This window comes from Rhopalosiphum maidis, chromosome 4, assembly GCF_003676215.2.
Source record: "Rhopalosiphum maidis isolate BTI-1 chromosome 4, ASM367621v3, whole genome shotgun sequence".
Lineage (NCBI taxonomy): Eukaryota > Metazoa > Arthropoda > Insecta > Hemiptera > Aphididae > Rhopalosiphum > Rhopalosiphum maidis.
In genome coordinates this window covers 17,872,170-18,129,551 of record NC_040880.1, presented here as the reverse complement: position 1 = coordinate 18,129,551, position 257,382 = coordinate 17,872,170, and the positions used below count along the sequence as shown (strand labels likewise).

General features: G+C 29.8%; 3 protein-coding genes across 10 annotated transcripts; 1 reads left to right on the top strand and 2 right to left on the bottom strand.

Annotated features, from left to right (window-relative positions):
* The first annotated feature begins 13,896 nt into the window (after positions 1–13,896).
* LOC113560630 (tyrosine-protein phosphatase Lar) lies at positions 13,897–165,797 on the top strand. Of its 7 annotated transcripts, none has more exons than XM_026966621.1 (31): positions 13,897–14,426; positions 15,754–15,818; positions 49,202–49,287; positions 75,802–75,843; positions 78,265–78,570; positions 103,439–103,636; positions 121,693–121,803; positions 132,263–132,538; positions 134,268–134,552; positions 140,790–140,819; positions 143,155–143,255; positions 144,321–144,516; positions 145,694–145,827; positions 146,344–146,494; positions 148,030–148,329; positions 151,582–151,590; positions 152,194–152,333; positions 152,403–152,599; positions 152,714–152,874; positions 152,960–153,231; positions 153,943–154,299; positions 154,386–154,805; positions 154,871–154,987; positions 155,067–155,261; positions 155,926–156,179; positions 158,336–159,257; positions 159,564–159,719; positions 160,345–160,656; positions 161,818–162,098; positions 163,694–163,829; positions 164,369–165,797. In XM_026966621.1, exons 3-31 carry the CDS (start codon positions 49,209–49,211, stop codon positions 164,435–164,437), a joined length of 6,207 nt encoding a protein of 2,068 aa, XP_026822422.1. In that variant the 5' UTR covers positions 13,897–14,426; positions 15,754–15,818; positions 49,202–49,208; the 3' UTR covers positions 164,438–165,797. The 7 variants fall into 7 exon arrangements, with proteins under 7 accessions (XP_026822422.1, XP_026822424.1, XP_026822425.1 ...); XM_026966623.1 differs by having other exon boundaries at positions 140,814–140,819; positions 164,369–164,506; XM_026966624.1 differs by lacking the exon at positions 140,790–140,819 and having other exon boundaries at positions 164,369–164,506.
* Positions 165,798–168,161: 2,364 nt separating this feature from the next.
* On the bottom strand, positions 168,162–183,602 carry LOC113551932 (myophilin). Of its 2 annotated transcripts, none has more exons than XM_026954521.1 (4): positions 183,306–183,602; positions 170,033–170,235; positions 168,898–169,018; positions 168,162–168,582 (listed from the first exon to the last, which is right to left on the bottom strand). In XM_026954521.1, the coding sequence occupies exons 1-4, from the start codon at positions 183,480–183,482 to the stop codon at positions 168,400–168,402; spliced, it is 684 nt and encodes a 227-aa protein (XP_026810322.1). In that variant the 5' UTR covers positions 183,483–183,602; the 3' UTR covers positions 168,162–168,399. The 2 variants fall into 2 exon arrangements, with proteins under 2 accessions (XP_026810322.1, XP_026810331.1); XM_026954530.1 differs by lacking the exon at positions 183,306–183,602 and adding an exon at positions 174,639–174,915.
* Positions 183,603–189,650: 6,048 nt separating this feature from the next.
* Positions 189,651–212,834, bottom strand: LOC113551924. Its single transcript, XM_026954508.1, is given in 6 exon segments — positions 189,651–192,385; positions 192,869–193,312; positions 193,314–193,677; positions 193,788–194,725; positions 194,727–195,876; positions 212,572–212,834. Coding segments are annotated over 5 exon segments (3,312 nt in total). The 5' UTR covers positions 195,870–195,876; positions 212,572–212,834; the 3' UTR covers positions 189,651–191,962.
* Between the last annotated feature and the right edge of the window lie 44,548 nt (positions 212,835–257,382).

Genomic DNA, 257,382 nt, shown 5'->3' with positions numbered 1-257,382 from the left:
TATACACGCCAATACGCTATTTACACATGAAGAAACGAATACATTTAAAAACATTATTTTTATATGGAAAATAGTCTAATTGAATCGAATATAAATAGATATAGAATGATTGATACCTACATAACTTGTATTTGTAGAATATTGTTCAGCATTCTAAGTAATATTAACGTAAGGATAAGGATTTAAATTTCCATATTGTATAAAATTTAGAAAATGAATATTTATCACAATATATAGTTTTTGTAAAAATTATAATTAATAAATATAGGTACCTATAATTTATATACATTATAGGCGGAGATTTGATTGAATTTTAGGGGGGACTATATTTGGCAATATGGTTGTAAAATAGGTACCTATTTAATACTTTTAAAAATGTTCAATAATTTGGGGGGATTTTATTTTTTTTTGAGGTAAGGGGAACTTATCCCCCAAGCACTCCCAATAACCACCTATGTTTATACATATAACATTTATATATTTTTAATTATAATTGTATAATGTACATGATTTTTGTTTTTTTCAATTAAAACTGAAACTACATTCAACGTATAAGCGATATTAATGATTTTGAATGAGTATATATAGTTTTAATCAAATCAAAACTATAGGTACTAGGAAAACGGCAAAACACGCATCTGATACTGATAAAATAATTGATTTCAAAATATAAAACAACAAAAAAGGAATGTTTTAAAAGGCTTTTAAATTCCAATGATAGAATGAGTATTGACAGAATGAAAGAGCCAAATCGAAAAGTTATGGAAGGAGTTAAAATAGAAAGCTTTTTTGACAAAAGGACTAAGGAGAATACTACTTTGACAAGTTTAACATTAAGAAAAGTCTCTAGAGATCTATTGAAGTCGGTAGCACATCGTGAGACATTAAGAATATAATGAGAACAAATGCACTAAGTCGGATACTTTTCTCGTAATGAATATAAATGAAATTGATTGGACTCCTGAATATATAGGATCAACAATATTTAAAACAAGATCGTTTATATATGATTTAGCTGGGTAACAGTATGAAGACAAAGATATAATATAAACCGATTATATTAATGCTTCGCATAAACTGTATAATACAGTATAGCACATATTGTTCTGTATTTAATACAATTTTTAGTGGTAGAAAAATGAATAAAAATTTATAAAATAATTAAATTTGTATCATAAAATAAAATAACTATAGTAATAAATTATATAAACTTAATTTTTAAGGAATTATTTAGATACGTTTATAATATATATATAACTATATAAGTTATTGGTTTTGTAATTTTTAAAAATAACATTTATATATTTCGTTTTATATAACTACTTAGTACAGTAGTTGTAACTTAAACCTAAAATTATTTTTCTTTCACTTATAATTTTTATTTTGTTTTTATTACAATACATTGCAATATAACTTATTAATAAGATTAAAATTTATAGTAAAATAATTGAAATATAGTTAATCAAATTTCAAACAATTATAATTATAAAAGGATATATATGTGTTTAGGGGTTAGGAGTATACCAGTATATGTGTGTGCCATCAGGGCTATTTTTATTATTTGTTTTTATTGTTTAAGCAGCAAAAATTATATTTACTCGAATTTCGATGGCGTTGTTCCAAACTTAATATTATGTTCGGGTTTGGTAAAATAGTATATTGTACCCGAGAAAACAGTCAGTTTTGGTTTTAAAATGGATGATCATCCGATAAATTACACATGGTCTATACTGTTGAGATACTAAATGTGTTATAGTAATTGTAATACTCGTAAATTTAAAATAATATATCTATTATCTTAAATAAATTTGCTTGATTTCATTATTAGAATATTTATTTTTGCATGTGTGAAAGTATAATATGTAGGGTCGGCAATAGGCACCTATTAATGAGCAGTTTAAAATAATTTTAATTAGCGATGATAATAATAATCAAAATTATTAAATAGGTGGGTATACTTAGTTAAAAGGAAGATTAATGAAAGAATACTTTAATTTTTTATAAACGACCTAAGGACATTTTTAGGCAATAAACCATAATATTATTTTGTTATTGTTAATTTTGACACGTAGTCTTAAAAAGGATTAGGTACTCATTGGTCATTAATGACACGATTATTTATGATAATTAACTATAAAAGTTGATAAGACGATGATTCTTCTTATACACGGCGAGGATATCCATTATCCATGCATAGTTTATGCAGCTAACATCAAAGTGGATTTGTGTGTCTTTAACTGTTTTGCCATGGAGATCGAAGTTAACATGTAGTTTAGTGTGGGACATATTAAGGTACGTATATGACTAGACGAAAGATTTTTGACTGAAATTTTTGATTCTTATTTTATTGATATATTTTACTGTATTTTATTATTTATTTAAATAAATCCTTTTTATCAAGTTTTAGTATTTTTGAAAACTTTATGTATACAAGAAAGTTATTTTAATTAAAAATCATAAAGAACAGTAAATAATACAATTTTATGTTGATTTTAGAAATTAAAAACTAAAACTGTTTAGTAAAGGAACTTTAGAATTGTTTTTAAATATCTTATTATTTTGGTGATTTAGGGTTACAGGTATAAAGATTAAATAATAATTATAAAGTGAATACATTATTTATGTACCTATTTAATAAATTTATTTATTATTTATACATATTTCAGTTATACTACGGCACCACGCAGTGGAGGCTCTATAAGAGGAGGGCAGCGGGTCATACCCCCCAAAAAACCAGGTGAATTTAATATAATATACGCTTTTATTATTACGGTATATAATTTTACATTATATAGATATACTAAATACTAAATAGTAAATATCGTTTAATTGTAAATTCTTGTTAGGTAGTATTTATCTTATATTTTCGTGTAGTACTACGCCAGTTCGTAGACTCATAGTACGTAGGTACGTAATTTTTGATTTGTCACTTGTTTACTATTTTTTATAATATATTGTACTAATGACTAATGTGGGTTATATGTGGCACTGATTTTTAAGTATTTGAATACATTTATCATGAAATATTAAAAAAAAAGTGTGATATGTTTATCCCCCCTCCCAATCAAACTCTAGAATCGTCACTGGCATCACGCGTGTATTAGACATATAATATAGTTAATATACTATACATAAATATACATATAACTATATATTAGTATTGTAATAAATAAAGTATGCTTATATTGTAGTAATAATAATATATAATAATAGATATGTAGTTATTAGAAACATTGTCGTTGAAAATAAGTCATTGCAAAACATTCAAATACTGATATTCGTTAGTTCATTAATCATTTAATATACGTTCAAATATTAGTATATTTTATCGATTTGATGAGGTGTGAGCAATTTAGTAGGACGCTTTAAAAGCAATCGATATAATATAGTACCTATCCCTAAGAAGTACAGTAAACTGTCTTATTTAGACAAAACTTCAAACTTGGTCCAACTTCCGATAGTCTCGTCTTGATCTCAAAGTTGGCGCCCCTGCAGTGCTATTGACGCTAAAAGGAGAATAATATGTCCTTAAACACACCGCGTGTTCTCTAATAACACCAACTGCCTACCCTTTCAGTTCAAGCGTCTCAAATTTCCCCTGAAGCTGGCGTTTGCAGTTTCGATCGACAAAGCTAGCAGAGACAAACTACAAAACACATTGCATTTATCGTGGGCATTACTCGCTTTGCGTAGTGGTTTAGACGCTCGTACCCATAGGTCAGAAACTCAAAATGTTCATATTATAAATAGTATAGAAACACCAGAAGCGTCAAAAGTTTGAACTATTGAGAGAATTGTATTTATTTTACAATTTAAACGAGGTTATGTTATTAACAAATTGTTTATTTATGTATGGAGGTTTTGAAGTTAAACAAAAAATATTGCAAAAATACATTTAATAATAACTTTTAAATAATTACGTAAATAATTTTTATGAGTATTTAAAATTTATAAAAAAAAATATTTATTATGCAATAAACTACCAAAACTACACTCAATGAACATCGGTTAGATATCCTTTATCCAGTTTGTATATGTGTATTTGTATCTCAGTAGCCAGTTTGATTTTTTGTTTTGTTATCGATAAAGAAATTTAATCTACACAAAGCTCGTACTATTACAGCGAATATCTTTACCCAAATTATAATAATATGTGTAATATATAATTTTACATATTATATTAGATTATTGTATCGTATATATAGCTGTGGGACACGTCAAACGAGGAATTTCGTAGAAAAGTGGTAAGAATTTAGAAATACACGAGTATATCCTCTGCAATAATGGTAACGGCTCTTTCGAAACTCTATGTATATGTCTATAAATGTTAGTATGTAATGTGTTACAAAATGTTACTTCAATGTTATTAATGTTACCTGTTAACAAAACAAATACAGAAAACAGAATAACAAGTGCAAATGTTTTTCAATACATATTTGTATGTATTTATACCTATGTTCATTTTAAATTAAATTCATGTTGTTTATTAAGTACATGTTCACTTAAATTTTGTACTTTATAAATGATCAGTTACTTTGTATTTTATGAGAAAGTTATTTTTCTAATTGCCTAAAGTGAATAAAAATCTATGTACTGGTATGGAAGATTATGAACACTTATTGTATATAAATATATATTAGTATTTATACAGTCACTTGAAGAGCAACTTTTATATATTTTACTCGAAATAAAACTAACCAAATACAATTGTGCGCATTCATAAAATGAAGAAGGTAACTAAAAGACTTTTATGTTTTCAATTATCGTGTTCAATATAAAATTGTCATTATTCTTGTAGATTTTTTTATAATTTATTAATACTTGTCAATATTTTCCATTGACATTTTTAGATTCAAAAATGTTAAATTATATTAATAATAAGTATGGCAAAATCGTTCAACCTTTCATCATTCAATATGTATTCCAGTATATTTTTAGTCTTTTTAGAACATAATGGGTACCTACCTACATAAGAAATTCAAACGTGATAGACATTTTACACGTAGAGTAGTAAATAATATTGGAGCATTGTCTTAAGCTCTCATAATTCCTATAGTAATACAATACTTATTGTATTACTATAGGAATTACTGTAGTATATATATTTTTTAATCTACTTGATTGAAATAAAAATTAGTGAATCTCACTAAATTATATTATTTCAACAATAAAATTCAGGAAAAAAACATAAGTATCAACTAGATCCAATTTGATACCAGAAACTACACTAAAAGTAAAATTATGAAGCATTTTTATTTCTTAAAAAAGTTATAGGTTAAGAAATGACAAAGAAAAAAATTTTTAAAAAACACATCATGATATAAAACCAATACATTCATCGTCTCGTTAAGTATCTAAAATACAACCTTACTTAATAATCATTTAATCAATTTAAATTCTGAGAAGAGCAAATGTACTAGTTTTACGTATTTATACGTAATTTATTAATTTATTAACTATGCCATTGCTTATACTATAGTATTTTCTTTAAATTTTGCGTAAAGTTAATAATTTATGGATTCAAATTTTAACTTTAAGCTTCACGATTCATGACCCTTTTGCTTATTAAAATTAAATAAAAAACATTAATAAGAAATTAGATTGTTGAATAAATACATATTTAATATGTTTATTTTTCATTAAATACTATTTTTAATCAGCTTATACACATTTATTACTAACTTGACATTGATAATGTTATGAACTTAAGAAAATATGAATACATAACTGTTATGTATATATATTATGCATTTTAAGATACATCATTTAAAAATGTACTATTATTATATGTATGTCAAAACATCAATTGTATAAAACCAAAGTAAGTTTATGAAATAATTACAAATAGAAATATGTATTAATTTAAAATAAATACATAAAACAATATCAAACGATAGCAACAATTATATATAATAAAATACACAGTATAAATTATGCAGTAATGTAAATATCCCCCCCCCCTAGAAAAATGTCTGGGAGCGTCCATGCTGGTATAGCTTATATAAATGTAACAATTTGAGTTTTGAACTACAATCAAGGTTCAGTGTTTTGGTATTAGCTATTATAATTAAAAATATAGATGGCTACACATTGAAGTAAAATTTGCAATTATCATCACGGTATTTTTCACTATGGTTTTCTCTACAAACTGAAACTGAAAGTATCAGTGTAATATAAGAGTACTGAAGCATTTTTATGTTTTGCAAAGATAATTTACATAATTTCTATTTTTATAACTTTTTCAATAAAATTAGAATTTCTATTTTATTAATAATATTATCTTCAAGTTATAAGTTTATTATGAACACAAAAGTTATATTATGATGGTAGGTGCACTACTGCACTAGTACTCAGTATTGGTAAAAGTTAAAAAAAGAGATACAAAAATATTAGTAAAATGAGAAAACAAGCCATCTTTAATTATTGAGTCTTTTTTTTATGTATTCAATTTATTATTAATATAAGGTCCATTTGTGAAATTAAAACTTATTTAATTTTTTACAAGTTTGAACAAAAAACATAATTGCAGTATTTTTTTGACATTACAGTTGTATTTTATTTACCTTTTAATTATTAGATTTGTGTTTAATAATATGGTACAAATTTAATAGAAAATATAATTAATAAAAAAATAATTTGTACTTTTAGCGAAGTGAAGTTTATTATTATTAACATCAATAAGTTACGTTAATTATTAATAATTATGATTTTTTCTTTAAAACGTTTGGTTTATCTTAATCAAAAGAAATACGATACTAGAAATTTGACATTATTAAATGATATAAAAAAAAAATCAAGTTACAATTCAAATACTAAACATGTAAGTTCTAAGTAATTAGTAATTAGTAATTCTTATTTAAAAAAAAAATAATATTTAAATATATTTTAATATACATTATACATATATAAAGTCGTTTTAGTTCTAATAACTAAACATTGTTAAGACGTATCAAGTAGTGCTATTTAAAATTAATTAATGTTCATTATATAGTTATTTAGCTAATGATAAATGCCTTAAATTTCCTAATATTGTCCAAAAATGTTGCATAAATTACGAAATATAATAAACTCCTATAATTAAAAAAATGATCCCAGTATTTAAAATTATATTAAAAAGTGCCAAAAGTGTAATAATAAGTTTCTTATGACTTATGTTTTACCCTAGTTAATACTATTTGAAAATATATTAAATTTAATACTGCCGTTTATGAAAACGCTATCGATTTTGACAACTTTGCGTATACCGTCTTACACAAGGAGCTTCTTTTTGATTTTAAAAAAGGTGATTTATTTATTATGCCTAATATAAAATAAGTTTAATAAAACTCGAATAGTCTTTTAAAAAATTATTTTTTATCCATAAACCTTAAGAAAGTTATATAGATACTTAGAAAAATAAATCGTGTTTAGGTTATTTTTATTTAATGCAACAAGTTAATTATAGCAGTACATATTTAAATTTTTCAGTCACCATATGTTGTTTGTAATAAATAATTACAAGTGCTATGCGAAAAATTGTTTTAATAATTTAAATTACATATATACACATATTATGATTTACAATATATTATTACAGTGAAACATCAATTATCCAAACGTCAATAAACCGAACGTTCAATCATCTAGACTAGAATCGGACGAAAAAAAATTTCCAAATCGTGAATAAGATATATTTTATATAATTAAAAATGTCTATCTTTTTATAAAAAAATTAACTTAAACTGCTGCTACATGCTAGTTGGAGCATGGAAATGTGAAAAAAATTGCACTTTGGAAAGGTTATGGAATAAGTTACTGAAGCTAGCTGAGGACACCCAAAACGTGAAATTAATTGTTGAAATAGCTGAAATACAGGAGTGTATAAGCTAAGTTAGTAAGTGGTTGCTTATGGAAACAATTGATTCTGGATACCAAATACTTTCGTATGATAAAATAGTTTATAGTGTATTTGAAAAAGATGATACCGTAGGAGAGGAAAATGAGCCGTCTCATTTTGAAGCTTTTGATTCATTGAATTTGGCAAGAAATGGTTTGAGAGGCAATAAGAATCGAACACCACTCAATTGTTATACAGTTTAGGAGATTGAGAGACATAGTTGCACTAAAAAGAAAGTTAACAATGAAGCAAACTAAAATTTGTATATTGTTATAAATTTCAAATTATATAATTACACATAAATCATAAATATATATAATATATTCATACGGTTATATAAATTTTGATGTGTCATATGTTAATTATTCAGGTAATCCTTGACATTCGTTAGTCCATTAGCGTTTTATTGTAGTATTATTTTTAATATTTTATTAATATTTGTTTGAAATATATGTTATGACATAAATCTATGAAATTTTATAATTTCCATATTACACAATTATTTTACGTCCAATAAATAACAATTACTAAAAAATATATTAAATAGGTAGGTACACAAAAAAAATAGAATAAAGTGAATCACTTGAGAATATCAATATTAGGTGTCAAAGTATTTATAATAAAATTTAATATCGTTCCGAATGTTCCGATTAATTTTCAAATCTATCATAATAATTTCATAATAATTATATAAGGTGTTTGACACTGTATACACTGAATTGAACTATAGTAATTATAATTTTTCATATTTTTTTTTGCTCTGTATAATAACTATTATAGGTAATATATTATATTTCATTTTATGTATCTATTTATATTTTATATGGACATCCGAGCAAGGCCCGATCCAAGTATGGTTGGGGCCGAGGCTATCTCCAATTATAACTATTTATTTTTTTTAAAGAAATATTTAATTTGATATTTAAATTGTATGGGTTATTAAATAAATTTTAAAAAATGTAAGTAAAAATAATAAAATCAATATTTATGAATTTATTGCACTTTGATAGAAGACATTTAAAATGAATAAAGTATAATAATAAATAAAAATAATATAGACATTTAAAACTATTACGATATTTTTATTTAGTTATTTTTTATATAAATTTACCTATGTGTTACACCATTTATAAATTATAATTTGAAAATATGGGCACATGAATACACGGTAGGTTTAATATACTTCTATAATATTTATAAATATTTAGACAGATTTTTGTGTTACGTACTTATACTAAATTTTCGTTTTCGATTTGTCTTTGTTTACAATAAATTATAAATTTATTAAAAATATATCATTTATTTTTTAAATTAATTAAGCCCACAGAAAGGCTGTTGAGCAATATTAAAAAATATTATATTATTATTATTATAATATATAAATAAGTGATTATATAGTAAACAGAATTTGAAAAGGTTTTTGAATATCGGCTTAAGCTAATTCTTAGGCTAAAGTTAAATTATATAAAATTGAAAATATAGATGAATCTTTTTTTAAATAATTATTATTTGTAAGTATCAAATGATATTTACACTTTTACTTAACTATCTTAAATGATAAACATTTAGTAACATAAACAAACGAACATTTTGCTAAAATTATATAAAATTTATTATGCATTGTCTAATAAATAATTAAAAAACAAAAATTAATTTTATATATAGTAAATATTGTATTATATCTTAACGTTATTCTAAAAAAAAGGAAATTAGGTAATCGTTTTATTGTACAGTATTTGAATTTGATGTATATTATTATTAAGTAGATCACAGGAATTTCAAGTTTCATTAAAGAAGGATTTTGTATTTTTGAGGAATATTCTGTTTTGTTCTGACGAGCTTCTTGTAAAGTAGGTTTTAAAATAGGAATAGTGGTAATATTTTCGGCTAAATTTGGCATAATTTGAGAACTGACAATAATTTGTTGAGGATTATTATTAGACAAATAAGTTTTTTCCATTTTTTTAACGATTTTTTTAACTTCAATTATATTAATGTCGCCATTGTTGGATACATTTTATATGAGATGAACGACCTTTTTAAATTGACTTACCTCTAATAGTTATCCAACCTTTACAATTTTTTAACTATACTAAATCTCTAGTATATTGTTTTGCGTGTCTTATACATTACGATTCACTCTAATGTTTTATATTTGTAATTGTTGCACTTGCAGTATACTAATATATTAGATTTTTATATATTATATTAATTATAATGAGTTGATATAGGGACTCGTACAAAAAATACACTAATTTAGTATTATGTAAATAGGCGTCATACACTATACAGTATACACATTGTAACATAACATTGGACATTAAGTGATAAACCAATTTTATAAGCCCATATATGAAAATAATACATTAATATATTATCTATTTATAGAGAAAATTGAAATCGTTATTTATCCTATGTAGCTCCGTATTTTTATAAACTATAGTAGTTTTATACTTATGTATATACTTGATTTATACGTGTAATCTGTAGGGGAGTAGATACTGTTTACGTAATACGCTACATATATTTTTTACTCGGCATAAATACATTTACCATCTACCTACAACCTTTGTATGGTTATGCCTATAACAATAGTAATATTGTAGAAATTTACATCTCGCAAAAAGTAATTCTTAAGTATAGTAAGATTTGTTATAAAATTTGTTCCGGTTTGAATATAACTAAAAACTATGTTAGAAAATCACTGTATCAGTGCCATATAGGAACGTATACAGGAAGGTTTTAGGGAACAGAATGACTTAATGAACGAGAAGGAGGGTGGATTCTAGATTCTCCGCCATCTCGTTGCCGTAGTTGGTGCAAGATATCGCGAGTTGTAGGCCACTGGTCACTTTTGCAACATTCGCGTGACTCGTCCTGCGGATAAATGAATTTCGAGGGTGCGTTTGCTCGGGCATGTGAAGCATTGACTATTATAGAAGGCGATGTTCGACTGCCTCGTCCGCGGAAGCAATGTTTGGTTATGCGCGATGTCGTGCTCGTCGACATTGTATTGATGATGATTCTGGCGACAGACAGCGGCGACCGAAATACAAAACGGGCGAATAGTTGGTATTACGGAACCGGTGGGTGACCCGCGGTGGCGAGACTCGGCCGTAGGACAGAAAAGAGACACAGAAGTGCCACAACGCACCACAGTCATGATACTTTTCGTGGATTTTTCTCTGGCGTCTCGTCGACCGCGGCTGCTGTGTCTGCATCGGGTGGTCACTGTTATTCACACCCTGCTGAACCATGAAACGTTGAGTTTCTGTGGGTCCTGCGCCGCTGACATGTTCGTATTCCTATCACTATAAATTAACCCCGCGAACTAAGTCTCCACCGCTGTCTTTGCGACGAGTCTTCACCGCCGTCGTTTATACCGCCGGGAGGTCGTGTTAATCGTTGTCCGCGTCCGCAGTATCGCGCGCTAGCCACTGCGTCGTCGTCATCCGTCGCTCCACGCGACCTATAAGAATTCGAGTGACCGCACAACCCACCAGAGGATTGAGTGCGTCGGTGACCTCACGGTCATCACGGCAATCACGAACTCGTCGCGTCGCGTATGATTGGAGAATGTGCGTGGGTGGCATACCACGCCGGACACCGTCCGTGCACTTTCTCGTATCCTCTCCGTTCATTCACGCCGTCCTGTCCGACGTCTTGGCTGAGGGGCCAAGTCATTGGGCTCCGGACGCTTTGCGCATCGGGTACAACACCACAACGCTTCGCCACACCGCGGTAACATGTCGTCATCGGCAGGCGTACATTGTTGGTGTGTGACACGTCACACCGACAAACTCGCCAAGACTGTTTTTTATATCTCAACGTTGTCCACCGCAAGTCGTCGCCGCCTCGTGGCCCGTCATCGGAACTGCAGGCGTTCTTTTATCGACGGTCTGCTGCAGTTATTCGGACGGCGCCTCACCGCTATGTAGACGACGATTCACACAGCAACAACAACAGTTTCTCTACCACATCACGGATCATGCTTATTTTGACTGGTCCGTCTTCTTCGTCTATGATGGTTTTCACGATATCAATTAAAATGCCCATTATTAAAGTATTGAGATCATCTTCGATGACGTCGAATGCGTTAGTGACGTAATTTACTTTGCTCGAGGAGGCCCAGTGGCGTAACTGAGGGCCCACAGACCCCGCGTTGTGCGGGACCACGATAATTTGGGGTCATTGGTTAAAGTAAATTTACTTCCCGTGAAAAAATTGAATAATTGCTATTTTTAAATTAATTTATAGTGTTAATTTATGTGCAGTTAAGATATAAACATGTTAGTTGACAAGTTTGCCAAAAAATATGCTAGAATATCGCAGAAATTTAAATAAAATAATTTAGTAAAATTTAGTTATTTATATATTAAGTAATAATTGTGTAATGTTAAATAAATATTGTTATTTTTTATCATCATATAATAACAAAATTTTAATAAAAATAAGTGATTTATCTATATCATATTAATGTTTTTTAAACTAATATACCTACCTAGAATGGAAATCAACTTATTAAGAATATCATTGGACTTCGTAGGGACACATAAGGATTTCAAATACTTTGATTCATATTGTACCCATTTAAAATTTTTAGGTGGTCTTTTTGATTTTATTTTTTAATATAATAGGTATTACACTTCAATAAATTTAACTCTGAGGCCATATTTTTCAATAAAAAAATTTGACGACGACGATCAAGCGCACATATAACCTATTATCAATCATTATAATAATGTTATGTATTTATGTTATAATTTAATTAATACCTACTATAGTGTTTAATATTATGTAGATATATTATTTAACAATGGCCTGAACGTTTTTTTTTTCATTCAACATATTAAAATAAGTAATTCGTAAAATTGAATACATGACTTATTATAATATTTATGTTACACAAAGTATATCCAAATAAGCGCTTTTTTGTAAAACTAATGTGAAAAATGCGATTTTGATATTTTCTTTGCAATTATTATATATATAAAAAAAATAATTGATTTTTTAGTTTTAATATAAGAACTATTTTTTTCTATTTAGAATAAAGGCTTTGATAGCGAAGGTCATTAGCCTGCAAAGGTTAACGTTTCTTAAATTAACAGTAGTTTGATAGCTGAGAAATACTTATACTATAGGTAATTATATAAATGAAAAAAAAAACAGGAGTATTTAAAGACTGTTTTGTAATAAGTTGGATAGTTTGGAGGCGTTTAAAATGTTGAAGATTGTATCAGTCTCCCTAAAACTCCAAAAATAAGAGCTATTATTTTTGTTTGTTTTTCATATTTATTTATACATAATAAACTAACAAAAACTCGTAATTGTTCATTAATGATTAATTTCAAGTGATATTTATTGTAAATCACGTTTAAATATTATATTTTATACATCAGTTAGGTAAACATTATGATGTTTTAATGTTTATAACCTTAAGATTTATATTACGGAAATTATTAAAGTATACATGAGTGGAGCAGTGGCGTCATTTTAGTCTTTGTTTGACTATGGCAATTACTCACTGATTTGTCGACTCAACATTTTTTTCAAGCAGATTCACATAAGATAGTGCCATATTAGGTAGGAAGGGGGGTACATTTTCAGGTATATGAACGTCACACACAGGATTTTAAAGTATTAAATATAAACAATTTTGTTAAATATTTATTAATTATTAGAATTAGAAAGTCAAATAGAATAATTGAGTAATGTGTAATTAAATAATAAATAGGTAATAGGTACCTTTTAATACTGATTTACAAGTAGTTAACAGTATTTATAGTCACATAATGTAATTACTAAACATCTTGATTAATAATATAATATACTTCTTTAAAAAATAAGACAAAAAATTAACAATAAATCTTTATTTATAAAATATCAATATTCAATATTATATAATGGCCTTAGTAGTTAAAAATAAGACTTCTTATAATTTTTAAATGTTAGACTAGGAAAAATGTCCAAGTTACTCTCCCCAAATGACGCCACAGGAGTGGAGCCGTCGACCGTTAGTCATCGACAAAATAATTTCGGCAGATTGTTGTGCTTTGAGCGGTGAAGAATGGGCGCATAGACGCCAGATGTTCGGTTAGCCGACGTCTGTTGGCGGCACTGTAGCCGTTATCACGTCTCCGCAGTGCCCACGACCGTTGGTAGAGTCCGCTAGGTGTCGCCACCGCCGTAGTCATGTTTTCGTTTGTCGGTGGCGGTCCCCGTACGTGAGTGCGCGCGCGTGTTGTGCCGTAGTGATTGTATGTGTGTTTGTGTGTGTGTGTGCGTGTGTGAGTGTTATATACTCTATAATATCCCTTATGTCCCTTCCGCTCTTTATCGTAAACAAAATTATCGGTTTTTTCCGCTGTCCCCGAAGTTGTACCAGGAACCGAACCAGAGAACAACAATTATTGCACACGGTCTGATCACTGACAGCAACCCGTGTGCCCCGCGTATTTGGATTATTGTGTGACGAACACAGACGGCTTAGTGCCGGTTACATTTCAAACGATACACGAAATCGGAGCTTTGTGTCGAAGGGACCGCCGAGGTAAGAGTTACTCCTTTTTTGTATACACCCCTCCAACCCCATCACCACCCGGCACCCACACCCCGTCATCACTCTTAGGGGCGGCAGTGCGAAAAAAACCCTTGACTAAATGGTCGACTGGCCGAGGTCGCTATTGATTTTCACCACTCAGCACTTTGACTCAAATTTTCCCTTTTTTCTTCTCATGTGTTCAAATCAGGCCGTCGTTGAATTTTTCGGGAAATTCCCTGTGCATGTTGGGTGAGGATGATAAGACTTGATTTGGATATTTTGCAGTGATTGACTGTTTACTTGTATCAAGATTTTTTGAACACACCATACAGTAGCTGTTGTACAATTTTAGAAATACTATTAAGTTTTAATGTTGTCGTACACTGTTGTTTGTTTAATGTTCTTTCCATAGGTTTAAAGACCAGTTACAAATTCATATTTATTGATTTAAAATTGTATGGACCAATTAAACATCTGGACTAGCTGCTTAATAAATTTTTGTTAGAACATTTTATAATATATTTATTCATTCATTTTAATTTTTATAATTTTAGTAAGTTTTTTCCAATTTATTTATTGAATAGGTCAGTTTTATATTAATATGTAGCTATTTTAAAAATGTCTGTCATAAATAATATTTGTGTTTTAACATAAAAAAAACTATGACATTTAAATATGATGTCTTGTTTCTGGCGTACACTTATTTTTTCATAAAAATTAATTGCTGAAAGCATTTAAAAACTGTAATAACAATCGCTAATCAGTATTTTACAATTCAATTAAATATTTTGTGTAGGCTACCTATAATTTCAGTCATTTAAATGTTTAAACAATTAATCATTCACTGACCTGAAATTGAATTTAAATATTTGAATGTCTTCTTATATTACCTAATCTATATTTATTACTATTTTAAACATTTTTTTTAAATAAGTGAAAATATGTGCATTATTCAGTATTGTAAACAAAATTATAGGATAATTATTTAGGTTCCAGAATCATATTAGTTTTGATACATAACAAATAATTACTTTATACCGACTTTGTATTTATAAGTCAAACGAGAGCGTATAACATTATCTTATCTTATCACCAATTAGGCTTATATGGTGTGACATTTTTAGCAACATGTATACCTATTATAAGTGTTTTTATAAATATGTATGTATTTAATATTGTTTTAAAACATTTTGGGCCTATAAAAACAAAATCCTAGATCTGTCAATGTATGTTTAAATATATATTTCTAATTTCATAATATAATAGATCATATTATTTAGTTTCAGTATATATTGGTACATATTTCTTTGAATATTAATTTTATTTTATTTTTCAGATGTCTTAATTACTTTGACACTGTTTCAGTGTGGTACACTTATTTACTAAACGATTCTTCATTCGGTAAGCATGAGCTGTGGTTTATACTATAAACATTAAATATAATTACATGTATTATTAAATATAATGAAGGACCCACAATAGCAAATCATACAAATTAAGAATATATTATTATGTCTATGTGTGAGATCAAAACATACCATATTATTAATTATTATCATTAGTATGTTTAAAAATAATGCTAAAGAAGTATTTTTAATTTGATAACATTTTATAGTATAATATAAATTTATAAAACAATAATTCACAATGAATTTTTAATAGTTATAGTTAACTATTTTTACTACTATCTTATTAGTATATAATCGTAAAAAGTATTAACAGTTTAGTGTAAATAGTGATACTATTTACCTAAGTTAGTTATAGATTAAAAAATAAGTAGTTAAGTAACAAAAACTTTTACTTTAAAATGAAATTGTTTTTTTATGAAACAAGAAACCATATCATTAAATAGAAGAGTTGAAACGTATCCTATAAATTGAAGTAATACTAAAAATTTCAATAATTTATTCCCACATCATGTTGCTGCAGATCCTCATTTGTATCTGAAACAATAATATTGTCAAGTTGGTTAGTAAAATTGAATAAATTTGTTGAGCTTATACTATAATAAATAAAAATGTAATTATTCACATGCTAGCCATTTGAATTATTAATGGGGGAGAGAACATATTTTTAACATTAGTCGTCAGAATTTGTCTATATGCTGTGTAATATTTTGTTTTCGAGTGTTAGATACTAACACTGGTTTTTGTGTAAGTTTTTAAAACAAACCAACAGAGCGCAGCACAAATTACACATTTACCAAGATGTATTATTATTATACGAAAATAAAAATATTTGTATTATTGTAAGATTTTGACTTATTACCTGAATATTAAGAATTTATAAATTACACGTGATGTTAAATGTGTTATATAAAATGTTTAGTCAATCAATTGACTAATATTTCTTTCTGCATATATTTAAAATAAAAAAGTTATCTAATTTAAAAAAATTCTTACTGAAAATCTGTTTGTTAAGTTTTTAAATTTTGATTTTAAAAAGATACTCAAATTCATTGAATTCAAAAAATGTTAGTATTAGCAAATAATCAACATAAAAAAATATTTTACAATGGACTTTCATTAATAAAATTATTAACTAATTTAAGTATATATTATGTACCATCTGGCATTGAAAAACTAGAGAAAAAATTATTAAAAATATTGTGTAGTATTTATAAATGTACAATGCATTATAAATATAAACCTTAAAAGTTATAGATTAAATATTTTCTAAGTCATATTATATTGATTTTAATTATTTAAATTCTACTAGGTAGAAAGTAAATAAAACTAATGCATATAACCCAAATGCAAATTAATCATAATAAATGATATAAATTATAATAAAATAAAACATATGTACTTTATATTATTATAATATGTTATTTTAAAACAATCAATATGTATTCTATTGGTGTATTTTGACTAATAATTTTTAGAAGATGAATAAATTCACAACAATATGTAAAATATATGTTTTATTTATTTATAATATATTTATCTTGTATAGGTAGTGAAAATAATTATATAAGTCTAAAAATGAAACTACTTTTTTGCCTTACTAAATTGTATTTTTTCCTTTGATTTATACTATTTTAACTTGTTTATATTTTTAACTCAACCTTGTATTTATATATTATTATGTATTAATAAATAACTATAAATTAATGAATTATCACATAGTTTTAATTTAGTTTAGTGATAGTGTTTGTAGCACGTATTCAAGCATTTTATTTAAAAGCGATCATTATATTAATTTCAAAACGATTAAAATCAGTTTTTCTCGATAATTTGCAAATAAAATTAGTATGGAAACATTCAAGCGTATAAACGTGAGAATATAAAATATTATATTCAATTGGTATTATTATTATTATATATTTCATTTCAGTTAGGTATAGCCGTGTAGGTAAATATTATGTTCTAAACCGTGTACTGTATTTATTATAAATTATTTTATCCTGATTTTGGCTGAATTACGAATTTTCTCATTCCATATTAATGTACTTCTACCGAAGTAGTATTAGTATCCAATGGCGTATACAATTTTCTACAAAGAACAGCTAGTAATACCATCTTTTTACCTTTTTGGCTTAGTATTGAACGGCAGTGAAACAATTAAGAGAATTAATGATAATAAATAATAATAATATAGGTGCACATCCCGAATTTTATTTTTTTTTCGTTTATAGCAAATGTTGAAATGTTATATATATATATATATTGTATGAAGTCGAGTTCTAGATTGTCCAAAAGTTAATGCCCCGCCCATCAAAGTATAAGTTAACATGTAAAATACGTTTTACGTAAAAATAGTTAATGACTCTGATATAACATGTTATACTAAGTTCGTACTTATTTACACGAAATCGCTGGTAAAAAGAGCTTATACTGATAAACACTATGTGAATAAAAGTAAAATATAAAATAAAAATCATCGTTTTTATCATAACATCACTAAAACTTCATTATATACAATTATATAATGATAAGATTCGGTTTCGATATATTCCTTAAATTGCAATGTAATATATTATAATAATATGTTTATGAAAAAAGTTTATTGCCATAATTAGAGTAGAGTCGAATATAAATAAATTTAAATATAATATTTCATTATTAAATTAATTTATACCTCCAAAAGGTCCCTGCAGTTTTCAATTTAAAACAATTCTTGCACTGTCATGAGTAGGATTGTGAATTTTCTAGAAAGAGCATTTTTTTTAGCCGATTGTGGTACGTAGCTTCTAAGTACAACATTTAAATCATATAACAACAGATTCTTTTATGATAATTTTTTTTTGCAATAAACATCATTTCACACATATTTTTTGTTTTAAACAAGTTGTATAAGGGTCTAATTATAGTGTTGGGTTTGATTTGGTTAGGATTCGATAAAATAAGGCAATTAGTAGATACGTTATTTGTGGTATATCAGTCACGAATAAAATTAGTTGGTTAATCAATAATAATCTTACTAGGTAACTGTTAACTATCAGAATTGTCATTGTTTAATACCCGTTCAGCGTTCGTGAGTGTACCTAAACTTAATTAAGTGGTTTATAATAAAGTATACATACTAATATTAATATGCATATAAAAATAAAAAATAAATTACAAATAAGATGATAATTTCTTAAATTTTTAAAATTGTGATTTCAGTGTATTTTTATTGAATTTTTGATATTTTAAATTCATTTTTATCGTCTTTTACTGTAATAAATTCAAAGTTCTCGTCATGAGGCTTATCAAAAAAATTATTTGCATCTTAAATTGTGGGCGTTTGTCTGTCTTCAAACGGTTTTAATCTTACATAATTCTTACGATGTTCTACTATCTTGATAGACTTCCAAGTTCTAGGTCCTAAATTATCAATTCTATTATTTCACTTGGGTACTATAATTCCATTAATACAATTTGGCTAACACCGTTTTTAAGTATTTATAATTATAGATGGCAGAGTAAATTATATTGTATTATAGTAAATTATCATATTTATATAACAAATGTGTACGTATAAATATCAAAATATAAAATATCTTTTTTCTGCGGCACATGATGTTAACTACCTATCTTCCATTAAAATTTGTCGCCCCCGTCATTAAGACTTGAGTCCTGCTCATTATTGATGTTGTGGACTTATGTCGTGGTCACTGCCGTTGTATATACTGATCCAACCATCGTGTTACGGTGTCAGTTTAACATACCCACACACAACGTAATAGCCTTTATCGTGGGGAGGGAGTGCTCGGGTCTGTTAAAGTTCGTCCGCTTAACTTTGAGCTTTATCGCTCGCTCTAACCTAACCTACCGTTTATACAAGCGGTAGACCGCCTACTCTCAGGAGATAACTTTCGGGGTCACTTTTCCAAGATAATTCGGCGTTGTACTTCAACGTCGTCGTCGTCGTTTGTCCGTCCATCCGTCCCAGCAGCTACAGTTTCCGTCGTGGTCAGTTTGGTAACTCGTTACACTTTTCGCCCTGTACGACTTCCCAGCTACCGCTGCCTTCTACTATTATATAATGACAACCCTTAAACAGCACATTGAGTTACTGTTTTTGAAAATCTTCAAAGTGCAAACTTTGCTGTAGTATTATAGATGCTTGGCTGGACTCATCGATTTTCGCCGACTTTGCTCGGATCCACGTATTATTATAATATATTACAATTAATTATTATAAGATAAAAAAAATAGCACAGATTATGATGTATATATACTATTCTTCACTTTTGACTCTTAAACTTTTATGCAACAATTTTTTTATTCAGCTCTGGTCCTATGTAATGCATAGCTTACAATTCAGTAATATTTAATCTATATGGACCAAATTTCGGATCACATAACATTATGCTCATTTCAGGTCAGAATTAAGTCATAATGTATATTTTTGATGATTAGAAATATTCCTATTTATATCATGATATTTAATATAATTTAATTTTGAAATAAATCAGTCAAAAATCTGTTTTTTTTACATTTCGCATTTATAAAAAAGTGTTTTTTCAATCTTCAGAGGATTTTCTTTTTGGGAATTTTTTTTCAATGTAATGAAGTTATAATATGATCTCATAATAAGGTTGTAAAAAATTATGATTACAAAAATGAGTATCGAGACCATTGCTAAGGGATTAAACTGATATGATATATAAAATATGTAAACCCTACTGAACTAAACATATTATTTAGGTATTATCCCTCAATTATTTATAATTATACGAGTAAATAATTAAGGTACATAATACGTGTCGATATTTGTTTTTCTTATCGATCATTTGTTTTCTATTCGTTGTCCTCCACGCTTCCTATTCATGTAACTCGTCGCCGCATCGTAAATCAAGCACTCTGCACTGCAAAATCGTATATACTATTACACGTATACGTTTCATTAAATTGTGAAAATCCCGATAATTTCGTCATGTGGACATGCTGCAGTAGTCCATTGGGAATCACATCGGTAGAAGTGGGCTTGCGTAGGTAGTACCTATACTACCTACACGGGACAATTATAGTAGCAAGGAACGCATTTGTAATATATTGTTCCGTAATGTTTATATAATCGATTTCATTCGTCTGCTTGCATAATGTATGTGCAGTTAAAATCCCCATCACGTTCCCTCATGTCATTGTTTTTTCGATTTGGATCGGAATTATATGTTGGTTTTATTTGGTTCGTCAACAGAGGTCGATATTATTATTAACTAGTGAAAAAAATAACATACACGTATTATACCTATACATTTGACGGTTAGGCGGCATTGCTAGACATGGGTTTAATTGTCCAATGGACATGCAGTGCTTTAAGTTCACCTAGTCCCGATGGGATATGTAACTTGATTATACATTGTGTATCAGGTTGCGTGCAGTATGATCGTACCCTGAACTTTGAAACGTTCGTGTATATATTATGGATAAAATTGAAAAGGAAAGAATATGGGTTATAACTACCCTATTATTGGTAAATTTATTTTTAGCTTCATTGAGCATATTGTTAATATTTTAAACACATTTTTTATTACATTTTCTTGAATATTAACCGAGTAGTATACTTTAGATTTTATATAACAATATATATAATAGGCTTTATAATATATAATATATTATATATATTTTGTTATATTAAGTACTAACTTTCTGAAACAAAACATATAAATAGTTTTAATTCAATTTATTTTATCGTCAACGTTTTACTTAATGTAACGTGATATTTATGGAAATTCATAGGATTTGGTGCTTACTGAGTTATTTTATTTAAAGGATTTCTGATGGACAGTGACGGAAAATAAAAATTAATTTACTTTAGTGCTATTTATCCATCTCACACACACACACACACACACACACACATATATATTATATAGGGGGTTTGTTGATAAAGAAGTAATTTATGAGACTATAATGAAATTATCTTTAAAAGATAATAGTAAAGTTAGTTAAAAAAAAAATCTAAACTTTTTCAAGTTGAAATACTTTTTTTTGCGACAGACGGATTTTGAATTAATTTTTTTTATTACGTATGAAATGTCATAATTTAATCTCTAATGAAAACCTACTTGCTTGTTTATGCCAATTTAAATTCGTTTTCAACTGTATTAATAAAAAAAATATATTCTTTGATATAAGATGAATACGTTTCTTTTTCGTCACAAATGAAAGCTTTATGAATAAAATAATAGTCGAGGTTCACGTAATTTTATTTATGTTCAGAGGATTAAATAATAACATAATTTAAATGTTTCTAGTGGATTATATTGTTTTGTTTGTAAGTATGTTTTTGTTGCTTTCCACACACAGACAGTTAAAATTTATGTATGGGTATAGCAGTTTTGAAGTTTTTTTAGAGTATGTATAAACTTTGTATTATCGGTTTGATTTTTTTTCATATATTATTATTGCTATGACTTTTGGTAAATACTAAATAATGAATTGTTTCACGTATCGTTTCACATGTCAAAATGATATTGACGATCTTAAATAATTAAGCTTGACTGCTGTAGGTAGATAATCAATAATTTATTATAATAACGATTAAATTATATTCTTGGCTATTATCGCTATATAATGAGTCGTGCCACTTTCTCCACAGCATTGTGCTCTCAGTTTAAATACATGTATCCAAATCAGTTGAAAAATTAGCCAACACTTGTAAATATGGTATAAATATCTGCAAAACTGCAGCAATTTGTTTATACGTGTATAGTATCATGATATTCTGATATCTGTGAGCGATATTACCCGGGAGAGTAATCGAACGAAAGGGAAAATAAAAGATGAAACAACGCGTCGGCCGTCGAGTCTCCGATAAAAGTTTTATCGTTTTGAATATTTTCTTCGTCGACGGGGCTTGCAAAAGAGTGGATTTCCTTTTAAAACTGTGGTAGTCGGGAGGACGGGGTGTGCGATCTTCTGGGAATATGAAAATTTGCGTCACGTCGGGCATATTAAACGGACCATGAAGTATGTGTATATACAAAACGCCTCCTACCGTCGCGTCGTACAGCGAAGACGTCATCATACTGATGGTGTGCGATGACGATGCGGCTCCGTTGATTGCGAAGCGGATAAAATACGATGGCCTCGCCAAGAAGGGATGGTTTTGTATTAGGTAGCCGAAAGCGGCGGCGGGTATTATTCGGGCGTCGGATTATTTTTAATTTTTCCTCCGCTACCGATAGGACAAGATATTATTACTATCATTATTATTATTATATTCGGCGGGCGTTGTGTAGTCCGTCTCCGTGGTGGCCAAATCACCTAACGCGCCACTGCCACCACCGCCTAACTACGCGCGCTTCTACCTCGCGACGAATACGAATGAGCGTTTTAAAAACAAAAACGTTTAAACACGAACCACCGCCGACGCTGCACACGTGGAGCGCTTAATTATCATTACCACCGCCGCGGGTGGTGTTGTGTCTGTGTGTTCGCTTTTCGGGTATGTTTTACGTATGCGAAGCGTGTTGTGTGTGTCTAAGGGGAACTGACATAGATAGGATAGATAGAGAGAGAAAGAGAGGGAGAGAATGAGAAAGAGATATCAAGAAAGAACCCACAGTTTTGTGGGTTGGTGAGTGGGTGGCTGGGTGGAAGTACTGATACACACGCTCACACCACCCGTACGGATATATAGGGCGAGGACGTGCGTACTTGTAATTCTGGTCGGAAGCGAAATATTATTATTCGTCGGAACGGTTTTTGTTAGCTCAGAACCGCGGAGGCAGGAGAGGTATTATTATTATTATTATTATTTTTTGTTTTCCTCGAAAGGCGTGGTGTAAAGATACCGAAGGATGGTGAGAGAGTGAGCCGGTTCGCCGCAGGTGGAAGGAAAATGTTATGGAGTGGTGCGTGGTAACGTGCTTTCCAATTATCCTTGTCGAATCGCTCTAGGGACAGTAGCAGCCGCCACCGCCGCCGTATTAACGTCGACAAATATTGCAGGACTAGGATCGACAGCCAAACGTCGGCCGCTGCTGGTATTCATAGCATTATGGGTTTGTCGGCAGCGTGTATATATGATGTGTATATACGGAGCCGCATGTTTACCTTATGTCCCTTGCTGCTGTTGTTGCACCCACTTCCGACAACCGCACAATAATAATCAAAAGCTCAGTCTACTTGGCTATTAATGTTATTATTATTATTGATTATAAATACGTTTAGGTAGTCATCATACACAATACACACACGTGCGCATACTGAAACGGTTATTAGAAGTTTGTAGGTAAAACACCTTTTATAAGTTGAGGTAACACCCTGTACATTGTAGCATTATTTTTTCAGAAGTTATTATATAGAAATGTCGCTAAAATTTAAATAACGCGTAAAAAAAAATTAATCTCATATTAAAATTTGTATACAACAGTGTTGCGGCAAAAAGTGGACGATGACAGTTGCCTAAAAACTCCTGCGCAAGATAGTACTAGTGTATTATGTTATTAGAAATCTTTAGCTTCTTAATCTTTATAGAGCTTAGCTTACTATAGCTTTTTATTGCACAATTTAATTTGTTTAAATTGATAATAGCCAACAGATATAGTATATTAATAACAATTTTAAGTTTTTAAGATTACAGAAAATAAAAAAATCGATTTGTCAAAAATTAGTGTCATTTAAGTTACTATTTTTGTATCGTATTTTCAATTACAATGATATTGAGAGATTTAATTATTGAATTTTTCAACTTTGTAAATAAACAGACGAAACTTATTGAAAAAAAATGATTAGTTTAGATTAAATTAGCCTAACCCAACACGATATATTTTTAGCATCGCTCTGAATTTAAAATATATAGGTATACAATAAAATGTTGGTAATTAACTACACTTTACATTATAAATAGTTAAGTAATTTTTTTATATTTTCCATGAAACATGTACTTATTAAAATGACCTAAAAGTCAAACATTTTACATGATTTATAATTACATTCTCTGATTATAATGATATAAATTGTATTATTTTGAAAAAAATAATGCAAATATCTTCAATTTTCTTGTCCTAATTATTATTTATGGCGCGCATACGTATATAAAACAAAGTAAACATTGTTTCATTTCTTTTTCACTACGAAATAATAATGTATACTACAAATTACGACGGGAATCATGTTGTGCGCGCACTTTCATTGTTGTCAGAAGAGATGAAAAAAAAATGCTTTTTTTTATTATTATTAACAGATGCAGATGATTTGAAAATGTAACCTCAAGTTTGCTTATTGGATTCACCGTTATACGGATTATTTTACTGCGCTGTTCTCTTTCATAATAATATTCCAGATATATAATGTACGCGGGGGCTCATGTGCACGATTTTGTTTCCACGTCGTTTGTTTGTATTCGTTTTAAAATAACTATAACCATTTTATAGAACCATATACGCGCTTTTAATGATAAAAAAATGTATATAGTAATAACAAATGTTGAACTAGACCTAGAGTATTGCAATGTTGTACGATATAGATAATTTTTAACGTGAGACACTCGTTTTACATAATCACGGAAGTAGCTTAACAAAAAATCACTCTGTGTATACACTATACAATATATAATAATAATATGTATTGCGGGACATTACGGGCTATATAAATTAACTCCGCATAGACTGATGTAATATTGTGGTTGTGCTCTCGTAATCATCACTATAATACATAAAAAAAATTGTTACTTGACTAAAAATAAGTTGAATATTACTATGAAAATGAATGTATTCAGTTATATTTAATATACTTCTTTGTTTTAATTTTAATTTTTGGATTGGTAGTTTTTGCTTTTGTTATTATACACCTAAATTAAATGTATCATGAATGCTTCACTTTTTATTAGGCGTGAGTACTTCTTAGAATGACAAGTTATTTAAATTACCATACATTTTATATTTGAATTAGGAATATTTATTTTTAATAATGTTGTTGTTTTATATGTATAGATTTATAATTTGTACTTTAATTTAATACTTTTGTGAAACATCTTATATCTTTATTAACTTACATTAAACATAGATACGTATTCAAATTTAGATTTTAAAGATTGATTATATTATTAATTAGCTGATTAAGTAGGCTTGTAAATTATTTAAGCTTTCGTTGTATTTATAGTTCAAATTAATTTTGTGAAATATAAGGTTTAAAAGTTTCATTTTACAGAACCTGAGTGTAATGTACTTCTATCGTCTCTTAAATATTTGTATGGAATAGTGATGTGTAAGGTATTCAATTTGATAAAAATTAAAAAAATAATGTTAAGCTAAATAAGGATAAAAACATTGATACTTATTGCTTTTCTTAAAAAAATATTCGATGGTTGTCATTATTTTTTCCTTATGATTCAAGATACTATGTATACTATACTATCGATAAAATCGATAAACGACCTCTTCAAAATACCGTATATATACTTGATTTTCGATCTATAAAAGTACTACACTTTTTAAGTGTTCTAAAAAAAGATAACAGTAAAAAAACACATTTTAAAACCAATACATTACTTGCTTTACTCAAAATCTAAAATGTACCAAAGTAGTATTCAATTGTTATTACTTAGCTACATAAAATTGTTTTAAAAAAAAACGATTAGTATTATTCCAATGTGTTATATGAAAATATTGCCTAAATCGTAAATATAAATTACCTATCATTTATTATGAATATTTTGTTCATACTATTTTCTTAATTTATATTTATTGAAAAAAATTGTTTTTCTAATATTGTTATAACATTTTTAGTAAGTTTGAATTAAAACGATTGAAAAGTTACTTATGTATTTATTTTCTCGAGGTAGTTTGAGTAAATTTTATTTGAATTTCACTATTATACAATTCTGATTATGATATGTAATACGAGTATGTGATTTAAATTATATTCTTATAATTTAAAGATCAATTTTTATTTAAGTAAAATTTTCAATAAATTAATTGTTAGTATTTAAATTAAATATTTATATTATTAATTGTCATTGTGATAAAATTTAACTATTTTTTTTATTATTTACAAAAGACTATCTATATAGATAAAATAATAAAATACGGTAAATAAGTTAATAATTTGTACTAGACTTGAAAATGTGAGGGAAAGAGTATCCATTAATACTACTTTCCATTTATGAACTTAAATTAAGTTTTTAATATGGTTGTTACTATTTGGAAAAAATGTATAAATTATTTATTATATATGTGATATGTGTGTATGTGAAGTGTGAAATACATTTTTCTAATTTTATAACTTAAATTAGAATACAAACATATTGTGAAATTGTAACGTTGATCAACAATACAACATATTTCAAAGTTAGATTTTTTTAGATATTTTATTTAATATGCGTAAAAAAAACAAACACTAAAAATGACTACACTTTAGGGCTTGTGTAAATTTATTTTGAATTATAATAATGATCTTGTTCAGGAAAAGAGCATAGGTGTTGTGATAACGTATTTGAATACTAGAAAACTCAATTATTTAGATATTTTAGACTCTTAAGTTCATGTATCATAAATAATAAGTATATATGGAATTGGGGTATACGTTCCAAGTATAAATAAGTGTTTTAATTGAAACTAAAAACTAATCATTAATCAAGTGTACTTCCGTAAGAAGTATTGAAATTGCTATCATTTCGTTGACCATTTTTTGAAACGTCTCCGGAGGCCTGTTCCGATCTTATACTTCCTGCTAACGTTAGCTGGAGGATAATTTATCAGAAGGACTAATTCCACTAGCGGGATTATAAATCCTAAGCTCGCCGCCGGATATTACCTCTTTACTTTACGGCGTAATATCCGCTTTTGACGAAAATCCAAAGTCTTTATCGATTTTAGAATTAACAGTGAAAATACTTGTTTTATACTTCTTATTATTTAGTAAGAAATAAAATCATCAACAAAAGCAACTAATTTATGATGATGCACTATTATAGTGTTGTAAACATTTATGTTTTAATATTTAGTATTATAAATAGATAAAATTGATTTTTATCTTGTTAAATGATGGGATATAATATAAAATTACCTATAGGAATACCTATGTGTAGTATTAAGGTGGTCCTTAAAGTATATTAGAAGGTGATTCTTTTATCGAATAACACTCATTGTTTTGAAGTCTATTAATGTTTTTGCAAATATTTTTTTTACACTATTTCCAATTGAATAAAACATTTTTTTAAATATTTTTTTTTTGTTTTTGAATGACAGCATACATATTTATTTTAAAATTCTGAAGCAGAATATTTTTCTGAGTATTTCGGTACATAAAATCGAAATTCGGACGAGTAGCTTATGAATTATAAGTAGTTAAAGTTTTCGTGAGTGTAGTGGGATAGATCGGGTATACCTCAAAAAATCTTGGTCCATTCTTCGTTATTCGAAAAAGTAAAAAACTTGGACAAATTATACTGATAACAAATATTAAAAATATAATTTTTCAAAAATTTTTGTTTTATTTCTACTAGAAATTGCGAGTATATAATAATATTGTTTTAATAAACGTTAATAGATTCTGAAATAATTTTTTAGGTGAAATAATCCAATATAACAACCAAAAATATAATTTTTAAACTTAAATCTTAGTTGTATACTATGATTTATAATTTTACTGTTAAATATTATGCTCGATATTAATGTTATATAAAATAAATGCAACGAGAGAATTAAATATTTTAATCAATGTTTCCACAATATATATTATGTATTTTAAATTTTTTTACAAACAGTATAAATAAACTAAAAAATACATTTTACTTTTTTAGTCAAGAAACTTATTTTATTCTTTTGATTGAATTCGTATTTGTAATAGGTTAAAAATCTAAATTTACCTCTTTTAAAAATTGTAACACTCTTAATGTGATGTGTTTATTAAATTATACACACATTTTTTATTGTTTGGAATAGTATTGAGAAGTATTAAGGTTAAAATTTTAAAATATATTTTTAAAGACCAACGTATTGTGGTGGTTTATGTTGGTGTATTAATATTATAGGTAAATTAATATCTATGTCACTGTCAATGTAAATAATACTTTTCAAAGAAATGTTCTCTAAAAATTAAATTTTAATTAAATATGTATTAAGTTTAATAAAAAATAAATTAAAATTAAATATAAATAATCATTAAACAAATATTTAATTTTAATCCAAAATCTATCAAAACATTTTTAAAATATATTTATGAGATACCTTTATAGTATTTATATATCTTATAGTATTGTCTATAGCGCATGTCTTATTATATTTTGATAAATTAAACTTAGTTAGAAATTTAGATAACGTATTAGTTACCTACTTTTAATTTATGTTTAATTTTATATTTTCATTTTTACTTAATTATTATATCTTACTAACAATTTCAATGAATATATATTTTTTTATTTTATTGAATGGTAATTTTAAAAATTGTAAGTGTATATAATTTAAATAATATTAAATTTTAAAAATAAATATAATAATTATTACAGTATTAATTAAGTAATAAATGTGTTATAAATAATAATATATTTCTTATACTATCTTTTATGATTAATATATTAAGACAAGAAAGCTGACCCATAGAATTTTTGGAATATAAGTATGGGTAAACTATCGTCATTTCGCTTTTAGTCGCAAAAACTAATTTGTTTTTCTCTGAACTTTCGATCAGTTTCCTAAACTACGGTTGTCGTGTCAAAGCGTCTTCTTCCTAGCCATCCTCTCTTGTCTAGTGCGAGCTCAACGACAAGTTAATCCGTATGAGTCTTGCCAAAAACGGACGTACAAGTGTTCAAAGCTTCTACTTCCTCTTACCCTTAATTTTGGTAGTGTGGCTGGAGCAATAAAACCCCTTTGGGAACGTTTCCGTCAATAACATACATCCGCGGAAAGCCCGTTGGCTCAGTGGATATAACACGACTAACACGTCGATTTGTACACAATATACGTGTTACACAATAATAATCATATGATATACAATATATTATATCATACTGAATTTCATGTTTTCCCAAAAGATTCGTAAAATCTTATAATTTGTGATAAAATGTTTAAAAAGTAAAAATGTCTTAACATAAATGAATAAAAAGTTTTTTTTGTGATTTATGAAAATAAAACAATATATATATTAAATAAATATTTATAAATTGTATATACATTGATTGAAGTGATTTTACTTTTATTCATGTTAAATTTCAATAATTAAAATATCAATAATTTATTTTGTATAGGTATTTAAACTGTATTTTTTGTGGAATTATAAGTTTTAGTAAAGTACACAATTTTTCGTTCGCTATGTATACTAAATTTTGATTATAATATTAATTTTGAATGTTTTATTTTAAATTGTATTTTGTATACGATTTTTTTAAATTACTTAATAAATACTAGATTTGATATTTGAAATTTGAGTTAGCCTTAGTGTAATTGGTATATATATATATATATTATAAATACATTTGGCTTAATCACAATTATATAGTTTTAAATAATAAACAAATAATATATAATATTAATTTTAATTCCAAATATGACCATAATAAACTATACAAGGTATGTTAAAGTTATTTATTAATATAGTTATCTGGTATATACATAACACATATATTTACATTTCGATTATGGTTGGGAATAATAATACTTCACCCATTATATATTATATTTATCAGTATGAGGGTGATGCTCATGTGGGTTTGCATAAAATGTACAGGTATACTTGATCGAAGATTAACAGGTTTTTTATTAGGTCCAATACAACTTTAAAATGGACGGGGAAAGGGTGTTCTATATAAACCCTATCGGATATATTGTCGCATTACCCACGTTTTATTTACGACAGGTATCCATACGCAGCAGGTGCTCCCCAGGTACCCCGTTCCACCTCATATCCTCCGATTAAAGGACCCTAGCTTTTTTCTCGATGAATTATTATCGACACGTTTCATGCGTGAGCTTCCCCAAAGGGTAAAATAACATTCGCCATAATCCAAATATTGCAAAATAGTGTTCATAATGGCCCACACTAGCATGATATACGGCATAATAACTTAGTTTAGTGTCAAAGTTTATATGCATGTTGGTTTTTTCGATAGATTTTTAAAGTTCATAAAGGTTTCACTCAAGTTTATTATGGAAAATAAATTGTTAATATCCAATCGATTTAAAAATGTCAATAAATTACATAAAATATAAACTGATTTTGAGTGCCTTAATTTATTTAATTTAGTGTTTTGGAAAATGTATTTATATATTATGTATATTTATAATATGTTATTATTTTAACTTGCATTTAGTTGTATTCCTGCTAAAAACTTAAGGCATTGATAATCTCGAAAGTAATTAAATATTAACATTTAATGAATATTGGTAATTTTAACGCGGAAATAATGAATCTTGAGGGAAATAATTATATTCAATTTTAAAATTCCCAAAATATGAATTGTTTAAGTATTTTTCTTGAAAATACTATTGTATAAATTATTAAAAATATATTCAAGTTTTCGCTCATCAAAGTAATTGTCATTAAAAAATTTTTTTTGTGGTTATTAATGATAATTTTAGAATTTATCAATAAAATAAAAATATTTATTTTGTTAATGATCGAAAATTGATTTATCAAAATCATTTTTATTTCGCTTCAAAGATTTGAATTAAACTAATAACACTTGTAAAATAATCTTCTATATTATAAATTGGTGGTAAATAATTTATTAATTTTCGATCTGTCGAGCACTTGATTGTTAACCACTTACTGAGAGTGAAATCATAGAATATTACAATGGTGAAATTCCTAAGAGTGAATATTATTAGACTATAAAATTTTACGTTTCGATTCGATATTAGATTCTATGTTTATGTATTGTTCAAATAACGAAAAAGCTGATCGTGAAAATTTACGATATTATACTTTTATTTAGTTAAAGTTAGATAAAATGTTGAACAAAAATCAAGATTAAAGAGAGTTTTCTTTTAAAAGTGTATAAAAAATGTGATAGTTTTTTGCAAAACATATTTTAGTTTTTTTAGTAAAATGGTACTTATATATATTAATAATATATGTAGATACGATTGTAATACTATAATATGTGTAGTTAAATTTTCTTGAATAATATGATAACCAACTATTATTACCAATTTTATATTCTAAATTCAGAAAAAAGTATTTTATTTTATATTTATTATTTTTAAAATTTATTATACCAATGTTATGTAAAATATCAAATTTTTATATTTATTTGAAATTATAATATTACATTTTGATTTTAGATGTAGGTATTCATTTTTTTCTGCTTCACATCGGCTTTTAGGGCAGTAAAAATACTTTAATTTTCAACTTTGGGATTGTTTTCTGGTAGAAAATTGAACTTAGTTTGTACTTTGGTAAAAAATTTCCAATAATTTTTTTAATGATCGGGAAAAATCAAAAAAAAAAAAAAAAAAATTAGGAATAACAATAATTTTTACACAAAACCATGCTTTGACATTCTATTTTGTTTTTTTGTTATAATTTAAAAATAAATAGCTGCTGAGTACTAATATAGATATACTGAATAATCGCACCAAATTTTTATATTTTTATTTCATGTACATTGTAACATTTTCTAAATATTTTCATTCTTTCTGATATATTTATAGGCATTAGATATTCGAATTTTTATATTCATTGAGTCAACATTTTTGAAAATTGAGTACAACATGTTATAAAGTTATTCTTAAAATCTAAAATAAACAAGTATAATTTTTTTTTAAGATATTTAGATTTCAAATTTTAGTGAAATTACTTATTTTAACACTTTTAATCTATTTTTTTTAATTCATAAACATTTGTGAGGAATTTTACTATACTACGTAACAGCATTTTTCTAACATGTAGATTAATTTTAATGTATTGCTTATTTACTTTAACTATTCACATTATTTTACTGTAAGGTGTTTACTCATAATTCAATAATAATAATTTTATGATATGGTATGAATATTTATTATTATATATTACACGCAATTTTTTCAGCGTAAATTAAATCAATCTATTGTAATATTAATAGTAAAATAAATTACTATACAGTCACATAAAAATACATATTATGAAATATATTTAGTGATTTAGATTGATAAAACGTTTCCACTCAGAATTATTTTTCGTATATACAATAAAATATAAATATATCATTAAATTAAAATTTAACACATCCATTACAGTGACCAACTCGACACCTAATGTACCCACTTTTTTAAATTTCTAATATTCAAAATAATCTAGTCATGTTCAAGGGAGATTTTTATTTTGGCTTACCGGGTAATTATTTATAATATGTATAATATCAGATTATATTAAAAACAAAATTAGTTAATTTTAATGGCGTGAAGCAAAAAATAATTGTTATTTTTAATATTATGTATACAATACAAAAACATAAACAGATGAAGCTTATTATAATGACATTTTTGTTTTAAATCTTAAAACTGTTTCTATATTATTGTATTTTATTTAATATAACATTTTTTTAATAATATATTTAAATGTAATTTTTTCTGTATGAAAACATATTATTCATAATAACATGTTTCAAAAAAATTATTTTTTAATATTCTCATATACTCGTATTTCGTCGTATACTGAGAAGGGTTATCGGTTTTCAATTGGGAGTTTTGGTAGACTATATTTTATTAAATGTCTGAGTCCCAAAACAATCAGACTCATTTTAGAGAAAAAAAAACTGCAGATATACACCATATGCCTTGTCTGCAAATAACGTTTTGTGGTAGAAAATTAAACAACAAAATTCCATACTAGAATTTATCTGATAATAAGAAAACGGGAAAATAATTTTTATTTCTTTATTTTTGCTTTACTTTATATTTTCGAGTAAGTTATTTTATAAGAATTTACTTAATAACTATTTTTAAATAATCAATAGAATTGAAAACCATTTACTTATAAAAGTGAGGTTCTATAATAAATGAATTTGTTATTAAAAATTTTAATGTTTCCGAGTTAAAATAAGTGATTGCGATAAAAAATCGTTATTCTATAATTTAAGATTATTTAAAAAATGTATTGCAGTATATATTTTAATATAATTATTAAATAATTAAAATTTTTAAATTTAATTATAAATTAGTTACTTTTATATAAAAACTATTTTTGTCAATATTTACTTTTAGATATAAATCTAATTTGTTAATTACGTGTAAATAATCATGAATAAATGTAGAATAAATGTAGTTAAAATATTTATCAGAGTGTAGTGTTATAAGTTATATGAGTATAGAAATTTTCCTATTAATATTGATGCTTGATTAAAAATTTTAATTTTTTTTTATGAAACATTAATTAAGCCATTTTGTATTTTATAATTTTGTACACTTCATCACAAATCGATAGTTTATAATTCAAAAATAAATCAATTGCAAAATCAATATCCATTTTTTCCAGATTTCCCTAGACAGGTGTTTTTTGAGTGTATTAAATTTCCGATTTACTATCTTGTCATCATTGCCAAATTATACGAAATATCTATTGTCCACACCCCTCCCCGACATATTTGTATCCTTTCCTGATCACCCTTTTCATACCAAAATGGGCTCGTTCAATTGCGATAATATCAGAACACACGCGTTTGGACATTTAACAAATTTTATTTTGTGCTTCACACTCAATATTTATTTAAATATCTTTTGTGTATCCAAATTGGTTTTTGTAAAATTAACCATGGCTTTTAACAATAGTGTGTACTAAATTTAATTAATTTTATGGAATTCTGATTATGAAAATCAGAAATGTTTATAATATTGGTCATAAACGTTAAAACAATATAATTACTATAGGTATTTTATAGTACTATTTGATAGCATCATTGAAAAATATTAGACTATTAGAATTGTTGAGCTACCTATCTATAATATTAATATTTTACACTTCTATGAAAATGATGAATTCTAATATTAAAAAAAGAATTTATCTTTTATAATTTTATGTAATTTTATTTACATAATTTTATCTTTATTTTAAGGTAAAGTATTTAAAGCATAATAATATACATACATTTTAATTTTGTAATATTCATTTATTTTTAACCTTAATACTTAATAGGCCGATGAATTCGGTTTTCTGATAAAATAATTCATAGTAGAAAATATAGTATATTCTTTATGAACATATTTTGACACAAGAATAACGTTAAATAAAATATTCAATAATTAAATAAATTAGAATTTTTTAACCACAATTTTCATTACTTTGTGTAAAAATGTCAAAGATTATGTAGTATTATGTGTATTTGAAATTTTCTTTTGATAAATACTGTATCTAACATAGAATTTAACTGTATTATTTCCTGTAGTTTATATGGATAATTTAATAACTAATTAAATTGTATATTGAGAATATGTTTTAAGATTTTTACGTATATATATGCAATAAAATTATGTTAGTTGGTAAATGGATTCTTTAAGATAGGGACATCCCCTACTGGCTATATCAGGTGTAGTGCTTTGAGCAGCTACAAAGGCTTTTGATTTTCTAAAGACAGACAAACTCCAACGGAAAAATTCTCTAATCACGATGATACTTCGGGACACAACTCTCCTTTTCCATTTCTTCTCACTTCCCCCCTTGATCAATCCCATGTACATTTTTTCTATCCCTTAGTTAAACGAATTTCTGTTCAAACTTTCTGCTGCTGATTTAATTGAGTTTTCTGTTTGACCACCTACTCGTGAAAGCATTTCAATGGTCTTATGAAGTTTACTCTTGTGAAGATAAAAGATCAATCGAAACAGTTTTTTAACTTTTGATTGAGCCCTTTATTAAACAATGTTGAAACAATAGACGATGTTTATTCCTCAAATTTGATGTCGTTACACTAAAAACTAAAAATTATTAAACACAGTCCCATTATTTATACTTAATTTAACTTTAATTAACTTTTATAGCAAATAACCAATATAATTATTATGAGTTTTGTAATATTTTTGTTGTAAAAAAATAGATTTTAGTCTACTATGTAATATATTGTATCAAAAAGTAAAAGTATACCTTTAGTAACGTGTAATATTCAATCCATTTAATATTTACAGTATAATTTATTTATGTAATTTTCAGATAGGTAATTTAATATATAATTATTTTAATGGTTGTTTTTTTAAATATAATATAATAAGATATTCATATATTTTGTATATATTTATGAACAAATAAAAAAAACAACTAGGTTTTCTATATATCTTATACTGATTTGAAAATGCATGCAATATTAAAAAAAATAAAAATTGTATAGTTTTTAATTGTAAGATTAATTTTAAATAAGCTCTAGAAAAATAAATAGAGTCTACAAGTTATATTCATACTGATAATAATATATCTAGCTGTATAGAAAAATATATATATCCTAATATATTAAAATATATTGCATTTTTATTTTAAAATAAATAATTTAAAATTGAACCTATATTAATATTTGTATACAATTAATTTGATAATTAATATGGAAATGTTTTGTGGTAATAGTATTAAGTGTTATATGTCCACGGTTCGTAAATTTAATAATATTAAGTATTGTCGTATTTTGTATTGTTTATTATGAAATAATTATTTAGATTTGCGAAAGTTCCTTCATACTTTGTAGTTTGTGCGTACGTTCGATTTAATATCACTTAGACGGCTGGAACATGTGAAGGACGTTTAAGAACAATGATGATGATATTAATACAATAATATGACGCTTAAACTGTCTATATGTACGCAACTCCCTTTCGAATATATTATTCCAAATAATCGTCCTTTGTGTGTACGTCCTTAAGGATGACAGTGGCAGGATGAAGGTGATATGCTAAGAGCATTGGTGGGAGTCGGGGGTTAGTGTTTTTGAGTTTGATTGCAAATCTCCATTGGCCATTGTTTAGTAAACGGATTCCATCGCGGTGGTGCCTTAGGGGTTAAAAGGAGATATCTGATGAGATGTTTTGTGGGTGTAGGGGGGCTAACCCGTCGGATTTGTCGCGTATTAATCTCTCGGCCTCACGGCAAATCGGGATTCACCGCTACACAAGATGTAAAACGCAATTACACGGGCCGACAGATTTATTGTGGTCAACCAAACTAGGAAAGGAGGTGGCGCGGGTGGGACCTGTTGGCGGATGTCACGGCGATGGCGGTGGCGGTGGCGGCGTCGGCGTGTGTGCTCTCACTCTCGGTCCGGTAGGGATACCGCCCTTTAAACAACGGTCAGAGGGCTTAATGAAATGCGAAATTAAACTCATCCGCCGGTGCTTTGTTCCTCCTCACCACTTCACCACCACCGAGATGGAACCTACGGCCAAAGGCTCGCCATTCATATAGCGCCATACCGCCCAACCGACGCCGTCGGTACTCACAATCTACCCACCCCAACACTGCCTCTGCCACCACCAACGATTCGCTCACGAAATACGGTTTAAACTAATAATAATGTAAACACCGCTTCTGGACCCGTGCTCCCGCTACTGTCTCATTTTGGACACACGCCGCCGCGCCGCCGCTTTTGTCCGGCAACCGTTAAACGTTTTACATTTCCGTTGGACGTAATACGAACACTGGTAGAGGTAAACGAGTGTGGTGATCTGAGGGGATGGCGGGTGATGGAGATGAAAAAAAAATACACATAACTCGACATTATTACGCCGTACCGTCGTTGGGTTGTGTTGTTGCATAAAATTACCTTTTTTTGTTTTCTTTTTTCATGTACATATAATTCATTGTAAACAGAAACAAACTTTAAACATTTTTTATTGTTTGTTTGGCAGCGTTGCTCATAAAATATTTAAAATCAACTGATTAACGTCAAAGGGCTTATAGAAAATAAAATATGTTTACATTAATGGTTAAAATTAATATCATTTCACCAATTTAAAAAAAATATCAAAGTTCTCGCAGGAATATCGAGTAATCAAATGCTGCAAAAACCAAATAAATAGGTCTTTATCCGTTATTGTCTTCACTTTACTGGCGTTAAATAAAGCAGAGTTTTTTTTTTGGTCTTATAATTATGTTTTCTAGGTCTAATGATGGAAAATGGAATTAAAATTTATTTAACGAAACTTTTAAGTGGATTGCATTTTTTTGCATAGCAGATTTTTATTTGCTTGTTTTATTATTTTATTGGAGCTGTGAATATAAAATAAGTGCTTACAAATAAACTACCATTTGTATAATTTTAATTAAATATCCATATCTTATTGGAGATTTTATATTATATGAGTTTGTCTTACGTGTAATCTAATAATATAAGTATTATTTATTTAATATTAAGTAATTTTTAATTTAATAAAAATAGAAATGAATATTAGCTATCTTTATAGACCTTATAGCCTTATATTTATTATAAACACTTTATGATTTCATATTTTTTACAGCTTGCACATTTAAAATACATATAATATGAAATATTTATGTTTGTTTGTCTTGCGGATATTGTTTTCAAATCGTTTTTATGATTGAAATATATTTATTTATATTAATATAATATATTTATTTTACTTGTAATATTCACTCATTTTTCTATGTACCCAAATAGTAACACTTTATTTCCTCAAAAAGAAAAAAAAATGCCATCTTAATGTTATTTTTATATTTAAGTACCTGTTATTATACTAAAATCTATTTAAAAAAATAATTATTCGATGTAAACGTTGTAACGTTTGTAATATTATTAATTTAATGTTATGATATCATGAAATAGATAACATTTCAGTATATTCTTCATCAATTTTTATAATATAATATAAAAATTGATGAAGAATATACTTTTTTCATTTAAATATTATTTTTATTTTTATAATTAACAATAAATAATTCAGTTAGTGAAATACTGTAAACTATATTTTTCTTGCCAATAATTTTTGGCAATAAGTGTACATTATGTTTATTATAAGACTTAGGTTTATCTTATAAAAATAATTTAACTTTAACATATATAATATATTAAATTATAAAGTTTATAGTTTTGTAGAGAACTTATGTTTTTAAACCTGGTTATAAATTATTATAATATTTGTTACCTATTGATTCAAAAAATGACCGAGTTTGTAATCACTTATTGGAAATACAGAAAATTTTATTTGTTTATTTTGCATATATATTTGTAAGAACCGTAGAGTTTACATTTTCATTTTTATTTTAAATGTCTTATGGTTCTCTTGATTTAAATCACGCATGTTGCTTGTAATGCTTTTAGTCTCGTGGGAGGTATTTGGCGGTAAAAAAACTTGTCTGTGTAGACTATATACATCCAAATAAAGTCTTTTTGAACGTTACATTTGCGACTTTGAAAAGACCGTCTAAAATAAAAATGGACTTTTCGCTATTTATCACTATTTACACATTATTAAACATTGAATCGAGTGTATACTATGATTTCTCAGGTACATAAATCCAGTTAATTTATAAAATGATAAAATATTATTTTGTTAGCTATTGGAATTCAGATTATTACGTTCTTAAATATATTTTTTAAGCGTCTTATTGTGATTAGGAAATGTTTTTAAATTTGAATATATATTAAAATGCTTTCTAAACTTTCTAGGTACTTATTCTTCATATTGTATTTATAGAATAAAGCTTATTTAATAGAGTTAAATATTAATATAATGTTGTTGTCTTGTTTGATGATTTAGTTATTCCAGTGGTTTTTAATGTTTTTAGGACTCGACATTTTTCTCCGAAAATCTATCGCCATCTACATGGTTTCATTTTTAGATGATTTGTTTATTACATTTAAGGTTAAAAATGAATATAATTGTACAAATGTATTTTTTATTATGAGGCATACCTATACGTAAAGTGAGTAATAATAATTTTAACATCCGATGGTAATTTTTGGTACTATGATATACTTGTATTATAGTAAGTTAATGTATATGTAGTATAAAAAACATAAATTTCTTGGAATCTATATAATTAAAAAAATTCTTTCGTTTGAGAAAGGCTGATATGGGTTTTATTATCAAAATGCATTGTAGAATTAGCAGAATCTTGTTATTACAGGATTTTTACTAATCAATCTCTATGATGTTACTCTATTGTGAAGACTAATAATTAAACCACAATTTCCTAACGTTTGACAAATAGTTGTTAACAATAATTAGCGAATTCGTGACAATCAATTGCCTTTACCCCACCCTTATCCATTGAGTAAACACCCGAGACTAATTAGTAAACAGAGAAGTAACCAATCGAAAATTATTATGTTTGATCCCTGAAAGATTATTATCATCGGTTATTTGTTTGTTATTTTAAATTAACTTGTCCTTTAGATGAAGGATTATAATTATTTTTAAATAAAATTTTAATTTAATTTTAAATGATGATTTAATATGTATAATATTATAATGTATAATTTATCAAATTTTGTTACCTAATAATAAAATATTATGTATTATTCTACTATATTATATTTGTATTAGTTTCTTCTTCTTTTGTTTAATTCCTACATTATAATTTGTTGTTAAAGGTTTATGTAAGTTTATTATGGATTTACTAATGAATTATTTATTTGTACGAAAAGCTGAATTCTTAGACTCAAATGTTAATATTTTATTGGAGGGTATTTATGATATGTTATTACTGTTATTATTAAGTTAAGTTGAAATACAATCATCATTCTAATATTTTATGAATAAATAAATTGTAGTAGTGTTCAGAACATTGATATGGTAACATGACAAAAATATTTATTTGAATATTGTACGAAAACGGTTCTGGTTACATATCTAGATCAATTGTTAAGATATGGGGAATATATTTTAGGTGGTAAGTTTATCCACCAACAATATATAGAATATGTTTAATGCTTATCTTTCATCTCGGATCGTGTTTCTTTGCATTATTTAATGGGTTATAGGTGGAAATAAAATGTAATATTAACCTTTTTTTTTTGGTTTATGCTGTCAAAAAATTACTAAGTATATTTCTAAGATATTACGACGTTACGATAGATACGACAATTTTCTATATTCCTCATTTTTTTTTTTTTTTTTTTAAATATTTTAAGGATTTTTAAGTGATTACATGTCTTGAATATCTTCCGATTGAATATTCCAGACTTGATGTTAAGATTATTTTTACTGTTTCACAAAGTATTTAATGTATTAAAATAAACCATACTGTTAAAATTTATAAAATTTTTATGAGCATTTAAAGTTCAAATATTTACAAAATTTGATATTCACTTGTAAAATAATCATTTTTCTTCAAACAATTTTTGATATTTTATTGTATTAAAAAAAAAAAAAATAATAATAGGATATTAAAATTTTCACCAAATTTTTATATTATCATTTTCATTATAAGATCAAATTTATAATTTTTTTTTCTTGTTAACGTATTTATAAGCATTTATCAGCACAATTTTTTTTTAGTTTTTTTTGTTATAATTTAAAGACATTGTAGTATTGTATATATTTTATATTATTTTGCATTTTACTGTTCGCAGTAATATTTTTGATTCATTTTAAAATATTATTTTTTTTAATGTTAGGTACTATAAATCTATTTTTACTTTTTGACGGTATTTACAGAAAAGTGTTATTACTTATTACATTTTGTGTTATATAATTTGATATAATTTAGTAAAAATACATATTATTATAAAAATTAAATACTAATAATATAACAAATGCAAGATTTTCGAAAAAATTATTTTAACCTACTTCAACATTTAAAGTAAAATAAATCATTTTTAAAGTTACATATTCATATCAAAAAAATCTATTATCTACTTGGTGAAATAGGGTGATAGATCGTTTCCGCAATGCTATACCTGATATATCTTTGAATTCAAATTAAACTCATCTAAAATAGTGATTCACTCGAGACCATCTAATGATTCTAATGTATATAACAAAGCGTTATCCATTTACCTAATTCTTATTTTAACTATCGTAAATAATTTGAAAATAATTCATTTTTATTAAAAATATTTAATTCCGTCACATAAATAACGACCGACCTCAATACATTTTGAATTACATACTTCATTTTTAAAAAAATGTTACACATATGTTGTATATTATTGAATAAACAAAGTAAAATGTGAAATTGTTACTTAATTGACAATGTCCAACACTGGTTCTTTTCTTCATTAATATATTATACTGTGCTGAAGCAAAAAAAAAAAACGCTTGTTGAACAAAGCTTTTTGTGTTTTTATTTTATTTTATTTTTAGAATATAGATTTATTTTTTTGTATTTGATTTATTTATAACTAGGCAGGTACCAAAAAAAAAAAAAAAAAAATTAAATTAAAAAATAGTAAGTTATACTGCTCAATTATGCTTCAATAGGTACACATTATTTTTAATACTGAATAACATGAACATGTAAAGTATAGCACTTAAATATCTGTTTAGAAAATAAATAACTAATATGTATATTTCAATTAATTATTCATGAAAAGTTTACTTTATACTTATTAAACTACTTAAAAAATATTTTGAATGGACCAATAACGGTTTTAATTTTATTATGTTTATTTCATAATATAATGTTGTTAATGTACCTACCTGGATTATTTTTGTTGTGATAAAAAAAACTTTAAATTGTATGATATTGTTGGTTTTTGATAATTTTTGTTTAACTATAAGATTATTTCTTTGTAAATGTACTTTAATATTTCATATTATGTCACCTTTTATAATTAACGTTTACTTGGAGTATATGAATATTGTAAAGTAAACAATATTTTTGAAAATCAATGTAATCTTCTTGTAGTATACTTTTTAAGTTTACAAGGGATGGAGCTTTTAAATGTTGACACTACTTTTTATGGTGTTTGGAATTTATTATTATTATTTTTTGCATATTATATTTTCTCTCTGAAAATATGACTTATTGGTATTTACGGGTTAAAACCTATGCGGCAGAGTTCGTAAAAAAAACTCATCAGACTGCTGAGAACGGTGCTAATAAGACTGAAGAGTGGATGGGTTGGTGGGGAGTAAAAGTTTTGTGATATTTGTATTCCAGCGAATAATATACGGACGCCCGTTTTAAAATCCATTCGGAATTATTATTTTCTCTCGGAAGAAAGTTTACGGGCGTGCCAAGACGAATCGACCAGGATGAATATTCATTTCGTGTTAAGACTCCCCCATCCTAAGAACTTTAATTTAAATAAAACATTCATTAACGGGTTTTAAGTCTATCCTTTTTTAAAAAACGACGAATTCTGACCATATTACTACTTATTATTAATTTTATTCGTTGTGCGTTCTTTCAAAAATGATTAAAAAATCGTGTAGAACAGTATAATAATTATTATTTCAAGTTCATGAATTAAGCAATAAATGATGTTTATATATAGCGTTAATTAACTCAACTTTTAGTTGATATGGATGGAGTTTGGTTGACAAGTTAATAGGAAATTATTATTAAATTATATAGCAAATAACTTGAAATCTCCGTTTTAATAGGTAATCTATTATGGAATAACATTATTGCAAGTTTTATCAATTATACTTAAGATTAGTACTACTCATCTTTTAAATATTCCATTATACGAATATAACATTTTTTAAATCTATAGTTGTAAATAATTCGTTTGATTCAATGATAAAAATGTATTTTGGTGTAGTATTCAGTATGCGAAATGTAAAGGTTGGTACATTTTTTTTATTGAAATTAATGTTCAACATAAATATAAATTAAAAAATATGCATTGTATACAATTATAATATTGTATATTTATTTGAGTTTGGTAATATTTCCTGCCGTTTAGAAAGTATGTTTATCGTTATTGGTATATATTCAAAGTACGTAAGCTGCAGCAAAAGTTTTTTCTGGCCATAATGGTAATCGCCCTTTTTCTACACAAACTTTTCCTAATAGTGATCCCATTTTCACCAACAACATTTATTTTTTATTTTTTGCATAAAATGAATTTTATATGGGAAAACTTTTAAGGCCTAGTCTATGATGTAACTTATATAGTACGGTCACCAAATAGTTTTTTATATTCAAGCGTATTTTCAGAATTGATATAAATCATACCTACGTATTCATATTCGTAGTTGGATGTATAAAACTTTGCCCCCTAAACAAATAAAGTATTCAGTTTTTATAAATTAATATATAGTATATAAAATATACATTACATATTTATATTTTTTTGGAACAAATAGAATGATCATCATTTGCGAATTTTTCTTGAACATGTTTATTTTCGGATCGATAATTTTATTTTATTTAATGTATTGGAAAATATTAGGTAAATAATTTAAATAATATTTTTTTCATATGATAATCTATAAACAATTATTTGTATAATAAAAGTATTAAAAGCATTAGTATAAAGGCACGGTGATTTAACTTTAATAGATAGGCAATTTATTAACTACACAATAATATTCATTTTTTTTTGTCATTTTAATGATGTCACGCGTGACATCAGAACTTTTAAGGTTTATAATTTGTTTTAAATCAAGTTTATTTATAAATAACAATGTTGTATAAGACGGTTCTTGTTGAATAGAGTATTTTTTAAAACATTTTATTTCAGCACAATATTTTAAGACTGCATAAAATGTATTATTAATTAGTAATTACTTTTACCTAAGAAAAATATATTGGAGAACCATTGGTTGCATTTAAAAAACGTGTCCAGTTAAATATAACATTAACTTATTGATATTACGACATAACTAATAGTTGAGTGATTTATTTATAATAGCTTTAAATTTAATACAAATTAGTATTACACTTTTCACATAATGAATAAAATATATTTTATTATTTATAATATTTATATCGTTCAGTACCTATCAAAGCAATATATGTTTCATAACAATCATATAATACTTATTAAAATTATTATTTTGATACTAGAGTAAAGGTTTAAATTATTTAAATTTGAACTAAAAATGGATAGTTATTAAATTTGAACAAAAATGAAATGTATTTATAGCATAATACGTACGTTTAAAGTTTTGAAAATTATGTTAATATATTATTAAACATTATACATGATTGATGGTCGGGACTTGTAGTCAACTCATATAAAACAAAAAACAAAGTACCTAGTGTGTAAAGAATAGTAATTCTGGGTATGTAAGTTAAATTTATAATTTCGTTACCAATTTGTGGTTAATTTGCACAATGTAAATACATTTTAGCTTGAATTTAAAATCAAATCAAACTTAAAATAAATATTTTTTACTGTTAAAATTACTTATCATAAGTAAATATCATAATATTTTGTTAAGTATTTTAATATTTTAATTTTATGTTGTACTTAAAAACACCTACACCTAATCGATTTGAATAATTGTTAATTAAAATTATGTTTGCTTTTTTTTATAGTTTTACTCAAAATTACTCTGTAGTTAATATAGTTTTATTTATACATTTTTATAATATTGTTGTAAAACACCGATATTTAGATTTTGAATTACTTCCTTATAACGATAAAAAATTCAATAGGATTTATTTTTTTCTATACATAATTATCATTCATAATTTTAATGTAGGTATCTCTGAATTTAGTAATATTTCTTCATAACGAGCATATCAATGTCTGCTTTATGTGTACCTACCTGTAGTGTTATAAGCCCATTATTAATGACAACCAAATAAATTTTCAAAAGATATCTATAAGATTTAGTTAAATTAAAATTATGAATTATTACTTAGTATTACAATTATTATTAACGTACATTTATGAAAATAATATTCGTAGTTTTTATTTATTTTATATCCTCCCATAATTTATGGTGAGAAATGTTCGGATTTTATTATTCACTATAAACTATAGTTTTATGGAATTCAATTTTGTTTGTTAGTTAGTTATGCATTTATATGTTATTGATTTATTATTTACAAATAAGAATAATACAAGCATTTTATGAGCTGATAAAGGTATTTTTAAATTACCATTATTAATTAAAAATCTTTAAATGAATTGAATATTTTTGAATGAAATGCAAACCATTGTTAATTAATAACATTTTAATAAATTCTATAAAATATGAATTAAAATTTATCATATTGAATTATGGTATTATTAGTTTTAAATAACGGTAAAGCATGAATAACCAACATGTGAAAACTGTAAGGTAGGCATACCGGACCAAATATATTATAACAAAATAAAATACCTAAACAAAATGTTTACTGCCTATTAACGAATTCAACATTCTAAATTTATACTAAACCTTATTGATGCACTAAACTTGTACCAAACCAACAAAATAACAAGATTATTATTAGATTTAATAAAATCTGTTAGGAAATTGTACACATTTAGAAAAATAAAAAATTATAATATTACTATTTATTTTTGTCTAATTTGCAGTAATTTAAATAATAATAAAGTATAATACCTGAATGAATAAAAATAAAAAAATTTCTTTATTAAAAATAATAATAATAAAATAATGTAGATAAAGTTCTTTATAAAGCTTGCGTGAGTTTATACGGAATTGCAATAATCCAATTATTTATAAACGTTAAAATGATTACGTCGTATTATTTAACCCAACAGATAGCATATATTTTATCGAGCATAACAATTAAATGACTGTGCTGGTACAATGTTTTGAAAGTTATTATCATGTTTTTGATTAAGTTTTTAAGTTAAAAATAATTTATCGATGAAATATTTGATATATGGGGAAGAGATGATTTTATTCAGTAAATCTTTCAGTAACCAACGTGTTTTAATTTCTGAACAGTTTCATAATAGTTTACACTACTTTATATTTTCTCAAGTATAATAACGATCAAGTATATAGCTACTTCAAGTACATTTGATATTAACATTTTCAATTATTTCAAAGTAACCACTTAACAATAAAATCATAATATACATAATTAATATGTATGTACAATTGTATCTTATATTATTATTATTACCATCATTTTTTCGCTAATTTAAATATTTTGATGGTTAATTATGTATTAAAAGTGTACCACATTATAGTATATTTAAAAGTCAAATATATTTTATAAATTATATTATATTCATGTTATTTTATTTATTTTTAATATTTGTATTTGATAATTTAATGCGAAAAACCTGCTACCTAAATTAATAAATTACTACCTCAAACATCTTCTTGATATTTGTGAAGTACTCTTATTAGGTTAGGTTCATATGGTTTATACTATGGAATTTCTTCGTTGTTTTAGCGAGTATTTATTAAAAAATATCATATACTCAATTTTTTTAGAAAAATTTTAGATCGTAAAAAAAATGTTAACGTTTTTAGTATAGTTTATGAAATGAAATCGTGTGTTTATTACGATGCTCGTACGTATTCATTTATCCCACTAATTTAATGAATTTAAAGATTAAAATAAGCATTCGTATTAGTGAATGAAAGACACTGTCTTGTAAAATATATACTTGTATCTTATGCATTCGTTGACAATTAATATGCCGTCATATAGTCGTGGAACTGAAACTCTAAAAGTCTCGTATAAATTAATTTCTGAATATATTGCACAGTGGTTGATAGAGGGGTGAATACGGGACTGGAATACAAACCCACATCTTTTTTAGTTTACATTTTTTATACCTTCTGTTATTTTTTTTCCAAAATAATGCATCCCTTGTTAAAAAAAAATTGTGATTTTAAATTATAATAATATGCAGTAGGTATTATAGTTTTCTCGAAAACAATAAGCTACAAGATAAATAAAACAAAGATTATTCGTCGGATATCATCGTCTTACCCCAAATCGTATTATAAATATTAACGCCTAGATGTTACATTTTTCATGATACATTTAATTATGTACAAGTATTTTAGTTTACTTGTTTTTTTTTTTTTTTTTATAATTACAGAAGAAAATGTAATTTATTAATAACTATAAATACATAATTTGGTAATTATTGAAGTTATTAAAATTGATTTTTATTGTATTTGATAAAAATTAATTTCTAAAGATTAAAAAATGGCTGAATACTAAAAAAGATTAAATAATAACTATTCATTTAAATAATATTTATAATAAATATGATCGCAAATGTACTCTTATTATAAACTGCACTCTGTACAAGTTGATGTAGTATTTAGTCAGTTAGTTACTTGATTACTTATTGCTCAGAAAATATTAACAAATTAAAATTTTTAGACATTGATACATAAAATGTAGTTGTTCTTAAACTATTCGTTCGAATTTCGTATAAGTTTTCTTAACATTTATTTGCTTAACATAGTAAAAAAGAAAAGTTCTAATTCGAAAAAAATGTATCATATCGCCACGTAGATGTCCTATATGGTAATTCTTGATTGTAATACAAACTCCAAATAATATAAAATATGGTAGAATATTCCAAAAATGAGAAATTTCAATAAATGTGTGTTTAAATAATTTCGTACGGATCTTAATATTCTCTCACGCGGGCTTTGCATATGCCAGTGACAATAATACATATTCGATTATAGTATTAATATTATTGTGCTTACCTTGGACGGCGGGGGGCATCGATGCCGGGGATTCGTCGTCGGCGGTGGCGGCATTCAAGCGATCTTCATCGGCATCGGCGGCGCCGGAGCGTGTTCGTCTCGACAGTTCGTGCAGTTCGAATGCCGTGCGCGTTTATCCATCGTCGCACGCGCGCGGCGAGTCCGGCGATACCTGTGGCGACGGCGGCGGCGGTTTTTGCCAATTGGCTGCGGCGTCGGCGGCGATGATGGGCGAGTACGTGCGGAGGGAAGGGATTGGGCCGCGCGCGCGTTCCAAGCTCGCGGGGCGTGCGCCGCCCCCGTCGTGTTCAGTCAGTGTACACGTATCACCCGCGCCCGTACGACACGACTGCGTCTGTTGTCCGTCCGACGATCAACCGACCGATCCACGTCGTTATTAATACCATATATTAACAGTATCAATTAATTATCACTATTTTTTTTGAATCAACGTTGTCGGGTATAGATAGTGATGCGATTTCATTTACAGCTGCCGTCGAAATCGTGACCCAGTCAAGTTTTACTCCGCCGTTTTATCGTTAAAAACGTTACGCGCAGTACTAAAATAATCATTGCAACTTTATTGTCATATATTTTGTATATATTGTTATTGTTTTTATTTTACGCGCGGGATGTGTGTGTATGCGTTATTATTAGGACTGAACCGAACCTACAGAAATCGGATAATCCGATTTGATAGTATCGGCCATTTTCAACTTAACCTAGCCTAACTTTAACAAAACCCCCCTCCCCATTTGCCACTATACTAGTCTGTCAGTAGCGCGTTATGGATTTAGGTTTAAGTATGACATCTTAATATATAATTGCGTTTCGAATCAAACACGAAATGATTCTTGTCATTTGTATGGTTTGCTCTCCCTGTCAACAATCGTGGGTCCGAATGTGACCATCGGACACAATATGTCTTAACCGTTGTATTTTACAGGCTGACGATGTGTTCGAGCAGCTCTTGGCAAGCACTGGTCACCACAGTGTTGTTGGCCTGTTCAGCAGTCTGCGCGTTCCCTTCCGGTACGTACTTATATTTATGGCTATTTATTATATAAATTTACATCGCTTCCACACCTAATTTCTTGTTACTAGATTATTAGGACGATGATAACAAAAACAATATTAACAGTTTTATCTTTTAAAACAAACAGTGATTATGTGTATTATTATATTAATGGACGTGAGCGTGTGCTTTCGTTGGTACGGTTCTCTTATTTTCATTATCAAGGCGTAGCTTGTTTAATTTTTAATTGTAAAAGGGAAATTGCCGTAATTATTTTTAATTCGCGTCCAATCAGGTGCACTTGTTCACAACAAGTACAGTTGCAGCGGGAGGTGTTAGCATAAAATTTAATTCTCCGAGTCCGTCGCCAGTCGTAATAATTTTCTACTCGCTTCTCAGTCTATGTGGGGATAGCCGCAAAATTCTAAAAACGTCGCCTGTTTCGTTGCTTTCTCCGAGGAGTGTTCTAAAGTTTTCAAAATATCCCCGGGCCCCGGGTAATAACTTTTTAATGAATGACCGCATGTCACCGACCCCCGGAAACAATAAAGACGTAATTAAAACCGGTCGGTTTTGTGACCTCTATACAATTTTTTTTTATCTCTGAATATATACATTTTCAAGAACAATAATTTGAGTCAATCATTCTTTTTTAATATCTAATCACTATATTGTTTGTTTTCCATGTTTACTACCCCGATTGTAGTATATATATATATGGTGAGAAGTTATTAAAATTATTTTTCTCCACTGTTAACACAATAGTTGTACGAATTAAGAATTAATTATTGAATTGAAACATAATTCGTGCTATAATTTTGGTTACGAATTAAGTTAAAAGTAACTATAACTGACATTTAATAAAAATATTTTAACTTGCTAATTATGTTAATTATATTTAAAAAAATTGGAATGCATTTTACTAAAAAAATTCAAACAATATCAGTTCCTATATTTAATTTGATGTAGAAATTAATCAAATTTCAATTCATATTTAAATTACATAATTGAATGTCAACTATTTATGTAAGAGAGTAATTTAAGCTATTACTCGTAAAGGATTTTTTCATTTACATTTTTTCATAGATAATATTCGAATTATATTTTTTAATAAGTATGCAATTCAATATTGCTTTATTGCAATATTGCTCATGTTTGTTATTTTTTAACAATCTATCTGAGTATTGAAATGCTAAAAATCTATAAAAATTTTAATTTTTACTAGAACATTAAATGGCGTTATTTAAATGTCATTTAATATATTTAAAAATATATTAGTCTAATCATTTAAGTGTTATAAACTTTTTTCTAGACCAACTTGTTTATTATTGGCATTGGACTTTAATTTATCGGTTATTATTTATTATGTAGTTGTGTAACAATCTATTTGCCTATATATTCATAATACAATTGTTTCTGTTATACATTTTTATTTTCTGTTGAATGATTGCATTACATTTCGATAATTTGTCATTCAATATCTAATTAGACGACTGTTTGTCTAATTATATGATTATACACCAGACGGTTTTATACAGAGTACAGATCATCAGATTTCAAATTGTAAATGAATATATGTCCCTGCTGTTTAAGCTAGATGTATGTGAGTTATATAATGAACTAGGGTGCTTGACTTAAGTCAGACGAATGAAAGGGATTTTATACACAATCATGAAAATCAAAAGGGTTTAGTCATTTCTATAATTTTAAGATTTTTGTATGATTTTTGTTATACTTACTGAAGTAAGTAATAAAATTAACTTTGGGTAGCTTTATGGTTTATATATATTATACAATTCTATTTTCCTTAGATGTAGTATACGTTGAATATTTTTTGTTTGTGTTCAGTTTATTTTTTACTGCCATCGACAAAAGACAATTCTAAAGCTAGACTATTTATTTTTATTGTAAATATATATAGTTTCTATCATGCAATAACTAATAGGAACGATTGTAGTTAAAAAAAAAAAAAAAAATTGACCGTTTTCAAAATGTTTTACTTATTATCGAGTTCTTAAATTAATTTAATTTTTGATTCTAAATCAAATAAGCTCAAGTTTGCCTTGTTATAAGCCCTGCTTATGAAATGAAAAATATGTATTATTATTATTATTAGTTTGTCAAAATACTCAACATACAAACAAAAAATATAAAATGTTTCAATAAGGAACAATCTACATTCATTGAAATTGATTTATTAATATCGATTTATTTTGTTACAAATCTAAAATGTGATGAATAAGAAATTGAATATAATTTTAGATTATAGATTCATTTCATTATTTTCAATAGATTTTTTAAAAGTCGTTTTCAGTAAATTTGGAATAATAAAAATATGAAATAAATAATAATATTTGGCAAAAGTAATTTAAATTACTCCTAATGCAAATATTTAAGTAAGTTCTTATTCCAAATTTATTTTATGATATTTTAGAATTTTTATTGTTTATATAAATTTAAAAATTTAATTTAACTTCATTGTATTTGATTTTATCTTTATTTTAAGTTATTAGACATGTTATTGGTAACTGAAAGTTAACGCTTAATAAATTAGGTATAAGGTACAATATGTATCTTTAATTTTTTTAGATACGTTAATTTTATATTTATTTAAATTATTAACTTAAATATTATTTTTAAAATATAGGTTATATTTTTATCATGTTAATTATAATTAACTGTTTAGGTTAAGAATGTTTGTTTCTTGGTTTGTTGTTACCATTTCTTGATTTTTGTGAGTCCGCAGTCTTGTAAAATTGGGGTGGAAATGTATACAAATAAAACTACCAGAAGAAAATTAAATTAAAATACATCGTTGAAATTAAGCAATCAAGTTTGCGAATCTAGTTTTTTCTTTCGTCTACCTTTCATTCACAATATCGTAATTATTTAGTCGTACATTAAATTTACATTAAAGAAATTTAAAGATTTATATCTAAATTAAAAACTAAAAAACATTTTCAATAGTTTAAATTTTCTTTATTATGATTGGGCTTTTATTTGCCCATAGTGTATCTCTTGGTAATACATCTTTACTATTATTTATATTATTTATGTGGATTAGTTATTCTTGAAATGATTATTATGCTTAATGTTTGCAATATTTGTGTAATAGGTACTTTATTTTAATTATTATCATGTTTGCAAATTCATAAATAATGAGTATGCTCGTACCATTAATTTTTATTTTAAGTCTGATAATGTTTTTATATATTTATTTTCAAGGAACTATTGTTAAATTTTAAGGTAATATAACAATTTATGTTAGAAACTTTTATGATTATTGTATAATACATACAATACTACAGAAATTTTGATTACAGCTTTTGCTAAAATTAATTAATATAATTTAAACAAATTTAGTTACAAATGTATTTATACAATCTACTTAACAGCTTAAAGAAGTATGCTTATAAGTTTTTTTTTAAATCTAGCGAACCATTTATTTCAAATGTTGTACTTAACGTTATTTCGATAATTATGTCTTCATATTTTTATATTTATATTGTTTATTCATTTTTATATATTAATTAAATTTTTTCCAATGTTGCATATTTAAATATTTATTAGTATTATTTTTTTAAATAGAAACATACATTGATCGGTATTGGATTTCTGGCACGTATTCATTTGATAGAGATTTATTTTGAAGGGAAATGTGTTGGGTAGATTACAAGATTCGAGATAAGTGTCTTGTTTTACTAAAACTTTGGTTAAGTTATGAATTCTAAAATTATTTTAAGATAAGTCCAATGTCTTAGTTTATGACCACATAAATAAATAATAATTTTTAATGTCCTACGTATCAGTGATAATACTATTTTGAGATTGACAGTAAATTTTAATTTATAATATCATTAATTGTAAGTTGAAGAGGAATCAGTTTTCTATTGAGACAGTATTTTTACTTATAGAACAGTATCGTAAAAAGTATTGTGGTTTATTTTCATTGCAGAAGTAAGTAAAAATATTATGGTGTCCAATTAGTTGCTGTAACCGTGTGTTTGTGTTTGTTAAATCATTTGTAATCGTACATATTAGATTTACTACAATTATTTGTATGTATCAGCATTAATCTGGAATTAATATAATAACAATTCCGTTCTTTAATTTTGTTTTATGTGTAATAAAAAATTTCGATTTCAACAGTAATAAAAATAATCATCATGCGCTAAATTTATTTTTATACATTTTTAGTATTAAATAGTATACTTAGATTTTGAATGAGCTTTTGGACTCGCTGCTCCCTTTAAATAGTGGCCAGGTTGCTAAGCAAAGAGTTATTATTGCGAAGTAACGGAGCGTTGTAGTTTATAATTTAAAATAATCTCTGACTTTTACTCAATATTTGCTTCTACATCTCACTATGACCATTTACTTTTCCCGTCTTAATAAAACCGTTGGATTAGGCTGACAGGTTTACCCCTATTTTCTTCACCCATTAGGTAATAGTTCATCTAACGTATAAGTGTATAAGGTACATAATATGTGCATGTGTATCTATAATTTTTTTAACTTATATTTTAGAAGAAGTTAAATTAAATAAATGAAACTTTTTATAACCTGTCTTCAAAATATAATAGCAACACTTATAATCGTGAAGAGTTTTTAATAAATAATAGAATATTTATGAAATTTATTTTAATGAAATTTCATGTTTATTAATATCTAGTAAAATACGATTGGTTTTTAACAGTTTTTAAAAATAAACTACACAGTATTTATAATAAAATTTTATAAGAACTTCGATGAGAAATTTTAGAACTTATTGTTTTCATGAATTGTTAAAATTGTATCAAACTTATGAACATAAGGTTTAAAATATAAATTACATTTAAGTATAATGCCAATCCTATAAAGCAGATTATAGTTAAAAAAACGAAACACTGCTATTATTTCGAATAAGAGCTAATAAAAGTCAATTTTTTTTTTCACATCCGGACAAATAAAATATTTCGGATTGTTAAAGAGTTTTTAATTTAAAGTCAACTGAAAAAAATGAGAACAGGGGAAAAACAGATTCAATTGTATAGTTCATCTGGAGGGAAAATCCTTTTGGTAACAAATAGTAGGTACTATCAATAAAGTTAAGTTTTTATAACTCTAGAAAAGATTTAAGTTACTTGAGCTACAAAATAGTCTCTTCATCACGGTTTGCTATGTCCCGCGAGTTACATTATTGTGAGCTGATTTTTAATTTAACGAAGGAATTATAATAGAATCTTAATATTAATTTATATTGTATAATATAATCAATTGGAATCATAATTAGTTAAATCTACTATATGCTAATATCATTGAATAAACTAAATCGTCATTTTTCTGTATACTTGAGTGAAATTACAATATTATTAATTCGAATACCATCATCTTTCATAAAATAAAGACCTATTTTTGTTTGTATTTAAATCGCCTAAAGTATAAGTTAAAGTTGTTTTATAATATATTCTTATAAATATTATAATATTATTATTACTTAAATTACTAATCACAAAAATGTATAATTTAATTAAAAAATTATTTTTACTGTCTCTGATTTATTTTTAATTCGAATTAATGTATTATATATTTAAATTTTAAACGGAAAACAGCTAAAATATTGTAAGATAAATGTCAACAAAATATAGAGATTATAATACTTAATATTAACTAAGCAGGTGAGATTATGAAAATATAAATGTTACTATTTATAATAAGATGTATTAAAAGTTTTTTAATACATTTTGTGAATTGTATCATTACCCACTTGTGTGAATAATTTATATAACAGTTTAATAAAAATTTACATGTGATTATCACTAGTAATTACCATTATATTGAAAATATTATTATAATTTTAATTTAATTTCTGTAATTTAAAATGTGATTTTTGCGATGACTTTCAGACAAAACAGTTATAAAAATAAAATGAAATAAAACAATACGATACGCTGCAGTGTATATTATTATATACTGTTGCTGTTTGGTCATTTTTATGGTTCTATTTATTTATTTTTTAGATTGGCATTCAGGAGACTATTGTTACTGACATGATCTTTTAACGTACGAGGGATTGCCAATTTTGCCTTAAAACCCTCTAATTTCACATTCGAGACTCTGCGGGACTGGAAGGGGTGAAAAAAAGGAGCTTATCAATTTCTTCGGAAGGGGAAGGAAAATAATTTATGGACCGTCCGAGATATACAATAAACGGACTGGACCGGAGAAAAAACAACGGGAAATTTTTGGCTTTTCACCAACACACCGTAATGTGGTGGACACGGAGTGTAGGGATAGCCTAGGGTAAACGTCCCTTTTATTATATGCTCTGTGGTGGTGGTTGAATTTTTTTGCCCACTCTTTCCCCCGGGCTCTTAACGTACATAATTCATGTTCCGGTATCGCCTCGACCAAACGCACCGCCGAATCGGCGTTTTCCTCTGGAATACTTCCGCGTGCCTTTTATACGAGGATAACGAAATCCCATAATCCCTGCCTGCTATTACAAATGCCGTATAAATAGCAATATTTATTTTGAAAACAAGTTATTTTAGAATGACAAGTCTAGCTGTTGGCTACCACTATGATGATTATGAAGTATTTTTTATTTGCAAATGTTTGATTTTTCCATTTGGTCTATAAAAGTTCATAATAATATTTAAGTAGTAATGTTCTGTTATATTTTATAAAAAAGATAATTTTTTTAATTTATTGCTTATTTAAAAATTGTAAACCATATAAAAAAATTATTCGTTTTTACATTTTTATAATTGTATATAGCCATATAGGTAATATCTATAATTTGAGTTCCAATATTCTTAAGAATCCATTGTTTGTAGTTTTAGGATTATTGCATTTATTTTTTGTTTCTTTCGTGTTCTTAGGGCCAATAGATCATTGGTCTGCGTCAGTGAATTCAATCTGAATATATCTCGTGTATTTTTGATAGATTGGTTGTCGACGGTCGTTCATGATTTTTTTGCATGGTTTTCACACCAAAAATATTTGACCTGCATTTTTATGTGTACATACAGATATATTTTTTTCGTTGTGAAAACAAAATATTTTGTCCGGAACGTAGGAAATTGAAAAGATAATAAATAAATGGAGCGAGAAGAAAAAAAAACCATAAAAAAAAAAAAAAAGATTATGGACAAACAATATATCGCGTATGTGTAACACGTGTTATATTATAGGTATAGGAGAAACCTTAACCTCTCTGTTCGATACTAGGGTGCCAGATTAATTTCCGACTTGGTTTCTAGTTCCGGTGTTGATAAAAATAAAAACTCTTTAACCAATTTTGAGTTAGAATAGTATTTGAAACCTTTTGTATGTCAGTCGTGTGCGACTTGTACCTTTAGACGTGTGCGGAAATACTCTTATAAGTGGAGGTTTTTTATTATTTACCCATATTGTTTTCAGTTTTTAAAAAGAAAAAAATATATCCTTATTCACTTTACGAGTGTTGGTGAAGCTGAGAAACGGTCCTTGTGATTCAAAAAGCCACTACACGTAATAACAGACTCTCGTCCTGTGCGGGACTTATCGTGAAATTCCCACCGGATGTGAAGTTTAGTATATACGAGAAGTTCTGAACTCTCCCTACGCTTGTATAAGTTATTCGCTCGATATTATATCCGAGTCTCGTTATCATTAGCATTTAATTACAAACGTACACATAACACATGGAGGGAAAAATTATATTAATACCTATAACTCTCGAATGGTTTTACTATAGAATTTAAACATATCTAATACGATATACTGATTATTATTTTTATGTGAAATATTTCTATTTTCGATTAATCTATTTTTTTAAATTTTTTTTTATATTATTTTTACGACTAGTTGAGTAAAATTCAAAGAGAAAAATGGAAATTCACTTATTTATGCAAACCAGTGAGGTGAAGTAGTATTTTGCGAAATCTACAGTAGTAGCGGCGGAGGTGTATCCCTAATCGCGTGCCATCCTCTCCCCTTCTGCTATTTACCGTTTCGGACACCACGTCCGCTAATGGTACCTGTTAATATTTGATGGGTTTAAATTCGCAAATACCCCTCGCTAATACGCCTCTATTCTCTCTCAGTGTTCAAGTATGAAGTATTAGAAAACGGTCGTTCAAAATGTATAACGTCTGTTAACTGTTACATGTGTTTCAAGTAATTTGACGAATGCGAAAAATATATTTATTAAGAGCATGTTCCATCCGCGCGTAACAGATTTTTTTCGATATTGATTCGGTTTGACGTTGTATCCCATAGTCGGAAAATTGAGGTCAAATTAATGCATATGAAATGAGGTCTGAAATTATAGATACTATACCTATATGGCTATATGTGAGTTGTAATTTCGCCCTATATTAAATCCCGTTTGGGGATGCTCAACTGACTATGCTGAAAGTATTCTATAATAATAAATTCATAATGATTTTATGAAAATTATGCTTTCGAAAACTTAACAGTAATTTAAAAGTATTCAATTCTAAATAATAATGCATAAATACTATTTTAGATAATTTTAATTACAAATATTATAATTTCAATTTTTACTTGATGTTATGATTTACATTGTTTTTTATTTAAGCATTTGGTATATACATATTATTATAATTTATATTAGATTAATGTGACTAAATGTCGTAAAAGTGATTTTTTCAGCATAATGGTTTATCAGTTATATTTATTGTTTATTACATTTTTAATAAATGGCATTAGCAACTTGCTCATTTTATAATCATATTTTCTTAATTTCAAAAATATAATTTCTAGATTATTGATATATGCGTGTTTTAGAAAGGAGAAAATGGTTGACTATTATATCAACTATACCACCTATTTTTAGATTTAACTTATTTTTTATTTGTTTTTCATTTTTGGGTGTTAGTAAGGCCACAAGGGTATCCATCCTCTACATAAGTCCATCATTAGGTACAGGTCTGAAGCACGTTTATCCCTTTCTTCTACTATACCACTCTGCATACGATTTATTAACAACCTTGGCTGGTTGTCCGCTGTAAATTTAGACTCCTAATGACCGTACCTTTAAAGCTGGAATTATATACAGGATATACCAATGAATGTGATGTGGGTTCAACCGCTGAACCCTTTAAATCCGGAAGTTTATAATGTGTCTACAGAGTGATCACATTAATGTTGGTATTTAAAAATGTAGTTTTAAAATTGAAAATATAACCTAATCTTGCATTCTAAGAAAAATAATTATAAGTTTAAAAAATAGATAACTATTGTATTTCAATGTAAACGAATTGAGTATAATAAACGATTGTATGGTATCATTTATAAATCTTAATTAATAGTAACGTTTCATCTAAATAAAATAAATATTTTTGAATCAATTTTATCAATTGAACAAATATTTTAATAAAATTAATTATTAATTATAATTATTTCTGCTTAATATTTAATATATTTAGATATAAGTACAAGTATTAAATTTTTAAAAATTTAATGATTCGTTATTTTTAATTATTTTTTTTAAGTAAAGCATTTTTAGGAATTATTAAATTATATTTGATCTATACTTCAACCATTTGCTTTAATGTATTTATTATAGTTCAAAGTGAATACCTCTTCAAACATTATCTTTGAATGCACTTTATATTATCTTAGTTTCCTATCATCTTTCCTTCGTTCTGATTCATCTTTATTCTCTTATGTTTATTAGAAATATATCATTTTTAATACCTTATTTTTTTGTCTGTTTTCTTAGTTTTATCATTTATTATTATTATTACTATAGTAGTTTCAATAATATTGATTAAATTCATTAGTTATATGTATAGAAATTAGCATTTATTTTTTATATAAAATAGCTTAGAGAAATACCTCAAAATTATTAAAATTATACTACCTGTATTTTAGTTTTAATTCGTCGTATTTAAGTGTATAAAATTCAAAATTTGATGATAATTATCAATAATTATAATAATTTTAGTATTCTGTGTTAATATATATGTCATTAGGATGAACAATTAATTGCACTATGATGTTAGTTACTCAATCAATAATAGATGTTGTAAAAATATTAAAAATTAATAATTTTAATATTTTGTTTCTCTAATATTATATATCGTTTAAGTTACGATATTAGTTAATAAATATAAAAAAATAAAAATATAAAATATATATATATATTAAATATATATTTAATATTAGTTAATGAATATCTAAATCATTTTTTGTTTGTGAAATAGCGATGAACCATTTAATATGATCCATTCAATGATTTCTAGAATTATATTTCGATTATTTGTCTATTCATTCTGTAAATTAATTTTATACGTTATTAAAAATAACTTTAATTTATTTATTAAATTAATTATTTTAACAATATTAACTTCTATTGTATAATAGAAAAATTATTTAAATTCGGATATTAAATTTTATTTAATATCAACTTGAGAGTTGTTTTTTTGCTCATTTAGGTTTATATATCGTTGTATACTTTATATAGTATTTTATGTACTTTTTTCTTTCTTATTTAATATTGTGGTAATTTAAATTAGTACAGTGTTTTTAATTTTTTTTTTTTTAATGAGTATGTCATCTAAATAATCAATCAATATTTACTTATTTTTACTTTTTTATTTGAAAACAAATTATTTATTTTTTTATTTTTGCAACGTATTCTGCATTTGATTACAAATTGTTGTGTTTGAAATTCAATCATAATTATAATTATATTTGATGACTACGTAAGTTAATCGTTTTAACAGTAAAGTCGATGATACACTGATTTTACTTTGTGCACACAGTACTTCGAATTCATTTAGTATATAGTAATATTGTTCAATATAAATGGAAAAATGTTTGCCTTAGGGTACCTAATTAAATAAAATGAAATTTTATCAGTTGGACAAGTATATTCTGAATAGATTTTTATTAAGTTTCAAATGAAAAGCATTTTGCAATTATATAATGAAACATATTTTATCAAATTTAATTCTTAATCATTATGAATAACGTATTTTTTTTTTGCATGAAATTCATTCATTATTTTTTAAACTTTTTTTTTAGTTTCACATTTTTAAATTATTGAACTATTATATTATATTATAGATTTAGAAATAGATAGTATGTGCTATTGCACCAAGTATGCGTTGACATTTATTGCAAACAATCGTCCATTTTTTAGATTTATTATATCTATAATAAATACAATTCATTAGATTTGTAGTTTATTTTATAAACATATATTAAATAACAGAACTTTACCATCTAAAAGAGGATTTTTGTCTTATCACTTCTTCGAACTGTAATTTTATATGTTGCAGCTGTTGTTTTCTTAATTTTAAGCTCTTGATTTTAATTATAAAAACAAAACGAGTGTAGAGCTAAATATATTCTTGGATTATTATTAAATATTTTTATACAATTATTGGTCTTTTGAGTATTGAAATAATTTAAATCATTTCCTCATTTTTGATAAAAACAAAATCTTGAGATTGTTTTTTTTTATCTCTTCAAATACGATAATGTCAAAAAACCTTCTGTTCAAACCATAAATTAGCTCACTGCTAGCTATTAGCGTCAGTCCGTCTTCATGCTAATGATTTTATCATTGGGAGTTTCATCCCTCTTTGCTGTGTTGATGGACAAGCCCAACAAAACATTAGCCCAGTTTTGAAGAAGGCTGACTTATTTTTTTCTTCTTAAAAATTCAAGTACTTTTTTCCACTACTACACTATGAAACATAAAACTTTTTTTTGTCCCATGGACTAATTACTTAGGCGTAAAACTTTACTACTCTTCACACATACATCATGGCAGCATATATCTTATAAAATCTTAAAAATTATTTATTTTAAGCATCAACGTCGGAGAAAATCTGTCAACTTCAGCTTCCATTTATATGACCACCACACAATGATTTTATCTGCTCTAAAGTCCAATAAAAGTTTTTGTGTGGAGAGTAAAGTCATTTTTCTGTCGAGTGCCCGAAGGTTTTGTATAGGAATATCTCTTTACCCTCTCGTGATGTGGTGGGTACCTTTATTCGGTTGCCTTTAGGCTGTCGCCTAGTCATTTTATGTTTACAAAAACAGTTTTTTTTCGTCCATCCTTCCGCCTTAAAAGGTTTTCGAATAATCGCCACCCCTGTATTTGACTTCAATTATCGGCCAGGTCAAGTGACGTGGGTGTGTGTAAAATATATATGTGTGTAGGTAGAGTATAACAAAAAAATTAATACGATAATAATAATAATAATGATAAAAAATTGACTGCACTAAGTTTAAAATAACAGTAACAACAGTCGATGGTATTTTTTTTATTTTGCTATCTATGTAAACTCATTGCACGACGATATGTGACGTATCGATTCGTGTTTGGCCCATGGGTATTTACGTCAACTAATATTATATGAATTTTCATGGACGTAAAAGCTTTATATTATTGACACGAGTTGTCTGTCTATCTTGTTTGGGAATGTTGATCTTTTTTTTTTGTTGATGATGAAAAATAATAACGCTTTGCATTGTATACATATTAATATGGGTGTTTTTGTTATTACTAATATGTCAATTTAAAATGATTCATAATTTTTAAATATTTTTGGGCTAAAAACATTGAATTTTTATATTAAATTGAATGCATATATTGTTAACATTTTTTTTTCATATAGTAAATTTATTGAAAATCAATTAAAATAGATAGATTAGTTTTTATATTTTCTTTAGATCAAATACAATTATTAAATGTTATAAGACTGTTTTTAATAAATTGGTATATAATCTTAATTAATGTTCTTAAATTACTAAACAAAACAATTAATTATAAACAAAAATTGGAATATTACTTTTTTTTAAAGTTTAACGTTGCGATATAAATAATATAGTTCAATAGTTGTAAATGTTTTGTTGGTACAATTAATGTAAATATATACAACAGCTTAGCGATTGAATGGGTTAAAATACATTTTTTACTTATGTTTGCAATCTAAATTTGCATTGATTTAAAAGTATCATAATACAGGTAGGTACTGCTTATTTATTAATCAAACAGATATTTAATTTAATGAAATAACAACAAATTTTTAGTTAACATCACTATATTTATTTTTTACCAAATTTTTGTAACTTCTATAATTTTCTTATTTATACTCTTAATAAACTCGTGGTACCTATTATAATGTATACGCGCCCAGGCTGATATATTTATTTATGTTTACTATAATTTTTAATAAATTAATAGTACTTATCTCTTGTTAATTTACATTAGGAATATACACACTATAGCTTTTTATGAACAATTTAATGAGCCAATTACCAATATATTTAAATTATATTCGTGACAACAATATAATGTACGTTTAAAACTAAACTAGTGTGTTTGCGGGTATAGAAACATATATAAACTTGGGTATATATGGAATATGTATTATGTACTTGTTAGTCGTAATGGACGAGTAAAATCGCATAATAAGCTCAGAGTCAACAAACAACCGCGGTTATTTAACCTGGCGTTTCTAACCGTAATTAACGTGGACTGGGTGGTTAATGTTGGGGTGGGGATAACGATGTATATATATATGTGCAGTGTATCCGGAAGTAGTGTGGTTGTGGGTGAGAGGGTAGTTAGACAAAAGATGGACGAGCCCCGTGGGAGGTTTTATAATGTACATTACCTACATGTCCGACCTTACACGTCACCCATGTGCGCGAGGAAAGGATAGCCGTTGTCGGTTTAGGAGGTATAAGTTTCCTTTTTTTCTCTTAGTATACCTTATATTTTATATTTTTTTTATTTGTAACTAAAAATTATTGTTTTGACAAAGAATTATAAATATACCTGTGTTCAACGAATTCGCAATTATCCGATAAGGAAACTTCGGTACTCTTATTATATACCATATATTATTATATGTTAGTGTATTGGGCTGTCGGATAAAAACATTTGCCGTTTTCCACATTGTAACTAGTTAACCTTCTCATAATCTCTTACTATTGTTATCTATATTTACATTCTTGGATTTTCAAGAGATGGTTACAACGACTAATAATAATTTCCGGTTCCTTAGAACAACCGGAAATATGTGTGCTCTGAGGATAATAGCAAGTATTTTTTTTTATGTTAAGGTTTTTTTTTTTTATTTGTTGGATAATTGCTTATGTCCTTTAAGTTCAACGATGCGTTTTACGTTTCAAAAACCACTGAACTTAAATAGATTTTTACATATAGGAAATTATATTAACTTTGTGAAAAACTCTTCTTTCATGTTTAAGCGTAATTTATGTATAAAATAAGGTTAAATATTGAGAATAGTGAAAAATCGTTTGTAATGTATATTATTCAATTTTAGTATGCAACAAGTGAACATCATACAAATTATTATAATACGTGTTTCATAATGTTCAAAATACAATTGTTTTATAAATTGATATATTTGTTTTTTGGGTTCAATCTAATCGATGACAATTTGTTAACAAATAACTTTTGATTATAATACTAATCTTGTTTCATGAAACAGTGGCCTTGACAAAATAATAATAAAAAATGAGTATTGAATTTTGATTTTAAATTTAAAAAGATATATTAAACGTGAAATAATAAGGTAAATACAAAAGTACAATAATATGATACAATAACATCTCTACGCGATTGCTATATTATATTAGTCATCTATATAAGTGTTTATGTATTATATAGTTTTAAATGCTTTTAACATTATACAATTAAAAAATAATAATAACTTACTATTTTTTATTCTAGTTTTAATTTTAGAATCAAAACATAATATTTTTCAAGATTCTATTTATTCAATATTTAACAATATCTCTACACCAATATTTTGAAAAAAATATTGCACTATTACGAATTTTTCAATTTATACATAAATATATTATTTAAAATTTAATTATCTATGTTATAACATAAGTCTTGACTCTTGATTATGATGCAAATATATATTATATGATGATAATTTTTTACAATTGAGAGCGGTTCAAAAATAAATCAATAAAAAAACAACCACTATACGTCACGGAATCCCTTGGTACTATGCGTTTTATTATGTAGGCTGTTGCGATTGTTTGACCATCGCGTTTATAAAATAAAAGTGCCACGCGAACATGACGATATATTCAATAGCCGTTTTCCGTTATGAAACAAAAGCGTTCGTGTATGCATAAGTATAATAATAATATTTAACTGCTCCCCGGAAAGCCCTACAGGATAATGCGCTGGAAAAAGGGAGACGTGTGCTGGAGGAAGGAGCGAGAATGACGTTTGCTGCCACTCGTTGCCGGCGGAAACCGCCAAGTAGTAGGTACAATAAAGTCTTTGCACAGTAATATTAATTGTACATGGAATGAACGCGGGATGGAGTTTCTTTAAATTATTGTAATCTGTTATTTTCACAATATCGTCTTTTATTTTTCGTCTCTTGAGAAATTTTTAATTTTAGTTTTTTTGCTTTTCGTTTGTTGAGATAAAAATGCTTTTGTATACAGTATATATATATATATATATAACGACACATAGTACAACTAATAACTATTATAGTTCGTGTGTGCTGTAAGTGAAAAGTTTTTCCAGTCACGACGATGATGAGAGTTTAGTTAATTAGTGATGGTACAAGGGACATGCGATAACGTCGTTTTTAGTTTTCGGTATATTATAATACCACTATTATGAATATTATACCAACTAAACCAACCAGATACTGTATCTTTTCTTGTTTAAACATCGTGCAGATAGAGAAATCGCGTGGTCGTCGGGTAAACTGAGAGTAATATATAATATAATATAGTGGATACGGACATCGCTTAAATAAATTAAGAGAAGATACTGGTCGTCCTCGGGAATGTCTGTAATCCGGATAATACGTCGACAGCGTGGCGGGGTCGGTATAGAAAAATAACCACAAACATTTTTAATTTTAGTTTTTTTTTTCACTATAGCTCGCTGAGATACCCGCGTGCGATATGACTGGTAACGATATTTTGCCCGTGCGTATTTACACGACTACAGTGGGCGCACGATACACACTTTTGACAGTTATATTGTTGTTGTAGCAGTTATATAATAATAACCCGTGTTGGAAAACGCAGTGTCGAAGTTCGTACGGGGTGCGGTTGTTTTGTGAATTGGCGAGAGGGTGGAAGTGTATATATATAAAAAAAACAAACGATAACCACAATAACTATACTCTGGTGGTGTTGTTATAGCGGACTGTTCCACAGCCGCGTTTATGTTTTTTGCGTGTTTCCACAGGTCAAGAGATAAGCCGAATGCGTTACAATATTTTACTATAAGTCCAGCTGATTAGTTAGATGGTATAGATGGTTTAGTTGACTGCGGCGGTTGTCTGCACAGTGATCTTATTTTGTATTATTTTCGAACTTGTACGCGGTAAATTGCAAACTACAAAGCTGTAATGCGCAACTAAGAAAGTAGTAGGTAGGTACAGTGCACTATTTTATCGTATGATCGTAATGCGACGTTGGGGGATAATAATTTTTTTCTTTAAACCGTTCATCGAATGAACAAACTTGGAATATATTTTTCATTATGCATTGTAAACAAACATTGTTCGTTTGTTTGTATGTTTATTTAAATTGTTCTTACTTACAATGTTTGAATTTGAGCCATCTCACGTTTAGAGATCCAAATTACTTGATTAACTATGAATATATATATATTAAAAATGAACGATAAATACTCTAACATTAATTAACAGCTGATATTTTTTTATTGGTAGACAATTGTACAACCAAATATTTAACAAAAAAAATAAATAAATAGAAATTGATTTTTATTTGTAGACATACTTCACATTTGTCCTTTGTTGTATTAAAGAATATTAGAATTATGTTATTTAAAAAACATTTTTACATAGAATTATTTGGAGATTTATTTAGTCGTATAATTCAAGATTCAAGATGTACAGATGAGTTCACGTCCATGCTTATGACAACATTTCTTTAAGGATAAAATTATTATATTATTTGACATTTTTTTAGGTTGGTTTTCATTTTAAATTTTGCGTTGCGTTGTTTTGTTTTTATAATTATTAATATTTTAATAAAAAGAAAATATAAATAATACGTAAAATAATGATTCACATAGTACACAACTATAATTGCTTTACCAACATTTTTCGAATAAAAATTTTATTAAAGCTTTTAAAGTCATGGTTTTTAATAGTCAGCACAGTTTTGAATTGAAATGATTTTTACAATTCAAAATTCTATAAGATTTTTTCGGATCTACTTCTAGTTAATCGTTTCGTTTTAATTGTAGTGCCTATATTATAATTTATTCATCGTGTATTTATTAAAAAAAATATACTTATTTATTTTAGTAACTTTATAAGCATGAGTATAAAATATATTATAAATATACAATCATTTTTTTTTTACTTGGTAAAGTAAACAAATAATAATTGTGTAGTCAATAAAATATAAATATTTGTTATGCATATTTCGTATAGACATCATATCAATTACCTTTATGCTTATAGTGTAGAATTGTATGTTTACAGGTAACCGCATTTGGTTACAACAAAATTCTATCGTCTCATTTGTCCTTGCTAGTCCACCCTAAATAATCATAATTAAAACAATAATTATTATTTGTCGTGAATCAAACAGCGCATTATTATAGGATTCCTCTCGTCTGTGTCCATATACACGATTGTTATACGTTATGTACACACCCATGAACGACTCGTGGCTGTCGCGTGTACGTACATTACAAACATTTGTTCGTTGTCGCCACAGAAGGGAAACAATATAATAATATTATTCACTGTGTAATACATATAATAATAATAATACTATACTAAACAATAATTACATCAATGTTAAAGTGCAAAGCAGATTTTTTTTTTAATTGTAAATGAAATTTAGGTACCTTTACTGTAACAATATTTTATTTGTTATAAAATATAATATAGTATTCTAAATTATAATATTATATAATTATATATTTGAATAAACATATATGTATGTTAATTATAGGTTATATATTTTAAGTGGTATGTTAAAATACATTTATCATTTTATTATTTGATTATTCAATTATCAAATTTGATTATTTTGAATGTTTTTTGGAAAATAATTTGAATGTAACAAAATATACGTATGGTTTTTATCATATGGATTATTGCACTCTGGACATATATAATGTATATAATCTATCATATTGAATTTATTTTATTTCGCTATGAACAAAATTGGTATCTAGATTTAATTTTAAACTACAATTGAATATGATATATACTACATTAAGTGGGTTTGATGTTGAATATAAACTTAAATTGAATCATTTTATATTAAAAACGCGATTTATGGGTCTAAAAATAAATTTAATGGCATGTTAGAGTTATTAAATTGTATGTATAGACTATAGACTTAAAGTTTAGTCATACTTTTTCCTGGACATTTATAGTGTATACTTTTTATTATTTAACAAAACAAGTGCTCAATTAACGTTGAGTTGTAGTTTTTAGTTGTTACATCTCTATATATAAGCTCCATTGATTGTTGTCGTTACGCCAGAGACTAAAACTCTACCGATGCTGTGTTTTGATTAACGTTCGTCGACGTTGGTGGTAGAGTGCAGACGGTGATAGTGTCGCTGTGGCAGAACAACGATAAACTCCATTTGATATATTATTATGTATGTGTGTAAATACTTTATATATATATATATATATGTGTGTGTATAGATTACTTTTAGATCGTACGATGTACATAAACAGATCCTATCGGCTTCGACGGTGGCAATGGTGTGGTAGATTTTTCTTTTATTATGGAACGAAGTTTTCGTGTATTTTTTCCCCTTCGGAGTTTACCGATGTGTACACAAGTAGGCGGTGGTCGAGGGTAGGAAAGTTGCGTTAATTTCTGGACTAGATCTCCGGCCCGCTCGTGGGTAGGGATAAAACCTATTCTGAACTGATATATATATATATACACACGATCGCGATGAGGAAGCGGTGACGTATATATAAAGGCATCCGGGAGGTAGTCTGGCGAGGTGGTTGGCGGTTGCGAAAAAAAAAAGAATGAAGTGAAGAGAAGAGTAACTCGACGATCTGGTGGCGGTATAGCGGCGATGATGATAGGAGGCAGAGTAAATTAAAGTTAACGCGGGTTTTCAATTAAACAATACCCTGGGTTTTTCTCTGTTACGTAGAGCGCGAAAAGTTCCGTTTTCCCATCGCTGCCGCCGAGCCGCCCACTCCGCCGAACCACCACCTCGCCGCAATCGCAGTCCCTCGTCATCGTCGTATATACCATATATATATACTCTTTGCAGCCACCGGATGAGTTCGGTTTCCACACATACCCGTCCGTCTGTTCACCCATCCCTTCGGCTAACACCTCCACCAGACCACCCTTCGTGCAAGCGTACCGACCTCTCGCCCCGCCACACATGCAAGGCACTTACCCGTAAATCGTGAGTGCGTGCGTGCACCATCACACATGAGGTCCCCTCGTTCACGACGTCAAAACTGTAATAATATAATAATAATAATAATAATAAAGGGGGACACACGCACACCAACACGTGTGGTTGTAGCCGGATATATCGAACTCTTTTTCCCCGATGTACGATGTCGGCTGTAATATTGTATTATATATAATATAGTGTCAAAACGGAAACGAAGTTGATGTTACATCACAATCGCTCGTTATATCGATTATTCGTGTACGCGAACTCGTTTCTCATAAACTCGTTAGCGAGGTATATCATTATTATTATTCCTGCCATGGCAAATTCGTTGCTTATATATATATATATATAGAACACATTTAACGGGAAACGTCATGTCCGCAAATTGTGATGCGAAAAAGTGAAGATAATTAACAATAACTTGTGTAGCACAACGGCGACAATGATAATGACACAATTATATCCGTTGTAATAAGGATCGTCGATTTTCCCAACGAGTATATGATATACCTATAATTTATATACAATACATATAACGGAGTGTTCTCGTGTGACTTGAATTTGTTACCCACTATGACGTAACTGATCGAGAATAGTAATAATAAATATTCGTCAACAAATTTAAAAAAATTCAATTCATTTTGTTTCTCTACGAACTTCAGTTTTTTTGATAACCTCCACGCGTTCTTAAATTAACCATATAATTATATTTATTATCGAGATATGATGTCGACACGCTTATATGTAATAAAACGTAGGTATATACGCTGTACGTATAATATACGATGCAAAGTTAACATTCTTTCCGCCTGTACACAACTTTCCGTTGCGGAATGATTTGCGTACGAAAAACACATCGTATCGTTATACTATTTCGGTTTCAATCCCAGCCACAGTTTTTACCACGGAATTTGTATATAATATTTGAACGTCAATGTTTTCTCATTTATTGCTGTTATATTACATGTAGCATAATTTATATGTTACGATTCGTACTCCCGAGTTTTGTGCATGCTTATATGGGTTGAAAACCAACGTCGATTAGGATAATTATTCACATAGGTCAATATTGTTTTAGTTAAATATATGCGTATTTATTCGCTGTTTTGTTTTCTATGCTGATTTTACGTTTAATCTTCAGTTTGATGTCTTTCAGCGGTGTTTTGCTTTTATTTTATTTTTCTTTATTGAACAATTCATGTTTAGTTGCAACAAACGAGTCGGCCATGTATACCATAAGTTCACAACGCGTATTTTTATATTATTTATATTATTTTATACCTAAATATTAAATGAAAAAGCTATGACAATAAATTTAAAACATTTTGTTTTACGTCGTGTGATATATTTTTTAATTAATTTTGTATTTTATCGTCAATAAGTTACGCTACTAAAATAAAACACATTTAAATTTATTTGTATAATATTTAATAATGGGTTTTATATGTATGATTATGTATAGTGAAAAATTGTACCTCTGGATGGAACTCTAATTATGTTAATTTATAAGCTCAGACATCTTAAACAAAACTGGTGTCTATTTAGACCCGAATATAAAAATCACTATGTAAGTTATTATGACTGTACACATTTTTTTCATTAGTTTTTCTTGTCTCTCATCACTTATAATTCATTGTAAATAGGTTACTTATTGGACATTACTTTGACATTACTAGGTTGTAACTATTCAAAACTAAAAATAACTTGGAATTAAACAAAAATAAGATTTAAATACGATTTGGCAACTATCATGTAATAATCTTTAGGTTTTATAAAGATATTATATTTTATTATTATAAATTTAGTACTTTTTTATTATCGAAAAATCGATACTTTGGATTTCTTTGGAAGTTCCTATAAATATTCAATTATTAAGTGAAGAAATTAATACAGGATTATTTTAGCTTATAATTAATTGGATTTTCATAAAGAGGATCAACAACATATTTTATATAATTTATTATTGGTATTATTTAAGTAGTAATCATTACCTGTTTTTTAATAAAGTAATTATAAAATTAGCTAAAATCAACAATCAATTTTCTTTTATACCGAATAAGGATACCATATATCACACATTATTTCGTATTTAATGTATGAGTGGTTTAAATAATAAAATTAATTAGGTAGGTATTAAGTACTAATATACATTATATATTGTATTTATTAGTGTTATAGTTACTTACTCAAATGGTAAAAAATATGATATAAGGATACATCCTTTATTGAGTTTGATGGGTGTACTGCCAAAGGTATAGTGTAAATACAAGGATTTATATGTAAGTACACGTGCTTAGAAATGTGTTGCGCGCGTTAAGTCCACTAAAGATTTTTTCAGGTGATAAAGTGACTATGGGAGCTTTTGTATTGCTGACGGGGCGGCAAAAAACCCGTTAGCCGTGTAATTTACCAGCATCCGGTCGAGAAAATCTTACACAATGTATATGTGTTTCTGTATATGTATAAAAAGTGGAAGTATAAAGAAGGGAATAAATAAAAAAAAACAACTCGGGTTCCGCACGTTACAAATTAGTCGGTCGGCCGATCCCCCGATGATAAACAACAACAGCGAAGAGGTTGTTTTTGTGGTGGTGGGAAGGGGTGGTTATGTTAGAGGTGGAGCTTCCAGCAGTTTTACACCGGACGTTTTTAAAGTGGTTCGCAAGCTGACACTACGTTAAGTGCCGTACTAAACCCGCCCAGTAGTAGTAGTAGTAGTAAGTATTGGCGGTAGTTATATAGTTGTAGTCGTGAAGACAAATAGTGGTGGGAGTGTTTAACTGTGTACGTGATATAGTGGGACGCAACAGCAACAGAGTGACTTTAGCTCGGATAATTGAAGTACTCTGTCCTGCCGAAAATCTGTCGACTAGAAAACATATTTTTCCAATTTTTTTTCTCGAAAATATTAGGAGATAAAGATGACAAAAATATATTTGTTCTAACGTTAGTTTATTCATTTATGTACACACATTTAGAGTAATGAGTGTCCGTAACACTTCTTTACAAGTTAACAGATAAAAGTAAATACTTCAAAATTAATTATAATTAAGATTATAAACTCTATTAGAATATTAATTTATTTTAAATTTAAACAAATTAAAATATTGACAAAAAATGAAATGGGTGGTTATTGTTTTATACATTTTATTATATACATATTTCATATATTAATGCACTGCTGAAGAAATAAATTGTATTCAACTTTTAGATGTTGAACACTTTGTTTTAAAATTCTAATTGTTTACATTATTTTTTTTCTAAAGAGAGTTAAAACGAAATTTAGTGAAATTATTTGAAAATTCGCGTTTTAAAAGTGTACTGATGTTTTAATAATTGATATGCTTTCTAGTTGTATAAGTATAAAAACTTTATAATCTTCATAAGTTAAACCTTCTTTCGAACCATTTATTCTGTATGAAACAAAAGTTTTCTTTCATTTTTTAATTTTATTTTTATAACCGTATATTAGGAAATAGTCATATAACATTTAAACTACTGATCAAATATCTAAATAAAGTATTATTGAATTTTAGTTATTAATAATCTTAGTTTCCATGTATAATATTGTTTTAACCATGTAAATGTCACTTTTTAATTAATTATATTTGTAATTGTTATAGGGCTCGGATTATTAATTCAATTAATAATATTTGGCAATAAAGTATTAGAATAGTATTTCTCAAATAAAAATATCATATTTAAAATACTATTACATGTAGAATTGATCTTTCTTGGCGTTTCTTTATTTATTTAAATTATATACCTAATTGAATATATCAAAGTAATTAATACTTATCCTATGACAATAAAAAACAATTATGCATTCACCGTTCTTCAGTAAATCAACATTCATTGTCGAATTGGGAAAATAAAATAATTATATTTCACCTGTCAAATAGTTGACAAGTAACGAGTTTGTTATCAATGTGTACGGAATAAAAATATTTTAGGGAAACGGCTGGACGTGAGAGGAAAAAAAATACAATTATTAATTATTACGAATTTGTCTAGTTTTACCCCAGTGAGTCATATTATTTTACTGTTCCCAACGGCCGTCAGTCTGATTTCCGATTTGGACAGAGGTCTTTTTTTAATTTATATTTATTTTTAATTTTTATTTTTTGAGCGTGGTGAAAATACAAAAGCAAATGATACAGGTTTAAAAATTCCAATTAAATTAACTTTCGTTAAAATTAAATTCGAGGGAAAAAATAGTTTAAATACGAGTGGTTATTTTTAATCCTCCATTATTCGCATCAATCAATTCCATTTCAATTCTGTAATAATCGCCAATTACGATTTTACTTATATAAGAAGGTTTAAAATAAAAATGATAGTTTAGAAGAGTTTACTCTCTAGTCTATTACAGCGATTTAATAAAAAGTTAAGAAAACTACATTCGTTTTAATACTTTCAGAAAAATATTTTACGATAGTTTTTTAATTAGATTAAAAAAAATTAAATTTGAAATATTATTTAATAATTTTTGACATTCATATTAAATTTACCAAATTTATCGTCAATGAATAATCGTATCCATATAATATAATAATATATAACTATATTTTCAAGTTAAAATTATGTAATCAATTATTTCAATATTCTGTATGCATATATAATATATTCATTCAAATGCCTATAGTTAACGCTGCATAATTGCCTTTACAATATAATTAATAGCAGTTCATTAATGGTTATCTTATTTATTATTAATTGACCTATTATCCGTCCATATACATAAAACTATCTGAACAACATTTTAAAATAAGATATGATTAAACTTTTGCAATTCATGAATTGTGTTTTTATGATATTATTATGGGTACCTTAACTGTATTAAATTTTACTTTGGGATACGATCATAATGTATACACCCGTGTTGCTTAAGTTATATGCGAATTCGACAAATATTACTTGTAGTAAAGTTTTTATTTAATTTTAACGACCGCAAGACGTTCCATTCCAAAGATAACTCTGTTGATCAACAGGTGTGTGCATATGACCTGAAAGATGTTGATATTAATCTTGACGACAGGCAATATTGATTTGAGAGATGAGAAAATTTTAATAATTTAATTACTTACCGGAATTTGTGAGAATTACCCGAGCGTTTCTATTTCCTTTCAAGAATGTGAAATAAACACACACCGTCATTTAAAAATCTCTTTTAAAATGTTTTCCATTGGCATCAAAATAAACATGTTTTCTTTTTACATAAAAACTTTAAACTAGAGATAATGGCGCTCAATGTATTTCTTACCAAATCCAGACCTTTATAAGACGCGTATAACGATGGAAGGGTAGGTACAAAAAAAAAATTATATACACTATCGGTGGACTGCAATTTGTTGCTTATTACTGAGATCGAATAAGAGAAACTTACAGTAGTGCCTTTGGATGAAATGACACAGATTAATAATTGAATGGATGAGTTTACTTTCCTATACGTACAGTTTGATACCACCGTCTGCCGGTTATAAGAATATTAAATAAATAATTCTGGTATATCAAAAATCAGCAAAAAGTCTCTTGGATAAATCGATAGAATATTCATGGGACCAATATCTGAGTCCCCAGTTCTTTCACACGATATACCGCCGTAAAACACACCTAAATGGTCGAATTTCCAAAGGAAATTCCTTGTTTGATTTTTAATCATTGCCTCTGCACACGTGTTATATATTTATTCTTTTGATCTATTTAGGGTTTATATCGTTATTGTCGCTGTTTAGGTTAGTATCAAATGTCAACATGGCTGCAGAAAATCCGTTTTTTACCTGTGTTGCGTCGGGTCATATTGTATAGTAGTAGTAATTTTGGACGTGTTTCTCCGTAGTATAATAATATATAAAATAAGAACAAAACTTTCAAAATATCATACTATTATTTTAGAAAAATAACCTATATTCCTTTAAAGATAAATTAAATTCGTAAACTCTAGGTATACGGCGAAACGCGCTGATTATTAATTAATGAGTATTGTTATTTGGTATAATATATGAATGTTTTAGAACTCGTTTTTACATACAATGTAACTTAAGCATTTAAATTTGAATACGTATTATTAGATAATTTCAATTAAGTGGTATAAGTAGCTTATTTTTATTTCTTTATTCATAAAAAAAACAAGTAATACATGTATTTATGTACCCATTTACATACAACAGAAAAACGTATACTAGAGGTGTATTTAAAATCATTTAGATTTCTGATGACGTTTTTTGTATGTATCAAATTAATAAATAACGTTTATATTTTTATTGTCGAATAACGCATAAAAGTATCATTAAATGTCAATATATTGTTGTACTGTCATCTTTATACTTTCTCATAATATTGTTTATGGACATAATCACTGTTTTGTTTTAAGAGTTGCCGTTGGTATTACATTGATTAGAATATTATGATATATATGCAATTGATAGGTTTACCAAAACTACATTCCAACTTTTCGTTTTATTATTATTTATTTACTTTATTATTTTTTATAACACGATCAAGGATGGGGAATATTGTCCCTGGACTCCGATAGATTGCTTGCATCTACTCTTAACGTTTCTTTATTACACCAAACAACTATTAATTTTCCCGTTGCTTTATCGAAACTTCTTACTTTTAATTAATTCTGACACGTCTCAGTTTTTTTTTTTAATTATATATTTATTCATGAAAAAGTGAAAAATAACCGTTTCACCGTTGGTATAAATATTTATAAAGGGACGAACAATAGGATTTTGATTGATGTCAAGCGGTCGGAAAACAGACATGGGATCCTAGTGTAATAAGACTACTGTATAAAGAATACACTGCCGAATCTGGGAATTATTTAGCAATTTAAATTAGGCACCTTTTTCTGCCGTAAATATAACCCTATCTTTTTTGTTGAATATAACAAACATTAAAAACCGCGTAATATAGTTTATACTTTATTGCAAAAAGTACTTAAGGTTCTTTACTTTTATAAAGAACATTTAAAAGCATCTTTTGTCAAACACGCTATCCTTGAAGGTCCCTGGGATCTTGTAAACACTTAAGGTATTAAAGATGTAAAGCGTCTAAGTCGGATAATTTTCCGGTTTCTGTTGGTTCGGTATATTGCACGTGGTCTTCCTAATGTTTACAGGCGCCAATTTCTCCGCATTTTCATTTATCCAATACTTGACACGTAAGTATATTACAGTGCAATAAATAACCTTTGTTATTTGTCAACACAAGAAAGAAAACGAAAAATATTACAAACATAAATATTCATGTCGCTCTGAGATAGAAAAAAAAGTATCAAGTCAAAAGTCTTGAATTCATTTCTACTGTTTCAGTAAAAAAAAACTACTATGAATAACCCAAAGGTTAAAAAGAGAAAAAAAAGTTATCTAACGAATTTATGTTGCTTCGTGTATGTCGGCCAGAGATATATAGCTTAAGTGACCCAAAGAAGTTTGTTTAGAGAAGTATCAAAAATTCGAAGTTTTTGTAACCCGGGAGAAGGGATACAGTAATAATAATGATAATAATAATAATAATAATAATAATAATAATATTACGATGGTATAACTATATAATATATATACTTCCGCTAAGGACGAGCAAGTTGAAAAAATATGGAGGATGAATGTTTAAACTATTTCGCAGATGCCTTGAATGTCCAAAATGTCATTTCCGTGGTAGGTCCTTTTTTTTTGGTGGGGGGGGTGCATTTTTTAAACGCTGTTAGACCATGGGTGGCTTCATTGTTTTAAAATGGCTCGGATTAAAAAAGAATAAAAAGGAGTTATTATATAGCTTAGATGCCCTATGTCACGTAAAATGGTTTAATATGAATCTAAATTTGTTATGCCGTTTCAGTAAATGAGGGACAACATGAAAAGTTTTTGAATCTCAAAGGTTTGTAGTTTTAGAATATCCCGGCTAAGTCTTGTTAAAACTTGTTCAAAATAGTTTTCATTGTATTACAATTATTTAATTTAGGTCTTTGTTGTATGTATATTTCCTGTGGCTTTTATATTTTTATATTTAAAACTCATCGTTAGAAATAACCAACGTTTTCAGCTATATTTCGTATTAAATTTAAATAGAGAATAATAATAATAATAAATATATAAAAACGTAGTATTTGCTCGAATTACATTTATCCAATAAGTTTTGTTCATCAAATGTTTGACAAATTAAATCTCCGAGCATATAAACACATAATCCTCGGATTTTTCAAATCACAGTCTACAATATTTATATTTAACAATAGAGAATTAAATTTGTTGTACCTGCTATAATGAACAAAAACAATTTAAATCCACTGAAGGGATGATATGAGTTTCAATCGTATTAAAATAGTAAAACGTTGACACAAATATTATGTTTGTACAAAATGTAAATTAATAACTATTTTCATATTTTTCTGATTTATATAAACCATTATTATGCAATTCACGTTTTCATTTATTTCTTAGTTCAATAAACGTAAATCGTATCACGAAAATTATCGAGAAAGTATTATACTGCAACGTATTTGTGTAGGTGACCAAATATTATAAAACACATTAAATCGGAATTACATTTTTGTCGACATTCGTGACGGAAAGACAAACGTTTGTAATCGCACGCGAGTACCTAAACAAACTCATAGGTATAATGCGTACAAGTTGCCTATAGTAAATGTATTAATAGAGACTGGAATGTATTATGCATTAAAAGTTTAAAATATTTTTAAGAATGTTTGAATATGTAAGACAAAAATTAAGAAATATGTATCAATTTTATTATAATACGTATATAGAATAAAAAATAAAAAAATATTACATAATAATGCATTATTAATAGTTAGTAGTTAAAGTCTATTCAAATTTTTTTTTTTTAAATCCTATTTTATGAATAAAATAAAATTAAAATGATTTGATACCTTAAACTTAGAATATTAAACAATTATACAATTATATTAGTAATTTTTAGTCTTTTAACAAATCAATTAAAAATGTATGTATTAAATAAAACCGTAGATGAATATAAAAATACTTCTGTACTATTAATACTATTAATATTAAGTACTAAATAATTAAATCAATTAAATTAACTTAAATACAATGTAGGTAATGCACATTTGAGTACAATAATTTATCAATATTGTATTCTATCGTACATGATTAAGAATTTATAGTTGAAAAATCAAATAATTTTAAATTTAGCCAATTAAATAACTTTATTGATTATTAATAGTAAAATGCAATAATAAAATAAAGACAAAATATGCATTTGTCATATAAATATTCAAACACGATTATTTACGCAAAATAAAAATTGGCCCATGATGAAATTAGTTTGATTTGGAGCGCCAATATTTCAAACCATATAGATTGGGCATATTATATTATATTTTTTGAATATCACATGGACTTAACTTACATGAATTTCAGTCATACTGCTTTATACCTAAACATTCTATGTTTACGCAAAAACAGCCGTTCGATGAAACCGCCTCGAGTTCAGAAATTTGTACCGGCGTCATTTTGTATGTCAAAGAAAAGTCCATTCGTCGTATTATTATTATTATTATTATTATTATATGTTTATTTACTTTCTTTTTTTGTGTCCACAGAACCTCCGACGCTGACAGTGAAGCCGAGACCACAGCAGGCGAAGAGCAACGGTGTGGCGTCTTTTTACTGTGGCGCGCGCGGTGACCCTCGGCCAACTATCTACTGGCGAAAGAACTTCAAAAAGGTATCGACATCGCTGAGCCGGTACGAGATCGTTGACAAGGTAGTCGGCGATAGTGAGACTGGTTCGGTGTTGCGAATCGAGCCGACTCGGGCACCTCGGGACAATGCAGTCTACGAATGTTTTGCCGAGAATGGCGTGGGTGACGCGGTTAGCGCAAACGCCAAGCTCGAAGTATACGATGGTGAGTGCATTACAAATTGTATTAATAGTTAACATAGTTTGGATTTATGAATTAAAATATTAAGCATATTTAGCAACCTAAATTTGGGTATATGATCAATGAAAGAAGTTTAATTTACATTTTCCAGCAATTAAATTTGAATTGTCTTTCTATTAAGTAGTTAATAAGTGCTGATGCTGGTAGTACAGCTTCCAGCATTTTTTAGATACCTTTAAACGACTGTTGATTTTAAATTATTTTCTTATTGAATACTTCATTACGAAATTTTTTACAAGTATCGACGACCAACATATAGGAACTATAGATACTATATAAATAAAAATAAGCATGTCTATAGATATTCTTAAAATAAAATATTAAAAGGAAAAAAATATTATGCAACAGTGTTGGTTTTCACTTAAATACAATACTGTGGTATAAATCAATATATACCTAGCTTGAAAGAAAAAGTTCCTGCATGGATATTTTCCACCCTTATAACACCAATAATTATGCCTCTGGATAATAACATTGTGCGTACGACATGTTACGTCTTGGCCGACCGAACTCCTCTGTAACCATGCGTATTTGAAAACCGTGGCCGTCCGTCTGTATGGCGGTGCGGTGCGGTGCATGGAAAAGAAATAATGTTTCTCCACTCCGCCACCAGCTACTGTATTTGTTATTTCTTTACTCTACCGACTTCCATTTTGCAGAGGGTTTGCCAAGTGTTTGTTCGCTTAACCGCTCCCCTCCCATACACACCTACCCCTCAGGCTATGGTTATTCGTACGCCGTTACTGGCGTGAAACTGGAGCCGTCGCGTTATATCGCCGCCGGTCGTCTACTGCTCTCTCGTTCCGTCCGCACCAGAGCTGCCGTGCTGCGAACACATTTCCTATTCGAAGTTAATCATGCAGAAGTTTACAATAATATAAAATTCCCTTTTACTCGATTTGTCGGAAGCGCACTATTTCTGCGTCAAAAAACGCATTCCCTACACCCCACGACGGCGGCGGCGAGTATTTATTTATTATCTTGCGTAACGTCAACGGCAACGTTCTTCTGTACGGAATGCGTATGATTTCGTTTCTTTTCATTCTCGTTTTTGGTCCGCTTGATAATATCAACTATACCCCTAGCCTCCTCCTCACAGCCGACCCGCTTAAATGATTCGTCATCGGGGTTTGTAGGGACGACGGTACATTGTTTGTGTTGTATTTGCCCACACCTACATATATCCACAGCGGCGGCGACACTTAGAAACGCGTACGCCATGCACCCCAAACCACAGCTCTCCATCTGTGTATACATAGCTAATTCCTACATGCCGTTACCTACTGTTGTCGTTGGCCCATCATGAAACGTCCTTTAAGACCCGTCCAGGCGTTTAATTGAATTTTGCATGCCGAACAACCGAAAACAGCGTCGTCTATAATATTTTCGATTTTGCGATCTAACGGCAGGGTTTATCTGTCACGGTTCGTATAAATTCATTATGAACGTATTCGCCCTACAGGGGTTCGTTCCGAATTCGCAAACCACTCAAAAGTTGCCGTCAAGTCGCCGCTGCCGATAGCTTTATAATAATAAATTCATAGTTATATTCACTCCTTATCCTCTGGTGGTATTGTGGTCGAGTTATGCTTCCGTCATCTATTTCCAACATTGAATGTCCCACAAATGCCCAAGGGGATTATTGTATGTCCAAATACTGCGTATCTTCCACTATTAGTAATATCATTATTATTATTATTATTTATTAATATGGAACATATTCCAGAGCTACATTAATTTACACGTTTCTTTTCAAAATATTATAGTCGACCATCTCGTCATGATTTTATTATAATATTAAGTAGTTAAGTAGGTGTATTTTTATAAAATGTAAAAATCAAAATGCTGTATTATTACTTCGTATAATTTTATGCTCAACTTCAGTTAATAATAAAAAGATTTTTTTTTTTTTATCATATTTCATTTTAAAGAATTATATTTTAGTTACAATGGTATAAATTAATTTTGTTGTACATTTTGACAACGCAGTTTAAGTACTATATATTACGTAAGTACCTACCTATTTGAAACTGTATTGAAAAAGATTTGATCGATTTATTTATATGTTACTGTGAATGTCCGGGGTGGTGAGTGCTGACAATCACCTAGTGAATGTCGACATGTACCTACTAAATTTGTGAATGTTGAAAAATTAAAATAATATAGCCATGTATTAGTGGATGTTAAAATTTACATTAGGATTTTGGTCAATGTTGACATACCCAACATGGTTTTGGTTAATGTTGACGTAGGTTATGTATTCGAACAGAATATTATAGTATAGTACTATAGACAATAATATAAAATAGAAATGATATGTTTAGTTATAAATATTAACAATTACTTTTATTAATTATGACTCTTATTTATTGCAACATGAAAAACTATCATGACATTTTGAATTGCATAAAATGCCAACATTTCTACAACCACACTTTTTTGTGGTGCACTTTGTTTTGCAATTACATCGTGTATATCCTTACCCACCGGTTGATGAATTTGATGCAGAAGCTTGCCTTAAGGAAATTTGTTGATCCATTTGTACATCAGTGATTAATATTAAATTTTCTTTACATATTGAAAACTGGTTTCTGGTGTATAATTGATTTATAACACCATTTTTGGTAGTTAATTTATAATATTCATTATCTACTACATCTAATATTATAGCTAAAATATTTCGGGGATCCATTTTACTACGATCAACATCTGGAACTCGAATACGGACAGTTTCCCCTACATTAGCCGGAAGAAACTTTTGTTTTGAAGTTCTCAACATTTTTACGGCTTGTACTTTGAGACTTGCGATTGCTACTTCTCTATTCAAAATTATTTTTTATTTTCTTCTGTCAATTGGTTTATCTACAAATTAATTGAATTGAATAAATTAAGATTCGCTTATCAATTTATTTATTGATAGTTCATACGTACTTGATATTGTTTTCCCTGTTGTTTGTCATCACTCGATTTTTCACTTTCTCGATCAACTCTTTCATATTCTGTTAATAATTTTCAAATATTTATTGTTATTTATTTCATTAACTTTATATTAATTTTTTATTATAATTACTATAAGTATGTACTCATTTATTTAATTACGTTTTCCAAATGCTCTTCTAATTCAAGCTGACGTAGTTTATCTCGAGGAAGAGAAGACGAAAACAGACCCCTTTTGGGTTTTGTGCCAAATATAGCTTCATATGGACTTTGCTTTATACCTTCGTGTTATGCTGTATTTTTTGTAAATTGAACAAAATATAGACCATCCTTCAATTTATTGGTATTATTATCGGACATCTATGCTCTTAGTAGGTTCTGAATATCTTGATTCTCCCTTTTTACTGAACCTTGTGTTTGGCTATGGCGTGGTCTGCCATGTACTATTAATACACCATCCCACATTAAACACAGTTTTGTGATTATTTTATTCACAAATTCCCTACCGTTATCAGAATGCTAAATATTTGGTGCTCCAAAAATTAAGAATATATGTAACAAATTATGGGCAACTTCTTCCGCGGTTTTAGATTTTAATGGCCGTAGTTGTATACATTTTGTCAAATGATCTTGATAGTTTAAAATAAATTTGTATTCTCCATCTTTACATGTTTGCATATCAACAAGATCTATTTGACATCGGGAATTTAACTCTGAACTTATTAATGGCTTCACAACAATGCCTTTTCTAGGTGCTTTTTGTTTTGTTTGACCTTGAATGCATAAATTCAAATATAGCATAACGATTTCATATGTAATATTTTTGTACTTGCATTGCAATTCTTTAATCATCCGAGTACGTCCTCCGTGTCCAGTTTGAATGTGTGTTTGTTGAATAATATCAAACATGTTTTCATTTTTTACATACCTATTATATTATATTTGTTTCTCCTGGTTTTAAAGGAACTATTAGTTTAGTACTTCCCATTATATTCAAAACATTATACCGCTTTAATCGTCGATAATCATTACGTTGTTTATTAGATTTATCTTTCGAAATGTTCACTTCACTATTTAGAAGTTTATATTTTTCAGCCGATAGAAAAAAAGAATTATCATGTCTTTATTTAGATACTAAATGATTAAAGTTATTATAAAATACTTCACGTATGTTTTCCATTTAAAAAAAAAAAATGTTTTGGTTATTGTGCAAATCTTTATACTACGATAACACTATAACTACGTTGAATGACAACATCATACCAAATGTTAATTAGGCATCATATAGCATGGCGGTTATCCAGATATAATAAGTCGCAGGGTAAGATAATAAAACATTTTATCGAAATTATCAACTTGTACAATACCTACCTTATATATTAGTTAATAGGTAGGTACTATAATATTAGATAAGATCAGATTAAATAATATTGGTATTACCAACATTCACCAATATCATTATATTATAAATGTCGACATTCGTTAGTAAATGTTTACAAGCAGTACAAATTTAATCAATATGCCAACATACACCTATGATTTTGGTGTAAGACGACATTAACCGGCAACTGTTAGCACTTACCAACTGCGGACATTCATAGTAACATACATACTACTTATACCTTTCTATCAATATTATAATATGTAGACATATTATTATCTAAAATTATTGGAATTATTATTATGATACTATAGTATACGAATATAATGCATAAAAACCCATTATTTACTTATAACGTACTACAATGACTGTGTATATTATACGTACAAAATAATGATTATAGGAATAACAAATGCTTTATCACGTTTTTCGTCCAATAATTACTAATTAATAAGACAAAATAATAATTGTACTAATAAATTGTTAACATTAGATAATCTGTTTAGCGATGAGGAGCACAAAATAAATAACAGGGGTATTTATGTATAAAAAAATTATGTTTGTAATACCTTGTTTGTGTAGGAAAAAACTAGCCATATTTTATTTTGGGTTATAATATTTGTATAATGTTTAAAGAATCTATTCTGAGAATTTAGTGATAAATGGGTTGAGAACAGTAGGTCGATAAAAATAATAAAAGGTCGATTTATAATAAAATTACATGTGTTGAACACGACCTGTTAAATGAGTGAAAGTTCCAGGAAAACGTTAAAAAAAAAACACGAAAATACCGATGTATACATTAATGAATACCTTCGTAAAGTAACGAAGCTTATTGTTTAAATAATTGTACAGTTATGTGTAATAATTACATAACCAATATTTTGAAATGAAAAAAATTAATACATTTTACGCATACTTTTAAAACTAAGAATGTTCAAAAATTATTTAATTAGGTGATGGGAATCGCATTCCCTCGTACGTATATCAAATTAAGTATTATATTATTATAAACACTACGTCATTATGTGTGACTATATAACAATAATATAATAAATAATAAATGTGTGGTCATTTTTGAAGAACTTATGAATAATATGCTTGGTAACTGATGTATTTGTGGGTCATACCACAATACGTGTCGCACTAGGCTCGCAATCCTTAGAAAACGGATTATGCGTGTCGTTGTATCAAATGTACAAGGTCCGCCAACGTATATAATACAATGTTAAACAGTAAAATAAGCTTAATAAATCCATCCTAATTAAAAAAAATTATATATATATAAATTATAAAACCTAATGAGTAATTATTATATAATATGTTATGTTACATTACTAATAAGGATAATATAGTATGCACTTTATCTTTAAACCATTAATTTGATTGACGAATCCATAGGGATTGTTCGTCAGTCGTCACGTTTATATATGCTATGAAAACGGTTTGTATTGAATTCTATAATAATATGTTGATATTTTCCAAGAATTGAGTTGTAATATAATATGATGGTATTATGAATTATTATATCAACTGCACAGTATTGAGTATAATAATACAACTAGAACATAATTATTTTCGACATAAAATCAATGTAAAGTTTATAAGCGTAATATACATATATATATTTTAAAATAACGAATACAAGCCCCTAACTTAGTTTTATATTAGCATGCATATGTTATAATGTAATTAGATTTTCTATTCACTTATATACGTATAATATAAATAGTGTCATATATTTTAGACAAGAATCCTTCACAAAATAATTATTATATGATTACTGATTTATATTTTTTACGTATAGTTAAACCATTAAAGTAAAATAATTGAACCAATGATCTGTACAATTATAGAAACGTGAAAGTTGTGAAATTATTTTACTAGGTTTATACATATAGCAACTTTATATAAAAAAAAAACATTGAATGGTATAGATTATAGATACATAATTTGAATTCAAGTAAACATAGTTCGGTTATATTTAAATCAAAATAATTTCTCCAAATGTAATCAATTAAAATGTAGTAAAGACCTTATTCTAATTTTGGTTAAATTTAATACTTATATATATTAATACAATTTGGAAAACATTCTAAAAATAATAATAAATACAATTAAATAAAAACAATTATTATTTTTTTTTGCGTTACGAATAACTAGGATTATTTAACTAAAATTATTTAGTAAACTATATTGATCGTAAACCTTATTCCCTATATTAATCATTGGTGTGCGCGAGGAAATCAATTAATTTTTTTTGTATTATACATTCGAATAATCGCTATACCATAAAAAAATCGCGACTATCTAAAATATGAACTTATTTACCAGTTTTCTTTTTTAAATTCAATAATTGTTTATATATTTATAGGGTTAGGTATTAGTTTTTTATTGCATAAAACTACATGCAGTTCATTTCAACAAATATATGGTTTTGATAAAATTAGTGAGAAAGGGGCTGTTAGGTTGAAACCGTTCAAATCATAACCTAATTTTTTATATTATGCCTTGTGCCTATAAATTCCATCATGTTGATACAATAGATCTTCGTAATCGTAGTAGGTAGTTATCAATTAGTTATATTTATGTTTTATATTTCAGCTCCTCGTGTTATTTATTTACGATAAAACTTAGTAAACATAGTAAGAATAAAAATAATTTTATTAATTCTTTCATTTATAATATTTTATTATTATTATTATTCTAAGAGTTGCAAAATGTACTTATTTTTCTATATTGTTTTATTAACAATATTGACAAATATATATATACAGGGTGATTCTTTTATCAAACAACACTCATTATTTCAAAAAGTATTAATGTTTTTGAAAATATTTTTTTACATAGTTTCAAATTGTTAAAAAAACATTTTTATAAAAAATTATATTTTAAATATTTTTATCTTTATAATTTTTTAAGTTTTTTACTTCTTTGAATGATAACATAGATTTTTAATTTCATATTCCATAGCAGAATAATTTTTTGAGTATTTTGATTTATAAATTTCGAATTTAGGGTGAGTAGTATATGAGTTATATGTATTTAAAGTTTAGTTCCGCGGAGTGGAGTGGTACGGGGTTACCCTGCAAAATGTTTGTCCACTACTCCGCTTATCTAAACTTTAAATTAAGTATAACTCATAAACTACTCACCTTAAAATCGAATTATATGTATCAAAATACTCAAAAAATTATTCTACTTTGGAATATGAAATTAAAAATCTATGTTGTCATTCAAAAAAGTAAAAAACTTAAAAAATTATAAGGATAAAAAATATTTAAAAATATCATTTTTTAATAAAAACTTTTTTTTAACAATTTGAAACTATGTAAAAAAATATTTTCAAAAACATTAATACTTTTTGAAATAATGAGTGTTGTGTGATAAAAGAATCACTCTGTACATATGAGGTAACTATTCATTAATATATTTTTACTAAATGTGTTTCGGTCTCAATAATTTTTAAAGAGGCTTCCTAACCTCTTTTCGGGTAAACGTAGTGGAAGACCGTATCATTTTTGGACGCATGTTGTTGACTTTTAGAGTGTGGAAACTTTTTTTCTTCTGTACAGTCGACCAAACGAATTTTGTTTTGGTAGCAGAACGGGCAAGGAAAAAGTTACCGGCCATTAGAGGTGTATAACAACAAATCACATTAAAACCGACCAGATGCGACCCCGGTGTGAAAAGAATGGCAGAGCGGGTGTAAAAATGGCGAAGAAAATGAAAATTAATGGGAGAAAGTTAAAAGACCGCGGCGACGACCTAGTGGTAATTTTTCCCGTTCGGATACAGAGAGAAAAACTTGCGTGGAGATGACGCCGCTTTTTTCCCCATTCCCTTCATTTTTGGCGGTTTACTGTTATTATAAAGTTTATACGCCCGAGGGTTGATTGATACTGTATGTGCGGCGTGCGCGATTAGGGAGGTGACGCGCTCGTTTATCACACCAGAAGCCAAAACCGACGGTAATGTCAATTAATTCGCTAATTCTTCCTTTTACTTTTTTCCCTTATTTCTATATTTACTCTTTAGTTGTGAACGCGAATTTATATTACTAGGTACATTTTATATATTTTATGATATATGTAGCATCGTGGTCTTTAAGTTTTGTTTTTATCAGTTTATCAGTTTATAGTAACGGTTTTGGTACAGAGAAAGAAATATTAGCTAATATAATTTGACAAAGCGACAATGTGTTCATTACGACTGTGATATAGTTGAAACCAATAGTAATATAATCGTGTATAAACTACACAATACATATACAACTTGTCACTCAATATCCTAATGTAATTAAATAATTTAATCAATCATCTTATTTAAATTAATTGAAGAGTATATACTTATTAATAAACATTTACTTTTATATTATGACATATTTTTAATGGAATTTGTATTGTTCATTACACATTTCAAACTATATGTCTATATATTATAAATAACATTTTTTATTCATTGAATAAAGTGTTAATTAATTTAGGTTTAATTCGTAATTATCACATATTTTTATTTTTCTTACTGTTATAGAATGAGAAAATTACAATATACGTTCTACTTTTCTCGTTATATGTATAATAAATATTTTTTGTAATTATTCAAATATTAATTTTTCATCTAATTATATTATACTTATATGTTATACCTATATTGTTCTGTTATTGATTTATTCTGAAATTTAACTAATTATTCATTTTATTTAAGATTTAATGTAAAATATAAATTGGTTCACTGTCACAATTAATATATTTCAAAATACATTTTTATATTTTATATTTTAATTTCTCTAAAAATGTAGTATTAATATTTTTGAAAATGACTTTATGAATATCTTAAATTGTGTATCATTTTTTTTCAGTAACCATCAATTATTATTCTTATTAATCAAATTTTTTAGTATAACTATATTATTTTAAACTAAAAGATAAGAAACACTGATTTATCTTAGTTGATTTTTCTTATGTAACGTATCAGTTTTAGTTAAGTTTTATTAAAATACTTAACCAATAAATTATTTTAATTATCAAGTTCATTGGAAACATTATAAATAACATTATTGATTAAAATATTGATACAAAAATATATGAATATAATTTTAATCATTTGTTGCCTTATAAAAATAATATGAAATTTGGATTTCAATAGTGTTGTGAAATATTTTGACTTATGCCTTACTATCTTTTGCACTTGATTTTTATGTGTTCATTACTTTGAAAATGTCCCAATTTACAAGATTATGATTTTACTAACATAACTTATTATTTATGATCTTTTAAATTTAACTCATTTAATTAGTTATTTTTTCATATATAATGCTCAGAATTTATTTTTTTCTACTTAAGTCATTTACTGATAAATACTATATTATGTATTATATTAAACTGACCGATCAAAAAGCTACATCTTATCCGTTGTGCTAGTATACCCGTATAAACCTAAAATTTCCGGAATATATCGCCTTCAGGGTCGAGAATAATATACGACTTATCAACCGCAGGTAAACCTAGAGTTTTTTCCTTTGAGAGACGACTCTCTTTTTATATTGTTTTTCTCTATGGAAAAAATAAATAATACGTTTTTCTTTCGGAGATTAAATAGAAAAGACGATGGAATATATAACTTGAAAAAAATGAATCAGATATACTTGAAAAATGCTTTAAGTGCGTCATCGGAAGGCAAAAAAATATTCGCCGAAACTACTTTTGCGTGTTTGTTTTTTACATACTGTTGTCGTTTGTGTATTGTACACAATTTGATAATAATAATAATAATAACTCTGATTTTAAATTAATCCCTCCTCTCCTTTGTTCCTTCTCTTGACCTCTCTCCTATGACCCTTCTTGTATTTCACTAATGTAATCATAAAACAGAGACTGTTACGACCCAATTTGTTGTTACTGTTGAAAAGTTCACTGTTGCCCGGTAAATAGAAGTAGCTAGTGGAGTAAATGGTGGATAGGGATAAAAGAGGGTGAGGTCGTGCGTGTCCGGACTTTTAGACACGATATATATACGTTTCGGTAGTCTTGCGCGATGTTAGAGTTTGAGAAAATAACAAAAACATCGGAGGCTAATAATTAAACTCGAAAGGTGTAGTTCATATCATAATTCACAAGTTAATTTAACAATAAAAAAAAAAATGATATGCATTACCTAACGTGAATCAATTAATTTTGAATGTTTAGGTATGTGTTGTCTTATTTATTAACATTTTATAAATTCATTCAGATTTTACAGTTGCCCGATATCCCATAAATATTATATATTGTTACAATTAAATGTTTGCATTTTTTACATTATTGGTATATTGATTATAATTAAGTACGATAATTAGAAAGTAGTTTTATAAAAATTTTATTGAATTTGATGGTTTTTTTCATTATGTTTTGAATTTTGTAAGTAGCTTTATTATCTGTTTTATCGTTTTTTAATGTAAATTATTTAATTAATTTTTTTTTAAAAGATGGAAATACTAAAATTATATTCTTAAGACATTCAAAAAAGCTGCAGCCGTACAATTTTCAATTTAAAATTATTAGCTTATAAAATGGATTATAATTCAATGTAGAAGCCACTAAAACTTCTAAAAAATATATAAACATCTGCTTCCTAATCGTACCTAACTTCTTCTATAATTTTTCTATCGCATGCGAGATAGTCTTACCTCATACTAAAGTTATGATGATAATGAAGGTGAAGATCATTGGTATTATTTATATTTAGTTGGTATTAGTTCATTTAAGCTAACTAATTAAAGTTTTTTAATTGTTTATAGCGTCTTCTTTTAAACTTAATAAAAATCATTAAATAATTTTAAAAATTTATCTTGAACGTAGTTTTGACTTATTAATTATACAGTGTTATCTTTGAGAATAATACTAACGAGTTAAATGGCTAAATATAATATAATGTTGTTGGAAAATTGAAAAATATCCATTAATTTAAATTTACAATAGAATTTAATTTTAAATTGAATAATTTATTCAAGTGTGTTCAAGAGCATAATCATCACTAAGTGTATATTATGTACTTAATAGTAAGAACTTCATCTAAGCTTCACCCGTTTTATTTTAGATAGGTATTTTTCTTTTCTAAATCAAAACGACACTAATTATTTAATACGAATATATATAAGCATTGTGACACGTCTATTTCTGTAATTTGGAGTGTTTAGACTCTTATTCGATTCTTTATTGAAGTATAACTTTAATGTGTTAGGTCGACCTATCTCTAGAGTATTCCTCTTCTCCTGGATTAGGAAGTGGTTGGTAAACGATTTTAGGTTAAGGCCGTCGGGTGACGAGGACTGCTGAACTCAATTTAGTTAATACCGAAATAGGATTACGTCAAAATTCAACATCGACTGCTGTTGTATATACACAATCTGATGCTGGTTTATATGTAGATTCCCGAGTGAGTAAGTCATATGTGTATAGTGGTAGCAGGCTTTTGTTTCAACTACCGTAAGCCGCCTTTGCGATGCATGTGGAACTTCCTATATATATAACATTATATATCCTATTATTGGCCTTCGTGTCATCCCAGCTGCATGTTGGTGCACTCTCTTCCCCTTTTCTGTTCATCTAAATTGTTGTCGATGCCTTGTCCCCTACACACAACTTTATTATAATGGCCTATGTTTAATAACCAAGTCCCAGTGGTTTTTGTGTCGGTCAATCGATATATTTAGATACACGAGTATGTCATATTTCCTGTATTTGTCATGATCAAATTGAAAAATTCTTGACATCTTATTTTATTTATTTCATTTTTTTTTTTATTCAAAATGAATTAATAATATACCTATTATTGTTAATAGTGCTCATATACTTTTGAACGAATAGTTTAAAATTACAATTTATTTCTCATATTCTCAACATATCGATTTTATATTAAACATTATTTTTAAACTATAAGATTGTGTATGTTACACAACTGATGATCAAATATTTAGTTATTCATATTAGGTAATAATACCAAAAATCAATAACTGCCATCCAAATGTGATTTGTAATTTATTGATTTTTTTGCTTATTTATATTGATATTGTTATTTTATATTTTGTGATTATGGATAATACATTTATTTTTTTTAAATCAGTATTTTTGAATGTCTTGTCTATAAAAATTAATTTGTGAAAACAAAATGTTATTTCTAATATTTTATTTATTATAATTATTGTTTTTGTTTTATAAAGAAATTATTTATAGGGGTTTTTCCATGTATTGATATTGTCTTGTTTATATTTGAATGATATTCAGCGGATGCATTTAATATTATTTATTGCCGTTTTTGGTTTAAATTTCTAGTTTAATTATGATATAGTAATTCCTAATTAATTGTCGAGTAGTTGAAAACTGATATGTTTATTGCAGCAATAGTTAGCGAAACACGTCTAACACCATGATTTTAATTACCACTTTAGACTTGTAATATGATATAACTAAACATAGGCTAGTAAATTATTACTTTCTTAAATACTGTCAGAGGTTCGAAAATAACCATTATTATTAAAACGTTTTAGTTTTTAAATAATACGTATTATTTCACTTTTTGTTTATGATAATTATTTTAAATTCGTCACACTTAAAATGGTTATTGTTATTCTTGAATGTTATTTTTTTAACGCTGAACACATTTTTTTTACTTTATCAATATACATATAATATATAGTACATTATAAATGTATATATATATATATATATATATGTAATACCTGAGCTATTGTTTATGCGATTCATGTTATTGTTTAAGGTGGTCTTTTCTTTACCCTGTTATTTTTTCCCATCATCTTTATCATTATTATCATCATCATAATCATGAGTCCAATAGAGAGAAAGGAGAGAAGGGTCTCTAGCATTGCTACCACAAGAAAGCTATTAACGTTTTGTTGTTGTTGGCCAGGCGTGTTGTTCTTCTTGCCGGGGTATACATTCTCCGTGGCAATAAAGGGCGTGTCCCGAACGCGAGATTTAACACCTACTCCGTAGTGTTTCGTAAGAGATGAAGGAAGAAGGGGTCCAGCTTTATTAATATTTACAACAGTGCCCCTTTGCCGCCGTGTTGGGAGAGAAAGCGCCTTCGGGGGTGTTGTCCCGTTACACCACCCACCGTTTCTATGTCGGCGGTGGCAGGAGGATTACCGTTAGGACAAAAGGTGCCGCCGCTACGTCTTGCGATTTATCATCGTTGCGACCTTTGCTGCACCAAAGATAAAACTCTTAATCGCCCTACGATTTTTCCTCGTTTTCTGCTCCCATTGCATTTGCCTTTCCTCCGACCGAAACGTTTATATAATAATGTCTGAATGAACGAGGCAACCTGTCACAAGACTGATTATTCATTTTTTTTCATCCCTTGTGAATCAGTTTACACGAGTTTGAAGCATGATTCTGTCATTTTTAACTGAAGGAAACGTTTGAGCGTGCAACGAATATTTCAAATCATTTGTTTTATTGCCGTCGTCAGACATTTATTCGTCCGTTATTCCTTTTTTTTTCATTTTGTTTTTCATACCTGTTCTGAAGTGAACAAAAATGTATTGGTAATTCTACCTACCTGTAGTAAAGTTTCCATGTGTAAATATATATAATATGGATGTTTGCTTTTTATAGTCCGTACAATTTTTCATAGCACTACCAAATATTCACTTGTGTTATATATATATATTTGTATCTACGCCTGTACCGTATGGTTCCCTGGTGTGATACTACACACACACACACACACACACACACACATATATATATATATAGCATGTATAGAAAAGGATAGAAAAGGCAAGTATCAACCGGTAGTACTCGTGTTGTTTGTTTTCCACTTATTTGTATTTTTTTTAGTGTTACTCGTAGGTAAAAGTCGAATCGAGAATTCGTTCTCATAAAATGGTGCACGATTGTATTAACATTTTTACTAGGAAAAAATAAACGGAAAGTACTAATATAACTATCGGACAGTTGGAGTAAAGTGAAATGTTCTAAGCTGAAACTGAGATCTGTCCAATCTATTTCGGGATTATTGTTATGTGTGCGCGCTAGTGTTTCCATATTGTATTTTTTTTATACTTTATTTTTAGTTTCCAAAAATTTCCAGTAAACGCGGAACGACATTTTGGTCTATTTAATATCAAGAAACTGCATATTGAACTCAACTGTTAGTTTACTGACTATACTTTAATAAGTTATATACATACCTGAAATTAAAATAAATTTGCATAATTTGCAGATCACTTAATAACTTGTAACTGATATCTATTTTTCAAAACCATTTTAATCATATAATGTGAATATAAGTAAATATTACACTTCTTATCGTTTAATTAAATAGTAATAAACATAATATCTAATAATTGTCAACTTCAGGTATTATTTTTATGTAAAGGTATTATATATACATATGATGTGTACATGTATCAATTATAAATAAATATTATTTTTACTGTATATTTTACAGCTTAAATGAATAAAATTAAATTGATTATCCAATATTTTAAGTTGGTATTAAAAAATATAACTTCTGCTTAGTAAAATTATATTATTAGTCAAGAATACATTTTTCGATCAAGAAATTCTACGAGATTCTTTAAAAAAAAGTTGTTTATTTATTTTTAAGTAAGTAATTTTAAAAGTTTATTATATAATGTCTTACTAGTATAACTTTCAAGTTTTCAGTCGTTAGGATTCGGGACAAGTTAGGTACATTTAATAGATTAGAGTTTATAAATATATATATAACAAACTTAGAAAATATATAAAAGTACATATAATGAAATTTAATTTTATTATTTAAGTGAATCGTGAATAAATGAATTCATCACGTATTCGTGTTCTGGTATTTTATTTACAATACGCTTAATTAAAACATTAAAATATATTAATAAATATAGTTAAACTATATATTTATCAGTCATAGTATTTATAAATTATATATTTTTGTATATTTTTTTAACTATAGTTTACATAGATTATATGAGGATAATGTATTATAGATATATCAGTATTTCTATTTTTTTTTGTTTACTAAATAAATAATAATAAATGATGAGAACTAACTGGTTAAATTGGGATCATTTACACTATTATCAATATCGTGGGTTGTTTTTAATATTGTTATATAACCGATTTCAGGTGACAAGACATAAATCCTAAAATTTTGTAAATATTATCTGTTTAATTTTTTTTTATGTTCATATTGTTTTTTCTGTTTACTAATAAATCATGACTTTAATCGTTATAGCAATTTTGACCGCGTTGTTATTCATTAACTGATGGACTATATATATATTATTTTTAAATTGTTTTTTTTTTACCGCCAAGGGAAGAGGATAACGACGTTAACGTTAGCAGCTATCCCAAAATATTAATCAATGTTAGGGTGAACAAATTGCTGTCGGAGATTTTTTACACATTAACTGCCACTCGTTCCCAACTAGATTTATTAGCATTGTCTATTAGGAACAGAATAAAACATTTTTGTTAACACAGTACTTGATATGTAACAGTTGTTGTAAATTATCAAATCGTGTTTGTTTTTCCAATGACAGAATTGTTTTAATCTCAATAACTTGATATACTAGTAAATTATATGGACAATTATCGTGATTTTTTTTTTTTTTTTGTATACTTTTAGGTTTATACTTAATACTATCTTCGTTTAAAATTCAGAATAGAAAAAAGTTATTTACAAGTAAATGTTAACACAAATAAACTCAACTAATGTATCTACTTGATATAGTTTTAAATTCAGGAGAAATTAAAAAAAAATGTATAAAAAAAATATTAAATTATATCGTAAACATAGCTAAAATTCAAATTGTTTTATTAAAGTATTAACTGAAAAACTTTAAAATTCCTATAGTAATATTTTCTTCTACTAATATCTCTATACCGTCCTCAATCTTGTTCCAAAAACTGTTACTAAAATCTTTTAGAAATGATGCACAAGCTCCATTCAACCACCTTGCTACCGTGAAACATTAACGACAAAACCTTTTGTTTCGAACTTTGCGACTACACTCGATGTACAGAAGTTAAAGAAAACTTTGTATATTCAAAAGACGCCGATGCTACAGACCATTGTTTCTAAGGGTCTGGAAAATGTCTTCTAATTTGTACGTATTTTTTCTCCTTCTACTCTCTCTTTCTCACTATTTAATGACGTTTTACATCGAGTGCATCATCAGCGCTATAAGAGACACCAAAAATAATTATTTTTGTTTGTCACATTTTTTTGTATACCAATTTCAAATTATCAAGTCACATATCTATGTATACACATTTAACATGCTTACCCTGTAACTTATTATCGTTTAAATTTTCGATAATTTTTTTTATTTCCTTACTTTATCTCATTCAAAGTTTTACAAAGTTTTATAATTTTTATATTGTACCTCAAGTAATAAAATAATGCCTAATCTCAAATATAATTAATCTATATTTATATAAATCCTATAATAAACTAATTAATTATTTCTAATAGTGAACATTGAACGAAAAAATTTTTAACATTTCCAAAAAATTTAAGATTTGTGTGATTCCAATAAAATATTGGTTTAATTTTTTTTCATTCTTATAAGCGTGTTCACTTTTTATGAATCAAAAACTGAATGTGTATGATTTTAATATTCCAAAAACATATTATGATAACTAATATTTAAAATATAAATTATAATTGTACTATGTTTTGTACATTATACCTATGTATAATATTTATAAACTATTATGTAATTTATATTTAAGTGAGATGACATGTTGTTAATCAGATATTTTAATTACAATTATTATATAACGCAAGCTGTATGTGTGTATTAAGTTATTCTTTTTTAAAATTTATAATACATGAATTGATTAAAAATCGTCATATTTAAAGTAAATGATTAATCTGCAGGTATAAAGTATATTATACATTTAAATATAGTTATTTCTTTTAGTTTTCTTTTTTTAATAATTGGTTGTTAAAAATGTATTATTCATCACCAAGAATAATTTTAATAATATCATAATATGCTAAGTTTGGATAACTATCTTGTATAATTAAAATTAAACATTATGATATTGTTCACTACAAGTTATATAATTTGCTTGGTAATAACAGTATAATTACTAATTGTGAATCTCTCCGAACTATTTCGCTCATTATCTTAAATCGATTTTACTTTAAATTAGATATTCAATACAATACTCAATTCAGTACATTTTTTTTTTTTTTTTTTTTTTTTTTGATATTGTAAGTTGATATTGAAATAAACTCTTATAGCTGGTAAATATGATGGTGGTATGTTATTGTCATAAACATTAATAATACTTGTCTTAACGTATGCGTTAGTCAATAAAGGAAAGATATTGTATACAGTTACTTATAAATTGTAATTTCTTGTAATACAGTTGTATACACTTACAAGTGATGTTAGCATAATAATTATTTTTATCGACTCCTTTTGTGGATGAAATGTTTTAATTAAAATTAATTAATTTTAAATTAAAACTTAGTTAATTTATGTCATGCTATATTGTAGATTTACTGTCACTTGGGATTTTTGAAAGCTGCCTTGTCAAATTTCAATAATTATTTCGCTATGCCTGAAAACACATACAGATGCTTACAATTCACGGCTCGACCTCGCCTCTGGCATTTTAAGCACCGCAAAGAGATGGTGTGATGAAGGGGGGTGTTCGAGCCGTGTCATGAGGAAGGGTTTAAACGAAGCTAAGGGAGGGGAAGGACACCATGTGGCATGTTTATTATTATTGTAGTGGGGTGTAGGCAAAAAGTTAAGCCGCTTTTTCCATTAACGGGACTCTGCCGCCGGCACCTGCTAAACAACATAAAGGAAACTCTATCTAATATTATATTCGTCTACTATCACACGGTTTTATACATAGGGAAGGTGAGAAATGCATCTATTTATTCGGTCAGATAAATGTTTTTCGCGTCAATTTTACCATCCAAAAATAAATATATTTATAAAATATATATTTTTTTTATTAGACCAATAAATTTTCGATGCTTATCGTCCTTATTTTTTGTACGACCCCTATTGGCTAAAAAATATATATAATAATAATAATAATAATACTAATAATAAAACAGCAATAATAATAAATGGGTATATACATACACACACATTCACTCACTCACTGACGGCCATCGCATATAGAGGGAAACCTATTAAATTCGGTTCGTATAATATACGTGTATTATTTTTACGTGCTCTGGAAAAATAAGGTTCGCGCGGAATTATTATTAATATATTTTTTTTAAGTGCCATTCCACCTCCCTCTCGCCGTGCGTCGAACGTTTACCCAAAAACCATTAAATCGTGTGCTGCGAATACATTCTGAGGTACTGTTATTACGCTACATATTTCACACGGTGCTGGCTAGATACCGATCTGAGTCCATAAAAATAAGATATTATTAATATCGTTGGCCCGTTATTAAAACAAAAAAGGCCCTGTCCGAGTTTACGGAAATTTTGTGAATTTATTATATGTTGTTCCGGGAGGGTGGTTTATTATTATTATTATTGCTCTAATGAAACCATTCTATGTAAAAATTGTTAAACAATTATTTACAAGTAGTACCTTTCTTTATTAATTATTTTCAATAAATGATTCACTCTTTGAAATATTCTTTATCTACATCAAGAATTTATATGTATACTTTTTTTATTTACCTTGAGTATGTTTAATTGCTAAGTACTAACTATAAATTGTATGACAAGTTAAACTTTCTGTTTGTTTGTATTTGATGAATTTATAGCACAAATATGTGTAATAATAGTGCAATATTGATCAGGTTATCATTGTAAATTTATTCCATACAACTGTTGATCGCGGTATATACACGTTAAATGTACAATACATCATTATGATTACTTATAAAGCATTCAATCTATTTCACGTATAAACGTTCTTTAATATTTATGTTGAGAAAGCTGAAAATTTAAAGACTGCAATTAATCGTAGCAGTTGGCACAAAGATGACTATTTAGAAATCGGGTAACGAAAAACATTACGATAGAAGAATAGGTACACCTACCTACTGATGAATAATATGTTTCGTTATGGTATGTAGAGACTCCGTTAAATATCCATCTTCTGCATTTCTCATTGTGCATGTGCAAATGTTATTTATGATAGGTAAATCCGGATGGACAGCTTAAATTTATCTTTTGCCTGAGTCTTCTTGGAATGACTTATTATGGTGTTATTAACGCAGACAGACAGTAATCAAAGGATGTGTTAGTGTTGTGTGTATAGTTTGGGAGAGGGATGAATATGAGAAGGAAAGGAAAGAAGAAAAAAAAGGTTAAGATTTTCTATCTTTATACCGTTTTTTCTCCGCCCGACTGTGTGACAAGTCCCATTTAGATACAGGCTCGCGAATATAACAAGGGATAGGACAAATAAAGCACCCAGAACACTACAGGGCCGGGATAAGGGGAAGGGTGACAAGTCTATTACACGAGCCCTGGATAAACGCATTAGATGCGTATGTCCGTCCGCCCTCTCACGACTGTTCCAATGTTCGTCTAATGCTGCGCCATTCGACCCGAAATAAAACCGAAGCGTCAGGTGGAAATAAAGAACAACATACATCGTGTAATCCATCACCGTTACGACGATACCTAATGCTTAAAAATGTCCAAACCGACTCAAGTCAGTTGAGTCTATATTCATTATTTATCATAAAGGTTTCTTGTAAGAGTAGTATATTACACAGTACATAATAAATATAACCTATAAACACATATGTGCGTATACCTATTATTGTTAATATGAAATATTTAAATACTATATATATATGCATATAAATTCAACATCATTTTTATTTTACACTATTTAGCCGAATGAGAGATCTATGTATTATGTATTTTCCTTCAAAACATGTGATAAAAATAAAAATAAAAGTTTTATATTAAAATTAAAATTAAAACAAAATATATAAATTAAACCATTTGTTTAATTGACTTTTTTAAGTACATATATTATATACAGATATACTCAATTATTACAACCATTACTGAAAATTATTTAAATATAAATTGTACGTGTTATACATTCAATTAAAACATAAATCTACCACAGCTGTTTAGATAACTGTAAATAAATTTCAATGATTATGTTAGTTTTTAGAATTTCCTTAAAATGCTTTTATCTTTAATGGTCATTTCTTTAAACTCAAGACGAAAATATTGATGCAAGCTCGATTTTAAAACATAGTATACATTTTTTTTCTACATTAACATTTAATATGGAACAAAGTAGTATATAAATATAGCGTATAGCTAATATTTTAATTCTACATTTTATTATTGTATTATGACTATAATAATACTGATTAATTATAAGTATCTTAATTTTCGTAAATTAATGTTGTTTACTTTAAAACCATTATTAAGATACACTTACACGATTCTCTCGGAAAGTTTAATTGAGTTAAACGTGTGTGTGCATTTTAATAATTATTTTGTACATGATTTAATTAATTGAATGTTGTTTATATATGCGACAAACATTTCTGGTACCGTATCACCACTTAAATATAATATTCTATGCAAACAAACTTTTTTTGAAAGTAACGGTAGTGATGAGATCTTATTGAAATACATCATTCGAGGCTGTTTACAAACAGATGAGCTGCTATAGAGCACTTTGGTATAATTCAATAAGGGTCTTTTTAGACTATATAGTGTATCTTGAAAATATAGACCCCTTATGCATAATATTTTCTTAGAAAATGCTTTTACAAATTAGCACATCTAACAAACGTATATTTACATTATCTTAAAACTAACTATTGTTTTAAAAAATAATTTTTACCAAATTTACTAAACATATTTTATATTGTATAGATGCTTATAAAGTTTTTATTAATAATTATACACTATACATATACTACGCATTTGCATATTTTTCTAGATATTTTGTATACTCGGTTTTATAAGATAGGTATTACATATGTTAAAGTTACTTATTAAACTTAATATTCTAATATATTTGTATTTTCATATTTTAATTGTTTATTGTTGCTTATATCTTAAGTAGAATTTGTAACCTATAAATAGGCACCTTATGTTATAAATAATTGAATATTCTATACTCTTAAATCATAGGGTTTGTTCCATTTTATCATTATTGAGGTATTCTATATCGAGAAATGGAAAAATATAAAACACTCTTTATTCATTCTGCTGTGCTTTTCCACACTGGTTTTCCAAAATAAGTTGAGGGAATGTTCCATGAATATAGCAAAGGATTCTCGTTTATTAAAATATAAAATCGTCACCAAAGAATAGGATAACAACACGAGGTGGGTAAACTTCTCCTCCTACCTATCCAGAATAAGGGGCATGAGGATTTAATAACGTTATGCGGCCTGAGAATAAAAGAGGTACGCGTTGGGGAACAAAGCGCAATATCCCAAGACCTTTGCACATCTGCTGTCAGACGCCAAGAGAGATGACTTTTTTATATTTGCCACAACCTGGATCGTTATTAAAAGAGCGGACAAGCCAAGCTGGTCTTATATATAAATAATTATTTGTTAGCGCGCCCACAGCGTCGCCTTTGACCGATTTTGAAATGAACCACCTGAGCCCAATCGATGCGGCTTCTTCTTCTCGTATTTGTTATGAGAAATGTTGTAAAGTTATCATATTGGACATATTCTTATAAAAAATAAAACTAAAAGGGCTGTCAATTTTTTGAAATTATAATACATTCCATTTTAATGCTATATTTTTTTAAAAAATAATTTAAGATAGACGTATGTATTATTATCACACTAAATATTAATAATATCTTAATAATTATATTTATTTAAGTTGATTTTTATCGCTACAATAATCGTAGGTATTTAAGTTTAATTAAATTTAAAATAATTGTTATGCGGTATAATTTTAATTAAAATTAAATTAGATACTTTTTAAAATACTTAAGTAGCCTCAAACTTCAGTCTAATAAGAGAATGTAAAAATAATCATTTCCAGTTCTTGTTTCTCCTTCGTCAGGGATACTAAAATAATAATAAATAATAGTTATTATATGTTAATTATTTGTATTATAGAAATTTATATAAATTTTAAATTGTATTGCTTAATATACGATAGTGGCCACGAGTATAATGGTTTAGTAAATCTGTGGCCATCAGTTGATCAAAAAAAAAAAAATTTTAATACCTACCTTAATAACATATTATATGATTAGTGGCAAAAATAAAACGTAAATATTATAATTTATTTTACAGGAAATGAAGAACTATAAAAACATACTGACGCATTTTCAATTATTAAACTATGATATTATATAGTACTATATAGTGTATAAGAAAAGTAGAAATGTCTACATATAAATTATATTATCTATATTTAATATTTATGTATATATTATGGCTACTTATAAGTTATAACATTTTATTCACATTAAAATATATATTAAAAAATGACGGCATTACAAACGTTTTAAAAGGTGACTAATGAAAGTTTTTTCTACTTTAAATAAAGGTATTATTCAATTATATTTTATTGAATGATTTAGAATTTAATATTTAGATTTAATAAAAAATCGTTTTTTTTTTTTTGTTTGTTTGATGTATTTTACAGTGATAAAATTAAATAATAATTCGTATCTTGAATTTTAACTGGTGTATAACAATATTTTGTCGAGGACTCATTGAAACACATTGTTCATGTAAATAGAATAAAAATAAATATTGTTACTTTGTAACTTTTGTTGTATTGTACATTGTTATGGATTTCTACAATTTATGAAATAGGCACTCAATTTATATGACATTGAATTATTAGAATTACATTAATTTTTGTAGTAATTATTTTCTTATTTTTACATTTTAAAGTTCTAAAAATATTAAGCTTACTTATTTATTTATTTATTCTATAACATTCTGTAATTTTTATGAGAAAATAAGTTTGATTTTCTTAACGTCAATGTACTTTATATAGTATGTTATATTTGATTTGATTTATTAATGAAAAATTTCTAACTAAATTAAATTTGTTTGTGATTATTTCTATGTATGTATGTATGTATGTATGTATGTATGTATGTATGTATGTATGTATATATACATTAACTCGTTTATTATATTATTGACTTTTTCATGTATTTTATGAAAATATAAATTTAAAAATCAATATCATTGAAACACATTGATAAATTAATATTTTTATTACTCTTTAAAATTACCTCGTGTCACGATTATTATGTTTTTATAACGTTCTTACCGTGTTGTATACACCTTATGATTTAATTTAATTGCTACATAATAATATTTACAGTCAAAAAGTTATATACGTAAATTTTAATTCGTCATAAACTCAAAAGGTAATAAAAATAAATGAACAGTATAAAAGTATAATAGTTTATAACATTGTATTAAAAATTAAAATTGAGGCAGTCGAATAATGAAAATATTTAATTTAAAAAAATACTTATATTTATTAATTACAAATGTCAATATTATTGTTTGTTCAGGAAAATTAATTTAAACGTTCTTGACAGTTGAAGTTTTTCTTATTTTAACGTTCATATCTTTACCAATGGTTCCCATGGGTTTCAGGATTAGCAACAATAATAATGAAAATATAATAAACCGTAATTAACAAGTAGGGTCGGTCCAGCTGATAAACAGACATGTCCCCAGGGTGCTTTGGCGTTGTCTTAATTAAATTTATTAGCCCACGAGAAAGTAGAAGGTATATTCACACAGTAACCGCAGTTCAAGTTTCATAGTAATTCTTGAAATATATATTGAAGAGGAATAATAAGAATAATAAAATAAAATAAAATTAGTTGCAATAGTTTGCTGGAGCTGTAGATAAAAACACACGCGCGCGCACACATACACACACACACACACACACACATATATATATATATATGTGAGCGTACACGTATAGGTACAAAATTAATAGATAACGAAAGTTTTGATACGTTTCTATGCACCGATTGTCGCACTATTAGGGCCAGTGTAGGCATGTAGCATATATATTTTAGGTCATGTTTATTATTGTGAATTATAATATTATACTAACCGCACGCACGCACATGCATGTTTGACATGTCCTTTCCACAGTAATTAACAGCTAGAGTCCCCTCATGATTAAGTATGACACTGTCGAGCCAAGTTCACGGGGCACACACACTCACCGCCCACTGTATACACTTTGTCTGTGGGATGAGTTTATGAAACTTTCTCTTCTCTGTACATATTTCCGTTCGTCTAGGGCGTCGACATTGTTAAGCAAATATTTGTTTCGGAGATACACGTTCGACGGCTGCATGGTTGATACAGCGAGAATATTTACCACGCCACCGCAGGCATATACGTTACTGTGTTTTCCTACTTTATATATACGTATGTGTGTGCGTGTGTATACGACCACTTGTTGCAGCATGTTTCCGCGTCGCCTATGATAGCGGAACTAAACGATAAAAAATGTTATCTCGTCTTATTTTTATTTATCCTATATTTTTACTTTTTTTTTCAGAAAAAGATTTGCCCGTCGGTTTTCCGGTGATTACCGAGGGCCCGGGAACTCACAAATCTATTGAAGTGGGCCATAACGCTGTGTTGCAATGCACCGCCACTGGTACTCCGCAGCCAGCCATCTATTGGCTTCGAGATAGTATGCGACTGGACTTGGACACAAACCCGAGATACTCGATTCTCGACAAAGGATTTCCAGGTATGCATCTTGTATATTATAGTATAAAGTCAGTTTACTGCAAACGAGGATTTTTTGTCTTGCGTTCGAAACATCCTCTCTTGGGACCTTTGACTTAAGCAAACGACCACGTTGATCGTAAAGTTTCTCTGGGATATAAGTTTTATTGGTCAAAAGGTGTGACATTATAGCTTTTCAAACCTTCACACTTGTAAACTACCTTCTAATTTTTACTAAGAACTATACATATAGCTATAAATATCTATAGAGACTTTGGTTATATACTTGTACCGTGTAGTTGGTAATCTAGGGTGTTTCAAATAAGCTTTATAGAAAATACACCGTTTTATATAATATATTTTTATACATACTAATCAACTACATAATACATGTTCACGCTATTGAATAATTATTGTTTATGTTCAAATAAAACATTGACCCATCGATTTAATATTATTTAAATCAAAATCGATAAATTATAAATATTTTACAAAAACTATCATATTATGTATGTACTAAGTATACCTATAGTTAAACACCTATTTAATTATCATGGATAAACACAGCTATAATACAAGACGAGTTTTAATGTTGAGTTCAGTCAATTACAGTTTTTTACTCAAAACTATGTTTTTTAAAGTTCAACTATAGTTTTTCTTGTATAATTTCACATATATTTTATGACATTCATTTTGTATATATAGTATGTACACTGTTTTCATTGTACATACTATATATACTATTATACTATTCAAATTAAATAGTGTATTTAACTTGCAATAAAATAAAATCGTTACATATAAGTACTCGGACTTCCAACATACGTGATGTGTGTAAAATAATGCGTGTTTGCACAAAAATTATGCTGAGTCACAGGAATAGTTAAAATGTATGTAAACAATTAATAATTTTGTTAATATTTTAACTAAAAATGTTGAAAGCCTAACAGACTTATATTTAGTGATTATGCTAAAAATAACAAGAAATATAATAATAATGTTACAATGTTGTTAAAAATTTAATGTTATGATACTCACTAAATACAGTACTAGCAATAATTATATTATTGATCTAAAAAATAAGTAAGATAATTTTGTTTATTGTCAAAATGTGATTATTATTTTTATATATATAATTAATAAACCATTCAACTTTAAATACTTATTATGTATTCGTCTCATTATCTTTTTTTAATTTTACATAGAAAAATATTACTATGTAAGTTGCATGTTTAACTAAGCATGATTATCTTAATATATATCATATTCATTTGCTGAATTGATGAATTAACTACCAAAATTAAATATTTTAAATGAACGTTACGATTAATATCAGTTATACAGTTACTTGTTTCGCTGAAATTCGCAGACCATGTAACTCAATTATTTCGAGTAGTAAATCATAAGAAAGTTGGAACCTTATCGAGGAGTTGAAACACCAACAAACTTCGTTTAGTTTCTTAAGACTTTTCGTAAGTAAACCGTTCAAAGTTGTTAATTTCGTGAACACTAATAAATATTGTTATAGTTCTTATTATAGCAATATGTTCAAATATAATTTAATTTCTGCATCTCTACTGTATTGTGTTGTATTCATTATCCATTTAATTGTTAATTGAATATTTTTAACTAAAACCTACTAACACTTTTAAATAACTACATCCGTTATATTCACAATATTATAAAGTAAAATTTAACGATTCATATAACATAAAAAGATAATCTGATAAGGTTCGTCGCGGTGGCATAGCTTAGATTGTTTTTGGAAATACTGTATTACAATTTCCAAATATCGTGGCGGCTAGTTGTAAGACGATAAAAAGCCGTTAATCATAGAAGAGCTGACCTATGAATAATAATTAATGATGAATAGGAAGATTTGTGAACATTTAAAGTGGCAATAATAATCGATTTATATGTTAACTGCAACATATACAAAATCGCCAGAGTTGATATTTTTATCAATACGACAATACATTTACTTAAAAAAGTAAAAAGACGTAATTTTATCGATAAACTTAGAAATTTAAGTCTTTGGCCTACCACAGGAACGACAAAAAAATCCTTAAAGCATAATATAATTTTATTAAAAATAAAAATGTAAAAAAAGTATTTTTAATAAAAAAAAAAAACATAGTATAATGTTAATATATTTACTTAATTTCATCTATATTACTTTAAGTATTCATTAGGTATTCATTTAGATATATTCTGAAGTATAAACTAAGAGTAATAAAAAAGTTAAGCAAGGATATGATGAATTGTGATTATAAATGTATGTCCATAGTTCTCAAGCTACACAATCACTTAAGTAAACAAATATTTATATTTTTGTTTATTATAATATTACGTGTAACTTTATTTTTTAAAAGCTATACAGAGTTTAATAATATCATAACAACAATAAAAAACTTCTTCAGCTTTATGAAAAAATAAATTTTACATGTAAAATTATATATATTTATTTTTTATAAAAGACTATTATCCATAACCTAATAAACTTCTTTTATTGTGAAAAATTGTAACTTTGGTATTATTATTATTATCGTCTTGACTTTATAGTTATCAACGAAATAAACATGCAACTTTTAGAATGTTATTTTATTAAATCCATAGTTTGAAAACTTAATTAAAAATTAGAAAATTTTTATTTGTTAGAAAATAATATCTCATCTCTGGCTTGTTAGGTTTTAAAAATTAAATATATTTGCTTAAATAAGATAATTATTCACATAAGTATTTTAAAATACATAATAGTATAAATAATACAGTTAAAAACATATTTTATTTTTATCGATTTAATATAATATGTATAGTTAGTCTTGAATAACACACATTAATATTTTCAGAATTTTATAATTTATTCGTTAGCTGTACTAAATTTAATATTAATATTAATTTTTATACTTAACATAATGCTACTGTTTTTTTTATGATTCCTCAAAGTTCTTGTGATCTAGTTGTTTGAATATTCAGGTGATTAATTCACACCGCGTATTATCTGGATCCAGTACATCCTACCGTGCAGGATTTGCAACACAAAAGGTTCACAGTTGTCTTTTTTTTCAAATCCTTTAAACCATTTAACGGCCATCGCATAATAGCAGTAAAAATAACAGACTACCGCTGGTTCGCGGATTTTCACTAAACAAACAGTTATAATGCGATATGCAAATCAACTCTGGAGACAGGCTGTAAACAATTTTTCTCTTTTTTCTTTTTCACGCTGATTGAGAAAAAAATACAAACACTTCTTGACCGTTACTGGTGTGTTTTATTTTACAGTTGCGTCGAAGACAAAATTGCATTAAAACGTGTACATAATGTGCTCCGTGTACGAAATTACAGGCACGCAACCGATTGTTGTGGGGGAAGTCTCGACTTAGAAAAGTTTATAATGAAAACGCGTCAAGGTAGAGAGACCTTTGTGTTAATGATTCTATTCAGGGTCGCGTGCGAAGCAGTAATTTTTTTACTAAAAAAAAAAATAAATAAATGAAAAGGGGGAAAGAAAAGAATCAGCAACAGAAATGGATAATAATAATCTATTGGAATGACCTGAGATGTAAAATGCACGTGTTCAGACGTGTTGCATCAGAAAAAAAATAAACTTTTAGAGTCTTTTGAGAGACTTATGTGAAAGAACTTTTTAAGTATGACGCGTAGCCGTTAAAGGTGAAAAAATCGTCGATGTAGGGTTTAACGGCCAAAACTTTGACATTTTAACGCGCATAGCAAAATATGTTTTCCGCGAATATGCAAAGAGACGTTAACATGTACCTTTCGGTTGGGTAAACATAATATTATGAGAAAGAAAAGTTATACAGACTTACGTTTTTTTCTAAAAAATGATTAACCACAATAAATAAAAAAGAAGGGTATACATGTAGACATTTGAATTATGTATGTTTTACAAATATCAAAGTATTTACAATATAGTATTATTCATTTTATAATATTTATTGTTAATTAATATTCTTAAAGACAATTGTGTTTATTTACCTACATGTACTAACGCTAATTAAATGTTATTAAAAACTATTTTAAAGTTTTATTTTATTGTAGTATAATCTTTAATTATATTATAACAACTGCAATTGTTTATGACTATAATATTCCTGAATACTATAAATCTTTACGATTATACATTTCAATAATTTATTTGCGAATAAATAATTATTTTAGGTCTTAAAATCGTATTATAGGTAATTAATAAAGGTTTATTATAAATGGATATTATTTTTATATCGTTCATAAAAAATATAGTTATTATTTTTAAGTTTATATTTTACTTACAATTATAATAAAAAAAATGTTGTATTGATAAATAAATAAAACTGGAGTACATTAACAAGTTAATTTTATTTATTAATCAAAGTGTAGGTAAAAAATTAAAATTCATTTAATCATCGAAATATATCCTCCTGTATAATTTATAATAATCACTATAAATGTAATCATAACATGCAATCTTCTCTATTATTGTACTAATATTTATCATAAATACGCACACTAAATGTAGACAATGTTTTTATTTTTATTTTGTATTAAAAACACATTTTTATACATGAAAACTACATAATAGAAGTACAGTGTTTTAAAAAGATCAAAACCTTATTTGAATTTTAAGTTCAATTTTAACATTTTCACATTGCATGTTTTGTATTTTTTTTACATTTGTGATCATCATTACGCAAGTCACGTAAGAAAAATGCTAGTGTTTAATTAGAACTTTTAAAACTAGTATTTTTAATTTAATTAGAGCTTTACATGTTTCCATAATATTAACTTATAGCTAAATAAAATTATCTAGTAGGTACACAATTTTTTAATGATTTAATACGAATAATATTATTAATATTTTATACACAAGAGTTAAGATACTTTTTAACCATTATTATTATTATTATCATCATAATTTTTTTTTTTTTTTTTAATTTGCCTAGCCTTTTAATTTTACAATACTTAGAAAAATAATGACAACTGAGTATTAATAAATTCAAAAATATTATCGATAAAACGAGTATTTGAATATACCAACAAGCCCTGTAGCTTTTGACCTGAATAGTGATAAAATATTGCTCAATTTAGATCCAGGCAACCGGTGACTTTTCTCTTATAACAATGGAGTTCTCTTTCATTTGGCAATGGGGATATAGTAGCAGTAGAGGTGTATATATGAACATTATTAATTGCCCTGCTATTATTGTGTCATTGTGGTGTTGGTGGTGGTGGTGGTGGGATGGGAGCTACTGAACCTTATTAACGGCATTAAATTAAACGGCATAACAGCGAGTAAACAAAAACAGTAAACGTATAGTTTTCTCTATATCCAAAGACAAGTATTATGTTGGTTTTATTATACTTTTTTTAATTCATAAACATCTTAACATTGTGTTTGTGCAAATCTAGTTAAGAAGAATATAAAAGAAGTCCATACGTATACCTATGTTTTATAACAATATGTATGATACACTTTTTTGTCAAAACCCATCTAATAATGTTTTTATAAGAATGTAAAAAAATGCTTGTTGTCAATCGTCAGAAAGTATATATTTTTTCCCTTGGCGTCTAATTTAACTGTTGCACTTAAAAGCTTAGTGTGTAGAAAACTTATCGACCGCGATGACAACGTGATTTTAAGAAGTTTAGAAAGTCTCCTCGCAGAAATAATAGTCCTGATACTTTGATTTATCGATAGTCAGATAGAAAATAAATAAATAAATATTAAATTAATTTTGTCAAACCAGCAATTAAATAAGAAAATGCTAAACAACGAACATATATTTTGTTGAATTTCTTCAAATGTATAAATTAAATCGCGGCTCATATTATTTTAATAAAAACCAATAAAATAATTCATTTTTATGACCAACATCATTGTGTTTTTTCGATAATTGTATAGAGTGTAGACGAAAAAAATTATTGAACCTAACGTTTGCGGATTTTATATATATATATATCAACTATAATTATTTGTGCAATGTGAACAACCGCTACGGATATATAATTGGAATGGCTCGTTTTTTGAGTTAATATGTGTATAATATATATTTATATGTGTGTGTGTGTGTGTGTGTGTGTGTGTGTATTATGCGTATATATGCATATAAATTTAATGACTGTATACGCTACGCTGTACCGTCGTTAAAAGCGGACGTCGTCGTCGTAGTCGACGACGGCGACGGTGCTGTTGCAGTATAACGGTAGCAGCAGCGGCAGCCAGCCAAGGCGTGCCGCTGCGGTATATCGTTTTAAGCCCAATGAAATACGGCGGAAATTTTAATAAACGACACCTTTCCCTAGCTCGTGGTTCGGTTTAAATCGGTGGAGTGGTGTAGGGTACGGTTTAGACGGTTTTAACGTAATTAAATCTGGCCGCCCCGGCTCGAGCGAAAACAAACGGCTCGTCACACGGAGCTAAAGGCCTTGTTAATAATTTAATACCCTTTAATACGAAATCGTGTGACGTGCACTCTCTCTTACTGCAGTATACCCCGCTGCCTTAAAACAGTACATAAGAGGGTGAGAGAGGATATTTTTTGGGCGGAGGCGACGGATACGCGCGCACAAAAGCGACGCATGACGGGGGTAGCGGTAGAACGGTGTATGTATCGTAGTATTCGTTTTCTTTAGCCATTCTTATACCATAGCTCTACTCAGTACTCGACTGTCTGTGTGGGACACATACGGCTGCGGTGGGTGGGTGTAAGGTGGCACGTCAAGAGACCAATACAACGGGTGCAATTGGTGGTAAGATAGTATTTATTCTTTATTTCGTATACTCGCCATTAAAATCGCATTTGTTTACTGTATTTACTATTATTATATATACGAGGAGTTTTTAATACAATAAAAGACTTGCAGAATACTTCCGGTATCCGTATAGTAACCTGCTGCATGTTGTAGTGGCCTAGAATATGCTACCAGTTAACGATTTTGCATAATTCGTTTTTTATATATTATACAAGCCGAATCCGAGACACGTAGTGCTCGTAGTAGTCATATATCACATTGCTCGAGTGTTTCCCTTTCATTCAACCATTATCTACCAACAACCCAAACATATTTTGAAGAAAATTCGTTTTCCATCGTCGCCAAACGAATTAAAATAGTTTAATTCTTTCTGTTTCCGCCACCGGAGCTATATTTATTGTTCAGCACAACGAAAACTGCAATGTGCTGCTGCTGTTATTGTAAAGACCGCGCAATGCGGACAGATTTCCATTTCCCGTTCACTCCTTAGAGAACGGGTAGAGTTTTTATTTAGTTTCATGCTATTATATCGTATTTGTTATTAATTGTCGAACGGTTTATTATGTTTGATACTATATATCTGTATACAGTGAGATTCATACATCTTTAAATCGATACCGTCTAAACATTTTATGGAAACCTATTAATCTTGTATAAGTATGGAAATTTTCAATTTTCGAATCCTTTTGTTTTTATTATGATTTGTATTTTCTTTCATCATGGCATTTACAAACACAACAAGAAATTTCGATAACAAAAAAAGACACATTTGTACCTTTTCCATAAACATATTTCTTGTTTCTTTAGTGCACTGTACGGAAAAAAAACAATAAGAACACAATATCGAATTGTGTTCATACTTGTGAAATAACAAAAGTCATACGACAAACATACTTTTTCTGAAACTTTTGTTTCTATTTATACTGTACAGTACTTTACAATCACACAGTAAGTGGGCGTGTGTACGAGTGTGCTTGGGTATGCGCTCATACATTCATAAACCATAGAAGAATATTATTAATATTAAAAAAACTGAATTTCGTTTTATATAACAAAACTTTACTACCCACCTATATTATAGTATAAATATGTACAACTCTTTTTCTACAGATAACGGAAATTTATATTATAATAATATATAGAATATCATGGCGTTGCTGCAGATTATCTAGACGGTAATATACAATTATTATTTGCTCTACGTAACGAAACTACCAATTCAACAAATCTATGTAATATAATCGTACGTTTGCTAGAAATATATAGAATATACACAATATATATATATAGATCGTTTAAAATTGTGGTTTTGGTGACTGGATATGATCTTGTCATACTGCGGCTGTTCTGTGGTGATAATTAAAACGTCCTGGCAACGTTATATATATATAGAAAAAGTGCGTGAGAAATACCGCAAACTCGACCTTAAACGATCCTCTAAACGAATTCTGATGATAACTCGCAGCGACGAAAATTCCAGCGCACTCAAATTCAATATTAAAAACGCATGTGGCTCACCCGGTTTGGATATAACAACAACGGCGGCACCCCTTTCTTATGCTTTTATATACATACGTATATAGTACGGCGGCCTGTCTGTCGTTTTACCCGCCGCTGCAGCCGTTAGTTTAAACCCCTAGGATTTTTGCTCCGGACTTGTCGGATCGTTGGTAGGGGGTGTGCCGTTGCAAAGGCGGTCGTATATCATATACGCGAGTTTATTAATATCGGCTTCTTCGTCGGAGTGTACTGTGCGTGCGCGCACATGTGCCAGACTACCGGCGGCGGGTGTATATGTGTGTGTGTGAGTGTAGAGCAGGACAAACGTCAGTGAATTACGGCGGTCGAAAAACGTTTACGGCTTTGCCAAGGAGAGAAAGCATCTTTGTTTTTTTCCCCTTTTCTCTCCTCTTCGGGTACCAGGTGACACACACACGCACACACGCACATATATATTATATACTCGTCGTAGTTTCTCACCGTTCCCCGGGGGATCCTAAAAGTATATGTTTCTCTTCTTTCCGCCGGTAGTGCTTTTTTATATATAGGTATATATATGTTATATTCGAGCACATTTTACGAAAGATATTAGAGAGAGATGAGACGGCCTTAAATATATATATATATATATATATATATACAGTCGCCGTTCATTCCATTATATTGTTGTCGCGCATTCTCCAGGCCCGGAGAACAAAAAAAGAACGACATTACGCCATCTACGTTTACACGCTCCGACACGCAATGATTTGTCAACGTCCGGAAGCGAAAAACACGGGCGAACCGCCACCGTTACGCTCGCGAGCATGTGTGTTGGCTGGTGCAGAATATAATATATATATACTCACACGTGTCCAAATCCATTACGCCGTATATAGGAAACCCAACCCACCCGCGTCTCACCACTGTGACGCGCCGGCGATGAGCTTATCAGACTAGGATTTTTCTTCTAGTTTTTCATTTCGTTGGTCTGGCGCAATGCAATTTCTTAATAAAACAGATATTTGCCACCGCAACAACATGGTATAAGAGATAAACATATATAATATATGGACGGATGGTATATATGTATATAATAATAATGTACGCTGCGAGTTTTGCATATGATATATATTGCATGTGGGAGGAGACGCGCGAAACCAAAAGTTATCGGACCGAATGTAAACAGCCTGTGATCGCTAAACAACAAGTATTCAAAGTCGTGTGCTTTGTTTGTTATCGATGTAGTAGAACGGTATAGTTCCCTCGGCGAGGGTGGTCGGGCTGCGAGGATGCGATTGTGAGAGGAAAAGGAAAAGAGAATTTTCGAGTGGGGTTAGACGAAATCGGAGATGAAATGTGCGTTCGAATAGGAGGTGTTATCAACTAGGTATCCCCGAACCCCGCTTGTAAATCAAAATACATATTATATACGTGTACATTATATTATATATATTGTTCGCACTGTTTGTCACGCACACGCACGGCACGCGTATGTGTGTACTTACTTATCGTATAAAATATAAATACGTCGTCGCAAACATAATATATATATATATATATATATAAATATATGTATATTGTCACTGCCATGTCATATAGAAGCTTTTAGCTTCGCCGTATGTGCAATCGCAGCATCATTTGACATTATTCCTATCTCTATGTCTTGTGCCTTTAGACCTCTGTCCAAACGTGTCCCTACCGTCTATATGCTATGTACGATACGTTTGCACAAACGACTATGACAACGACAACGATGGTGGTTGACACGATTCATATTTCGATAAAATTGTGTATAGTACCATTGTTGTTTCGTTTCAGATTTGTTCCTAAAATCGAGCGACTGTTGAATATATATATATATATAATATATTGTCTAAATTAAAATATAAAAATGATAATCTTTTCTTGTTAAACTGGTAACACGAATTACATCCCCGACTGAACATTTGTATTTATTTTTCAGTAATTGTTGATACGATCATAATATTTTTACTAACTTTAATTTGTTATTAAATAAATATTTACGTATATTATTTATTTTAGAATTATACATCTAAAATAATATGATTGTAGATTTTGTAAAGCAGCAAATAGTGCACCGGTTCAGTTACTGCAAGAATAATATAAGTTTATTTCTTGTACATTGAATGTAGACATTGTGTTGTTACAACGATTAAATCGTACGCCCGCGAGCTCATATAAACGTTTAATCTTATTATATATAATATACAGGTATAGTGTATACTATGAAATTGACGCTAATTTTTGTCACTTTTAAAACTTTTAATCGCTATTAATACACACACGAGCAGTCACAATAAATATAAATATATATGTTTGTTGAACGTTAAACCGCTAAATAAGTGCTTAATACGCTTCGTTTGTGTGGTGTCCTACTACTACTACTACTACTACTACTACTACTACTACTACTACTACTACTACTACTACTACTACTACTACTACTACTATAACTACTACTGCTACTGCTGCTGCTCGGGTAGTTAAGGAAACATATAATTTTACGTGATGTACATATAATATTACTGTAACAACCCAGATATCTGTGTAATTAAAACAGAAAACTATGTATGGCTTAGTGCGGTACCATACATAATATTTATGTTTTCTTTATTATATATATATTTTATTAATTGTATTAAATCAAAGTAGTTTATCTTTGCTCTACTATACTTACATTTAGTATAAATATATTTACCATGTTTACCGTATTTATTTTAAATTTATTTTTCATAGTAAAACGTAACTATAAGTTTAAGTATAACTTTACACATGACTTATCACATATGGTAATATATTGCAATTTTGGTATTGATGTTAATATTTAAAAAGTTTAAACATAAAATAAAATTAAACCACTATATTTTTCAATTATTTTAAGTATATCAAAAGTTTGACTCGTCACAAAGCGAAAATTCTGTCTCGTTGGTTATAAATCTTTATGAACCATCCTATACAACTAATACGGTACAAATACATTACAAAACATATACATCTGCTAAACAAACGAAATTAAAATAATTTAATGTTAAACTTATTGATTAACTATTAGATGGGAGAAAAACTAATGACGCATAAAGTTACACCAAAGAAGCTAAGCTAACTTAATCGTTAAAGTTGTTTCATTAATAAATGAATATTTTAAATGATCAACATTGTCGATTACTGAAAGATTTGTGAGTAGTCTTGTCTTAATACTATATACTGACTTGGTTTGGAATGTTTGAATTGCAGGCTAGATCCTGAGAAAATATTGAAGGGTAGGTTAATGCACATAGTTCAGTCAAAAATGTGATTTAAAAAAAAAATACATTTTGGTGGACCGTTTTTGTCAAATCCGATCCGGATAATTACCCGCGTAATGTACATGTTACGTGATTATTCATAAATATAATAACCTATAGCGTGTAGAAGCATATTTATTTTTACATTAAGTTACATTATACTTAACTTACATTAAACTAGGTATGATTTAATGATTTTATTGGCAAAAGGATAAATTATAATACTTAATTTGAACGATATTATCAACATAAAGTATTTACTTTTTAGTTTTCTGCTATTCTATAATACTAATTTTACTGTAAAATTAAACCTACACATAATACTTTCCAAATTATCATAAAGATTTATTCGTAGGTATTTTCTTAAGTATAGTATCAATATGAATAAAACTATTTAAATACTAACAACAAGATTTAAATTACTTTGATGTCTTCTAGTTGAAAACACATCAACATAGTGAATGCAGACTAAAGTTTCTTTAATATAAAAGTAATATGAAAAGCTTAAAATTGTCATACGCTTTGTAAAATACTATAAAACAATGGTTTTCTTTTTATATGAAAAAAAAATCCCGTTTGAAGACCGTGGAACTACCGAGACCCTGCTTGCGCGTGTAGATGTGTAATATATAATAATAGGTAAAATGGATGAATAAAATATGGGTATTTTCCGCTTATTAATATAAAGACGCTTCCCATCAAGATATTAAAAAACAAACCCTTATTTTTACCTTCTAACGCGCCTGACCTTTATTTTATGTACACTTTTCTGCTTGAAAAAAAAATAATAAATATAAAACCAGTGTATAATACAAAAGCATTTCACACCGAAGAGAGCTATAGTTGATGGGGTAGGTGCTGTATCTACGTGAAATATGTGCGCTATGGGTTTCAGAACGGAGAGAAAATAATACGAGAAAAGAAAAAGAGAAGCGAAACGAAAACCCGCGTAGTACGTGTCGAAATGTCACGTATGATTCTCGTTAAGAAGACGTTTTCAGACTTCACCGTACCAGTCGAGGTTTGACCCTTTGACTCCGACTCCTATGCTCCATGACGATGTATTATATACGAGTTCTTAGATAAGTGAAGAACGAGAGTAGTGTTGGGGGAAAAAAAAATTACAGATTTTTTTCAACCAACATCATAAACCGAAAATGTCTCGGTGCTGTTTATACTGAAGTGCTACGCACTGACGACTTAATACGAATTATATCTGTATAATGTATACGTATATATGTATACAAGTTTTCCTAGATAATTTCTTATTATTGTGTTCGTCTTCGTTCACATCCGCCCCGTGACCTTATTAACTCTAAAATATTGATAAGTACATAATTAATATATATATACCACATACCTGACTATTTAGAATATGGAATATATCGCGAAAAGCATAGAGTGAAACACTACCTCATACACTGTTCACCCACATGTCGTGTAACACTACAGAAAACATTTTATGTTTTCGTTAGCTTGTTTTTCTCTTTGTACTATAACATTTATGTATATATAATATATACACGTAAATACGGTGATGACATTCTCGGATGATGATATCCTCGCGAGACGATTGTTTTTCAATTTCAATTCGCGGAGAAGGCGGAGCTGCAGCAATACAAAACTATCGAAACTCTAGTACTGTCGCGTAGTCGCTTTTAACGTAATGTCTAAACTTTTCCGATAGCTTATTAAACTTTTCAATAAAATATACAGTATAAAAGTCACTATGGTTGTTTTTTTTTTCGTATCCTCGGCGCAAAACGGTAAAAAATAAATAATCCCGTGATCATCATCATTATATCGGCGTAGCGGGGATATAAGCATGAAGCGATTTACAAACAATGCTTGGGTCAGTGGAGGACAAAAAAAACACGTGTGCATGCGTATATATTTACATATTATATATGTACATGTACGTGCATATCCCCACCAGGACTTAGAACGCAATAAATGGTTAATCCTCGGAGGATAAGTGTGTTTACCTCCGAAACGACGTCGTCGGCTTTAGTCCGGTTTTAATCCGTTCCGATGCTATAAATTTCGGGTGGCCGTCCTAATGGCCTCTCCTTTGTATTTCATTTTGCCGTCTATATAGAAACGTGGTGGCAAACACGATAATCTAAATAAATCGGCAAACATTAGAGTTATTATTATTATTATTAAATATTCAAGCCTAAGCGCAGTAACTTTTTTATATAAAAAAAACATTTCGGTATTGTTCTTTGTGGTGCCGATGACCGACGTCTGATGAACAATGTATGCACAATAAATTATTTACTCTGTTTGGTAACCGTAATTTTTCCTACACTATAAAACGTCAAACGCACTCGAAAATAGTAAATACGATAAATATAAATAGAACCTATATTTAAATGTTAATTCATTTTCTTTATAGTTTAATTATTGCACGGCGTACCAAGTAGGCAAAATAGGTACACGCGCGAATTTATTTGATAGTTGACCGCTAACTGTTGCAGTTATAATTAGTTATTATTTATTAGTTTAATTACTATTTGTATTTAGTACGAAACACGAGAAACCATCGATTCATTAATATGGTTATTAGGATTTAATAAAACAAAATAGTCTCCATGATCTCCGTCGTGTATGTTGGATGTCGAACAGATATTAACGATTTTAGTTGCTTCCGTAAGTTATATTTACGTTACATATGTATTTACTAAGATTGTAGTATGCATTTTTATGTTTTATCAAGAATTTTGATATTAAAATAAATAAAAAATGTGCTAAGATGCCAAAAAAGTGTAATTCTGGTGTAAAAAATTAAAACAAAAAACAGTAACTTGGAATTATTTTGAGAAACGTTCAACTTAGTTACTTAATTTCATTTGATTGATTAGTTTGGAAAGATATTATTTTATTTTTACTATGTCTTTTTAGCGAATTCTCAAACAAATAATAAAACTGATTTCATAGAACGTTACCCTTATGATAAAATTAACAATTGTTCACTGACACACAAGCATTGTGTATTAAACGTGTATACGTACCTGGATCTGTCACACACACTGTACAAAACGACAAAGCATTTACCGTTAATATTATCAATTTTATACGTCCCAAAGAATTATTTTTCCAGATTTTTACTGTTCAGTGTATTATTATTTTGTTTTTTTAAATATATGATGTATTGTTATTTATTTACAGTGCCCGATGAAAAATATTGGAAATTACTATTTACGTTCCATCTTCTTAAACACTGATTTTTTCACCATTCCGTAACCCTAAGATTTAATTTTATGTTTTGATTATAATACATATCTAGCTTATTTCTTATTTATTGTTAATTATTATTATTACTTTGAATAGGTACACTAAATAATTTGAAGAATTAAAAATATTTATTTAAATTATTAAGAGTATAGGGATTGAAGATTACTGTAAACACAAAACGTGAATTCACTGGAATCGTACAAAAATAACAGAAACAAATTATTATAGTTTATGCATAATAACGCTAAATAAAATAGTATTTAATTTAAGTATTCAAGCTTTTTTTGCTAAATTTCCATTAAAAAAAAGCATTTATACTGCTTAAAAATATAAAAACCGATGAGCACATTATAATCATCTGATTTTTTTTATTAAAATACATATTAATTATACAATGAACAAACAATTTACATTTTAAGTACTAAATAACAATTTAGTCCAACAAATAATTGTTATAGGAAGAATAATACAATTTATAAAATAAGTTTACAATTTATTTTATATTTTAGATGAAGAATATATTGATTTTATAATATATTTGTGGTGTTTTGTGTGTGTTGTAGTAGTAGTAGTAATAGTAGTAGTAACAGTAGTAGAAAAAAATGTTTTGATATTTTAACTTTAATATTTACTGGGAAAGTGTATATAGTAGTTATACTTTTGTGAGGTCAAGAATTTTTATGCAAAACTGTTTTTGACAAAATTATTTTTGCTTTTTTAATATAATTTAAATATGAATATTTGCAATTTTCAGAAAATGTATATTGTTAGCATGATTTACACATAATATAATTTTTAAATAATTTGACACGGCATTTATAGTCATTTGACATTTTTTTCAGTAAATATCGATTATAACAATTTTTCCTTAACCAATATGGTTGGAAACATAAGGTTCATCATAAGTTGTTATTATGAATATTCAACATAATAAATATATATTTCTGAGTATTGAAAAATTCGATATTTAGTTGAAGATTATGATTTTGATTATTTTATTATTGTAATTTAAAAATATTATTGCGAGTAATTACTAATAACTATTAACATGTATCATTATATTTTATGCAGACAATAATATTTCCATTAAAAATATTTTAGGAAAATTTAATTCAACTTATCATATATATTACTAATACAAAAATTACTGTTATTGCATTATTAATTTACTTAGCAATATAGACTGATAGACTGTATTTACTCATAACCGTTATCCGTATTTCATGATTATTTTTGGTATTCCCAACAATTTCTAAAAAATTGAATTAAAAACACATTTCTGAATGTGTCAACACTAATTATTAGCTATTAATATTATGGTCATAATACTGACATTTTGTTTGTAATATTACATTGTATCATTATAACTTATTTTTTGAAAATAATATTTCAAGGTTTTTGTAATTGATTAAACATGGACATTAATAATATGAAGATATATGTTGAAAAACTATTCTTTTAAACTTATAACTGTTGTTTTAATTAATAAAAAAAATGTTATTTAATTTTGCCATCCTTATTATTTTAACACAGTTTATACATATTAAAATCTAATTATGTATTGTTGATTATAAACATCAATATAATAATTATTTTTAAAATAGTTTATTCGTAATTCATTGTACATTTATAGTTAGTAAAAATATAGTGGTCTCGTATTATAATCCATTTAGCACATTTATAACAATAAGTGTTATCCTAAGAAGCTTTATCAAAAGAGAAAACACTTTTAGCTTATGCATAATAAACTATTTTGTATCCCATAAAATTAATATTTACCTTAAAAAAAAAGAGCTCCGATAATTTAAAATTATGTGTACAATTACTCCACTTAAAATTATTATCTTGCACTTTGTGTAATTACTTGGACGTTTTAATATAGTTAATATTAATTTTGACTTTATCTTTATTCTATAAATATTATAATTGTGTTTTAAATAATTTATTTTCATCTAAATGTTTGAGTTATATCTAAAAAAAATAATGTATACTTACTACTGTTTTTATTTTTACTAAAACAAATTAAATATATTTCGTATAATTACTAAAAATACTTAAATGCATGTTAAGTAAAATACATGATAAACAATATTTCCCAATCCTACTGTTGATAATAATTAATTTTAATTCTAAAATAAATTAGTTATCTTCTATATTAGCTATAAAATAAAAATGTAAACTTATCAACATACACTTAATTTATATTTTAGATCTATTTTACAATTGTCATTCCAATTAAAATTGAATGAAAATAGACATTTTTGAATAATAAACTTCATCTGTACAGCATTATCAAAGACTAACTAATTGACAGTTGTAGCAGACGATTCATATGCGCGTAACTATATTTTTTTCATTGGCCTTCGAGACATAAGTATTATCATAATATTTACACACACCTAATACATAAAATAGTATAATATTATACGTAATATTTTTCGCTGGATTACCCATTTTCACTTGATTAAACAATGTTTGCCAAATCAACAAGTTATTTTCCCCCTTAATCATATAACATGGAAAAAATATAGTTATTTAAACAAAACTTTATAGCTACCGCATTTATGTCATATGGTTATTATTTACGCCTACATACTTACTCAGCTATTTTCAAACCTTCGTGTAATAATAATAATAAAAACAGTAACTACGTCATAGGTGTAATCGAGAGAAATCCCAGTCCAATAAGTGAATCGACCGACAACGAAAATCGTATGTCCGGTTGACTATTACTATTATAATATTATTTGAAGGGTCGGTCGTTATATTCGACCGTTTGGGGTCGTACTCCGTCGCATATAAACGCCGATGATGTCCGTTCTGTGATGTGGGCAAAATGGACGGTTGATGGCAGCTGCATAGGTGGACGGGGTGCACGGATATACGTCAAGGGGGAAGGGTCGAGGTCGCGATAATCGAAAATATGGTCCTGCTACGGCCGATGCTTTCCGATAGCTTTATGTGTATATGTATATACGTGAGTTGATACGGTCAGCGGGGGTAAACGGCGACGGGCGCCTGTCGGACAGTAAAAATGCGACCGGAAATCGTAAAATCCTATATATTATACGTATGTATATTATTTTGAAAGCCTCTCCTCTTTGCCTTGATATTATTATATTACACAAGTCCTCAACGTTTATCAAACATCATGTTCTCTATCTCTAATGGTTTCACCTTTTTCCCTTGAACTACTAGAACCCGTCCCAAACCACCCCCATTGTCGTAACGAGAATAAAATAAAATATTGCAAACACTGTGAGTAATGTGCGTGTGTTTTTTTTTTTTTTTATTTTAGGTGCTTTGCAAATAAGTGACAGTCAAGAAACGGACCAAGGCAAATATGAATGCGTGGCTGAGAACTCTGTGGGCACACAACATGCTACGACTATGCAACTGTGGGTCAGAGGTGAGTGCTATAATTTCTTTTCTGTTATTATTATTATTATTATTATTATTTCCTTTTTTGTGTGTGTTTTTTCATTATATTTTCGTTCGGCCTACCGAGCAGTCTGCTTGCTGTATATGGTACCGTATTATACCTATACTCATTTTTTTGTCGAAAACCCAATTGTGTGTAAAAACAAAGAACAAACTAGAAAACTGAAATCGCATTATTTTCCATTCATTTGCTTTTCTTTTTCTTTTTTCATTCGGCGGGATCTGTGCGCATTTTTTTTTATTTTTAACTTTTATATTAAATGTAATTTACGATTCCGACCTACGGGCACATACCAGGTAAATGGAACCAAACGAATTTATGATGTCCCAGGACGATATACCCTTCGCAAGGTTACAGTTAATTAATTAGGTTAATTGTGAAACATTAACGTGAGGTCGCTGTCAGGTGGTAGGAGCGGAGGATAAAGCGGCAGGCGTGAACTGTCGGATGTTTCATTCAATTTCCTCTGCGTTGTTACGATAAACCAAAATATTTCCGTAAAGATCATCAAATTTGCATCAACAAAAGAAAGTTATCTGGACCAAATATACAACGAATAAGAACGTTTATACATACAATATTATGTACAAATAATTAATTGTTAAATTTGTACGTTATTTTTGCTGTTATTTTGAAGTTGTATAAACATCGATAAACCGCACAATCAAAAAATAAACTGTGAAATTATTTACTACAAATTCATAGTAATTAATTAAAATCTTTAACTAAATATTTAAACGATTATAAAATTAAATGTAAAACATCAAATTAAGTCTGAACAATATATCAATGTATAATATAAATATATATTATTGTACTCATACGAGTAGAGTGTATTGTCTGTTATTAATTATTTCATTATTTTAACGCTTTGATCAAAAATTGAATTTTAAACAATTTGTTTAAAAACGCTATAAACTGTTAAGTGTTTTCCCTCACAATTAATTTGAATTTATCGTGAAATGTTATTTCTTCTGGGTATCATATAGAAAGCATTTTTGATCTATAAATTTAGTACTTTAGCAATTTAATCCGAAAGTATTTAGTGTTAACAGAAAATGTAATAATTAATGTATTATTATTTTTGTACATTTTTTTCCTTAGAAATTTAAAATTTAAACAATTGCTAAATCCATCAGTTTTCATACTTACATTTTATCGCAGTTCTTAGAGAAAGTTTATCGCTAGTTAACTTTTTACATTTACTATAAAGTAATTTAAATGTCGAGTTATTTTTTCTGAGGATACATGGCAAGTACTATGTTGGTACATTTTTTACACAATCTGAAAAAAAATATATTCAAAGTTGTTAAAATATTTTGTTGCAAATTATTTGTGGAGAACTTTTTAAATGTTTTACAAGTGATCACTTAAACACTTATAAAATATTTAAGACAACTTTCGAATTTCAACCATTATAGAACGATAAAAAAAGTTCAATAATTGTTGTTCACTGCTCATAGGAAAAAGTTTATATCGAAAACCATTAAAGATTTGTGAAAAAAATAGTTGATTAATTTTACAATTTATAGCGTGTGCTCTCTTATTGGATAAATTTTATGATATATATATGTTTTATACTTTCTATATATAGTCGTATATGTTTAAGACTATCGGTTTTTATGATGATGTGTTTTTTTCTTCAACAAACACTGTTTTGGGATGTAGAGTGACCCGTAAAAGAATATCATGTATAACACGTTTAAAAATTATTATATGTCATATTAAAAACTCAACAGAGATTTAATAGGGTTTTAAAAAGTTATTAAAAAAAAAAAAAAACAAACATGATCACTTTATCAAACTATAGTTTCATCGATTACAAACTTAAAATAATGTTTACTTACCCCAAAGCTAGATCATATTTACTACCCCCTGAATTTGCTATATACTCGAGTCATTTAACAATTTTTTAACTCGATTGATAAACCAGACAAACAATTCTATATAAAGGAATTTATCATCTATTAAACGATTATTGCAGACATTGATATAAAAAAATAAAAAATGTTTAATACCATGTTCAGTTATGATATGATGCTATTATAGGATAACATTTAGATGTATTATCTGTGATAGGTCGTGCTTATAATGATAGAGAACATTTTAATACAGAATAAATTTAAATTTAATTATATTTATTTGAATTATTCATTAAATAAACATGATACACTGATTATTACTATAAAAAAATATTTTAATTTTGTTCGCCTCTTTTACACGAACAGTCCACTATTCTGTACTTTTTGATATTTAGCATTTTATTTAAATAATTTGGTTTTTCGAGATTTGACTATTCATATCAAATTGATATTTTTTACATACACATAAATGGATATTTATACTATATATACTATCCGATATCTTAACTTTTTATCGGCTTATTATTTCTGTATCTTTATATTATTATTCCCAATCTATACAATGTATTGTCTTTCAGTAAATAATTATAATTTTGATAATTTTACTTTTTGTTTATTTTATTTTTTATCTGTGAATAGATAAGTACTTAAAAAATTCATATATTGTAAGGTATGAACACGAAAACGGTTTTTATTAAATTTTTTTTCATTTTACTGTGTTTTTAACTAGTAATCTTTGATTGATTTCCCAAATGGTTTTCCACAAATAACTACAACGAATACTTCTAAACTTCGATCTAACAATCAATTTTCTTTTTCATTTTTATATGTTGCACCACTGAAAAACAATTGGCATTCCACTTATATGCTATACGTCTGTCGATAGTATGTTTATTATATTTGTTTAACCACGAACACGTTTTACGGGTGAATACATTTTTATCATGCACTCCACCACAGTGAACTGTTCAATAAAACGCGCTAGTTTCAATAATAAATGTGCACATGTCCTTGCATGTATACTTTCACATTTCTATAAGTATTTTACTACATTTATATGAATACTTATTATTATTATTGCCCTTATCACGCGTTATCATAAAAAAAATCGAAACAGTAAAAGTGTAACACACGTTTACTGCGGAGCATCTTGTCCCCCGAGGTTGCCGAAATGTCTTTACGTTATACCTGCTGTAAGTTTTTTTTTTTTATATATTTTACAATTTTTTTCTCTTAGCCATCAAATTAGAATATCGCGTCCGCATAAACTTTTAAGTTTCCGCTTCTATCTCTTTTCCATCTCTTATTTTCTCCTTTTAAAACTCAACAACCGAAAGAAGTTTAATTGCATTATCGAGGTTGGAAAAATTAGTGTAAAAAACCATTTTCCACCGTCACTAGTGCATGACGGACAGCTATTTTGTCGATCTTGTCCTTTTCTTTAAAGAAAAAAAACTTTATTTTATGGCGATTTGTCTACATAGACAAAACTATATTATAATAGCTATATATACCCTTATTATGTATTGTATATTACTAAATTAGTGCCTATTACTTTTTTTTATTTACAAAACTCAGGTGTGAAGGGGTTACAGTTCGTCTACATGGTAATCGTTAATGTCTGCTAATTAAAATAATTACCCGTCATATTTTTTTTCACCCTTATTTTTTGTTAGTATTTTTTTTTTTTTTTTTACTCCCCCTGAAACTGTTTTTCTAATTATATTCGACCTGGGATTGTTTATTCCGTAAGCGGTTTACCGCTTAATCCGCCGATTCAGGTGGCTTAAATAAATATCGGACAATTTAAATAAGGATTTAAAAATGCCTGCAGTTTTTCCTGAAAAATAATTATACCATTTATACCATACGATTGACGCAATACGTCGGTCTAATTGTATAATATAATATGGAAATCGTATTTTAAATCATTAAAATTTATATATTGACGTATATTGATAAGAGGAATTCAAACTATGGTTAATATATTTACATCAGTATGTACGTGAACATTAAAACCAGTGCAGTCATAGTAGTTATTTTTTAATTATTTATTTATATACCCTGGGTGACGGGTCTTTATTCGATTTCTATCCTGTTTATATTTTTAAGAAAATATTTTTTTTCTTAACAATTGTATTTATACGAACGCCATAATTAAACTCGCATAAAATTATATACGCATGAAATTACGCAAGTAGAAATTAGAAATGAAATTTTTTTATATAAAAATATATAACTATATATCAGCGATAATATACGTATGTTGTAAGTACCTATCTACGTATATTGTATACATCGTTAACTCTATACTTAATAATATGTAAATATAAATATAATTGTATGAAAATTCTTTATTATTAACGAATCTCCGAGTTTGTGACAAAAATCATAAAACGAATAAAAAATGTTTGTAAAAGGGTCGTACATTATTGTAGATTATTCAAAAGAGGCGGTGGCAAAAACGCTACCATCCGGTATAAAGGTCGCCGTCCCGGGAAAATGGTATTGCTGATTGTGCAAGTCCACCGGAAGTGGTCTGGGTTAAATGCATGGCCCGACGAGAGCGTAATTGGGCACCGGTCTTTCGATTGCCGGGAGAAGGGTCACCTCTACTGCTGCGCTTTAGCAGCAAAGGGGGGAGGTGGACGACATGTGTTTTATAATGTCGTCTGGTACGCCGCCACCTACCAACTTCGTCCACCACCTATTCACGCGCGTATAAATTCAGAATTTCCTAATTCTCCCTCCCCTATACTCTCGAGTTTATGGTTTCCGAATAAAAATGATTCCGGATAGAGACCAATGGCTTTGATATTTTTCTGAAATATAAAATGCTTATAGTTTTTCAGAATAGTTGGTACTTAATGATTCCCACGAAGGAAATAATATCGATAAAATAATAATATGTGTCTAATTATGCCATACGTATTTATTTATAATTAAATAATCAAAAGACTTGATATCATTTTTACATAGCAAACTACCAATATATTTTAACATCTATAGTTTTGTAAAACTTACACCGTTCAATTGAAAAATTGTTAATTTCTATTTTGTTCTTTTAGTTATAAACTGAGTTTTCAATTTAATGTAACACTCGTTATTTTAGAAACCCAAACAATTTTTAAAAATATTTCTTTGACATAAATTTATAAAAAAAAATAGAGTTAACTATTTTTTTTATCATTATCGATTGTTTTTTTTTTTTTTTTTTTTTTTTTTTAATGACATAATTCATTTTTTATTTCAAATTCCGGAGCAAAATATTATTCAGAGTGTTTTGAACTCATTGGTTTATTAGTTATAACAATGACTCAAAAAACGTAGGCGTTGAAATATTTTCTAAATACTTTCGATTTATAGCAGACCGAGCATATAGGATGATGAGTTTACAAATTGAAAATTAAAAATACATAGTTTGTGAATTTCGTTGATTTTAGAAGAAAATTACATACTTTTCATAAGCATATTAAGCCTATTTAATATTTTCTAAAAAAAAAAAATGATTTTTTTCTTTATCTATATATTTAAAATAATATTAACTATAAAACTCAATATTATTTTACATGATTATTTATTGTCATCGCCGCAGTCGAATATTAATTTAACTATAACAGTTTGCTGTGCATTTAATCTATATGGTGCTAATATTCCGAAATATATTATCGTATTGTAAATCTATTTACTATTTATTCTCCACTACATTTTTTATGTCAATTGACATTTGACAATATTTTTGCACATATTCACATACATATTTTGATTGTTTTAGTTCTTATAATTAGTTATTACAAGTCCTAGTTATAATTTATAAGCACCTATATTTAATGTTTTGATGACAAACTTGAATCATCCAAACTTTTTATAATCATAACTCCTAAAGTACTCATACATAATTTGATTTTTAGTACTCTGATTTAGAATAAGGAATTAAAAATTAAATTCGTCATTAAAAAAATAACACATAATGCAATATATGTACTTAAGAAAATTGTTTTGAATAACTTAAAATATTAATATTAATATTTCCAAAAACTAAACTTTTTGAAATAATAATTAATGTATTACGTTAAATGGATCACTTCGTGTAATTATACATTTAATAGCAAATTGTTATACTATAACTAAGAACAGTTATGTTGTGTTTTGAATTCGTTTGACATAAGTTAAGTATTGAATATTTTAAATATGTTGTAGAATATATAATAATATAGTAAAAAATTCATTTGGTATATACAAAAATAATAAAAATATAATTATAAACGATTATTTTATGAAATATTTCCGGGAAGAAAAAGTAATGTAATAAAATTATAATTTTATTTTATAAGATTTAGTTTTGATGTTTTATAAAATACAATTTACAAATATAATATACAATATTATACATCCATTTTCGTAATAAAAATTTAATATGCAAAACATAATTTATCGTTAAACGTTTTATACTTTTTATATATTTTTAAAACATGATGAAAATTATCTATTATTTTACGCGTATAATAAAAACCGTTAACACATTTTTATACTACTCGAGCGTTTCATTTTCACCTCGACTTCTCCCATGTAGCTAATATTAATAATAATAATTTTAATAAGTCAATAAATTCTTATTGTTTTCCTACAGTTATCGATGTGGTGTGTGTGCTTAACTGGTACATATACTATACTCGCTAATATTTATAGTTGTTTATAGTGTGGACACCTTAAGGCCATATTTACTTCTACCTACATTTAGTACACCTACGAGTATGAATAAATTATACCAATTAAACGAAATTCACTAATGCATAGTTTTAGAAACTTTTAAGAACTTTTTAGAAAACGTCATGTTTTAATGGAAGATAATGCTTTGGCAAATCATATGCTATAGAATTTAACATTTTTTAAATAAATTAAATTTTTAAAATAATAAAAAAAAAAAATGTTTTTTTTTAAATATTTTTTCAATATTCATGATAACGTTAAAGCAATATTGATTAAAATTAGGATTGCCTAATTATTTTTACAAATATTTATTTTTTAAATTTTTGTATTTAACTTTTTTTTATCACTGTTCGATATTAACGTGTTGCATAATTAATTGTTTTTTATCGTTATACTACGTTTTGGTATATGAACCTAAATAATCAATAACTTAATTTTTCTAAGACATGGGTTTCTGAAATTCAGTTTTTTCAAACTCTACACTTAAATATTTACTTTTAAATCTTAACGAAAAAATTGCTGTTGATCGTCACCTGAATTTTTGTGGTATTATAGTCGGCGGTCAGTGTGTCATCTGCCACTCAAATGGTATATAAATTTGACTGGGCTTATAAAAAAAAAAAAATTTTGCTGAATGACTTGGTTAATCCTGTACAGTCAGCGGTATCATTAGTAAATCTCACTGGCGTTTTACGTTTTTATGATTGGTCTCTTCGTGTACTTTCCGTTGCTGACCGGCCAGACGGTATTACGACAACGATTAACCCAGCTCGAGGATGCGTTCCGGTTTTCAAATTGCCCAAGTCCTGCCACCCTCCTAACCCCACATCATCCATATGCATTATTTAATACTCACTGTGATAAGGAAAACCTACCTACGACTTACCTGGAACGGAAAATGCGTACGGCGCATCATCGTTGGGTCGGACGAAGGATTATTTTCAAAACCCCGGAAAAGAGCCACTGCGCTCACAATTGGATTAGTATACGAGTTGTGGCCTTACTATAATTTAAGAACCAAATTTTGTGGGTTTTTGATTACTGTACACATGTATAATACCGTATTGCGCAGGTCATTTTGTCGAATAATCTAATGTACATGCCTATGATATTATGTATTTTCGTGCAACGCCAACAATTCGATTACTAAAGCAACAAATCGTTTCATTCTGATCGCACCGTCATATAACACCTTGTAATTTCACAGAACATTGCGTGCAATTTAGTGTCGTTGTTGGCAACAGTCGTATTATATTTTGTTATAGTAACACCACCGCTAAAAGTAGTAGAAATATCCGTTATAACTAGCAGTGGCGTTGCATTAATAATTTTAAACAAACCTGTATTCATGGTAGACACTTCGTCTCACAGTCGATTTAAATTAATAATTATAAAACATTTCACCACAGTAACTCATCGAGGCAGGTACAATATATGTACTTTCTAACCTTTTTGAATCATTAAGGATCACGTTTTGGAATCCATTAGCTAGAAGGACACTCACTAGTGACATACAACGTACAGGCCGAGCTGAATAATTTCCACGAAGACAAATCTATAGAATCTAAAGTTTATTGTTAAAATTCTATACAATTTAATATTATATATATATTTATTATAGTAAGCTGTGTTAGAATAACAACTAAATTTTTATTTAAAATTTAAAAATTCAATTTAAAAGACTTAACATACTAATATATAGCTGCAAAGTATGAACTACTACAATTGTAACACAATGAAGACTACATACATTTAAAAACTGAAGAAGGATATATGTGTCCAATCAAGGATACAAGGACCGATCAGTGGCGTAGGATGTTTAACTAAGAATGAAAGGAAGAAAATGGTAACAATTAATTGGTTCATAAAGAGTTAAAAGATACAGTGGTTAGAAAATTTAATGAGATGTAATACAGATGCAGTAATAAAGATAGTACTAAATTGGAAACCGGAAGAAAAAGGCTATGGGATCGTTATTGAAAGAGATGGATGAATGTTGTAGAAAATATTTGGAAGACCTTGGAGCACAGAATTGGAAAGAAAAAGTTCGGGATCGAGACAAGTGGAGTGATTCGTTGATAACGGTGAAAGAACAGTGATACTCTTGGAGACTTATGAAAGTATTCAGAAGAAGATGATTGAAAAAGCGTTTTCGAATATATTTTTTTTCTCTTTGGTATATGAATAAATAATATATATAAATAATTATAGAAAAAATAACGGTAGCACATTGCGCATAGCAAGTTATCAATGGGAATTGTTGGTATATACTTTAATCAAGTATTTTGTATCAAATAAAAATGTAAAATTGTTTTTATCATAATAATAAAAATTATAGGTATTAGGGTAATATTCTACTTGTATAATTTCTCTAGATTTCAACAAATAACATATTTTTTAACTAGTTAATATTGTAAGAAGCTTAAATTGGGAGAAGTGAAAGTCAAAGAGTTTGGCGCCAAAATGTCTTAATTGCGAGGTTACGAGTTTTCTGAGGCTTCTATACAAAGATTGTACAAAGTATATACATACAATATTTACCTATATCCTATCTCTACCGTCGTTAAATCATGTAAAGAAATTATGTAACTACATTAAAACCAATTTGATTAAACGATCAATAACTATATATCATCATATCTATTCCAAAGTGATTCATGCGCACATAGATAAAAAAATATATAAGGTATTACAAAAATGCACTAATCACAAGGTAATAATATTATAATATAATATGATTTATTGAACGATTTTTTTTTTGTTCACTTATTAACCTGCTTAAAACGTTTTCTTTATTTATTATTAATTTATATCTACTAAATTTCTAGTAGTTTTTATTATTATTATATAAATAATTTAATTTAATATTTTTTTCATAAAAACCATATATTATAATTTTAAAATTATAATTTTTTCATTACTATTGTTACGATTTATAAATGTAAAATTTGTAAAAATTAATTAAATTAATATTAATAGTTTAAAATCTTGATCACTTATTATAAGTAATTTAAACGTTTATATAAAAAAATAAATCTAGTAATGTCTCCTAAATCCCTCCCCCCCCCAAAAAAAAAAAACTAACTTTAATAACGCTACTCAGGTCGTCATCAGTCGTCCCCTGACCATTGCGTGAAATACGTTTTTATATATGACAGTACTACAAAAAATTTAAAAAAAAAACACGATATAACTTGAACTTACTTTATAAGTTATAAGGGGCGTTCGTTGAAGAATATTCATGATTCTTTGTTATTTGATCAAATTATCACGTTATCATTTGTTTCAACAGGGCGTTTGTATTAATTTCATTCCAACAAAATACTCAAAACTTTCTTAAACAACCCGAGTGTAATTCCTACATTTTAGACGAGCTAAATTAGCTGAGAGCAAATTTGACTGTGCTTCATACATCGGGTGCATTAAAAATGCCACACAATTACGATAATCGAGTTATTTCAAGTTGAATACTCGACTTCGTCTTATGCCATCGGCGTCGTCCAACAGCGTTCCGCCTCAGCAGCGTATTGTCCCCGTGTTTAGTAATTCGCTTAAGTGCTATTTTCGTAATCGAAAAGAGTCCCGTCTTTATAATTTATTGACAGCGGAATTCCCTAAACAATTAGGATATCCGTTACTGTTGCGTGTATTATAATTTCACATTCTTTTCTCCCGCCGCTTAATTCTTTTTGACAAAATGACAACCATACTTAAATAAAATTTTCAACTTAACCACCTATACGTTTTTATTTATATAGATATTGTGTTTCCCGATCGACATCAATTACGGTCGTGCGAAAATACTTTGTAATTCCAGACTCAATAATACCGTGAACCGTCTTATTATTTTTCAGTTCGTCGAGTGCCGCCACAGTTTTCCATCCCCCCGCCCACTATGGAGAAGGTGAAAGTCGGTGAAAACATCAGCATACCCTGCGTAGCTGTCGGTTCGCCGATGCCGTACGTAAAATGGCGCAAAGGAAAGACAACCGAACTCTCGCCCGAAGACAAACTGCCTGTGGGACGGAACGTGTTGAACTTGACCAATGTTGAGGTTTCAGATAATTACACGTGTATAGCGGCTTCGTCTCTAGGCATGATTGAAGCGACGACTTTCATTAAAGTCTTGAGTAAGTTAACTTTTAACGTAAATTAAACGTTCCTCCGTCTTCCCCTTCTGCCACGCAACATATATTATAATATAATTATTACGATATTATACATATTTTATCGGTGAAATGATCGCCAAATGATAAAACTATATGCTAAGGATTTATTAAACTAATTAAACCCATAATATCCATACTATACATGCATGTATATGTACCTGCCTATATTATATAATATAATCTACCTTAAGTACCTACCTACTACAGTGATTATTAGATAGATAGTTGAACTTAACTCGTTAAGGGTTAAATGTAATTAAAGTTAGTGCGAATTCCTATCGCATACAAGGAAGTAAGCCTCACAACCTATATTGAATAGACGTTTTCTTGTTCTTCAGATATCAATCGCCAAACGCATTTCATACTGAACTATTGCGATTTGTATTAAATTACATTGACGTGTGTGTAATATTAGATATTCTGCTTTCGAATATTATATATAATTCATTGTATCGAATCATTATTACAAGTTGGGAAACTGAATAATAATACAAACAGCTTGGTATACATTATTAATGTATGATATGACTTTGACGACGAGGACTTAAATTAGTATGGACATTTTTATTATGATATACGAACAGAAATAATAAAAAAACAAGTTCCCTTGAATCAGAAAAAAATATAAGTGTGTATCATAGAAACTCGATTTTTCTACATCAAAAATGAAAATATAATTCTACTGAATCTTATTTGGCGCATTTAAAAGAATACAATTTCTCAACGTTTATTTTTTTTACCTAAAGCAATTTTACATCAATAAATTGTATAGCTAATTCATTATTTGAAAGAACTTTTATTTATTTTATAAAGCACCACGTGTCACATTTTATTTAAACGTTTCTCTGGAGTTCGTATTTTTATTTTTTAATGCTACTATATTCGCTTTTATACATTATATAATACATTATGTATACCCAGACTATAATCTATATTTAACGCTGCCGGTACTTATTTTCAAAAATGTCCCTTTGTTCTTATTCACTTGCCTGCCTTTTTCGTTCATTGCTTTCTTTATTTAACTGCAGCAAAACGTGGTATTTACAATGAGTACAATGTACATTATATATTACTTATCTGTTAATTTTATCGGAACTTTATTTGTCATTCGTCCCGATTTAAAACTGATTTTAAAGGTAATCGACTTTTTGATTTGTGTTATATATATATATTATATTCCTACTGCAGGTGGTTATCCCACGAGGATTTTATAAGTCAAGTGATATATGTAAATATGTTAAAGGGTCTTATGGTATGCATTTCACTATTCCACCGTTTCTAATGTATGCACAGGATACATACCTGTATTCGATTGGAATCTAGTGAAAACGTCCACAGTAAATAATATTCGTAAATATACATAATTTTGCACCGATACAATAATATAAATTAATTTTAAATTTAGAAAAAAAACATTTGTCTTATCTTATGCATTAATGATATTATCAATTATATTACTATAAAATACTTGGAATAATTGTTTGACTTAATTCATTAGAATGTACAATCACCGCTTATTTTGATGTGTCCAAATAAGAGTTTTGTACATTTCTGTAAACGTCAGGTGTTTAGGTTATTTAAGTTTCATCAACCATTTATGACTGCCACAGTTAACTACACAGTATCGTATGGAATATGAAATATATATAGCAGTAGCCATAGAACCTAGATCTTTTTTTTTTTCTTACAGCGCTGCCCAGTCCGCCAATCGACGTCAAAGTGTCGGACGTGACGTCCACATCTGTCAAACTGAGCTGGTCGCACCCCAACCCAGATGATATTCAGTACTACACAATATCACACAAACCCAAATCGGCATCTCAGTCGCCGGGCGTTATTAGCGGCGTGGTCACCATGTACTACACGATACGACCGCTGAGCCCTTATACCCAATACGAGTTCACCATATCGGCCGTCAACGGGTTCGGTCACGGGCCTCCGTCGCCGCCCATCGTGGCCACCACCGGAGAGACAGGTAATATAATGTTTGACAAACTATACTGCCAATCCCCGCCAAAATAAAAAACTCAACCGCGTCTTTTTTTCAGAATTTTATATAATTATTATTATTATTTATTGTGTTATTCCCATTTCCCGCCGTTGTTGTTGTTGTTGTTGTTCGTGGCCTGAGGGGTAAATTATAATAATTTTAGGGACTTCTTTATTCCGGAAGGGATCGTCGTGGGGACCGAGTTCGGATGCTATTGGAAATGTATAATATGTGAAGATACGTATCGTTTTTAAAAGTATACTGTCATTATAATATACACAAATCATATAAATAATATTATATTTTTATTATGCGTTTTGGGGTTATTGTTAAATATTATATCGTGCCGGTACAAAAACCTGGGCAGTAGTATAAAATTGTATACTTATTATGTATAGTTTCGCCGCGGGCCATCGTCGTAATATGTAGTCACGTCAATGCAGCTGGTGACCGTCATTATAATAACATTATAATATGAGTGCCCGTAGAGTGTAAATTCTGTATAGTAAGATAAAATAATATCTCAGCTAAAAAGTCACTATATATATCAAATAATATGTGGGGGACGGGTGGTGGTTAGATGGACTGTCACGTTCGGAGGTGTGCGACGGAAATCCATTAGGATAATGGTTTTTCAATTACAACTATTGACGTTATCATTATTTACTTGTTTATTTTCTGTTTTATTTTGTTTTGTTTTTTTTTTTTTTTTGGTCAAATAACAGCTTGAACAAACTTGCGTTTTTTATTATTATCATTATTATTTTTTTGGACGGGAGACCCGTCTTTTATTGTTGTTTTAATGAGAACAACAACAACGGAAAAAAACACATATATACAGTCACACAGCGGTGGTGTATATATTTTAGCTTATACAGTAAAAGTGGAAATTTCAAAACGGTTAATTTCCCGGTCTAATTAGAAAACTAATTAATGGTGCCAGAGGTCGAATGCCTTTATTCTTAAACTTTTCCCGCCAAAAAAAAAAAAACTATATATATTCTTATTCTTTTTTTCCACTGTGAGCTTTTAATTAATTTTTAACCGACGACTGAGAGCCAACAAAACGTGTTATAAAAGATGGTATAGTCTTGAATATAAACGCAACTCCCCTCCCCCCTTATCTCCATTTATAATAACTTCCCTTCTTAAAAAAATTATTGTTTTTATGTGTATTTCATGCTACATTTGAACATGTTTTTAACGGATAAAATTTCGTTAAAAAAAAATGTATTAATCTAAGTAAGTGCGCGAATATTTTGATGTTTAAATGTATACACTATTTTTTTTTTTATTTTTTTTTTTTTGTTTTTGATGTTTTGCACCTTTTGTGTTTTGATTGCACTTTTTTGACGTACGTAGATTTTGCACAGTAAATACTATTACCTACTTTAACATGGAGATGATTAGTCTCAATCAAACTCACAGTAGTAATTAAGCATAGCATAAGACTATATTAATATACACCTATTATTTTTCTTCCTTCTGCCGTTTAGTACCTATATAGTATATTATATATATAGTTGTTTTTATTTTGATGTGTATGTATGCTGCACAATATTTTTTTTATTTTTTTGAAGTGCGGATTTTACACATTTTAAAATTTTTACACGCTGATTGAACAATATTAGTGAATCGAATCTTTCTTACAGTTGCAGAATGCTGCTGTATACGTAGTTACATAATAATCAAATTTTTCTTATTGTTTTTTGTTTCATTTTTAATTGACCTAATATTTTAATCAGTTATTACAAAAAAGCAAGTATTAAGACGAATTAAATATTTTGAGTTTTATTATTTTATCATATTGTAATTATTTATAATAATACAATGTAAAAGTATTCACAGAAAACCTACTTTTTTCATAAACTTAATAAATTATAGATGATCATAATTTTTTTTAATTGATAACTGTTTTTAATAATCGTTACAATGAGATAATAATTAAAATAGTTACCAAAAAGAATCATACCAAAATATAACAAATAATTTACATGCTATCCGAGTATCATAAAAACTAAGTAAAATAATTTGTTAGGTATATATATTTTTGAAAAATAAAAACTTTTAACCAAACACTCGAGATCGTATTTAAATTTTAATTAAACTTTTTAATCCAAACAATCTCAAATAATTATAATATTCTGATGAAAAAAAAATATTTACGTTTTATCGTTGTCGTTTTAAACTCAATATTATCGATTCTTATTATATTCTACACTTCTCACTGCGCTGATATTGCTTTTTGGGGGCGGTGCAATGATTATAAATTAAACATACACAAAATTATAATATATACGTCTACAACCTAGTACGGTTTAGGTTTTGCGTGTATAATATTATACAATGTTCAATCGGGCAAATAATTAACACCACCGTGTATAATAATATCTTTATGAAACATTTAGCTTTTACGATGAAAATGTCCCCGCAAACAGTACAGTAAATATAACGTTGTACATAATATTATTATTATTATCATTATCTCTGCCGTGCCCCATAATATTCGTTGTACAGATGACAACCCATTAGCTAATTACATTCTGACGTGTCTCGACGAATACTTCATAATAATATAATGTATACCGGGAAAAAAATAATGTATTAACATAAAGGAAGGGTTTATCAAATGAATATAAATCAAGATTTTTATTATTATTTTCATTTCGTTCACATTCGTGTGTAACTACACATAATATGTCACTGATCGAATATATATATAATAAAAACACTAATAATAGAATTGCCATCAGAAATTGACTGTTTTCATTTTCATTTCAAACGCTCCCTCCGTCGTTCATTCACCCTCCCAATCATACCTGTGTTGCTCCCTGTCACAGCGACGAAACCCTCTTTACACTGAAACTCCCGGACCAGAACCTATTGATTTAGTTAATTCAATTACCATCATCGTTGTCCGAAGCAGTATATAGTTATGCGAGAAAAATATATTTTCATTTTTCGTCTAATCATTTAATATCATCGTTTCACTTCTCAAAGCTTATTTATTGATAAGTGCCTACATATCATACACCGTAATTTGTCATGAAATATTTTTAATTTAGTTTTAACTATGAGGAATTTTAATTCACATAGTCTTATAACTTATTAAGTATATACATACATTTAAAATATAGATAGTAAGAAAACAATTTTTTTTTAAGTCGCCCATATTCTAATATATAATAATTGAGTTAAAAATATAATTACTGTATGTATTTAAATACTGCTTGTTGTAGTTCAGTTTTTAATAATATTTTTTACCAATTAAAAATGTACTTTTTTTTCTGCAGATCTGAGTTGAGCTTATAAAATAAATAAGTTAAAAATAAAAACCAATTATTCATTTCCCATATCAGGACTACAATATACATGTATACATTTATAAATAAATACACTTTTTTAACGCGGGAATATATTCTTTTTTTCCCGCCACTGTATTATATGTATACAGTTTCGGTATTGTGCGTTGCACACACTGCGGACAATGACGCCACTGAGGCATATTTAGATCCCTCCTCGTTGCCGCCCTTTTCCAAAAACCGTTTTTCCGTAATTAACCGAAATTACATGCATATGCCGATGATGTTTTCTCCCGTTCGTCCCCTTGCGGTTGTTGGCTTGTACGTGGTTATCATACAATGGGAACGCGCAGACAATAAAACTATATTATACCTATATATGTATAATACGCATACGTTGTACGTGCTCGCATTTTTCCCTAGATTACGAGTACCACGGAGAACGTGTGTGCTCATCGATTCGAAAAATATTAACATTAAAAATATATAACGTAAAATCGAATTCGTATGTTGTGTGTTTGTATATAAATAATAAATATATATATATTATTTTTACACCGCGTTGTTGCAGCAGCACGGCACTTCCCCAATGTCCATTACCCTGCAAATGCTTGCGTTATAGACGTGAAAAATAAGAAACGCGGAATATTGCATCGAAAATTAAAAAAAAAAACCTTTAGCTGGAATATGGTATTATATATATATGACGTTTTGAATAATACTTACATAATCTTCGAAATAGGATTTCTATATATACGTATTATATAGGTTTTAAAGCATCGAAACCCATATTTTTGACCCCGATATAGTATGTATAGTATGCATTACAAAAATAATGTTATTAAATATACTTTTTTTAAATTAGTTCCAACTTGATCACTGAAATCTACAAGATGTTTTTTTAAGGTATTAAAATAAAATTTTTATTTGGTACGAAATTGTGTTGACTCTCGTGAACATATATAAACATTACAATATGCATTCTATACACTGTATAGTATATAGTATTAAACGCTCCTAGATAGATTTTATTTTAGATAGTGTTTTTCTTCGGTCGCGTCCCCAAAAAATTCACGTCAATAAAATAAAACGGATTTTTAAATAAATAAGTTTGGTACTATACATATTATTTTATAATAATCAAATATTATAATTATCAAAGTTTAAGCACGACGTAAAATGATGGCAACCCCTTTATGCATATCTGATTTCAAAACTTAAAAGCACATACTATCATATACCATATAAATATTGGCTGTATCTTGGTGGAGTATTTTATTTTCTTCTCGACTATACGAGTATATTATACTGAACGCGCATATTTTCTCTTAGTAAATTTAATGTAGTTCTACGGTAATTTACTCGTTTAATACGGTCGGGATTTTCCGACCCATGAAATACATATTTAAATACACTTAGGTTATATCGTATTGTATTATTATCACTGTTATTATTTAACTTTCTTTCATGGTTTTATTCTACATAAATATGTTATTGGTTAAAAATCGCTCTACGAATGCATCACTAATAATATATCGAACATTAATTTTATAAAGAACAACAATCGTGTGTAACGACTTAATATAATATATATATATATAATATTCTAAGGCCCACGAACAAAATGCGCAAATACTGTTTATTGTAATATCGAATTAAACTTGATGTTTTTCAACCGATCGCATCGACACGATTTAATAACTTATTTTACACTCATTTTCTCGACGGAGGTATACAATTTAATCACCTCTAAGGATACCGCTGTTGTACCACCTATATTATATATGTTCACAGCGCCAAAAAAAAAAAATAATAATAACAGTTGTAGCGATGAAATGGTGGTGGCTGTGGTGATGGTTGCGGCTACCGTATTATACAGTACACGGTGCCGCGGGTAGCTTATATATAGCGACTAACGTTTTTATCCCCTGCGTGACCTCCATTTTAGAAAAAAATAATATCACACAAGTCGGCTTATTATTATTATTATTATTATTATTAAACGTATAATAAAAAGTTAAATTATATGTATATTAAAATAGTAATAACAACGTTTAGTCCGCCACCGGGTCGCAGCTTTCGGCCCCGAAAAGTAGCTGCAGTAGCTGTTGTTGCTGCGCCATGGCGGTGGTGCGTCTGACTGATGCAAGGGGTAGTGTGGTTATACATTGTTTTATTATTATTGTTATTATATTCCTAGACACTTACCCACCACACCCGCGATTACGTAATGAATTTTTTTTTTAACTCATTGTTTACAAAATCGCTGTTGTTGTAATTACACCATTATGTGAACGCTGTAAACACGGTATAAAATTAAAACTGTATATTAATTAAACGCAACGTGCATATATAGTGTATATATGTATTTTTGTGTGTGCGCGCGCGCGTATGTATGTGTGTGCGTGTGCGTGGGTGTGTATGTATAGATGTTATGTATTATATTATATAGTATTAGTTTGTGTAGACGACAAAACGGTGGTCGCGCATAGTCTACACCGACACTGGCGACAGAAAAAAAAAGATAATAATAATAACACAGGCGTCAAATTATATCAACTAGGTACCTACAAAAATGAAAAACTTCTGTTTCATTAGTTTAAAAGCTTTCGAAGAACAGCACTGCATCGTATATATACATATATATATACGTACGTATACATAGTTATATAGATATATCATCATCGTAGACGTCCGGTTTTTATCGGGCTATTGAATACACTTATATTTTGATAACGCTTTTCTATGATATGTGTATACACTGCAGAGTGTTGTATGGGATAGCGCCCGTATTTCAGCTCTTACACACACGATGCCTGAGTATATTATTTATATATGCGTATGTGTGTGTCAGTGTATACTATATACATATACTATTTTAACTCGCTCACTCTTATATTTCTGTTTTTTTTTCTTCTAGCGGGCCTATCTGCTTTTGGTGAAGGTGCAAGTAAGTTAGATTTGATTCTTAACCAACTTAGTCGTTTATTATTCAATATAATATTACATACACTTGTATAATTAAATCTACATCTTTTTAACAGCAAAATTAATTTGCTCATCTTTGCTGTGCTACATAAATATATATATTTAACACATAACACTTTTGTACTAACATTAATCGATTTATAAAAATTAGCTGCGAATATTTATAATTAGGTATATACAAAACAAATTAAAATTAATAAAAAATATATTCCCTTTTTTCGAATGACATCAAACTTGGTTTAACAATGCTTAAATAATAATTCAATTTCCTTTGAAATTTCTAGAATTGATTAATTTCCTTTTACGAATACACAATTCGTGAGTGGATAAAAGTTTTGTTCTCATTTCCAAAAATGATATGCGTAACCATAATTTATTCTGATTATGTGCATATATATGAATATCATTTTTCGAATTAAAACTTAAATTAAACCTATAATAGGTGCCTGTATAAAATAATAAACATTCAATTGGTCACATATTTAAAGTTATTTTTTTTTCACTGGCTGAACCTTCTATTATTTATTTTATACAAAATTCGTTGCGTGAATAAATAAAATATATTTTAATTTGTGCTGTATTTCAATGCCTAAAATATACACCATTATAATTCGTCCAGAATCTAAAATTAAATTTAATATAAAAATAATAAATTATTAATTAAAATAGTTTTGATTAAAAACGTATAATTGTTATACCTATGATGTGGTGAAAACATTACAAAGCATTTTTAATAAAATACTATCAAATTTGTTTAAAAGTTTAATCTTTTACTATAAATGATCAATTTATTATTAACATTATTAATTTAGGTATTTTTCCGTTCTCTGTATATAATAATAAAATTAAAACTATTATTTTACATCGCATAATTGCATATAGTTTTTAAATATAATCCCAACATAATATTTTATAATTAAAAAAATGAACATATTATACATCAAATGCCTTTTTTGCACGTATTATTAAACTATATGAATATCTTTACTTAGGATATCTTAACATAATATTTTTTTGTAATAAATATATGAGACAGAATTTTTTTATAAAATTTTATTATTATTGATATTTTACTAAAAAATAACACTGTTTTCAGATTCAATCTATTTGTAATTTTTATTATAACTGGAGCACAATTTCTTTTAATTTTATTAATTTATTACTAATTATTACTAATTAGCAATACAAATTCAAAAAAAACTGCTTGGTAATTAAAACTTTAAAAACTTTATATTTCCAATGTTTATCTAAATTGAAATAAACGTTTTTACTAATTTTTCGTTTAAACGGTAACTATCACACTTTGAAATCGTTTTAATCTAAACTTTTTCTTTGTAGTGGAAAAAGCAATTTAATTTAGTTTGGTCATTATATACCTCAAATACTTACAGCTCACTATTTGATTCATCGAGAGAATTAATTGTAAGAATTAAATATATTTATTTGAAAGAGACGATATTTGTACGAATGATTTAATGGTTTTAGTTTTTATATTTCGATATCATACGTTATGTATAGATGTAAATAATTTATATTAAGTTACTTTTTGTATGAATATGTTTCATTACTATTCTGACAATATAGTATTGAATAATAAACAATGTACTCATAATAATTACAATATTAATTTATTTTAACTCGCATTATTACTTATTACATTATGTTTATTATATTCCATAATTTACTACATATGACTTAATTGCACAAAATATACATGGTGTGTCACAGTTGGAACTTTTTTATTGCAGATCATTGTAATTTACATTAGATAAGATTATTAAATTTACTCAATCCCACGCATCTCTAAAGAATTATATAATTTATAAAATATTAGAATTTTCACCATGACTCAATTGAAAGCAAACGGACATTAATGGAAAAATCGTTTTCTTATGCGAGCTTTATAATGTTTTCACAATAAACCAAAGCCTTTTATCGCACTACTCCGCAAGAGGTACGGAACTTCGACTAAAATTTTATATAGCGTGTAACAAAAGAACTGACAAATGTTATTAACTATAACTATGTAATAGCTTTTATTCAGATCAATATTTTATGATTTTTTTTTTTTTTTATTATGTATATTGTATATAAGTAACTATTGTGATTATCAATATTAATATATTATTATCCTAAAATACTTTTTTTTTAAAGTTTTGATTTGAAAAATTATTACTTAATATATTGATTATAATTTAGTAGGAAATCCTAAAAAAAAGTTCAAACACCTATGTGGTACACCATAGTATCATATAATATTACGTTTTAGACATTACGGACATTTTGTTTAATTTTAGAGCCTGGATCCGCACCACGGAATATTCAAGTGCGTTTGCTCAGCTCGAGTACGATGGTCATACAATGGGAAGAACCCGAGACGCCGAACGGTCAAGTGATTGTGAGTATAATAATTACAGTATTTTAACTATTAATGTTCAGCTTAATATATATATAATATGTTGCAAGGATGGACAGTAAGACTATACAACTCGTTTATGCAAATACGTATTACTCGTTTTCACGCACAGAATTCGAGTACCAACTAATAATTTATTACGCTTAATAGAATACCTATTTGCACGACCGTAGCCATTTCTCTCTATTATCGAAATGAGATATTATCATTCTCTTAAAAATTTATATTTCCATATAAATTCTGGCCAATAATATTTTGCCGTTTAATTAATTTATATAAACAAAATATCAATTATGAAATAAATTAAAAATCGTATTTTGATAAAAATAATATACTAAAATGTTAGTAATTGTAATTATTAAATATTTAGTAATTTAGTAAAGAATTTTATAACACACTCATAAGTATATACACATCAAATAAAGAATGTATTAATTATACAAATCAAGCAAGAAAATATCATCTTTTAACCTACAAGTTACAAAGATCTGACATGCCAATAAAACACATTTTATTGTATTTAATATATTCATATTTTTTTTGTTTTATATAACTTCAATAGCCATTTGGAAAGATGTTGGTGGTTAAAACTTTTTATGCAAATAAGCCAATAAGTATATTTATTATAAACATATCTCTATGTGCTTATGTCTTAATTAAACTTGATCAAAGTTACGCGATTATCGTCTGTTCGTGTCACACTCAATACACTACATAATAGTTAAAGCTTTCAGTGCTGGTTAAAATATATACAAAATATCAGTTATTATTATATTATAGACATATATTATTTTAATATTTAATACAAAATAAACATAGTTTTAGTCAAAATAAATGAGAAGTGAAAAATATTAAGTACCTATCTATGTTTTTTATTTTAACTTATACTAGGCATCATCGGGCTAACACATATTCAAAGTTTATACAATTTTTAATGTATTAAACCTAAACATAAATTTTTACACCGGGTTTCAAATATATTCGATACTTAAATATTGTATATATATTGTTGTATATTTTATAATATAATCTTCGATTTTTCCTTAGCGGTATAAGGTGTACTACACTGTGAATCCGGACCAACAGTTATCATCGTGGAATACTATGGTAGTTGACAACAATCAGCTGACCACCATCAACGAACTGACACCTTTATCCGTTTACACCATTCGAGTGCAAGCATTCACAAGCGTGGGACCTGGCCCTCTTTCTTCGCCAGTTCAGGTTAAAATGCAACAAGGAGGTAAATATAACCGCTGCCATATTAAAGTGTTACGCGTTATTGTAGGTTTTGCTTGATCTAGGTCTACGAATAACACATCGAGGCGTCTTCGTCTAACCGTAGAATATTTGGTGCAATTATAGAAAGCGGTCCCTAGAAGGATTTTATATGACCTAAAAAATTCGATACTCAATAATATTTTCAAATTTTTAAATTAAGTCTTACATCTTCCAACTATTTTTGTTACAGTAATTATGTTGACGTAGATTGGCTATTAAGCCTAAAGATAAAATAATATTCTATGAAAATAAAATTGGACAATATTTTATAAGTCAATTAATTATAGTATTTTTGATATATTATTTTAATAATAAGTTTCTTTTATTTAAAAAAGCAAATATAAATTTTTATAAATATTATTTGATATCATGAAGATCGATGTCACAATTATTCAATCAATTTATTGTAGAATGTTTTTCATAATTATAAAATTATCTCATACGCTACAGCACTGAAGCTAAATTGCCTATTTAAGGCGCTGTGTGATTATAATTTTTTTTATTTTGGAATTCAGTATAAAAAAAATCTGCTGACATAATGTCGACGCTGGACGTCAAAAAAAAAAAAGATTATCAAAATCGTACATAAATATATATATATATATATATACATAAATTGGTTTTTATAGGATAACTAACATTTTTGTATAGATCCCTTGAAAAAAAATCATACATCTATGTGGACTGTACAATATTTATTACCATTTTTTATTTCATTTTTTCTATATATTAATTTTAGGCATTTTATTGTTTGCATACTTTAATGATTATGTTGTATTGTTCAAATTTATTTATAACTATAAACTATATTGTTCTATTGGACTCCAAGCCTATTAATAAATAAATAAATATACTTATTGTTTATTTACAAACATAGATACAACTTTATATAACTATAAATTGGTGAGTGATCCCAGTGTTAGCACGTCTAACGTTTTAGATATATTTGTGCCTTTGATAATTTTTTTTATCATTATGAATTCAATCGTTGTTGTAGTACCACTTCTTCACGCGTACTGCATATTTTTTAGTTTTGTTTTTAATTGTCATCGTATTTCTCGAAATCTCGTAATGCCAAATTCTCGCCACTTCTGTTTGTATTTTTGTTTGTGGTCATTAATATAAAAATACGGTTTTAGTGCCCAGTCAACCAAGAGACTTACGAGTGAATGAAATTGGCGAAACGTCTATTGGACTCCAATGGGCTAAACCCAATCAAGTTGGCGAACAAATTCTCAGCTATGAACTCTACTGGAACGATACATATGCCAAGGTTAATATAACAAATTACATATATACTTACTCTAGTCACGACATTTTAATGAACTTTCTTATTACAATTCATTTCATGATTTTAAGCTTTTTTTGTTTTCGATATCTTATGAGTAATAACTTTTAAGCGTATTTTAACTACAAACCACACGATATACAAGTACTGTTAACGATTTTAAATTTAATCATCTAATAAATATATAACATAACAATTGTGTATAGTTTCCACAACCAGATCATTGTGTCTAAAACGCAAACGCTAATTTTATCAACATAGAACATAATTATAATCACATAATTCCCTATATGTACTCGTATAATATATAAACGTGGTATTCATTCGTTTAATTTTGTAATTTTTATTATGCAACGAACTATCGATAGTCAATTATTAACAAAAATACGGTAATCGTTTATGATGAATGATATTCACAACGTAAACATATAATGTAAATACATACAAAACAGTTTTGGAGCGGGAAAAAATAAATATTATAACGCCTTATACTTGCTGCAGGAAAAACATCATCGCCGCATACCGGTGTCGGAGAATTATTCGTTGACCGGACTTTATCCAAACACGCTATACTACGTGTGGCTGGCGGCAAAATCACAACGTGGTGAAGGAGCACCAACGCCGCCGATCCAGGTCCGGACTAAACAATACGGTAAGTGAGTGGCGTGTCGCCGACGCAAACATGCGTCAGAGATTTCTACTCAGTCGGCTATTATACGCGTATATCGTGCGGAAAGCATTCCAGGTAGGAGGAGACGCGACCGGCATCATAATAATAATAATAATAATAATATAATATAGAGTGCACACCACGACGCACCGAAAGAAAGCGACACATGCACGGGTGTTGTTTACCGATCGCACCGAGCTGCTCCCCGGCTATACACAGAGTGGGCGTATATGAATTATGGGAATGATATGAAACTACGAATAGTATAAATAAAATATGCAGAAGGTATTTTTTTTTTTTTTTTGACAGGACACACGCGACTTCTTGATCAAACCGTGATACTAGAAACAGCTGTGACGTATTATTTACTCGTTTAATGATCGACAGGTGATGGGAGCCTTGGTTTTATTTTTGTGAATTTATAACTTACCAGGGAAAAGTGAATTGATTAATTTAATTTGATTTGTGTTGGATAATAAATACTTGAGGGCTTTTATAAAACTATGATGAGACAAATTAAAACTCTATATAAATTAATTTAAATAACAAATTATATTGGGGTGAGCTACTATATACGTTTTATATTTAAATACGTATCGATATCTTCTGTCAAAAAAACATTCTATTGTATAGTTCATAACTGAAATTTTAAAATAATCGGTATCACACAATATAGTAATGTAGGACGTACCTAAATCTTAAGTGTTTGACAGGGTGGCCTATCTGAAGCCTATTTTTAAGGCGAACGTATTTAAATGTTATTTCAGTGAAATGTTGTCATATCCACCCTATGTACAAAATAAATAAATGTTATACTAGGTATACAATAATAATGTGTCTTAAAAAAAAAAAAAAAATACTTCGTATAATATAATATAATATATAATAATACATTTTATATCTCTTATATCAACATATATATACGTATATATATATTATATTAGATAAAGCGTGTTTGTATATTATAATAATATAATATAATATCTGCTGCTCGTGTGTACACAAGAATCGGACGCAGCTCGGTGTTTTAATGACGTTAGATTATGCACTAGCACACATACTTCGATATATATATATATATATTATAGATTTGTTATACACGTTTGTTTTTTATATATATATATATATATATATATATATAAATCGTAATATTACTTTTGTTTGAATCGGAGCATAGTACCTACCTACCATCCCGTACGGGTTTTATCCGCGCGCGCCACCCAACACAAAAAAATAAAATAAAAATACAACCAATCGTGTACTCAACGAAGACGAGGGGATTTACATCGATGATGTTTGTCGTCTTTTATTATTATTTTGTTTTGTTTCTACCCTACCTACGAATATAATACGGTCTCGTGGTGGTAATATTATTTTTCGTTTTCGTCGTTATTATTATTATTATTTGTATTTTTTTTTCTTTTGATTTTTGTTTTTTTTTTATTTCTTCACCACGACTTTTTGTGTGTTTTTCCCCCGAACCCGCGGTGTACTGCTTCTGCTACACACCGTCACAGTGCCCGAAGCGCCGCCGCAGAATGTAACCGCTGAGGCCGTCAGCCCCACGTCGATCTTGGTCCAGTGGCAGCCTCCTATGTCCGATCGGAGCAACGGCCAGATAATCTACTACAAGGTGATGGCTGCAGAAAGCGGAATGTCCGACTCGGATGCCGCACCATACCGGGTGGAAAACGTTACTGCATACACGCTGGAAGGCCTGAAACGGTGGACCGAGTACAAGATTTGGGTGCTGGCGGGCACGTCCGTCGGCGACGGCCCGTCCTCTTTCCCGATAACGGTTCGCACCCGCGAAGACGGTAAGCATATTCTCACCAAACACGCAACAGTCGCTATATTATAACCTCCATTTTCATACACACACACACACACAGACACACACAAATAATACCATAATAATCGTGACACACACAAATACAAGTTAACGAGGCCAAATTATAAATTTATGACTTAATAAAATAGTATTAAGGATATTATTTCTGCTCGGGGGGGGGGGGGGTACCAATATATCACATATATTATTATTCCCTCTGCAATAATATTACCTAATAAAATATTATTTTATGATACGTATTTTGATTCGCCTTCGCTGTGCGTTAGGTGTAGGAAGGTCGTGCTACTTCTTCACCACCGCTATATTATTCTATCGCTATATTAGCCCGCAGTGCCGTGTGTTTTGCTTACCAACAGAAAAAAAATTAAAAAATGAGAAATAACAATCACATACTGTTTCTAATTTATGTACCCACAATAGTTTGTGTTAAAGAATGAAAAAAATTTGTAAAAATTATATTCGCTTTGTTTTATATGACAAATTTAATGATAATTATTTTTTTTTCATAGAATTCTATACAGATGAAAAGAAAAATGTCCTCCGAAAAATAAACCTTTAGGAGTCTCTCGGAGAAGACTCAAGTTCTTAAAAATAAATTGCATTCAAATAAAATATAATATTTATTTTCTATACATAAGCAATCAAAGATAAAAAATAATTTAAAAAAGTACAAATGAAAAGATTTAATTTGCAAAAGAATTATTATTTTTATATTACCAACGATTTTTTAAATAAAATAAATAGAATTAGATTTTTTTTTTAATAGTACAAAAATAATTTAATGTTACCGCCCAAGGTAACTTCTATCTTTCCGTCCTACCACTTAATTTAACATGGCACTGCTATAATACCCATACCCTATAGCGATTACTATTAATTTTGCATTATATCTAATGTGTATCTGCTGATAAACTATTATATTACTATAAGACAATCATAGTGATGACGGCCGCGGATATGGATACGGATTTATACTACGGGTGGTTGTTATTATCTTCTTCGTTTTACGCGCTGTATTTTTTTTCTCTTTTCACACTTTCTTCCGCACCGTACAATATAAGTATTATTACTAAGATAAATCTCTTCAGAATTCGCGTAATCGCTGTGTGTTATTTTTATAATTTTTTGAGCACGCAGCGATACAACACAATGAGTGTATGTAATTTATATACAAGCACAGACGCACAGTAGATTATTATAAACAAAATGATTTTTTGTTTTTAAAACAATGCACCACTTACACCACAATATTGTTCTGACCCATAACGATCATATTATCGTCTCACGATTACCCTGCACTATAACCACTCATATTGATCGAATTTTTTGATTAATGTGTTGTTATGAATGTAGCATACGCGCTATAATCATCTATAGCGAAAATCGGAGAACGATGCGACAGTTGTCATACTAATACGTGTGCTATTTACGAAGACGACTCGGCTTACGGTGTTTGAGACCTACTGCTATGATATACATATATCTATGTATAAATAAAAGCTATACACCCACTAACCACGGATAATAAAATACCTCGCTCCACTCTCGAATGACCGAAATAATGTTATATAGTCCTCGCAGCTTATGGTCCGCCTGTATAGACGTAACCGTCTTAGTGGAAGTTGTCTGCGAGGAATGTCTTGTAAAATGTCAATTGAGTTTTTTTTTCGTCAAGTATAGTATGACAGTAATTCATATCGGGTGATTTGCTCACGCCTTTCAAAATATGGCCACGACGGTCGTCCTCAGCAGGTATTAGCTTTAATCGTGCCCTAATAGGTAGTGTGACAGCGTTTATGAATTAAATTTGTCGTGGTTGTCTTCACGAAGTACTATATTATCATTATACACTATCGTGTTTGGTCAATCAATCTACAAACTCGGACAGAATAATTAATTAGTCGCATAACATACGACATAATACATATACTACGGTATATATATTATATAATGATATGATAATATAGTATTGAATATCATATAGATGTATATATATATATATTATATTCGTGGAATGCGAATTTGAACAAATTAATTGTTATTATATAACTGATATATATGATACCTCTATAATACTGTGCATCTATATATTCAACAACAACAATATGCGTCGATGTATGGTTATGGGTCAGAACTTCAATTTCGAGCACTACTATATATATATTATTTAATGTTAAGTTGCACCTAGAATACGTTCACGGCTTTAAGTTAATATAATGCACATCGCTTGGATAATCACAAATAATATGTACATAATATATATTATTGTAATGTAAACCAATATATCCGTATAATGTATATATATACATACAGTGACGTAAACGAGATTTTAGTTTTTATTCGGGTGCGATGATCAATAAATTATGATGGGAAAAAACCTTGACAATGCCGATTAGCATTTATCATTTGGTACAAGTTCCCGAGAAACTATCGCCCTTTTATACTATACCAATACTAAATTATTTATATTAAGATCTTTATCGTTATATATTCTGTATTATACATAATTTTTTATACATTTAATTACGAGTAAAACGTATACAATTAATTGGGCAGGCATTTTTCAATCAATCGCCGATTTAGTTATAAAAAAATGTAGATGTATATAAATACTCTAATAACTTAGTTTTAAAGATTTTTTTAAAGGCATTTGGGGTGAATGACTAGTGGATATAATGCCCCTCTTTTACTGCACTGTATGTATATGTATATATATATTTATATATTGTTGTAAAATATACCTATATACAAGAATCATTCGATAACGTGCGTGCGTGCAATTGTTTATCGCACACGATCCAAACATACTATCCGTAGGTACGTAATAAATATATCTGCTGTGTTTCTTTTTCAAATTTTTTTTCTCTCGTCTCTCTTTTGTATATTATATTTATATACATAACCCTAGTTCTATCCAGTCTCCCAGACAGAAGTCTTTTCCCGAATAATATATATTTATATATATATTATTATTATTTTTATTTTATTTTTGGTAACGCTGCACACATTTTGTATTTTGGCAGCTCGACAATTTTTTTACGCACATCATTTTTACACACACGTATTTATATATATAATACGACTGCGTATATATATATTTTGTTTTTTGTATTTTTGACACTAAAAGTATTTTTATTGTATCTTTTTGGTACGATTTCGCACTATTTTTTATGCGAAACCGTCGTGTCTGTCTCCCCGTGGTGATCTGGTCGTCCAGAATTGAATAGTGAGTACATAAATATCAACGCAACCAAAATGTAGTAGTGGACGAAAATAAGGTTTTTAATTTTTTTTTTCTCACCCTGTAGCAGTGATCGTCCGTTGGCTAGCTCGGCGATACATTTATATTTTTGAATTTTTTTTCGTTTTACTTATCTTTTTTGACAGTACTTAACCAAAGTAATCCTTGATATTTTTTTGGTAGATTTTGATTTTTGATCAATATAACAATCCTTAAATGTTTTGTTTTATTTTTGTGTTATCCTAAACAATTAATTTTATTGGTTTTTTTTTAAATAGTGTAACCCTGATTTATTTATCTTTTATTCACCTTCCAAATTTTGATTTTTGTTTGAAATGATATAATTTTTTTTACATTTGTATACTTTATTCTAATATGACATTTTCACTTTGAAAACGTTATTTTTCTCGCAACTAACGCGATGAACGTTATCAAAGTGATGCAAGTAAAGCTAAATGGATATAAAAAAAAAGGAATTAAACATACTAATCCTTTTTACCGTTTCGCTTGTTTGCACAATATCCCGTAAAACATTCTTAAATATTAAATATATCTAACTCGACATATATGTGTATCGGTAAATAACAGTGCCAGGACCTCCTACCGACGTCAAAGTGCTGCCCGTCAACTCGACGACAATACACGTGCAGTGGCGACCGCCCACCGAAGAGGACCGTCACGGCATCATCAGAGGCTATCACATACACGTCCAAGAAGCCAAGCCCGAGGTATACAAGTAACCTATCGATAATTGCGCAATTGTTTTTCTATTCCGTTTCGTTTTTCTTTGACTATAGGGCAACGCGTTGCTTAACGAACCTTTAAGATTTGACGTTACGGATGCACTGGAGAGCAACGTCACCGGCCTACAACCAGATACCCTGTACGCGATCCAAGTGGCGGCTATAACTCGCAAAGGCGACGGCGATCGCAGTTTTCCGGCAAAAATCAAAACGCCGGGTGGTGTACCCGTCCGACCCGTCGTAAACCTCAAGTACGTAATTACTATTATAATTTACGATCTTTCACAATAATTAATAATGTTATGTTTAAATGTGTGAGGAAACAAAAATTTACTCTAAAAAAGTAACCACGTTGTTTTGTACAGGGTTCTGGAACGAGAACCAAAAGTCAACATCGAATTAGAGTGGACCAGACCGACGAACACATACGGCGAACTATTAGGATACAAATTGCGTTACGGGATCAGGGGACAAGAAATGTTTGAGATCATGATGACCGAAAACAAGAGGCGCATCACCGATTTAGGTATAAATCCCACCGTGGCCTTTTGTACAATTGACCCGTATAGTTTACAATACTTTGTTTATGTATACCTACTCTTGTATTTTAGAACGCGGCGTTGAGTACGAATTTCACATATCCGGACAAAACCAAGTGGGCTTTGGCCAAGAAGCTACTGAGTACTTCAACACTCCCGAAGGCCCTCCTACTGGTCCGCCGATAAACGTTTCGTACGAATTTCAAACACCTGACGTTGTTTGTGTCGTGTGGGATGAACCGTCTCGCGAACACCGTAACGGACAGATTATCCGTTACGACGTACAATTTCACAAAAAGATCGATCAGTCTACCATCACACATAGAAATACCACATTGAAAAAGGTATGAGGAGTATAAATAACATATATAAACATATTTAATAGTTTACATATGAATATAGCTATTAGCATATATTCGTGGGCAGCACCTGAAAAACTATAATCTTTTTCCTTAAGTTTATTTTAAGAGCTAATTATTATTTTAACCTAATTATCCCTAAATGATTTTTATTTAATACATTAAATATTAATTGATGATATCAAAATTATCTAATACAATTTTACATTGGTACATATTATGTCGTCTACATTAAATAAAAACATAGCTTACTTTGAAATTTATATTTACTTGAGAAATTAGATATTTTATTTTTTATTATAATTAGCATAAGTAATGTATGACCTATAACCTACAACTATATTTTAATTTTATAATATATACCTAATATAATGTCATTGTGATTATTATAAATTAACAATCTAACTAGATTTTTTTTTAGCTCTTAAAAAGTCAAATTTATCATTTTTTTATTTTCGTAATACAATTTTTAAATATCAAATTACAAAAATAATCATATTAAATGAGCATTTAAAAATATATAAATATTAATTAGTATTCAGTAATGTAAATTGATTGTGTGCTTGCAACTATGATAAATTACATGCATATTATATAAAGTTATATTAGCCAAGCGTTGCTTACTATGTGTGTCTTACATATTTGTTATGATGTTAACAACAGATTTAACTGTAATTTTTTTTTTTTTTGTCTTAGGCTGTATTTTCTGGATTAGAAGAAGCTACTGAATATGTTGTCACCGTTAGAGCGGTGACTGCTGAAGGTGAAGGGCCATGGAGTCCACGTATGACCATAAACACTACCAGAGAAATGGTTCGTGCTCCTATGGGTGTTAAAGCCGTAGCAACATCCGATCAAAGTATACAAGTGTGGTGGGAAGCTGTTCCAGTGCGAGTAAAAATCAATGGTTATCGTATTTACTATACAATGACAGCAGTAGAAGATCTCAACCAATGGAATGTAAAAGATGTCCCTGCCACTGAATCTACAGATCTTGCTAATCTTGAAAAATTGGCACAATATGCTATAGCCGTAGCAGCCCGCATCGATAGTGTAAATGACTTGTTTATTTATATCAAATGCCTATTTTTAATTTTTTACTATTTGTTTTGTATTAATTAAAATTTACTTATTTATAGGGTTTTGGAAGACTGTCTGAAAAAATCACTGTCATTGTAAAACCAGACGAGGTACCATTGAACTTGCGTGCATCAGATGTAAGCACACACAGTATGACATTATCATGGACACCGCCTATAAAATTAAATCCAATCGGGTACAAGATCTCATTTAATGCAGTTAAAGAATTCAGAGATTCACAAGGTGTTACTCAGTTACAAATGGTACCAACTCGAGTAATAGAATTGGACAAATATGTTTTGAGCCATACAATCGATGAATTATCACCATTTATAAGCTATGCTGTAAATGTTAGTGCTGTACCGTCTGACCGTAGTTATAGACCCCCTTCAAGAATCACAGTTACCACTCAAATGGCCGCTCCTCAACCAATGGTTAAACCTGATTTTTTCGGCGTCGTAAATATGCAGAAAATACACGTTAGTAAAATGGTTTAACCGTAATAAATACATGATTATAAACTTTGTTTTATGCTTTATATTAGGTTATATTACCTCAAGCATCAGAAGAATATGGTCCAATTTGTCATTATTATGTAGTAGTTGTTCCAGAAAATCCAGATACTGCGCTTATGAATCCAGATGAGTTTTTAAATCATAAAGTAAGGATTGCTAGTATTTAAATATATTTATAATTTATATTCTATAAAGTGATTCATCTAATTTTGTTTTAAATTTTAGCTTGTTGAAATTTCCCAACAAGAGATATTAGCTGAGGGTGAGCCATACATTGCAGCTAAATTTCCTCATAGAACCATACCGTGGACATTTTATCTAGGCAATGGTGAAACATATGACGGATTCCACAATCGAAAACTTGACCAAAATGTGAAGTACAGAATCTTTGTTCGAGCATTCGTTGACACCCCACAAAAAGTAAATAATAATGTTTAAATTGCAATATTACAAAAAGGCTCTAGTTTTACTAAATAAATTTCACAGTTGAAAAATGTTAGTTTGGTTCCTAGAACATTTTTTCAATGTACCTCTATAAACTAAATGTTTTTAATGTTTATAAACGCAAAACAGATTATTACCATAACAAACATTGTAAAGAGTTAATTTAATTTTTAAGTATGGAAATAATTTAATAAGTTTTAAATACTTCGAAACGGAAATAACTACAGTCTATAAGATGTTTTGTAAATAAATATAAAATTGTATATTTATATAAAAAATAAAGGTATTTTTAATTTTAACAGAAAAAAATATATTACATACATAAAATGTCTAGTACAAAAGTGAGCATTGTTTAAAAACATCAAAAAAAATTTAAATATACTAAGTTCCTAGCCATGATTATAACTATTTTTAATACGTAGTTCAATATTAAATTAATGATCAGGATTTGGAACTTCATTCATTTGCACATTTTTTTGTAAACTTTCAAAATCTGATTCAACATAAATTTATTATTGATTTTGATCCCCTGTATAGGAAAAAAACTATAAGGGTATCTGGATCTCTCAGTTATCACCAGATAACCAAACTAACACAGCAATTATACATAATCTAATTTCAACTGAACTTTTTTTCTTAGCATTTATACACATCAAGTCCATTCTCTGAACCCATATCATTAGAAATGCGTGAGGTCGGCCCTGAAGAAGTACCTAAGCGACCTGAATTACGAGATATGAACCTTCCTAGCAACACGGGTTCCAGTGGAACATCAAATGATCATGTTAGTGTCAGAAGCAGCGCCACTCCACCTGGACTTTTATGGCTGGTTGGACCCGTAATTGCCGCAATATTGCTGACTGCTGCACTAATTTTATTGTTTGTGGTTAAGAAGTAAGTTTTATTGGATTTTTATATTAACTAAGGAGTTTTATTTCTTGCTAACTCTACTTGACAACCACTTATAATACAATATACCTATCATTTGTTTATTTATTTTTAGTTGCCATAACAATTATACTCTGTGAAGTATAAAAATGTCAATACTTTTTTTGTAACATACCTACTCATTGAATATTTCATTTAAGCTTTTGTATCGTACTAATTTTCAATAAAAATATCAAATTAAATATTTTATTTAATTTACCATATTTGCATAAATGAGCACAACTTTTAAACATTCTATGACATTTAAAACAATACTATAAGTTATGACAATAATACCGATATGCATAGTCCTAATGATTTGTGTTACATAATTTTACTAAAAAGTCCTATGAAGGTAATAATAACCACTAACTAATTATATGTACGACATAGTCCATGTTTTCCAAAAATAATTCAAAATCATAGTTTTAGTTAATGTTACTATATTTATCAGTGAAGTGGCGTGCTCAGCTTTTTTAAAAGAGGGGATATTCATTTTTAACTTGTCATAGGCCCTAAGTTTTTTTTCATGTAGATAATAAATCATTACAAAAAAATCCAAAGAAGGGGCATGACACCCTGATACCCCCCCCCCCGGTGAGCACTCCACTGAATTAGTGACATTATAACTTTTAAAATATCATTTTTATAACATTATATGAAGTACAATTTCTCTCTGATTTCCATATCATACAGTATAATTGAATACTTAGTCTATTGTTCAAAATTGTGAAATGCATCCAGTAACAAATTTATTTATTTTAGAGTATATTGAGTATAACAACTGTATTTACTACTGTTATATGTATACATATTACACACTATAAGGGTATACCATGTTCATACTTGTATAAAATACTTTTAAACTCTAGATATTTTCAGAAGTTCTATATCAAAAATGTGTATGTTCTCTAAAATTAAAAATCACTAGCTCTATGTAATACAATCCTTATTTATTTGTAGTATCAATAATAGTGATTAGTTCTTAACGTTTACCTCTATAAATCGTTAATGTTTATGTAACAACCATAATCATAATAATTCTAAACTAGATTTTCTAAATTTTGATTTCATTATATTCTCTTAAGTATTCTTTTAACAAGTTCAAATAACTGATGTTTATCAATCATTCTCAGATAATCAAAAAATTATTAGAATTATTCACATTGCATGTTCCTAATAACATTAATTAATAATTAAAACTCAAAATGTAAAAATTTAGTTTTATGTAATATAAAGACATATGTTATGAAAATTGGGTATATATACTAAACTGCAAAAATAAATTTAAACAAATATTTACACTTTACGTGAATCTAATTGTTTCTTTTGTAGTATGTAATTGTATTATGAGACTGTACATAAATCATTATACTCTCATATTAATAATTAATAATTAAAAATACAATACAATACAATTTATTTTTAATATTTTGAACCTTATGTATTATAAAGCTTATATAAAAATGACACATTTACAAACTTTAAATTATTATGATTCATTAAAATCTATAGGCACATACTACATAAAATACAAGACAATTTTTTTGAAATATTCATATATAATTTTTTTTAACATAAAAATTGAACAAAATCAGGGTTTCTGCCTGTTAATGACTGATTAATAAATACAATTTATATGAAAGTGATGCATAAAAATATTATAAACTGTCTATATTTTGATGTACAATTTTGTATTTCTATCATTTTGATATTTTGTTTGTATAATTTCTAACGCTCAAATAAGGCGAATGTATTATTAAACTCTATTTATTACTATTATTTTGTTGTTTGAATTGGCTCATTTTTTTACGTGGACATTGTCAAACAAATGTTTTCCCAGTGCTGTTTACGCGTATCACTCAATACTCTGCAGTCTTTAATACAATTTTAAAAAGTATCTGGTACCGCGTGTAGTTCATAGACGGAATTCAAATAGAATTTGTGATCCCAGGGTTAATGCTTATCCGTAATTGCTTCCCACCTGAATTTTCCGACTATTGAGTGTAACCTCCTTTAAATGAGATTCGTTTTCGATGTCTCGCCCAACCTATCCTCTCTGACCTGACCATCGCGACGACCGTGATGATATACTATAATGTGTGTGTATGTGTGTTCCGCAGGCGCCGCCGGCCGAGCAAGTACGGCGAGACGTCGGGCGTGACGAAACCGCTGATCGGCAACTCGCACCCCAACAACGACCCGGTGGAACTGCGCCGGTTACAGTTCCAGACGCCGGCGATGGTGTCGCACCCGCCGGTGCCCATCAACTATCTAGCGCAGCACATCGACCTGCTGAAGGCCAACGACAACTTCAAGTTCTCACAGGAATACGAATCGATCGAACCGGGCCAGCAGTTCACGTGGGACCACTCGAACATGGACGTCAACAAGCCGAAGAACCGATACGCGAACGTGATCGCGTACGACCACTCGCGAGTGGTGCTGCAGCCGCTCCCTGACGGGCCGCCGGGCAGTGACTACATAAACGCCAACTACTGCGACGGTTACCGCAAGCACAACGCATACGTGGCCACGCAGGGCCCACTGCAGGAGACGGCCGGCGACTTTTGGCGCATGTGCTGGGAGGTGCGCACGTCCACCATCGTCATGATGACCAAGCTGGAAGAACGGACGCGGGTCAAGTGCGACCAGTACTGGCCGGCGCGCGGCTCGCAGACGTACGGACCAATCACGGTGACGCTAGTCAGCGTCCAGGAGCTGGCCACGTACGTGGTCCGGTCGTTCCACCTCACCCGGACCGGCGACGTGGAGACGCGCGAGGTTAAGCAGCTGCAGTTCGGCGCGTGGCCCGACCACGGCGTGCCCGATCACCCGGCACCGCTGCTGCAGTTCATGAAGCGCGTGCGGGCCGTCAACCTGGTCGAGTCCGGCCCGGTGGTGGTGCACTGCAGCGCGGGCGTGGGCCGCACCGGTTGTTTTATCGTCATCGACGCCATGCTGGAACGGGCCAAGAACGAGCACAGTGTCGACATTTACGCGCACGTCACGTGCCTCAGAGCCCAGCGCAACTACATGGTCCAGGTATGCGCCGCGTCATCGCAGTATCGTCCGTCGGTGGGAGGACGAGGGCGTATTCTATTTTCAGCATTTGAAAGCGTTTTCGCCTCACGTCCCCTCATCGCTTCTTCACATAGACAATTTTTATGTATAAAATAGGAGCACTGTTGCGTCTGAATGTAGTTGGGACGTAAAACTGTGAGACTTGTAATTTTTTCGGTTGTCCGAGCGACGTTTAACGTGCGGAGAAAGCCATTGTTTCCACAGCTCATTTATATTTATTGGTAACATCATATTATAATTACATTATTTTTATTTTTCATCCGACAGACCGAAGAACAATATATATTCATACACGACGCTCTCTTGGAAGCCGTCACATGCGGTGAAACCGAAGTGTCCGTGCGTAACTTGCCCATGCACATTCAACAGTTGTCACAGATGGACGCCGGAACGACGGTCACCGGAATGGAACTTGAATTCAAGGTACATTTTATAATTGTATATGAGAAATGTGAGTGGGCGACCCAAATATATACACAAGTGTGTGTATGTGTGTGTGTGTTTTATTTTTCTTACTGTTTAAACTTTTAGACGTTTTAAAAAGTTTTGAAAATAATATTCACTCAAACAACGGTATATTAAACAAATGTGTATAGACTTATCCTAAATCATTTCTGTGACGCGTCAAACCATGATTAAAAACTTGCAGCTCCTAAATCAACTTAAATGAGTTCTGTCTTTCAACAAGTAAATTGTTAATAGAATAAAAACTTAAATATATTCAACGGAAACAACGACAGCGTTATCTATTCTTGATATATTTCGGAAATTCTATTATTGGCGTCCATGCTTTACAAAATAAATATTTATTTTTACAAGCGTTAAGTTGATTTAACAATATTTAATTTCCCTAGTGTAATTGGACTTATGTGACAGATACTATAGAAAATTAATTAGTTCAATGGTTTCCCATCACCTTCTACAGTAAGCGTAGACCACGCTTATATTATACCTTATAATATATTACTCACGTAGTTATATGCATAATATAATATTATGTCGATTGAATTAAGAGCCATTGATAATAATGATTATGTCTTTTTTTCAGAAATTAACATTGGTCAAAAGCGAATTCTGTCGATTTGTCAGCGCCAGTCTGCCCGTGAACAAGCCGAAAAACCGTTTAGTGCACCTGTTGCCGTACGAGAACACTAGGGTGTGCTTGAGCGGCGGGTCGTCTCGAGGCCTGGAAGGATCGGATTACATAAACGCCAACTTCATAGACGGGTACCGGCAACGGGGAGCTTACATCGCGACCCAGGGACCGCTGCAGATCACCACCGACGATTTCTGGCGCATGTTGTGGGAACACAACTCCACTATTGTGGTCATGCTCACCAAACTGCACGAGTTGGGAAGGGTAAAACAAATACATATAGTATAGATATAATAGCTTTGATATCACGGTTAAAAAGACTACAGCCAGCCATGGTAAAGAGGGCATTTTGTCCCGGGCCCCATTTTCTGAAAACGTTTATTTAAATACGATTTATCTTTCTTGAAACAGACAAATTGTTTGATATCAGTAGGAGAAAAATATTATTACTCGACAAATTTTAAATTATTATTCATCAGTTATAATAGACGTGCGATACACCTAATAGGAAAAAATATTTATGAAAATAATATTTTCAACATATTTTTTTATATTTTATAAAAATAATATGTAACATATGTGCAATAATACACTGTAGGCCCTAATAGTCGCTAAATGTTTGAAGGTTCATGTACAATTTATACGTACGTACAGTTTTATAAATTTATGTCTGAGTGCAACACAGATGTAATCGACTTCCCGTAAAATCGTCGTTTATGAAATAATATATTATAAATTGATAACCGTGTAAATAGACACCCTTAAATAATGTGTACCTATACATATACCTATACATACCTACTCATCCCAACATGCTGGAAATTTTAGATCAAAAACACCAGCTGCCAATTTATGATACAATATATTTTATATAAATATATAAAGCTGTGTAACGTTTTGTATTGTGCACCAATTCGACGAAAGTCTAGAAAATTGGTAGTATATATCGTATTTTACACCTTCCTCACAAAATATTAAATAAATTACGATGACGATATAACGTTAACTTTAACGATGCACTAATCTGTCGATTGCAAAAATTAATCGTACACTTAATTTCATTCCACGTTTAAAATTATAAACGGAAATGTGTAAATCATTTTAGCGCTGAAACTATAGCATTTAATTATAATATAACGCAGCTGTTTTTGCAGTACTTTGTAAACAAAAAGTTTATGTGAACATAGCGGAACGTTGAACGCAAAAGTTTAAATGTCATTATATATACTAATGGCTCTAAACGTTAAACTTTTTTAATGTGTCAGATATTCTTGTATAGAGATATTGCATCCTGTAAAAGTATAGTTTCGATGAGTAGAGAAAGGGTTGTGTTTTACGTCTTGCTTATATAGGGTCTCGAGTCATTTATATCATTGTTTTGTTGCTGCTGTCATTATAAAATAATTTACTGTTGAATTCTTATAGGAGAAGTGCTATCAATACTGGCCATCCGAGCGATCCGTCCGGTACGACACGTTCGTCGTCGAGCCCATTACCGAATACAACATGCCGCAGTACATTCTCAGAGAGTTCAAGGTAACCGACACGATCGACAACGGTTCGCGGACCGTCAGACAATTCCAGTTCACCGACTGGCCGGAGCAGGGCGTGCCCAAGTCGGCCGAAGGGTTCATAGACTTTATCGGACAGGTGCACAAGACGAAAGAGCAGTTCGGCCAAGAAGGTCCGATCACCGTTCATTGCAGGTACTTATACATAGAAAAACAGTTGTTTAGTATATATATTTTTTTTTAAGAGGACGTTATACTCGCATGTGTTGTCTCTGTATTATTAACGTACATCATAATAAATTTGCGTTCAACAGAACACATTTTGTGACGTTAGCTTTAATATTAGAGGAAATTTACCTTATATCAAATTTAAAGGTAAGAATATTATCTAGTAAACGTCATATGATTTTATTGATAATATCATTTTAAAGTGAGTTATAACTATGTAAAATATTACAACTTTAATATGATAATAATATCAATAAAAGCATATAACATTTTCTAGATAATATTTTAGATTCTGAACGGTGTGATGAATGTATTGATTTTACAAAGATGTGTTTTTTTTTTTTTGTGTCTGTCATCACGTTTTGGAGTAGTAATAATGCTTCGATTTTTCACTTCAGCCCCTCTTTGAAAATGAAAATTTATCTAGTTGGTACTAGTTGGGGGGTTAAAAGTAAAAATTTCCAGTAGTTTTCAAAAGCGTCGGGAAAACCCCTGAAAAAATAACGGAAAAACGGGAATTTTTACACATAACCACTTTTCGACAAAATCGATTTTTTTGATTTTGCTGTAACTCGTAAACGAATCATTGTAAATACTTGAAATTTTCACCAAATGTTTATATTAGCGTTATCTATTCACGGTTAAATTTTCAAAATATTTTGACTTTTTTTGACAATTGAAATTTTCTACTTTTCTAAGTTTTTTTTCTTGAAATGCCGATAAAAAAAAATTTGGCTATCCAAAAAATTTTTAAAATTTAATACAAGGCTTATTATATAAGTTGTACTTATCGTAGTAATCGTTAGTCATTATTTTTGTTTATAAGCATTTAAAGTTCATAAATTTACGAAATATATGAAAATCGCGAAAATTTGGAAGGAATTTTAAAGTTGAAAACTCATAAAATTTTTGTGTTTTATACCTAAGGTTAAAAAACCCAATACAATGTCATCCATAAGTTTTCCTTCGAGTAACTGTAAAAAAAAATTCCAGCGTCAATATAGAAAAAAATGTTATGAGCGTATGAAATGAAAATTTTTTTCGAAAATAAATGTAAAATAATGATATATTACAATTAAATATAGGTAATAATATAATATATCTTACTAATTATCATTGACTGACAATTCACCTCCGTCCAGAATCGTTTTTCGTATACAATGATACCTGTCATTGCATTCAAATTTAACACATCTATTATAGAGACCAGTGACCTACTCTCCATCTCTACTATACAGCAGAGCGATACCCACTTGCCCACTTTTTTTACCTTTAATTTTGTTAATAGATAAATTTACTTTAATATTAAAGCTAACGTCTGAAAATGTGTTCTGCTGAACGCAAATTTGTTATGATTTACACTAGTAAGACAGAGACAACACATGCAGGTACAACGTCCTGTTAATTGATAATCGAAATAAACTATATTTATGATGGTGTGGTATACAATAAATTTATTGTACATTCAGTCTGGAATAAAACAACATTAAGCACTATACCCATTTCCAGCGAAAGTCGATATATGTATTTGAATTTTATACTGAGATAAAAAAAATTTTCAGTGGCGGCGTGGGAAGGACGGGCGTGTTCATCTCACTGAGCATCGTATTGGAGCGGATGCAATGCGAGGGCGTAATCGATCTTTTCCAGACGATCAGGATTCTACGGACACAACGTCCGGCTATGGTTCAAACGGAGGTTTGTCTTACCACGATATAATGTTATATAAATATAGGTATCCTCCATTTCCTCCCGCAAAATAACCGCGCTGGTTATTGAAATTATGGTCTGCAACTATTTTACCGATTTTATGGATTTCGGAAACTTTTAAGAACTTAAATATTAATTGACAATTATTGTTTAAATACCTATATATACTATTCTAAGATCAAAGCCAAATTCATACATATATGCAATTATTTTGGATTTTATTTGTAGACTTCAATACATATGTTATGTACTTTTGTCTATTATAGTTTACTACCAGTTATTTTAATTTGAAATATTACCATTTGAAAAATGAAAAACAATTGGAAAAAATGTCCTTTATAAACATCACAATATTTTCTAAAATTTTCCATTCCTCCGGTCGCAGCAATACTAACTCTAACCGGCTTTACAGTGGAGGAAAGGGCTGTTAGGGTGTACTCGGCACCTCTATATTTTATTACTATTTGAAAAATAACTCGTGTCTCCAACCGCCCTAACCGTTTTTATATATTTTTTCTCTCCCGCAGGAACAGTACCAGTTCTGTTATCAAGCGGCCCTCGAGTACTTGGGATCGTTCGACCAGTATTCCGACTGAGACAGGCCAGACGTGTTCACCTACACTGAGCACGCGGTTTGAGAAAATAATACAATTTCGTTACGTTTACAACGCGCACGTGGACTACCGGAACGCCGCCGTCGCCGCCACATAGACTATTATTATTATTATTATTATTATTACTATTACAATTATTATTATTATTATTTTAGTCTGCTGTATATATATATATACACATAATGTATGTATAGTTATATAATAGTCTTAAAAGCACTCGCACACGAGTTAGTGTTTGCAGTGTGTCCGTCTGTTGTCGTAAAAATCTAGTCTCGAAACACATCACATACACACAATAATTCTCTCACACTAACTACGATCGCACATTCACACACGCGCGTATCGCGTTTGGGGGGGGGGGCGGGGGTATTAAACGCCTTTATTATGCCTCGCCGTGCGCGTGCTTTTCATGTTGTATTGATAATTAATCGAATATTATGCAATGTACAGTACGCGTGAACGCGGTCGGCCGCTCCTTTTGTACTTAACAATACCTATCTACTGTCTCGATACTCTTATTCTACATTGTGTCGTTTTCGTCTTGCCCGACTCGCGTAGCAGTGACAGCGACACCATCACCTGTTCCCCGACCGTTGGCGAGATCGCGGTGGCAATTACTACTACCTACCTACAATATTATAACGGTTAACTTTACCCCCTTATAACGATGCGGTACCGTCGTGCAACCGACTATTACCGTTACGATCTTATTTTAGGCATAAATCGTTTTTTTTTTATGTATAATGAAATGTTATATACAAGTGTGTGTGTGTACTGTGTATGTATCGAAGTTTTTTCTAGGGATCGTGTATAGACCGAAAACATTCGTAACGTGTAAATTTAGACAATTTTTAAACTCATAGTGACTCGATATCGTTGTATAAAATCAATCCATCGACTGATGTATTTAAGGATAATACCTTTTTGTGTTCCACGGTTAATTTTATACTTATATATTATTTGTAATATTATTATTTTTATTATTATTTTTTACTTTTTTAACTTCTATTTAAGTTAGATTTTATTTTATTATTATTATTAATCTGAGTTGGAGGTTACCGTTCTTCGTCCGACTTTTTTTTTTTTCGTCCTTTTGTACTACCCATTTCTACTATTATTTTTATATGAATATTATTTGTATGCTTTTTTTAATTATTTATTTTTTATTTTAATTTGTTATCATCCCCTCTCCCCACCCGGAGGATATTTTAACCGACAATGAACATCACTTTTGCGTTAAATATTTGTACTAATTTTTTTTTTTTAATTTTTGTAAAAAAAAAAAAAAACAAAAAAAGACAATATTATACAAACGTGCCCGTCCTCGAGTATAAGCGTGTTAGCAGCATATTTCTATTCCAGTTTGCGTTGCTCGTACGTTTCTTCCCTCCCTCCCCCTTTTCTATTAACATTTCGGAGTCGCTCACGCTTAATCGAAAAACAATACAATCACTCTTGCAAACATTTGGCTTTTTCTACGCTTGTATAGGTATAAATAATATGTTATACACACAAATCGGTCGGTTGACCGAATAATCGTTTCGGCATATCATATTATATAATAATAATAATAAAAAAAGTTAAAATAAAAAAGATAATTGTTATCCTTGAGCAACATGTTTCTCTTTTGTACATAGTATTTAATGATTAGGACACAATTATTATTAAAAAATTAAAATTGTATAAACAAATGAATGTCAAATTCTGCGAAGTGATTATTTAACATTGTTAACGATTTAATAGTTGAAAATTGTATTGTAAAAAAAAAAAATATATTTGAAGGTAAAATTAATTAATAATAACTTGTATATGTGTCACCAGCCAAAAGGTCCATTATTAGAGTATCTAATTGATTATATTGTTTATAGAAATATTAAAGAAATAAAAATAATATGGATTTGACAATTTTATTTATTTGTTTGCTTATTTTACATTCTAGGTAGTTTATTAACCTACCAAGACTAGATTGTCTTCGATAACAAAAATTCCTGTTTCCATGATAATGTTTTGTTAGAACAAGGATTGACAAAAAACAAGAAAGTTATTTTGAAATTGTATAACGCATTGTTAGTATACTTTTTATTTAAGTAGTACTTACAATAAACATGTGACCCAAGAATTAAAAAAAAAAAAAAAAATTATGATCTTCATTTGTTAATTGATAATTTATAAAGATTTTATTTACATTGTCTTGACTTACCTACTAAAGTAAATTATTTTCATTAAAGCATCCAACTTATGATTTTTGTAGTTTCAGAAGCGTGGAGTAAAATTATGGGATCCATTAGTTTTTGGCTCATGTAGCCATTATTTATGTAATGCAAACACAAGCTTATTTAATGGTCAATAAACATAAAAGAACCTATCAGAGTAGAAATTTTTGAGGTTTTCAGAAAATGGTGCATATGCAATAAACAAATATATTATTATATATATTCAAATATTCAGTGACTAGACGGAAAACTAGCAAAATGTATTAATAATAAAATATACTAACATTAGATAAATTAATAATTGTAAGTATAGTAGTATATTTAATTAAGTACTAATGTAATTAAAAAATAAATTCTAATTTTAATTTTCAATTTGAAATACAAGTACCAAAAAATATTCTGAACAGATATGTCAGTCTCTATACCTTAAGATACTTTATTCTCAATTTCTATTAAGTATTATTAGTAATTTTTTTTCTATTAATAATATAGTGTGTAGAACTCATTTATAATTTTTCATTATTTTATAAAGTAAACATTTGTAGTATGGAGCGATTGTGAATATGTCCATACTGTAAATAACTCTTAAGATAAGTTAAAATATTTTAATTATATTTTTATAATTATAGTCATGAAAAAATGTTACCTGTGACTATAAGCTAACTTTTTTCTAATTAAATTCTAGTAAAAAAGGATTGTAACATCATTGTAAAACAAATACATTCATCTTCCGCTCAGAATCTAAAGCATTAATCTCAGTCATCCACTACACATTATAACTACACTTTTAAATAAAATATATAAATATTACCAAGTTCCTATATACTCTGTATATACGTAAGAACAATAATATTGTATGCAACTAAACGTTATGTATTATTTATTTATTTAGTTTATACATGAGCATGTGCCCTTAATTACAAGATAATTGTATGTATGAATTTAGATTTCCTATTATTTGATAGAAAAAAAATAGAAAAGACAGATACAGATCCGTATTAATGCTAGACATTTGTGCATCATGTAAATGGGGGTGGAATGAGGAACATAAAAAGGAGGACTGTATTATGAATCTAGAATAACGCTGAGGAGTGGTACAAGGGCCACATCCATAATTCTATTACACAGCCCATTAAAGGATGTAATTACTAGGGAATTCCCACGCTGAGCCAGTGTTAGATGACGAGGTATGTACATTTCCAACCCGAGCATGTTTATGAGACTCACAAAGAATGTGCAACAAACAACAATGCATACCTTTTTTGGACCTCTTCGCGCTGTCTAATCACCAACATTATGGAGAAACCAGATGACCGCACCTTATACAAGAATCATTCGCATAAACACTCGTGGAAGTGACTTTAGACAAAAATCTTGTATGAACCGCAAGGTTTTAAATAACCAAAAAACTAATAATTTAATCTAACTCACAGCACACATGATCAATAGGTTTATAATATTATTATATAATAAAAGATATAAGAACTTTGTAAATTATTACTCTTTGATTTATTTTAAAAATTAATAATGTTAGTATAGGTGCTGTATATAATATAATATAAAAACTGTGTATAAATAATACGAACTTTTTGAAAAAAAATTAAATACATAATATAATAGTAATAATGTCGCGTTCCCGCGTATAATAAAATTTAATATAATAATTGAATAATCATAGCACCCATCGTCGTTGTAAGGCTTGTGCGTTTTACATTGACTGATAGTTGTTTATTACATATGCCTTGAGTTACCGAATGATCCCAATCCTGACTGAGAAGCTCCTTTATTGTATCCCATTTGCAGGTTGAGGTGACCTTCGGATGCTCTCAACTGGTCTTCGGTAAATTCTCTCTTGTTAGCGTCAGCCATTTTAGGTCCCAATGCCGGGCCCGTGTACTCCGGATGCTTTTGAGTCTACGTAAAAAATACACACATTACTTATTATTATACCTATTTGTTCATTGCCATAAATCAGTGACAGTTTTGCTGCACTAACATTTTATAGTGAAGATAAGGATAACGAATGTTTCTTGATTATCACATCATTATTGTTATTAATAATAATAGAACTAAACATTATAGTGCAAGTACACTTTAGTGTTCAGCAATTAGTCGTCATTACATATATTTAATATAATAATATAATCACAAACTGAACTATTCGTTAAATATATACACCTTATACACAACTGTAGGTCAATATTATAACCTTTGTGTTTGTGTACTTACAATGCGAGCGAGGGCGTATAGGCAGAGCGTCACCTGCGGTATGTTCCTGCGTTCGAACAAATCGGCCGTTTGGAAAATCTCCTCTTCTGGTACACCGTACTTTTTGATGGCCGCTTGAAATCTATACAGTCATAATATGATATTTATAAACGTATAAAATGCAATTAAGTACAACGTTTTATAAATATAAAAACCAGAAATAGTGTTTGTCACGTTTCTATAAATACATTTTTTATCATACATATACATTGAAGTATTTCCAAAAATATTCCGCTTCTTGAATAAGAAATTTAAATATTATTGTATTTAAATGTTATTTGCTATTAATTAAAGTAAAAACTTCGAAAATTATAATCTTAAAAAAGATTTTTTTTTTTATCAAAAATGTTTTTAATAACTAACAAATGACTAAATTATACGTTTCGAGGGAATGGCGTATACCTATACGCCATATTATGTACCTACATAATATCATTTTTATTATAACATCACCCTATACAAAAACCCCCGTAAGAATATATTTTTAGTGATTTTAGTCGTTTTAAAATGTCTTACTTATATAACTTATATAATAATAGAATATACGTTTCTCACACAGATACTCATACTCTTTTTTGAATCATTTAGGAGTTTAGGACACTAAACAATTCTCGTAACTTTTTTTCGTTTCTAGGAACGAATAATATCATGACAATTGACAATAATAACAACTATATTATATTTTATACTAATTACTCAACGTTTGCTGTTTAACATAGTTCGTAGTAACTTAATATTATGTACTGTGTATGTTCATCGGTCATCGACGAATTCGCAAGAATTTGAAAACTGACGTGATTATTTTGTTTTTAAATGAAAAAAAAAACTGAACACCCGCATATGTTGTCTCCGTCATGATTATATATACAGCATGGCAAATTTTTGTTCAATTAAACTAATTTTGCAAGTTTAACATAAATATTAAGATGAAATGACTTATATCATCAAAATCAAGGGTAAGAACGTTATCGTCTCTCGTCGGATTTTACCATATTTTTTAGAGAATTATGAGCATTTTAGAATATTATTACTTAACATACTCATCTCGCTTAAAAATATACTCATCAGTAATAATATATACACATGTAAAACATACCGTTGAATGTTTTCCATCAGCTGGAAGTTTGAACCCTTGGTCTGTATTTTTTTCACCGATCCAGGAGCAATCTTGTTGATGAGGTTGCAAAGCACGACGCCGTCTTTCAAATAATCTTCGTACGAGACATTGCTGGGAATCGCCTCGCCCAAAACGTTACCAATCCACTCCAACATTTCTTTTTCTTGTTCTTTGTTCTTAGCCTGCCAAAAAACATTTATTCTTTAATGAAATTTCTGTATTTAACATAGGTACTCAGTACTCACATAAACACTCTCAGTTTAAAACAAATTATAGATATATCTATATGTATATATCTGAATATTTTTTTGTTCTGCATAACGAATTACCCATACGTTAAAATATTGTTTATGATACGATATATTTGTTTGATGATTTTTAGTTTTAATTTAAAATCATTTTTACTAAAAATTAGATAGTAATTCCGTAAATTGTTCAAATTCTTTTTATTGATATTATTAAAAAATAATTTGATTTTACTAGGTATATATTTTAAACTAATTTTAGCTTAAATGGAACTTGCCCAGCCTTGAACAAATATTATATATATGTAAACTAGATAATAGATGTATGTATTTTTTCCTTGACGTCCTCGATCGTTTCGATTTAATGAGATTTTTTTATTATTATTTGCAATTATACCTATTTTTAGACCACGCGTCGAGTATTATATTATTATATTATACAACATATTATGAGCCCGTTAACGAAAACAGACTTTCGCTTTGCTTTTTTGGCAGTCGTCCAAAATCCAAAGGTTGATATGTATAATATTATATATAAATGTTGGTTTCTATGAAAAAAATAATAAAACACATCGTATATACATAAAATACAATATGATATGGTAACTTAATGAGCTACAAACATTGTTAGGTCCGTCTTCTTTTTACTATCTGCAAGTAATAAGTTTTACACAAAACCGAGAAATTATAATTTATAATATAATATATTAATATATAGTTCAGTTTTTTAGTAAACCAATAATAACACACAAAGTACATAATCCTAATCACCTAAGGTAAACGGACAATTATTATGGGCGGTAGTCATTTGGATGAAGGTAATAATTTTGACCAAAAAAATAATAGTCCGTTTGGGCGAGTGAAATTATTTTTACCTATATGGAGGTAAAAACCAGGTGACAGATACGGATGATATTATTTCTAATCATTATTATCAAAAATTTAAATAATTAATTGTTGAATGTATATTATGAGCGTTTTCATACAAATCCAATAGATTACTTTAAAATGTACTAATTATATTGTATGTTATTTTATTTATAACTTTTTTACTATAGATTACTATCTACCTATATAATAATTATATTATTAATATCTATACCAATATTTTTTTTTTTAAATAAGACTTATTATTAATTATTTATATTGTATATGATTTTGTTTAATTAATTATTGAGTGTATATTATAAGCATTTTCATACCACCCAAATGGTATTTTGAGTTGAATAAAATTCGACTAAACAAACCATATTTTGGGTCGATTCGCCCAAACGGTATACGCCCATTATTATTGGTCCACAAGATCATTTATATAAATTTAATACACGATCCCTAAATTTGTTTATGGTACTGTAGTACTGTAGTTAAAAGTTAATCAAAATAACTTCAAAGTTAAATACAAAATATTTTCAAACATAAATAAACGTAATTAAAATATTTACCTAGTTAGAATATTGTAAAAAAAAAAATACCAAATCGATTTAATACAAATAATTTAAAAGTTATACTTTTTACAAGATATTTTTTGATCATAACAAAATGCTATATTGAAAACTAAAAGTTTTTTAATAATAGTTTTAATAATATACAGGTATAAATATTGTCGTCGTAATCAGTGGTGGATTTAGTGTCAGAAAATTTATTCAAAAAAAACGGTGATAGATTATATTTTATAATAGATATTGTATTAATATACTATTTTCTTGATTAGAACAGTTTATGAACATAACCAATAATTATTGTTTAGTGTCAGTCTTTATGATCTATTTCTTTAGTAGTTATGTTAAATAAATACTTAAAAATACGTTCTCGTTGATAAGTTTAATGGGGTGGAAAAATAAAATTTGCCTAGGGGCGGAAATTGTGTGAATCCGTCTCTGGTTGTAATAAAAACAAGGCAATGCGAGTCGGTAAAAATAATATACTTATTTTTATTTACTTCGTTTGAACACGTCGTGCAGAATTCAAGTAAATATTATTAACTTCTCGATATTATACCTATTATTATATACAGAAAACGATACTGAAATTGTTCCGCATTCGTTTATCACAAAAGTACTGAATAGTAATAATAATAATACAATACTATATTAAGTATAGTAATATTGCAAAATACTTGTATGAGTCGTATGACGATAATTTAAGATTCGTGGTAATGGATGTACGGTGGCGAGGTGGTGGTGGTTCACTGTGGCGCGCGACGAAGGAGGTGGCGCCCGCCTTCAAGTCGCCACTGCAGTATAGTAAAAAAAAAGTGTTGTAAAAGAGACGTACCTACCTACAAAAAATATAGTATGTTGTCACCGGAGTTATATATATATACGGTGTATCGTGGAAATATGAGAATTTTATATTAAAATTACACTTAAGCGTGTCTGATAATTGTGATACACCTTGTATATATTGTAAACGTGAAAACACTAATTTATAGTAATTTTGTAAGGCAGACTCGATGCAACTGTGTTTAGCTCGCAAAAAGTAATATCATCGAATTGTGACGTGTTTCTAAAGAAACGCGATTGCGTTCGATTATTATTTGATAGCAATAAGTCAGCGCCACGCCACTTCATAATACTATAATATTATCCCCTGTACATCGTAATAGTATATATTGTATACTACCTCTAACCGAATTCGAGCAGTCGCATTGAGTGGCGCCGTTCGTGGGGCGCAGAAATGTAGGTATAACTTAACTGATCCATTTCACCGTTTTGACAAATCACTACTGTATTATAAAATACACTATATGACAATGAACTCGGAGCCAAGTTTAGCAATCATTTCTCAACTCTTGACAGTGCGAAATCGCCGAATACTGATAATATTTAATGGGTATTTTTTTTTTTGGGATGAATGAACAGACTCGCCCACGGCGATATTATATAGTACAGTCAAGTATATGAATGGTTGGAGTTGTCAGTAAATAATCGTGTGGTCTTGTATCGTGGATATTTTTGACGTACATATAAATAATTAGTTTACGCAAAATCGTGATGCAAAAGCGAAATGCTGCCATCCATACGTGATATGCTATAAAAAAAAATTTGGCAAATTTCCGAAAAGTTACATAATATATATATACTATATTATACATCAGCGTTTAAACGGATTTTTATTATTATTAATATTCAAATGTGACTATTCGTTTTGATCTTTTGATGTTGACGGGTGTGATGTGGCAACGGTCACGGAGTTGCCTCGATTTTCCGCAAAATTATTATATTATACAAATAAAATGATACTCGTGGATGTGTTCGATGTGGTTTTTTATCGGTCGCGTGCGCCAGGATGTTGACGTGTTTCGGAAGTCATTAAAACTGTTGCTCCAAACTAAACTTTTGAAACATAATAGTTGTATTTTTAAACGTGACTTCATTGCCTGTTTTACAGGGGGTGACAAAGTTTTTATTTTCACATAGCTGTAATAATACGGCAAACGCGTCGTGTTTTCAGTGACGACTTTCTACATTATATACATTTATACCCCATTAATATATCTTTCACAATTCATCGTACTTTCGTACATATCTTACATCTTGTACTTTGCAATATATGGGTGACTTATGTCCAAAATGTTGTATACTTAGTGTTTGTTTCGGATAACAACATTTATTTTGCTATGTAGGTACCTAATGTAAATACAAATTTTAATTACTGCTAAACTATTTTATAGAAAGAAATAACAATAATTTAATCGCTGCAGCAGAGCCACACATTTCTTTTTCTGTTAAATGCATTGTAATATCTATCCGAATGTTCTGAGTATAAAAATTAATTCATCATGATTTAATTCAGCGACTCCAAAAAAAAAAACTGTGGGTCGCGATTATGTTTTGAAATATTTATATAGTCATTATTTATGATTAAAAAATATTCAATATTGGATTACTACAGTATAAATAAAATATGGTATGGTTTTTACAAAATTGATGGTCCACATAACTAAAAAGGTTGGAAACCGCAACGCCTTTCGTCCACATAATTTATATATATATTTATGTATTTATAATACCCATGTTTGTCAACAGTCATGTATTGTCCCATCGCTAAACGAATGGAGTTAACTATTGCATAATATTATTTTCAAAACGAATTTATGTATATTTTAAACAATATATGATCATAAGTCGACTTAAACTTAACCTAACCTCGGTAACTCGTAAATCGAATATAAAAAATACCTGTCAAATACCTTAACACTTGATTGGTTTTTGATATCTATCATAATTCCTCCCCCCCCCCCCACTCAAACCATCTGGAATTTTAAGTTATCGAGATCGACTGTTGTTACGACAATAATCTACAAATATAGTACTGGTTGGGTTTTTGAAAATTCTTACCGGCATTTTTTGCGCGTTTGTTCCGTCCACTGATGTGTATAATAATATTGTTTATGAGCCCAGCGATACTACCGTTGGTTTTCTAGCACGTCACCGCGTGTCTGTTTGCTGTGCAGTTTGCTCGCGATATTAGACGTCCGGCGATATTGTCTTAGCGCACCTCACACTCACGCCTACAACACGCTGTATTACAACAATAATATGGAATTCCGAGAGCTGTTATGAAAACGACAGACGGATCGGAAGCTGAGACGCGTATGCCACCGGTCCCGCCAAGACTGGTCTTTATACGCAGACCGTGTGCCCGTCCGCCGTCACCCGTTTATTTTTAGACGCTGTTTAATTGCCCGACGAGATCACGGTGGAGATGACTTCTCGGCAGAACACTCGCGCCGCGCCGTCAGTAATGTATAATAATACCCGTGTGTATGGGGTGATCCATTTATAACCGTCCATCCACTCACTCATTTTCCAAATAAATGTTAAGTTCACTTAAACTTTAAAAAGCTATTTGTTTAAATATTTGATATTTTGTACACCAATAACGTATAGATAAGCAGATACTATACCAATCCTTGATCATGTAATAATTTAAAAAAAAAAAACCAATTGGGTCTTTCCTATTTTCTTGTCCCAACGCCCCACCATATTATCTTAGCATACGATCGAATTTACTCATTGTACAATACCGTAAATCTGGCGAATCCAGTGAAATCAAAACCACTTGTATTTCGACGCATTGGATGCATCGATGAAGTAACGACAGGCAGCATAATATTATTATATATTTATATTAGAATAGAAATCACCGAATTTACGTAAGACACGGCGTTGTTATAGTTGGTGGGTACAAATTTAAAATAAACGAAAAAAATGTTTTTCACTTCAAAATTGTTAATTATTTTTTCAAATTAGGCATATAATAATAATATAAGATAAATGACCCATGTTTATCAAGACTATGAGTATAGTCAGTAATAGATCACCTCAAAATCGAGTGGACAATATGGATATTAATTATTATAATAATAATATTATGACGAGTAGTACGCATTATACAATAGTGAACAGAAAAAGACGAGTATTGGCATTTATTCGATTTCCTGGGCGTTCTATTCAACAGACATAAGTCACTTCAGGAGAAGAAACAAAATTTTATCTGGCATAATTATGTTTATGGAATTTTTTTATTTTTTTTTCGTGTAAAACAGAAATTTTACCATTTTTTATATTGTGTAGGTATCCATTAAAAAACACAAATTAAAATAATATATATAACTTGGCTCTTTCAGTTTACTGTCTGTGGTTTATTTAACACACACAATATGAGACGCCCATCTATATCAAAACAAACAAACTCACTCCCGCGCAAAACAATCGCGTCACCTAGATGAAAAAAAAATGCTATTCTGTTTTTGCCTTCCCCCACTCCGAGTTCGTATACTACTGTTGGGCAAATAATTATATACATACAATAATACATTTATATGGTAGACATAATATTATATTTTATAAACGACACAAGAAATGCAGTTGGTCAAAGTTTTGGCACCCACAATACCCGTGGATTCGGACGATTTAATGAAATTGTATAATTAATAATAATGCGATATTCCGTATATACGTGTAACATAAATTTCACGGCAAGAAGTGTGGTGGATGAATGAAATAATATTAGCCAACGAAAACAATTTCCTCCCAAAACTCGTTGCCAAAAACGCCTTCAAATATTCGACGACGCCACGACATCGTTTTTGATAAATTGCAAGATCATAGTGTTCGATTAATTTAAACGCGAGTGTGCGCAGTTGTATACATTGCAACGACATTATGTTTACATAGTTTTTATTTATTATATCTTTTCGATTAAAAGTATACATTTTACACGATTATATTTTTACCCAGTCATAGACCATATGGACATGTTATTAAGACTCTACTACGAAACACCAGTCTTGAAAATAATCCAATATATTATAAATGATTAAAGAAGGCTTTAGTTATCATTTTGTATTCTATGCTAATTTATTATTGCTGTTTTAAATGTTAATCCAATCACAATTAACTAGTCACTGGACAACGTATTTAATATATTTTTAACACAACACATCAGAGGTACTTGAGTGCCGAAAGATACGAACTAGACTTGTGTTTTTATAGGTGAATGTTTATACAGAAGTTAAAAGTTAATATGGATGTGTAAATTGAGTATTGACGACATTTAATTTTTTTTAATTGATTGGTTACATCATGCCTCGTCATATTTTAATATCCGCTGTCCTGGCGCAAGTGAAAACAAGTTAACAACATAAACAACTGATAAATATCAAAATTTTCAAAAATAAACAAACTCAATAAATGTTATTGGACGTCGATAAACACTTAGGTAATTCAATATAATATAATTAATTTTGAAATCATTTAATGATTTGTTTCTATAATAAAAAATAAAAATTCTAATTATTTAAATGTTTTTATTCGATTAAATAAATTTAAAAGAACAAAACAAAAAAAGGAGCCAAATAAAAAGTCGATTTTATAGAATAAAAATAAAAGGACTCAAATACGACATTGTGATGACAACTGAACCAAATATACAATTATATTCGATGTTATTTTGACTAAAACCACAAAATATTAATCAAATAATTCATGTTGTATACACTATAAAAGTTTGATAACGTCTCTCAGTCAACAATGTATACATACTATAATACATTAATACACTACATCAATGTACAGTACTACAGTGTATAATATTATGTTATTTTTAGGCAAAAAGTTAGAATAAATTTATTCAAATAAAAATATCCAAATTTACAATAATAATAGTCCGACACTGTTGAACTAACTAGGAAAGTTGTATCAACGATAAGTGAATGGTAGTCCTCCAAAATGGAATATAACAGACATTACGTCCGAAAAAGGATAATCTTAAAAATAGGATGCACGTCTAAAGTATGTAGATGTAATATTTTCGTCTCTCTTAGTGTTTTATTTAGGACAAAATAATGTCGTTAGCACAAGTGGGATATCTGGTAACGGATGGCAGTTCGTTCCAGACGTTCCAGTCGGTTAAGAATAGACGCCGGATAATAACGTCTTACATCGTCGAATGATATATGTGTTGGATAAACTTAAAAATTAATAAATGGTATTAAATATGGAAATTTTTAATCATGTTTAATCATTTATACGATTTAAATTTTTTCCAAACCAGATAAAAAGCAGTTGTTATGCACATACTGTCTTTGAGATTTTACAAAACTATAAATGTTATGAATCACTTATAGATTTATATTATTTCTACAATTTATTTGAATTATTCGAAAACAATAATTATCCCTATTCATGAAATCATTAAAATATAAATACACGAGGCGTATATAATTTTATAAGAAAGAAGGCAATAGGGTCATTTTGTATTTATGAATTTCATCGATTCAAAAATAAATTAGTAAAGGTCTCTAAACATTAAAATATATAATATTTATCTATTATCTATTCTATACCAGTTTACGATACAGCACACTCCGAACACATAGCGATCGATTACAGTCATCTGTATACTGGTGATGCATTAAATTTAAGACAATACTTACAGTTATATATTTTTTTTTAATGACAACATGCGTTTTTAATTCCTTACACCAAAGCAAAATATTCTTTTTAAAGTACTTCGATAAATAAACTACTTGTATGAAATTTAATTTTTTAGATCGAAATACTTCAAATATAATATTCTGTTTCAGATTATGGAATTAAAATGAATATTGAAATTCAAAAAAGTAAACACTAACCAGCTTTAACAATTATAACGATATAAAATGATAAAAATGTAATTGTTTTCCTAAAATGTATGTAATAAACTAATAAAACATGTTCAAAAACGTTAAGGTTTAATGAAATAATGAGTTTAATTATATAATCTCGCAGTCTATTATCTAAATTTTTTAATCATAATATCATTATTTATTATAGTATTGACCTATGTATTATTTATGTAGGTACTCTAAAATGATATACAATTAATAGAACTATAACTATTTAAGTTCTATAAATTACGGCAGCAATATATAATATGTATATACAAAAACAAATATAGTTTTTCGTAAGCATACAAATCCCCGCAAAAATAGCTCTAAAGTGCAAAATTTTAATTTTTTAATTTCCTCAGATATAATTAATATTACCTATAATATGTACCGAATTTCAAAATCGAGAACACTATAGACTTCGCTGTTGACAGCTTACAGACAAGAGACAAACAGACATTGCCTTTCATCAATATGGATAAATATAAATGTAGCTAAAACAAAAACAAACGTTAAGTTTTGTATATTATAGTGTAATCACCATTTTACTGTTTACGAACGCAATAATTGTTAATATAATTAAATAACATGCGAATGGCATACGGTCGTCAGTGTCAATCGATGTTTCCTTTTGAAAAAACAAACAAAATATAGGAACACTGCCAAAAACATTTTCACAATTAACCTAAATTATTGCGACTGTAATATATACAAAAATTGTTCACTGTGTCGTACAAATGACTCTCTTGACTAACAAAAATACTACTATACAAAAACGATATTTCAAAAGACTAGATTTTAAAAATGTTAGGGGAAAAGCACAATCGACATGGCGGCGTTAATAAATTATGACATACGACTATACGAATGACATTAATTAATCAATTAATACAATATTATATATATATATAATATATAGGGATAAACAATAACGCTTTTAATCGAAATACGAAATGCGTTAAAAATAACTCATTTAGTATTTACATTACTGAAAAACACGCGATCAACAGGCAAGAGCTGATACATAAAACAAAATAAGATAACATTAACTATTTATACACTATATAGATAATACTAAACTTATTAGCACACTTAATGGGAAGTCAATTACGTAAAATTTATTGTATTGATAGACCATAATTGATACACACAACGAGGAGTATAGGTCAGAACTATCGTTAAAAACAATTTGTTTTTACTTTTTCTCGAGATACTTAATATTTCACTGCAATAAGTCACGACGGACGTAAGTAATGAAATTTGAAATACATTACTCTTAAACACTTGAAATGAATCATATTCTTCAAAAAAAAAAATAGTTTTATTTTACTTAAATATCCGTCCAATATTCTGAACAAACTTTGAAAATTACATATTAAGGTATCGATTCAAATTAGCTATGTATATCGGATATTCAAATATATTTGAATAATTGAGAAATACGAAAACAAACAAGTATCGTTATTATTAATTTTGATACAATAAAAATTACAATTAAGTATTAATTATATAGATATAATAAACACGGCTTTCACAGTTATACGAGATACCGATTTAAAAATCCAAGTTCAAATTAACAAAAATGAATAAATAAAAACTGTTCAAACACGGCCATGGTTAAAATTTTTTAAATAATAAAATAAAAATAATCCATTGGTGTTTAAGTGTAACAGCAGGCACGAACTTTGGCAAACACCTCGTTATAAAATGTTGTACTAATGGGCTTTACGCGTATACAAAACGTTTGAGAATGGCCAACCCGTTTAAAAATAGTGTTCTTCGATTAAATCACGAAAATTAATTTATTATACTTTGATACCTATACCATTGATTAAATATATTAGTATATATTAATCAATGCCTACACGTCTTAATGGTATATTAATATTATATAAATACACATTCAATTGTCCCTAAAGGTCACACTGATGTTTTGAAACTCATTATTTTAGCATTCGAACTCCTAATAGTTTTCAAAATATTTTTAAAATTTCGATACTGAATAATACCTATATACCACTTGAAAGTTAAAGGCCGACAAAATAAAAATATCAAATATATTCAAATATCCATCAATCATTTATAAAATGACGATAATCGGGCCATTTATTTTCTTTCTTTGAAAGATAAAATAAAGCTGAACATTATATTTAAGCCTAGCCTTTGTGGGTTAATTTAATTTATAAACAAAATTAAAAATATTTAAAAGTTTGATATCGTAAAAAATCTAAAATATATACATACATAATATGTAAAATAATGCATTTACTTTAAAATAACGATGACCATAATAATAAAAGACAGACCCTAAACATTAATACAGTATACAACAAATACTAAGACAATGTTGAAATATATATAGTGGTATAACTTTTTTTGCGTTTTAATAAGTATATTATTAATTACAAATTACTAAAAATACATTATATTATTATATTATTGTATTGCCATGGTAATTTACAACCAATAGTAAGTCAATACAAATTATACAGTAAATATAATATTCTTATTTTTCATTAATCAGGATTGAACAAATTAACTATAATTATTATTTAATTATTGTATAACTACTTAATATCGTAACATCAAAATATTTCATTTACCTTGATAATTTAATAATATATTACAACAAATGTAGCGAAATTCCTCAATACCAAAGCTTCTTTTTTACGTTTTTAGTATTATAATACATACCTACATATTTAAAAATCCTCACACTTAAGAACCAGGTTAATCTTAACGTAAGGAGAAGTTATAATTAGTAACGAAATACATATAGGTAATATGCATTCGATTTCTTCAAGTTATTGTAATTTTTCGAAGTAATTATTAAGATGAGAAATTTTAAATTTATTATAAAAAAAATAGGTAATTCTTCTAAAAGTAATCATTCCTAAATTAGGTAACTATTGAAGAAAAAAAGAGCAATCATAGCTAAAATAAACATATTTTTCCGGTTAATATTATTTAGTACTTTAGTAGGTACTTGTCATTTGTCAGTTGTCTCGACAAGATGGTAAGTGTTATCTAAACTGCTAATTTATAGATACACATTTTCGAAATAAATTATTAAATATTACTCTTACACTTAAACAAACTGAATTTTATTGCTTAAATTTAAAGCTAACTATAATGCTTTAGTAGTTTTACCAATCATGACAAACACATTTAAATAAGAATTTAATAATAACAAATAGTAATTTTTATATTTTTGTAACCAATTTATTTTTTAAATATACGATTATTTTGGTAATATTATTTACATTTACTTATCTATACGTAAAAATATATAATATGTTATCTAAAATCAAATTACTTTTACAACAATAATTGCTGAAAACTGAGTCAGTGTCAGTTAGTATACTTAACAATTGAGATAATTAACAAATATTACCAATAATATTAGACACATGTTGTTTAAGTTAGTGATTTAACATGGAATCTTATCATAATGACGCATTAAAATTCTATTTTTCTCACAAAATATACTCTATTCCAATTCCAAATAATTTTGGAAAGAATGAGGACAAAAACACGTTGAAGTTCGCACAGATACAGTCAAGCCGGCGACGATAAGGAGTAACGATACAATATTTTACTGATACAGCGCTCCGACCGGGCGGCGGCTGCTCGGGTTATTCCAAACTTGTTTGGAATAGTCTACATTTTTACAGTCTATGTTAGTGCAGTTGTGACTTGTTAGCCCTTTAAGTTGCTAAAAAATTTAGGGAGCCCCAAAAATCAGGAATATCAATTTTGAACAAGACACAATAATAGATCATGATTATTATTATTCATAAGTTATGAATCATAACAATACATGGAACTAATAAAAACGAATTTGAATAAGTCTCACGGAACCCCCCCCCAAATCACTCGTTTAAATTTAAGGCTCCGCAGAGCACAGTGTGAGAACACTAAACTTAGGTGAAATTAAAAAGTTTAATTTCATTAAAACGAATCTACTTATTTTTAGTAGTAAATAAAATGCTGAACGGATCGCTACCCCTAGAAAATTACATTTTCTTCCAAATAACTTCAGTTATGTAGGAAAACGATTATTAATAGTCAGGGCAGGCGAGAGGGTGGAGCAGAAGGGGTCAGAGGACCGATGAGGTTAGGTATAAAATAAGTACATATAAGTAAAAGGGATCGGAATTGATCAGCCCCAGAGTCCACCAGTTCTCGCCGGTCCTGATAATAGTATATTTTAGTAGTTATAAAAACGTAGGAAATGTATGATTAAAATGGTAGTAACGAAATGTTTAAATTGTTTTAAAATCAAAAAGAATAAACTATGGCTCACTCACCTGCTATTATATTCCAAAGACGTTTGGTCCGTTCGATTTTCCAAATCAACTCTATTGGTAACTATATAATTAATCATAAAAGTAATTTTAGTATTGATCACGGTTATCTAAATGTATAGATAACCGTGGTATAGATATGACTTGTGTGTAACACGCTAACACCATGTTCTTAAAAGAAAAACCAGATTAAAAACGATCGGTATTTTTTATACATATATAATAAATTTAACACAAATAAACGAATGTACCTATCCTGCCTGACAAATAACAATATTAATCATGATTTATTTCCTAAGCTTACTTAGAGAACTACAGGTTAGTATTTAATCTAATATCTACTACATGGCACGTTTTTCTAACTATTAGATGATTTACTATCATACAATATTAGTTTTTATTATTTCTTTAATACTTTCAACGAAAATAATTACTTTTAGAACCTATATGTCAGGTTAGCTGATCTAATTATACTATAGGTAATGAAAATTAGTTGATTTTATGAAATGTAACGTAAGAAACAAATAAAAAAAAAAACCACTCACTGCTCTAATTCTAGAACGATTTATTCTGTCTAATTTCATTTGACGAAATCGCTTCATCCTATACAATCGTTGGATCTCTTTTGCTTCAATGTCTTTGCGTACCGCGTACGATAGATGTGCTTTCTGGACCGGAGTCAGGTGGCTCAGTGCAAATAGTTTTAAAAAGTTGATTCTCATCTTTAAATCGACCGAAACTTAAAATGTTAAATAATATTATAATATTTAATCTATAATATACAACAGAAGAGGTGGCGAGGTCCGATTTTTAGTCAAACACCCCAACACTCCGACACCAACACTATTACACTACTGCAATCTTTATGCGACTACGCAGACACGCAGTACACACTACGCACACCGCACGCCGAAGACCGAAATTGCGTGAACACGAAGAGATAAATAGATACAATGATTTATAAATAATATAATATTATTATTATCAACAAAATTCCCGTATTTGCATGGTTCGGTGGTGGTCGTAGTCTCGTTAGGGTAATAGTCCGTAATTCAAAAATAACCGATTACCGGAATACCAACCGTGCGAACCGATTAGGCCCATCGGCTATAAGCCTATAACTTGTGGTATAGTAGTGAAAGGAGGCATTTTTTCCAAAAACAATTTATTATTATGTCGTCGCTGTCCGACTTGATCTTATGCACGTGTTACAATGACCAATCAGAACGCGACCCGCGAGTGTTCAAAATAAAAATCTTAAGATACAAAATTATTACCTAAATGGCAAATAATAATCGCTATATACAATATCCATAGATCGTGATTTCGAGAAAATTGTGTTTATCGGTGTATGTTTGTCTGATGATTTCGATGTGTGTCGTGTACACTACACTGCACTCCGATTCCGTACACTAAACAGCAGCGTTTCTCAAACTGTGGGTAGTGAAAATTTTTTTAATTATATAGTATTATACATTTTTAGAATTATTTATTGATCCTGTAAAATTGAAACCATGTGGGTCGCAATAGATTTTTAAGGAAAAATATTTTGGGAAGATTTTTGGGTCATGATCCTAAAAAGATTGAGAACCACTGTTCTACAGTTGTATTCTAACGTAGGTATCTTACTCATAAAATATTATAGTATTATTAGTATAGCTATTGGTCAACTGATCGTTGAAAAGTATAACCAGATTGGGAGGTTCACCACACTGATAAAATAAAAACAATGTGAAATTGATTACAAAATGATTTTTTAAAAGCAAAAATTCATGTTAGCAATACATTTTATACTATTTTTGTCTTGTATAAATTTACAGGAAATCGAAACCATCTCGCAAATGGAGATTACTAGAACTCTGTTCTCCTTACTAAAATCAAAATGTTATAATTTTACTCGATCCAATCAACGTCATTAGGTACATTATTACATTATTAACTATAAATGAGTATATTTTAAAATTGTAACTACATCATGTAGCAATATTTAAACTATAAAAATATATATCACCTATGTCCTATATGGTTAACTTGTATCTATTTGTTAATTTTTATATTATTTTGTTTATTAAAAAATTAATACATTTTAATATTATTATTATTTTTACATCATAGTACCTAATACCTATCTGTAAACTAATATAAATATAAATAATAAATATGTAATTATTATAACAAAAATAATTAACTTTTATAATAAATTATTCTTCCTACTTGAAATTCGCTAATAAATAGGTTATATAGTGATCGGAACGAGTGCAATTTGACATTTTGACTGAACGAAAAACTAGATATCGAATTAAATTTGCGGATGGTGCCGACGGATATTGCCTACGTCATCAACTACGCGTTTACGATCGATGAGGATTTATACCGTAAGTACTGCACCTAAATAATAATATAATAATAATAATATGATATGTCTGAAAAAAGAACAGACGTGCCATCAAGTGAAATATGAAATATAACGATGACGAGACGTACCTACCCATTATTTTTTCAGCACATATGTAAATAATAACAATGGTAATAAAATTAATAATTACAACTCGAAGAATACAAAAAAAAAATATTACGACACATCACTATCACTAAGTAATGCAAATACTTTTTTGTTGCTTATATTGTACAGAGTACGGAAAACACAACTCAAGAGGGGATATAGTATTATAGCGTACATTATTCTAGACATTTATGAATCGCTTTACTGCTGTTTCTATCAAATAATTTTACAGGAAACGCAAACACAAACATAGGAATATGCAAGGTATTATACTCTAAAGAAAATAATGAATTGTTTTTAAAATATTGCAATATATCTCATTGTACTGGCGCAGTGTTCTATCTATTATATTGTGGTTATGAATTTATGATGCATAATATAATATTATTAGCAAACTGATATTATCCCAATCAGAATTTTAAGACATTTATTGTTTATACTTCTTTAAGTAACACCATTAAATTAGTATGATGTCTATCACTATAAATATACTGCCTACCTAATTTAGTATTTTTATTATTAATTAATAATTATAAATGTTTTAACTCACAATGATTACAGAGGAAAATATCCCAAATTTTCTTTTTAAATTATTATAATCATGAATAACGCTCTATTTAATTAAAATAAAACAAACCAAAATAAGATATGGATTTTAATGACAGTTAATTGTTCTTCAGTGAGAACTTTTGTAAAAAATTATACAATTTACTGGCTAAGGCATAATTTAATGTTATATTTTAGGGGCTGGTCGCAGTAACGAGGAAGATTTGTTAAAGCCCCTGGAAATCTAAAAAAGCGCCTTTTTACCAATTAAAAAAATTGACAAATTATACGCAAAAATTATTATTAACAATAATTAATGACTAATGAGGCACTAAAGGAACATTTTGGGATTTTCTTTATACTATTTTCATAATTGCATCATTAAATTCACACGTATCTATAGTGTATAAAAATACTATTTTCAACGCAGAATTTTGCACGCCTGGCGTAGGCACACTTCGCCATACCTTTGCTACACTACTGGCCGGCCAGATAGATGGAAATAATTCTCTATCCTCTCGACGCCTAATATTAATTTTGTTTTACTCCTGTCTCCTAGTAGTCTATATTCATCTGATGTATATTTATAAAATAAATAATTTATTATTTTCTTATCACAAGGTATCTAAATAAGTTTAAAATAAATAAGATTTACCAATAAAAATGAAAACAACCATTTTGATGAGCATTGCCACATCGGCTAAATAATTACAAATTTTATAAATAGGTTTTTAAGATCATTAGGGATAGAAAGATTTATACATTTTAACGGATATCAGATTTACCAGCATACTGGTATTTATAACTTATAAATACATAACAAATTTAAATGTGCAACAAAAGGCCTATGTGGCTATGCAATATGTATATTGCAATCAACATCATTATAGACTTATAGAATAATATCCAAGAATATACACAGGGGCGTCATTTAATGTACCGTAAAGTATATACAAATATACAATAGTAGTACTTTTTTCATGTACCATACAGGCCTGCGTTAATAAATTGTAGTTATATTATAGTTAAAATCTAATAAAAATACTATAATAATTATTGAAAAATATTTTATGAATAAAATATTGTTTTAATCTTTATGATAGTTAACATTACTTGACAGTTGTAAGATTATAATCATGGTTTAAAATTTAAAAATATATTTATCACTGTCTCATTAACTATTCTTAAGATTGTGATACAAATGTAATTTATTAAAAATTAGTAAAAAATAAAAATAAATCCCATGTTATTCATTTTATTAATTATTTAAGAACTCTTAATATTAAACTCCAAATAGATTATTGATTTCCAAATATAACTGTATGTTAACAGTTAACATTAAATTTTTTTATATAATTTATAGGCTACTGCTTTAATAATAAAATTAAAATAAATTTTTTTATTTATAGAAATAGTTATTTTAAAATTAAAATTATTTTGAAAAAACTACATTATTTGCATTATCTGGGTGAAGCAATGACAATAAATTAACTTCAATAATAATAACTGTCCTTCTATACCTGGATTAAAAAAAAAAGAAAGGTTGAGGATCTATATCCCGTATTACACACATAAAAACGTCAATGGTGTGAAAAAATAAGTATTGAATTTCGAAAATTGGAATTCGTGATTAGGTGTATCTCCAAAACAATATACACACTCAAAAACATTAAAAAGTCAATTTTATTTTTCTTATAGAGCCCACGACCACCTGTATAGTCAGTTTTGAAAAAAAAAACTAATATTAAGAATTTTTAAGAGTGAAGGGTGTTAGCGAGACAGTTCGATTTCAAACTGACTGTAACCCCGATACTATCAATTTAACACAAATTTTGTCGTTTTTAAATTAAGTTGGCAATAATTTTTAAATAATTTAATTCATAGATTATTTTTCAATTATTTTTAAAAAAAAGTCATAGGAAAAGTTTTTATAAAATACATATTTAATTATTCATTATTATTACAGTTATAATATAAAAAAAAAGCATTAGACAATTTACACTATATTATTATTTTACAAATTCATACCTAGTAATTTTGTCAAATCTGTATAAGAGTATAAGTTTTTTGTTGTATTCTTATTTTTACTTCGTTTTTTTGTCTTTTTTTTGGGGAGGGGGGATTTCAACGCTTTACATTTTGATATACGTTTCTATCTGGATGCCATTGCGTATAAAGCATAGTATATCATATTTTCTATTAAGTTGTATTTTGTATATTACTATCTGTTTAGAATACTTGGTTACCTACAATCTACATATTGTTTTGCTTTTATTTGTTTATGCATATTAATTATTTATTTAGTTATTTACTGCAATGCAGTTAAAATAGCAATATTTAATTGTTTCTAAAATTGCCGTTTGAAGTTTATTGATTAAATAAATTATTTTTCCTATGATTTGTAGAAATCAGAAGGTCGACAACCTTTTTACCTACACGGGCCATAATTTTTTTCAGATGAGGGCCTCATACAAAATTAAAATATTAAAAAATATAATTTATTATATATATATTATATTATATACGATTAGATTACGTTCTCGCTTATAGCTTATCTCATGAGATGTGCATATTATATTATAGTCATGATTAAATTTAATTTATATCAATTTAAGATATAAAATTTTAATTTTAAACACCATGAAATTGGTACGCTGCAGCAAAAAGTTCCGAGGGCCGAGGGCTGCGGGTTGCTGCCGGTGCCTGGTATAAATAACTAATTACCGTTTTCGTATTTCGATTCTTTTCTCACTAATTTTTTTTTTCCTTAGTCCATAATTAAGAAAATAGATTCAACTATGTTACACATAACCCGATAACTCCATCGCAAGTGTAAAATATATTTTTGAAATGCATTATGCATACTGGTCACCGGAGTTTTACGAAATGTTATAATATTAATATATTATACAATGATTTAAGTATTAATACTAAATACTTACATGTTACACAGTTAAGTGATGACCCACATGAAACTAATAATTTCTGTCAAAAATGTCTTTCCTACAGTATCATTAATAATTCTAAAATGATTTTGTAACAGTTACAATTATCAAGACCATATTTTCAGACCATTTCGCAACCGTTGTAAATGTTCGTGTATAACTGATATCGTATGACTCGCTATTGATGTATTCTAAATGATTATTTTTAATAGTAATGTGAATTAATTCATTTTTTCGCGACGCGTAAATTTTTTTTGTTTGATGAAATCATCAAAATAATATGAAACTTCGGCGAAATGTGCATATACATTCGTTTATCTGGTATAGATGATGTAGTATAGTTGACAGTAGTTATTCTTGGAATTTTTTTTGCCCACATCGTGACACTGCGTCTGTATAATATTTTCTAGAACACGTCAAATCCATTTACTTACCACTCACGACTCACCTCGTCGAACGATACGAATATGTGTATTACACATGTGTATATAACACGACGGGATATTTCAAAATGATTATAATAGTGTTATCGGTGAAGATAATTATATTTAAACAATAATGTTGCGGATTTTCGTTTGTTGAAATGATGGGTAAAGGGTTTTCGGACAATCCTTTAAAATAATATGCTTTTGAGAATTTTTGATTAACGATACAACACATTTCACTCACACTGAAGTTTATTATTTTAATTTTCAAAAACAAACTTTTATAAATTAATAATAAATACAATATCATATACGATTTCTTTTTAAATTATTGCTTTTTAACTTATTATTATTATAATCGGAGTTCAAACACACAATAGAACTACGAGATAAATATTATAATAAATTTATTTAAATACAGATAATGATTAATATTGCTTTAGCACTGTCTATATAACTATACAACTTCAGAAATTATAATTAAGGTATACATTCGCGTTTAGTCTATATAGGTAAATAAAATAATGTTGGCGACTGTAATAATGGTATATAATAATAATAATAATAATAATAATAATAATAATAATAATGGGACAAACTTTAACCAATATGTATAACGACTAGTATCACTTGCATAAAATAATAACCACAAAAAAAAGATAAAATATGCCAACTTGCTACACACGTTATATTATAAAATAAATATATTATGCAGCATTGCAGCTATATACATAAAATAAAAATGAGATAAAAAAAATGTTTACAGTCTGGAAAAAATGTATCTATATAGGTAAATAATGATTGTTGGTTAAAAAATTATAAACCTTTATAATATTATGATTGTTTTGGAACAAAGAGGAATGTACAGAGAGGAAGAAAAGGGATGTGCCTTACACAACTAAAAAACTATAACTAACCACGTATGTTATTGATACGTTATTAGGTATTATTATGGCTAAATAACATCGAGGGCTCAGTACATACATTTTTACACTATTATTATATTAGTTAATTTTATTAAAATACACCTTCGCTCGACTAGATTTTTTTAAATTATTAATATTTTTTTTTCTTTATTTTATTGTTTTTTTTATAACTGAAAATTAATAATAATAGTGCAGCCCAAAATTGACGAAAAATAATAATTAATAAAACAGTGCTTTATAATATATATAATATAGTACATGGCATACACTCACACACAGACACGTACACATACACATATACAAATGTACATGTATATTGATAAAAACTAAAATTACTAATATATAATTAAACGATTCTAGAAGTCTATAATTCAATAAATCATATTATACAATAAGGTCAGCTATAGGTTAACAACCCCGTTTATATATAGTAATAATAATATTACTGTTGGTATAGGTATTATTTTATGATTAAGTTTTACCGAAATATTATAGTATGTAATATATGTTAGTGTAGTCACGTTAGATTTACAAATATTAAAACAACGAAACCACGTGCCCCCCCCCCTGGTGTGAAATAAAACAAAAAAATGAAAATATTATAGTGAGTAACACTCTTAAAACTAAACAAATCAATATTAAATATAATATGGAATATAGGGTGTCTACTGTCTATACAGGTTATATTATTAATTCAGATTTTATTCTCCGGGATATAGACGTTAGTCTCCATCGAACAGGCTCTGGAAACCGACGAAGGCACGCGCACGTGTACATTTGGTTGCGCGTTAATCGGGCGATCGACTTCAATATAACACGGTGAAAATTGCATACGATGTAGAAGATAAGTAGGGGTACTAGTCGAAAGATTTTTTTGCCGAATAATATTTCCGACCACTGCAGGAATTCCTGTAAAAGACGAAAATCTTATGCAGACCAAAAAAAACCTTTATATCCGGGAATGTCGAATGCGCGTTTACTCGTGATGTGATGAACGAAAAAACGCGAATTCGAGACGATCGCGGGGACGCGTACCGAAAGAGGAACACACAAAACAAAAGAAAGAAAAGTTAAGTAATAAAAAATAAAAAATAAAACTACTGTTAACGCAGTGGTGGCCGACGTAAATATAATGGTAAAATAAATCTAATCGATATTATTATATATCTTTTTATATCGTTGAAACCGCGCTCAGCAACGGTCGATACGGTCATTTTCCCTTAGGGGGTGGAGTGAAGATTATATTTGTCGAAGACGTCAAAAACGACTTTGGTGACCGAGTAGGTATCGAAAAGTAGAAATTGCATTGGCGTTTCTTTTTTTTCGATAGCGACTCCGTCTGTTTACTATACTACACCACCAACGATACTTACTATACTACTATAAACTTATCTAAAACACTAAAATTATGCTTAAGATACTCAACGGAACCGTAACCGTTTCAGTGAATAATAGTTTTAAATATAATTTGCGTTCTTAAAATAAAATTAATAGTAATAATAATAATAATTATAATAATGATATTATTGTAGATGCTTAGCGGCCAATCTACAATAATATCAACTAAAATTTAATAAGGCAACAACGGTCAGCCAATAACACGATTGGTATATGATAATATACTGCAAAACGCGTATTTTCTTATAATATAATTTATAATAACATAATTTTAATAATAATAATATATATATATATACTTAATACTATATTATAAATGTCGTATTCCGACGACAAGCTCTCTCTGTCTCTCTATGTATATGGTTTATAATAAGAAATAAGAATGTGTGTAAAATTATTGACAAAATTATCGTACAAGTGGATCGGACCCGGCTACGGCCTGTGCGCGGGCGTCGATCTCTAGTCGCTGCTGCTTTTGATTCCCAACATTTTGGCCGCGTCCTCCGGCGACTTTGTCTGCAACACCTGATCGATGACAGTGCTGTCGCGGATGCCGAGCAGCGTGCCGATCAGTCCCGTGTCTGTCCGGTTGCTGCAGCAATCATCGTAACCGGTGACCGGACCTCCCGTTAGTGGAGGGGTGTTTGGAGGACTGGCGGATCTTCGTTCGTGGTCGCTGCCACCTCCAGCGCCACCGCCTCCGTATTGCTGGTCTTGGCAGCCTCCGTGTTTTTTGGCTATATGCCGGACCATGCTGTGCTTGAGCGTGAACCGGCGCTTGCATGACAAGCACGCGAACGGCTGTTCCTTCGTGTGGGTGCGCATGTGCCGGCGCAGGTCCTCGGCAGAGTAGAAACGGTGCAAACAGAACGCACACAGGACCTAAGAAACAAAAAACGAATTTTAGGCCCTGTTATAGCTAATGGATACGCCATATTTATGGTATGTTTATACAAGGGGGAGATGCATAGTATATATAACTAATAGTTAGGGCTCGACTTTGTACGGAAATTTTTTTTCTATTCACTATAATAATTATTTATTTACGTATATAGTATAATGAAATATCATCATATTTATGTACAAATACATAAATTCGTTTCAAAGAATTACAATTCTAAATACAGAAGTTATTTTTATTAGATACTTTTATTTTAAATTATGATATACATTTTTTTTACGACAGTAAAAAATAGTAAACATTAAGGATGGGAAGGATTTAACTAGTATTATAATCAGGATAAATGTTATGCATACATTCATGTTGGTTTCAACTCGTAATTTTTAAATAAAAATCACTATGCCCATTATTTAACATATTAGTATAATGATTAACATAATACGATAGTACGAAATGCAACCAACCTTTCTGTTTTCCACGTCGTCTTGTTTGACGGCCGACGAATCGTGGTCGTTGTCCATGGCTCCCTGCGACACCAGTATCTCATAACATTCGGCGTGGTCGATCCTGATGTGGTCCAAAGCGCCCTGTCTATCCAGGTAGCTGCTGTCGCACAGGTGACACTTGAAACACGGTTCGGATCCGGTGACTGTGTTGGACGGGGTGGTGGCGGCTGTAGTTGAGGTGGTGGTGTTGGCCGTGGTGGTCGCCGAAGTCGCGTTATTATTACCGCACCATCCGTTGAACATAGTCATTGTCGAGTAATCACGTTCAGACTCACCACCATCTTCTTCGGTACCGTCACCGCCTCGTTCGTCGTCTTCTCCTACACCGCCGCTACCACTATTCTTATCGAAATGCACCCGATTTATGTGGCTGATCAAGTTTTTGCGCTTAGAAAACGCGACAGTTTGGGCACGACGTGCACTTGTACGCGTTCTTAGCGTCGGCCGGCGCCGCGGCGGTTGTTTCGTTGTCGGACGAAGCGGCTGACTTGCTAGGTGGTGTACAGTGCAGGCGCAGGATATGCCGGTCACGGTTAGACTTCGTCGAGAACGATAGCGGACAGTGTTTGCACTGATACGGTTTTTCGCCCGTGTGCGTGCGGATATGACGTTTCAATGACGAAGTCCACGGAAACGAAAGGTAACAGAACGGACATAACACCCTGTTGGGTGCAGCCGCGTATGCACTAACTTTCTTCCGTTTCTCTCGGTTCTCATCCTTGTCTGTGTTGAAATTTATATCGATGTTGTTGTTCACTGCGTTAATACTGTCGAAATAAAAACATAAAAAATTGTTAATAATATTATACCTGCACACATATATGTACGCGTCAAAAATCTTATTCACGCTTTTCACGTTTTTGACTCTCCGACTTACCTAGAACCGTCGTTTTCAGAATAGCTAGCAGCCTCGCTGTGCTCTTCTTCGCTGCTGGTCACCTCGTTATGGTCCTCATCAGATCTGGTGAACTGCGGAAACGTCTGGTGCGAAGCATTGTCCAGCAATCTGGATACACTAACCAGATCGGCAGACTCCTCTTTGATCTCAGAGCACTTTTCCTTAACTTCGGCGGGCTTGTTATGCTCTCCACCATCTTCCACTATGACGAGTTTGTCTTCCTCCTCCACTATGTCGTCATCTTCTTCGTCTTCATCTACTTCATCTTCGGTCCGTAACAGCTGTTCTGACGGCCGACATTTCAACGACAAAGCCATTTTCACTTGATTCGAAATCGGCGACGTGTCCTGTTGTTCTTGTTTGACAGCCGAGAACTGCGGTTCCGACTTGGACGACAGCGACCTAGGTTTCTTGTGCCAATCGGTCGGATGTTGGTTTTTAACGTGCCGATCGCGGTTTGATTTCAATGTGAATGCCCGTTTGCACGTCTCGCAGACATGTGGCCTGTCCGTTCTGAACCGCCTTTGTTTGGGCACCAGAATGCCGTTTTTCATCACTAATCTCAACCCGTTGGTGTCTTTTGGTTTTTGCGCAACGTCTACGGACGACGGAATAGGTGGCGGAGGTGGTACGGTCACAGGCTCAGGTGTATCAGGCTTCGATGGGACAAGGGTATCAGCCGGCTCTTGAGCTGGGACCGGTACCGGTTCGTTCATCTGCCGCATTGCACGGATCATGTCGACGGTGAGTGGTATGGGCAGCATCCGTTCCGCGGCTGGGTACATGCCGTTGAAAAACATACGATGTTCGTTGAGAAAATACGCGTGTAAAGGAGTGGGTAATGATAGGTCCATGAAGCCGGGCGGGGCGTGCGGTACAAATTGCTCGCGGAACGGCATCGTCGCAGTCGGTTTGTTAACAGTCCTCCTCGTCTGTGTGATCACCGACGGTGGCGGCAGCTGTAAAAGACGACGATGACGACGACCTCTTACTGTTGATTGACAAATCTTGCGGCTCGCTGTCGAAGTCCTGTTTAAAACGCTTCATGCTGAGGTCCAGTGGTTCATCGTACTCGTCTTCATCGTCCTCCGAGCTCTTTTGGCCGGATGATTCGTACTGAGAATAGTCCGTTGTTGCCTGATTGTGGTGCTGTAGACGAAGGTGGTGGAACAGTTCTTCACTCTTGTCGGCGGCTGCTTCGTCGTTAGCCGACAACACTGACCCGGCCGATTTCTCCTCGTTCTTGAACAATATCGACGCTTTTACCTCGGCGTTGGACGCCTTATGTATGGTGCGCAGGTGCCGTTCGCAGTTGGCTTTCGTGGTGAACGCGTACGAACATTTTTTGCACACGTACGGTGTCTCGCCCGTGTGACCTTTCATGTGGTGGTTTAGCGACGCTTTTTCAGTGCTGGCAAACTCACAAATGTTGCACGCGTACATGCCATTGGTGGATTTATTGTGGCTAGACGAGTTGTGGCCCTTAAGTGCCCGCAAATTTCCAAAAACGGTCGAGCATAACCTGCACGCATACGTGCGCTTGGCCTTCATGTGGCCATTGCTACTTCTCTTGTTGGCCGGCGACATGAAACCGCCACCCACAACTGACAGAGGGATATCATCTTTGGGCGAGTTGCCGAAATACGAGTCCTTGTCCGACGGATATCCATCACTAAAATCTGTGCTACACGTTGAGTCGCCGTTGTACGAAGATTTTACAGGTGTGACGTGCGCACGTTCGGGACTTTTGTTGAACGACGTCGTTTTAGCCGGCGACTTTGCGGCGAAGGCCGTATTGTTGTTATTGTTGTTATTACTACTGTTATTGTTGTTATTATTGTTAATGCTGTTGTTATTGTTAAACTCGCGATAAAACGTTTTGGCGGTAAGATTTTGTGGTTTTAAGTCCATGTGAACGGTCTGTAAATGCAGACGCATACTATAAGTGGTTGAAAACATGGCGTTGCACACAGGACACCGGCTTTCCCGTTTTGTATCCAACACGGAATTGCAGAACAACCGTTGTCGCAGATTATCTACACGTAACATTTCCGATGACATTTCAAACCTGAAACAAATGCGAATAATATATTATGACAACAGACAAGTCATAGAATGATGAAAAAAAACCCGAGACCAGAAGTCAAACCTTGTCTGGTGGGAGGGTGGGCGGTGGCTAGCGGTCGTATGTATCGATTTGACGAGAGACTGAGATATATATGTGTATACATTAAATACATGGATAAGAAGAGAAGGAACAAAACGCCGACACGGGCCGTTCGAGCGATACATTCGGTCAGCATGGCAACGAGCGTATATATATAGTTACAAAAGTTCAACCGCCCTGGTGATGTACACACAAACAACACAGCATACCTATTCGTTAGTACGTGTGTGTGTGTGTGTGTGTGTGTGTGTGCGCGAGAGAAGAAAGGTCGACCGGTTAGAGTTCATTCGTCGTCATACATTTAAAAAAAATGTATGATACGCGTGGCGTGAATGGGAACTACAGCAAAGCGTGCGATTATTATTATAAACAAAATTACGCACACACGCGTATAATATATATGTTACATATGATCTATACATAAATATATAATATACAAAAGAGGAGACATACGAAATAACCATCAGCAGGTGTTTGCATGTGGATAAAACAAAACATATTAAAAATATAAGCTAAAATATTCCGTTTGACTACTATAATATTATATATAATACCTAAAGGTACTATTACTATTACTTTTACTATAGGTACAACGGGATAGGTATGATTGCCGATCGATAGTTGTGACAACACCGCGAGAGTTGGCCCGTCGTTCACGCAACTCCCCGACGAAAAACACACGTTGAGTGAATTAACCCCGTCCGGCCAATGCGATTATTACATATAATGATATAATAATAATAATAATAATAATAATGTAAACTGTGGCACGCTGTAGTTGTTATCGACCATATAATAATAATAAAATATTTATGTATAATATAACGATCGACACAATGACGATATGATTATGGACCCGAGACCATGCGATATATACTTTATTATAGGGGGAAAGAAGCGAAGCAAATATAATATAGCCGCCAACACGTCGGGCGGGTGTGTGTTGACGTCGTTGGCCTTTGACACGCCGATAGGGGTCCGTCGTCGTCGCGAGGGCTGCATCCTCCTCCCCCAGCACAAATCGAACAACAATAATCTTTTAATAACAATAATGCACTGACGGCGCCTAAACCAGCGCACGAGCGCCCCGCCAATATAACAATATAATAATATAATAACACCGCGCGTCATCGAGGGATGCGACGACCGCCACGAGTCCGGTTTGGAATTTCATATCTCCCCGAGGGACGGCGCTGCTGCCTGCTGTCTGATTGTGTTGTCGTCGTTTCTGTTATTATATTATATTAAACGCTCTTTAATAAAAAAATAAACACACGCATATACATTTCAATTAATTTAATCGGCCGGCAGCGGAGTTAGAACCATATGTCCATCATATGGTCGATTACCACCCACGAAAAACTGGCTTGGGTTACGATAATTTAATTTTTTTATATTTTTCGCATACCTTTATTCCTTTTAAGTCGATTGGAAAACTTTTTGGTGGAAAATTATAACCTATCGCGAAATTTTAACTCGGGTTTTACTGTAATGTTCAAAATGTATTCGTAGTTTTGTCATTGGGTTATATATACTTATATTAATGTCGATGAAGAGTTAATTACAACTTACAAGCGGGGTTCATATAATCGTAAATCAGACTTTTTGTCATTAACGCTATTTATTATTTTATAATAATACATTATATAGATACATGGGGTGTGAGAAAAATCTGTTTGGCTGATGACGTTCGGTCGAAGCGCATGTTAGGTTATTAATATTTTATTAGATATTAATAATAATAATCACGAACCGTAGCGTTCGATCCAATTATATGAAAGTATTATTCAGCCTGCTGCAGCGGAGGTGAATAATATCGTGTTGGGTTTTCATTTTTTTTTTATGGCCCGCACAGGTAAGCCGCGAAAAAGCGGGTGAGGGCGTGTGTATACAGTGTACACATAAACATTATTGTTGTTACGTGTACGCGGCGCCCTTTTCAGCGGCTTCATCGAGGGGATGTAGTCACCCCCATAGATACGGCGTGTGTTTATGGAACACAACAATAATTTAACGACAGCTTCGCATTTGTTATTGTTATTATTGAATAGCGGTTTGGAGGCCAAAAGCCGATCGGCGGCGCTAATAAGCCAACGTACGTTTTGTTGTCATATTATTGTTATCATAATCGCGGCGTTAAATCGTTAAAACCATTCTCATTTTACAAATTGTATGCATCTATTTAACTATAGGTACTCTAATTTTTGTGTTTTAAATAACACTTCATCTTTACAAGTTAATATAATTTTATAATTTTTTTTTATTACATTTTGTTGGTGCGATTTTTAGTATAATATATATATATATATATTAATATATTATTTCATAATAACAGTAGTTAATTTTTTATTAAATAACATCGGTAGTAAACTAGTTTTCTGTAATAGGATTCTAAATTTATATCAATGGTTGGAAATATAAGCATTTGAAGTTTAGACTAATGGATAACTAGCCCCGTTTTAATATAAATATTAAAAAATATAAAATAAAAACAAATATTGGTTAGGAGAATTGACATAGTTTTATATTGTTGGCTGTTTTCGTGAGATCATGCACAGCTGCACATGCACATTACACATACTTTATACTTTATACGTATATTATAATTGTGTATTTGATGTTTCTCTAGGTCTTCCGGGCACAATGTTTTCGCGTTAAATTATAATATTTTCAAAGATGAACGAGTAATTATTATTATTGCGTTCCGCGCTAAGTCGCGTTCGTACAATAATACTGTAACACACATACACAAGTTTATATGCATGTTACATGTGTATATATATATATATAGGAGGAAGGAAAACAAGAAAATACATGCGTGTATAATAATAATAATCTCACAAAACCTCATGTGTGTGTGTGTGTGTGTGTGGTTACAGGACCGGTGAACCGTACAAGGCGAGCACGCATGTAGACGACGTCGGTCGTATATAAAATAATATAATATTGTGCTTATACTCGCGAGCGGGTCTGGGCACGATAATTGCGTATGCGCACGGTCGGGATTTTTCCCAAGGTATACTACTCGTATATTATAGTCTCCTCTGTGTGTGTGATCAAAGATGGCGACGGATGCTGGTCATTGATGGGAAACAAAACGCACACACACACACACGCGCGCGACGTATAATAAAAGTCTTTTGTACACACACACTCGCGTACTTATGAGCAGTCATGGAGGACACGGTAATAATAATTATAAGCCCGCCGCCGACCGCCCTCTCGCGAGAGCAATTTATAATAGTGAGCGCGGTGGGGCGAAGACCAGTCGTTTTTCTCAAGATCGTCCGGTGGCGATTACGTCTTGCCCTTCCCCCTCCCTCTCAGCCCCTCGAAACAAAAAAAAAACCTGTGCGTGTTCTTCTCACCCGCGGGCCGTCTCATGCACAGAAACTATTTACGTAAACATTAGTATTATTATTATGTTTACCGATGAGCGCCGGTCAACCTTTCCTGAAAGTCCAGGTTTTCAATTGACAAGACTGGTTTATTATTTTTAAGATACAACACAATAGAAACCGTTTATCACGTTATCGGTTAACATGTCACATCGGTTAGCACACACAAAATCTTAAGTCCAAGCTGAATTTCAATATGTTTATTTGTCATGGTACACGACTGATTCGGCCAATACGAACAAACTATGTGGTATCTTTCACAATTAAGCACTGTACCTGTATTATTATTGGTTATGATCGTACAGAATATTTATTATTATTTTCATTTTTCTTATTTCGTCTACAAAGATTTTTTCGTTGGCTACTCTGCATCACAAAGATCAATTATTTATTGACAGCCCAAAACAAATTATAAGGAATAACTAAAATTGTACTCTCGTCTATGCCAATCTCATTTGCTGTATTCGTCGATCATCATTTATTGTTAGGTTAAATGTTTTATTTATATATAAATCATAAATTATGACCATCGCTCGCGGTTAAATTTGTAAAATACTAATAAATTATAATTGTAATATTATGCAATAAATGTATGTATATGTGTATAGGTGTATACTGTAAATAATATAGGGTTGGCCGGAACATGTAATTTTCTTGGCAAAGCGCTGCTCTAACAGTTTTCAATCGGATTTTGTCAAACGTCAGTAATTCGTTTTCTAGCTTCTCGGTACGTCCTCGGATACGCGCGACAAGTAATTTTTATTTTCAATGTCGATCCAAGAGCTGCTGAGAGCGTATCAGCGTACAATATACTTAATTTACTATTAAAATTTTGTCAATATTTTGGAAAGACAAATCGTTTGTTTGCGTTTCGACAATCGTTATACTCACACACTATACATATGTATATTACACACAAAATACCGATATCATAAATACATTGTAATAATAATATGTGCAACGCAGTCGAACACACGCGCGTGTCCATGACCTTCGGTCGAAGATTTTTGGTCTTCGGTGATTATTTTTAGTCTCCAGTGATAAATTATATATTATTATCGTACAAGGAAACAATATTATATCCCTGATAAACGCTGTGCAACCGCACGCATTTATTCAGTGTGCATAACACTTATATGTATATTATAGGTAAGTAATAGTAGCTGGTATAACGTATATTATTATAATATGATGGCGCGCGCCAGACGACCGATCTCCGTCGGAGACGATTATATTACTACAGATACGAATAGAGCGGCGTCGTATAATAATAATATTGTGATTATAATAATATCAAATTAATAATGTGCAACATGGAACACGAGACGGAACAACTCTAAACGATTATAAGACGTATTATAAATTATAATAATAAAATTGTCGGTCACGATAGAAAAAAAAATATTATCGCCGCGGAGTACAAAATAACGCCTCGTATACCGTTTTTTTTCTTCTAATTTTTCTACGCGAATAGTTTTCGATCACAATAATTGTTTAATTATTGGAAACCAAGAGTACACGATGTACTTATAATATTATGGTTAATATGCATGACGTATATGCGTATGACGACGACTCGCGAGGATGAACACCACACGGGACGATTTGAAAATACGTCTAATTGCTGTTAAATCGTCGTCAGCCGGAGAGCGTAAAAACGGTTTTTTTTTTTTTTTGTTTACCGACGTCGTCGCGCGTATTTGAATGGAATTAAAATACTGTTTGCTTGACGATTTTGATCAAGGCGAACAATATATAGAGATGAAAAAAACTGTATACACATAAATATGATATTAATAATATCATAATATTATAATATTATATGTTACACTCTTCATCATATTATATACATATATATATATATATATATATATTTATGCACGGGCAAACGTAAATAATTATTGTCGGGCTTAATATTATTATGTTTTTTTTCTCTCCGCGTATACGTTTCGCGCGATATATTGTTTACTGTTCGTATTTTTTTTTCTGCTGGTATAGTGGTATTTGTTTTATGTGGTAGTATAATAATATTGTATATGCGTTATGAGTAATTTTTCTGTTGTCATTAAGATTAAAGACGCGCGAATGCACATAATACGACATTATTCTGTCTGATCCGACTGCGTAAACTATCTATTTTATAATATTGTTATTATAATAATATCTAAATTCACAATAATTGTGCAAGTGATCGATATCGAATGATCTACTTAAATTTTATCACTCGTTTTACAGGCTACATAGCGATGAGCCGAACTATGCGAGTTGGAGGTGTGACACTTGTGCTTTGTTATTTTTATTACGTGTTGTATACTTTATATCATAATTTATTAATTGGGTTTATGTGCAGAAAAATAGTCCAAGAAAGTTTTTATTTACTACGTTTGAAATGTATAACAGCCCAACATTTTAGAGTTTACATTGGTTATTACTTATTATATAAAACTCGAATTCCGCGTCCTTAAAATATATTGCAATAAAAAAACCTTGATATACCACTTTTATATGATTTTAATATTTGTATAAAATATGGAAAAAAATTCGACGAGTTTACTTGCGCAATAAACGGCGTTATTAATTAATCATATGCATTAATACATGGGCAACGGTTAGATTGATGTACATAGATTTTATGTAGATAACTGAATGAAAAAAATGGTTTCAAATAAAATTTTGTATAATACATGTACAAAACGAAACTTTTAATTATGTACATTTAAATTTTAAAGTCGTAACATTTATGGACAAAAAAGGATTAACGCAATATCTTAGTTATAGTGTGTTGGCTGCGTATTATAGCATTAATTCTCGTGCACATTACTGCATTGCAGCGAAGGCGCATCGAATGGATCTCAACTTGATCTGCCAGTCAGTCTCCCGCGGTATTGTTATTATTATTACTGATATCGAACGAATTTTGAAAACAAACAAACGAAAATAAATTTAAAAATAACAATTGCGAGTACCTAACTATATTTTAATATATATTATTATTATGCGTTACGCAGTCGGGTATAATTTTTATTTTTCGTTTTACCTACGCGCATATTAATAATGATAATAATAATTACACGTCGGCTGTATAATATGTACGTATACGCGCGCGTTATTATAATATTATATTATAATATACTGACTGCTGCAGGTACGAACGCAGCTGTTTTTCAGAGCAATGATCTGCGGGGCACGTGCTGCTGCTGTCCCGCGTACAGCTGCACAGTCACCTGGATAACCACCCACTACTTCTATCATAACGTATATATGTATATACATATACCTGTATATTATACCACTGTAGCCTACATATGTATATCTACACACAAACGTATATATATATATAGTATATGCATATCATAGGCGCACACGCCTAAAGATGATAATGGTACACGCACTGCAAACACCTTTTTTCCGTTTTTTTTTCTCGTTTAATTTTTGTAATAATTTTTTGTCGGTGTTCGCCTCGCGGCTCGGAGCCATCCGAAACTCCGACGGCAGTGGCGGCGGCCTCGCGCAAACAACGCTACGGCGCGTTTCTTTTGACACGGCTTGTGTAAATAATAATGTAATATAATAGTTTGTGTATTTTTTACCTATTATTTTTTTCTCCCCGAAACACCAACACTACGATATTACGACACACGCGCGGATGGAGTGTCGACGTCGTTGTCGCCGCCGCCGACGTTGTATAAAAAATATTTTAAAATGACGTAGTTCTACGCACTCAAAAACCAATAAATAGTATATTATAGATTACGGCGTTTAATAATACAATATGACACGTCGAGTCAGCGGTATATTAATATTACGATATTGCATGCGTCGTATGTTGCCGCCACGTTTCCCTGAGCGCTGCTATAGGAGGGTACAATGGGAGAGTTTTTCTGAAGTTTCACCTCTAAACAGAAGTAATAATAATAATAAACAATAGCTGCTCGAACCGTGTGGGTATACGAAAAAAAATCTAATAAAATGTTTTTGGTGATATAGTAACAATCATTATCATGTATACACGAATTGCGGAACGATTACGAAACGGTTTTGATTCCGCGAGCTTATGTCGAAAAAACCGTGCGCACATGTCATACACTAGATAGGTAATATAGATGCGGTAGATACATATATTGTCCTGTTGTAGCATAATAATATAATACGAGGTCAAGAAAAAAAAATTGACCAATTTGATATAAGTAAATAAAATACGACGAAAATTGGTTTTTTTTTATATTTTTACTGATATAATATAATATACTATTATATGCGTAATCGAAATTTTCAGCCGGCACGTTATATTGATGGCTAAACACGTAACCACGCACTAATCGAGATAATATTATTGTAAATGTTACGGAAGAAAATTATTTTTTTAAATATCATCTTTCCCCCGCTGACGAAGGCCACGAGCGATAATTATTGCTATCAGTGATTAAAGCGTGTATAATAGGTGTAATTCCGTGTAGGTATTATTTTATCTGAAAATAAATCTCCACGTTTAATCTCGTTTAATCTACAATAATGAAGTCAGTGTATTGTGCGGAGAACGGATACCGAAAAACGTCAAAGATGTAAACGATATGATGGCGCGCAAATGTGACTTTACGAAAGAATTCGATCGTTTTGTGGTTCGTTCATAAACCCTCAACCGCGACCAAACAATATATAATATGGAAAATCATAATACAGGCCCGATGTTAAAATAATTACGGAATCTAACATAGATAATCGAAAAAGACACCAATAAGGAGTCTTATGTAAATCGCAATTATTATAATTTCGAAAAATATTAACATAGAACTTGAGTCTAAAATATAAATGATTGCAGGGAATTCAAATCTTTCGTTTTACTCGTGCCCTTGTTTGACAGTTAATTCCATCTACATAAGTCATGGATAATAGATAAATTTCTCCATCTACTTGTTTCTAATTTTAATACTGTCTATAGTATATATATACATACACAGGCAAACCTATCTGACGACTTTATACATATAAATTTGTCTGCGATTACTTAATGAGGCTCTCTGTTGAAGTACATTATTGTGCTAAGACACGTATAAAAAATAAAATTCGAGTATTCCAATGAAAAATATTACGATTATTTAAATGCACTGTGGTTTGTACAAAACGAAACACTTCACATCGAATTCGAGTTGCTTCCAATCTTAAGAAATGTATATTTGTGTATATGTACCTACCAAGTTTAAAGGACTAATTCGGGGTAGCACGAACAATAACTATAATGATTTATGAATCAATAGTGAGCCGATTGACCACGGAACATGATTGGTCCATTATACGTTTTAAAGCAAACCATTAAATGGATCGAATTTTTATGTAATCAGATACAAATCAGGGAAAGTTTGATATTATTGAATTTTATAAAAATCAAATATTTTATACGACGCCTTCGACGACGTACGAAATTATAAAAACAAATTTATATATATATATATATTTATAATATACGGTGTCAGACACCACACCCGCCCGGCGAGGCGAAAAATCGGTCTCTCTCGACGATCGGGTGGTATGAAATCGTATGTATAAATCGAGTAATGGTGTATATGATGCGTTTTTGTGTATGTGTGGTGAACGCATTACAAATTTACACGTATACCTAACATAATAAAGACGATTCCCGATCTATAGATCGTTCGATCGATCGCAGCGCGCCGCCAGGACGACGAGGCCGAACCAGTTCCGTCGCCGTCGCGGCGGTGCTGTACCGGAATCTCTTTCGACAGACAAAACCACGACGACGACGACATCGACCGTCGCCGCGTCTCCGGCGTCGGGCCACGACGTTTTATCGACGCGTGTAATTGACCCGCCGCCACACCGGGGCGCCGCCGCCTGCGCTCGCCCATTTACTCTCGTCGCCGCCGTATTATTGTCGTCGTCGTGTTGTTGTCGTTATTATACGTATTATTTCTATACAATCTTGATTTACGCGATCGTCTCGCACGTTCATCCCCAACAGAACAAAACCCTTCGGTGGGAATGTAAATATAATAATATAATAATTTCGTGTAGACCGTATACATATCGGTATGGCGCGCCGCGGAGGTACTGTGTAGCGTCGTGGGCGCGGGCACGATAAAATAATATCGGTATGTTATTGCGGTTGTTATTATTACGAAACACGCATATCGCGAGCGCGCACGCCGGTGGCCGCGCGTCGTCCGAAAAGTATTTCCACGCGACTGTTGGTAAAATATTATTATAATAATACACGTATAATACGCTACAGCACGCACGCGCAAAGATAATTTTAATTATTATTATGTGGGGTATATTACGTAATATATCCGAATATCGTTGAAATTTGTTTTAGATTTTCAGTGAAGTGGATGAGTGAACTCATATGGTAAAATAGTGCAATGACGTGTTTATTAGGCTTTATCCGTCTATTTGTGGTCTGTAGCGTTGCCTTCCTTACGTTGCTTTCGACTTCGATATTATCACTCTTGGTAGGAAAATTAATCTGTAGTTAGTACTTTGAGAGGATCGGAAGTCGAAAAACTCTACTCTACTTAATTATAATATTAGGAAAAGCGAGAAGTTTTACGCAGAACCGGTTTTTGAGAAAATCGATTTGGTCAGTTTGTTTTGATTCAAAAAATAAAATAAAAATAACCGGCAGATTCCTTATTGTACCTAATTAAAATGTTTATATTTTTTATCAGTAAAAATTAAAATTTTCAAAATATTTTGATTGGATTAACGGTGAATAATCTACGTTCCGTCAAAAAGCTTGAACATTTAAAGATCTCATATTAGTCATCGTCATCCAAATAATATTTCAGCGTAATACTCAACTCGCATAGATAATATTTAAGTATAATACTATTTTATATATTATACGAATATTGTTTATTCTTCTCTCAGCAGTTGTCGGCCGCGTTATTTTTAACGGACGTATATATTATTTTTCGTCGTCGTCACACGCGCATAGTAACCGAAAAAAAAATCATTATACATTATATTGTTTCGTTTATATATTATATTATTATATATTATATTTGCGTCGGGTCTCTCTCGCGCGTTATTTAAGACAAAAGAGGGAAGAGAAGAGTCATCAGAACGACAAACGCGTATCGGCGAGATGGGGTCTTCGTTCCATTGTCTATATACGTGTTCGTAATGAAAAGTATCCGGTTTTCGGCTTCTGGACCGGGTACGCCGGCAACGGAGCAGAGCGGCGAGTGAGGTGGCGGCGACGGGGTGGGGTTTTATCTGTCCGCGGATGAAAGGGGGACGGCGGTGGCAAGCGGAAGAGAAGGAGGCGGAGGACGACTACAGGAAAAGAATGAAAAAAAAAATAAACGTCGGACCGGACCACATCCTGTGTGTATGTGTGTGTGCGCGTCTTCTTTAATATAATATTCTTCCCGAGCTCGCTGCACTCACACGCACGCGTGTATATATACATAAGTGCAACGATGCGTCGACGGAGAGAGAATTGGTCCACGGGCGTTATATGGTAGGTACCTACCTACCTATCTACAAACTATATGTATATATATATATATATATTCTATTATTACGTCCGTTGCACACACCTATGTGTATTACACTAGCGACGTCACCCGAGTGTACGATAATCACACGGTGTAAACCTATATAGAATAATAACTACTGTGGTACTCGTGTATATGTAAAAACGGAGCACTTGTACGGTTTTCTCGCCGTTTCCTCTTTGCCGGATACGCATCCTCACAAGTGTACCTGTATATCCTCTGTGTGTAGCGTGTCTGTTCGCCGAGGGTCGTTGGTTGGACGGGTGGTGATCGAGACCGGACGGGGTTTAATATTAATAATATTATATAGGAAGTCACATGGTCGGAAGCGAAAATAATACTATCGGATTTGAAAAAAAACGGCGAGTCGACGATTCGAACATTACACCACGTGTATAACATATTTTGGTGGTTAGTTGGTCGATCGTATGTGGTTAACAATAATATTGTTATTGTTGCTGCAGCGCCCCGGCGATCTCGAGATATGCATTTCAGTCAGACAATTTTTCGTTTGTTTGTTTTTTTTTTCAACGCCGGAAATGTTTCCGACGATTTACAGGCACTACGATTCACAAACGAGTCGTCGTTCAAGGAAGAAGGGATATTACCGCGCATAACGACTACAAGGTGCGCGCCGTAACGGTTTTGCGCCAAAGGGTTAGGTTAAAGAGTATACTAGTTAGGTATAGTGTGTATAACTTCCGCGTATATATTATACGAGTTGAAAAAAAAGATGCACTCAGAAAGCGGGATGACCAGTTTTTTCACGTTGCCTCGATGACCTTTGACAAACGACGTAATAAAATTGAAAAGAAAAGGAATATGGAAATAAGGGATTATCGAATGCGCCCGGGGGCCGCGGATCCTCGCGCAAAAAGGGTGCACAATGCCTCGCGCTCCACGGGGCGGGGGGACGCGGAGAGAAAGAGGAATGAGAAACGAATAAATAATGATAATATTATATTATATACATTTACAAGAGAGTGTAATAATATAATGTATTTTATTATGCAGAACAAGATTGTTGTTATGAGGTCGCGACGGATCACTCGAGACATATACATCGTCTATACATATCATAAATGCGTATCGTCGTTTATCTCTGTGACTCTTGGAGAGCCTCTTTCGTCGTATAATGTGTTTCATCATCGTTCGATACAGATTAAACGCCACGCTATAGGCACAACGTTACAGTATACCTATGTACGTGTTTCTTAATTCTTTCCGATTTTATATCAGACGCCGCCAATGGTGGTTTATCGATGATAACGAAAACAATATTATGATGCAATAGACAATATTTATTATGCAGAAAAACGCGTCCCAACGGACAGAATTATTTTTTTTTTTAATTTCCTGAGTTTGTTTATTAGTTTGTCACTCGGGTTTTTTTTTACGTTCGCGAACGTTTCCGGCGAACGGTATTCGTGAGTGGGAGACTGGTAAATACAATTTTGACAACAGTGACTGCGCCATCGAGAAGAACGGACGATTACATTTTAAATAATACTAATGTTTTTTCCTAATCTCGTGTCGTCCGATTCTTTCGTGGTTTCAAAACACTCGAACGAACACAATACTACATAACATCGTCGTCGGGACAACAATATCATCATAAAGCATAATATATTAGTGGAAAAAACGTTAAACAAACCGGATAAAAATTATAAATCGAACGCGTATCCGCTGACGCAGGTAAATCCCGGCTACGCGCATTTGGACATACATACAAGGTACAACACATGTCCTAATACAACATTAATATGATACATAATATAGACTCAAACCAGGATTAAGTTATTTAGAAGATAGTAAAATATAATTTTGAATAATTATTAATACATTTTTCCAAAATTAAAATATAATTAAATAAATAAATTGTTCATAAACTAAAATAACAGCGACATTGAATAATATAATTTAGGCACTTGACAAATATGAAATAAATTATCATTTAAATATAAATAATAACACAGTTAAACAACAATAGTAATCTTTAGTGTAATTATATTTAATGTTTCAAAATAATTGTATAATAATAATAGTTAGTAAGGTTTTTTTTCAATAATAATGACGGCACCCGGCCCTGGCTCCCCTTAAATCCTAGTCTGAGTGTAGTGCAAATAGCCGTTTAAACCATTTTGGAACTAACCTTGTGCACAGCCGGTAGATATCCGTTTTGAGCAATAACGTTGTTATACATGGTAACAATATAGTAGTAGATCGTAGTACACGGCGGCAGTGTTATAGCATACAACAATAACGAACGACGACCGATATCAAACGCCGAAGATTAACGACGACGACGAATTATTATGTTTTTAGAGTAGAGGAGATTCAAAGTATTCGAAAGACATTATTATCGAAAGATAAGGCGGATAATTTTCTGCGATCACTTTTAGGAACTTCAGACACACAGACACACACTCACAGACACACACCCGCATGCACGCGTCACGCATAGTATTTACGAATGTGTGTGTGCTCTCGTTATCTTTAGCTAATACTATATTGCGACCGTGACGTTTGTTTAGGAGATAAATAAAAAAAAAAAACGCGACAAAGAATAATAAAGCTGCGCCCTTTTGCCGGTACCTATACATTTCGTTTCCCTGCGCCCGTCGCCGCCATCATTGCAAGCGATCGATTAGACGCGGAACAGAAACTAAAGACGAAAAAAATCAATAGATGTAGATACACTTATACCTATATAATATTACAATTTAAGAAGAAAAACTGATTTTCAGTTGAAAATTAAAATTTAAGTAGGTACCAATACAATTTCAATACAATATATCGAATCGTTCTTAAAATTCAACTGACAAATTACCCTGCAAAACTACAATTTACGATTTTTTTCTAGATGGTATATAGATGAAAGAATAAGATCAAAGGTAGAGCAGTAATTTCGGTTTTAGTAAATATTTTTGGTTAATTTACCCTGATTTCAGTGAATTTATAATGAATTATGTATAGGTACTCGTCTATAACATTCAACATCAAAATTGTCGTAACTAAATCGTTTTTTAAGTGACATAAATGCTTTTTTAGAAAATTGCACGTAGACGAATAAAAAAAATTGTATAACACTTTACTCGGGTTTAAAGCTTGCTTTCAATTCTTGCAGTAAATAACTATAATCTGTCATATTTTGTATAAATTAAAAACAATACACATGTATAGATTTATTGTCACCATTATCTATAATTATTTTTATTTTTATTATTTATTTTATTTTTTATTATTACCACAGTATGCACAGTATGCATCGCATACCAAGCTGACACCATCACCATTTCTGGAATTATTAGATCGAATCGTTTTCCGTTCTCAGCTTTTGAAAGGTTGGAAAAAAAATTGTGAGCGACAGTCCACGATATTTAGTCCATAATATTTATCCTATTTAATATAATACAGTAGGAGTGGCGAGCTTCGAGCTGGACCGCTAACAAACGGATTGCACACACTCCTATCAGACCACACGATTGCACGCACTACGTTCTGCCACTCTAAACCGTTAGTTGCTTCCGAAGCGTTTGTTTTTATTTTTAAATATTGTATACGACAACTCTCCCGATAAATACCCACACGCATTTGTCTGCCTACACGGGACGAACCGGCGTTGAAGTGGCACGTATCTATCTCGTCGGCGTTCGCTCGTGTATAGTACCAATTGCGGTATTATTATAGTTGTAGTATCCGTCTGTATAAATAATAATATCTAACGTGACAAATAAGTCTTCCTCTCCCACCGTCGGCGCGCCGTGGTATTTGTTAATATTTTAATCGACGTTTTATCTGCTCCAAAGCAGAGACATGTGATCGGCGGTGGCGCACCCAGAGAGATGTCTCGTCGACGACGGCGCGTACTTTCCGAACCCGTATTATTAGACGGCTGTGGATCGATAGTAATTATAACGATTACCATTATTAGATCTCGAAAGAGAAAAAATAGTGTAATAATAATATCCCCCGGTCGAACGACATCAAAACTTAGATAACAGTCCGAAAATGATCATATTATTAATTTCAGGTCTCCCGCACACACACACACACACAAACATACACAGCATATTTAACTTTACGCGCTACAATAAAAGCAGTAATAAAGGTGTAGCCCGACCGAAATGTTTTTTACCCACACGTGCGGTTATCGGATTGGTACCTGCGTAATTGGATTTGTGTGTACAGAGAAGACTGCCAAAGCACCCGCAGCCATTGGAGGTATTTACTTTTTACGCTGCGTGTATTCAATATCAACGAAATCGATCGCCGGACAGAAGACGCCCGATGAATCGCATATTTTCGTTGGGGAAGCCGAAAAACCGGAAAAAACTCGCAAAACTGCCGTCGTAGACCTCGGAAACGAAAAACGTTTTAAAATCAGTCAGGGTCCCGCCGGTGCACAAATATTGTGTATCCTCGTCGTTTCCCCGGACATCGTGCGCATCCGGTTCTCGCCGGGATCACCGAGCACACGCTATCCAGTTTTCGGAGACGGGCGCGCGCGCGCACGCTAGCCCTCGGGGGAGACGAAAAGGGGTCGTCCCGAATATTTTTATTATTATTATTATTTTATTACAATTTTATTGTCATTCAAATTCGCCGTGTTCTGACCCCGGAAGAAATACACACGGTACCCATAATACTACCTACCTATACGCACACGGGAACACATACACACTTAACCGAACCCGAGCGCCGAGTCTGCGAACGAGGTTGCACAGACAGATATTATTACGACAGCACAGCGTATGCGCGTTTTACATTACAATATTATTATATATTTATATACGATTATGTGCACGTACATCTCACGTACGCAGATAACCCGAACCGTACGGTATAATGTTATATTGGCATTATTACCCGACGCTATGTCGCCTGGTCGCCGCCGCCGTTAGTAGATTACTGTAACACAATATTATGATAGAGCAGGTGTGACATAGCTTTGAAAGCAAATATCGCGTTGACGACGTATCGCCAATACTATTATCATCGCTCGAATCGTAGAATTCAGTATTTAGTCGGCCAATGATATTAATATTATATGTTATACTATCATCATCGGACAATAATATAAAATAACGTCATCGTCCGTGTCGCACTCAAACGGAAAAAATAAGTGCACCGCAGCGCGCGACGCGTCTACGAACACCCGTCGGACCGGACAGATCTCCGACGGGGCCCGTTCGACTCGCGGTCTCGATTAGGTGGAGTGCGAAGAGACGGCTGCAGATTCGCGTTAAATCAAACGCTGGCCGATAACGACGTGTGCGCCACGGCCGCGACCGTCGTCGTAGTAAACACCGGACAGATAATTATCACATCTCGAACCCGTAAAGATAGCACGAAAATAGCCTGATCGGAATAATATTATCACCGGCGGCGGTTATTACGAGTACCCGGTCGACGGGAAATAGGAATTATATCGTATTTTTAAACGCGCGAACTCGGCTCTTCCAGGTACCTCTATAATCTACCTGCCTGCCTCCGAGCCAAAATACCGTGAATAATATTATTGCGAAATCGCGGTCCGGCGGTGTCTAAAATAGCCCATCGAGTTCGGCGACGACGACTGACTATCAGTCCAATAGATATTTAACATAATTTTTTCCGCGGCCCGTCCCTGACGATTTAAATTCACTATGATATTATTATTATGGCGTTTTTGTTTTTACCTGTGGTGTGCGGCGGCGGTGGATCTCTCGGGTGGCGTCGCGTATCTTCATGGACGGCGGCTGTGGCGGATGCGAGCGGGCCCGTCGTCGATCGTACGTGGCGAACGTGTGTGTCGTCGTCGTCTTCGTCGAAGAGGTGACGGATATCTTCTACGCGCGAGACAACTGGTGCGCGTGTGCGTATGTGGTACGTGTGTGGACGCAGGCGCGATGGTCACGGTCCGTTCGGAGCAAACTCCACTGCGGCGGTCGGACACAGCAGCAGCACTGCGGCAGCGGCAGCGGCGGCGGTCGCGTCGCGGGACAGGTTGCACGCGGGGCACCGGGTACAGAGACGCCGCCGACCAATCCGGACGCGCCCACAGCTCGTCGAGTCCTCCCCTCCGCGCCAATCTCCGCGCCGATCTCTCGATTGATTTGCGTCGGTTACGTGACCGCCGCGCCGCTCGGCGCGCGCGTACCCGGTTCCCCACCACCCACTCAAACCACCCGTTCGTCCACCCACCCGCCCCTACGATCATCCTCTGTGATGCGGCGGGGAGGGTTGAGCGGCCACGGCGGTCGGCAAGACGGGGAGGGGACGACGGCCGTGTATAATGTGTTTCGTTGTGTGTGTGTGTGTGTTGTATTTTCTCTCCTCTCGCCGCCGTCGACCCGTCGTATTATTTATTATTATTTTTTAAAACTTTTTTTTACCTCGCTGCGGATGTCGCGTTCGGCGTGTTTGTGTGCCACCGCCACCGTCCGATATCGATTTCGAAAAGAAACGCGCGCGCGCATCATACACTCGCGCCGTCTATATTATATATTATTATATTATAATACATGTACCGCCGGCGGACGCGATAAGTTTGAATTATCGCGTCGTATATACGTTGTGTGATGCGTACGTACAACGTGCTTACATTTACGAACGGTGATGTAGAATGATCCATATAATATTATAGAGTATTTAATGACATTTACGTCAGGCGGGATCGTCGCCGGTTTTCGATTTCCTCCGCTACAGACTAGACATATAGGTTATAATATAATTATGTGTTGAGATACGGGTGAAAGCAAATTTAAAACCAAAATAGTTGGGCGTTACTATAATGTCCTCTTACTGTGTAAGAGGTGCAAACAATTTTTTTAAGATTAAGTATAGTGAGGGCACTATACTTTATCAGTCGAAAAATAAACCAATAAATTCTATATGAAAACCACTTTTTTAATGATAACTTGATATATCGCATATGATGGTAACCCATGGACCATCTATAGAAGCTTAAAATCTGATGACTATCAATTTGTGTATAGATCTACAGATAGTCTAAACTTCAGTAACTGTAAACCGTGTAGTTATACTATATATATTTCATGTCATAAAGATACGTGCATAGTTTATTGCAGATCGTGACAGCAGACATGAACTATCTATATAGATTATCACTCGAAGAACTGCATAGCTTTCAATGAGAATTGTGTGTACAATCGCTAAGCGAAAAAAATTAATGTGTCGTATAATAACTAAGATAACCTATACTACAATAATTATATAATGTGATATTATGAATGTCCTATTTTTGGTAAACGGAAAAAATCATTTTTTATACGTTCAACGACTTCAGTTACCACCTATCTATTTTAAACTGTTTAATTTAGAGGAGTTTTATCAAATATCGCAATATAATCGATAGACATAATGCGATACGAAGAAGGATACAACAATATGGTTTTAAATCTGTAGAGTTGTGTTGGTTGTCGATTCTGAGGCTTATATATAGGTAGGCATGATAAAATTAATTAATTTTTTTTTTCAATAGTACATTTTTTCATTTTTTCATCAATGAATATTGATCGCCATCTAAGATGTATAATTATGTATATTTAAACCGTTTTCCTCGAGCTCGGGATTATTTTATTAGCACATTATAATGTATGATTTTAGCTCATTAATGGCTTAATGCATAGTGCCTGCTGCAGTAAAAATGTCCACTGCTGCTGCAGCGATTGAAATTCGTTCATTCGTTAGCGTTTGAAGCATGGACCGAAAAACGCAAGACGACGTTGCCGGTAGATTATCGTTTCGTATCTCGTATGGTCACTCGAATAACTACCTTTTCGAGAGACGTTTCTGCCCAATATTGCACATTTGACAATAACTCGTATAAGTTTATTTTCAAGTCATTGAGTTACTATATGATATTTTCATTTTTATAATTTTTTGTTTCAATATAATTATACATCTTTGACCAGCACGTTAATATTGTTTATAATCTATAAAGACGGCTTATATATATTAGATTATACATTTATATGCTATATAATACATATCACTGCGGCTGGGAATATCGTTGGGTGAACTTATTTATATATATATATATATATATATGTGTGTGTGTGTGTGTGTGAAGAATCCTGCTTTATATCTAAATATTTTTTTATACAAGATAATTTTTCTATTCCATATCTTTGCGGACAGAGACATACTTATGTAAAATTGTATACATAGTCAATTGCGATGATATTATATAATATATATTGTGTGATATTATAATTGGCGTAATTATCTATTTCGTATACATATATATATATATATATAGCTCCAATGCATTACGCGAGCATGTGTCTATTCTATGCGTTTCACATACCTTGACCGTCTTACATGTTTCACCACTTAATGTTTTTTATTCATTGGAGTATAATTATTATAAGCTTCGTGTGTGTGACCCCTCCATCCTCCCTCATTTGACTAACAGCCGAACCAATGTAGTTGTACTGAAACTATAACGAAAGTCAACATTCTATTGACTCCATCGAAATTACAATGAGATATTACTCGACTACGCGTACAGTAAAAATTGTGTTCGTATATTATATGAAAAACAAAACCCATAGACGTGTTCATCCTGCACACATATGGCTGTATCGAATTGACTAAGACGACTTTAGCTATACTGGCACCATATATTTCTTGCATTGATTCTATAGGTAATAATGCAAACATAAGAGTAATATTTTTTTTTTATTAATTTTGTAGGCCAAATAGAGCCCTAAATCATTCGATAGGCGTTGCACTGTATATTATATAGATGTGTCGTTAAAGTCTGTGTACGCCATAACATTCATATTTTCAGTTAACACTTCAGAATTCTTATGAAAAAAATTTTCTTATTTCGTAGCGATTGTATTAAAATTTTCAAATTAAATAGTTTTAAAAGATTTTAAAGGTTTTAAAAATAATGGAAAAAAAAACTCATTTTTATAATACAATATAATATATTATGTACGTATTATGTTAATACAACAGCATTGTGTACACTCACAATGTTCACATCATGTACTTCAATATATACCAACGTGTTAAAAAATATTTATGAAATTAAATTATTAAAATAATTTAAAGATGCATAACTGTGGATTATTACTAACAAATTATAATGCGTTTAAAACGCTCATCATAACGTATATATAATTAATTTGAAAAACAAATCTAATTAACGCTTGTTAAAATTCATCATTTAAATATCTCGGAATGATCAGTATTATTGTTCGTTTATGTACATAAAACACGACCTTATTTAAACTATAATAATTATTCATTTTTACCGGTTTCAATGTAAATTAATTTGAGGGAATTCTTGGAAAAGATGAAATTGTTAATTACCGAATATTAGGAAATAATAATATAGGTATAATATAGCTAAATACTTATATAATATGCACATATACAATTTATCCATATGGATATATGATATTAATGTACAGTACCGTCAGTACTTACACTACTTAAGTCTTTAAATATTAAATCGTAAACAATAATTGTTTCTGTATAGTTATTGTTATTTTTATGTTAGGACATCATATAGATCGAAATAATCATTGGTACCTATTTAAACTGAAAAAAACAATTATTTAAAAAAAAAAAATAATAATAATAATTATATTTTTGTAAAGGTAAGGTGTGATACCTTTCCACACGCCGAAGAATAATTATAGGTATGTTAATACCTTAATAGTTGAATTTAAAAATTATGTAAAACTTTTGTGATAATATTATATTTTCAAGAATATAAGTGTATTTTAAACATATTATAAATGATATCTGTGTATATTCTGCAATTTATCGTGCACCTTCGAGAAGACATCAACATCATCGTTAGATTATACCTATAAACGCTTATAGGTGATTACCATATACTTAAGTGATGATTAGTTTTCCTGCACTCGGGCATTTTTGTAAATGTACGCACCCTCATTTAAAATTAGTTAATAGTAAGTACCTACTAAAAATACAATGGCTAATGTGCGCGTTAACGTTTTGTATATTATGGTATTTAAGATTATACTCGATGTTAATATAATAATATATTAATATTATCTATTACCTATTTTATTCCAATGAAATTATTTTAGAAAAAGAATAATTTCGCCAAGAAGGTACAAAATGTACCTAATATAGTGTTTATTAGTGATTGATTTATAATAACACATATTATGTATTGGTATATTTATAATTATACTATACTGTACTCAATGTATAGGATATAGTATACTGTTCGTGTTGTATATTATTATGTTTGAATTAAATATGTAAATATTTATAATAGCACATAAATTAAACAGTAATAAATTCCCGCGTTAATAAATGAATATTATATCATTTAAATCTATATAGTATGGAAAAATGTACATTTTGTTTTAATATTTTTTTTTTTTTTTCATAAACGTTTTGAATGATAATTAGTGTGCATTGTCTGTTCTGTTTATCTACAACTCAAACTATTTCATAGTTGAATCATTAATGTTTCTGAGTCGTTTGGGCATGTCAGAGATGGTGTTTATTTGAGTTTAATTATTTTTGGAACCCTAGAAGACAGTATATTATAGTAGGGTATAATTTTCAGACCTTATACCCAAACTATCATTTGACCACTCATGCTCCTAAAACTTTTAATTTACCTACTTAATAATATAAATATTCTTGTTAAAAACTTTTTATCGCAGTAAATACATTGTCCGGTATACTCACTTACCCATTTTGGCCTTAAGGCAATTGCCTCAAAAAAGCCTACTTCGGCACGCCACGTCACCACCGCCTTAGAGTAAAACACTGTAATTAGTGTTATTATATATACGTTGATATATTTTCTTTAATCCCCTCTATTCCGAAATTTTATCTAGTGTGCAGTGTTGTTTGAGTTTGTACATTTTTAATTACTCTCATTAAACCCATTTATATTCATCGTATATTTATAAGCATTTAACAATATCTCAAATAAGTTTTCTGAAATTATATATATTATATATAACTATAGTACTTACGTATAAATTACCACCAACCAGCTATTTTATATATATGATCTTTTCTCGTGGCTAATATTATCATTTATCATACCACGTGGTTCAATTTAAAAAAAAAAAATTTAATTCTACGACAGTAATACTATGCACTTAGTCCTAAAACGTATACCTAATACATTTATTATATAATAATATTAAACGTATCGTTGGTTACTACAACTAATGGTTATTGTCACCAAACAATACAATATTATGATTTGATTTTAATTATGGTCGGTATGAATATATTATTGTGTAAAAATATCTTCCACGGTAACATTTCGCAATGAGTATATATATATATATATATATATATAGACAATATAAACACATTGCTAGTGACGGTTTCGGCGGATACCTATGTACTATATTAGTTGTTTATACAATTAAATATTGTTTTTGAAGTCAATATTTGAAGAAGAAAAAAATGGATGCGTAAACCTATATGTATATACATATTATATCATTAATATATGTATGTACACAGCATCAATTACACGTGCGGTGTTTGTGGATCTCATGAAAAAAAATAACCGTGTGCACGTATACATACTCGGGTACATATACATATCAATATAATATAATATATGGCAATGAGAACGAAAACGTTCACATGGGATGGTCCTGTAAATAGTTTGCAAAATATGACGTGTATAATGCTCGGCGGCGAGACATCCGGCAAACAATGTACCTATAAATTATAAGTATAATATACAAATTCGTTTACAGCGCGTTCGTGTAAATATATATAATAGCGTGAATATACATAGGACGAGTATATAGGTGTAAGAGGTATAGGTATGCGACTGCTGCAGCGTTATAACAACGTTCGTAAATTATTTTCCCAAACGAATCGCAGAAATGGTAATTCGTTTTAAATTCGATTTTAATGCTGTCGATACTCTGCAGCGCTGCGTCGACGACTATACTGCCTGGAAACAAAAAGACTAAACGCGCTCTGCTGCTGCACTGATCGCGTTTATAGAATGATAAAAATAATAATATTATGTGTATTATATTATTCTAGCCGGGCCGGCTCTAATAATAATAATAATAATAATAATATAATGATGTCCGTGTCGTAGTCCGCGGCGGCAGAAATGAGGAACGTCGGGAAAAGCGTACTTATATTATGTAGGTATGTCGTTTTATATCACGTCGTGGCATGAACATAATACATATATATGCTATATGTACTTATCATATTATATAGAGTACAATTTTTCGGCCGTTATATTTTCCGTTTGACGCACGAGACGAGGTGGACGACGATAAAAAAAAAAAATTCGTAACGTACATTTCGATCGGAAAAGAAAAGAGGGAAAAAGTGGCTATATATAGTATATATAATATTATAGGACAATACCCGAATTGACCTACCTTTTGATACGTATCACAGCGCATATTGAAATAAATGGTCCGATTCCCATGGGGGTTTCGTTTATATTTTCGATTTGCATATTCGTATTTGTACGACACACACACGCACTTATATATGATAATAATATATCGTATTATGTGCGTGCAGTGCCCGAGTGTACGCAGATAATGAGCGGTCGCGCGAAGAAAGCAGCACCGCGTGCAAATCGCTCCAGTTGGCAGGCAGGGACCGCGTGACAGGTAACTTGACCCTTTCGCCGCGGCGGCTGCCCATCACCGTCGTGTCCTTTTCACCCCCTTTTCTCTTTTCTTTTTGCCACGGGGTGCACCAAACTTCCGGGGTTAGACCGTGTACGCGACCTCCGCAGCCGCCCCGCGATATACAATATAATGTTGTTAATATATTAAGCGAGTGACCGCGCGTCCGCGTATCTTCTTCACCGGGGGGTGGGGTGTTCTTTGAGATGTAACAAATTTAAATAGGGTCAAAGAGGGCCATCCGGTCGTCGTCGTCAACGCGGTACCTATGTACATACAATATTCTATATGTATATATATATATATATATACACAGCACATAATATAATATATTATATAATACGATACTCGTCCCGTTGTGCGGCATATAATATATATATACAGCTACGGTGTGCGCTTGTCGCGGTGAAAGGATATATACAATCGTGAAAAGAATATTTGGGTATTATTATTTATTATTATTATTATTATATTATTATATGTAGAGGAATCCGCGCGCCGTGGTCTATTTTTCCGGACAACGGCCAATCGCGGCCTTAGCGGCTTGTCCCGTCCGCGGTGTAACGGTCGGTACCAGCTATATATGCATAGTAAGTATAATAAAGAAATAATAAGGCTGTAGAAACGGCATTTTCTTGAAACACGCTCATCGAATAACGGTTTTTTCTTTTTCAGCTTATAATATATAATATAACTATATATATATATATATATATATATTATAGTTTAAAGGCGCGAGGCTTTTGTATAATATATAACGTGTATGCCAATACTATATACGATGCAGAATAATATATTTGTATTATTGCACAGCCTTTTGAAATATTTATCATCGTCCGTGCGTTTGTCGTAAGCCGAGATAATTAACCATAATACAATCGATAGACACGTTTGGTATACTTAACATGCATATTTTATACGTTTTAACGAATACGTTTCGAAAAACTAATGTCAAGCGCGTCCTATGTATATAGGCGAATCGCTCTTCGCTATAGGTGCGCAAAAAGAGGACAAGTCCATTTTTAAAAGCTTTCAAGGAGGAAAAAATAACTTACGATGTATTTACATCGTCATGCTATCTTTTCCACGATATTCGTAGGATTTTTTTTCTATTACTACTGTTAACTACACGTTAAAAAAGTAGGTAATCAAAACATTAATAAAAATAGACTTTGTTCTTTTTCTGCGCTTAGTGATTCAGGTAATCAACGAATATTATTTCAAATTAGATTTTGTTATTTTGTTAATACATAATAATTAATATAGTAATTAATAATTATATATTGTAATATTTACCAACATTATGGTATATTAATATACAAAGATCTATTATATTATTCTATGTACAGTTTAAATACAAATTTAATTTTGCTAATACCTATTCAAAATAATTATTGTATGTTTAACAAACTTGACATAGTTTTTATAAAATAAAAGCGTATCGGACGTATACCTACTATTTAGCGTGTGTGTACACCTATGCTTTATCGTATCGGATATTTGAGTATAGGTCTCATCAAATATTTTTCATTGTCGTACCTAATGTATAATATCATAAATAACGTATTTCATAAAGCAATTCTCTGTACAGAGTAAAACAGAATACCAATACCATAGTTTTAATCGATACATACATATTATTCTGAATAATGTACTCGTCCAGACGTTTACTACACGTCTACCTCTACACTATATATATATATATATATATTATATACAATATATTTGCTACATTGAACTCGAATATTATTTTTAAGCAAATACACACTCGACATGTACGACTGGACGACTGTACCTGTATTATAATATATTTAGAATTTAATTTATACAGAAAAGATCTCTCCCGTGAGACGTACTTGAAATATTTACGATATTAAATAACATATTTTATTGCTATATATTGTACGATGGTTAGTTCATAGCTATCTAATATACTGCTGTTGCAGTGTATATACGGAGTAAATTGTGGAAAAATTTATGAACGATGAGTATGGCGTATATATACATACAGGTAAATCGTAAATTCAGTAGATTGTCTTGTCGTGAACCAAGTAACGTATCTTAGAAATTAAAGTAAATTTTCAAATGTCATATTTCTCTTATGATTTTAAGAACAAAACAAAAAAATATTGTAAAATAACATGTTTATTGGCGTAGAAAATAATGCTCGTAATTTCCGAAACGTTGACCGGTTCACGATAAAAAAAATCACCCTGTATGCATACATTTTAATTCATATAAATATATTATATTATCATATACGTCGATCGACGTGCGTTGTTAGAATACAAATCTACCTCGTCTTTGCACGCATGATATTATAATATTATCATCGGTCGTCCGCGTATCGCTGCTCGCGTTGTATTATACATAATATATACCTATACGCTTACCGACTTATTTGCCTTCGACACAGCCGCCGACCTTAACCCAAAAACAAAACAAAACAATACAAAAAAAACCATGTAGTTACCTATCTCAGGGGTCTTACACAGACGTCCGAATTCCAAATAATAATAATAATAATAATGTCTCCGCATCATAAGCGCGCGCGTCAAACTCATTATTGTAGTCTTTGCGCCGCAGCTCTGTTTTAGCTGCAGTGAACGGTGATAAATAAATTGATAAACGATAATAATAATAATATACACGTGTGCGATCCAGCATAATACCTATATAATATAATTAGTGATTGCCCGTAAACGTCGCGCGGTCCGTGTCCTAATTTTAACGCCTCGGCGGCGGTGGACTGCAGACGACGAACGGACGACTGCCGCACAGGGTCCCTGCCGTATAATTTCGTATGATATGTGCAAATTACTATTATATTATAATATACACACGATGATAAGTCGTTCGATTCGTCACGGTTGACACGGTTTCGTGAAACGATTTGGTTTTTTTCGACGAGTATATGTATATATACAATATACATGTGTAAAATGTAATACACGTTATCGTGATGTGCAGCGTGTATAACAATATAACATGTGAAACCAATACGATTCACGTATACTTACCGCATTATATTAGTGTTGTATGTTTCCAGTTACAAATTTGTGTCAAAATGTTGTTTAGCGCGGTGTTTTTATTATCATTTCTTATTCATTTTCTTCATCATTCTATTCCTCTTCTCTCCGCAGTTCAGCCGATTTCGTATATTAAATTACGCGTTTAGCGCGTGGTGACATCACAAACGTAGCGGGTAATAAAAAAAATTATAAAAAAAAAAAATCTGCTGACACGGCTTATACAATCCTATATAATATAGAGTAAGTACCTATATATTGAGGCAGTGACTGCTGGTATATAACCAATGGTTATTAATCATGTAATTATGGATTTTTATATGCGACAGGGTGGTATGTATCAGCTCGCCAGTACCGGTAGTAATTTAACCGATTATAAAATAGCCCTAGCCACGTAAGGGCTTTTTTATTATCGTCCGTCATGGGGGGGGGGGGCTGCATCATAGTAAAAAAATAAGTTATTATTATAGATTATAAAATTAAAACACTCGGAAAAAATAATAACATAGTTTTCTCCATTTATTTTTCTACCGAAAAAATGTATAATTTAGAATTAAAAATTAACCCTTTATAAGTGTAACCCCTATTATGCCTTGTCAAAATGTTAATCCAGACATACAACTAATAATAATTAATATATATACATATCTAGTAATAAAATGTATCTATTTTATTACATATATGTTGTCTAACTTGTCTAAGTCTAGCAATTATTAACAGTTAATATATATAATTTTATTCTAACAGTGTGACTCGTTGTAATAACGTATTATTCTCAACTTTGTTCACCCGCTTTGTTTAGCAGTTGATAAAAATCTATTTTTGTTAGTATCTCCACAGTCACTCATTCACTTAAACCTCTTAATTTTTCCGTGTAACGTTTACTGCGGTCTTATCAACACGCAAAAAGAATACTACACCATTTTCACTAACTATTTTTGTAAATGTCTATCCCCACGATTCATCCATTACGTTTAATACTCATTTATTTTTCACTTATATTAGTTTAGTTGTGCAAATGTAATTTATTAAAAATAATAACAATTATAATGCGTTATTTTTTATAATTTGTGCAATTATATAGTTCAATTGTTAGAATTGGTGATCTCTATACCTGCAAATTTGTTAACCATTTTCCTATTATATTTACAACTATATGTCTATACAAATATATGCATTATATGGTATGAATATAAGATCTTTGAGACAATATATTGTGTCTTAGTGGATTTTATTATCTTGATTTTACAATTTTGAGCTTTGAAAATGATCATTCATTCAACTGAGCCAATTTGAAGGATTACATTACTCCACTGTTGTCTGTTAAATACAACACATAATTTTGAAAATACATTTACTATTTAAAAAATATAGTGCCTAATTTATATTCGAATAATTGTACAGGACCTATGGTAGCTACTTCACATACACTACAATGGGTAATGTTTTAATTTCTAACACCACATACACCAACACCATCACCTATTAGTATTTAGTTCGGTTTACGCCAGACGAAAATCCTTTGTTCGGCGCCACTACAGTGCTGTAAAGGTAAACATGTACAATATTTTATTTAACCGATATACACAGTAAGATAGGATGGTATTAACGATTATTGTTCATATACGACCTACGCGCGGCATGAGGTCCGAGAATTGATTTTTAATATCCCATTTACAAATATAATATTATAATATGATTATCATGTTTTTAAAATGTCCACAATATTTAACAACAGGTCGTTTTGCAGATGAACGAGCGCAGATTAATACGGTCATTAAGTATATTATATTAATAATAGTATAATATAATTGTTAACGACGCGCACATACGTATTATAGCGTACGTAGCGATTTACCCTTTTAACGATATTGTTTACCGTTAGACTCTTATTGTAGTCGAGTGCGACCTATCTGCACATTATTATAATATGTACTCGAACATTTGTTTGCTGCCAAACTATAAACATCATCTGTAAAAGCGATATAATATAGGTATTACATAAAACCGTATGTAATAATATGTCATATACGATATCAAGCCGTTTTTCGCCGTCGAAGAATTTAAAAACCGTTAAAAAAAACTGTTTGTTATTATTGCTATTGTTTTCAGATGTCACTTAATTTTTTACTTTTTGTAAAAAATAACGATTTTAACCGTAAGTTGCACAATGAGCTGATACTGCTGCAGCAGCAGGTGCATTCCATATAAATATTATGTGGTCTTTGCCGTCGTACAACGATTTCCTTTAAATATCATCGTAAGACATTAAAAGACTGTTTTAGCAGTTACAGTAGTCTATTTTTCTCTCTATAACTCTCTCTCTCCTTCCTTGCGCAGCGTGCACATTATGACATAATACGTTTATGGTTTATTTGTATAAATAATAATTAATAACTAATTTAAGTATCAAACCATTTTTTGCCGTTATTGTATGAATTCCGTTAAAAAATGGTTTATTACTATTATTGTTTTCAGATATCGCTTAATTTTTTACAGTTCGTAAATATAACGATTTTTACCGTAAGGTGCGCATTGATGTACTACTGCAGCTGCAGGTGCGTTCCGTACACATTAGGTATATACGCGCACATCATATATTATTATATATATACGATGGCCTTTGCTACGTAACGGTTTTCATTTGAATATCATCGTACGATAATTTAATAATATTATAAGACTGTTGCGGCAGTTGTCTTTCTCTTTCTCTCTATCTGCCTTTATGGGGTAACGCGTTAATTGATGTCCGCTATATATATATATATATATATATATATATGTTATATATTATATTACAGTGTAATACGCGCATTACATACTATAGTGTATATACATACACAAGCGATGAGCTGCAGGTTGTATATATATAGGTAAATGCACGCAGAGGACGCGGCGCTCGGCGTCTTCCTGGCACCTGTTCCGTCGTTTTTTTTTCTTGTACGCGCACACAGACTGCCGCGTAGCACAATATATAATAATATTACAGTGTCCCATCGTGTATACACACATGTACGCGACGAGACGTTTAAATAATATACGACGTGTATTATATTGATGAGTATAACCGTCAACCTATTCGTATAATACCTAAAGCCGTTACGGATGTAATTGACCGTTACGCGCGGTTGTGAAAAAAAAAATAATATAAATAATATTTTAATAATATAATATAATATTATCATCATATGCGCAACAACCAGAAAACGAAAAACAAACTAAACTTTGTATATATCTAATATCTTATTATTACTATTATTATGATGACGTACCTGTTAAAGTGACCAAATGTGTCGGTTTCCCGAACGTCATCAAATAACTGATTTTAACTCTATAATATATATATATATAAATAATTTGAATGACGCCGGCGCGCGGCGGATGATATAGTAGTCGTTGACCCGAATAAATCTCTTTTGGTGTGTACATTTTTGATTCAGAAATTTTGTCAACTTTGATTATAATACTTCCTTCGCGCACAGTAAGTTTACGAGTTCGAGGACGGTTTTAAGTACCTGCTCACGACTTTTTATTGTTTATAATGTCGATCGTTATAATATTGGTCAAAGTTTAAAAAACTCCTTTTTTTCACGGTCTTATTCTAAAAATTTCTCGTGCACGATATTATTCATACTATAGCATAAACTCAACCTTCAGATCGAGAAATTTTAATTTAATATTTTTTACTAAAACCTGGAAAGTATTAGATTATTGCAAAATTATAGATTTTTTATACTCGTGATTTGCAGGTATTATTTTGAAAAATTAATAAAAACCTAAAGCAAATAACTATCGTAATGTAAAGTAGGTAGGTATTGTTGTTTGTACGTTTACAGTAAAATGGTAGCTCTTACGACAACAGCATATCACAATATTTTCTTACGATTTTTTTTTTATCTTAACAACAATCAGATTTTTCAGTAATCGTCAACCAAATCATTATCATTACCCGCACAACTATAATAACGACGATATGTCCTGTCAAGCACAACTTACTTTACATTCGAATGGATGATTTCGATCCTCAGCAGGTAGGTAAATAATAATATATTGTCTTTTATCTAGTTTTCCATGGCCGATCTATTATTTTGTCGACGTTTTACAATAATTATATATACGATCGTTGATTATATAATATATATACGATTGAATGACTCACTGTATTAATTTTGTGTATACATATTTTGTTGCCATCACAGTTTGAGAACGGCGAATTAAAAAATATATGATGAATGATGATCATGTAATTCTGCAATTTCGTTAGTAACCACATGGCTGTAATACAACATTGCAGAGTAACATGCAAATACGTTTTAAAGTATAGAGATTTCAAATACTAGGTACATCATATTTCTGCAGATCAATATTTTGAAGGATTTTTGCTTTAATATATTTTACGGACTTAACTTTTTGCTAAGGTATATTTTTTACATTTATTATTAACTGATAAATAATTAAAAATTAAATCAATCTCCCAATAATCAATTTAAAAGATTAGACGCCTGCTATCGGCATCTAATATAAAGGTGCTACTATAAGTTTGACCGTATAGAAAAAATATTTTTCAAACATTTTTGAATATATTTCAATCATATTATGCATTATAATTTTACAACTAAATACGCAAATAGTATTTTTCCTTACACGTTTTTGCACAGTGTATAATTATGTATACCTGCTATAATATACATAAATATTAAACTGGCACGCTGGTGACGATGTACGTCCGTCCTCTGTTCTATGGAAAGCAATATAAGACAGACACGCGGTTGAATTCAATTATCAATCATTATATATTATATTATATACATCTTCCGCCCGCATAATAATTAGATGGTTTGTGAGAATTCGCGTGCACAAAACCCAACTCGTGTGTGTGTGTGTGTGTGTGTGTGTAACTGCAGTACGTACCTACATATAATAGCAATAAATGACCGTCATGTGAAAACACAATCTTATAGTACTACGCACGCGGTATAATATGTCGTCGAATTTCACTGCACACAGTGTATACATGTATGTATGTATGTGTGTGTGTGTGTGTGTGTGTGTGTGTGTGTTTGTTCGACATCTCCATTATATATCATTAGCCACCATGTCCTAACTGGTGCGGACCCACAAAACGCATTTTCGTATATAAACAAACTATATTGTATTGAAAAAACTCACCGTAGATTTACAGGATACAATAATATATATAGGTTCATCATTAACGATCATTGATGTTATCGTGTATTCAAACATGATTTTACAATCTTAATATGTATATAACTGTGTAAGACAGGGCGCGCGTCTTAACATATTTTCAAAATGAGACACTTTAAGTAGAACTCCCTTGGATCAAGGGTCTTGGCCCGATTGACTAATGCACATTCTATAGACGAAATTCAATAACTATAAAAGTCCCTAAAAAATAATATACGATTCGCACGATTGAGGCAAATTTATTTTGTGATTAAATATGAAATAAGTAGTACTAAAAGAGTTAAAGAAATTTTGATTTATTCAACAAAACATTATTAACATTAAATAATTTAACATTTTAAGACCGAAATATATTAGCCCAATCCGCTAAAATAATTATCTATTACATGATAGCAAGTCATTTAATTTTGGTTATTTTGAAAATAATAATAATATTAATATTAGACAATGAGTAGTTTTAATAAAGATTTCCTAAAATAATTGGTGGATACTATGTTAAAAAGAATTGTTAACGGAGGAAGAGATGCAGAGGCGGAGGATCCGAACAAATTTAGCGCCGATTTTTTTTTTTTTGTCTTATATTATAATTTATAATTCACTTATTACAAGACTTATTGATGGCTTAAAATGATTACTTAACGCGCGCCAGTCCCAGTTGGTTAAAATTAATTATAATTATTAACCAAGTGTAGTACCGTATATGTTTTAATTTTTAAAAACATTTTGATTTGAAAATACTCAAGTATCTGTATATACATATACCGAACCGTGAGATACTCACAGTGAATATATTTGAAAACACATCGACATCGCCGAATACTATAACGCCTGTCTACCTAAAATAACGATAATTTCGCAATGTTAATACATTACACTATATAGACGTCCTATATAGCTACTGGTGTTTATAGGTACCTACGTCGATTCGTATTTATCGTTCTGGACATTTTTCGAATTCTCTTTCGACGATAACGCGTCGCTAATTATGAGTCATACACACTTACGCGCCATTGGGCACTGTATAGGCAACTGCAATATCATAATAACTATTGTATTATTATGATGTTCTCCGCCGACTCGACATTCTTCAGCATCACTGCTGCGCCACCAGTGTATACGAGTGTATGTGTGTATGTGCGTGTACCTATATATATATATATATTTATCACAACGGTTTATCGTTATCGTGTCTTTCACTCACGGTTTCGAATTCCTGGGCTGACGTGGCGGACAGTCGCATATTGTCTATATGGTAGTATTATATTGAGCTACACAGCAGCAGCACAGCAGCATATATTATGCACCATATCGTACAGAGTTCACGTTTCGTTTTGCACGTACGACGCGCGTCTGTTTGACACATTATCGCTATCCAACGGTTTTGCCAATGTTCTGTTTTGAAAATCGATTCGAGAATACAGACTACTGCAGTGATGATAAGGTAGCTTTCATATTATACAGGACTCTCCGTTAGTAGCAACGGTCGTTGAACGGTGACTTGGGAGCGTTTAGACATATTAATAATTAGGGATTTTGTATAGCCCTTATATTATAGTCTTTAATATTCATTTTATTGATTGAATGTATTTGTTTTGTATTTGAGAGACATTGATAAAATTGTTACTATATCTATCGGGAGAGGATCGCGGAGTCGAACCATCCCATTTCATAATTTAATTTTACTCGATAACTTATAGGCTCAATTACGGTTCCTATTTTTATTGAATCGCAAAAAAAAATCCCCAGTATATATATGCTTGTATAGGCTGTAACAGTGTTAAAATAACGACAACCCTTCTTTAATGTCTAATATAATTCGACGATATTTTAAAACATAACGAATTCACGAATAGTAAAATAAATACAAAAAATACGTAAATTGACACAATATTAAATACAATGTAATATAAATAATTTATAGTTTTATTTCATACTTGATATCATTAACGTAAAGATCAATTAATACAGTGTAAAATGTGTAAAAATCCTGTTGGTGTGATTGGATACTTACATCTATTTAAGAACGTTATTTATTAACAACATGTATCTATTGTATACGTACTTATAATATTCATTAAAAAAACTAAAAATCTTGAAGTAATCATGTTTTTTTTACAACTATTACCTATTAATATAGGTTTAACTCGTTAAACCTCTGCTCGTACCTATTATACTAGTATCCATATTTATTATAAATATATGACATAATAATTAATTTAATGTTTGGGAGGATATTATTTCCTAAATTCCTCCTTATAGCGTTGCCTTAAGATAGGGTTAGGTCGATTTAAATCATGTTTAACCTTTACGCTCCGTTTGTAGGCCTACAGTCAGTATATATTATACCCATCAGTAAGAGGGACACTGACATACTCAGTACTAATATCCACCACAGTATATTCGTATGTATAGATATGATGTGTATTCTTATAATTTCTATACACTTCGTTCAACCGCATGAAACGCCACCGTGTTTGCGTGCAACGTCGCCAGTCAACGTTTTTTCTAACCGATGTATCAATTAATGACCGCATTAACTACTGTTAATAAGCCGTACCTACTTTTTATTTTCGTAATCATTTCGAATTTCACATGATTTTCTCGTGACCTATATACCTTCGTACGTATAAATATTATTCATAAATATTTAATTATTAAAATAGAATAATGAAATTAATTACGCTGTAAGAATTAAGTTTTAGCTAAAGATTATCTTTTTATAGATAATATAAAATAAATACAAGCAATAAAATCGCAGTGATAAAATTCATTATTTTTAATCGTTTTTAAATCGAGATTTTCGAAAATATATATGTTAATTAATTAAGATAATACGTCCGTGTGGTATTTATAGTACCTATAAACAGTCATACAGTGGTGACAGTGGCGCAACCAGGAATTTTTCATGGGTGGGGGGTCTGGAAAAATTAACCATCTTAATTTTTATAAACAATATACCTGTTTTATTAACAATATATTATATATTGTTATTATTATTTTAAATATTAAACAAGTATTAATTAAAATATATTTTTACAAAGAAAAATCTAAGCGGCGTTTTATTGAAACTAAAACGTCAATGACTTCATCTTCTGTAACTGGAACTTCTCGGTGTATGTTAAGAACCGCTAATCCATTTAACCTGGTTTCAGAAGTCGAGTTCCTCAAATATGTTTTGATTCACTTCAGTGAAGAAAATGACCTTTCTGACTCACAAGATGTAACTGGGAGTACAACAAGGATGTGCAATAAATTATAAATATTTGGATAGAAGTCCTGATTACACGTTAGTAATGTATCTAATGCATTCTGAGGTTTAACATTATTTGTATTTAAATATCTGTGTCATAAATCAACTTCAGACACAACCTTTTCATAACTTTCGACATCTTCTTGATAATATTTTACAAGATGATGAAGATCACTTTTAGCACATGGATTTATCAATACTTGAAAATCAGATATTATTTCTATTACACTGTAGCAGTGTAGCCACAACATTACTTAATTGTTGTAGTCCAAAAATCAATTTATATTTATTCAAGTTTTATGAGAATATGATATTAATTTACTATTATACGTGCCAAGGTGGGGGGGTCCAGATCCGGAGACCACCCCCCTGATTGCGCCACTGAGTGGTGTAAAATAACAATGTATATCAAAATCGAATCATCACAAACAAATCAAATTTAAATTTACTTAATCAAAAATCATTTTATATTCCTTCCGTCGAAATCGTCTGTAATAAAAGATATTACGGAAACATGATTGCAGTTGATACAGTTGATAAAACTAGAGCAGCAGCGCGTCGTATAGATTTAAGTTTACATCTTGAACAATAATTAACGTTAACAATTTTGACGCAAATTAAAAATATTTTTTTCTCTTTATTAAATCTTACATGTTTCGTCGTATGTGTCAAGAAAAAAATTCTTACTCAGAATTCGTAATTTTAATCATAATTCTTAAGAGAACACGTAGTACCTATTTCCTGTAAATTTTTTTATGTTATAAAAAATACATTTTTTTCATTTGTGATTGTCTCTCGTTTTTTATTTTTTTTTTTGTCGTTTCACCGTTTACAAAGAATATAACGTTACAAAATTAACAGTACCCCGGTCCGACGACGTCTGCTAAAACGTCGATGTTTCTTAAATTGTATTTATTATTTAATCGTCAGCTGCGTCGCGTATCCGGAAATCGCCGACGAGACCTGTCCGTTAAATTACTCACACACATACACAACGCTGACTTTACACAAAAATCCAGGGAAGGCTACATACACGTGATGTATACCGAAACCGGACTTGTCCCAACTGGAGTGTTAAATCCCTTCCGGTCGATATACACGTCATATCCCGATCTGGTCCACTTATTGTGCGTAACTAGATCGACCGCCCTTCGACCCCTAAACGTCCCTTCCGCGTTTTCTCACGAGCCATTGATACTTAATACATATTATATGCAATATACATAATCATTTTATTATTTTTTTTTTTTGTTCCTTTCCTACAACAAAACGACATCACAATATATTTAAATTGTTATATATAGGTATATATAGGTAACTACATATACTGTCGTTACAATTGCTACTGCACCGCAAATAACACGTAGGTACACACTCGCATACCGGAACTGTTTCTCATGACGGACGACCGATAATCCAGTTTGCGTGTACCCGGAAACCAGAAATCAAATCGCACAACGTATTGTTTGAAATTTAAATCGTTTCCAATCGCGTTATTACGGTATAGATCGCTGTCTGCCGGACGTTATGATATTTTAATGATATTATATAGATCGGCGGCGAACCAGCTATGCACACGATATATATGTATAGTAACTACGCGTACCTATATCTCGGCCACAGCACCGGTGTAGTGAACTCGATGCGGGGCGTTTGTCGTCGTCCCGCGTGTGAACGGTTTGGTGCACAACGCCGCAAACTTTATCGGCCGTTTTATATTCCGCCATGTATTATTCGAGGTAGGTAGGTACCATTAATACGCACGTTAAACTATTCACCTATGTATAAGTAACATAATATGTAACTGGTGCACGCACACAAACGCACACTTATTGACGAACGAGTGGCGGCGGCCAAAGGTTTCTTATCGGAAGTTTTTTTTGTCCTGTGTGTGTTTGCGGACTCGTCCCAGTACCTTTATAGATATAATACGCATTGTTCAGCGTGCATAATATGATGATACTTATGCGAATGGTCCTGTTGTTTTCTTATCGGTCAACAAATAAACGGTCTGCCGCGATAATTGATATACATTTAGGACGTACCTACATATTATGAGATATCTTTGAAATAATATAAAATGTGTAATGGGTGATATATACGGTTCTACAATCTACATATAGTATGTTAATGCAGACATCTTCCTGGCTCCTGCACGCAATATATTTGATCATTAAATATTTAAATAATTTATTAGCCGCGTTGTTTTTACAACAGAAACATTTTTCTGATATTCAGCAATATTTGTGATTTGAAATATTTTGTATATTATTTGAACAGAATATAAAATATTCATCAATAGTTTAAGTATATATCAGTTGGTTTTTGTAAATCGTATGATCATTTTAAAACTCAAATCTCTAATCTTCCTTAGAAATTAGTTCCTTCTTTTGGTAGATAGTCAATACTTAATTTATGTATAATAATATACAGGTACTTGACATTTATTTAGGTTATCCTTATTAGAGAATTTATTTAGTAACAGAAGATCTCAATTAAGTTTTGAATCTTTTGAATGACGAGGAATTTCTCTTAAAAGTATCTTAATGTAGTCACAACTTACAAGTAAAATACACTTATAGTAATTTCGTGATATGTGGTATATATATTTCAGCATAAGTTTTAAAAATTGATTGAAAAATGTTTATTACTTTTTTTCTTTTAAAAACGTCTAATAAATGTTATTTCTGCTATTATTACAATATATCAGAATTACTATAATCTGGAGTCTAGATAAAAATCTAATAACTGATAAGTGTATTCTTACTTACACATATAGCAGACTAAATTTAATAATAAGTATTAAGTTATAACATAGGTAATTACTTATTTTAATGTATGTATCTGTATAGGTTTTAAAAATACAATAATTCACTGTTTTATTTATAATCAATACAAAATGTCATTATGTTTTTAAATTCATAAAAATACTATTTTATAGTCTTTCTATGTTTGAAGTTAATTCAATTAGAATTATTTGCTATACGAAAAAAAGTCTTATTTAACGATGTTATATGATATAATATAAATTGGCGTTTAATTCCAATTTTTTCGTCTAGCTCTTCGCGAATATGTATAGAATAAATAGAATATTTAGATGTATAGGATATGTTATAATAATTATATTCAACTTAACCATATATTTAATGTGCTACGATGTAACTTGTAAAACGTGATGTAAACTTTATCGGATCGTAGAACCAAACGGCACAATAAGAAAAAATCAATGAAATTAATTTTAATTTTAATTAACTCCGATCTATATAATATAAAACAACTATGTAAAAATATACGGATCGGATCAGTATTATCACATCGGAACGGAAATTATATTAATTCATGTTCAAGAATAGGTGTATTGCATGTTTTCTATTCAGAAGCTTTCTATGACTTTTGAACGTTTCGTACGTTCAAATAGAAATAATAGATCTTAATAGTTTTATAATTTATATAGAATTATATAATTCGAGAATAGACATTTTATTATTATAGACATTATCAAATATCTTATGTTTTATTAGCCTTAAAGATAATACATTTCAATTTTTATAAATACTTAGTTAAAATATGCAACATACTTAAAACTTAATCAAAATTACGGTAAACAAAAATGGATCAATGAGATGCAGTATTTGCTACATTGTTTACAAGCTTATGATTAAGAAGTAAGTCATAAATTTTACTACGACATTACCAGAAAAGAGAATACACGGATTTCATCGACGATCTCTGAAAATCACAAGAAATTTAATAAGTATATACACTAAACATAATTTAATAACATATAATAAATGTTATGTGAATTTCAGCTAGGGGTTATTATTATTACGTACTGAATGCGATAAAATGTTGTACCTACTTATAAGTATGTATGTATATATGCAGTGTAGAAATGTAAATAATTTTGCGGTATAACTTAAATATTTAAGTTTAGGGTTGAATGTTTAGACCACGAATATACGATTATAATATATTATATTTTACTCTTATAATACTATATTTCTAAGTTTTTCGTCTAACTCTTTTGATATATATTATTATATATGGTCATTTTATACTTGTACGTACAATCGTTTCCTTCTTATGTATGGCGATGTAACTTATTGTAAACGTTCCACGTGTATTTTATACGGTTCAAAAATTGGTGGGCGTCGTTTAAGATGAAACGCTCGCTGTATTCAATTATCATCCATGCATATAGGACTGGTTCACATGAGTATATTTAATAACAATATAATGACATTTTGTATTGTTTTATAAAATAAAAATAGTAAGACATACTTCATTTTATTCTAATTAAAGTTAGTCTACAAATTATAGTGTAAATCTCTACTAAGATTATAGGGCTCCGATTAAACATTAAAATAATCTAAAAACGTAAAAAAATAATAAAAAATATAGAAATTTAAAATATCTGATATTTCATTTGTAATACATATAGGTAGCCTGAAAATAAATCTAATAAGCTATAAAAAACATACAAATGCAACAAACATAGGGCCCTAATCTTTATAAGCTTTTAAAGTTATTTATTAAATGTAAAATATTTCTATTAAAAAAAAAAAGATATAAATTTTATTGTCACGGACCACAAACACTTCTTTTCTATCAATATATACATATATATCGCGTCATGTAGCCATGTAGGTATATAGATTTTGTATAGTGCTTGGGTGGATAACAATACAATTATTAAACCTTATGAATTAAAATTCATTTTCTTTTAGCTGCAAAGTCTTTATAGTGTCCACGAGGGTCTAGACTTTGAGGGTTGGGCGTGCCCGACAAACACGTTATATTATAAAACAATTGCCATCCGGCAACGTTTTGAGCACCCGCATTAACATAATAATGTTATAAATTGTTATTACGCGTTTTAATGAGTATAATTATCGTTTTATGTGATTATTATTATTATATTACGAATAAATTGCGAACAGTGTTTACACTGCAATATAAGTTACGAATTGTACTTTTATTTGCTACATTCATAATCGATTTGGAAAGTAAAAACCACATCTACGCCTAATATTGTTTTAAAATATTTTTCTCCGGAATTCAAATTAATTTTTTGTTTGAAATATAATACATTATTTCCTGGAAAATTAGGTTAGGTCTTATTTATTCGTTTTTATAGAGTTATGTATAAAAATAAACACTATTTAATTCAATAACTATACTTCGATTTTTACATTTAAAGTTCATATTGCACATAAACATCATTATTCATTACTCTTGTGACCGAGCAATATTTGTTAATTTTTTTTTGCTGTATAATATTAATCAATCCTTGCAGAAATTGAGTTATTAAATTGCCCACGAAAAGTTCCTTTCGATTTTGTTTTAACGATTTTCAGACGAAATTTTAGTTTTTATAATTTAATAAAATAAAACATTCTTTTACTTACTATACATACAATCTAATTTTATTACCTGTACGACTTTTTTTTACATTCTATGGTAATCTATACCACACGGTCTATTTTATCAGGAAACCCTTCTCTTGTTCGCTCATTTTTAGTGTTTCTCAATGTGGAAAGAAGCTTAAATAGTGTATACATTTATCTGTCGGCTGCAGCCCGGTGGGTCATAACACAACATTTCAACAAAGCTTTTCGCGGGTTAAATTTAAAACATATTAGTCAATAATGACAAATAATACAATATTAGTTTTGTGCATAATAATACATGAGAGATCACCGCTCAGTGATCAGTATATATAATATAAATATAGATACTAATAAAAACAAAAATAAAATTAGCTATAGATTTTGTAGTTTCTATGTAAGTAATTCATTATTATAATATCGTTCACAATGTTGTTGTATTTGCAGGTAATATTGTATATTTTTGCACTGTACCTTATTGCGACTGTACGCGTTATTTTAATTGCAAATATTTTGTCTTAAATAAACAGGATGATTTACTAAGCATGCCCATTCCAGTATTTTTCTTAATTACGAATTTCTAAATTCAGATATTTAGATTTTCGAAACATACTTAAGCTACATATATTTAATTATTTATATTGTTATATAATTTTATAGGAATTTCCTTTGGCGATACAATTTTTTTTTTTTTTAATGAGAAACAACCTTTTTTATTGTAAATTATCAAGCAGGATTTTTTGATTATTTTTATGTATCTAAATAAAAATTCAAACAAGTTGTTTCTTAGAAATAATATTATATATTACTGAAAATAGCTTTCCAAAATAATTTAAATCTATATAAAATAGGTAGTAGATTTAACAATGAATCTAGTATTTATTATAGGCGTACTTGGACATTTTTCACAAATAAAATATTGATAGATAAATTAATTATAACAATTTTAAAATAATATCATCCAAACTTATTATCGTGAATTTATACTATCGTCAATACACAATTAAATAGCTAAAAAAAAAACTGGTTCGAATTTAAATTTAGCTACATCGAAATTTTCAAAGAAGTCATCTAGTTGATAATTTATATAGGAAAATATGTTGGTTCTCGATAGAAAAAAAGTAGTTGGTATTGCTACTATTAATACCTTAAATGGTATAAAAATCCAAGTATTTGAAAATGTGGTCCTTAATAATTATAAAAATCGATATTTTAATATACCTATGCATTATTAGAAGAAAAAAATTAGGATGAGCGTGCTTGGTAAATTGTTCTGTAGAAAATTATACGTTGAATAAATCAATCTAATCAAATAAATTATCAACCGTTACTAAAATTAATAATTGAAATCCTCAAAAATAAATATTGTATCATTTGATGGACACTTTAATAAACTTAAAGGTTGCATGTAAACATATATAATATATACGACCACTGGAATTCGAATTATAGTCGTTTAATAAGGAACTACCCAACATTACACGCAACTACGCAAACAATCTTTTAAATTTATTGATCATATTCTATCGGTTTCAAATAAAATTAATATTTTGATCTTATATTATTATAATATAATATTTGGTCATAACTCATAAATATAAAGTACTTATAAGCTGCAGATGATTGGTTTTAAAATCTAAATAGTTCTTACAAATATATTTGAATTTCTTATTATGTACTAAAAACAATATACATTACTTTACGACTTAACAATATGCTATAACGAATTTTTATTCGTTTATTTTTATTTCGATTTTTTATAATTTCATAATTTCAACTTAACTATTGCATTTCAGTACTATTATATTTTAATATTATATCCATGATTTATATTATGCATAAATATAATTGTGAGACATACAGGAGAGTGAGAAATATACAAATTGCATTATTATTAAAATAATATTATTTTTAGTTTTTTTTTTTTTGTAATCTTAAAATATGAATATTTAAATCGGCACTACACATTTTAGAAATACACATTTTTTACTGCAGAGTAACTTAAAATTAATTTTCAGTTGTGCAATCGAAAATCCAATGATTGCCCGGAAGTATGATAATAATGGTCACACATGAGTTGATTGCGGCCCAAGTCTCAAATTGATCGTTGCAATTATTTTGATATTTAAGTACATATACACATGCACATGCATATTATATATACATATCATATAATTATTAATCATGTAATTGTCTTGTTGATCAGGTTTGATTAGGTATTAATAAGCGATATGGTTCACATTTTTGCAAGGAATTGAAGGAGATTTAAAATTTTTATACTTATCAATCAAATAATGCGCAATTAATAATTATACATATTTTCCCATATGACATATATACCCATAATACTTTAGTATACCTATTAAACACGCAGTTTCTAGTTTTATTATTTCAATCTCGACGGGTTGTCAAACCAATACCATCATAACAATATATAACATTAAAAACTTTAAAAGTTCGATAAAAATATTATGCGTTTTTGTTTTATACAAAAATTGTTTTTGAGACTATACTATACACTTATATTTATATATAATTTATTTTCTGTTAAATTTAATAAGTAGGAAACCCTATTATATCGATTTCCTCCTTTTCTATGTTAAATAATGTATGCGTATGTGTATGTTTTACATGTTTAATGTAGCAACAGTAATTTTGATCCAAAACATAAAATAAAAAGATTCGTATAACTCTATGTACACAATTTTTACATTAATCACTTATAATTATTTATTATTTCGAAGATAAAATAATATTTTTATGAATATTTAAGATACGTGCAGTTATATGATTTTAGTTTCAATCGTGTTTTGTAATCGTTGTCAGAAAATTCATTACTGACTTTAATAGTTTGATTTTTAAACTCAAAAGGATAATATAAAGATATATTATTTATAATTTCATAAAGTGTAATACTTTTTATAAACTTTTGAGTTTGTATCAAATATCATTATTTTATAATGATTTTATAAAACATTTGAAATGAACGAAGTAGTGGACTATATAATTTTCTGGGTACCCCATAACCTATTGTTTCCTACATTTTTCTGAACTTTATAAATGCTTATAATTTAAAATAAATTCTGTTTATTACAATTTCTAAAAAAGTGTATTCTGCTCCAGATTACAGAATTAAAAACATAGACTGCCCTTTATAAATCGAAAGTCAATAGTGTGTTCACTGGCAAACATTATCATACGCGTTTTTAAAACGTATATATTCCTTTAATTTTCGAAAAAAATTAAATTTTTTTAACTAGATATATTAGATATTGAGTTGTTAAAATAATAACACATTGGCACTATAAATTTTTTTTTTTATATTTATTTACTATATATAAATAGATAAGTATATTGTTTTTTATATTAAAGTGTACTTAAATATATAATTCTAAACATTTATCGTTAGGGGTGTGTATATAGCCATATTAATATGTGTAATAGCAATAATTATATATTTTCGGTATTAATTTAGCTAATTGGAAAACTTGTGGTGAGGATTGCACCCAGAGTCGACTCGACTGGTACATATTATGCACATTACACGCTTCATACGACCCAAACGCACGGAACGCTTTTTTGTTCTTTTTCGTTTGTATATAATATTTATTTTTTTTTCTCGATCGCCACCCCTGTGTACAATTATTATTATGATATCATAATAATATGTGCGTTATATTTTTTAGTATGCCAACGCGTATACATATGGAGGTACGTTTTATTAGTGAGATTGTTTTTATACTTTATTATTATTCTTTTGATAAAGCGCCGCTCGATGCATCGCACAAGCCAATGATTCGTGCGACGTATACCTATATAATACGTAAAAAATACGAAAACGAGAGATATGATATTATTACACGTGACGAGGATAATATAATATCATAGACGCCGTGTGTATATATATACATAAGTATATACATTTACAGTCACCGGTAGGGTTGAAGGGGGTGGTTCGCAGCGGGAGGCAGGGTGTATATGTGTGGGACACGCGAGTATTTTTCGCCCCGTTTTACCGCCCACCCTTTTACCCCTAACTCGTGCGCGCGTGTGCTTGTGTGTGTGTGTGTGTACGCTTTCCGCGGTGGTGAGCGGGAGAGGATAGGATAGGTGGCCGCTACCACGGGTTAGGCGCGGCTTATACCTATATACACTCTCTCTCTCCCACACACACACACACATACACATAAAACATTCATAATAGGTATATATATATTTATATTTATTTATCATTTCGTCATCAGGTCTTTCGTGCGGCGCGGTCGGCCGGTTGACTCACCGGAACACGCAGCCACCAGTCGTATATACACTGCCCGCGCAACCACCCCACACACACACACACACACATATACACCGATGTATATGTTTGTTTATATATACATTATGTATACGCGATTTCGTCGTCCGTCGCAGAGCGCCTTTACCAGCCGCCCGTCCGTCGGCTCTCTCGACGTGTGTATATATACTGCAGGTACAGGTATATAGCGTATATAGGCGGAGTAGTGGTGAGCTCGATCGGTCGGTTCGTAGTAGGTATATATATATATATACAGCGGGTATATACTTAGTTATGTATTTGTTCGGGATGTATATGTGGGGAGAGGGAGAGAGTTTTCCTCGACGCGTTTTCAGCTTACGGCCGAAAGTCACCATGGCTACGTATGTATCAACACGAAATCCGCCCGCCCGAAAGCACCCTCACCGACCCACAACCCTAATATATATATATATATATATATATAACTATATAGCACGCGCGCGTGGCGTTCAACGGTATAATAATGTTATATATATATATGCGTATAGATAAGTCGTCGTGGTCGTCGTCGTCGTCTTGGTTATCGACCGATTTTCCGGGGGCCGCCGCCGAACTGGGATGTTAGCGCGCATATTTCAGAGTAGGTAGGTATTATGTGCGTATACTTAGTATATATATATATGTACATACTGCACGGTCTCACCTGCACGCGGGCCTCCTCTATATTATATACATACTTACTACTCGACTAGCCGACGTGTAAAACGGCCGAGCTGACCCGCACGTTATACAAGATGAAACCCCTCCCGAATCGTATACACACACACACACAGTCGTATTATGTTATACGTGCATATACCTACGACATGTGTGCGTGTGTAAGTGCGCGCGCGTTTAGCGCTGTACACTATTTCTCGTACTTGGCTTCCCGGCTTTTTTGATCGATACACGACCGTAACGGTTCCATAATATATTAATATAATACAAGGTGATCCACCGAGCGCGTTCATTCCCATATTTTAATTTAATAACGAATTTATTAAAATTCTGATCATCGGGATTACCCATACTTTCAACGATCATATATTTTGAATAATTAAGTTTTTTTTTCATACAATTTATATAAGAAATGTCCAGTGTCTATACAAATTAATTTTATTTTCAAACGAGAACAAATCTATTTCGTTGTAAATTATTGATCAGATGAGGATTGATGTATCATCTGAACCAAAATTCGAACTTGTAGATTTATTAAAATATAATACATGTCTAATAAAGATAATGTTTCTTGAATGCGGTCTTAAATAAATCTAAAGTAGGCAGATTTAATATTGAATTTAGTATTTATTATACGCGGATTAATATAGAATATCGATTAATATCAACTCAAAAACTCCTCGTTTGAATTTTTATTTATATACATAATCGTATTCATAAGAGTTATCTACTTAACAGTTTATAGAATAAAAAATGATTCTTAGTTGAAAAAATAAAAACAAAATTGCCACAAGGATGCTCTTAAAATTGTTATATACAACTCTAAATAATTGAAAATATGATTCTGAGTGTTTTTAAAATCCCCCAAAAATGAGTATTTGAATCAATTAATAATTAATTGGAAAATAAGGGTGACTATGTTTGACGAATCATCCTGTATATTGTGCGAGCGTATATAACTACTGTTTGGTGCGACAGTGTCGATGAGTCGAAGCTACACGTCATAATAATATTAAAATAGCGACCACGTGCTAATTTTGTGTAGAAATGTGTTAGTACCGAACTCCCGGGGTGAATTTTAACCTAAACTCTTTAGATCAGTAAGTTGTTCTCAATTAGAATTAAGTTACGGATCTTTAGCTAAAACTTAGTTGGACCAGGTACTCCTTTTTTAATATATGTTGATGGAATTCCCACTCTTGCTGCGTATAATGTATACGTTTCAATTATGCTTAAACATGAAAGAAAAAATCTTTTCTCGTGTGTCGTTGGAATCGTGAACTAGAGCCTGCAACTTATAGTTATTTTTGTCAAGTACAACCACGGACTTCCTGAACATAGTCTTGTGACGTAAATTAGCTTTTGGAAATCACTACTTTAGATGATCCACATAACGGCCCAGCGGTCTGATACTTGATTGTTGTAGGTCACCTACTTGTCAGCTCATACATAGAACAGCAGATTATAAATTATATACATGACGTAATTTAATTTAAATAACATCACTTCTAAAACGTTACCCAAAAATCAAAATCAAAATAGGTACATATAATAATAAGTGTAAATATAATAATAAGTATAAGACGTATGTGTATCAAACATTTAAACTATACAAATATTGTAAATGAGCATTGAGCGTTACAAATATCATTGTAATTGAATAACAATTTAAAACTGGAATTAACATACTAAAAAAAAAAAATAATCGTAAGTACCAAATTTGGAATTTAGTTTTTAGTAAGCATTGAAAATAATTTCTATAGACCTGTTTAGTAGTAATGATATTAATATAAAGATCATAGTACAAAATCAGCTAAAATCCTATCCTGTTTAAAAATATTCTAATAACAATTGTTATATTATCACGTTGTTTTTGCGCAGTGCAAACAGACGCGCAGTTCGATGATTCGTTTTTACATCGTATATAATTCAAAATTAACTTTAGTTGAAACAACACGCAAATGCAATTATGAATCATTCAAGTATTAACCGTCAAATAATATAAAATAAATAAATATAAACACTATACTTTAAATTAGGAGCAAATAGGATTTTATTCGTTAATTTACTGCCGTCATTATTAATTGATGCACGAATATAATAATATCGTTGCGGTTTCGGACGAGAATGTGTTACATAATAAATATGACTAAAACATTTATTTATACTGTCCGGCAATTCACACAATCCGCCGGCACTTGCTACAATACGTGCGCAATTTAATATTTATAGTCAACACTGCACTACTGCAGTATACTTATATATGCATAACAATGAATAAACATAATACGAAATATGTTAAAATATAGTATCTACTTTTATATTGACAACAGTATTACAACGATATATACATATACCTATATAGATAGGTAGGTATTACCTACGACATTGTCTGTTTTCGCGTCTAGTCGAGATCTGATTTTACAACAAGCAAACAACGAATGCCTAATATAGTGGTGCCTATTGAATATTTTATATTGTACCTACCTACGATAGTGCGATTATTCAGATTATTGTAATCGTGGCGTTAAGAAAACACTAACGGCTCGACTTATATATTGCTATGAGACAGAGAGTCAATCATCACAACAGCAGAAAAAATAATTATGTAATATATGCATTGTGCATATTTCGTAAAGCTCTTGTGATATCGCATGTATAGGTAAATACATTATGTTGTGTTTTATTTCTCTCGGACAATCTATTTTAAATATCAAAATTTTTTATTGGATAGTATAATAATTTTAATACTATAGTTTTATAGTTCAATGTCAATGTGAAATAACTGTTTTTTTTTTCTTCTTGCGAAATACCAATAGGTCGAGTAATACAATAAATTATTATACATTATTCTATCACCGCGTATTATAGTAGCAGTTAATCTGTAAAATACGTTCATACCAACGCATTGGGTACATTTGTTAATTTTTTTTTTAATGCACTTTAGTACGTTTCTAGACGGAGATTATCAGCTGCATGAAAAACAATTTGTATATTTTTATTTTTCAAATAAATATATCGAATATAGTTGAAAAACCATATTGGTGGTTTAATCGTGCGTTGTACCTATGGGTATAGTATATACTATTTATTACTAACTAGTAACTACTACAGATATTAAGTATTAAATGAGTTACCTATTATTATTATTGTGTTGCGACTTGCGTGTACATTAATCATATTTTAAATGGTGTATATTGCATATTATAACTTGTAGAGTTTGATTTAAAATTAATGTAATCGAATTTAATTTTCAATATTATTGTAGGTATAGTTTATATTTTGTGTTGATATACAGAGAACTGTTTGTTAAAAAAAAAAACATATATTATTTACGAATGCATAGCTGGTGTGCCTATACGTCATATTGTTTTATGAAATATAATACAGGAGGTGAGGTGGTTCAATATCAGAGTATACGAAACAATTAAATAACTTAACATCATTACTATAACAAGGATGTAAATATACAGAATAATTTATGCAAATTAATGTTAAGCTAAGCTGGAAATGGCCCATTGCAGCCATAACTTGAAATGTTGTGTAGCAGTGAGTATAAATTATTTACACTTTCTGGAGTTATGAATTTAAATACTATTTAAAAATCCAGAGTCCAGACACGTATTATAATATTATGTTCATAACCTTCATGAAAATCATAATACTAACGTTTTATTAGTTACTGTTAATGTTGACTATATAGTGACAATAGTGTCAATATTCTACTACCCCCCCCCAAATAAAAATCGTTTAATTTTTAAATGCATAATATAATATACATAAGAATAATTATTTAGCATCAAACTAATTATTTTGAAAATATTCTTTCATGTCATTCGAAGCCATTAATAAAATTAAATACTTTTAAAAAAAAAGATGAAATTTTTTTTTTTTCAAAAATTATGTTTTGTAATACATCAAATTATCTTAACATAATATTTTTTAAATAATAAGTGTCCTTTTATCATAGAAGTACTGTATATATATATATGTATAGACATTTAACATTGTTTGTTATAGAATACAAAGTTTTGTAACTAAAACATATTTGAGTGTACATAGCTATACAGTTGATAAATATTTGTAATTATTAATAGGTATATTGCAATTTACAACTTTTACTATTGTAAAAACGGGGCTAGCCTACTATAGTTATAATTTATTATTATATACTTATTATACATACGCTCAATTTTTTACTGCATTCACCTCAGCACCGAATTTTAAGAATTTAAACTGCAGCTATTATTTATATTTAACCATAGCAGTGACTATCGGAGTCAAACATTTTTGAGCTATTATGTTCAGTAGAATTCTTAACGATTATATATATATATATATATATATATATTGTGTTCAAGATTTTTTAATAAGCTTAGTGTATGTTTATTTCTTTTTTTTCAGTTTTAGACCATTATTATGTTTCTATAAACAGTTTTAATCAAACAAAAGCTCGAAAAAACACACACTTATACACACTATATTGTATACCCAATACTCATACATAATATTTTAAAGTCAAATTTCTGATTGGAAATTTACCAAAAATATAATAATATGATTATGAAATTCTGTATAACCGTTTTATTTAATACTTTTTTGTATAATAAATTCAGAATTTTTGTATTTCCGCTATTTTGAAAAGAGTAGTATAAAATATAATTTAATAAAACAAATAAATAGATTGTTTTAATACCCATATAAACATCGAAACGCATTATATCAATTATAAATTTATACCTATATATAATATAAATTATCTGAATATACATATTATTATAATACTGAATACAAATATTTATACACATCAAACATTATACTTGGTATTTAAAATTTCTGTAGTACATCGTGAACACACATTGCCATCTGATATCTTTGTAAGAGATAGATTTCAAAAGCTGTCATTTAAAATAAGTTTGATATAAGTTTAGGTATGTCTACCTCCATTAAATACATAGATAGGTATTCGTACGATTTGATTTAATTATGTGTATACTGCTATAATAATATTGTTACGGTATTATGTATAATGTGTTTTTGCAGTAATTTGATCTATAAATAATTGAATAATTCACCGTCAACGTCCTACTCTGGTTACTACAAAAATATAGGTCTAACTCTAACATCAAACTAAAAAAATTGAAATCCGTGGAATCGAAATCGTATTTAAAATATTATACAACACTCGTTACTGTTATACTATTATAAACATTCATCTCTGCGAGATTTTAAATCGGGCGAATATAATATAATAATATTATGATGATCGTATTATTAGGTAGTATACCTACACATTTATATATTCAGTAGATATTGGTTGTTTTTGATAACGACATGAAATCAATGATTCGTTACTATGGACAACAAATTTATGTTTTTGTTGCTGTCGGTTTTATATATTTCGAACAACAATCATTCACCGCGAGTGTACATATCGAGTGCGTTGTTGAGCGTATAAATTATTAAAACGTTTGACGGCGTGCAGTCAGTCTATAAATGAAGCAATATAGCCTTGTTTGAGCAAAATGTGTAAGGATAAAAATACAAATATTTATAAAATATACTGACCGTTACAATAATTTTTTAATACAGGTGGAGTTATAGAGGAAGAGGACCTTTCAAAATATTTTAAAAACAACAGGGCAAAAGAAATAGTTATTTGCTTGGGTGGTAGATTGTTTTTGGCTATCAAAACCGTTTAGATTTAAAAAAAAAAATTTAAAATAATTATTAGACAACAGGATCTCTGTACGAAAAAATTTTTATTTATTTTTATTTTATTTCATTTATTATAGAGTCCTTATAAACCTTAATCGTGTCAGTTTATAATAATTGCAATATATAGTGTAATACAATACTACAATGGTCGTAAATAATATTAAATCAGTTACTTTATATATATATATATATATATAAAGAAAAAAAACGATATTATTTTTTTTCGTTTAACGACAACATTGGCGTGTGTCGAAATGATTTATTCAAAATTATATGACAGTCGATCAGTATAGCAGTATAGTATCAAATTGCTGCTGTTCAGTGCTCTGAATCGCGCGCGTACATCCCTAACCGTCTAGTGTCGTCGTATCGTTTTAATATTAATAATTTCGAATGCTTTCTACACAAATTAATTATAACGTCTGCACATTTATAAAATACAACACACTAATATAAAATTGCAGTATACGTGTACATAATGTGCATATACATAAGTAGCCACAAAGGCAAAATAGGCAACACACACAATATGTCATGACAACGCGCCTGTTTGGAGCGATTACAATATATAGCTATGACGGGTATAAACAAAAACTGGTCCAATACATGCACACTTCTATACAGCCTCTCGGGACGCACGTATACCTATACATATTTAAATGGTAAAAAACTCAAAATAACGATATAAACGTCGAACACGCGCCATCTGTCATTCGCCAGCTGCTCCATCTCTGTTATCTGATGCAGCAGGTGTCCTCTTCTGCCGCAGCAGTACCAGTTATACACATAAATATAGGTACCTACCTATAATATTACCTATATACAATATATAAATACTTTATATATACCGACCGTGCAATTACCGAGTATACGATTATCATACATATAGCTGCATCCGTGTCATGCATACGTTTTTGATCGCCGCCGTCATCTGTTGTGCGTCTTTCACTCTTTACGTCAGGCAGCAGCCTGCAGCAGCTATCGTGTACTAATTACGTTCGCGCCAATATGTTTTCGACAGTAATATAATTAGGTAAACTGGTATATACGATGCAAAGCAGTGCAACTGGTTAATTTTTTATTTTAATTCGCCATTTATTATTATTAATAATGTTAATACCTATATCTATTTAGTTTAAAAACAAAATATGCTAAACATTTCCGATAAATATATCTACGAATAATTTAAATTTTAAAAATATCAAAATTGTTTATTGATTTCATCTAAAAAATCTTAAAGACAACACTTGGGAAATTAATTCCCACTCTTTCATATCCTAATACTGTCACCCCTGATAAAGTATATTAAATATTATTTTAAATATTAAATACTATAAACTATAAATAGGTATATATACTAAAAGTATTGGCGGAACTAGATTTTGACAAAAAAGTCGAAAAGTTATCATTAACAAACTTTTAAAGTTGACTAACAATCTCTAACAACTTATTACTGGTAACACAATGATTGTTATAAATTGTTATTGTTTTAAATATAAAAAGCTAAGTTCGCAAGGGTCACGGCTTCGCTGCAATGACCACGTGACATCTAAATTAATCTAGGTATATATTTCCCCACGAAATGATGAAAAAATAAAATTTAAAACGATATCATAATCTAGACGGGGAATCGTTTGCGCTGTCTAATAATTATATCCTACGACACGTCACATTATTTTATATTTATACTTTACATCCATGGTATTTTTAATTTTTATAATGCGTAACCGCGTGTTACATTATATATTTGCAGTGCAGTAGGTTGTTATTCGTGTCTAGACCCCGCCGTCACCCGAAATTTGTCCGGTCGGGGGAAAAAATTACTTTATAACCTAACCGGCAAGGGCGGACATGCATGCAGGTTCCCAGCGACACACAATGCTCGTGCGTTATATTATAATGTATACGGTACGCGTGTAGTAATGGTAATGATGATAATAATGTAACAATATTACATATCATATGTACGTTAAAAACGTTAGGCGCTCTTAATGGGACATTTTGATATCGACTCGCTGCAGGTACACACATAATAATATTATATTATAATATTATTGTTATGAGAGAGTGTGTGGGTATTTATATATATATATATATACATGTATATAATAAATGTGCGGAGGAAATGACGGCAGAAAGGAAACGATCGGATGAGACGACACCTGTTCTAACGGACGCTTTAGCCTTGTACGCACATCCACTGTATTATACTTACGTATAGTTATAGTAGCGTACGCGTCGCGTATTCACTGCAGTAATGTATTATTATAATAGGTGTTACTACGGGCTTGTCGTGTGTATACACAAGTCATATTCAAATATATACGTATATATGTGGTACATATAATAGGTACATTATACTTATTTGTAAGTTCTGTATGATAATGTATTTTTACGGGGTTGACGCGATAAAATGCTATCTTATAAAATATTCTAATTCCACTACATTTATTCCATCATTTTGTACACATAATTACCCTACTCGAGCGTAATGTTTTTTATGGAATTTCTTTCATATCCGTATAAGTAATAATGCGCTTGAACGAGTATGATACATCACACCGGAATATTTAACCATAGTAATCAATGTATTACAATATATTCAGATAGACAATTTAAATTCAATTATAGTAAAATACATGTACGTGATTTTTGATGAGGAAAAAGAGCAAAGAATTAATATTTTTAATAATGATTTAAATAATACAAATTTTAAACTTGATTCGTGATTTTTAATATTAAAAATAACTACAATAATACGCATTTTTAATCATACCATTGGAATTCTTGGAAGTCCCGAGTCTGTGAAAATAAGAAGAAAAATGCATTTATAAAAATGTATTACCACATGTGAAAAAAAGATCGCCCAAACACATAACAATATTTTAAAATCATCAACTTATCTCAGTATCTCACCTGAATAAGATGAAATAAGGAAAGAATAGATTAGCGAGAGACCGACAAGATCGATAACGAAACAGATGAGTTGAGCATATAATATTAATATATATATATATAGTCATGCGGAGGGCACTGAACACTGTACGAATAAAGTGCTACGTAGTAAAATGAAGCAAATTTTCGTTGCAATTGTTCATGTTCTGCATATATACATGATACATATAGCCATAGTGTATTAGTGCGACCGTGTGCATGTAAAAATCTTTGTAATCGCTTTCAAATTGCATTGGATCGTTATTATTTTGCGATTCGAGATAATTATTACTGTATAGGCCAAGTAACTTTTGAGGTAAATAATAAATAAATTATATTGTGTAATAGCTTTTTCTAAAAACATATCAAATTATAATCAATAGCATTTATTTTTAACATTTCATATATAAAATACATTATTTTATAAGCTTTCTACTAATAAAAACTTCATAACAACTCTGATTTGATCAAACACTTTTGATTTGATTTAGATTGTTTTTAGATGATTATTTTATTTATTTATATTTTTTTCATTTTGATTCGAATTTTGATTTCGGGGAAAGTAATAACTCAAACCCGAACGCTTATACATTATAAATACACGCCAATCATTATTGTATGCTCATTAGTCATTAATCATTGCTATATCTCATTTACAGGCAGTATTGTTAAATATTTAAACTATGTTCCTTATTTCTATCAGTATAGTTGCTTGGACAGTCAAAAAATGTACGTAATACGACAAAATCTCACAATAAGCTATTATATAAGTGTTGTATTTGAGTCACGAGTGTTCACATTCGTCATAAACAATTCGAATTCTATTTCAATGCTTTCGTTGAAAACTCTAATATTGCAGATAATGGACCATATGTGAATCGCATAAAATATCTATAATGTACGTTATTATATAGACAGACAACGCGTGTTCAGTATTTTATAATATTATTACATATTTGACGTCATTATTCTTCTGAAAACTGGTGTTACCGCATCGGTGACCTCGTACGTATAATGTTATAATAGGAATTCGCGAATGATCGTTTCGAAAGTCGCTTAAAACTGCAAAATTTGACACTTTGACAAAACGTTCACGATTTTAATCTTTTTCGATACATCACATGCAAGCGCGTATGACATGATATTATAATAATATAATTGTGGCCTTTATAGTCGTTAAGCTCGTTTTACACGACATAATTTTAATGTAATTTCAGTGAACAATAATTGTCAAATCATCATGCACGTACGACCCATTCCCGTACACACGTACAATAGCAGTTAGGTCGGCTATAGCTCGTTTGCCCATAAAATGTATACAATATTATTATACTTATATTGTTATTGACGCATGATACATAATATATAGGATAAACCACCGTCGAAACATCTGTATATTACAATTACAGTGTTACATTTACAAATGTATGTTGTTGCGTTATGTTTGTGTCTTGTCATCTCGATGTATGATTTACGGCGCGAGCTCGCACTTAAAACAATAAACGCGACGTACGGTATTATTATACATACAGTGGATCTTTTCGGTCTGCTGCAGCTTGTGGATATGGGATAGAGAATGATATCATGATATATTATAGATATTTTTAAACGTATCGATACAACATAGTACATATGCGTTCGTTTTACATTACAATATTCAACGACTTATTAATTTATTAGTTTACATAGTTATTTTCTGGAACCGAATCTGCAGCAGGCCGGTCGCTACAGCACGTATTGTCGCATGACTGCGTATTCAGTCGTCCATCGCCGGTGGATAATATTTAATACAATTGTGTGAGTGGAATTTTTCTCAAATCTTTCAAACCCGATAAAATAACCGATTAAGTCTATCTATAATGGCCAAGCACATAATCGGTATATATAGTTATAGCTTAGATAACATAGTAGAATAGGTGTAACCGCGTAACTAGGGGAGACTTGGGTGGGCTTCAGCTCCCCCAGGATTTTCGAGTAAATTTATGTGCATATAAACATTATAAACATATTAGTATTAACTTTATTTTTGCCTACAATAATATAACAAAATATAATGTTTTATATAAACGAATAATTATTCAAATCAGTTGTAAACACCAATAGAAATAATAAATAATAATTAAATTAAAAAAAATTTGCTATATCTAAAACATTTTTAGGAATTAGCCCCCCCCCCTAACTTAAAGGACTAGTTATGCCTATTAGTAGAATAATATAAAGTGGGGAGCGCGTTTCGATCTAAAGTGTGTAGAGATTCATTGCTATGACGGCTTTAAAGGATTTTCACAGTGTTGCATTTTCTGCGCTATCTAAGTCAACAGTCTAATAAATAGTATGAATAATAATATATCACATTTACGCGGTCGGTGGTTTTACGCGCTCGTTAAATTATTATCAGCTATGTTATTATTGCTGTGATGTACACTATCCGAAAATGTAAATGTTGTCCGAAGAACAATGGTGGTGCGATTTATCTTGGCGGATGGACATCGTCGGCCAGGAAGTCGATTCGGAATTAATTAATCAGACCAACGACACTCTGGTCTTTCCCCCTCTCCCCCCCTCGTTATTTATCCTTGCTCGACGGTCTAAGGCGGCGCGCGAGTCTCTCTCCCCGCGCTGTATCAGCGCATTATCATTCATGAATATCACATATTATATACCTACATATGATATACGCTCTGACCCCAAACACACACACGCGCGCGCACACGTTGGTCATATAATAACATTTTATACTTTTATGTACAGAGTTCACGGTTACCGCCGGTAAGCAGCAGCTATAGATACCAAACGCTTGCTGAGTTTTTCATTTCTAGATATTTAATATTATTCCTTATTGTTTTTTTTTCTCGTGTCTGCTACAGCGCTTCTATATGAACGAACATAATATAGCGGCGGTCACCGGTGTGCGCTCGCGTAAATATATTATTATATTTTATTATGTAATAGCTTGTGCGTTGAACATTATACACTTATACCAGTGTAAAAGCCAGGCAGCTATGTACGTACGCGTGACTCCGACGATCGCGAGATCACGAAAATATCACCGCACGAGTATAACGTAGATTCTATTACGTCTTGTTTTAATTTACTCAACATACCCATAACCCATATAGGACATAAGTATATATACCCTCCTCCCCGCATAACTATACACTCACCCGTCCGTCTGCATTTCCTGCAATAATTGTTGTCTGTCCTTGTCGACCGAAAAAGAACTTACTGCCAATTTCACGTCCTTATTAAACTTATTACAAATAGCTTAATGATTTTCTGACGTTGATATTTTAAATTTATTAAATTAATTTCGCACTTGCCTTTATACTATAAGCATGTTACCGCATAGGTATATCGTCGAGTAATAATATTATTACTGTGGTTCGTAAAAATAATAACGTTTTTAATTTTCTTCTTGATGTACCCTAGCCCAGCTTTTAACATTTTTGACTTTTGATAATGTAATTTAGAATTTGATTTTTCTGGCGATATTGTTACACGGATTTTAATACTATATTATACTACTACAATACGACATCATATATGCTATTTTTAGATTACACAGCGTGCTGTGGTGTTTTTTTACCAAGACGATGACGATCGATCAGTTGTTTTCTGAGAACGGTTGCATCGCCGGAGATGTGCGATATATGAGACGTTCCGCGAAAACGGCACAATAATAATTTATATACATATATTATTCCGTTTGAGTACGTCATTTTACACAAATAATATATTATAAATAATATATTAATATGCAAATACGACATATATGTATACTTGTACGCGTTAATATTTCGGCAATGGAATGTATATACTATATGCATAAAAGTATAAAATATTTTGCGAGAACAGACCGTTTTTTTTTTGGCCCGAACATCATTTTTTTTCTTTCCAAACGGATTTTCGACGAACTCGCCAAAACACCACGACCCCTTTCCCCCATCTCACTTCGACATTATTCCTCCCACCACATTTTATATAGATCAGTACAATATAGTTGAATAACCTACATATAATAAGCGTTTTGCGTATGTGAAATCTAAAACGTTATATTTGTCCATTGTCTAAATACAAAAATGTACGAATAAAATTTAGTGGCACTAAAGGTTATATCAAAAGGTAGTCGATAAAATACTCGTATTTTTTTATTCTATCGCTAACTAAATTGGTACATCAACAAAAATATCTTATTATACACAATAATTAATAGTATACCTACTATTTTTATACGTACAGTAATTATACATGATATTATAATTTCAATGTTATATATTAAAAATAGTTTTGTACTACAACATTTTTAATATATAAAATGATAAAATCTATTGTCTTATTGTTTTTTGTTTATAATCCATGAATTCAGTTTTTAATATAAGAAATGTATAGGCTTATTTTATGCGTTTAGGTTGTCGGTGAACTTGCAGTGTATATCGTTAATTTCATTCCACGGCTGCATAATACATGTGGTATAGGGTGGAATCTACAATTTTAATCTATTTAGGTAGAGGTTTTATGCATTATTGCATACACAAATACACAATTGGTTTTAGGTTTGTTATAACGTAATTTTAAACATATGTCTATAGAATATAATAATGAATTAGTACACGTGAAGTTGTAGCCTACACGAATATCGATTATCATGAAATATTGTGCTGAATCCTGGTTATTTCCATTATCCGCAATTTAACTTACAAAATTGGTAAGTAAATTTATTTGAATTTGGAAACTCATAATATTGACGACGTTTTAATTCGTCAGCCGGAATTCATATCGCTTCGGTTGTCCTGTACATATATCACAGTATCTAATAATAATCGTGTACACGATTTATGTCACATTTACTTTACATTACTAGAACACACACGATTATATTTATATGGTTACATCGTCAAGCTCTAGGGAGGAGGATCGGGGGGAGGAGAGACAATTTGTTTATTAAATAATATACTCGATTAATAATATTATTATATTATAAAATACCGCACGGGGCTATTGGTTCGAGAGCATTTCGCGGTGTGCAGCCGCTGGGAGCGCACGAACGCGGCTCGTCGGGCCGTCATCTGCCATTTTGGCGAAAGCTGCGCGCCCATTCGTCCGTCGATCCGCGAAAGCTCGGCGGCGGCGGCGGGCATGGAGGTCGGTGGTCGGCGGCGTTGGCGGTGGCGGCGGGAGCAGCGCGCCCGAGATCAATACCTGCACCGGCGGCGCCCGCGGGATACGATCGTTTATATTTTTTTTTTTTTAGCCCGGCCGCCGCGTGTGTTGTGATGTCGTTACTGTAGCGACCCCGCGTCGAGGGAGCTTTTCCTCTTCATCGTTCACTCGCGCTGCGTTCCACTATATAATACCCCCGCAAACCGTCACCCCTAACGCTCAGCCGCACCCCCTCGACAATACGACGACACGACAAAAGACCCAACCCTGCTGCAACTTACGATATATCATTATATATTATATTATTATATGTACACGGCGGTTCTCCTTGTATACGTATATATATATATATATATATATCAAACCGTGGGCGAATCATCAGTCATCGATATCTCGGGAAGTATAATAATAATATATAATATTGTATATTCGTCATTATATTCCTTTTCCATCGTATTTTTGACGTTATACAGAGCGCGCGCGAACTGTAACTGTATACGTATGACTTAAGTTGCGAGATGTCAAAAATCATTTATAATTGACAAATAATGAATTGTACCTATACCGAAGAGTTAATTTTTCAGTTTTTTAAAAAATGTTAACTCGTGTAATTCTCGAGACGAATAGTACAATTTTTTTTCCACTCCTATATAATTATGATGGTTGTAACCTTGTAGGTATAGTCATAGTTGTTTTTGAGGACATGCACCTATGGGGGGGCTAAATCTATATAGTTACGCGTTTAGATATAAACGAATTGCATCCCACTGTATTGGTTAAATGGTAGAATTTATTTTTTCGTTTCAGGGGTTCTCCATAGTGAATTTATAAGTAGTTCTGGGCACTAATATTATTATTTATTGATGTAATATATTACATAATTGTATAAATTACGATAATGAATGGATTTTTCCTGATTCCTGATTGGTAGGCAATATATGCAAATTTTCGTTTACCGTCATCATACTGTATTAACGGTTAAGCTTTGTATTATACATAATTGTGTATAATATTTAGTTTTGTAATTTTATGGATTTACCTGCAAGCTCATATTATATCAAATCTTTGATTAGATACAGACGTACAGTGTTATAATTAATGAGTATATTTAATAAACGATAAATAAATAATATGTATTTTAGTAATTAGCCGTTTAAGAATCCAAGACGCAATCTATTTATTTACGTCTTTTACGGGATGCGACTAATATTTTCCCATACCTACAATAGATACTAAAAATTTAATAATACTATAGTTGTCGTTAAAATTATTATTTTATTTTGTAATTTACTATTGTGTCTAACACAATACTTAAACAATATATTATTTATATTTTTAGTATTGGTGATTAACGGTTTGTGTAAAAGTAAATATTATTAATGATATTTTATATCATATTATATTAATTCAATATTCAATATATATTAATTATTTTTACATAAAACATTACGGTATCTAAAAAAGTGTATAATTTCTTTATTTGAATTTTTAACAAAAAACTACCAAGAATAAGAATAATGATATGTATTTATAAATAAGGTCCATATAAGACATAAGTAAAAACCCTAATTAATAATATATACTATAACAGCAGTCGATATTTTAAATGTTTCTCGGATACTGAATTTTTTTTTTACTGTATATCTACATCACTTGAGAAATATATAGAACTGACGTTTTGAAGTAAAATAATTTGTTTTAATAAAAAGTATTTAATTGCGCTTAATGCTTTGAAAAAAGTAGAACTAAAATAATAAAATATAAATATAATTTTCACAATACCTAATATAATATTATGTATAAATCAAAATTTTATCGTAGGTGATAAGCCGAAACATTTGTCAAATAAAAAAAAAATGAATGTAAAAATAATCTCAGTTCAATAATATTGAACCATCAACATTTATTATGCAACTTTCATAGATAAAGTAGAAAGTTCAATAATATAACCACGATAAATAAATACAATTATAATATTTAGTTTTATTTGTTAAGTACCACAAAAGATTTGATAATCGAAGCCTAAAAATTAGGACTTCACTATTTACCGCATTAAAAGAATCACCCTGTATATTAAAAACACGACGTGCACTACGTATATAATAATTTTCTATGAGCGAACCCTCTGCGCCAACCTGCACACCAGCCCCGCAATTCGATCTCGCGGGAATATATTTGACATTTAGGTGG

What these genes read in the sequence shown, in the direction of transcription:
- LOC113560630 (XM_026966621.1), top strand. Translation starts at nt 49,209, where the DNA reads ATGTGTTCGAGCAGCTCTTGGCAAGCACTGGTCACCACAGTGTTGTTG. An exon ending in TCGTTGACACCCCACAAAAA is followed by an intron (nt 155,262 to 155,925) that starts GTAAATAATAAT and finishes TTTTTTTCTTAG; the next exon opens with CATTTATACACATCAAGTCC. An exon ending in TTATTGTTTGTGGTTAAGAA is followed by an intron (nt 156,180 to 158,335) that starts GTAAGTTTTATT and finishes TGTGTTCCGCAG; the next exon opens with GCGCCGCCGGCCGAGCAAGT.
- LOC113551932 (XM_026954521.1), bottom strand. Translation starts at nt 183,482, where the DNA reads ATGAGAATCAACTTTTTAAAACTATTTGCACTGAGCCACCTGACTCCG. An exon ending in ATCGTTCTAGAATTAGAGCA is followed by an intron (nt 170,236 to 183,305) that starts GTGAGTGGTTTT and finishes GTTTTTTGGCAG; the next exon opens with GCTAAGAACAAAGAACAAGA. An exon ending in TATACGCCCTCGCTCGCATT is followed by an intron (nt 168,583 to 168,897) that starts GTAAGTACACAA and finishes TTTTTTACGTAG; the next exon opens with ACTCAAAAGCATCCGGAGTA.